Source organism: Mercenaria mercenaria, chromosome 10, assembly GCF_021730395.1.
Source record: "Mercenaria mercenaria strain notata chromosome 10, MADL_Memer_1, whole genome shotgun sequence".
NCBI lineage: Eukaryota > Metazoa > Mollusca > Bivalvia > Venerida > Veneridae > Mercenaria > Mercenaria mercenaria.
The window spans coordinates 36,882,698-37,099,645 of record NC_069370.1 but is presented as its reverse complement, the minus strand read 5'-3'; the positions used below and the strand labels follow the sequence as shown (position 1 = coordinate 37,099,645).

Here is a 216,948-nt window from a genome sequence, read left to right as displayed (position 1 = left end):
ACCATTGAACTGAACGACACGCATTCAAATCACTTGTAAATGAATTTCTGCCTAGCATCACTAAATTGGTGAATCTCTCATTGCAACAAGATGTTTTACCGGAGAAAAAAAAGCTGTTGCTAGACTCCTGCTAAAAAGCTAGTATTGAACTAGAGCTTCCCAACTATTGTCTTGTGAATAAGTTATCGTTTCTGTCAAAACTTACTGAGTAAGCTTCTCAGATTAAATGAAGATGTAATTCATAACAGTATTTTGCCTTAAAACCAGTCTGCATAAAGGAAATATCACTCCTGTGAATTTTTAGGTTAATGATCTTCTTAGTGATATGGATAGATAGGAAGTCACGGCCCTTATTGCAAGTTACTCAATGGGGTATTTGACGCTGTCGGCAAAGACATTCTGCTAGATGTCCTAAAAGCACAGTACGGTGTCTGTAAAATTATGTGTGCTTGAAGGCAGTTGCCTTGGTCCGTGGCTCATATCTCATATACGCTGGAACACTATTTGATGCCATTCCAAAATAAATATCCCTCTACGGTTTTGCTGATGACCATAAAGCAAATAAATGCTTTCGTCCCACATCTGTTCCTATAGAATCACAAGCAATCAGAGACCTCGAACGGTGCACAGTTACAATCAATGACTGGATGAATAGAAACAAACCGAAAATGAACACTTCAAAAACTGAATTTGCTATATTTGGTAGTAGACCTCAACTGAACAAATGTTTTACAAATTCGCATTACATTGCTGGTGATGACATCAAATATGAACGCACGATTAGTTATCTTTGGCCATTTTTATGAAACTTTGAACTTATCATGTAAATCGCAAATGTCGTAAAGTCATGTGGAATTAACTAAGAGTTAAGATATCCGAAAATATTCAACAAAAACAGCCACTGAAATTTTAGTTTTGTCCCTAGTTACTTCAAAACAGGATTGCTGCAGTATCATTCTGTATGGTGTAACTAACGGTGAGGTGCGTAAGGTGCAACGTATTCAAAACATGTGTGCAAAGTCTGACCTTACCAGTGACAGATCCAAACAAGCTTTGTATGCAGAACACCTTTGTATTTAGCAGAACTGCTTAATACACAGTATGTTCTTAGTAGGCAAGGAGTGAGAACGTGAGGAAATTCTGAATGTCGCTATGCTGTTCCATACAACAAGTGTAAAAAAAAATTAATGGCAAAATTTTCTGTACTATTGATCCAAAACTTTGGAATGAACTGCCTTTAGCATTAAGCAAAGAGGTGAATCACTTGAAACATTAAAAACAATATTAAGTCACTTATGTTAGGGACTTTTTACCTTTGTTTCAAATATATTGATAATTGTTTTATATGCGATAACAGCAGTTGCTATGTGTAACTTAGATTTTAACATTATGCGAATGTGTACATTAAATATCATCAATGTCTTAGAGTTTGTTTATGAAAAAGGCCATTGAATAGGCATTGTAACTAAAATACAAACTTCAAGCAGGCACTATTTATTATATATATATTTTTAACTAACTGCGTCAAAGTACGCTGTCTGAAAAATATTTCAGATATCAGTTTCTGAAAAAGAGTTATTTGAGCTGAAAAGAAATCCGAGTAAAATATCTGGAAAAATGGAGACAACTCCGCTAAAACTTTCTTGTGTAGTTCGACCGCGTGTTTCAAGCCGTGACGGAATACACGCTTTTTCAAATGGGTTATATCGATATTCGGTCCATACCTTTGGGTAAATCTCTATAGAGTAAGTTGATATGCATGCTTTCTTCACTGTCCATAAAATAAACAGACGTGTTGTAAACATGGACGGACCCAAACGGAAGGAGAAGAAGCATTTGATAGAAATATCGTATCCGTGACAAACCTTTAAACCGGACCAGTTTATTTTGTAAGTACAACAACACGGTTGAACCATTTAAACGAGTTGTACAATGAACTTGGTTATATCGCTGGCGCAATTGGTAGAGCGTAATGATTTAAAACCGTGAGGTGCGATTTCAAGCCTATTATTCTGCCTTATTTTTTCTCTAGTAAACGCTATTTTTATATATTTTAGTAATAATGTTTGGCTTAATTTTTCTATCATTGTTTCTACCAACCTTCAGCTGTATCAGTCCCTTAGTCAGATGTTGAATCGGGATCCGAGTTAAGCTCGATGATCTCTGGTGCTAGAAGATCGTTTATAGCAATATCTAACTCCCAGTATTTCTGTCAAACTGAGAGTACATGGTCAGTACACCTAGAACAGTCTGAAGATGAAACTATTTGCAGACCCTCCGTAATAAGGTCTTTATTAAAACAAACGACTGAAAAAAAATACAAATGTGAACTTTCCAAGGCTCGATCCTCGAAAAGAAAGCTTTTAAGCCAACGCCATATCCTTTGGGTCATGCACTCGTTTATATTCATCCGTAACTTATACCGCTTTACTATGTATTACATATATGTCATCCTATCCTTTTTTTTGGCGAATCAGCTGTTCTGCATAATTGGTCACGGATCTGAAATGTGGTCGACCTATACACGTTCAGTCCATAAAACGAACAAACGTGTATGTAAATATGGACGGATATGGACGGATCCAAACGGAAGGGGATGAAGCATTTTGTAGAAATTTGTACCTTAAGGCACAAAAGAAAATCATGCATGATTTGAAGCGAAATTTGTCGACGAACAGACGATTTTTAATGTTAAAACCCAATAGGTTTGCTAGGTAAAATATGTTGAGAAAGATATTGCTGAAGCGAGAATGATCTCTGCTACCCATAGGCCTATATATGCGTCAAAGTATGTACAAAATATCTAGAAATATGAGAACATCAAATAAATCAATTTCAGGAGTTAGATGCATGACTGTGTTTTCATGTATAGCAGATAACAGCACTGGTATAACATGGACAGGATTATGATAGACAAACGCTGTTCACTCAACAATTTTACTCTATAAAAAGATTGTTTCCCGTGTGTAAAGAGGGCTTAGGGTAAGTCCCTACATTGAATATGTCATTGTATTGAAATAGGCATTTAATCAAATAAATCAGTTTCAGTTTCAGTTTAATATTGAGAAAGCATAACTTCCGTTCACAGTAGAATTACTTCCGCTTTTTTTTCTAATCGCATCAAATTATCAGTCAAAAGGATTTTGATTGCACCTTACTGAAACATTTTAAACCAATCGGTTCTGTTTTGACTTTTCATAACCTAGAGCCTTGATGTGTTACCTGACAACTGCGATATGTTATCTTTCATTTACAAAAAAGAGCCGTATAACTATTTTTTATCATTACAAATTTGATATTTTTCCTGCCAAGGTGCATTTGGCGTGTTTTGGCTAGAAATATTTTCTTTGAGTAGGTAAGCTAATTGTCTTCAGTTATTTTCTATAAGTTAATTAACAAAAACATATAATGTATCATCATATCTTTAATGTTAAAGTTTTAATCGTATAAAAAGTAGCTTTAAGGTTAACATTTTGTAATTTTAGAAATGTATCTGTGTTATTAGTGTTTCTAGGGTTGTAGTAAACTCTAACAAAAGACAGTATTTTCGTTCAGCCCTCGAACGAAGTACTGTTGTCAACAATTGGAAACCTGTAAAGTGTTATAGATACCAAATTATGTTTTATGGCGCGGCGCTGCATTTCTAAACAAACATAACCAAGTGAAGTTTAAAGAACACAGGCTCCATAAACCGCAAACACGTTACAGCGTTTATTATGAATATGTACATGATTGACACGTACACTGCTAAATTTCTTGAATGAACTTGTCCATCATTCAATTTGGACAGTTCCTTTAACTATTATAAAGGGTCTTTACGTAAAAGATACTGACTGAATGGTGAACAGTGCAGATCTTGATCAGACTGCACGGATGTGCATGCTGGTTAGGATCTGCAATGGTCGCAAAGGCAGAATCAATCGTATCCAGTAGGTAAAGGTGTTAAGATATACACAAAATACGTGCAAAAGGTAAAAGATACAGATGACAAGAATGAAACGAACAAAGAAACACAGCAAGGTATCCCGCAAGGTAAATTCCTTACAGTATCAGAAGGCATCGCTTTTAAAGATGAAAATGCTCTCGTCAATTTATATAAAAAGCAAGAACCATAAAGAACCATAAACGAATGCCCTCGCCGCATTTGCAGAAAACAGAGCATCAAGAAATATTCATTAAATATACGAAAACGGTCAAAGGATGGTCAGTGACAGTGACAAAAATGCTAACATGGTAAGTTTCCTCTGTACCGAATCCATGCTAAAGATGAAAGCAACGTCAACTTATTGGACTAAACGCCAACATGTTTTGCAAAAACAGTCCAACTTATTGAGAAGCTAAATCTATCAAATGTGAAGCTGACCCAAAATCTTGCGAAGTTTGTAGACAACATCCCTGTAAACGCATAAGAGACATACTTTCGCTAATCTTTTAATATGTTTAATTATTTTAACATTATTTAAAGTTGCAAGAGGCATGGACATAATGGACGTGTCAACGGGCAGTACTAACAGAGCTTGGAACAAAAGAGTAAGAATAACCCAAATATTTTATTTTATTAATTGCAGTATCTCAGTTTATAAGACGTTTTTAAATTGAACATATACCCCTTGCTGATATATAAAGTACTTTAGAATAGTCATTATTATAGAAATCATGCAATTACCAATCAAAATAAGTCGCCGGTAATAAAGATATCATTCTCTTTTTACACTTGCATATTTGTTCCATAACATTTTTTCAGTAGAAAACAATACTATTTTACATATATTCCAGGCATTTCTTAAATATGGAATGATTGGCCTCGCTGTTACAGTCATAGTTATAACTGTGGCGGTGGTTGAAGCAAAACGTTCAAGGTATGTATGTATTTTACTGACGGCCGATCTAATTTTAGATTATATACTGTTAAATTTTCAAACTGCAAAAAATATTCAGAAAATTGTCAAAATGTGGGTCATATGCTCCATTTTTGGTAAGACTGATTTGAAAAATTTAAACCACACACAAGTTTTCATATGGAAGTCTATGGGAAAATCACATTGTTGATAATATGTTTGCAAAGTGGTAAACATGTTGTAAATGAACATATGGTCTATGATATGATGAAATAAAATTTGTATGACATTTGCCTATAAGTAAAGAGATCCGCACATTTAAAGCTATTTCAATACATTTTTGGACTTACTTAATGTATCAAACGTTTCAATGTAATATTTTATCTTGAAAAAAGATAGTAACATTGCTGTTTTAGTTAATTTACACATGGATTGCCTTTCATTTCATAAAATTATTTTTATTTCCGTATGCCCACTCCAGATTTTAGATAAATTACGGTACGCCAATAATTTTGGTTTCACAGTTCTAGCTGACACAAAATATTCGATCACTTGTAAAGGGTAATAACGATACACAAGGACAAGGAAGTATAATAATCTTGACAAATTGTACCCCCGTCATAACAGATCTTAAAGGTAGAGAATAGATAACTTGCGTTACAACCAGCAATGTTTGAACAGGACAACCTGACTGTGGATAAAGCAAATATGACATAAACAGAGAAGGAACAAAAACAAAAACCACTAGTATGTTATAAGATCAATATAATGGAAAATGAGTCACATTTATTTATTTATTTGGGTTTTACGGAGCACCAACACAGTATAAGTTACATGGCGCCAAACAGGACTGCAAATTTTGGTTCCACATCTCATTTACATCGAAATTTAAAAGAAATGTGAGAGAAAGTAAAATATTCAAAACAGTAACTGTGAAGGGAGACATAAGTGTGCTGCACGTACAACAAATTTAACATAGATTTTATTTTCAATTTTAAAGAAAATTGGACAATTTAAGGACCTGAGTGAATATAACACTAACTTGTGTAGGACACATCTCCTAAAGAACGGAAAGTTCGCTCGGATAGAAAGACTGTCAATCAGATAGATCACTTCATGCCTTCCGCTATTATTTAGCACCATTCCCATAACAATGACCGTTTGTTGGGCAACCTTTTACATATTTCGTATGTAATGAAATATCTATTTAGTAAAACAATTATCCATTAAGGGAAATATATTTTTTCAGATAATTTCTTGTCTGTTTCCAGTGATTTTAAAGATTTACTTGACAAACTACCAGCAGAAGACACAGCTGCTGACTCGTCACATCAGGATGTACCATGGAAGGGCACGTATAAACTAGCAGGTGAGTTTCACAATGTGTATCCAAACTACACGTCCGCATATGACATAACATATAAATCTGCACAATGTACGTTTAAAGGATTGAGAGACAATATAATCATTAGATTTATTATGTTGATGTTTCATATAATCTATATAATCAGTGTTTTGAAATTCAATTCAACTAAACATTCAATGATATATGTAATGGATATGTAAAGTAAAGCAACATTGATTAATAGAGAGTTTGAGATTTCAAACTTCGCCTTCCCCTTCAACGTCTCTTGCGAAGTTAACGTATGAAGTTGAAGTTCGATTAAAATTTCTTGAGATTTTAAACTTTAGAATAAACCTTACTTCTTTTAATCCGCCCATTCAATTTGTCTGCAATTATGATCGTTTTTCTCGTGCATTTTGATATCAATTGTCCGAAAGTGCAGGACTTTTACAAGAGGTTTTAGAAATGAAAATTAAATAAAAACATTTCAATTAACATATCATCACATGGATATTAGTGCGATTACAAAAAAAAAAACAAAAAAAAAACAACAAAAAAAACGGCCAGATCCCATAATGGGTTCCAGAGTTATGGCCCCTGAAAGGGCCAAAAATAACTATTTTGACCTTGTTTGCACAATAGCAGCTTATTATATAGAGGTTTTAACAAACTGCAACAATTGTATCACACACGATCTTGGTCCTTTCTGAAGACAATTCCTTCGGTCAGTATGGCCCTTAAGGCAAAATTGCATTTATATAAAATAGCATAATGTAAATCGAATAGAGGAAATAAAAATGATAATCATATCAACGTATTCTATTGTTGATGGTGTTCTTGAAAGATATTACAGTTAATATTTTTTAAACAAAAACATGAGACATCAACTACAACAAATGCATTTCTCGATATACTTTGAAGTTAAATATATGAGATGAAGCAAACACAAAAGCTGTTGACTAGCATTTCATAGTTTTTCTTAAAGTTTTTTTTTACTTTGAACTGGTACTTTGTACATCGAATTCCTTAAAAGACGCGTTTTACTTGTAGACTGTTCCTGTTGAAAATCTAACCTTTTAAAAGATAATTATGTTGATAATACAAGCCAATATACACACTTAATTAATACATTTAACAAGCGATTTGAAACAAATGTAAGATACTCTCGTTTTGGCATCATGACACTCAGTTTGACTCTGTATAATGTCAAACTCTCAGACAGCACAATATAATCGTGCCAATTCACCTTGTGTCTAGCGATACAGTCAAGAACTGTTAGGTGAAGACGAAAATTGTCGCACAAAATAACATGTGGGCATATACACGTATTTGTTTGAATATACTATTTCATAAGTGAAGCATGTGCAGATCAAGGAATTTTGTATTTTGGTTAGAGGGACACCAACTTTAAGGTGGGAGGGGGGGGGGGGGGGGGGGGGGGGGGGGGGGGGGGGGGGGTAGTCACACCGACTTTCAAGACCGATTTTCTTTGTAAAATGTAAGAATCAAAGGGGGATTGACCCAAATGCCCCTCTGGGTCCGTGCATGTAAAGAATGGAGATTGAGCTATCCCATACGGCTAACAGGAAACCTCTCGCATCATGATATCATAGATCAAAATTGTCTGATACTTCAAAAAAAATTCCGTCTTACTAGTACCATTTTATGTTTATAATTAAAACGCAATTATCTTATTAAGTGTCCGGCAGAAACGGATTGATTCTATTTGGAGGTTAAAATAAAATGTTCCACCAAATGATAATCGCGCGTTATCATTCATTTTTCAAGTAAAATGACTGTCATGCCATGTGCCTCCATCCAGATTTCAGTCTTTGATGCCGTGTATGTGGACAGAGTAGATGTACAAAGACTGAAGTTTTGACTTTCGTAGACGTTAAAAACTTCACTTCTTACGACAAACAGGCCCATCTGGTATAATCAATACCGCCTGAGGACACAAATATGCCGTAGAAGTTAAAGTTTGAACAAAATCTCAAAGTTTCTCAAAATCAGTTGATAACTTCATACTTCCAGGTTCAATTCAATGTATTTAGTTAAAATCATTAGCCAAACAAAACTTTAATATTCTTATACTTATTGATAGTGTTTCGCATCAAATTTAGTCCAGTTATACATATGGATAATCGAATAACTTAATAAGCAGAAATCCAGAAACTAAGCTTTTTATTTCACATAGTAATAAAACAAAGTCTTAGGTTTAATTGAAATTACATGGAAAAATTTAGTAGCAACGTCAGATATAAATAAAATCCACGCATATTGTTGACGTTTTACCCCAAATATATATATGAGAGACGTTGAAGGGGAAGGCGAAGGTTGAAATCTCAAACTCTCTAATGTGATAATTTCTTAGCCCTTCCATAAACTGCATGTATTTTATTTAACGTCTCACGAGGTAATTAGTCATTAAGATATTTACGAAAGCGACGAATGTTTAAAGAAAAAAGACATTTTGTTGTTTCATAAAGAAAAGCTTATATGCGATAAAAACAAAATTACATTTGTGTCTGTCTACATTCTTTTAATAAAGCATGATTGACAAACGGTAGAAACGTCTGAAAATTTTATCTATGAAGCACTAAAACGGCATTCTTTCGAGCTTTGTTCCCTATATAAGAGAGAACAAAATTGAGAAAAATAAACAGCCATACTGTTCTTAATATTCAAAATTTCCTTTGATTTGACCTGGTGACCTAGTTTTTGACTCCACCTGACCCATATTTGAACTTGATGTATATATCATAAGAATTAACATCCTGACCAAGTTTCATTAAGACTAGGTCATAAATGTGGCTTCTAGAGTGTTAACTAGCTTTTCCTTTGATTTGACCTGGTGACCTAGTTTTTGACCATACATGAACCAAATTCAAACTGGATTTTAAAATTATCATGATCAATAATTTGACTAAGTTTCAAGAAGTTACAGTCATAAATATGGACTCTACAGTGTTAACATGCTTTTCCTTTGATTTCATCTGGTGATCTTGTTTTTAACACTAGATAAACCAATTTACAATTCCTGTAAGATTTTGTTGAGGGTAACATTCTGACCAAGTTTCATTAAGATTGGGCCAAAATTGTGACCTCTAGAGTGTTAACAAGCTTTTCCTTTGATTTGACCTGGTGACCTAGTTTTTAACCCCAGATAACCCAATATCAAACTCGTCCAAGACTTCATTGAGGGAAACATTCTAACTAAGTTTCATTAAGATTGGGTCAAAATTGTGACCTCTAGATTGTTAACAAGCTTTTCCTTTGATTTAACCCGGTGACCTAGTTTTTGATCCCAGATTACCCAATATCAAACTCCTCCAAGATTTTATTGAGGGTAACATTTTGACTAAGTTTCATTAAGATTGGGCTAAAATTTTGACCTCTACATTGTTAACAAGCTTTTCCTTTGATTTAACCTGGTGACCTAGTTTTTGACCCCAGATGACCCAATACCAAACTCCTCTAAGATTTTATTGAGGGTAACATTCTGACCATGTTTCATTAAGATTAGGCTAAAATTGTGACCTCTAGAGTGTTAACAGTCAAATTGTTGACGGACACAGGGCGATCACAAAAGCTCACATTGAGCACTTCGTCGTCAGGTGAGCTAAAAACAATCTTAGTTTGGGTTATTCAATACAGAAGATTTTATTTTGAAAGCTGTAATATGTGTGCTAAAAAGAAAAATATAATACGTTCGTACCATAGAAATCAACGGAAGACAGGTGTTTTTTTCCCCGTCATGTTATTTTATTGAATCAAAAACTTCAAACATACATTGACCCCTCGTTGATTGCAACACTATTAATGTACTCTTTAGTTGATAAGCAGGTTAATGTAATGTTTAATTTAAAGTAAAATTACATAATATAAGATAAACATTTCGCAAACTGTTGTGCGATTTACGTATGATGCATGAAGAAGTTTATTTTCAGATTTATTTGCTTGACTTTAGAAGATAGAAATCTCAAATAAAATCAACACAAAACAATATTAAGTACATGCTATATTCTTATGCAAATGTATGCTTTATACCGTTTATTCCGCACATTGATCGGCCACTGCAACTACTGATAATTAATTTTGTTTGTCAGGTGAAGAAGTACTCAGCCATTGAAATTACTGATAACTTTTTTTTCTTTGTCAGGTGAATTATGTATTTGGTGACATTGTTGTTGTCCGGAGTCCGTAAAATCGACTTGAAATGAAACTTGTTTTTGTGCCTGATTCGACGTATAGTCCTTTAACCTGTCCTTCACTGTACAACTGACAACGTGAAACTTTATCTGTACAGTCGCAGTGACTATATGCCACGCAGTAAGCATCATTCATACATAGTTCTTCACATCGTGACTTGCTGGCTTTTTTGTCGTTATCATCCTCTAATCCACGAGCAACCCCAACGATGGCTGTGTTAACAAATTCTATGGAATAGTTGACCTTATCCGAAAAGATGTAACTTTGCCAAACAAATGTGTCATCTGTCCTTAATGCACTGTATCTTGAAGAATTAATTTCTTTAAACATGTAACATGTTTTATATTCGGTGACGTTACTTGAACATGTGACACAATAAGACATTGCAGCGCAATTAACATTTTGCAAGCACTGTTCAAGGCAGTCGGAGATTGATACAACAACACTTGTGTTCATGTTGGTTGTTTGCAACTTTGTGCGTTCTAGTGTTATACCCGGAGCTAACTCTCTACAGGACTCAACCTGACCAGTGACCTGGAGAAATTGGCAATATCTATATTTTTGATTTTCGATGTTCTTTCGAATACGAGAATGACCAATGTTTAGCGTTTTCATGTATTCGTCTGTGAAAAGTGACTCAATTGACGCTAATTTATAACTGGTAGGGACTGGACTTGTTTTAACTTCTGAAGCCCAAGTCATTGCATCCCCATTTGCCGGCGGTGCTGCCCCTATTGTTATCGTTTTTGTTTGCACCGATTTTGAAAATTCCGAAGCCGATTGTTTCTGAGAAGAATCTAAGCTAAAACCACCCCCAATACTAAAGAGTCCCGAATAACTAGCCTCTGCAGCAACATTTACACCGCTTTCGGTTTTCGTTTGGTAATCCTGCGCCGACATTGTATATTCGTACGTGTAACTAGCCCCAAAGGTTACTTCTGTTGGAAAATGTGTCCCATATCTGTCTAAAAAATCAATATATGTCTGAGACCGACCGTCGCCTTTCCAATGTGTGTTGTTCAGTTTATGCAGCCATTGCATAAACACGTCATCGAAGCGAGGAGCTGCATCGGTTATTAATTTACTGAAATAGTAATGGCATTTCGCGGTCGAAATTATATATACACTTTCACCCTTTGCAATTTCGGACGAAGATTTTTTGTAACCAGCACTGGCAGAAAACTTTACACCCCAGCCACCTCCTTCAACGTGTGCGGATGTTGACAAAGCTTTTGCAAACTCAAATTTGTTTCTAACAGTTGTGGACGTAAACGAAGTAATACAAGATACGTCAGGAATTATCACAAGTCCATCTGGGACACTATACCTACAATCTGCCGTCTGGCCACCGGATGAATAATCGGCCCTGAATATTGGTAACGTAAAACCGGGATCATGGCCAGTTGCAAGGGGATACCCTCTCAATATGTTGTAACCCAATAGAGCGTAGTCCACATCGGCAAAAGACAGCTTAAAGTCAGACCCTTGACAATTTTGGTGAAGATTGTCTGGCTTTATTACTAAAATGATATGACAACTTAAAACATTCATGCGTAAATAATACTAAATATACAATTGAATTACCTTAAATTCTGTTTACTGAAGTGGAAAGACCAAATGAATTCGACCAACATCTCCTATACTTTAAACGACGTCAACGTCACTGCTTTAGTAAATATTTCAATGAAAAAAATACCTTTTGCGTCATTAAATAAAAGACATACAGTTTATGGAAGAACTTTGAAAATATCTTATCGATCAATGTCGATTTACTTTATTCATCCATTACATACATGTATATTGAATATTTGATATGAATTTTAAAAAACTGATTAGATCATATTGACTGTTTACGTAGACAATATTAAAGGGAACTTAATTTACGGAAGTGACCGATTTAAACATCAACATCATAAAAGCTAATAATTATATAGTCTGTTAATCCTTTAAGCGTTCCTAACATTGTGCAAAAACCTTTTCACATGGATTTACATGTTATCTCATATGCATACGTGTAGTTTAATTACATGTGTAACTCACCTGCTAGTTGATATTTTCCCTTCAATGGTACATCCTGATGGGACGAGTCAGACGCAGTGTCGCCTGCTGGTAGTCTGTCAAGTAAATCTTTTAAATCACTGGAAACAGATAAGAAATATCTGCAAATACATTATGCCCTTAACAGATAATAGTTTTACTAACAAAATGTTAAGAAGTTAATATTTCATTACATACGAAATATGTAAAAGGTTGTCCAGGAAACGGCCGACGCCAAATAAAAGCGGAAGGCATGAAGTGTTCTATCTGATTGACTCTCCATACAAGCATACTTTCTGTACATTAAGACAAATCAATGTTATATTCACTAAGACCCTTAAATTCATTGCCCATTGTCCAATTTTATTTAAACCTGGAAGACATATTTATATCAAGATTGTTGCACGTGGAGCACAATAATCTCCCTGCACGGTTAATGTTTTTAATATTGTACTTTCCCTCAATGTTTTGTAATTCATTTTCCGATTATATTGTGATTAAATAATATTGCAGATAATCTTATCACATACTAGTAGTTTTTGTTTACCGAAATGATGATGTAGGTCAATGTCCATAAGGTATCAAGATAGTATCAGATATTGTACTTCCTTCTCTAGTTATGTAATATTTGCTTTATCCACAATAGGAACGTTTTGTCCAATCATTAAGTGAAAAAAATACTGGTTGTAGCGCTCGTGATCTATTTTCTACATTTAAGACCTTTTACGACGGGGGTAAAATTTGTCTTGATTATTATGCTTCCTTGTTCTGGTGTATCGTTACCAATTTTTGCGATTTCATTTACAAGTGATCAAATATTTTCTTGCAGTGTTTGCTCTCCACGCGAGGATTAGTCAGTTTCATACATAGCTATAACTGTGTTAAGGTAGTTCTGCACGTTTGATAAACCGGAAGTATCGACGTACCGTAATTTATTCGGATAACATAGAATAAATCCTGGACTTGGCATACGGAAATGAAAATTATGTTATGAAATTAAAGGCAATCCATGAGAAAATTAACTAAAACAGCAATGTTATCATCTTTTCCGAGATAAAATATTATATTTAAAAAATGTCATTAAATCAGTTTGAAATGTGCGGATCTCTTTATTTATTGGCAAATGTCATACAAATCTTATTTCATCAAATCATAGACCATATGTTTAATTACCACTGTGAGAAGTCTCATTAAAATATTCATTGTTGTAAAATGTAATCAAAAGGCGTTAAAACACCTCAAAAATAGGAAAGCAATATGGGGAATCCTTGGCCAAGTCATTGACTAAGAATCACTTGCCCGTTTCAAGCAAGCGTTCAAACCCTGGTAGGGGTCGTTATTATAGGAACACATCTGACTTACATGTAGTGCACCGATGGTTTAAGGGACGAACCAAGTCGTGGCTTGGTATCTTGTGATTCAAAAGGATCTAACAAATTTTATTGTTATCCGGCGTCTTCTTCAAACATTAAAAGTTGAAAAATAGCCATATGACCTAAAGGTTGTCGGCGGTATTGGTACAAACAGAGTCAGTACAAAGGTAACAAGAAAGGTGTAAAATTGCGTGGATTCACGATCCATTATTGTTTTCTTCCGCAAAGTTTGCTTTTGAGCAAAGAATTTAGACGAATAAAATATACTTTTAAATGAGATCGGCTGCTAGTGGAAAAACATACATACCTTGAACGTTTTGCTTCAATCACCGCCACAGTTACAACTATGGCTGTTACAGCGAGACCAAGCATGCCATATTTAAGAAGGGCCTGGAATATATGTAAAATAGTACTGATCTCTACTGATAAAATTACTATAGAACAAATATGCAGGTGTAAAAAGAGAGTGATATATTTATTCATCAATTCATTAATCACCACCGGCGACTTATTTTGTATGGTATTTGTTTGACTTTCTATAACTTTTCTTAAGCACTTTATATATCAGCAAAGGGTACATGTTCGATTTTATAACGTTTTTTAAACTGAGAAAGTGCAATTGATAAAATAACATAGTTTGGGTTATTCTTACTCGTTTGTTCAAAGCTCTGTTGGTTCCTCCCGATGAAACCTCCTCCATTACGTCCATGACTCTTGCAACTTTAAATAATGTTAAGATAATTCAACAAATTAGAATTTTAGCGAAATTATGTTTCTAACGGAACTTATGCTTTTATGGGGATGTTGTTTACAAACTTCGTAAGATTTTGGGCCAGTTTCACATTTGATAGAATTAGACACATCTTATTAAAAGAGATCATGACTTGACTTTTCAAGACAAACAGCATGTTTTGCGTTCACCATTATTAAATTACAGCTGGACTTGTGTTTTCTGGACCAGGTGGATGACACCATGATGGGCAATTTTAAGTCCACTGGGACCGAGTTGCTTTGACATCCATCATGTAGCTGTTAGTGGGGTCTCGCTATCTAGTGTGTATAGAAATAAAATGACCATCAATTTTTCAATCACAGAATAAAAAAAAAATAGGCGGACATTAGTTAGATAATGTTTAAAAGATAGAAATACAATTAAAGAGAAAAATAACTATTGATGTTAATTTTTATCAGTGAACAAACATAATTAATTCTAATTAATTATACAATATTGTCCGGGTATGGTTATATTCGATATTGGTGCTATTTCAGTGAATAAGGCTATTTATCATTGTACAAAATAAGTTAATTACCGGTGTATTGTAATACAGGATCGCCAATAAAGATCTGATCAAACAAGGAACTAAACATTCTCGAGCAGGCTTGTCAAACCAGCAGGAAGAGAAATTAGATCATTTTGTTTTAAAAAATATACATGATCATTTTTTGTACAATCTTCGTGCAAATAGTTAACCTTTGACCTGCTGGCGGCAAGTGATTTTGCCTTTGCGACCAGTGCAGACCAAGATCAGCCTGCACATCCGTGCATTCTGATCATGGTCTGCACTGTTCGCTATTCAGTCAGTAAATTTTCGGTAAACACCCCTTCGAATAATAAATGCTACTGCCCAAATTGAATGAAGGACCAGTCCATTATAGAAATTTAGCAGGCTAAAGTTTAACTTACGTATTCGTTTTAGTTACATATTTTGCAACATGTTTACTTTAGAGAATACTCGGCTGCAATTAACAGGTTAAACCTGAACAAATGGAAGCCAATAGGGTGCTATTGTAAGACAGCAATGTAAATTTGTAAACACGAATGAATGAAGGCTAAATAAAAAGGATTTTTGTTGGTAAAAGGTAGTTTCAGGTGTAAATTGTAAAAATACAATATTCCGAGTGAAAAATATGCTTGATAGTATCAATCTTGAACAGTTTTGTAACTTGCATAACGTTTGCTCAAAGTCATATGTCGCAAGTGTTGAATCCAAACTTTTGGCTATTGAAATTGATAAATGGAGATTACCTGTAAACAATGAAAACTCTTGCACAGGAAATGGAAGAGACAAATTTAGAACATAAACGTTGTTTAAGACAGATCTTATTACTGAAAATTATGTGAAATTTGCAATGCCTCCTCATTAAAGAAGTGCAAAAGCCAAATTTAGATGTAGCGTTGCACCAGATAGGTTAAGAGAAAGGGAGGTATGAAAATCTAAATGAATAAAGAATGGCTTTATTATATTGCAAATAAGAGATATGTTCTGTAGCTTGAATATTAAAAAAAATATTCACAGTTGGTGCTGCCATGAATCTATACATGGTCGCAGTAATATAAGAGGATCGCGAAGTTTATGATAAGTTATATATGTTTAGCTTGCCGATTATGAAATTATTACATACACGTTTCTATTCCCCATTAAGTTACACTAGTACCGGAAACGTCAATATTTTTCCATACACTGACGCCTGAATTTCATATCGGGTGCGTGACGTAATTCAGTGTTGTTTTTTTTTCTATTTAGTTTAGTATTGTCAATCCTATTCAGGCTATTGAACAAATTTATGATATTTACATTATATTTATACGTGTAGATGTGTATGTAATAAAAAGGTTATTATCTTTGCATCGGGAAATATGCACTCGTTCTTCAGCGGAAGAATATTGCGCTCCTAAAGTCGCGCAATATTTCCGCTTAGAACTCGTGCATATTTCCAGATACAAAGCTAATAACCTATAATTATACCACTGCTTTGGTTAAAACTTTACTAGTAAGCTAGTTAATAAAATAAACCTTTTTTTATATTCTTGTTTATGTCAGAAGAGTGTCAAATTGCCGAGTAGATAGCTCCTACCAATTGTTTTTTTTTTCATTTTAATTTCATTTAGTCTTCTCATAGTTAATTCGAAGGGTTTGAAGATGCTGTGATTCTATGGAACCAAAACTTGATAATTGTTTGAAAAAAACAACAACAACAAATTAAAGGCATTTATAAGGAGCTTTTAATGTCGGATAACAATCAGGTTTTTGTGTATCGTAAATTGAACTTTTACACCATTTTAAACGTCAGATTTCGGAGTGTGATAATGAATTTGCATTTACTTTTATAACGTTTTAATATGGGTTCCACAGCTTTTCTTCATACCTTTTAGCAGTTTTGATAAGAAATAATGAAACAGTTAATATACATGTTAAAATCTGAAGCCAATAATTTAATCTCATCCGTCTCTTATAATTCTGTTAAGAAAGACACTTGTACTTTTAACTATTATATGATGAATTTTTACATGTTGTACATGTGATGAGACGCTAATAAAGTGTTTGACTTGACCTTACTGTAAAATCACTACTTTGCACATATAATACAAGAAAGCAGTTTGATAAAGACAGTTGATAACGTTGACATATATTTTTGCCATTTTTCTAACTGAGGATTTGTTGCATGTATAACGAACTTACTATGCTATTTATCCCAGACAAAAATGCATTTATACAGTTTGAGTGTTCTTTTGTTTGCCTCCATATTGTTCTGTTACATAATTATAAATGAAGCTATAATTATTGTAACATAAAATAATGTACAGAAAAGATCAAGTTGACCGGTAAGAGAACATTATGGCGTCAATCAAACTGAAATACTATTAACTACAAAGCTAATTCTTGCAAACATGTATAAAAATAGACAGATATATCTGTTCATAGACCTAGCCTAAAAATTTCCTTATGTACTTTTATGTTCAAGCATACTGTTATGTTCAAGCATACGTAAGGCTTATTCTACTTATTTCTTTATAACCGACTGCCTACCTGCTTGATGCCGAGCACTGGATTCTGGAAATAAATGTGAAGAAATCTATGTTATGACTTAAAATAAACACTCCACTTCCTTTCTCTGCACTGTTCTTTCATAACTTAAATTGTATTATTCAGACTGCCAAATTCTCTACTCCCTAGGCAGTTCATTTTGTCTGAGAGTCATATTATTCATTGCTAGGTATGCGGAAACAGTAGTCTGCACTGCAGTATTTAATTTACTGGTAAATTGTCTCTAACATTGAGAAAAATCCGGAGAAAACAAAATAGAAACAGATTGAGAAAAGGATATAAAAACAGCTGGAGAAAAGGAAATAAAATCAGCTGAAGAAAAGAAACAAAACTAGGCTGAGAAAGGAACCAAACCAGCATGAGAAAGGAAATAAAAACTGGTCGAGAAAGGAAATAGAAACAACTTGAGAAATTGAAATAAAAATGGCTCGAGAAAAGGAAATAAAATTAGCTGGAGAAAAGAATACAAAAACAATCCAAGAAACAGAAGTATCTCGATAAATATGCCTTTAGCGGAATTTCCTTATGTGATTTTACGGTATAACGAAGCATATCGATACATACAAAATACAAATATGTAGAGACTTACCCTAAGCCCTCTTTACACAAGGGAAACAGTCTGTTTTTATAGTGAAATTGTTTAGTGAACACCGTTTGTTCATCCTAATCCTGTCCATGTTATATCAGTGCAATAGAAAAGTAATCTACCTATGTTAAATGTGTGATAAGACAGTCATGCATCGAACAGTCCTGAAATTGATTTCTTTGATATTTTCATATTTGTAGATTTTTCTCATACTTTGACGCATATATATGGGTAGTAGAGTTTGTTCTCTTTCCAGCAGTAGCCTTTCCAACATATTTTGCTTTGAGAAATTCTGTGGATTGTGACTTTTTTTTTAAAAAAAAATCGTCTGTTTGTTGACAAATTTCTCCAAAGAAAATGTTACACTTTCCCCAGGACATTACTTATTTGATCTTTACACAGTTTTCTATTCAGAATGCCAATCCTTGACGCAATTATGCATGCCTTTCCCCGCCCAGACGTAAAACGTGCATAGTTTGCATGGGGTACTAGGTCAATAGCCACCTAAGCCTACAGTAAAGTCATAGCGGAGTTGTCTCCAGCTTTTCCAAATATTTTATCCGGGATCATTTTTACAGCTAAAATAACACTTTTTTTTCAGAAAATGATATCTAAAATATTGTTTTCAGTCTACATACTTTGATGCAGTAAGCTACACAAATATATTAAATAGTTACTGCCTACGTGAAGTTTGTATTTTAAGCTCATCTGAGCAATGCTCAGGTGAGTTTTTCTGATCGCTCGATTTCCGGCGTCCGTCGTCCGTCTGTTTGTCGTCCGTCAACATTTAGCTTGTGTATGCGATAGCGGCTGTATTTTTCAATTGATCTTCATTAAATTTGGTCAGAATGATTAACTTGATAAAATCTAGGCCGAGTTCGAAAATGGGTTATCTGGGGTCAAAAACTAGGTCACTAGGTCAAATCAAAGAAAAACCTTGTGTATGCGATAGAGGCTGTATTTTTCAATTGATCTTCATGAATTTTTATCAGAATGATAACCTTGATAAAATCTAGGCCGAGTTTGAAAATGGTTTATTTAGGGTCAAAAACTAGGTCACTAGGTCAAATCAAAGAAAAAAAACCTTGTGTAAACTATGCGATAGAGGCTGTAATTTTCAACTGATCTTTGGTCAGAATGATTGCCTTGATAAAGTCTAGCAAAAAGTTGGAATATGGGTCATCTGGGTTCAAAAACTAGGTCACTAGGTCAAATCAAAGAAAAACATTGTGTATGCGATAGAGGCTGTATTTTTCAATTGATCTTCATGATGTTTTGTCAGAATAATTGCCTTGATAAAATCTAGGCCGAGTTTGAAAATGGGTTATCTGGGATCAAAAACTAGGTCACTAGGTCAAATCAAAGAAAAACCTTGTGTATGCGATAGAGGCTGTATTTTTCAGTTGATCTTCATGAATTTTGGTCAGAATAATAACCTTGATAAAATCTAGGCTGAGTTTGAAAATGGTTTATTTAGGATTAAAAACTAGGTCACTAGGTCAAATCAAAGAAAAACCTTGTGTATGTGATAGAGGCTGTAATTTTCAACTGATCTTCATGAGTTTTGGTCAGAATGATTGCCTTGATAAAGTCTAGGAAAGTTTGGAATATGGATCATCCGGGTCAAAAACTAGGTCACTAGGTTAAATCAAAGAAAAACATTGTGTATGCGATAGACGCTACAATTTTCAATTGATCTTCATGAAATTTGGTCAGAATGATTGCATTGATGAAATCTAGGTCAAGTTAGATTATGTATCATCTGGAAACAAAAACTAGGTCACTAGGTCAAATCAAAGAAAAACCTTGTGTATGCGATAGAGGCTGTATTTGTCAATTGATCTTCATGAAATTTGGTCAGTATGATTGCCTTGATAAAATGTAGGTCAAGTTTGAATATGGGTCATCTGTGGTCAAAAAGTAGGTCACTAGGTCAACTCAAAGAAAAACCCTGTGTATGAGATAGAAGCTGTATTTTTCAATTGATCTTCATAAAATTTGGTCAGAATGATTGCCTTGATGAAATCTAAGTCAGATTTGAATATGGGTCATCTTGTATCAAAAACTAGGTCACTAGGTCATATCAAATAGATTACTTGTTTAAACTCAAGAGACCACATTTTTTGTCCAATTCTAATGAAAATTGGCCAGAATATTTGTTTCCATGAAATTCTTAGGTCAAACATGTTTACACTGTTATGGTGTGTTTATCAGGTGAGCGATCTAGGGCCATCTTGGCCCTCTTGTTTTTTTTAAAGATTAACTTCCCTTAGTTGTTACTATAAATAACTTATATTGTAACTTTTTTACAACTGACCGTAGTGAAAAACCAAGACCACTTTTCTGTGGTACAACATAGATGTTACTTTCAAACTTTAGGTGTATTTTAAGGTATCTCTACCTGGTTAGGAGTTTTTTGTTGACTTAGAAAAACAAAAGAATTACAATAATTACTAAACAACCACAAAATTAAAATTTCATTTGCAAATACAGGTGCTAGTGTAAAGAAATGTGCTGTGACGGGCGTATATTGTGACATTCTTGTTTTCATGTAGTTATGGCTCTATTGTGGACCTCTTTATGCCCCACTTCGAAGAAGGTGGGGTATATTGTTCTGCGGATGTCGGTCAGTCGATATGTCGGTCAGTCCGTAGACCAATCGGTTTTGGACCATAACTCAAGAACACTTGGGCTTAGGATCATGAAAATTAACAGGGAGGTTGGTCATGACCAGCAGATGACTCCGACTGATTTTGAAGTTATTAGGTCAAAGGTAAAGGTCACAGTAACTCAGAACAGTTAAACTGTTTCTGGACGATAATTTCAGAACGCTTAGGCCTAGTTTTTTATTATTTGGACATCATCAAGATAATGAAATGCTCTTTAGGCTTATTTTATCATTGTTTTTTTTTTACAAATTGATAGCCATAGTGGATCTCACAATGTCATAAGGCCGGCTCGACTTATACGCCAGTTTCGCCCGGTATGTGTGCGAGGCGGAGAAAATCGGCGCTAACAATCGTGCTTGACTATAGATGTCAAACCTTGAAATTCCCGTGCAAATAGTGCGTTTACCTCTAGTCATGAAGAAAGCATGAAAAATTATTATATTTAGATTACAAATGATTTTACTGATATTTTTAATAAATACATTTAACTAATCTAAAAGTTGTTAACCAGTAAGTTAGCATTAAGATTTTACACTTAATCTGTTATTTCACTCCATTAACCATCGTGGAATGTTTTAGTTATACAAAGTGTTTTGACCTTTGTACAAATGTTGTAGCAAGAGACTGTTGACACTTGTTTTTGTAATATTCAGTAAATTGTAAAACTTTTAATTCCTGCTTTTCAAGTGATAATTACTAGAAATAATTTAACGTTTTTTCTCTGAAATACTTAAAGATAATTGAAATGCACAAAAAGGATTTAAAACGCTTCATCCGTACACGACAATTTATGCGGTTACTTGTGTTTAGATATTTTGGTACTCTCTTACCATCATTATTCAATTAATCTGATCCAATATTGTGGTTTCTTTAATTGTGATATTTGAAGCGTCATCCTTTGTCACTTGCGCATAATTTGTAGCTCGTGGTGTAATCACATCATTCCAAAATTAGAGCAATTAGATATCATTACAAGTTGAAGTCAAATTCAATAGAGGATATTACATGAGTGTCCTTTCATATTGAATTTATTAAACTAGTTGAATAAAACAAGTTAAAGCATAGCAAAAGTTTCTTCTAGGGCATATCTATATAAATATAAAATGATCTTCTTGTAAAAGTTTGGTTGCAATGTCTGTTTTATACTGCCAAAAAAATTCAAGTAAGTATTTACGCTAGTTATTTAACATAAATTGTTAAATCCAACAACAAATTAAATCTGTTACCACTTTCAGTAGAGTAAATACGGCAATAAAACATTGACCCGGTTAATCATTTACGATTCGATGCGTGAATTTGTTGCGCATAATTAGAGGGTCGCAGTGGGGTTTGTTTTCATATATTAACTACGCATTTCAAGGTAACGATAATATTTAGCTGTTTACATTTAAATTTGCTGATATATGTCTGTCTGGTCGACTGAATGCATGTTATGTTCCTCAAGAATGGAGAAAATAACATCCTCGGGTTTAGTAATATGTAATCCACGGAACACGTTCAGTCAGAGAGTCGCCTCAATTAGGAAAGAATAGTTTAACGTCAGAGGTTATTTCTAAGGTCACAGAGTTTTATTGGCCAGCTTGTAATGACAACAGCTTTCGGTATGAGTAGCTCAGTCAAGTGTGACTTACTGAACTATAATATTTCTTCTCAAGAGAAGGAATAATAATAAAATGCGAGGCTTTGCCGAGCATTTTATCAATTTTATTCAACGAGTTTGATAAATTCAATGTGGAAAGACACAAATGTAATATTCTTTTTATTACATGTTAGTTTTTCTTTTTGAAACATCAAATATTCTACACTCATTTACTATATAAACAAGTCAATTTTACCAACGTCTCCTATACTAAAAACGACGTCAACGTCAAAGCTTTATTACACTAGTGTATTATTGTTTTTATTTCATGGCTTTATTACACTGCCGCAACGTCAAACATGTGATAAAACTCGTTAATAGCTTTTTTATCAGAATATTCCTGACTTTTATTCAATCGAAAGGCTATTCAGTTTTGCATTCTTTGCCTTAAAGGAGATTGAGCAACATTGAGCAGCCGCTTTTTCCATAATTATATTCATGTGTGAAGTACTTTTCCGCTTATGCAGAGATTATTATGTCCATGTACCCTTAATGCGAATTAATTTTTTCTTCATACCGCTGTTTACCTGCAGTCCGCCATGTGTGAACGAATGACGTCAGTGTGCCCAAATATCGCGCATGCGCAGTAACTTTTATCTTTCGCGGAATATTTCTCATTCTACCGGAAGTGCTGAAACTGTCAACATACATTCATCCAATATTCGCTGTCTTTGCTATATATTCTGTGTCATAACGTAGTTTTTGGATAATTATATCAAGGAAAACGTTAAAATGCCTCGGTGTATCGTAAAGGGGTGCGGGAGTGTTTCAGCACGCCTGATCTAAAAACTCATACCTTTCCAAGTTGTAAATCAGACATGACTTTGAGAAAGAAATGGCTTAGCAATGCTGGCAGATTAGATTTGCTCTTCAAAACTTCGCGAAGTTTGATATGTCATAAACATTTTAACAGCAGATGATACCAGAAAAACATGAGAGCTGAAATGCTGGAAGGAAAGTTGCAATACGACCTAATCCCAGGTTCGGTACTAACCGTTTTTCAGGTATGACTTAGTTTTTGTTTTCTAAAGTAAATGCCATGGATAAAGTATCATCACATGTTTTCAGTAATTATTATTTCCAGTTGCCAATTTTGGCATAATCATGCCATCGAAGTATGTAAGGAATGTATGTTCATCTGCCCCAACCACCACCAGTACCGAATGGTTTGACTTTTGTAAATTGCTTTATGAGCCGTGCCATGAGAAAACAAACATAGTGACTTTGTGACTAGTCTGCGCAGTCTGGTCAGGATCAGTACTGTTCACTAAGTTGCCTAACAGTTTCTCTAATTCCAGTAGGAGTTGAAAGGAAATGGCATTTAGGGTTGATCCTGATCAGAATGCGCAAAGCCACTATGTTGGTTTTCTCATGCCACGGCTCATATATTATGAAAAAGTCCATTTTTGTCGAGCCTGCTTGCGGTGAGCTCAGACCAATCTTGTTTATATTTGACATGAATGTTTACCTCAATGAGAAACTGTGTGATACGCAAACCGTATGTACCTATTTTAAAGGTCGGGGTCACAGTTGGAGGTCAGTAGTCAAATTAAAGTTTGTCCGGCCCATTTCTTCTTCATGCATATTGGGATTTTAATATAACTTGGCATGAATGTTCACCATTATGACACAAAGTGTCATGCACAAGAACCAGGTTCCTAGGCTCATGGTCATGGTCACAGTTGACAGCTGGCGGGCTGAACATTCTGCCCGTGGGCATACTTGTACATATTACTGGACTATACAAAACACATGAAGGGTTATACTTTCTCAGTCGGGTTGGCGAAAAGATTATATGAGGTTTACCATCTAAGTTGAACAGTTTCATCAAATCAGCCAGGTTCGATAACCAGCTAAATTGTCAAAGGTACTCTTGGATTTTGGCCCTTGAACAAGGCTGAGTTCAATGACGGGCTTAATTTGTGACAATCAGTCTGGAATTGTTGTTGGACATTTTTCATATCATTTCATACTTTGCCTAATCTGTCATATGGCTTTGAAACATAATCAAATACAGTTGTGAAGTTGATTGTGACTGGTCAGTCATGTAAAAGTAGACAGTTGATGGATATATGTAAATTTTGTCATTAGAAAATTTTACAGTTGAATATAATTTAATCTTAAGCTTAAATTTACTTTCAGACTGCAAGGCAGGATGACGCAGAAAACATCCCTCCAGCAGAGATTGAACAGTCATGTTCCATGAATGTGCTAAGTCAGCAGACACAGCAGTACGGTTCTTCACAACGAATCCTTCCATTAGTGCCTTGTCTTAAAGATGTTGTCAGTGTAAGTGAAACATTTATGTATAATTAAACTTTTGTGGCAATAGGTAATTCCTCAGGGCTTCTTTTGGGCTGTTTTTATAGCTGTTATAGCGGTTACTTGGCTATATTTCCAATGCCAAAAAGTATCTAAATTTCCCAAAATGAGTGCAAAAATTCCAAATCTACATTCTGAAAAATAATTCATCAAAATTGCACAAATTATGGACCTGCTAGTACCATTGTTTACGTCTTTGGTATGATGCGGCCGGGGATCGAACCCACGACCTCCCGCACTTGAAGCGGACGCTCTACCACTAGGCTACCGAGGTGATTCCCTTGTTCCTATATTTATCATTAAACTACTTGCAAAAGGTGTAGCATCATTTGTAAGAAAAAAGAACTCACAAGTTTCTGGCATTTTGACATAGACCTTTAGAGCGCAATATCTATGTGAAGGTAGTTATGAGTGAGACAGGTGTTCTCAGTATTTAGACTTAGGCAAAACATGATGTCTACTATTGAAAATCTCCACATCTTACTCAAGTGGGAAAATTGCTATTTACTCACGTAAAACAATCCCATACTGGCACAGAGTGACAGAATCCTCTTGCTCTGGTTAGGTAAACTGGCTGCCAGTTTACAAGATGGTTGATTCAAAACTATTGACAAGGGTTAATTGTTAAGTTCTATTTGTTTTTTCTAAAAAAGCACCCCTAGAAAATGATATTCATGTAATTATAGTTGGATTAACTTAATTGTGTAATTATACTATACTATAGGTAAATTACATCTGCCCATTTCTGTTAGTTAAAACTTCATAAATGTTGGTTAAATACAACCAGAGTTAGAAGAATCAAAACCAGTCAAAAATTATGAACTTGGGTATTGTTTTCCAGGATCACAAAGGTGTGCTTGAAGAAGAAGATTTGTCTGTACTGGTTGATTTGAGTAGCCATAAATCAAGTGTTGATGGGATAAAGGTATGTTTTCAATACATGCAAATAATTCTTTAAATACAGGCCACAGAATAACTGTATTTATAGGTTATTAGCTTTGTAACAGGAAATATGCGCGAGTTCTTCAGTGGAAATATTGCGCGACTTTAGGAGCGCAATATTCTTCCGCTGAAGAACTTGTGCATATTTCCCGATACAAAGCTAGTAACCTATTTATTACATACGCATCTACACGCATAAATATTATGTAGATATCATAAATATGTTCAATAGCCTTAATAGGATTGACAATACTGGACTAAATAGAAAAAAATAGTGCAACAACACACACTGAATTACGTCACGCACCCTATATGAACTTTTTTTATTTAGTCAAATATCTCTGTTACTATCAAAGCTATTGACTTGACTTGAAACCTAAGGAGTTATTTATTATCAAAGTTTACATCAGGAGAAACAGTCACCATAACTCTGATTTGACATAATTATACCCCTTTTTAACTTAGATTTTTTTGTTAAATTATTATAATGTTTTTACTGGCAAAGAGGGAAGTCGAGTGCGCTGTCTTACAAACAGCTCTTGTAAAAAGTTGTTAATGGAAGTTATTTATCCGTTTTAGCTCACCTGTCACATAGTGACAAGGTGAGCTTTTGTGATCACCCTTCGTCTGTCGTCTGTGCGTGCGTCCGTGCATCCGTCAACAATTTCTTGTCTGCACGATAGTGGTTTCATTATTGATTTTATTTTAACCAAACTTGCATACAACTTGTATCACCATAAGATGTCGGCTCTTTTCTTGAACTGGCCAGATCCCATTATGGGTTCCAGAGTTATGGCCCCTGAATGGGCCAAAATTAGCTATTTTGACCTTGTCTGTACAATAGCAGCTTCATTTATGATTTGATTTTAATCAAACTTGCACACAACTTGTATCAACACAAGATCTTGCTTCCTTTCTTGAACTGGCCAGATTCCTTCTTGGGTTCAAGAGTTATGGCCCCTTAAAGGTCCAAAATCGGCTATTTTGGCTTTTGCAGCCATATAGAGACTTCATTTGTGGTTTTATTTGATACAAACTTCAAAAATATCTTCAACAACAATAAATCTTGGATTCCATGACAAATCAGATCCAGTCGTAGGTTCCAGAGTTATTTTATATCTGATTACCTCCCCTGATTTTAATCAAAATGGATTTATATCAGTAAGTACTTATAGGACTTATTTGAAATTTCATTATTGTTATTAGTTGGACTGAGACAATCAGGTAGATAACTATGGACAGATTTTATGTCAGATTACCTCCCTTTATTTCAAATTAAAATGGGTACATCTCCGTAACTAATGAAGATACTGATCTGAAATTTCATTTATGCCAACATATTTATTTGGCAGATCCTTCTTTTGTTCACTTACAATATTTTTTTTTAATTACTTCCCTTTTACGTTACTATAAATAGCTTATTTTTAGTAACTTTTTTATTATTGGCCATAGGGAAAAACCGAGACCACTTTTCTGTGGTACAACATGGATTGTACCTCCAATTTTTAGGTGTTTTTTGACATATCTATACCTTGTAAGAATTGTTTTCTTCTTTTTGGTTAAATTTCGTCCCTTTGTTGTTCCTGTCCTTTGGATTTAGATATTTTTTCTGAGGACCTTCTTGTCCTTAAGTGCAATGATAACAGGTGAGCGATATAGGGCCATCATGGCCCTCTTGTTTAAAATCATACCGAAACCAGATTAGTTTGCAGATAAATTTGTGATAACACATTTATTAAGGAAGGGCCTAAATTGTTCCCCTGCCAAACACTGAGCATGGTTGTGGACACTTTCTTATGATTGATCAGTTAGCGGCTTACAGCTATTACAACCATATTGCATTGTTGTACTTTCATTTTCTGTGGTAAAGTATTTGAAATATAACAATGAGATAGTAATTTCAATACACTCGACATCTAAGCAACATATTCCGCCTGATGTAGGACATAAAAAAATAAATATATATTTTCAGGACACTACAAACACAGTTGGTAGGAAGAATGTGAAACATGGTCGTGTGCTTGGTGACATCAGCAATACAGTGTGTTTAAAGGTAAATAAAATGCTCTGAATGAAAATATCTAAGTCATTTTAGTAGGACCAAATGCATTATTATGCAGTTGACTGAATAACTCTTGGAGAGATTTCAAGCTCGCTTGATTCGCTGTAAAACGGAAATCACTCACTCTTCAAGCCCGCTAAGTCTGACAGTAGCACAATTGCTCGCTAATGCGAGGTCAAGACATTAAATAATTGTCTCCGTAAGATCTCGGTTCTTTTCTTGAACTGGCCAGATTCCTTTATGGATTTTAGAGTTATGGGCCCTGAAAGGGCCAGAATTAGCTATTTTGACCTTGTCTGCACAGTACATGTAGCAGCTTCATTTATGATTTGAATTTAATCAAACTTGCACAAAACTTGTGTCACCATAAGATCTTGGTTGATTTCTTGAACTGGCCAGATTCCATCATGGGTTCTAGAGTTATAGCCCCTTTAATGTACAAAATTGGTTATTTTGGCTTTTGCAGCCATATAGAGACTTCATTTATGGCTTGATTTGATACAGTTCTCAAATCTTTTACCTCACTACTGAGGGTCGATATATCGCTTTGGTGAATTATTTCATGTAAGAAAGCTGTCCAACAGGCTTACGGAAGGTCAATGGTTCGTCCCATCCACAAAGGGGTACCTGGGGTCTTCCTCCACCAACAGAAACTGAAAAAGTCACCATATGACCTAAAATTCTGTTAGTTTGGCGTCATTTTGCTTTTAGCTCCTCCTCCCTGTTTTGCAGTGTTACACAGATCAGACTGTCTCTTAAAAGTGAAAGATTGAAGCGATTTCTGTTTCAGTTCCTAGAAGAATATCAAAAGACTTCCGCTTCATATCAAAAGATGTAAGTACTAAAGGATGATAAAGATCAGGTAAGATAGCTTTTATTTCAAGCCGGAAATACATAAAACAATGCCTTAAAGTTCTAAGCAAGATTTCTTTCCAATTACAAGTACAAAAAAAAAACAAATGTAAGAGACGTGTAAATAAAATCAGTAATAGTAAATTATTAATACCAATTACTGTAGATTTATCTGCACATTTCATAAAATTAACTTTGGACATGCAGTAAGGAAAGGATGAAAAGCATGCTGACCTACCGACTGAGGTGTAAAAAGTGCTAGAAGACAAATGCGTATTCTTGCATAAAAACTACTTTTATCACTGGATCCGCTCATGTTTAAACGGGAGAAAAATCGTGTGCAAACAAGGCAATTCACGTGCTGTTAATACATGATTTTTATTTTTGAAATGCTTTGCCAGGGCCATATTTATGTATTTTTGCGCACACTGATATTTGGCATCTGCGTCTTGTTTCTTCTATAACAACCTCTTCATGTAGCATTATAGATACAATGTAATCCATATTATGTTTGGCTGTATCAGTTTTCAACCCCAAACGTACTGCCCCCATCAATGTACGCACTAGCTTCTCTTAGAGTTCACTCCCTTTACAAAGCGTCTGTTCAGTTATTGTAAATAACTGTGAATAAATTAGTATATTATATTTATGATTTTTGTTAGTATCAGTCAGTATGTTTTTACCTGATTTTTCGCAGAATTCATATAATAAACATTGAAAGCTAGTCACTACCCTCGTACTCATCCGTACTCTAAATGTGTTCGTACTCAAAATAATTTGAATGTAAATTTATTATTCTTAAATTTGTGTTCCTGTTAATGAAATTTTTAAGTTATATGCAAAGTTATGGGCAATATAGGCCTAACGTTTGTAATAACTAGAAATAAAAATAAGATACTCAAAAACCTTCAAATCACGCTTTTCGTAGTGTTGTTGATATATGTGCCCAGGTTATGGATATTTAAAACATGATTACCGTTTCCAAGAACAACCGAATGGTAAATAAAAATGTACCTGAGTCATAAAGTCATCACATATGAAAACAATGCATTAAGTCGCCGTGTAATGGTTTTTTTTTTTATGCAAGAATAGCGACAATACACGTTTGTTTTATGTATTAACGTCTGCAGAAGCCCTTCGGATATGTTTGTGACCTCGACTTTCGGTCTCGGTCACAAACAATCCCGCGGGCTTCTGCAGACGTTAATACACAAAAAAAACGTGTATTATCCCTACAATAACATCTGAATAGCAAAGGGAACACCTCTATGTTAATTAAGAAATGATTATAAAAAGCAAATATCACTTCAGAAGCGTTATAGTGATATCATCCGAAGACTTGAATATGGTTAAAGACATTTGGGTTATTAAAAATAATACACAAAAAATGATAATTTTTCTTCAACATAATATACTTTCTGTAAAGTTATTTTATGCTTAAAATCCATTTTGAAACAAATGGATACTATTACGTAATGCAGCATGAAATCTATGACACACGAATGAACATGTTTTTATTTAAAATAATGTGCTAACTTCGTGTATAAATGTACAACAAACCGCAACATGATTTCTTTTTTTCTGAATGCATCTCTACATGGTCAGTTAGATTTTATATCTGACCAGGTTGTATACATTTGATGAGGATTTTATACATTAATTTGTTTTTATAAATTTTCAATGAAAGATAGGCATGGTTTATATTTAGTTGTTAGATTTTAACGTACATGTGCTTTTATGTTTATTTAGTTTTTTCCATATCATCCCAAATCAAGCCTTTGTGACTTTATGATTTTTTGTAATGTTGCATTTATTTTTCATTTATATGCCAGCGAAGGCCCATAATTGGTGCTTCAGAATAAGATCTATTCTGTTCTACTCTACGCAAACTAGTCTTTATTAACTGAAGTATTTTCTGGAAGTTGTAAAGGGTAAAAGATGGTTTTTGTAGATAACATTTTGATCCTGAAATGTACAATTGTATCAGTAGTAAAGACAAAATTTAATTTTATCAAATCGGCCAAATTAAAAAAAAACATTATTACAACGCTATTTTCATCCTTACGTCCACACAGACATAACACGAACCTCCCATTGCTATACAATTTTTTCCTTCGTTTTCTTCGGAGAATTACCTCATTTTAACCTAATTACCAAATCTTTGTACCTGAATACTACATTTTATGACATTTTGTCAGGCAATTGTTCATTGAATAGAATAGTTATTATGCAATAAACCTAAGGAGATTCATGAGCATTACAACACAGTCCGTAGTATAACTGAAAACAAAATGTAACAGATAGGTTTCACTCAGTTTAAAATATTTGTTAAGATTTGTTTGATATATGTTTTAAAACAAGTAAATCTTGATATACGTGAAGTTCATATGATAGAAACCACCTCCCTTAAAAAGGACAAAAAATGGGCTGTTAACACAAATGGTCTTTTAATAGAACATAATGTGTTCTTGATGACAGATTATCTCTACATCCGTTCTGTTTAGTTAACACATGTTTCATGCCATATGCCCTAACCAAAGTCTGTCTGATTTACATTTGGTCGCTCTTTTACGGCTAACAAAATCAAATGGCTGTTGACTTGTTACAATATAATTATGTCAACTGAAGAAATTATGTGGAGTTTTTTTTTTTTTATTTTAAAAACAATCCACGGGTCATTTTACAGCTCGCCCATAAAAGCCTTGATCTTCCATAGTAATTATGTTTGCTTTTTCCATTGTACACAATGCAGGTTATGGGAGATTACAACTGTAAGCGTACAATATAGTTCTGTTGGAGTTATCTCCATTGTTCCACAAAAATTGCCGCAATAATTCTTTTCGGCTCTATCTCTCTCTATATATATATATATCTTAAATAGGTATCTGTAATAAGACTGTCTACATTACATTTATCATATAATATTGAGAAAAATATACACCGATACTTACGTAAATTACATAGTCGCATTTGTATTTCGCAGATAAAGGAATTTCTTTAGACTAAAGTATCGTAATGCTGTACCAAAGTATTGTGTTGCATTATCGTAATGTTTTGTTGCATTATCAGAAAATATGATTTCCTACCTTTCAACAATACAACACAACATTACGACAAGATATTACGAAACTACGTGCGACAATAAGACACGACGCACGACATAGCTAAAGACAATGCAGTTTTTCAACAATCACATTTGCTCTTCATTTTGAAACAGGTATAAGGAATAAGGAACCAGCCAACTCATCATATTAAAATGAGATATAATTAAACACAATGAGAGTACTGTCAGTCTCAGCCATTTATTAGCTTAGAATGTCAGGTACATATTATTTGTCATGCACAGGGCGAAATTGAGCATATGCTAGTTTAATTGCTATACACTTTGCGTAAAATATATTCATATACGGTAAGATATAATATGAAACTAGGCGCTACCTAAAAGCTCCCTTGAAAAGAAAAGTCACCAGTGCCCCATAAAAAATTTAAAGAAGTGGTGTTATTGCAATGGCTGAAAATATCTGGAATTATGGATCCGTTTTAGGAAGTTTATGTTCTATTATTACAATTTTTGTATTAATGATAATCCATGATTACTGAATGCAATATAAGTTTGCCATGTCTAAGACTGCATTAATTTAAGATTAAATTTCGATATGTGAAAACACGACTAATATTCTAAACAAAAGAAAGTTCGGTACAGATTAACATCTGCACTAAAATGAAGAGATAAACGTTAATAAATAATTTCTGTTATTCATATTAAAACGTACTGCATCAACAAGTTTACACATCATCTGGAGAATTAGCTATAAAGAAACCGACTACATATCATATCATTTATTTAAATATCTATTAATTTACGAGCTATTTATATATATATTTCAGAGAGAGAAAATATAGCTTCTCTGGTCCCAATCAGTTATAAAGACTAAAAAGTCACTACTGATTTGTGAGACATGAAAACAGAGATTTGAGTATATATATGCAAATGTTGAACCAGTACGAATGTGTAGTACAATTCGGGCTCGTATATAAAGCAGTATCGAAACTAATCTTATTGGGTTAGTGGACTTGCTGTGGCATGTGCGTGTTCGTTTGTACTGCTAGGCGCTTTGCCGTAATTGGTCTGGTATATTGTGGTGGTGATTTAGTTCGTATTAATTAATTCTCTCTACTATATAATAATTTATAATGCGAACTTGTATCCTAGCGGATCTCACGTATGGGAAAGTCAACTGTTCTGAATATAATTATATCCCTTAACGCAAATTATCTATATATATTCAATGTATCCTCGAGATCCAGTTAACTTTCAGAGAGAGAAAATATAGCTTCTCTGGTCCCAATCAGTTATAAAGACTAAAAAGTCACTACTGATTTGTGAGACATGAAAACAGAGATTTGAGTATATATATGCAAATGTTGAACCAGTACGAATGTGTAGTACAATTCGGGCTCGTATATAAAGCAGTATCGAAACTAATCTTATTGGGTTAGTGGACTTGCTGTGGCATGTGCGTGTTTGTTTGTACTGCTAGGCGCTTTGCCGTAATTGGTCTGGTATATTGTGGTGGTGATTTAGTTCGTATTAATTAATTCTCTCTACTATATAATAATTTATAATGCGAACTTGTATCCTAGCGGATCTCACGTATGGGAAAGTCAACTGTTCTGAATATAATTATATCCCTTAACGCAAATTATCTATATATATTCAATGTATCCTCGAGATCCAGTTAACTTTCAGAGAGAGAAAATATAGCTTCTCTGGTCCCAATCAGTTATAAAGACTAAAAAGTCACTACTGATTTGTGAGACATGAAAACAGATATTTGAGTATATATATGCAAATGTTGAACCAGTACGAATGTGTAGTACAATTCGGGCTCGTATATAAAGCAGTATCGAAACTAATCTTATTGGGTTAGTGGACTTGCTGTGGCATGTGCGTGTTTGTTTGTACTACTAGGCGCTTTGCCGTAATTGGTCTGGTATGTTGTGGTGGTGATTTAGTTCGTATTAATTAATTCTCTCTACTATATATATATATATATAATAAAAGGACTTCACATGACTTTTCAACAGTATTTAATTGGAATTGGAAAGGCATATGAAGTCATTTTATTTATTTGATTTATAGACTTCCATCTTGTGCCGAGTCTTTTCATTGTCAAGTATATCAAATGTCAAGCATGGATGTGCTACTGTTTATATGATGGTTGTAATAAAAAAAATATGAAATGAGATTTATCCATTCAAAAAGACGAGTGTTTTTCAGGGTGATACTGTAACGGAACTTGGAACAGTGGAAAATAACAGTCAATTTAAGAAATGATACTGGACATCCATTGGCCGTTCTTAATGGAAATCTTACGATTAATTGTTCGCAAGGATGGTTCAACTTTACTGATCTTGTTATCTCTCATAGTGGGACTGGCTATATTCTAGATTTTGACGTAATCTACCCAAATGAAGCAGAACTTTTTACCCTGACATCAAAACCCTTTAATGTACTTGGAAGACCACTGAAAATAAACGTTTGTAATCAGACTGACGGTAATATCTTTAGAGATGACCAATTTACAGTGAGTCTCGATCTTCTGGATCAACATACGGATGAAATAATTACATATATAGCATGGAGAGTAAGTAAACGCTATGTCAAAAATCAAATGATCATCGGCATTTTATCCTTTAAAGACATAGTAAAGATAAGATACAGCTGAACATTTTATATATTTCAGTGCATTATCATAGCATCGATAGCCTAGTGGTAGAGTTTCCGCTACTAGTGCGGGAGGTCTTGGGTTCGATTCCCGGCCGCGTTATATCAAAGACGTGAAAATTGGTACCAGTAGCTCCCTTGCTTGGGGCTCAGCATTAAAAGGGAAACTGGACTCTTTTCTCATACCCTCGTGGCGATGGATTCCATCAGGAATGAGGTGTCGAGAGTGATTAATATAAGTTGCAGAACTTCCTTCATAATCGATCTAAAACGAATTATGTATTAACTAATGCATTATCATATTTTATTTGGCATTTATTTTAATATGCAATGCATGGAGAGTAAGTAAACGCTTTGTGAAAAAAACAAATGATTGTCGACATTTTATTAGACATAATATAGAAAAGATACGGCTGAACTTTTTATATATTTCAATGCATTATCATAGTTCATTTGGCATTTATCGTAATATGCAAACGCAAAACATGGATGTACAACATTAGACATAGTTCTTCAGGATTAACAAACTTCAACATTTTGTTTGCATGAACATACGTGGTCTTCAAGAGTCAGTTTGCTTCATTCATCAGTGTATGCCAATTTAACTGGTATCTTAAATACGTCCTTCGATGAGGAAACTGGCCGGGTTACATTTCATAATCTGACAGTTACCGGAGTTGGATTGTATTACCTGAAATTCAGGGTCTTATCGGATCCACCAGAATACAATTTGACCTTAAATTGGAGATTGACAATAAGAGACCCAGCCGATATTAATATGACAGTTGAAGAATCGACGACAATAAAAGTAAAAAAATGTGTTTCTTCGTTATTTTTTTAATATTCTAACCAGACTGAGTTATACTTTGTTGTAGAACTCATACTTATACGTTTGAATTTTTGAGCAATAATAAAACTGCAATACTAATATATGATTAGATGTTTCTTTTAATAACTGAATTATAAAGGATAATAGACTTTATTTACAGTTCTTATAACAACAAATTCTTACTAGACGTTAATGACAAAATCATTTTTATTATTTCGATCTTTGAATATGAAATAATATTATATCATAATATAAGTATAATATTTGCTATTATTTCCTCATATCAGCTAAAGTTTGATGAAGTATTCAAAGTTGTCCTACCGACTGAGGATGACAGAAATGCATTCGAACAAGAATTGTTGACAGACTATGCCAACTCATGGCCAGACGTACAACTTAATGAGGGAAATGTGTATGAAGGTACTATAGTTTTTATAACATACATTTTTGGGAGAACCAAAGATTTACAGTGTCTGTTGTGGTCAAATAATCAGTAGAAGTGTTTATTTCGTTCTTCATAATTGACGTGATATTTTTCAGAAAAGACCCCTCTAGGCTCATCTAAACAGACTTATAAAATGCAATTGTTAGGTTACATAATTACTTGAAGAGCGATTGTTACCACCAATCAGTAGCCATCCTTAACTGACCGGCAGTTCAGCGAGAGCCGCTTTAAATTAATCCCAACCAGATGTTCATTTTTCCTTTAGAAAAGAGTTTACTATTTTGTTAATTTCCTGAAGTAGTATGGTTACTAATAAACTGATTTTAATTTATTTAAAAACTTTCACATTCTTCAAAATGTTTTAGTTATTTTCATTATTATGGACAATCTGATCAATCGCTAACACCATTGTTATATTTTCATTATAAAATTTTGACTTTGTATGCCTTGAGTAAGTACGATTTATGAGTGACAAAAATGATGATAACCAAATAAATCATTGATTATTTTCTATATATATTCAATCTGAAATTTTGCCAAGAAGATCATATTCAACAGTAGAATGCAACTTTGGCAAAACAATACCAACCTTTAGATTAGGTCTTTTCATGACAGGTAATGAAGTGTGCGATAGTCTTTGTGTCCCATATACCACAGCGCTTGGTAGAATTTCATTATATTGAATGAACTTTTTGATCTTAAAAGGGGGAGGTATATCATCTATTAAATAATTTATAACAAAAGCTGTTTCTTATGTAATTTAATAGGTAGTATTGTTGTTGAGTTTGTTATTGCCGGCTCCGTAGCGGATTTGAATTCAACTGTTTACGAAATTTGTGATGATATCTACAACGGAACACAGTACATCTACAACAACTTTACATTGACGATGTCATCTTACATGCAGTTAAATAACACTGCATTCTATGGTGTGAAATGTGGCGATATAGTAAGTCATCTTAGTATATTTGCGTAACATATAGACATTAGAAACTTAAATTGCATTAAAAAAAATCATGACACTCTTTGGAATGGAAAGTAGATAAAGAAGTCATCTTGGGAAATATACAACAAGACAGTTCACTGTTATGTTTTGTGGTATGTACGTCATTTGCTTTAGTATTTAATTCTGATGGATTGCAGTAGTTGAAAAGTACCTAGTAAAATGAACGAATATGAGTGAAAGCTGTTATTGTAATATACAGTATAAAAGTCATTTTGAAAATAAAAACGCATCTGATAGGATTGATAGGATTGAAGTTCAATGTAAAAAGATACATTATCACAACCCATATGGCCTATCTGACATAGCATGATATATTTTTAAATGTTAAGTATCGCAAGTAGCAACTAATTATATGCACTTTTCCATCAAAATTTAGCCCGATGACAAGAAGAACGAAGATACTGCGATGACAGTTTTGCTTCTTATTTTGATCGCATTCGCCTTTAGTTTTATTTTTTGATTGTTGTTATTGTTGTGGTCATCTGGAGATGTAAAATAACACCAAAACTAAAGGTTCACGGTATGTATATAATTACGATACCTTGAAAATGGTTATTTCAATGAATCTTGTACAAGGTAATTACCACCATACATAACGATGCTTCCGTTTCCGGTTCACTTTTGTTATACGTTTCTCAGTTATTACGAGACAATTGACCAATGGGTGCCATGAATAATGGAGAACTGATTGTCTATTAAAATCGTGCAAGAGTCCGTTTCTACAAACCTACTTAGGACGGGGAAATTGCATCGAATATAATAAGATTAATAGTCATTTGTCGTTAATGTTCTTTAGATTTATGTAACACTACCAAGTTGAAAACCACTTTCACTGTACATGCTTCAGCTAACTTCTTTAAATAAACATTGATATGATGCAGCATGGTGAAAATTCTTCCAAAGCATGCGCTTTGCAATTTTACATAAAGTAATACCTGTTCATGTCATTTCAGCATTGCACTCTCCTCGCCAAGATGATGGTCAAGAGTTATCTGTTGAAGACGTCCTTAATGATGAAGAACCATCCTGGGATGTAAGGAAAGGCCTAAAGACTCAAACTGAAGCTGCTTTTGGCATGGACACATTCAAGCGAAATGTCTCCGGAATTTCTTTGAAAATAGAATGACATTTGACAACGGTTGCTTGAAACGTTCATTGACGTAGCTGTATTGTTGTGTTTTGGTTAGAATGTTTGTTTAACATTTTTAATGTTTTTGTCTTTGGGTACCTTACGTTTGAATTATGTATTTATTTTATATGTTTGAAAACCATGACCTAGGATTTTGTCGGACTTCAATTTCATTGTATAACATGTCAAGGCAATTGCCCAACTGTCAAACATGAAAGACAGAATGATAAAAAAGACAAAAAGTTTCCACCGATATGTGATCATTCCTTGCAAAGTATGCAGTTAATGCCAATTATATAAAAGGTTCTTTAACTTAAACTGAAATGGTTAGATTTCATCTTATTTATAATTGAACTTAGATCGCGTACTTCTTATACTTATTTTGTAAATACCTTTAGTTTTCTAAAACCTGGAAACAGTTATGTTGACTATTGTGTGCACATATCACTCAACGAGGGTGTATTAATATCGCCCGATTTGTGTGTGGTTTTACATATCATGCAATCAATACACTTATGTCTTTTATACTCAACCCTTTAAGTCTGTGTATCTAACGACTGAAATTGTTATTAATATATTCGAGGGATGTTAGAAAAGTTATGCACTCTTTTAACTTGGTCTAGTCTGTAGTTTTCAAATAGTGTTTATTTTATTAAAATTCTTGTTTATTTAGAATAAATTATTTTTCGTCTTATCATCAGAAACTGTGTAGTTACTCGGATTAGAATAGCTTCAGTTTTGACACAAATTTTCGGATATATAAAAAGGTTATTACAAATTTAGAAAAGGACAAACATATTTCCTTAAAAAAAACATCACAGATGTTGTAGGATTCCATATTTTTATGTAAATAATTAAATCTTCTTTTGAAATTATTCATTTTTATGGTGTTATTACATTTCTTAAGGTCGAAGTAAGTCAGTAGTTTTCTTTTCAAATCGTCATGTTTTTATCACAAAGTTTTAGGATTCTCATATAGAAATGACTTTCATGTATATAAGTAAATAATACTATAAACCAGAAGGTACCTATGTTATGAGTCATTGTCAATTTTGAAAGGCATATTTCTTTGCGAACATGCATGCGAATCCAAAAAAGAAAGAATCACATATTATTCTAGTTCTTGCTTTTCGGAGTTCAACTACATTTTTATAGTTATCAAAACAAAGTTTCCTTACCAAATCTGTTGCAAATAGTTGTTGATGCACATACCCTTATACAAATTTACGTAGAGAAGTTATCTATTGTTTCTTGTTTTTTGTTATCATTATTATTTTTATTATAATTATCATCATTATTCACGTGAGGGGATCCAACATATGTATTCCCAAATGGGCACCGCTTAAAGTACATATGTGGTAAAATTTCGCAGAAAAACAGGTGAGGTTTTTATTTGTGATTGAATCTTGTGGAAATGACATTGTTTTGCCAAAAAATCGAGATGCATGCAACCGAGTATACATTAACTAGCACATATGTACATTTATCTTACCTGTATTTGTAGAAATGACAGAGAAAAACGTATCCGTGAAGCGGTGTAACTGAAAAATAGCAACATTTTTATCAACAGATGGAAAAATATTGTAATTGCACTGCGCTTGTTTAAATTTTGCCCTTTGAAACCTTCTGTATGCAAAACCCCACCCAGAAAAAGATAATTATGGTGATCACTTTGCTAGAAAATTGTTTTTGGGCGAAAAACCAAATGGGATACATATGTTGTGCATGGGCTACATAATTTGGTGCATTAGACTTTTTAGAACTCCACAGATCTTGAGCTTAATTAAATGGTACCTGGATAAAGAAACAAACTGGAAATACTTGTTAAGTATATGTCACATTATTCCAAAAATTATGTAAATGTATATTAAAGAGATAACATATTAGAAACGAGCACAGCTTTAAGCTTACATATGATGCTGTAGAACAGTTCCACTAAGGAGTCAACGCATCCCTCCTAAATCCGAAGGCGTTTATGTGATGCTTATGTGTGTTGACCTGTGAATGTCGGAAATATGCATGTATAGTTTGGTGTATAGCACATTAGCTGTCGATACGGTCTGCGTAAGTGTTCTATTCGTGTTTGTTTTACTCGTTCATGTGCGCCTCTATATATATCTTCGGCGGTATTTTGCATTGTTAACTGTGGAAATTGTCTGTCTTTGAATCATGTACGTGAACTGTGTTATAGAGCCAAATATTTGTGTCTTGGTCAACGGACTCGAAAGTAAAATGTAATAAATATTTAAAGGTCTGGGATATCAATTCAGGAGGTGATTTTGGTTTGCCCGAGACAGAACTATTGGCCCGGCCGCTCCAATCCATAAGATATTGTGGACCTGGCACTTACTTGTGTTGAACTACGCAGTAACTTCGCAAGTTAGACCTATATAGTTTGTGGCAATATAGGAGGGAGGATATACTGCAAGATACTCGGTCAAACATTGTGTGAATATAACTGAGCATGGTCATTAAATTATGAAACATGTCCTATGCCCTTAATTTGATTAAGTTACCTACCAGACGCAGCTATGTTCTGATTATATGACCTTGAAGTATATCCTCCCTCCTATATTTCCACTAACTATGATAGGTCTAGAATGTGGAGTTGCGGTATACATGTAACAACGTAGTTTTTACACAAGTTAAGTGCCAGGTCCACAATACCATATGTACATGTAGTGGAGAGGCTGGGCCAGTAGTTCTGTATCGGGCAAACTAAAACACCTCCTGAAACAGCCGGACCGTAAAGTATTTATTACATTTTATTTTTGATTTTGCTCCATAACTCAGTTCACGGACAGACAATTTCCACAGTTAACGATGCAAAATACCGCCGAAGATATATATAGAGGCGCACATGAACGGGTAAAGCAAACATGAAAAGACCACTAGGTTCATGAACATATAATTACGCAGACCGTACCGGCAACTAATATACTATTCACCATACTATACATGCATATTTCCGACATTCACAGGTCAACACACATAAGCAACACATTAACGCCTTCATGCTACTGTTTATATGATGGTTGTAATAAAAAAAATATGAAATGAGATTTATCCATTCAAAAAGACGAGTGTTTTTCAGGGTGATACTGTAACGGAACTTGGAACAGTGGAAAATAACAGTCAATTTAAGAAATGATACTGGACATCCATTGGCCGTTCTTAATGGAAATCTTACGATTAATTGTTCGCAAGGATGGTTCAACTTTACTGATCTTGTTATCTCTCATAGTGGGACTGGCTATATTCTAGATTTTGACGTAATCTACCCAAATGAAGCTGAACTTTTTACCCCGACATCAAAACCCTTTAATGTACTTGGAAGACCACTGAAAATAAACGTTTGTAATCAGACTGACGGTAATATCTTTAGAGATGACCAATTTACAGTGAGTCTCGATCTTCTGGATCAACATACGGATGAAATAATTACATATATAGCATGGAGAGTAAGTAAACGCTATGTCAAAAATCAAATGATCATCGGCATTTTATCCTTTAAAGACATAGTAAAGATAAGATACAGCTGAACATTTTATATATTTCAGTGCATTATCATAGCATCGATAGCCTAGTGGTAGAGTTTCCGCTACTAGTGCGGGAGGTCTTGGGTTCGATTCCCGGCCGCGTTATATCAAAGACGTGAAAATTGGTACCAGTAGCTCCCTTGCTTGGGGCTCAGCATTAAAAGGGAAACTGGACTCTTTTCTCATACCCTCGTGGCGATGGATTCCATCAGGAATGAGGTGTCGAGAGTGATTAATATAAGTTGCAGAACTTCCTTCATAATCGATCTAAAACGAATTATGTATTAATTAATGCATTATCATATTTTATTTGGCATTTATTTTAATATGCAATGCATGGAGAGTAAGTAAACGCTTTGTGAAAAAAACAAATGATTGTCGACATTTTATTAGACATAATATAGAAAAGATACGGCTGAACTTTTTATATATTTCAATGCATTATCATAGTTCATTTGGCATTTATCGTAATATGCAAACGCAAAACATGGATGTACAACATTAGACATAGTTCTTCAGGATTAACAAACTTCAACATTTTGTTTGCATGAACATACGTGGTCTTCAAGAGTCAGTTTGCTTCATTCATCAGTGTATGCCAATTTAACTGGTATCTTAAATACGTCCTTCGATGAGGAAACTGGCCGGGTTACATTTCATAATCTGACAGTTACCGGAGTTGGATTGTATTACCTGAAATTCAGGGTCTTATCGGATCCACCAGAATACAATTTGACCTTAAATTGGAGATTGACAATAAGAGACCCAGCCGATATTAATATGACAGTTGAAGAATCGACGACAATAAAAGTAAAAAAATGTGTTTCTTCGTTATTTTTTTAATATTCTAACCAGACTGAGTTATACTTTGTTGTAGAACTCATACTTATACGTTTGAATCTTTGAGCAATAATAAAACTGCAATACTAATATATGATTAGATGTTTCTTTTAATAACTGAATTATAAAGGATAATAGACTTTATTTACAGTTCTTATAACAACAAATTCTTACTAGACGTTAATGACAAAATCATTTTTATTATTTCGATCTTTGAATATGAAATAATATTATATCATAATATAAGTATAATATTTGCTATTATTTCCTCATATCAGCTAAAGTTTGATGAAGTATTCAAAGTTGTCCTACCGACTGAGGATGACAGAAATGCATTCGAACAAGAATTGTTGACAGACTATGCCAACTCATGGCCAGACGTACAACTTAATGAGGGAAATGTGTATGAAGGTACTATAGTTTTTATAACATACATTTTTGGGAGAACCAAAGATTTACAGTGTCTGTTGTGGTCAAATAATCAGTAGAAGTGTTTAGTTCGTTCTTATAAATTGACGTTGATATTTTTCAGAAAAGACCCCTCTAGGCTCATCTAAACAGACTTATAAAATGCAATTGTTAGGTTACATAATTACTTGAAGAGCGATTGTTACCACCAATCAGTAGCCATCCTTAACTGACCGGCAGTTCAGCGAGAGCCGCTTTAAATTAATCCCAACCAGATGTTCATTTTTCCTTTAGAAAAATGTTTACTACTTTGTTAATTTCCTGAAGTAGTATGGTTACTAATAAACTGATTTTAACTTATTTAAAAACTTTCACATTCTTCAAAATGTTTAGTTATTTTCATTATTATGGACAATCTGATCAATAGCCAACATCATTGTTATATTTTCATTATAAAATTTTGACTTTGTATGCCTTGAGTAAGTACGATTTATGAGTGACAAAAATGATGATAACCAAATAAATCATTGATTATTTTCTATATATATTCAATCTGAAATTTTGCCAAGAAGATCATATTCAACAGTAGAATGCAACTTTGGCAAAACAATACCAACCTTTTGATTAGGTCTTTTCATGACTGGTAATGAAGTGTGCGATGGTCTTTGTGTCCCATATACCACAGCGCTTGGTAGAATTTCATTATATTGAATGAAATTTTTGATCTTAAAAGGGGGAGGTATATCATCTATTAAATAATTTATAACAAAAGCTGTTTCTTATGTAATTTAATAGGTAGTATTGTTGTTGAGTTTGTTATTGCCGGCTCCGTAGCGGATGTGAATTCAGCCGTTTACGAAATCTGTGATGATATCTACAACGGAACACAGTACATCTACAACAACTTTACATTGACGATGTCATCTTACATGCAGTTAAATAACACTGCATTCTATGGTGTGAAATGTGGCGATATAGTAAGTCATCTTAGTATATTTGCGTAACATATAGACATTAGAAACTTAAATTGCATTAAAAAAATCATGACACTCTTTAGAATGGAAAGTAGATAAAGAAGTCATCTTTGGAAATATACAAGACAGTTCACTGTTATGTTTTGTGGTATGTACGTCATTTGCTTTAGTATTTAATTCTGATGGATTGCAGTAGTTGAAAAGTACCTAGTAAAATGAACGAATATGAGTGAAAGCTGTTATTGTAATATACAGTATAAAAGTCATTTTGAAAATAAAAACGCATCTGATAGGATTGATAGGATTGAAGTTCAATGTAAAAAGATACATTATCGCAACCCATATGGCCTATCTGACATAGCATGATATATTTTTAAATGTTAAGTATCGCAAGTAGCAATTAATTATATGCACTTTTCCATCAAAATTTAGCCCGATGACAAGAAGAACGAAGATACTGCGATGACAGTTTTGCTTCTTATTTTGATCGCATCCGCCTTTAGTTTTATTCTTTTGATTGTTGTTATTGTTGTGGTCATCTGGAGATGTAAAATAACACCAAAACTAAAGGTTCACGGTATGTATATAACTACGATACCTTGAAAATGGTTATTTCAATGAATCTTGTACAAGGTAATTACCACCATACATAACGATGCTTCCGTTTCCGGTTCACTTTTGTTATACGTTTCTCAGTTATTACGAGACAATTGACCAATGGGTGCCATGAATAATGGAGAACTGATTGTCTATTAAAATCGTGCAAGAGTCCGTTTCTACAAACCTACTTAGGACGGGGAAATTGCATCGAATATAATAAGATTAATAGTCATTTGTCGTTAATGTTCTTTAGATTTATGTAACACTACCAAGTTGAAAACCACTTTCACTGTACATGCTTCAGCTTACTTCTTTAAATAAACATTGATATGACGCAGCATGGTGTAAATTCTTCCAAAGCATGCGCTTTGCAATTTTACATAAAGTAATACCTGTTCATGTCATTTCAGCATTGCACTCTCCTCGCCAAGATGATGGTCAAGAGTTATCTGTTGAAGACGTCCTTAATGATGAAGAACCATCCTGGGATGTAAGGAAAGGCCCAAAGACTCAAACTGAAGCTGCTTTTGGCATGGGCACATTCAAGCGAAATGTCTCCGGAATTTCTTTGAAAATAGAATGACATTTGACAACGGTTGCTTGAAACGTTCATTGACGTAGCTGTATTGTTGTGTTTTGGTTAGAATGTTTGTTTAACATTTTTAATGTTTTTGTCTTTGGGTACCTTACGTTTGAATTATGTATTTATTTTATATGTTTGAAAACCATGACCTAGGATTTTGTCGGACTTCAATGTTATTGTATAACATGTCAAGGCAATTGCCCAACTGTCAAACATGAAAGACAGAATGATAAAAAAGACAAAAAGTTTCCACCGATATGTGATCATTCCTTGCAAAGTATGCAGTTAATGCCAATTATATAAAAGGTTCTTTAACTTAAACTGAAATGGTAAGATTTCATCTTATTTATAATTGAACTTAGATCGCGTACTTCTTATACTTTTTTTGTAAATACCTTTAGTTTTCTAAAACCTGGAAACAGTTATGTTGACTATTGTGTGCACATATCACTCAACGAGGGTGTATTAATATCGCCCGATTTGTGTGTGGTTTTATATATCATGCAATCAATACACTTATGTCTTTTATACTCAACCCTTTAAGTCTGTGTATCTAACGACTGAAATTGTTATTAATATATTCGAGGGATGTTAGAAAAGTTATGCACTCTTTTAACTTGGTCTAGTCTGTAGTTTTCAAATAGTGTTTATTTTATTAAAATTCTTGTTTATTTAGAATAAATTATTTTTCGTCTTATCATCAGAAACTGTGTAGTTACTCGGATTAGAAGAGCTTCAGTTTTGACACATATTTTCGGATATATAAAAAGGTTATTACAAATTTAGAAAAGGACAAACATATTTCCTTAAAAACATCACAGATGTTGTAGGATTCCGTATTTTTATGTAAATAATTAAATCTTCTTTTGAAATTATTCATTTTTATGGTGTTATTACATTTCTTAAGGTCGAAGTAAGTCAGTAGTTTTCTTTTCAAATCGTCATGTTTTTATCACAAAGTTTTAGGATTCTCATATTAATAGAAATGACTCTCATGTATATAAGTAAGTAATAATATAAACCAGAAGGTACCTATGTTATGAGTCATTGTCAATTTTGAGAGGCATATTTCTTTGCGAACATGCATGCGAATCCAAAAAAAAGAAAGAATCACATATTATTCTAGTTCTTGCTTTACGGAGTTCAACTACATTTTTATAGTTATCAAAACAAAGTTTCCTTACCAAATCTGTTGCAAATAATTGTTGATTTCACATACCCTTGTACAAATTTACGTAGAGATGTTATCTATTGTTTCTTGTTTTTGTTATCATTATTATTTTTATTATAATTATCATCATTATTCACGTGAGGGGATCCAACATATGTATTCCCAAATGGGCACCGCTTAAAGTACATATGTGGTAAAATTTCGCAGAAAAACAGGTGAGGTTTTTATTTGTGATTGAATCTTGTGGAAATGACATTGTTTTGCCAAAAAATCGAGATGCAGTGCAACCGAGTATACATTAACTAGCACATATGTGCATTTACCTTACCTGTATTTGTAGAAATGACAGAGAAAAACGTATCCTCCGTGAAGCGGTGTAACTGATAAATAGCAACATTTTTATCGACAGATGGAAAATGTTGTAATTGCACTGCGCTTGTTTAAATTTTGCCCTCGAAACCTTCTGTTTGCAAAACCCCACCGAGAAAAAGAAAATTATGGTGATCACTTTGCTAGAAAATTGTTTTTGGGCGAAAAACCAAATGGGATACATATGTTGTGCATGGGCTACATAATGTGGTGCATTAGACTTTTTAGAACTCCACAGATCTTGAGCTTAATTAAATGGTACCTGGATAAAGAAACAAACTGGAAATACTTGTTAAGTATATGTCACATTATTCCAAAAATTATATAAAAGTATATTAAAGAGATAACATATTAGAAACGAGCACAGCTTTAAGCTTTCATATGATGCTGTAGAACAGTTCCACTAAGGAGTCAACGCATCCCTCCTAAATCCGAAGGCGTTTATGTGATGCTTATGTGTGTTGACCTGTGAATGTCGGAAATATGCATGTATAGTTTGGTGTATAGCATATCAGCTGTCGATACGGTCTGCGTAAGTGTTCTTTTCGTGTTTGTTTTACTCGTTCATGTGCGCCTCTATATATATCTTCGGCGGTATTTTGCATTGTTAACTGTGGAAATTGTCTGTCTTTGAATCATGTACGTGAACTGTGTTATAGAGCCAAATATCTGTGTCTTGGTCAACGGACTCGAAAGTAAAATGTAATAAATATTTAAAGGTCTGGGATATCAATTCAGGAGGTGATTTTGGTTTGCCCGAGGCAGAACTATTGGCCCGGCCGCTCCAATCCATAAGATATTGTGGACCTGGCACTTACTTGTGTTGAACTACGCAGTTACTTCGCAAGTTAGACCTATATAGTTTGTGGCAATATAGGAGGGAGGATATACTGCAAGGTACTCGGTCAAACATTGTGTGAATATAACTGAGCATGGTCATTAAATTATGAAATATGTCCTGTGCCCTTAATTTGATTAAGTTACCTACCAGACGCAGCTATGTTCTGGTTATATGACCTTGCAGTATATCCTCCCTTCTATATTTCCACTAACTATGATAGGCCTAGAATGTGGAGTTGCGGTATACATGTAACAACGTAGTAAGTTAAGTGCCAGGTCCATAATACTATATGTACATGTAGTGGAGAGGCTGGGCCAGTAGTTCTGTATCGGGCAAACCAAAACACCTCCTGAAACACCCGGACCGTATTTATTACATTTTATTTTTGATTTTGCTCTGTAACTCAGTTCACGGACAGACAATTTCCACAGTTAACGATGCAAAATACCACCGAAGATATATATAGAGGCGCACATGAACGGGTAAAGCAAACACGAAAAGACCACTAGGTTCATGAACATATAATTACGCAGACCGTATCGGCAACTAATATACTATTCACCAAACTATACATGCATATTTCCGACATTCACAGATCAACACACATAAGCAACACATTAACGCCTTCGGATTTAGGAGAGATGAGTTGACTCCTTAGTGGAAATGTTCTACAGCATCATATGTAAGCTTAAAGCTGTGCTCGTTTCTAATATGTTATCCCTTTCATACACATGTATATACGTTTTGGACTGATGTGACATATACGTATTTCCTGTTCGTTTCTTTATCCAGGTACCATTTAAGCTCAAGATCTGTGGAGTTCTAAAAAGTCTAATGCACCATATATGTAGCCCATGCATAACATATGTATCCTATTCGGTTTTTCGCCCAAAAGTATTTTACTAGCAAAGTGATCGCCAAATATTTTTTCGTCTGGATGGGGTTTTGCATATGGAAGGTTGCGAGGGCAAAATTAAGCAGGCGCAGGGCAACTAAACAACATATTTCCACCGGTTGATAAAAATGTTGCTATTTTTCAGTTATACCGCTTCACGGAGGATACGTTTTTCCCTGTCATTTCTACAAATACAGGTAAGGATAATGCACTTACATGCTAGGTAATGTATACTCGGTTGCACTGCATCGCGATTTTTTGGCAAAACAATGTCATTTTCACAATATTCAATCACAAATAAAAAATCTCATGTATTTTTCTGCGAAATGTTTACCACATATGTACTACCGGAAGCACAACATATGAATTTAAGCGGTGCCCATTTGGGAATACATATGTTGGATCCCCGTGATTATTGTTATTATCAATATTTGTGTGAAATATGTATTGAACACAATTAAAACGTTAATCTTGACAATTCTGTTCAAGTCCATAATTAAACTTTTAAAGATGAACAATGATATAGAATGGTTGCATTTTCTTTCGGACCCCACTCATACTATCAGTAAGTTCTTTATAAAATTAAGCTTCGCTTTTTTTTTCTTTTTGTTATTTTATTTTCATATTTCAGTGTCTTGATGTTTGTTCAATAAATCAAAATTTAATAATGTGCTCCGTCAATTATGACAGAACTGTTAAAAAGAAATTTGTAGTTTTATTCAACAAATGATAGCATTATATCGAAGTCATCTTAATGAAAAGCACTTAATTGAAACGAAAATTACTTTCGTTGCAATTTTATTTCAATAACAAGCTCATTCTTAGGTTAAAGCCTCGTGTACTTGTCCCGTTTCACAACATGACATAGGACACATTTGAGTGAGCTACAAGGCTTTCTATGTCTTTCTTATCAAATGCGTTTGAAGATGTAAGTCATAACATATGAAATAAAGCTTTGTTAAAATCCATATGTAGGAGAGAACGAACTGTGTATGAAATATAAATTTTGAAGTTTTGTTAACCAAGCTGTAATTTTCTTTGTTGGTTGTTTTTTTATGATCATGCCAGGTGCCATCCTGGACGGATTGAGTACACAAAATTTAGTAATACCCATTTTTGTCTAAAAACATTCTGGTGTAGGTATTTTCTTGCTAACTGTTTTTTGTTTTTTGGGTTTTTTTATTTCTTGCCGTTTTGTTTTCGTTTTTTACATTTCTTCTTCAACCTTATAATTGGGTTTTCTGTTAAAAGTGAAACTTGTACGTTTTTGATCTGCTTGTTGAATTGTTTCGCATTTTCAGCTGCTTTAAAATTCATTCTTTTGCGGAGGCAAAAATCACTAAATACGATCAGGAATTTATAAAACATGCCGTTTATAAGAATATATTCAGAAAAGTGCCCATGAACCTTTTGGCTTTTGCTATTTCTATGTAAGATTAACATATACAGGCTTTCCTAATATTATGTTACTAAAATTCATTACGTCAGTTGTAAATACCCAGCCTTTGAATGGCACCATTTTCACGTCATTAGATAATGTGATATTTAAAGAACTAATTGTATCTGTTTTGTGGGAAAGATTATAAATCAAAAAGCTATTTATTATAACCTGGTTTTAGACGTGACGCTTCCATGCAAATTTTCATTCAAATCATGTAAATAAGTAAGTTAGAAGGGAATGACATAACAGTGCAGTTTCTGTAGCCAAATACAAATGCATGTTACAAATATTAGATGTAAATATGCTTTGGTGTGTGTATCCAGTTTACTTGTTTTAGAACAATTACTAATCCTTTACCAGTCCTTAGACTGGCAACGAAGATTACATTTCCGTCCGTCTTTCCGTCTGTCGTTTAACACTTAAGTATCAGGTACATGAATCTGTCATACATCAAGGGATATCGATATTACTTGGCAGAAGTGTTGCCGATAACAAGCAACATCCATATCAGTAGCTAAAGGGTTAAGATCTAAATAGAAGTCAAATGTCAACAGCGTTTTTTCTCCTGTTCACTCTTAAATTCAACCATCCCTGAAGCAACATCAAAACTCCTACTTTAAAGGTCAGGGGTATATTTATAAATAAAGATTTTCAGTATTGTTTCTTATCAGGCAATTTTCTTCCATACAATTATTGATTTTCACATACTTGCAACATAAAACAAACATTCACTGTACTAGTAAAATTGTCAGAACTAAACTCAGTTAATTTCTCAAATGCCAGGGTCGGATTTGCAAATCAAACGTTTACTATTTCTGTTCTTTATGTCCGCTACATGATTTTTCCAGCCATGAAGGGGATTAAATAACACTAAACACAAATACATTAAATTCTTAAAATATTATGTGTCATGCGAAACACCTAGCAAGACCAAGGTCGCTTTTGGAAGTCAAAGGTTAACAGGGTCTGTTTCGTGTGTGCCAAATATATTTTCCATCCATCAAAGTATTTCAATATTACTTGACGAAAGTTGTCTTCATAATGGAATGATATAACATTCGCAAATCCATAATAAAAGCCACGCTCGAAGGTCAAATGTATGTAAACAGATCGGATTTGTGTCCTCTTCAGAACGCTTCTTTTGTTTTGTTACATATGATTTTAATATTACTTCACAGATTATGTTCCATGCGAAGAACACAGACCCTAGTTCAAAAACCAAGGTCACACATAGAACACAAACGGTTATGGTCATTTTCCTCGTCCAGTCTAAAGCTTTTCTCACAAATCGATGAGTCACATTGAACCAATAAAAATGTTGCTGGTGTACTGTTCAGACTTACTTTCCTTTTATTTAAAGAACTATTTCATTATACATTGTATTTTTACTGTATTTTACTGAAATTTGCAAATAAAATGTTACCAAATTAATTTATATCTGAAGCATTCTGAGAGGTTGACCGAAGTGCTACCTTCTCCAAAAATATTATGTGATTGATCTCGTTCCTATAATTAGTCTAACTGACACTACATTACCCTAAAAGTGTAGACATTTCAACAAATCAAAAACATTACAAACAATGTCTTCTATTTTACTCCGGACGGAAGGACGTTTGAACTGCAAAAATACTATGGCAAGGGGATAGTGAAATATTGGTTCCATTTCTCTATTTGCAAAGGATAACGTGTCGTTCATATCAATTTAGTATTGTCAAATCTAATATCTGTCTTTTATAAGAAAACACAGGAAAAGCAATTAGATGTCTACACCGCCTCAGTGTTATATATTCTTGAAGAAACCCTGTGTAGATCGTACGATATACTACTTGTTGATAAGCATGAATAAACCTTAGTTTCAGTATCGATTGTTGGTGTCTTTCTCTTTTTTTGTTTATGTCCTAAAATCTAAATTCATACAATTAAACTACGCACAAAACCTTCCAAATTTGTTTGTTTTGGGTTTAATGCCATTTCTCAACTGTATTTCAGTAATGTAACGCCAGGCAGTTAACCTAACCCGTGTTCCTAAATTCTGTACAAGTAAAAACCTGTTCTCCACAAGTAACTGCCAACTTCTCCACTTGAATCAGAGACGGGGGACGAATGATTTCAGACAAGTCTTTTATCAAATCGTCCAGAAGAACATACGACTCTTCCGGGGTTCGAACTCACGACCCCGCGATCCATTTATCTACGCCCTCCCTACTGAGCTAAGCATGCGGCTAAAACCTTCCAACTGGCATACAAGATTACTGAAAAGCGTTCTCTCAAATGAAATATCAGTATTCAACCACGATAATTGAGCTGGTTTTAAACGATATGACAAGAAAAGAAAGATGTACCCAACGTGTAGCTCTGATCCCGACCAAAATAGGGTAGATGGATAGCTCTATGGTTTGAAAAGAGGTCATAGCAGTAACAAGGTAGTCTTCGAACTTTCAGGTCTTTACATGTAAATGTTGATATATATCCAAGAGGGAATGGATGCGGAGGCGGAGGTATATGTATCCATTATACACTTTCACTTTGTTAGAGTCAATGAAAGTAGCCCATTGATATTTATGGACTTTGATTAAGATTGTGTGGACAAAAAGGCAAGCTACAAAGCCGAATGTTTGGTTAAGTATCTCTAATTAATAGCATAGTGCTGGCATTAGCTCTGCCGTAATATATCCTTTGATGACGGTTAAGAAGCTATTACAAATGTGTTAATTACATAGAGAGCAATACATTTGAATATGGAAATAATTAAAAGGGCCATAACTCATTAAATTTAGTACATGAATAGCCATTCAATATGTGCAAGTTCTATTAAAAGCAGTGCATAAAATCACATAGTAGTTTAATCGCGACAATTTATTACATTAATGTATTTATTTTGCTACATTCTTAACAGAAAGGTAACACTGAATGGTTTGGGTTGCTAACTTTGGGACACTTGTCGCTCACCGCTGTCAGTTCAACACTTCGCTTGGGTTGTTAAATTAGTTAATGTGAAACCATATTTCTGGAAGGTCGACGGTTGTGCCTAAGAAATACCCGATGGGGAACCTGGGATATTCCTTCACTACCAAAGACTGTTTGTAATAACAAACACATGAATGTAACTACCAATTAACCAGGTAAGAAATATGAACTTAGCTAAGTTCACATCATTTTCTAATTCTATTACGAAAACAGGGTCAAGTTTCTGACTATGAAACTATTCCACAACAGTGCATTCTTAGCTTTGGCGATATTTTAGCTGTCATGACTGGAAGTGTGGCTGAACGAGCTTACAAGGTATTCGCATACTTTACCTGTGGTATTTAGTGTCACGTTACTTATTTTAATCTGTTTTTAAATGCTATTTTATGGTCCTTAAAATCTTCCGTAAAAAGAAAATATCTTTTCGGAAAAACATGTAGCTGTTAAAGCAATGTGATACAAATCTAAAGAACGTGGGACATCTTAATAATACTGTTTGTTCTGATCTACAAATGCCACTTTTCGTACAATTGCGCTTTAAAATAAAGGCATTTGAGCGTAAGACAATTAGCAAACTGCAACTATCTGATTTTATCTGATGACATGATTAAAACCTTTGATTATACATAATGAACGCTTGTTAAAACCATTTATCTTATTTTTGTAAAATCTTCCACTTTAGGTGCATATGTCTGGATTGATGTAAATTTTCAAAATTTAGAAGATGAAGTAACGGAGATGGATTCAGAAGAAACGGGAAAAATATTGCTATTATTCATGTGGATATTAGCTGCATTGAGGCGGAGGAAAAACGCTTACAACAAACAAGAAACATACGCAACAGACAAAACAAGACAGACAAAACAACCAGTTGAAAATAGGGGCACCGCCTTGGAACGGTCCGAATCCTATATAAAGGAAACTGGGGGTTTAAACGCGTTTAGGGCATGCCAACCTCACACTTTAACCAAACATGTTAACACTGTTATGGTGTGTTTCTCAGGTGAGCGACCTACAGCTTTCTTGGCCCTCTTGTTATTTTTGTAAGTCTACATGCATGACATTATCATAATACCATAGTGAGTGATTTCACATTATAATTAGCGACGTTGGAAATGGTTCTGAGTTACAATATATAGATGATGTTATAATTGTTAAACAGATGCTCAGACCTTATTCTGTTACCTATTCTGCACTGCAAGTCATGGTCTACCATGGCTGTCACTATGTTGTGACGAATCTAATAGATGAGAATGTCTGGCACTTCGCGCTTTCCCTAGTTTAACAGCTTAGCAGCTGGTTTGATACACCTTTATAAATGACGATATATTTATATTATCATTTTTATAGCATCATCATCTTCTTAAACAATGTATTCCTATTTCTTCTTATTTAGTATTTGCATGATACTCATTAGCGTCAACGAAGTATTCTTTCTAATTTTGAATAAACATCATCATAAACAGAACTGACATTTTTGTTATTAATCTATGCCTGAAAAATGTAAGCACAAATAAAAAAAAATGTTCTACAGCGTGTTTCTGTTGTATAAAATACCACAAGCTCGCATACTAAACCGCTTCTTTTCTAAAATGTCATTTTATTAAGTTTTAAAAGTGAATCACCTACTGATTAGTTAACCGATCTAGTTATGTTTATGAAAACTATGTCAAAAGTCAAAGAAGCTAACAAATAAATCAGATTCATATCCCACAACAGCGAGGAATAGGATAGGCACAGTATATTATACATCGTACAAAAAAATATAACAGCTAGATAATATGTTCAGTATAAAAACATTCAAGCAAACAGGTTTTTTACTTGAAAAGCAATAAAAGTATTGAGTTATATTTTTGTATTCTGATAAATGCGGTCACACTTTCATAAATATCTGAATACCAACTGACATGTGTATATTTACCACAGAGCATTTATTTCAAATATGTGACGGTATGTAAAAAAACTCAAATGATTTATGAATATAAATTCCTTATCTCATTGATTTTCCGAACAGACGGTTACTTTATGGAGTAATTTAACTTAACTTGACCGTTTAAAATCAATACATGTAGTGTGGTTATGCTACAATTTCTTATGTAGTTTCATTAACGCCTGAATGATCGCCCACAATTAACATTAGACATTGAATCCTATATCATCTTTGTAATAAATAAGTATTAATGAGAATTTATTATTTCAACCTTTGACTACTAGTAATTTGTTTATCGAAACCACGCGGCGTGTTTGAATGTTGAGTTTTGAGGTATTTTACACATTTATATCAAGTATCTATTTTGCGTCGTTTATACGAAGCATACTTTTTACAACCTGTTTCTTAAATTAACCAGCTACTATTTTATTAGTAGTAGTGTTTCGTATTACATGTATTTTATTTTATTTTTTCTGTTGTTTTTTATCTTTATTTGTTCTAACTTGTTGTTGATTTTGTTTTGTGTTTTGAGCATTTTATTATAACTAGTATTACTTTCTTCTTTCTTCGTTAAAGTATTTTCATAAATAGGGCTAAAACTCAATGCGGCGTGTTTACTAATAATATATTGAAGTATACCAGTTTTAGGAATAGAATTATTCCGTTGTTGCAATGCAATGTTCTACATACCTTGGTCTGTTTCATAAATTGTGAATTAAAAATAGATAAAAATCTTTAACGATATTATATGCTATTAATTGTTTTACAGTTTACCATTTAAAATTTTGTGTTATCATATGGTTATTCTGCAGTAAAACAAAAAAGTAATTGTTAATAAATGGTTACTCGTGACCCATTTCAAACATTTAGAACAATTTGGTAAATATAAATGTTTATGCATTGATTGACAAAGTTGTAAATTTGATGACACGATTTATCAGCAACGTCTTATAAGAAGCATAAGCCTCAGTGGAACCCTAAAATACGGAAATATTGAAATAATTCCATTTTTCTATATCAATTTAACGCTTGAATAGAAAGCAGTCAAGCATAATATGAGACAATGAAATGTGCGTCACTACCATTGACTAATTTGAATTGAATAATCCAATAAAACATTATAGCTGCCACACGATGCGTGCTTATTCACTATGTTTGACAATTGAACTCTTTCAAAATTAAAGAAGATCGATATTTGAAACAAAGAAAGCAGTCAGCTAATCCACTTTGACTGGTCTACTGCACCTTAGCAATATCTATTTATAACATTTTTCAAATTGTTCTATTATATCTATGTTAAAAATGTATATTTTCAGCCTAAGCTTGTTTTATTCGATTTGTAACTGATTGAAAGTTTTGAAATGATTTGTGCCTGAATTATAAATGTCTTTAATACGATTTATGTTTTTACTTTTCCATAGCGGGAACAAAAAATGAGAGTTATTATTCTTTACATATGAATTTTGCCAACCAGTTTGTTCTAATATGTTTTGTGGATTTTTAATATAATTTATTTTACTCCATGCAAAAAAATATTTCTTGATGAATTTGTTCTTAAGCTTGAGTTTTGATATGTCTTTGTATTTATATTGCATTTCAATAAAGATATTCCTCCTAAATGTTGCATGTGTTTCTTTTATATTGTTTTCCACAGTCCATTATTTGAGTCGCTTATTAAAAGTGTAAAGACTGAATGAGGTACAAGTGTATAACTAAACGGGTGCCTGTGTATAGTTGAAATGAGGAACTAGCTATTAAAATGATGTATGCGGAAGCACCTGTTACATAACATATATATGAGTAAGTCAATCGAGGGGTTTAAATTGAATTGATGGATTAAAGCCATTTTAAAACAGTATTACAGTTATGTCAAGCTGGCAGTTTATCTAACAATCGTTCCTGGAAAGATCCACTACCAGTACCAATCCTCCATAAGAAATTGTCATCTTCCTTACATGAACGGTCGGTTGCAGGGATCAATCCCATGCCCCTTAATCAATGAGAGATTATAGTGATTTTAAGTCAGCGATTCTAACCACCCGAACACAGAGGCGGTCAGTCAGTAGAGGAAATTCTGTATTCTGTTTGTAAGTACATGTAGTACGTCAATCCTTCGACATTCAATCAAAGTTGTCTATGTCAGATGTTTACATTGAAATAACTGTTTATAAAAAGACATAGAACAATCGAAGAACGAACCAGATGCATGATCCCGAGACATAATATAGCACAAAACAGTATCTGGTTGTATCAATTTCATGTTTCAAAATTCCATTAGGCATGCACAAAGCTGTGCTAAGCAGACAAATTTTCTCTCAATTCTGTCTAAATAAAAGACCTGATTTACAGACACAATATTGTAGACCAACATTCTACAATTTGCAGTTGTAGTCTACTCATTCTAAAGACAGTATTAACAGTCAAAATATATTAGTGGTTCCTATAAAAATCATTCGGATTAAGGAAATCATGTATATTCCAGTACAACAAAAATAACAGACAACTTACTGAGATTATCTCCCAATCGGGGTAATATTCAGCATATTTTTCAGTTGTTGTGTTCCTACCTTTGAAATGTTGTATTATTATATATACATTGTATACATTATTAGGATTTAAATTTTAGTACCGTTTGCTATTTAATCATGATAAGTTTCAAAAAGTAAGGTATTACAAAATGGTAAAAACTGACGTTCCCAGAGTAGGATATGAACCAATAACCCTCGCTGAGATTGAAATCAAATTTGTGTTAAAATTAAGACGAAAAAAATAGTTATCGAGGTAATTAATTTGAATAAGATAACACATAACCTTAAACCAGGAAGAATAATAGTTACAAAGCATTTATTTTTATCCGATAACAGGCTAACGAAAACTTGATTTTCTTGAAAAAGACTTTTGCGCATATCATACTTGCAAAGTAAAATATCAGGTTTGATATGTGGAAACAAGAATTAAATATAGCGGAATCGTTCATTCAACCTCCGCAATGATACGCAGTCCCTGATTTTTGCATGAAAATCGTTATTTCTTGCATGCGAAAATCGCAATTAATATTAATACATTTGGTTACCAATATTTTTTCGTATAAAAAGTTTTTGTTTCTATTTCTATCTTATTTTTAGAAAACCAGGCTTCATTAGTACGTTTACTTTACACAGTTAATCTTTCAGAATTTGTGAGGGTCATGGGTTCGGATCCCACACTGGGAAAATCTTTTTTCCCAATTCGTGATGATTTTCCTTTTTGAAACTGAACATGATTTAATTGCAAACAATACGTATTGGAGTTTCAATCACGAAACTGTATATATCGTATAATTACAAAGGTAGGAGAATGAAAACTGAAGACACAGCTGAATTTACCGCAATACAAAGTATATTATTATTTTCTATCAAATGCAGACGTATATAACACATGTAGTAACTAAATGCTCGTATAAAAATCATTTAGATCAAGGAAGAGTAAAATGAAATCAGTCATAGGTAATTTAAATGCATTTGATATTGTTGTTGTTTTATCTAAACTTTTATGTCTGAAGTATTTTCATGATTATGATATATTTGTGTTTCCCATGCAGAAAAAAAGAAGTATTTCAATGCTATTAATACTAGTAAAGCATATGTATGCCAGTGTCAAAACTAAAATAAATGTACTTGCTCTCATAATAAAAACAGCGTTAGTGTGTCATCGAATAGGGAAATGTCTTATTTTGTGTTGGTCAGTTACATGAATGAAGTATGAAATAATCTTATATGTAACAATGAATAATGTCGTTATGTATTTGAAAGCTTTCTATTCAATAAAAATCCTTTTTTCGTCACAGCCCCGGCAATAAAATTTCTCTGTTATCAAGTGTCTATTAACGATTAGTACATGTGTGATAAGTTATGAAGATTACTGTTATTGTTTCTGTTTCATCAGCACTTTCAGTTCAATCACCAATCTTTTTCGCTCTTCGTTCCCCCAGAATACCGCATTTTTTATACATACGATGTGATATATCATTGAATGTACAAAACTGATCTTCTTAAAACGTTGTTTTTCTACGGACCTGAAGTTAAAGAAAATGTCATGCGCAGATATTTGTATGCCGTATTCATACTTATAGTTGAAAGATGGGAATGTCAGCGTCAGGAAAAATTCTCCTTTTGGTTAATGAGCATATGTATTGTAAAAATTACCCTTGGTATATCTGTAACGCACTGAGACTTTGAGATTTCAGACTTTACACATATACGAGACCGTCAATGATAACACTTGATATATCAATGGCTGCGACAAACAGAAACTTTCGTTTTTGTGTTACAACTTAATTATTTGTATAATTCTAAAAGCGATAGTTTACAAAGATAAGACGCTTATAAATAAAGATATAGCAAATCCGTGACGATTCTGTAGAACTATAAGTATTAAAATAATGTGCTTAAGGTTTCAGATTCTGGTGACAATTTTTCTACAGCATATATCGGTCCGTAACGTGAACATCTAATTTTATTAAGTTGTTGTTGCGTTTTTTTTTTGCATGAGAATATAAGCTAAATACAATGTATTGTTTTGCTGTGGTTTTCCATGTGTTTAGTTGATGTCTCACGATCTCCATATTTTGACAAATGTTTATAAAGCCGTGCAGCTGCAGCATTATCATTTTATTACAACCGTCGTAAACTACAATTATTTCGGACATGTACAATACACTTCGTAGCCTATGCTTTGTTGAAACATTTTGTAACATGAATTTCAATACATGGCGGTCGCTGAACAAAAACCGTGCGAAAATAGCACGAAAATTCCGTGTTTAGATAATCGCACGAGTTAGCTATGATTAAGGTTTTTTTTAAACAGTATTAACAACGTACTGGAGTCAGATCCTTGTATCCTTTCCTTTGATGTGTAGTAGCTAATATCAATCAGATAATGTACTAATGTTATGATTTATGTGGTCTCTAAATTTGACAAATACTTCATAAATAAAACTGTGTTAAAATATCTCGGCTTTGCAGTATTTATTACTTTTGACATAGATATTTGCATTACTAGTAGACAGCTGATTATATAAACATCGTAGGAGGTAATGGACATAAAATATGCAGCCGTTTTTCAAATGTAGCACAGTAATTTGAGAGGTTTTAGTATCTACTTTACTTTTGGGAGACCAAAAACTGTATTTCATTGCTAACCGGTTGAAGTGAAGTTAGAGTTATGCAATTTATTTCTTTCCCTTAACCAAAATGAAGCCTCGAGAGACACGCAAACTTTGGCCTTTTAACAATAATAAGCCCCTATGTCGGCTGAAGATAAATTAACCAGAGACCCTAAATTAAACGTTATTAAAAATGCAACATATTCAATGTAAAAATCAACTTTATACTCGAAGTAACCGCTATTTGGCGGAGACAAATATAAGTTAGTGTGAATATTTACAAAATACATGAAATAAAACATATCTGAAAAAATATTATTATTGCATTTCAAATAAACTGAGGTACTGGCTTTTTGAATGAACAAGTATTTTTCAAACAGTAGCGTTATATGGCCAGCCGACAACCTTTCTTTTTCGTCAGAAATTTAGTGTCAAGATTTTTTTTAGCGAAAAGCTGTACCTATACAGGAAATAATTAAGATTATTCGATAGCTTTTATTGATATAATAAATACCACTCAGTTGTTTTATATATATAGATGAAGGTTTGAAATGTTGAAGAATTTAAAAAGAATTGGCTTAATTAATAATGAAATTGCACATAATCCCCAAACAGGGCACATGTGAATACCAGTGACTGTTCGGGTGCCCATACCTACACTCGGTAAATAATACTTAGCAAGTTCATTAAAAACAAGTATTTATGCCGGATTTAAGTTGCAAGTCGTAAATTTCAGTTTACCGGTAACAGGCCGTTTGTATACCGAATGAATTACCATAAGTAGATTTATAATGAAGAAATAAATGATATCAACAATTTAGAAGAATTAAAAAAATGTAAATAAAGATATAATATGATAAAAAGAATTTAGAAGAATTAACGAAATGTAAATAAAATGGAAAAAGTATATTAATTCGAACAAAATTTGTCAATACGTTCATATTGCTTTGAATATTTTCTTTGAGCGGGTAACAAACGTTCTTTTTAACAACTATAGACTTTGAAATATAGCTGTAGTGGTGTCATCTGTTGACATATTGCATTAACCGTTGTGAACAGCTTGAAGAAATTCTTTATAGATCTAATACTGACAGATATTTCCGGAAAAAGCAGTGCATATATAAGCACCGCTTGAAGTTGAAAGTTTGTAAAATGAATATATATTGATAGATCATAAATAAACTGTATAATTTGAGTGATGCTCCTGAATATCATAATATTCTCAATTTAATATTTCTGTTATCAAATCATTTTATTAACATAGCAATAACAGCGAAATGGTGAAACGATAAGCCGGACAAAATATTCGGAAACATAGATAATATGATATCGTCTTGTGAAGGTGAAAACATCTTTAACTGGTAATTAATTAATGATCAACATTATTATTTCACCCATGAGCTTAAAATGACGAAACACATGTGTTAAATCAGTGATAATTATTTAAACCTTAGTGTGTATGTACTACGAGTTGTATACAGGTTAACCGGGGAACTGCAGAAAATTGCGAAGGATACACACTCTAGTAAAATTCTAATTGTGTGTGAGATATGTGTATGACTAGAACCTGCAGACCGGGGAATAAATTTTTATCGCTCAGAATAGGCTCAAATTTCTAGAGTTGACTAATTTCAAGGTCAGGATTAACGTGGTATTGTTAGATTGAACTGGGGGATTCCCCGGTTCGCGGCGTATCCCCGGTTTGTTGGTGTGTATTCATACGAAATTACCCAGTTGGCTAAGTTTACACACACACACACACACACACACACACACACACACACACACACACAGCACGCCTGAGCACACACACATTTAATTTTATCTCGGGTACAACATTACTGTAATTAACCTCTAAGTTGTAAAATCTGTTGAAATTGCCGTTGTTATTTTTACTTCTTTTGTTGTGCAACATTTAGTGTTGATGTAACGACATATAACGGTGGTAAAAATATATACTTGTGACATATAGCGTTAAATGTGCGACATATCGCTGCAAATCATTTTGCGATATTTAGTGATGGTTGCGACATATAACGTTGTGACAACAGCCAATTCTAGACATGTAAAATTAACTAAATTTAGCACATTTTCAAGTTCTTTTACAAGAAATGGCCTATGATCAAGTTTTTTTAGCTGTGTGTAGTTGGCTAAACAAACGACATAGGACATTCGAAAATATTGAATGTCGTCCATTGCGCGACATACGACATTCGAAAATTTTGAAGTGGTCCATTGCGCGACATACGACATACGACATCCGAAAATTTTGAATGTTGTCCGTTGCGCGACATACGACATACGACATTCGAACTTTGAAGAAAGTTTTGAATGTCGTTCAGAGCGACATACGACATACGACATTCGAAAATTGACCAAAAAATTTGAATGCCGCTAACTGCGCGACATACGACATACGACATTCGAACTTTGAGGAAAAAATTTGAATGTCGTTCACTGCGCGACATACGACATACGACATTCGAAATTGACCAAAAAATTTGAATGTCGTTCATTGCGTGACATACGACATACGACATTCGAACTTTGATGAAAAAAATTGAATGTCATTCACTGCGCGACATACGACATACGACATTCGATATTTGAAGAAAGAAAATTGAATGTCGCTCACTGCGCGACATACGACATACGAAATTCGAACTTTGAGGAAAAAAATGAATGTCGTTCACTGCGCGACATACGACATACGACATTCGAAAATTGACCAAAAAATTTGAATGTCGTTCATTGCGTGACATACGACATACGACATTCAAACTTTGAAGAAAAAAATTGAATGTCATTCACTGCGCGACATACGACATACGACATTCGAACTTTGAAGAAAAAAAATTGAATGTCGCTCACTGCGCGACATACGACATACGACATTCGAACTTTGAAGAAAAAAATTGAATGTCGTTCACTGCGCGACAAACGACATACGACATTCGAACTTTGAGGAAAAAATTTTAATGTCGTTCACTGCACGACATACGACATTCGAAAATTGACCCAAAAATTTGAATGTCGTTCACTGCGCGACATACGACATACGACATTCGAAAATTGACCAAACATTTTGAATGTCGTTCACTACGCGACATACGACAAACGACATTCGAACTTTGAAGAAAAAAATTGAATGTCGTTCACTGCGCGACAAACGACATACGACATTCGAAAATTGACCAAAAAATTTGAATGTCGTTCATTGCGCGACATACGTCATACGACATTCGAAAATTTTGAATGTCGTCCGTTGCGCGACATACGACATTCGAAAATTTTGAATGTTGTCCGTTGCGCGACATACGACATTCGAAAATTTTGAATGTCGTCCAGTGCGCGACATACGACATACGACATTTGAACTTTGGCAAAAGTTTGAATGTCGTTCAGTGCGCGACATACGACATTCGAAAATTTTGTTTGTCGTCCGTTACGCGACATACGACATACGATATCCGAAAATTTTGAATGTCGTCCGTTGAGCGACATACGACATTCGACATTCGAAAATTTTGAATGTCGTCCAGAGCGCGACATACGACATACGACATTCGAACTTTGGCAAAAATTTTGAATGTCGTTCAGTGCGCGACATACGACATACGACATTCGAAAATTGACCAAAAAAATTGAATGTCGTTCACTGCGCGACATACGACATTCGAACTTTGAAGAAAAAATTAAATGTCGTTCAATGCGTCAATATTTACTTAGACATAAAACGAAAAGAAGTAGGTGGTCTATGGTGAATTGATACTGCATGAAATGTTAAACAATTTATAAATACTAAACTACGGTAATTTCAACAACAGGAACTTGCAGATATCAGAGGCAATGTAACCTTGAATTATGTCATTTCATTAAGTAGTTAGTTATAAAGTAGTAGAGTTTGCATGTAACTTTTATGTGGTAAAAATATGAGTTCACCCAATATATCTAATTCTAAATGTTCAAAGTTAATTCCTGTTGCAGTCTCTTTTGTGCCGGAAAGGGAAACCAGCGCGTTTTCATAAGTTAATAAATGTTCGTATGCTGGTTTTCCCCTAATAGAAAGGACAGAAAAAAGAACATTATCAGGTAATCAAAATTAAGCCCCTTTTCAGTATGAAAGACAAAAATATTCAAAAGGTTGATTAGCCTTACTCATTTGTTTGTCAAATTTAAATTCTTCAGACCGGATATTTTACAGCTGGTAACAGAAAATGATCATACTTGTTAAATGCGGTAGGGTGCTGGCCAAGACTAAGCTGGCCCGACTCAGGGAGCCGTGAGAATTGCTTTAATGGTGCCATTGGATTCAGCGAAGGCAGCGCTTGGGTTTTCAGAACCGTCTTGACTGCTCTGACAAGTTCATATTTAAGAATATTACCGGAATTTGACCTATGACCTTGACCCTAGCCGACCGGGTTCGAACCTGACGTGGCCTTTTTTCTCTAGGTACTGATTTGTCCTTTGCAACAAGGTATCATTTATTAAAATCGGACATTAGGTTATGAAGATATGGCTTCTTAGACAAGGACCACCCCTCTATTTAATATATGAAGAAGTGTGCATATTTTCACGAATACTGATACATTATAAGACGGTCCTCCAACGAAATCGTCGGCGGTGAAATTACACAAGTTACATATCCGTTTAGAAAATGTTTGAATTTTATTTATAAAAGTGATTTCATTAAAATATCTTGTGTTTGGAACATTCTACAATTATTTGAAGTTAATGAAAAACACGGACATTTTCCGTACGGAAAAGTACGGAAATACAGCTTTTATCTTTAAGTACGTACAGACGGACGAATAGATGTTGTCTTTTTTTGTCAAAACATTCAGATTTTGCCATTTTCTATCAAAGCAAGTTTTTATTTGCAGTTATTCATCCAAAATAATTATTTTATAAGCACTTTTTCCTTATTTTATTGCTAATATTTTAAGCCAAAAATGACAAAGTTCACCAAATGTTAGGGTGCCTGTCGGGGAAGAACATTGTTTTAATATTCGTTTAGGCAATACTACTTGTTAACAGAAATTTCACTTTGATACTTTACTTTTAACGCTTTAAATAATAAAATGAAATTGATGAATTTTTCGAAAAAAAAAATGCGACCATGATTAGCCGGTATTTATCCAAGTGAACACCGGTCGACGCACGACAATGCGATACGACATTATGAAAACATCGCTTCGTATTGTCGAGTGTCACTTCGCGTGTCGTGTATCGTTTGGTATTGTCGCGCGTCGACCCTCACCCTAACCCTCGACACGCGACATACGATACGACATTTGGAAAATGTCGCTTCGCGTTGAGCGTCGTTTGTGATTATCGCATGTCGTTTGATATTGTCGCCGTCGCGTTTGCAGGGTCGACACACGACAACGCGAAGTGACATCGCGACATTACGAAGTGACATAGCGACAATACGATACGAATCTCGACAACGCGAAGTGACATCGCGATATATCGTGTCTTTGAAAAGCGACATTTCAAAATGAATATCGCGACATTGTCGTTTGGGATTGTCGCCGTCGTTTGCGATTGTCGGGTGTCACTTCGTAATGTCGCTATGTCACTTCGTGTTGTCGTGTATAGACCCCACAAACGCGACGGCGACATTATAAATGGCCCCAATATGATTCCGTAGGCATGACAGGTAGCAAAAAAATGTACATATTTATTCTTAATTCGGGATATATCAATACAAATTATTACTTACAGTAAATATGCATTCGCCGCTTATCTTTCAATACAATGTTTTTGTCCGTACTGTTTTGTATTCATACTTGAAACTTTATTAAATCTTATCGGGTACGGTGATTTCTTTTGTGATACATGTACATTAAAAGGTAACCCCTTCTTGTTTTAGAAAGACTGACATCATTTGTCAGAGTGTTTCAAACACAAGTACCTGTACTATAAAAATCTTCTTTACTAGCACTTCTTTGAAGAAAAACATCTTTTCTCTCTATCTCTGTTGAGATGTGCTTGGGGAGGAAAGGGTTTTCTTACAAAAGGATCAGTGCCAGGGTAAGAAAGAAATTATAATTATAATTACAGAATATTTAATCTTAACAAAACGTACTTTGTAAGTATATTGTTGTGGTTGCGCGTGTTGGTCGTAATTCTCATAATACAAAATACTCCACGCGCATTTATGAATACCAAATGTTATTACATACTGAGGTTGATTAAACATTTTATCCAAATTTCATATCTTTTATTACTATCAGTGATCTATGTGATAATGTCAAACGTTAGACAATTATATGGGTATTTGAGAGGCCCTAAAATTATTCTGGAAAAGATGCGACTGCGAGGTTCCGCGTTTGACACACACCTCGTGAACGTTTCGAATGATATCAACGTCACCAACCACATTATCTTTATATTACTTTTATCTTTTCGTCATTTTCAAAGAAATTCCATGAACTCAAGTCGGCACAGCCAAGTTTCCTACTAAAGTCATGCAGATACTAAATAGAAAAAGGGTGCTGAAAGAAATGATTGCCGATAATGGTTCTCTGTTTTTGTATTTTGTATTTGGGTGAAAATAGTTTTCTTGCATCAATCATTTCCCACACTTCTCTTCTGTGTCTATTTATTTATTTATGTCATTTAATTTGTTATTCAGTACTGGTAATATCCTTCAAGACAATGTAAGTAACAGACATTTCAAATGGGTCCTATGCGTGGTGTTACCTTTTGGAAATCTGACAGATGTATATAGAATAAAGGTCATTAGGCTATTTAGTGTGTTCATGTTTCAAGTCGCATATGCCAGTTTCGTATTAGTTTAAACATATTTATTCCCAAATAGTTAACATATACATTGATACATAGTCATACAGTGAATGTTGTAACTTAGGAAAGGATAAGAATGGAAGACTAGTCTTATAGAATTCTTCTCCTTCGCGGACAATTAACTTGTAGACATACTATAAATTTGTAGCTAAAATGGGACTTGAAAGAAAAAAAAATGTTGTCGTTATGTTATCTGAAAACAAATGTACAAAGATTGTCAGTTCAGTATTTTTGTTAAAGAAAAATAAAGACGAAAAAGGGTTAGTAAAAGAAGAGTTGTTATAAAGTGAAGTAATAATAATGAAATGATATCTATTGCGTTATAGTCTTACTATAAATATAAATATAAAGATAGAAGTGTTGAAGTCTGTCTTAAAGAAAGGGGTCATTTGTCTTATAAGAATCTCTTGCTGTCCGATATGAAGGACTGTACGTAGAAGAATATAGTCATGTTATCCTGATCAGAAAGGGATGGGTTACCAAAAAGAATAGTATCCAAGTCAATATCAAAATTCCGCAGATTATTAAGAAAATCGTTCCGGCAATCATTGTAAAGTGTACATTCAAAGAAAAAGTGATGATTAGTTTCAATATTGCCACATTGGCATAATGGTGTAGGAGAAATATTTCTAAGGAACAAGTGATAATTCAGTGCACTGCATTTAGTACGGAGACGTGTGTTTCGTATTATGGACCGAGTACGTTATTTTGAATAAAATAGCTATTCAGCTAGTTTTGTTTGATACCTATAGAAAAAAAATCTGGTAGACAACCAATTGTTGTCAAAACAATCAATTATTTTAATTCCGTGTCGATCCAAAAATCTTACCTGAGGTAACATAAGTTAGCGAAACGGACACGGTCATCCGTCTAGTATCCAGATTCAGCCAGTATTTCAGTATTTCATAAAAAAATTAAGTGTGTACATTTTTGGTCATTTCTCTACAAAATTTAGTTTCTGAAAACGGATTGTACTTTTTTACGTCTACCGGGTCGACAAGGCTATAAATGCTAGATTAAGTGCTAAGTATAAACAGTGCATCCGTTCTACACCTTCCTGACATTTCTCTTTTTTATTTCTCTCGAACATTTACCAACGAAAGTTTGTGGAATTTTCTAGTTTACTGTTCCCTTCCACATTTTTATTATGCATATTTCATAAATATATGCATCAAGAAAATGTTCTAAGCTTATTTCTCAAATGCATTGATTGGGGCATTCTTAAAGTCTTTGAGTGTAACTAGATACCATTAACTGAAATTATTTTTTATAATCTTATTTGAATTCAATTATCAATTCAAAGTTTTATCAAAGGTAGGCTCCGCAAAATGGGTCTTTGTATTCGCTCCATTAAACAACGAAAACGCCAATTCTAAGTTTGAACTTTATATCAATCAATTACTACGACTTCCCTAAGATCTTACCACTAATAAAGCGCAAAATGAACCGATAGTTACTCAACCTAGCACCTCCAATCCAGCTGATATCCGGGAAATAAAATAACAGATTTGCATACTGATGGTATATGCATAATTATTCTTTAACAGAAATAAATTGAAAGGGTCGTGAAGAATGATATGCAACTACATAATTTTTTTAAACTGAAAAACAAGTCAATCTAAAAAATAATGCATTATGTTTTTAATGTTTTTGAAGAAATTCCTGAAGTAAATACTAAAAAAGGAGATCACGGTTTGAGGGTTGAACGTCACATCCACACATTTTTACTTTCAAAGCTTAAATGGTGAGGGAAGAACCGGGTTGCCACCAGTCTGAGCATTATTTCATCATAGGCGGCCACGTAGGTATCAACACCAACCTTCCGTAGGCCAGCTTGATAGCTTCGTAAGGGCGTAAACCACATTGTCGTGGCTCAAATGATTTGTATTCGACCAAGTAATAATAATAGTGATGAGAGAATGTTGTCAAACAAGTATACAGAATGTCGTATGTCGCACACTGAACGACATTCAAATCTTTTGGTCAAAGTTCGAATGTCGTATGTCGTATGTTGTGCACTAAGCGACATTCAAATTATTTGGTCAAAGTTCGAATGTCGTATGTCGCGCACTGAGCGACATTAAATTTTTTTGGTCAAAGTTCGAATGTCGTATGTCGCGCACTGAACGACATTCAAATTGTTTGGCCAAAGTTCGAATGTCGTATGTCGTATGTCGTGCACTGGACGACATTCAAAATTTTCGAATGTCGTATGTCGCGCAACGGACGACATTCAAATTTCGAATGTCGTATGTCACGCAGTGAACGACATTCAAATTTTTTCCTCAAAGTTCGAATGTCGTATGTCGCGCAGTGAACGACATTCAGATTTTTTGGTCAATTTTCGAATGTCGTATGTCGTTTGTCGCGCAGTGAACGACATTCAATTTTTTTCTTTAAAGTTCAAATGTCGTATGTCGTATGTCGCGCAATGAATGACATTCAAAATTTTTGGTCAATTTTCGAATGTCGTATGTCGCGCAGTGAAAGACATTCAAATTTTTTGGTCAATTTTCGAATGTCGTATGTCGCGCAGTGAACGACATTCAAATTTTTTCCTCAAAGTTCGAATGTCGCATGTCGTATGTCGCGCAGTGAACGACATTCAAATTTTCTCCTCAAAGTTCGAATGTCATATGTCGTATGTCGCGCAGTGAGCGACATTCAATTTTTTTTCTTCAAAGTTCGAATGTCGTATGTCGTATGTCGCGCAGTGAACGACATTCAATTATTTTCTTCAAAGTTCGAATGTCGTATGTCGTATGTCACGCAATGAACGACATTCAAAGTTTTTGGTCAATTTCGAATGTCGGATGTCGCGCACTGGACGACATTCAAAATTTTTGTCCAAAGTTCGAATGTCGTATGTCGTATGTCGCGCTCTGGACGACATTCAAAATTTTCGAATGTCGAATGTCGTATGTCGCACTCTGGACGACATTCAAAATTTTCGAATGTCGTATGTCGCGCAACGGACGACATTCAAAATTTTCGAATGTCGTATGCCGCGCAATGAACGACATTCAAATTTTTTGGTCAATTTTCGAATGTCATATGTCGTATGTCGCGCAGTGAACGACATTCAAATTTTTTCCTCAAAGTTCGAATGTCGTATGTCGTATGTCGCGCAGTGAACGACATTCAAATTTTGTGGTCAATTTTCGAATGTCGTATGTCGTATGTCGCGCAGTGAACGACATTCAAATTTTTTCTTCAAAGTTCGAATGTCGTATGTCGTATGTCTCGCACTGAACGACATTCAAATTTTGTCCTCAAAGTTCGAATGTCGTATGTCGCGCAGTGAACGACATTCAAAATTTTTGGTCAATTTTCGAATGTCGTATGTCGTATGTCGCGCACTGAACGACATTCAGATTTTTTCTTCAAAGTTCGAATGTCGTATGTCGTATGTCGCGCAGTGAACGACATTCAATTTCTTCTTCAAATTTCGAATGTCGTATGTCGTATGTCACGCACTGAACGGCATTAGAATTTTTTGGCCCAAGTATGAATGTCGAATGTCGTATGTCGCGGACTAAACGAGATTCAAATTTTTTGGCCAATTTTCGAATGTCGTATGCCGTATGTCGCGCAGTGAACGATATTCAAATTTTTTCTTCAAAGTTCGAATGTCGTATGTCGTATGTCGCGCAGTGAACGATATTCAAACTTTTTCTTCAAAGTTCGAATGTCGTATGTCGTATGTCGCGTACTGAACGACATTCAAATTTTTTGGCCAAAGTTTGAATGTCGTATGTCGTATGTCGCGCACTAAACGACATTCAAATTTTTTGGCCATTTTTCGAATGTCGTATGTCGTATGTCGCGCAGTGAACGACATTCAATTTTTTTCTTCGAATTTCGAATGTCGTATGTCGTATGTCGCGCAGTGAACGACATTCAAATTTTTTGGTCAATTTTCGAATGTCGTATGCCGTATGTCGCGCAGTGAACGACATTCAAATTTTTTCGTCAATGTTCAAATGTCGTATGTCGTATGTCGCGCAGTGAACGACATTCAATTTTTTTGGTCAATTTTCGAATGTCGTATGTCGTATGTCACGCACTGAACGACATTCAAATTTTTTGTCCAAAGTTCGAATGTCGTATGTCGTATGTCGCGCTCTGGACGACATTCAAAATTTTCGAATGTCGAATGTCGTATGTCGCGCAACGGACGACATTCAAAATTTTCGAATGTCGTATGTCGCGCAATGGACGACATTCAAAAGTTTCGAATGTCGTATGTTGCGCAATGGACGACATTCAAAATTTTCGAATGTCTCATGTCGTATGTCGCGCAATGGACGACATTCAATATTTTCGAATGTCGTATGTCGTTTGTTTAGCCAACTTCACACAGCTCAAGTTTTTAACTTGGGAAAATAATCGATAGAAGTCCATTTAAAGATTCAGCATTACTTCCAGCTATCAAGACTGCAAGAGGGGCTTGGAAGGTATCCACATACCTTATCTTTTTTTTTCTTTTTTTTTTTCTTTATCGTTTTTCCGTTTAAATTTTATCATAAGCAGATTACATTCATTAAAACTTGTTCAAACTAAGCATTTGAAAACTAATTGTTTTTAAAAGAACTATGTGTGCCATAATTATATTAGTTTTAAAGAACCATGGGACCACTTATTTCTATTGTATATTCAGAAAAAATTCACCATTAAATACGTAACAAATAATTGTTCTTACTTCAAAATGCTGTTATCTGATAACCTTATTTGAACCTTTAATTAGACATAATTTGCGCTTTGTTATTGATTTTAGTCCGCTTTAGGTACATATGTCCGGATTGATTTAAATTTCCAAAATTTAGAAGATGAAGTAGAGAATTCAATATGCATTCAGAAGAAATCAAAAAAATATTTCCATTATGCATGTGGATATTTGCTACCTTTTCGACGTTTGCAACATGTAACGGTACGTAAATGTTAAATTTTATTTAAGAAATAATTTAAAGCAAAATGTTGTATTACTTTTAAAACTATTTATACACGGTCGGGCGTATTTAATTTCACGAGTGCGTAGCCCGAACGCAGTTATTTCGTTTGCCGTATAACCTCGAGACGTGACGTCAACATAATATTTTTGTGATGTTTTAAGCAAAGCCAGTCATATTAGAATTACTTGTAACGTCAATTCATTAATGCAACTCGGCTTTAATTTCATTGATGCCTTTTTCAAATTCTATTTATCCAGTTTGTGACGAAGGATTTGCTTTTTGTACATTTAAAAGTTACAGTATTTTTTCATCCTCTGGATATGTGATTTTTATTTTAAGTAAACGGAAGGAAAGTATGTAGGCCTACATCTATTCTCATATATGTTATTATAAAGTAAACTCTGGAGCCGTATACATAAAGCATCTTAAGTATAAGTATAAGAAATTGATTATTTATTTAAGTATTACTTAGGTTAGAAATTTATTTTACTTAAGTATATTTGTTATTCATAAAACAACTTAATAAGTAATTCTTGTTTTTTATTATCGACGAAAACATTAAAAAAAAAACAACATTAATTTCAGACAGATACAACATGCACAATTATGTTTAAAGTGTTTTTATCTGAAAACAACACTTTAATCATACTCACCACGGCCTCCAGGCAGGACGCAGGTAACAAGTACAACTTTATCGCATCATTTGGGAGAGCAGTGCATATAATTGATCATTCTGTCTTAAATAAAAAAAAAAGTTTAATCGAAAATAATGCTTTCTGCATGTCAGAATAACAACCAGTCGCAGTTCGACTAATAGTATCAATTCACAAATTTTCAAAAAAAAAATGCATTCACGAATTAAGGGGAAACAGGGAAATCCTTTGATATATGAGCGAAGCCTACATACTTTATCTTTACTTTGTCAGGGACTTAAAGCTATTCCCTTCGCGTCATCCCTGAATTTTCACTGCATTTTTTATCAGTTTGTGTATTTACCTTGATACCAAGCAAAAGAGTTTGAAAGTTTTCGTACCCGTTTAATCGTTATAAGTATTAACAAAACAAAAGCAAAAACAGTGGGAGTCGAATTGGCATTGAATTGGTATTACACGGGATATAATGTCGAGCGCTCGAGATAAGAGTGCTCTGAGGCTGTTCATGGTGCTCTGTGCTTCCAAGAAATTTACCCTTACCTATTATCTTTCGTGAGATCGAAATTAGATGTTGAGAGCTCGAGGTAAGATATCATGCGCACGAAATAAGATGTCGAGCGTAAGAGATAAGACGTAGAGCGCAAGAGATAATATGTCGTGCTATAGAGATAACATATCCTGCACTTGAGATAAGATCTCGTGCGCACGAGAAAAGATATCGTGCGCATGAAACAAGATGCCATGTGCACAAGATAAGATGTGGAGCACTCGAGATAAGTTGTCGTGCATCTGAGATAAAATGTCTGGCGCTTGAGATAAGATGTCATGCACTCGAGATGAATTATTCTTAATAAAGAAAGAATGAATGCATGTACTTAACATGTCACTGTAATCATAACACCTCAAAAATATATGTAGCAGGTACAAGCTCAGATTGCATTATTCTAGATACTAGGTCTATTTTGGTTTGATAAAGTATCATTATGTTTACCTATAGGTTGAACACCACTAAATCAGTCTATTCTTTACTTTATACACAATCGTTATTTCAATGTTTTCCCAGAAAATCAGATTTTCAGACACTTATATTTTTATCAAGAACTATGTGTCAGCTACAGATAAAAGTAAAAGAAAATTTAGTGTCACCTTTTATACAAGAAAACTAAGTTTCAGCTTCTACAAGCCCAAAAAATATCCCTTTTCTCATCTTACACCGTTACTTTTCAGAACATAAAGTTCTTACACCACCATTTTTATCTTGTATGTAATAAGAGCATGCATATTTTGATACAACGTTGTAAATATATACTTTAGCCCAACAAAGCAGCTGTCGAGAAAGATAAGGAATTTAAATTGAAACTACTTGTAAACCTATATGATATTATATTATTTATAAGTATATTGATAAAATTATGTTTATGAAAACTGTGAAATCAAAATGATCCGAAAAGATTTTTAACGATAACGAGCAATTTCAACAGTATAGAAAAGAAATATTAGACAAATGGCGTAATGGAAACGGCTTCAATTCACTTTCAATATGATAAACAGTACAAAACTTTCAGGGGGGTAGGGCTCCGTGGCCGAGTGGTTAAGGTCGCTGACTTCAAATCACTTGCCCATCATCGATGTGGGTTCGAGCCTCACTCGGGGTGTTGAATTCTTCATGTGAGGAAGCCGTCCAGCTGGCTTAAGGAAGGTCGGTGGTTCTACTTAGGTGCCCGCTCGTGATGAAATAATACACGGAGGGGCACCTGGGGTCTTCCTCCACCATTAAAGCTGGAAAGTCTGGAAAGTCGCCATATGACCTATCACGTGTCGATGCGACGTTAAATCCAAAGAAAAAAAAACTTTCAACCTGAAAAGAAATAAGACTACTGACTGATTATTGCTTTTGTGTGATAAATGCATTCAAGCCTTTAATTAGATATAATATACCAATAGCATTTGCCATTTAAGCACTTCATTCAAACGAAATTTTCTCTTTTTGTTAATTACTGCGTTAATTTTTAAATTTAAAACAGATCCAATTATTTACATGGCTTAAAATTTAAAAATCAATTTGTCGCTTCTCTGTGGGCAAAAATGTCGGCAGATAACATAATTACCTTTTATGTCCACAAGTAGATGTAGGCCTAATACTGAAACCTTATTTTATCGCGCATTTACATCGCCAAATATAGTGCGTAGACGTCGCCAAATATAGTGGGTAGACGTGACAAGAGCTTTAAACTCTGTGTGTTTAAATAGTGTTAGAATACTGGAAGTAACACGTCATTCGGAATAAGTTAGGAATGTGTAGACGGCTAATGAGTTTTATATAAAACTGTAGATCAAATGTAGTAGTACTTTATTAGTATGGCGCCAAATGATACGTCTACGTGGCGTCAGATTTCCGTGTTTTAACGGAACTGTGCATGGATTTTACTTGATAAGTTGTACCTATCCCTATTGAAAATTAAGTGTTTGGCCTTATGCCCCCATTAGAACCCTTTGGTCCTTTTGGTCCTATGTCCCAAATTTTTTGTCCCTACCTTAGAAATCCAAAAAAAATTCACCACCTAAGAACAATTACATTGAGTGCATGTTTATTGCATAGTGCTTGGGAGAAAATACAATAAGTCTAGTGCTATTTTGCATTCATATATTTTCTAAACATTTTTCAAAATATCACAACGCTACGATGTTACTTTAAGGCAATCGTGTCTTCACCCCTTTACGCAGTATGGTGGTAAGAACATTATAAGGATCTTACATGCCTGCCTGGTTAAGACGGGGTTTTCCCTACCCGAGGGACAGTGTGGAATGGAAAACCGAGCGTTAGCGAGGTTTTTTATCCATGCTCTCCCGAGGGTAGGGAAAACAGCTGTCTTACACAGGCAGACATGTTAGATCATTTTTCTTGCCTATCATGTGGAGACAAATAGGTTTGGGTATTTCCTGACATTATTTATAAAGTTTATGACGTCACAATGGTACCAGTAAGTACTATGTGACGTGACCTTAGTGCACGCTATTTTAGACAAGGTTTTTCCCTAGGGAAAGACAGGAATATCTATCCCCGGTGCGTGCTCTGATAAATGTATACTTTCCCCGCTAGGTAGGCAAGAATATCTATTTCTGATCTGGCTATTACATTATCCTAGATATATCCTAGATATATTCAAATATCTGTGGTACAAAATTATGTTCTGTCTGTATATGTTTCTCCTTTGTTATTTTATAGGAACAACCGTCACCTCAGTCCGGCCTACGTACGGAAGTATTGGAGGAGGGACTTTGATTACCATCACTGGATCTGGTATATAACATTTCCTTCACTTCAAATACCGCCAGACAATAAAACTCAATTATTGTGTTCTTCTGTGACAAATTTGGACATAAGAAATTGAAACTAAAGGTTTTAAAAATTCACTTCTGACGTTCTTTGTAAATACATTGTTCCAAAACTTTTCAGGCATCAAAATTAGCTTAAAAGAAACATTTGAATATAAAGTTTTGAAATAAACAACAACGATTTCATTCGGTAGAAGTTCTATATGAATTTGCATTTATGGCCATAGAATTGACAGTATTAGAAAAATCTTTAAAAAAAACAACAACAAAGAATCAACTTCCTTCATTACAGATTTTAACAATGGTTTATAGCGCTTATAAATGGAAGTTGCATATTATAACTGAGATTCATATATTTCAACGTCTAGTTTGTAATACAAACCTCTTTTTAACTTTAAATGTTTCACTTTGTAAATCAGGTTTTTCAAAGAACCAGTTCAGTCTCAGTGATGACCCTAATGTTGGAAATCGGGTGTACCTGGTCAGCAACGCTGGAAGCCAGTACAGTTGTCCTGTGATTAAGGAAAGTTCTTCTGAATCTGTAATAGTTTGCTACACAACTGGGTAATTATTTCTTCAACTTTGTTGTCGAAAATGAGTTAAACAGGTTTATCATTTATCTATCCGCTTTATTATGGATTAAAATGTGTATAGCTTCAATTAAAAATAAGAAGTATTTGGCATATAACTGCTACTTCCAGCGTATGTAAATTTTCATTGTAACGAGACAGTAGACGGAGAGATGGTCAGAGAGCTGCTACACATAACAATACATGATTCATCAACTGGCATTACGATACAATTTGTTGCTTATTGTGGTAAACGTACATGGTTTTCAGTAAGTTGCCAGATACCGGCTTAAGAATTAGATTGGTTGTTGATGGAGTACCTATTGAACATGGATACAGGTGTACCTACCGGAGAGACTGTGTATATAGGGTGAGTTCCGTTGAACTTAATGCAATGAACTTTTTTCCGTTTTTACCCCGTGTATGTTCCATTTTTATTTATTTACATTCGCCCTATTCTTTTCCATTGAAAATTATGACGTTCATTTCGTATGAACAGCAAAAGCAAAGGCGCGACAGTTACGTCATCGCTGCTTAGTGAAAACCGGCCGCTGTTTTGACGACGTCCGCGTATAGTCAGGGAGAACGTTCCAAAGATGACGTCGCACTTGTTCCGTCTGGTGCACAGAATGGCCGGGAAGCTGATCTTAATGTTAAATGCCACAAAATATGTGCAATTTATAATATCTTATTTACAAATGGAACGAAAATAAAATGTAAATATAAGAAATGAAAGTATTTTTCGGTGTTCCTGCGAAATGAACGACAGAATAGGATCGGCAAAGTAGACATGAATCGCTAGCGGGAGGACAATTTCCTCACATTTTAAACAACTATATCTTGAAATATTACTCTTATTTGTAATAGATGCTTTTCCTAACACTTCTTAATACTAGTTACTATATTTTCCAAACAACAACGTTCGTTTATTCGAGCGCATATATGTACCAAGGCTATAGGACGAAGACACGTAATGATTTTCCTTTTTTTTTAATCGTCAATATGCTTTTTTTAAAACAATCAATTATAAGTAAAGGAATAGATACTATAGAAATTCAACGTAAGAAAACCTTATTGAAGACATAACCTTTTTACTATTCTCTGTGGTAGACTTTTAGAAAACTTTATATTTACTTCCTAAGGATAACTACTTTGATACATGTATTTGTATAAGCCAATGCTCTCACAATGCTTATAGCAAAAGAAGTAGTTTTATCAAATGTTTTGACTGTGTTTTTGATTCAGTACTCCCCTATCCAAAGTTCAGCTTGATACATTTTTATAGAAACGTCAAGAAATTAGATGAAAAAAGTATTATACCCCAAACAAATCCATTTTATTCCCTGGAGGGTTTAATAGGATATTTTTTAATTTTTAAATTAGTTTAATATACTAACGCAAACATGATTTCATTTCTTATATTTACTGCTCCATATATCTTTATATCTGCAGCCATGGTATGAGTATACTCCTACGATAAATGACATTTTTCCTCGTTCCGGATTACCAGGTATGGGTCATTGTTTTTCTTGTTCATTTAGACAATTTACCCAGTTAGAAGCAAGTCAATGGTATCTATTCTAAAAAAAGTAGTATATACTTGACTTACGTAGCTTGCATATTTGTTGGAATTCACCCCACCCCTGCCTCTCTACACACACACACACACACACACACACACACAAAGCAAAGCAATCGATATGCTTTTAACGATCGTCCAAAAAGGCAGTGCCAAGCTGCATACTGTTATGTATTTAAAACATTTATACCGCGCATTTATGTACAGGATAGAGATAAATTGGCTTTTGATTTACAATACAGCCCTGGTGCACAATTTTGCAACAATTTAACGTAGCATAAAATATTCTAAAGACATTGACAATTACAATTTATTTGTATTTTGCAAATGTATCCAACCTCTATAAAAATGTGAGGCTTCCATTCGATTTTATGCTTTAATCGTTATCTTAGAAAATTGTCGATGTTACATTTAAATTGATTATACACATCTGTCTGGATGAACCGCACACATATAGAGCCAGCAGCATACATGGATACTAAAAGGTAATTAAGATTTATTCATAAAGTGGTTTTTCGGCGACGCCGTCTAAATTCGTTTTCGTTACCTATGCCACGTGACTTCAGTTTGCAAATCAAACTTCTTGATAACGCATTATAGATAATTTATCAAAATGGAAGATTTATGCAACACTCTGCCTGATTGGACGAGAGTGTCAATTTCTTTCACTCTGTTGATAGTGCTACGCTGAGTGAAATGTAGACAAAGCGTTTATCCTAAACGACGCTGTTCACAGTTTTAAAGCTAACTTTGGCTCAGTATATTTAGCAAGAATATTGATATATCTCAAAATGATAAGTAAGTTTAATAAATATGATAAAAACCTGTTCAAATACCAAATATATCAAATTAAAGAAAGAGCTGAATACGGTCTGCGTATCACATGAATAAGGGTGTGATAAGAGTCTTTTATGTAGAGAAGTGCTTTTTAAAAGATGTTCCTTGTTACAACTGTCGTCTGTATATGAAAAGGTTTCTTGCTTTTGTGACTTATTCAGATTGCATATTAAAATGAGTACTTGTTTGCTTTGATATATTTGTTATAAATTATTTAACTGATTTATTATATATGAATATTTTTCTTTAGTATGGTATGCAAATATTGAACTCAGTTGAAATCTGTTTTATTATATATATGCTATATAATGACAGAATCTCATTACTCTGAAATGAAGATACGCTGCCTTCAGTTTATCTATGTGATATGACTACGGTCAAACTTTGCTTATGAAACAGAAATATTGAAATAATTACAATTGTATGTTTTGCTTGACCTTCACTTTTTTATAGGTGTGACGTCATTGTCCAAAGATTCATGAATAGCGAATATGCATTTGTTAAAGCGGAATCAGTTGGCCTATTTTAGAAATAAATAAAAATAATAAATAAATAAATCCTTTAATTGATTTTTTCTCAAGTATTCTAATCAAACTTGATTTGTAGCATCTTTATTAGGCCCGCAGCCAACTTTGTTCAGCTGGGACATTTAACCCCTTTTAGGGGCTGCTAGAGCTAAAACTAGAAATGCCTTTATACAGCGTCTCATGAACAGCTTGGTGGATCATTGTCATACTTGGTCTGGAGCATCATTATAAGGTCCTCTTCCAAATTTTTTTATATAGGAACTTGGGCCCTATTAGGGACCACTATAGCTAAAAGTAGATATGCCTTTCTTTGCATTAACCACTAAAATGTAATGGATTTTTATCAAACTCGATGTGTAAAAATATCGTAAGGTCTCCTGCTATTTTGTTACAAATGGTGATAGGGACCAATTTAGCTAAAAATATAAACACGTTTATTGACCTCTTCTCATGAACCGCTTCATGAATCTTCATCAAACTACTGCTGTAATTATTCGTCTAAGGACAAAACGAAACAAAATTGCAACCCTACGAAACCTTTGCGAACCATTTAAACTGTTTAAGTGCGGTGTTTAGTTTTGCAATTTGAAAAATGTTAGATGAAAGATGAATGTTAGATGAAAAATTCATAAACTTCTTTCCTTATTACAATTCGCCGACCATCATTTTTAAAGATATTTCTTGTTTTAATATGGTTTCATATCAGTCTATGATATTGAATTGAGGGAATAATGTTGTAATTGATAATTGAGATAATTTATGAGAAATAATATTCCAAAGAATAAAACAAAAGTCATGCAGAATAAAAAAAAAACAGAATTAGAGAGCCATTTTTTGGTAACTTAAATGTTTATTGAAGAACAATTAATCATGTGTATAAAAATAATTCCTTTCAAGGAACGAAAGTAACACTCAAAGGGAAACTGTATACAGACGTGTACGGAATGAATAGTTCCAGCCAAAGATCGGCTGCTTTGAGAAGGTAAACTGTTGTGTGTGCATTGTGTTATGCTTTATAAAAAGGTTTCATTGGATTTGACAATACCAGAGCTGACTTGGCTACTGACAAACCAGACCATGCCTAAAATGCTAAATATTATACTTGTCCAGCCCTTAAAAGTAACACCCTTGGTCCTGTCACATCTGGTAAGTTATTGAGTACATTGATGTACTGGCCCCGCGTTCACAAAACATTGTTGTTTGAGTTTGAAATTTTCGTATGAATATTATTAAAACTTCAAGACTTTATTCTTACTGAAATTGACCATAAATACTGTATAGTCATTTGAAAAAAAAATCTTATCTTAAAATTTGGTTTTTAACATGCTATTTAGATATAATTGACAAATAAAGTTTTATTATCAAACTCAACTGAGACTGAAAATGTTTTGTGAACACGGGGCCCGATCTTTGGATCGGCCAAATTGATAGGTTTAAAGTTTATAACGGCAATTATTTTGTCTCTTATGTCAGAATTTATTTAATTCCATTCACACTCTCTTGTTTGACAAGTTGCAAATACAGTAAATGTGAGGTTGCCCCAAAACACGTTAAATATCCCCTGTTGCTTTTAGAAAGGTAACTTACATGGCGTTACCCTATTTTCAGCTTGCTTTTGCCTGCAGTGTTCTCTGTTTTGTCTTTTTACATGGTAACACCCACTCACCATCCCCGGTGTACGCCCAACTAACATACCATTTTAGCAATTGACTATCGTTTTCATGAAATCAAACTGTATCTTTATGACGAAAATTTGGAGCACACCGTCTGCGGTATCATTCTGTTTCAAAGGGGGAGTCAACATCTTTATAAATAAATATGTTGTTCCTAAGGATATCATTTTATTAAGTTTGTCTATATGTATGATAGTATCGAACATGAACACCAATATTGAGTACAAAAATTCGCTAATTATTATATATATATCTTCGCTAATGGCACCTTTAACATATTTCAAAAATTATATGTTAAACACGAAGTGTTTGGCCAAACAATAAAAAGAATTGTGACCTGGCAATTGGAAAATATTATATAGTCCATAATGTCTTTTGTTTTTAGGGTTTATATTGGCCCGTCTGATTGTGACCTTGGCGATGCTGACCAGATGTAAGTATACAATGTTAAGTTAATGAAAATCCTTGAATTGTAAAACTACAATCATCATTCTGTTATGATAAATGGCCATAGTCGGCAACATAATGTCATGTGATTTCCTATTTAACGACTGATTGTGACCTTCATTTAACTACATTTTGATACTACTATTGTTTAAAATAATTATGTTTAATTCTTTGATAGGTATGGCTTTGGATTGGATCACGATGATAGTGACTATGGTTTCATAAAATGCAAAACTAAAGGCACTTCCGTTGGTATGTGAAACATGTGTTATGTATCAACTAGTAATACCCCGGAGTTTCAATTGTGTTAAAGTAGCAGTATGTTTACAATTACATCATATGTATATGGGCAAAAATCATTTCTATAAAAAAGATATGATAAAAGGGATGATTTTAAATTTAGCATGATGGTAAAATTTCTCTTTCATAGCTAGAGATGAGAATGTTCTCTTGCAAATGTTACTCAAAGATTTACATGCACTTGTAGCCACTTGTAATACTTGAACATGGTAAATTTCCAGCGAACTTCGTTGTTGTGGTTCACGTTATCATAGTTCAGAATGGTTGTACAATTCGGTGGTTGCGACAACTGGTATCAAAGCTAAACTTTAACGAGGATATAAAATACCCATTATTTGAAAATATACTACTGTATTCTGTAAAATTAAAAATATTAAGAACTTATGAACAGATTATTTTGGGACGCCCCGCATGTTTGATGTTCAGTCCTTTTATAGTTTAATGCTACGTTTGCCTGGCGAAATACGTGGACCACAAAGTGATAGAAATACAGTCCTTAAATACACTTTTACCATCTATTTTGGCATTTCTCATCTGGTCAATTTCCTTTGGCCCGTAATACTACTCTTATTGTTTAGCCACAGGGTACATGTAATCATGATTCGTTATACATTTTCGTGGTTTATATGTCATGCATTTTGTATTTGGCTAACGGATTCACCTGGTGGGTTAACTATTAGTAATAACATGTTGCAAATTTTGAAAATACCTACACATTTTCAATTTTTTTTTATTTCTACAGCATAAAAAAAAGGTTTTGGATTTTCGAATACACCATATGAAGAGTGTAAGCTTTATGCATTATGCAACAAAACACAATAAATAGAAAATGTAGCTCTTATCCCTTTTCCTGGATTTTTATTTTCAGATAGTATACATGTAAAAAAAACATGCGTGTATACAGTAAATAAAACATTTCATTCCAGGATTCTTCAATGCCAGTTTTCTTATTGACTCGTCATACGGATGGTAATGTTTAGTTTATTATTTTATTTTTATAAAAAATTGTTATCAGAAACACATGTTGAATTTTTTACAATGGTAATAGAACAATATGTTTGAAGAGACTGATACAAATATCCTCTCATAACAGATTTAAATTATTAATCTTTTTTAAAGATATAAAGCTACGTACATGAAAAGGGTGTCAATTTATTTTTACGTTAATGTATTTCTGCACATATATATAATTCTTTGTGTAAAATGTGCCTTAGCCACATGCTTTATCATTGAATTATTGTATCCGGAGGAAATTCAGCCAATAAAATGATATAGGAATGTGCTTCAGTTTTATATGAACAGTTTCAAAATAATTTCCCTGCAGTCAATTTCACGATGGACGTCTGTATGAAATTTACATTTTTAATGGCATATCTGGCAGCTATAACTGCGTGCAATGTAAATTTAAATGATTCTGTTCTTAGATATAGATCTACTGTTATCAGTCATATTGCCAAATATCATTTAGGTCTGCATGTTTATCTTTTTACAATCCGCCAAATATCAAGCTGAGACCTTACATTGCTGCTTATTTGTTATTATTTCACAGCCAAGCTCTCTTGTCAAAATAAACAGTAGCTCTGACTTCTTTTAAAACACTTAATTCTCGGATATATGATTGATTCCTGCAAACATTTATGCTACCAGTATACTACTAGGCATTAAATAACAAAAGGTCATCATGTCCAGTTTATTTAAATACAGAACTATCTTAAAATGATTTATTTTTTAGGAATTATGACGTAACTATTTGTTTTCCAAACGCGTAGATTTTTCCTTACAGGTCAGTTGCAGATGCAAGTCAGTATCGTGTTTCTCGCAACGATGAAATATACATGTTTCAAATGTATACAGGTATGATAAATGTAATGCTTGATATAAACCGGTATTTGTTCCACGTGTTCGTTCAAGCTGACTAGAATTTTGTATTTGTATGTGTGCTCTTGCCGTTTTCGGCAGTTTTTAGCTGTGTAATGGTGGGTAATTAATCAAAGCAGCGTGTTACTCTTTTATATCTTTCTATTAAAAATCTTCGAGCTTATGACTCCATAATTTATAGATATGCACTCTCCCTTTTGAGCTAACTTGACTGGCAGACAAACAGAGATGTTGAATAAAGTAATTAGAAAAAGTATCTTTTTATACAAAGCAAGATAATCGGCCTGTACCAATAAAACTACTTTTAGGCTAGTATGCTACATATACATGTGGTATTTGAATGTGTTGTTTACGTGCTTGTGAAAGATGAACATTTCTGTAATGTAGATATATCTTACCAGTCTTGACAAGAAATGTATTTTTCATAATAGAAATCACGGGTTTAAGTCACACTAAAGGTAGCACGGCTGGAGGCTTATCACTAACCATCTATGGCAAATACTTCGACGATACAGCTCCGTACACTAAACCAAACGCGTATGTGGGAGGTAAGAAAATTATTGCAAGGCAATTTTATTCTAACAATAACATCTGTTTATTATCAAAAAAAATTATCACCCTTTCAATTTAAACTTATAAGCTATGTGTAAGCGGACGTAACACTTTCTGTCTTTAAAGGAGTCATCTTTTGTGATGACGTGCAATCCATTTTGGCATAGGAAGTACCATTTGCGGCACGGGATAAAATCCATATCCTGAACGAGCCCCAATCTTCCTACCTTTGGGCGTAACAAAATGATGAGGATAGAACTTTACGATGAAAAATCCAAAATGCCTGAGGTGGAATTCGAATCCGAATTGCACGGATGGAAGGCCCCTATTCTAACCACTGAGCCAAAGAGTCGACTCCCTGACGCAGTTGTCAGAGATTGGATTTAGACTTATACGCTATGCGTGTGCGACCGTAACAAAAACACGTGTAGTTTTTTTCTAAAGTGAAATAAGATTTTGTGAAACGTTCCAGAACTTTTGATACTATTACATGGTACGTTCCGCTTCTCTCATTTTTGTAGATACGGTTTGCGAAATCACGAATGTTGTGCGGGATGTCTCTGTAGAATGCATCGTGGACGCTGATCCACTTGATTATGGGCCGAAGTTTGCAGGCGGTAGAGGAGTCAACTTTGAACTGTGGACACCCATACCAAACGCTTACAAAGGCTTGGATAGCATCATAGCGCTAAAGGATTCATATCCAGGATATCGGTTTGAAATTCTGGATGAGACTTATTTCAGTAACAATTCCTTTGAAGCGTTGGTCAGCAGGATGACAACATTTTTCACTCCGCCACATACCGGAGAATACCAATTCTCTTTATTTGCATGGGAACAGGCAAAGCTATTTGTCGATGGGGTACGAACATTCACATTTGTCAAAATTACCTCTCTTTTTAATTAATTATTAATAACAACAGGAGTCCTTTAACGACCAAGTGCTTATTTTCATCATTTTTTTGTTATGTCATACATGTTTTACATTTAATACAAAAGCATATGTATTTATGAAGAAAATTTAATTGTGGTCAGTTATTTATTACTGCCGTCTGCATATGTTTCTTTCCTGTTTACATGTAAGATGCTGCGTATACCTTTCAGATTTCAAAGATCAACTCTTCACATTCATGGAAGGATTCAGATAGAATGACCCTGGACAAAGATAAAAAGTGAGATCTAGAATACAATGAGTTCTTTTAATCATATTAAAATGTGATCTAGGACTTTTTATGATTGTATCCATTAACTGTCATAAGATAACTCAGAAACAATATACGCATTTGCAATCATTAGCCCCTCAGTCAAGTATTGCCCAATCTGTTCAAAATGGCAGACAATTATTATCAGTGGGAACGTTTATGTCTCAGCACAATATATAAGGTTACATTCTACCAATTCAATTCCTTATTTATTTCATATTAATAACAAAACATTCAGACCTCATTTTCAGCACTTTAGAGCATTTCAATGATATGAAAACCATATATGGTAATTTAGTATAACATGTCTTCTTATCAAAATTAGAAAAATATTGACATGTTATGTTGAATATAAGAAAAATAATCTGTTCTGAGAAACATCACCCTCTAAAAATGCCCCCATGAAAACAGCCGTTTAGCAGTTACGCGTAGGTAGACATTTTTCGCAAAGAATAAAACTTATTCCAAGAAATTTACAAAGAAAATGGTCTAGATCTATTCTCAATACTATAAGCAATAAACATAAGCCAAAAATTTAACTGTCACCTCCTCATGTCACTCATTATACCAGATTTCATTCATAGCATGGAACTACATTTTGGACTACTTCACATGTAACACTGAGTAGTCACTTCCGGTTTGGTGTAATCCGTCCTATAAAGTCAAGTACTTGATACCAAAGGGGTCCGAGCGCTGGTTATTTGTTACATTTGTACCATTACAATATGTAGAGTAGAAATCCTGCAAAGGCCTCGGTAGCCTAGTGGTAGAACGCCCGCTTCGATTGTGGGAGGGCGTTGGTTTGATTCCTGTCCGCGTCATACCAAAGACGTAAAAATGGCACCATAGTAGCTTCCTCGCTTGGCATTCAGCATTAAGAGGATAGTATTAGCACTGATCTGCCCCGTGTCATTTTAATTTGACTGGGTTAGGTATCATGTCTCGTGTCTATGGCGTGATGTTCAAATGAAGCAGCACTAGAATGTTGGGCATTGTCCTCACTGCTACAAGTAGACACCGTCATTTATATAACTAGAATTGTTGAAAAAGACGTTAATCCCGAACACACACACATACGCACGCACGCACGCACGCAGGCAGGCACGAACGCATGCATACCCACACACATACACTAAATTATTCTGACAGTTTATATATTGTTATTGTTATATTTTTATCCTTAAACAGCACTAAAGTCATATAAAAGTGGGATATATTTTGATGATATTATCATAAAACGATTTATTTTTCACTTCTAAATTATACTATATCTCGATCATTTTTATATCATAAACTCAAGGCAATATTTCAATTTCAGTAACATACAATTAAGAGACTTGCACGCATGAAGTAAAATTATGTTGCGAAATATTTTCATACTTTATTGGCCCTTTGTTATACGCTCGTCTTACTAGACGTTATAAAGCATCTTACATATACAGTCTTAGGGTCTGTCCAGACACCTAGGGTATAAGAATGTTAGATGATGCCTGTATTAATTCACTAAATTCTAAACGCCGAACTGTTATTGATTAATATAGCCTTTGATATTCCAGATACCTACTAGAAATTTTGCACTATGCAAATTCAAATCCGGTGATTCACCTGAAAGTGAAATATTTTGGTACTCTCCTTACAAATGCGTTGATAGAAAAGGCCAAACAAGAGGAACAAATTATTGAAATAGAATCTGAAATAAGTAATGAAGTTCAGGTAAAATTTGAGATTCAGATTTGATTATCCATTAATTTGTTTTGTATACAATAATAGGGAGGAAGACTATGTTTACATTTCTTTGTCAAATTGTTGAATATCTGTATAGCCCTTTAACATTTTATAAACAAAACTTTATAACATTCCCTGTTGAATTAGACAAACTGCACGACGTTTCAGTGATATGAACATGAAACTGAGCCCATTTCTCTATTTAAGTAAATTAATTAAGTAGGATTTATACCAAGCAAAGGCAAATCAGTCATTAACTGTCTAAGAATAAATGATATGTAATTATTCGTTATTCTAATGTAGAATCAAGCGAAAAATATTGAGAGGCTGTAAATTTCTTGTTTTTCGATTTGAAATAGTTGCTGTTTTAGAGGAGTAATCAGTATCCGTTCTTTTTTATCATTTAATTGTGCACATTCTGAAAATAACAAGCTCCTAGTGATGTCTTCTCAGTAAGCTATATTCTGTGCAACGTTAATCAGTGTTTAACACATCCTTAAAATGGAATTAATTGACCTTTCTTATAATAAGACACTTTTGCAAGAGGACGAAACGTTAAATATCCTCTTAGAGATCTTTCTAAATTAAATCACTATACTACTACCTCTAACATGTTTTACACCGTGGCAGACTATTACTTCTTGAATACCGGCCGGCGATTTCCAATGTATTCACAAGTAATGAAAAACAACTCCGTGTACCTTTACAACGCTTTGTTAAGTACACTGGTGTAAGAAAGTGGTGTTACAAGTGAAACAGTGACATTTTTTCTGTATTTGTTTGATATTTCATCCATCGAAAAATCTATTACTGACCTCTTTAAGTTAACTGTAACTTGGTAAAGTCTTTTACCGTGTTACCGCCTCATTTATGGAATCTGAAGTTGAATACTTTTATCTGTGCTACAACCATCTGAGACATCTATTGGTGAAATTGGATTAAATGTCTTTTTTTTCTTTTACAGCGACTAGAGTTTAAACACTTTACTGGAGGTCGGTCATATGTTTCTGAAACTCAAACTGTTGATATAGAAACAAGCGGTGAATTTAGATTTGGATTATACGGAGTTTATACAGGTACGAAGACACTAAAATTACAAAGCAATTTTAACCAATTAAAATTGGTACTTTAACCATTTAGTTTTCACTACTGCTGCACAATCCTAGAAACATTTTAACAAAGATTGATGGTCTTGATGGTTTGAACAGTAATAAATTGTTTGTTTGTTTGTTTGTTTTGGGTTTAACGCCGTTTTTCAACAGTATTTCAGTCATGTAACGGCGGGCAGTTAACTTAACCGTGTTCCTGGATTCTGTACCAGTACAAACCTGTTCTCCGCAAGTAACTGCCAACTTCCCCACATGAATTATCAGAGGTGGAGGACTAATGATTTCAGACACAATGTCGTTTAACAAATAGTCACGGAGAACATACGCCCCGCCCGGGGATCGAACTCGCGACCCCGCGGTCCGTAGACCAACGCTCTTACCTACTGAGCTAAGCGGGCGAAAAAACACCACCTTCGGTACTTATATTGTTTGCGAAGCTTTGTAGAAACACAAACACAGTTTATGTTTGATGATAAGGGATCCTTTTTTTTTAACGATGAATGAAGTATAACGAATCTTGCTTTATAAAATCTTATCATTGCGGAAATATTTATCATTAAAGAACCTTTGACAAATACAATGCCGACATCTGCTGTGAAAGGAGCGCTTAATTCACTTCCCATATGGGGAACCGATGAATCAATGGATGTGGTGAAAAATGATAGTAATCCTCAGTGGTATCAGCTGATATTTAATTCAAAGCGAGGTAATAAGTTTTTAAACATCATGTTAGATTTGTATGGGACACTTATGTTATGTCATTTACTTGTCAGGATATACAAAGTTAGGATTCGAGAGCCAATATACTAAGTTAGGATTCGAGACCCAATACGAATAACACTCTCAAGGGTTAATTCATTTTAATCTACATGATACAAGAGCAAGTGAATACCTGACAATGAAACATGGCTATTATATAACACAGTAACAATAACTCAGTGTCCTAAAAGTGTTGCAGATGCAGCATGGTTGTGACCCTTAGTATGTATATAATCCAGTTACACAACAGCTTAGAGTCTTAACACAGTGCTGTAGGATTAGTATATCATAAAGATGAAAGATCAATTATCGTCTAGTAATTGACCACGAAGAGGGAAATATTGAACATATCATATTACGACCAGATATACTTATATCAGACATATTATGTTAATGATTTGATTGACAGCAACCTAACGTTTATTTTTATTGAGTTAGTAACATTTTATCTTGAATTTAAACAAAATTGTATTTCTGGAGCATCATGTTTGTTTCAATGTACAGGGTATTAAACGCATCAAAAAGAAACAGTTTCATTTTACAGACTGCATTTGTGTATGTGCTTTACTATTTTGTTTCGAAGAATAGGCACATATACGCCTCCGTTAAGTGAAGTTATTTGTATAAAAAGAATGAACACTACTTGTATATCATTTATGATTTTTTTTTGCCAATCATTTAGTAGCTAACTTAGAGCTTTGTGATGATATGCACTTATAAAATACGTCAAATTGTGCTTAACATAAACTCAATGATATCTTTTATTTTTCGGATACAAGTCAATCGAAAGAGAGAGTTTCTATCACAAAAAAAGTGCAAAAGCACAACGTAGATATCATAACTGGTACGAAGTATCTGTGTTCAATAATTAGAAATCGAAATACATTCATAGAGTACAATGTAACGATTAATCGTAGTATGCTAATTAAATCAATTAGAATAGCCATGTGATACATTGAACGTGAGCAAGAAAATTCTGTTCATGAGATGTTATTAAATATGCAACACATCTCACGCCCCCTTAAACCGCTTTAAGAGTTGTAGAAAATAAATTGTACTCCATATTCCCGGCGGGCAAGACAATATAACAACATTGAGTCAAAGTACTAGGAACCTATATTTTGCAGGCGATTTCCCGGATATTGACGTTGTGAAAGTTAAATATGGTTTTCCAGTATCGTACAATGTTACTGAGGATACACGCGGAATTCCAGACATAGATACTGTAGTCCTTGAGCTAGATGGAGTTGTTTCCGAACCTTTCTCTGTCGCGTCTCTAACTGCTGGAGAAATTGACGTAATATTTTTAACTGTTTCTTGAATTAAACGAGTTTCAAATTGACTGTTTCATGTGTAAGTTCGTGCGTGTGTGCTTGTGTATGTATGTGCGCGTGTGTGTGTGCATGTTCGTGTGTGTTTTTTACGTCTTCAGTCATATAAACGACGGTGTCTACTTATTTTTGTTTGTTTCTGTTGGATTTTAGACCGTTTTTTAACAGTATTTCAGTCATGTAACGGCGGGCACATAAGCTAACCAGTGTTCCTGGATTCTGTACCAGTACAAACCTGCTCTCTGCAAGCAACTGCAAACTTCCCCAAATGAATCAGAGGTTGGGACGAATGATTTGAGACACAATGTCGTTCATCAAATCGTCACGGAGAACATACGCCCCTCATGGGGATCGAACACACGACCAACGCGATCCGAAGACCTACCTTAGTTAAGCGGGTGGGCTTGGTGTCTACTTGTAGCAGTGATCACAATGCGTTTATGATTAAAAGAGGGTTCTGTTTTATATGTTGATTATGTCCCATTTTACAAACTTAACCCATAACTTATGATTAACGAAAAAAGTAAATGCACTTTTTCAATTATAATTGTTATAAAATTCTTGATTCATTTTGATTTTGTCAAACTTGATGTTCATCCTACATGGTTAAGTAATTTATACATCTTTAATATAAACATAGCTCAAAGATAACGTTCTCGGAACACTTGATGCAAAATGTCCACATTCATTTGAAACGTCAGACATGATTACATACTATGAGAGTTTCGAGACAGACTCTGCCTGGTTTAGCAGATATCGTGTACGGAGCCCCGATGCCTTTTGCGGGAAACATGTTCTCAAAAATCCAATGTATGTGTATAAAAGAAAAGAAGATGAGGATATATTTCTCACATACGATGGAATGGTAATGTACAGTATTATTTCTTTAAGCTTCTAAAAGACATTTACACAAGATCCGACAAGTGCTAGTTAGTTATCAAAATGTAGACATCTTAAAACCTATATTGGAATAAATGTAAAATTCAAAACAATTTTAACTGGCTAGGTGAATGACACAAATTGCATGAATTTCTTAATGTTTCATTTAATATTCAATGCAACAAGAACTGTAGCAACACATCCCGCGGTCCTTCCTTTAGGCGGAAGCACTATTATAGTAATCATTTGGTCGTCAACTGTTCGCATCCGGGAGATAACTAAAATTTCTGGGATATGCCTCTAAAAAGCTTTATGGAAGTCATTCAAACCGCGTGCAAAGACAGAAAACATTCAGAAAAATTGCGTTATAGAAAAAAAACATAACTCCGCTTACTTGAATTATCTCCAGTTATTAAGTTAATTCAAAGCACTTTGTCGTGATAATGATTCTAAAACTTCCGAAATGATTTTGTCAAATGTCCACACATCACACATAAAATTATATCTAAGGAAAGTGCACTGTATAAATATCTAAATTATAATCCGATTACTTTGTGAATTATGTCCCTTTAATAAATTAAGTTATCATGGTCATAATTTCAAAGTTCTGAAGGGAATTTAATTTACGGCATACGGAGATAGTGGACAAGCGGAAAGTGTAATGTACACAACCTGTAACTCTCTAGTATTTGGCTTTATTTTTTCTCTTTATAAATATTACTCATAACACTTTTGTCCAGAGAATTTGTCCAAATTACTAGCGTAATTATCGCACAATAATTATGTCTCCCACCAAAAATTGGTGTGGGAGACATATTGATTTGCTCCTGTCTGTGTGTCTGTCAGTGTGTGTGTGTGTGTGTGTGTGTGTGTGTCTGTGTCTGCCTGTCTGTCTGTCTCTCTGTCATAAAGCTTATCCACACACTTAAGTCGAACATATCATAACCGATCTTCACCAAACTTAAACAAAATGTGTTTGACCATAAGATTTCGGCCAAGTTCGATAACTAACCAAATCAGCTCAGGCATTTTTGAAATAAGGCCCTTGAATTTCTGATTGGATCCAATCGCCTAGACCATCTAGACAAACTAGACATTTTTAATAGGAACTATTCGTCTGACAATCCAGACAAACAAGGAAATTGTGGGAGACATGCGCTTTTCTCAAAAGCATCTATAGTTGGGGATAATCTTGGTAAGTGCAAAGTACAAACACATATACCTACCTTGCATACTTTTGTAAACCCCTCATAACTAGATTTAGTTCTCTCGAGAAGTTTCCTTAAACTGCTGAATGATTATTATTCGTACTGTTTATATAGATTAAGGCTAGATTCGCCCTGTTTTTCTGGGAATCTACCTTTACACTTTAACCTTTTTAATTGTTTCAAACCATAATTACTTTTCAATTACCATCATATTTGTCATTAAGATCATTAAGATTACCCCGAACTATTATGTTCTGTATACATAGATTAAGGCTACATTTGCCCTGTTTTTCCATGTTTTACTCTTACATTTTAACCTTTAAATCGTTTCAAAGCATAATTTCTTTTCAATTACCATAATATTTGTCATTAAGATTACCCTAAAATGTGCAAGAGTTTGGTTCATATTTCATACAGTGATAGAGAGCGTGTAGAACAAGTGCCGTGTCTAATAACCATGGCTGTACATTTCTCAATTTAATGATTTATTTTTCTTTGTATCCGTATTTGAAGAAGAGATGCTGTATTGTAAGGTAAATTATAGTATGTTTGTTCACGAGTTTCACACCAATAACTGGAGAAGTTGTTTTCTCACGGAATTCAACCTTCGTAGGATGACTTCTTGTAGTCAGTTAATGATTCTTATTTTCGGGAGGTAAGAGGGATCATACTGGCGTTAAGACTGAAACAATTTCTGCTGAAAAACTGGACAAGGCATTTACATACATCTTGTGTTATTACTCACAAGATTATTACTTTTGATGAATAGATGATTCCTTAGGGTCATAAAGCCAAAGTTCAAGGTGTCATTGAACTCAAAATTGGAAATGAATATTATCTTAAATTACTTTACTAAACATTTAGGTAGCTCATACATTCATTGGAACATCAGTATCATTTGTCTTGTGCTAGCCAATAACCATAATAATACACGAACATATTCAAACAAAATGTACCGACTATCTGCAACATAACTATATGTTTAAGTTCCCCAAAATTGGCTGCAAAAATGGTTGTTTTAGATAAATTTGAACATATTCATTCAATATATATTTTACATAGTAAACCATACCAATATATATCAAATAATAAGGTTAGCTTATATATTACAAGAAATACACTCAGTAGAAACTTTGCGAATATGTTCATTTGATGTTTTCATTTCAGATATGTTTTGCATATAAAGGATATTTGCAAAGTAGAGTTGACGTTACGTATACATCTGTGGACCTAAACACTGGATCACCCCAAACGCACTCTCTTCTTTTAGATCATTTTTTCTATGTTGATACACCAGCAATGTAAGATGTTCTAATCAATTTGATACCTTGATAATTAGTCACTATATTCACAGAAATTAAACAATAAACATAATTGCGGTTTTCAAATTTTCAGCGGTACCTTAAAATAATTTAAACGTATTTGTAAACCTCGCCAGTATAACAGTTTCATAGTTGATTAAAATGATAAATTCGACTGAATTCGATGCATATTGATAACATCGTGAATATCGTCCTTTTGGCAGAACATTCACGTATTACAGTTCTTAGATAATAACCATTAACAATTATTATTTAGATAATAGTACAAATTATAATTGACAACAGCTTTTGATGGTGTATGAATAATTGAGTTATATTCGCCTTATTTCCTCCCTCTAGTTGGCATTACACTTGCATAGATCTATACTTAGCCGTTGTAGAGAAAAGACCATTTGACATTATGCCTCGTTTTGATTCGTTGACGGTTTACAGCAATTCGGCTGATACCTACATTGACTCAGTTTCCATTGGACAAGAATTTACTACAACAGACATAAAGGGTACGTTTGTTCGTCTGTCTTTTGAAGGTTGATCTTATACATCTTTGTGAATGTTGCAATGTATTACATTTTGTTGCTGCTGTTTTTTTTTAGTATTGCAATTTATCATAGAATAGAATGTTAATATTCACGTTTAGAGAGATCTTTTTTATATTAAGAGATAAACCTGCGCCGTTTACGAGCAGCATTTTCTACAAAAGAAATCACAGATGTTGATATTTCATTGGTTTCAACTGGCGTGTATGATGTGACGCTGATTTCGGGAAACTGTGACTACAACTTCCCTCTGTTTGATATTGCAAACGGAAAGGTCAAGGTACACTAGCAAAAGAATGCCTGCAAAGAATAATGAAATAATCGTCTTTCATGCCTATTTTCAGTGACTGATATTAAAAACTAATCAATAATAAAGTTTTGCGTGTAAATGTTTCGTCAAAAAAGTACAAGGTGGGGTACCAACAAAGAGCCTCTGAAATCGCCATTGTAATAAAGCGTATCTTGTTTTATATACAGATGAAAATGAGAAAAAACTTTGAAGAATGTGTTGATAGTGAAATACAGTTAATTTTGTTTGTATATACTGCGTCGAAATTTTTATTTATTTATTTTTATTTTTTGCTCTTTTACATTATTGAAATACTCATCAATTGTGTAACTTTATAGAATGCAACATGTTCTCTAACTTGCAGGATGATGAAATGGCAAATGTTTCGAAAATATCTAAGGAATATCTCTTTGAAGATGGAGAACAGACAGCTGTTGTTGTCGTTAAAAGATTGACAGAAGCCTCACCACCTATATCTGGATCAGTAGATTTGACATTTAATGGAAATGAAAAATATGGTATATGTATTACATTATTTAAGGTGATGACTTTTCATTGAGAGCGAACAGTACTATCAATATTGATTAGATCAGAAGATAGACAAGTCATTGCAATTTACATTTATCTTTAGACGTGTATACTCATGCAAGGAATAAAAAATAAAAAAATCAATCAATCGTGATTGTTTTGTAAGTTGATTGATATATATGAGCTGATGGTAAAACATACTATATCTTTATTCAGGACTTAATGTTTCACTGAAAGATATCGAATTCAAACGAGAACTGGAGACGTTAAAAGGCATAGGAGATATTGAAGTACAAAAGAACACTGAATGCTTCAAGATTGAAACAGGAGTTAAATTTCTTTCACTTGCTGGAGACCTTCCTGAAATGACGGTTACTAAATTTTCAGAAATCTTATAATACTAAACTTGTGTTTGTAAAAGTTATTAAATCCATTCTAGAATACGTATCTTTTTTCAAAACTGATTAGTACAACAAAAGGGTTCTTATGATACGTCTGATTACTGATTACTGTTGTTGAAAGTATACATTGAGTACAAGAATCTACGCGTATAATAAGTGTTGATATAAAAATCAAATCAGTCTAGCGTTATTTTTTATTCTGTAAACTTTCATATCTAATCCCGTTTAGTTGTTTTGTTGATAAAACTGCTTTTTGCATCAACGTCACCACGTTCGTTTATTCCAGATAAATTGCGACCATTTGCAAGGGAAGTCTCCATCTTGTTTTATAAAAACAATTACCGACGGAGGTCTTTACTATGATCCTTTAACTGGAGACATGCTATCATCTATACATAACACACCTCAAGTTAGTCTGCATATCAATGCAGTTCCATCTGTGTGCTCAGGGAATTGTTCTTTTATGTGGGATTCTTTTGTAACACCGACAATTACTTCTATTACACCTGACATAGGGTTTGTTATAGTTCTTCTATATGCACTTCATACATTTCATCAACACATACGATACCAATGATCAGTTCTGTGTTTTGAAAAAAGAAGTCACAAGAACATTTAATCAAGATTTTTTATTTATTTCGAAACGGCATTAAATATGACATTATGGAAAACGTTTTCATTTCATATTATGATATACCATACGTGTGTCTTATTTTAGGAGCCTTTGCTTTGGAAACAACTGTATCAATATACGGAACTGGATTTAGTGCAATCGTCAGGGCGAATAATGTGACTGTAGGTGGCATTGAGTGCGATGTCACGGCTGCGGAATATTCCAAAATTACATGTGATATTGGTAATAGCCCTGCAGGCACATTCCCTGTACTCGTGAAAGTAGAAGATAAAGGTTATGCAAGTGGAAAAGTTTACTTCACCTATACAGCTGACATGTTATCCATTTTCCCAACATCTGGAGGCATAGGAGGTAATTTGATAAGTTTGAATTCACATAAATTTGAATCAGAATATCTGTGTCCTTAACTACCATGTTTTTGTTCATATCATGAATCGTTTCTTATTTTGATAAAGAATTACATCATGTGTATAGGATATAACACAATCATAGGAAGCTGGTATTTCAGTGTTTCGAGTTTTTTTCTGTTTTCACAATGAAGTGCGTAAAGTATGCTTTGAATATTATATAGTAAAATACGTTTTATGTCTTATCAACATCTCTTAAATTTGTCAACAAGACTGACATAATTGTTCTTAAAGAAAAGGAAGTAATTAAAAACAATTAGGATCATGTATCTGGTGATGATGTTCTCGTTTTAGGAGGCGTTAGACTTACGATCGATGGATTTGGTTTTAGGGCGGACGTAAACGTATCCATTAACAAACAGGGATGTGATATAATAAGTGCACAGACAACTGAAATTCAGTGCATTGTCCCATATAGCGTAAGGATTAACAAGAATATAGAATTTCCGTGATTTCATACTGTCTCATTCAAGATTGTACATGTATTCGTACAAATAAAGGGATATTTTATAATACATTTAATAAACAAATGAACGTTTTATACTTCTAATGTAAAAAAAAACCTAGTAATATACGATTGAAATACATATTTTGTTATGTCAAGTCTCGTCCTTTGTACATTTACTTGACACTAAATGCTTATTTACAGGTGGTATAGCGAGAGCTCCAGAATACTTCAATCCGATTACTTTGTTTCGCAAAGATCCTTTCACATGAATATTGGCGGGGCGAAATCCTGTCCTGTTTTTTCTTTCAGAAATACAGATAAATATCTTTTTCATTTACTCTTTCCATAAACAAAATTATTTAAAGCATTGTATTTGATGCAAAGTGATTCTGAAAAAAATATTTCAGGGCATGAATGGAACATTTGAATTAGAAATGTATCAAGAGTCATCTGTGCTGACCCATTTTGGATATACATATGCCTTTGATTTGACTGCAATGGTTGACAGCGTGTCACCACAAACGATTGGCATTGGAGGTACATATTTTGACATGCTAGTCAGATAAAAATTATACAATACGAAATGCAGATGTAAAAATGGCATAAAGGTTATTGAGTCTTAGCTTTTATCAGTTGATATAACATTTGAGTGTTACATAGTGCAATATACCAGTATAGTTTTACACTTGGTTTGCAGTATGAATAATGTTTAGAACCCAGTGGTACTCCAAATATTGATAAACTCCTTCAACTCAGCGATAATGTATCCAGTACTTACTGAACAATTTATTTGTCCCTGTGTGTGTGTGTGTGTGTGTGTGTCATCATCTCTGTAAGATCATTAAGATAAAAATGTAAAAAATTTATAAAGTTGCTTCCGATGTTTAGTTATAGAAAATAGCTTATAATAAGAAAGAAAAGTCATAACACTGTGTGTCATTTAAACTTATTTTAGTTTAATGTGATAACTAAATGACTTTACATTCATTTTTGGATTGGCAGAGGTATTAGCTTATGTTAGGTTGGTAGAGACATCAGCTTATTACTGCTACTTCATCATAAATGCAAAAAATGCAAAGTGCCACGTTTTGTGAAATGCCGTGCTTCAAAATTACCGAGGCTAACCTCCCAAACCCCCCCCCCCCCGCCCCCTACTCCCAATACACACACACCACCACCACCACCACCACCACCAATACAACAAAGTCTCGATGAATATAGAAGTAATGCAGAATCTAGATAATCCGTGTCATGTTGCCAGTAACCGTGTGATATATATAAAAGATTTTATCACCTCCAGCGGAACCATGCAGCCATGTTTTCATTACTACATATTATATAACCGATTGAATCAGAAAATGTATGTATTTGTTTGTCAGTATGTACGTTTTGTAATATAAAACTACCGTCTGTGACGTCAAAATTTAAAACAAAATGTTAAGGACGCTCGCTACAGTTTCGTATTTTTTTTCTCGATAATAGATTTTGATGAAATGTTTTGTATTAAAAGATCATGTTATGATGTATTAAAAATGAAATAAAATGCTAGGTCACCAGCTGTGTTTCAATTTAATTTGCCCCTAGATATGGTGCTATTTCTAACATTTTTCAAAATGTCTATAATCCTAAAATATATTTCAGTAAAGTATAATAATCAGCATAAAGTTGATATCTTAGCATTTTTATAACGGAAAACAATATATCTATTTGAAACATGCTCAGAGAAATCAAAAGAAAAAAATGATTTTGTAAAGAAAGGAATACTTGTTCAGCACACCCGAGGGCTATTTTTGCATATTTTTGTCAATTCTAAGTTGCTACTTCTGCTATTTTATCGAGTTTCACATAATAGAATTTAATCAAACTCTGCACATACCTTTGGTTATGTCTACCTAATCTAAAACAAAAAAAAGAAAATTGATAGGTCACCGTATTAGATTTCGCTTAAATCAAATTACAACGAGGTGGGGTGTGGCGGGCATTTATACAACGCAGGTTGGCACGAAATACTTTTTCAGTGTTTGAGCAAATTACTTAGAGATATATCAAATTATCAAACGGCAGATTTCTTAATAAGCGGATTTTAAGGTGTTTCTGAAGCATTTTGATGGCATAGAACGATGAAAGTTTCCGCCTTTCTCCGAACAAAATCTATAGTTTACGAATACGGATGTAAGGGTTGGGTACGGTACGGGATTAGAAACAGCTGTGACTCAATGCAGAGTTGGAGCGCCGGTATAAATTACATACTCCAGTATATGTCGGATTGAAGCAATTTGATCTAAAAGTACTTTAAATGTATATGTTTTGTAACCATGGTGATACTTACCCTAACCTTTAGTTAGTATATTATACATATTATACATTAAATGCATGCGAACATACAATAATTTGCGAATTTTTGCCGTACTTGACATTAGATAATCACTTCCGTGCATGCGCAGAAGACCGCTCCAACTCTACAGTGAGCTACATCGATTAGAAACACAACCAAATTGGCACGGTGTTGGGGTAAATATCGACCCGTCCGGAAAAACTAGCGAGCGCCTTTAACAGAATTTCCTACGACAGCTTTTGAACGTCGCTCTGTATATGAGCGGTACAGTCCTATAAAACCTATCATAATCTGACCTGCCTCGCCTATGCAATGGCTAGTTACTATTGTTACATGGAAAAAACAAATTTCAACCATTTGAAATGATAAATTCTGATAGGCAATAGGCTGAGTAGTGTTCCTAGCAAATGTTATTGAAATAAGTTCGTGAAAAAAAATTGCAGCAAAAGACTGCGTAAATCTGGGATACCCCTTATATGTTTAAAGAGATATATTGATATCACTTTTCAACATACGATACATTTGAACTTAATATCTGATTCTGTTTTGAGGAAAAGAATATTGCTTTTATCAAAACATACTATGTCTTAGTTTTCCGAAATTCAAGAAATTTCTTTTAATTCCGGTGACAGAACTATTCACAAATTCACACTATAGTACCAGTATAAAACAAGAAGCAAACAACATACAGTATATTACCATATAGTTGCTTGATAAGAAACCATACCACTGTGTGCGCCTGGATAAAAGCATATTAAATCATTCACAAAAATATATAGACATACTTTTACGAATATACAACGAGGAATAAAATGTCATATGTCAAACACTTGGACATCACCTTGGAACTTTCATTAGCACAAACATCTCTTAAGAGTTTAACCGTTTAGCATATAAGTTGAAAGATGAAAAGGTAACCTACTCCTCTGATAGCGTTGTATATTAACCATTAATTATTCAATATATGTTTATTACTTGCAAACTTTGGAGCTGTTCACTTAACTGATGTGAGGTTGCATCAATATTAATAATCAATGAACCTTTGATAAAATGGTGTTGTCCAAAAATTATCAGCCGTAATGCTTAATCTAAAACATTTGAAGAGACATACCGCGCCTCTAAAAGCTGCGATTTTTTAAAACTGATATTTAACGTGCCCTTTTCAAATTTTCTTTGTCTCGGAAATATTTGTATGAACTTGAATTTATTAGATCTAAGTTTGAAAAGGCCCAGCTTTCCCTTTCTTTTTATCTAACATAAACAAATAAAAGTACCTGTGGCGACATCAAGGGTAAGATAAGTCGCTTTAAGATTTATTTGAAGGGTGAAACGCACAATTTGAAATCGATGCTTTTACGGTTTGAATGATTTTCATTAACTGAATCACATTGTTCATTGCAACAAATATTACAATAGTTTTAATCAACACAAATTTTTTCAGCCTTACCTTAAATTTCGGCTTAAAAAGTATGATGACACAGACATTTTCTTTTGGAAAAATGAAACCTTATGAGTGAAATAAGTGATACTAACATTCACATGGCATGCAGCACCAATACTTTGTAATACATTTTCTATCTTATAGGTGATTCACTGATAATTACTGGATTCTCATTTACATCTAACCCTGGTACTGTGTCTATTGGAAATGAGGAAGTAACAATTATTTCTTGGTCTGACACAGAAATTGAAATATCAGTGTCCAACATTGATCCAGGTGTTCATGAATTAATGATAGAGACTGCTGCAGGATTTGCCGTAAACTCGTATGATTCCTTTTATTGTTCATTATAGTGTTTCTACTGAAGGTAGCAATTTTTTCAAACATTTTGATAATCTATAACATTCTGCTTGATTTTCACGCGTAACTATTATATCCAGAGTTTAAATCTTATCAAAATGAAACGCTCACTAGAGCTTATTTTATTTGAGATTTTGTATGTCTCACGTATGTTTACGTTGAACTATAGTACACTACATTTGTATGCTTCACCATTACTGTTTAAATCAAATGTTATTGTTTTACTAGTACAAATCTACTGCTTCCAACTGTAAATGTTGAAATGAGTATAACCAGTGTAAACCCGTGCCAAGGATCAGTATTTGGTGGAACTCAGCTTACCATAAAAGGGCAAGGGTTTGGTATTAATGTTGATGTTGTGAAAGTCAAAGTAGGAAACATTGCTTGTCCTATTGACACACTTAGCGACACACAAGCTACGTGTACTGTAGGCGACACTGGAAGTGTTCATCTTGTGACAAACAAAGGTGTTGATCGTGGTAAGTGATTTGAAATACAAAGCGTTATATATGTCTCCAAATGTGCCAATTGAAGTCGAACGGACAGACTTTACATATTCAAAACAATATAGCGATAATTGCTTCAGATTCATTTCGCAAGCAAATGCCTAGATCAAGATATAAGCCATCGATATTTGATTACCGTTGAAATAAGAAAATGATATCTAGGATAAAACAAAATGTTCAATCATGCTATGTTCGATAAAATCGTAAGAAAATTTATATCATCTCTGTTTCAGCATTTGGTGACTACTATGCGTATGATAAGCCTTATATTGTTATAAAGGAAGGGGATTATGTGCAGTGGTCATGGGAAACTCCTGAGTTCGTCATTGGTATTGCACACTCCATCATTGAAGTAGACAGTCCGAATTCCTTTGAACAGTCACTTGGTGGATTTAACAGCGGGAAACCAAGTCGAAACGGTATAAAGCAATTGTATATATATGTGTAATCACTGTTTTTTACTTCATATACGTCATGGACATTTCGCTTGTACTGTTCACTCGAGTATCTGTCTGATAAAGTTTTGACATTTTGAGACTGACATTAACGACATGGAAACTTATCTTTATTTAAGGTAATTACGTACATCGGTTTACAAAGGCTGGTTATTATTATGTTTGGAGTGGATTTGTTGATGAATGGGAAATTAAACACTACTTTGGAACAATAGAAGTTGTGCGTTCGAATTCAACGGTTGAACAGATCAGTATGAAAGTTGAAAACAAGGAGGCGCTGCATATTCTTGAAGGTAAAGGCATATCACTTTTGCTTGTTTTACTGATGACATCATTGAATGCATAAATAAACCAAAATATTTAAACGTATCTTTCAACCTCTTCAGGTGGTCCGTTAGATGGAGCGAATGAAACACTATGCGTATCCGATTCAAGAATTACAGACGATGATGATGAAACACAAACTCTTGAAGAAACCTCTTACAATTTCCAGTTTAAGTTTTGTCAATACGAAACGCCAGTTGTCAACATGTTAAGTACCAATAACGGGACAATACAGACAAACATCATAATAGCAGGTGAAGGTTTTGCAGCAACGAATGAAAAAAATGAAGTTTATTTTGACATTTTTGAATGTAAAATAACCACATCAAAAGATAATTTTATAATTTGCAACCTTCTGAGAACGTTAGAACCACCATCTGGTGTTCTACATCAGTTAAAGGTTAACGTTTACAACAGAGGTTTAGCTCGGATTAACATTCGCGATGCGGTTGATCGGGGATTTGCTCTTCTTCCAAACATTGAAGAAATAAAGCCTCTAAACGGGTCATTAGCTGGTGGTACAAAATTAACTATTAAAGGTTTCGGTTTCGGACAATTCCCACTGGTGATGGTTGGTGGATACGTTTGTGACGTGATTGAATCATCTTTTACCAATATTCTGTGTTATTCGCCACCGTCTAATACCGAAGATTCAAAAGCCGTCGAGGTGTTTACATTTGTAAATAACAGTCCACTTCAGGCTGAATGCGAATTGGAATCTACTTCGTCCTGTCTTTTCTCATATAAAGATATACTAACACCTAGAGTGTATGCTATAAATCCGACAACAATGTCCGAAGTAACTGAATTTTACATTAATGGAACTTTGCTTGGAAATATTACATCAGATGTTGAGGTTACTTTTAGTGGGATATCGGCAGACGTGATTGAGGCTGGCAACACCTACTTACTAGTTGTCATAAATAGCATACAAGTGGGGCCAAACGAAATTGTTGTAAGAATTAACGGTTTAGGTAAAGCAGTGGGCTCTTTGATTGTAAACGGACTTTTATCTATCAGCAAGGTGCAACCTTTATCTGGTAGTATTTACGGTGGAACAGTTCTCAATATTGAAGGGAATGGTTTTACCGTAAATTACACCACTGTTTTAGTTGGCTTTGTCCCTTGTGATATTGAATCTATTATACCCTCAAACGTTATTTGTGTAACGCGTCCTAACAATGCAGGTACATTAAACGTTGTTATGAATTCGGCTGGATTTTCTGCATCGTATGGAACATACTCTTATGCAAATGATTCGACACCTGCCGTTGTTGCTGTTGAACCAAAGTCCGGCTATCCTGGGGATATACTTACAATATATGGCTCACATCTGAGTGGCACTTACGTGACAGTTTTCATCGGTCAGTCAATATGCGACTTTATCTCCGGTGAAGACGTTCAACTATCGTGTACTGTTGGAATGCATCCGACGGGTCAAGCTCCAGTGTTGGTCAAAGTTACTAATCTTGGAATATCAAACACGGATGTATTCTTTGAGTATGGGCTCAGTATTTTGAGCATTGCTCCTTCACAGGGTCAGTTGATTAATCAAGTTATAATAATTTGGTATCAGTTTTATATTCATTGTGACGTTATATGAGTAAAATTTGTGATGATAAGGATTCAAAATTTCTCATAATGATAAATAAAATCTTGCTATCATGTCAGTACTATTTCAGCATAATATAGTCCTCCCTCCTCTGAAATTCAATAACAGACTAATAATATTGTTCTAAATATGTCAGTCAATATTTTGTGCCCATTTTAAAAATGTGTATTTTGTGTTGCCATAATGTACTTAAAACGAAACTGAATATAACTTTCGAAGTATGCTATCTTTGTTAGGAAGTATAGCCGGAGGGCAATCAGTTGTCATAACAGGAAGTGGTTTTGACGAGCTGGCAGTAGTAACTATTTGCGGACAAATTTGCGAGAAGATTGAAGTTACATTTTCGACATATTCATGTGAAACGTCCGCATACAAAGGTTGTGTATAATACAAATACCATAATGTTATACTCACTTTCATTATTACATATTATTTATGAATGATTAATACAACAGTCGACTTAAAAGACTTTCTTTTTATTTCATGTCTTCAATATGAGGTAACTGGGGTATGTAAGATTTACATAGCACATTGGTCATGGATTTTCAGAAATGTCTGAAGTTAATGAAAACTTGTTAATTTATTTTCTTTAATGGGCTGATGTCTAAGCAGCTAAAAAAAGTCATATGAACCATGGAAATCTTAGTCACTGTTAAATATACATCCGAATAACCAGGTATAAAAACACATGAAAAATTGGCTTTTGTTTTCAAAATTATTTATAACGAAGCGCTTTGTCACAAAATTAATTTACACTAGTGTTACGTTGAAAAACATATGATTTTTGAAAAGCAAGATGTGTAATGACGCAGTTCTCATTTTTTAAACCAACTATATGATAAACGACATTGTGTCTGAAATCATTAGTTCTCCACCTCTGGTTCATGTGGATAGGTTGGCAGTTACTTGCGGGTTTGTACTGGTACAGAATCCATGAATACTGGTTTAGTTTATTTCCCGCCGATACCTGACTGAAATACTGTTGAAAACGGCGTTTAACCAAAAAATGAAAAAATAGAATAAGAAAAGCAAACTTATCAAAATTGCACACAAGTTGTATTAGCGTTATATATCTTGCTTTCTGTTGAAACCTGGACAGATCCCACCATGGGTACCAAAGTTATAACCAATTAAAGGGCAAAATTGATATTTTTGTCTTGTGAACACTGAACACGATAGAGACTACATTTGCCATCAACTTTAATCAAACTTGCAAGCAACTTGTACTGGCATAATATCTCGTTTTCTTTCATAAACTGGTCAGATATTATCATGGGTTCCAGAGTAATGCCCCTTTAAAGAGCCAATATTTGCTATTTCGGATTTTGCAGATATACAGATACTTCGTTTATGGTACTGTTTCGCACACCGATGTTAAAACTGACTCAGTTTCCATGAATGATTCCTACTTTCTTGCTTTTAAGATACAGTCTTGAAATTTGAATGAAATGTACAGTTTTGCACACAAATTTTAAAACTGACTTTCAGTGGCCATGAATTTGACCTACTGACCTACGTTTACTTCATAATTTAGGATTAGTTTGACATTTGTAAACATGTAGCCCATATTACTTAGGTGAGCGATCGAGGTCATCATGGCCCTCTTGCCTTCTGTAACAATACAAATACAAACTGTAGGAAGTTGTCTCTCAACAGACATGGTCTCTAGATCAAGCTAATTGTTTCTCTTAATAAAAGTTAACAGCGTTTAATTTGTTATATTTCAATATATTCAATTATCACGCTGAAATAATTTACATTGTATCTTCGCAGCGCATGTATGTGATGTTGACATTGTTTTGAATGGATTACGAAGAAGGTTGCCTAAATCTTATACGTACAATGCTACGCTTACACCTTCTATATCGGATGTCAGACCTAAAAGGGGTGGAACAGGAGGTGGCACGAAACTTACGATCACTGGCACGGGATTTGGGTAAAAGTTTACAAATATGACAAGGATGCTTGTTTTCGAAAACAAGATTATAGCTTTCTTAAGATGCATTGTCGAAGCAATTTCCAAACAACGTGTACTTGTTTACATATACATTCATGTGGTTATATGGTTGTTTTACAGATCAGTGACAGACGTGATTTCTGTTCAAATTGATGGAGTACTTTGCAACATTACAAACATTACGGACACAAGTATAGAATGTTTAACTGGACCACACTTCAGATCTGTGGAGACAACAGTCCAGATTTATATTTCCGAATATGGCATTGCCGGAGAGGTACGCTTTAAACAATCAAAGACAAGATATATTTAATTTTTATTTTTGCATGTTAATTTTGCATTTATACGTATATTTTTTGAAACAGGTCATACACGTACAAAGATAAGCATATTTCATTTTAAAAGGATAAAATGGAATGCAAACACATGGTATTGAAATTATTTCTTAATTGTAGTTAAAATCTATTTATTTAAGATTACAAACGGTGATGCGAAATTCCAGTATATTGACATATGGTCATCTGTCTTTACATGGGGTGGCGGTCCTCTGCCAAAGACTGGAGAATTTGTCGTCATACCTTCTGGCATGACACTACTACTTGATATTAATACACCAGTTTTGAGTGTGTTATTAATTCAAGGTAAAACATTATGTTCATATTGAATATCTCGAAAAGCACTACCTCCTTAAAATATAGAAATGGAAAGCTTTCTTTCTTTCCACCCTAGCATAGGAGAAATTCAACAGCAAAGCGTTAGTTTTACACTAATCTGCAGTCTTTCGCAAAAATTGTTTTATACATATGGACTGTGTACTTGTCTAAATGTAAATTCAAACGGAAATAATGGATAGATCCGATTTTTCTGATAAGGAACGTCCCCCTTGGATATTGTTACTATGTCTCACAAGCTGTCTCCAAAATGGCGGATATACATTATACCGCTATGACGGATTCTTTTTATAAAGTATCTAAATCTTCTATTCATTACTGTACAAAGATCAAAAACCTGTCGGATCACGTGCTAAATGAATCATTTAATAATTATACTTAAGGTTATATTAACTCCATGAAGAAAAGTGATGAAATGTAGCCGGTAAATGTTGGTGCTAATAAGGTCTTCATAAGTATGAAAGTCGTAGACTTTGATGAATTTGTTTATTTTGGGACAACACAAAATGTTCACAGACTATTGGTATAAAATATGATACATACAATAAAAAGAAATCACGATACAACGAAAATGTCTATAAATAAAATAAAGTTTAATCTGTTGATTTCACTGAATAACACTGCGCGTTGTAAATTCTATATGTTTGTGCATGATTATGCTTGCTTTAACGCAACCGGTATATTATTATTCAAAATTTCATTCATTTCTATATTTGCGAATACGTACCAGTATTTTATTTAAATGTAAATTAAAAACAATGTATTTTATTTTTAATATGTTGTATTCTTCTGGAGACTCGACTGATACTGGTAGCTACAACATCGTTGTAGGTGTGGAAATTCTGCAATATTTATGTATACCTTGTGAAGGAATGTCCCGTGGTTTGAAAAAGCAAAGAATTATTAAATACATTTTATTTTTGCAGCTTTTTGGAAAAAGTTAAACTTTTGCAGTAGGTATCACGGTTATCGCCGACAATCGATCGACAAAAGGAAACAAATCGAGTGTCTCATCGGTGTCAATCACAAGTAGAGCCTTAGCAACAAAGTCTACCGATCGACGGATAACGCCTTATCTTATTGGTCAATATTATTGGTTTGATTGACAGATCGGATCCATCAATTAGCGATAAAATGTTACAAGGCAAAAGTGTTTCACAATTACGTAGACTTCTTAATAATAACATATATTATCTGTTTCATATATAAATAATGAATGAAAGCTCTATAATGTCTTTATATATATAGGTAAGCTTATTTTTGATGAGAAAGATTTAGAACTGCAGTCCAACATCATCCTGATAACAGATGGTGGAGTGTTACAAATTGGTACAGAGGACCAGCCTTTCAAGAACAAAGCTAAAGTAACGCTTCATGGTCACTTAAGAAGTAAAGAACTTCCAATCTACGGCACTAAAGTACTAGCTGTAAGAAATGGAACTTTAGATATGCATGGTACCTTAAATGCTTATTGATTTTTCTATTAATTAATGTAATAATTATCAGTTATAGAACTACTTTTACCTGATTATATAGCTATTTGCTCTATCATGAAATTATTGCAAACTGTCCTTATTATCCTCTGTTTTATAGGGCAATTAAATTCATTATTCTGTTTGTTTGTCTTTCTGTCCTAAATTAATGTCGAAAGCCAGTCCTACAGTTTTCTAATGATCTGGTCGGTACGTACTGAAATGCATCATTGACATATTTTAGGGACGGTGCACGATGTCTGGTTTAGGAGCTATGACTCGTGGAAAATTTACAAATACAGTACATTACTCATTAAAATTACAAGGAATACCGCTATCTGCCAAATTTCCATTAATGTCAACATTATCAAATTGTGCAAAGATATTATTTCATTAATTTTACCTCTACACATTTTTATTAAAACGAATAAATATAAGCCATGGACTAGAAGATATTCACTTTTTGCTGATATATGGCCAAATATGAAACCAAATTTAAATTTATTCCCAAAATGTGACCGGATAAAAATATTATTTTGTTTTTGTTAAATTTTTCTTGCAACATAACGAACTTTTACTGTTTTCAAATTGAAAAAAAGAAATATTTGTGTTTCTGTGGGACTAGGTTAAAGTCGTTGATATTGACTAAATGATATCACTGCATCTCTCAATTTGTTGAATTTTACATGATTTTTCCTAACACTTCAAAAAGTATATGAAAGATATTGACAAAGATATCGATATGGCGTTCAAAAGTGTGTATTTTTGATAAGACTGTAAAACATTTTTACACGCCTATTTTGGAAAAACTTGACGTATTATATGATGACACGTGTGTCTGTACGTCCGTCATATTATGTGTCTTGAACATAAATTAATAGTTGTTCAAGGTATTGTTTTAAACCTGGCATACAGGTAGATGGCAATGACACGATGTGCAGAGCATACAAAGCAGGGTCTTTATGACAAAAATCAAGCTCTAAAATTGAGCTCAAATATGAAATCTGTTCGTCAAATTACCTTTCTGAAGCATAAATGAATAACAATTCATGATATTGACCTCCGGGTAAACGTTCAGTTTCTTTGTTTTAAATAGGATGCCCTGTGCCCATCACATGGACACGTCTATCTACAACTGCATCAGAAGGTGACAATATGCTACATTTGGTAGATCCTGTGGATTGGCATACTGGAGATGAAATTGCTATTTCTAGTTCTGGTCACCATAAGTCACAGACTGAAAACGAAAAGAAGATTATAACTGAAATATCTGAGGACAAGAGGACAGTAACTTTAGATTCGCCTCTTCGTGCAAAACACATCGGTGCTGAAGAAAACTTCAATACCACTCTAGTTCAGATAAGAGCCGAAGTTGGGCTTTTGACTCATAACATTGTTGTTAGAGGCAACAATAATTCGCAGTGGACTGGAGAAGCAAATAAGTGCATGCCAGGAGAACATATTGGTATATCATTTGTTACTGCAATATAGTGTTTTTTAAAGAAAACTCTTAACGAATACCACTATCACACGTTCTGTTCTTATATTATTGTTAAAACAAATTTTTGTAAACCTTCTTTTTATTAATGTAGTAATTTATTCTGTTTATTAAAGTTGTAATTTGATCATACAGATGTGTTCCAAACCCAGACATGTTTCCATGGAAGAGTCGAAGATGTAACAGGAAGTAGTCAATTCGGAGCGACTATTATTGTTCATACAGAGTATAACTCACTTTTGGCTCGAGTTCGAATATCATATACTGAAATAACATTTGCTGGACAAGCAAATAGACAAGGTAGACATCCAGTATTTTTCCACTTAAATGGTAAGATGTCCACAAGTTACTTGAGAGGGTGCAGTGTGCATGAAACATTCAACAGGGCAATAAACATTCAAGGTTCAAACAATTTAGTTGTCGAGAAAACTGTTATTTATAACGTTTTGGGAGGGGGAATTTTCTTAGAAGACGGTACCGAGACAGGAAATATCTTACAGTACAACTTAGCAATACTTGTTAGAGGTAGTGCATGCTTTTTTCAAGACGATATCACCCCAGCCTCATTCTGGATAACAAATCCGGACAACATTTTACAACATAATGCCGCGGCTGGTGGGACTCATTATGGTTATACATACAGAATTAAACCATATTCAACTGGACCTTCTTCTACAAACTCAGTTAATCCATCACAAGTTCCATTAACAGTTTTTAGAAATAACTCTGCACACTCATTTGGAAAGTATGGTCTTTGGATATTTAAAGATTACTTTCCTAGAAATGCAGGTGTAGTGCCAGCGCGTGTAGAAAATTTTTTTGCATGGAATAATGAAATCGGCATCCAGGTAGTCAACTCTTGGCCAATGCATTTTATAAACATTGCTCTTGTACAAAACAAAGTAGCTGGTTACGAGAGCAGAATGTTTTATGACGTGCCCGGTTACGAAGAAGATTCGCCCATACTCAAACACAGCTTGATTGCCGGAACAACACGTGTCTTACCAAGTGCGGTACAAGGTTGTACTAGAGCCGGTTCGATCTTGCCACACGGTAGAGGTTTCAGGATCTCAAATGTAACATTTATAAATTTTGTTAACTCTAGTTGTGCAGCATTACGATGGGCAAAACTAAGAGAATGTTCATGGATGTGCGGGGGTTATACATACTACACTGATGACCTTAAATTTATCGATGCTCCCAATAAAGTGTCATTTGAATGGGAATGGGAAGCTGTTATCTTTGACATGGATGGAACAGCCACAGGAAAATCTGCAAATTGGACAATCTTGCCTGCGTCTGGAAGTCTTCCATATGACTGTGAATTATCACCTGACTTTAGCGCTGGAATTCATGCTAGCATGTGCCCTCCTCAACATAAATGGCACAGATTTTCTTTTAGTAGTAGTGCTCGTTTGAGAGGAAATAATTTTATCATCGCCAATGAATATGGAAATAGCTCCGTCCGATACGCAAAATATCGATTAACTCACGATTATGGCTGGACGTGCGCTTTACTTGATGGAAGTACGTATGAGATTCACTTCGAGCCTGAGGAAAGACGAAATAATCTTAGTTTCTCAGGAATGCTGTATGATTTTAAGGTTTGTTGAAAGTATTTTTATTAACAAGTCATACCACAAATAAAAAGCACAAAACGTCCAATGCACCAAACAAGTACGCACATCAAGTTGCATTACATAATTTTAAGTATTTGGGACACTCAAAATCAGTACTTTTAAAGTTAAATGAAAACTTGAAAACTATTTTAGCACATCTACTTTCTTTAATATATTGAACTGAGCTATACAAGAAGCACATCAAGAAAAAAACGTTAAATGTTATTTGATAACATGCATTTTTTTAAGTTTGCGGAATACATCATCTATAACATCAAGGTGAATGATCTTCCTGATAAATTCTCAGTTAACAATATAGAAACCAATATGACTGTTGATACCATCAACATAACGGTTGCTGAGACAGGCGATTGGATGTGGAATAATATGGACAAAGAAATAACATTCCCGGGTAATGAACAATTTGCTTTTTCTCTTTTAATCATAACCAGAAGTTAATAAAAAAAAAATCTCTTTCATTGAGGTTCAAAATTAATATACTTGAAATTTGCTTTCACATGAAAAAGACATAACTCCATTACAGTGATATCCGAAATTATTCGTTGTTCTTGTTATTGATAGCTTCTTTAAAACACATTTGTGTAATGTCCCAATTAAAGTAGTTTGCCATTGATTAACCCTTCTTGTATCTTTTTTTCAGTAAAAGCTAGCCGGACAAACTTAGAAAGATCATATGATATACCATTCTCTTTACATGTCTTGAAATGTCTCTTCAAAGACTGCATTCCACCGCCAGACCCAAACACCGTCGCTCCTGACAACAGTAGGCCTTTTAGTTTCCAGTATTGGCATGATAGAACAATATGGAATCTTACATCAGATGGCTATATTACCAACGTTGGTGAAATAGGAACAGAAATACCACAAGACTATGATGATGTCAGAATATTATTTAGTAAGTAACATGACCTATTTTCTAAGATGACTAGCGGGACATTAGTGATTGAAATATTGTAATGTTCGCTGCCACAGATCTTGATAAAAGATATCTGTTTTAATTATTCAGTAGATGTTACTTTAATATCACGATGTATAAAACCATGTCATATTTATGATTTATTTCTGACTTGACGTCTAAACTGCTATTATGTCATCCCCATTTACTGCCCGGTAGTCTCAAAATGCCAAAACCATAGTGACAGATAGATTTTGGTAACATTGCCCAAAGTTGAATTGAAGTTATCTTGTCAAATGAAATTGTATGACAGTAATTAATCTTTCTGTTGAAATATTTGAAATTAAGGGATAATTCAACAAAAACAAAATGAATCATTGATGTAGTTATACCTCTTTGTATTTTGATAGATACTTGGGTGGTAGTAAACAAAACAGAAGTTAACAAACTGGGTACACTACTACTGGAAGGAGTGCTCGAATTTTCAGACATTCCAGGCGCTGTCTTTAACATCGAAGCGGATTTCATAATAATTAAAGGAGGACGGTTGATAATGGGATGGCTACATGATCCATTCGATGCACTTGCAAGAATAACCCTTCGAGGAAATAAATCGTCATTACGTTTTGATCTAGGAGATGGACATGAAATCGGACCTAAATCCATTGGTATAAGCTGTTATATTTTTTATGTTCAAGTGTGTTTGATATGTTAACTAAGGTTTAGTGGTGTGACTTAGCATTTACTCATACAATAATGTTAAAAACCATAGTGGGTGTTTGATATCAAATAGCAAGCATTATAGATGAGATCTGCATTCGTATTAAATTAATTGTGTAGAATGCAGTCAGAATTTAAGGAACGTCTGTTTTTTATAAATGTCAAGTGCTGTAATTTTGCAAATAATTTAGATGCATCTGCGCATTTGAGTAACCGGAAGTGATTGCGTAACGTTATTTATCCGGAAAACCTTTAATAATGTCTGTTAGCCGTTATATAGGTAGCATAAATGTTTCCGGTAATTATTTGATCCAGTGAATTAAGTGTTAAACAGTCAGTGGTATCGCATTTCTTAAAACTTATTTAAACAATAGATAGGTAACATAATTCAAAATAAAAACATTAACTAAGACGCGATGTGAGGACTCCAACTCATATTGTACAACAATTGTAAAAATTTAACCGCATGGACCTTAACATTGAAAGTAGGTATTTTTACAACTATCTAAAATTTCATTAAACTCTAAATTTGGACATTTCTTATACTCAAAAAAAGTAGCACCAAAATACGATTTTGGCGCATTTTGGAAATAGAAATAGACCTAAACCCCAGAATTTGCAAATCGGGCTATAAAAATTAAAGCACATGACAACTTCTTTTTGTTTTGATGAATAAATATGCATGTGTCATTTCTCAATTTATTGTTCTCTGTGTATAAATATAACTGTGTGTAATGATGTATGTTTAGTCAACATATCAGCATTATGTACCTAAATGAAACAGTATGAATCGTTGTTTAAAAGTGACCGATTTGAAAAGATTAATGCGTAAAACTGTGTTAAGTTTAAATTATAAAAATTATGAAAGTAAATTTTTACGTGCGCTTTCTATACATTGTTAAGGATCGTTGTTTGTATCCTTGTCACAAAGATCCTAAATACATATGCTTTTCCATCTTTTTGTACTTTAAATATTTCTATTTTTTAAATTCAAACTTCGGTACATTCATTATTTATCTGTTTATCTATTTATTTAACAAGTGTTTACTGTGTATAAATTAGGAGTGTTTGGTGGGTTAGACCTCATCGGACAGGATGTAGGAATAACATGGACTGAACTTGCCGCCACAGTACATAAAGGGTCGAGACAAATAAAGCTGAAAGACCCTGTCCAATGGGCAACTGGAAATGAGATTGTTATTGGTCATACCAGCTTTGATCCACACCAAATTGAGACTTTGAGAATTGTTTCTGTTGACCAGGACAATGTTACTTTAACACTTAATGACTCGTTACGTTATAAACATATTGGTAAGGAATCAAAGTTTATTGTATTTTATTTGATATAGATTGTACGTTTATCGAGCTTTATGGGAAAGTAACATTAAACTGATCCCATGATTCCAGATGAACGGAAAATAAGAACACCACTGGGAGTCAAGGTACGAAGATAATTTTGACGACCACCGTTCGTCTCCTAAGATTTATAAGTAAAATTTAATCTAAAAACTCCTTTGAAAGATTAGGTACAAACAAGGAAAGTGTTAACAAACTAGGTTTGATATAGTTTACACGTATGTAATGGAATGCGCGACATTTCTTGTTCTCTTTCATCCAAAATTAACCGGATGTCTTTCATAAATGAAAATAACATTGACTCAATTTCAAGATCCATATATACCAGAAAATACCAGCACTGAGTCAAAGAACAGGGTGGTCTTTTACTACACCACTTGTGGCGTAAGATTGCTGGTGATGATAATAAACAAATCGAGTAGAAATTTCTATGAAGCTCAAAACACACCCAAACAAAACAAGGACAAAATTTATAAACGTATAAGATGCTTTTGCATGTGCAGTAACACCAATATCCCCAAGAACCGGCTTTCTAATCAACGTCCTTTAGAATCATAGAACTCAATTTATCAAAATGATTAAAAGGATGCTGGAAGTTAGACGGTTCATGACACTCTTACACACCCTAGCATTAGTTTCAGTGGTATTCTAGTAAAGTAATCTTGAATAGACTCCGCGACTCCAGAGAACAAGTAATAGTAGTAACAACAATGATGTTTAGTACGGAGCGATTTCGATCATGTTTTATTCACCTTTATTTTACCTTTGTAATTATTCAGAATTTCATTGACTATCCATACAAATCTCAGAATAACAATTACTAAGTTAGGCTAAGAAAAAGAATTACCAGGTATGCAGTCATTTGCAAGTGGTTGGGGAAATTGGACTTATTCGTTGACGCGTACAACATCAGACATATTGCATTGAAGTGAAAACGCATGAATTCAAACTTAACTTGCCACGCTGTGGTCTTACATCGAATTAAACTATATAAGCTAATTATATTGCCTAGGACATTTAGTCTCATCATTACTTATATACTTCTGCATTTTCTTGTTTCAATTCAATGCTGTATATATTTATTCTTGTTTTCAGCAGCAAATCAAGGAAGTGGCACAATATTGATGCCTACTTGAATAAAGTTGACATTAAAACAGACACAAACAATTCGGGTTGACCGGCTGCTTAAGTCAGTTGGCTGTTTAAAGCAATGGTAGCTAAATCAGGTTCAACTGTATGTAATGTTTAAATAATTCTACATAATAGTATGAAAAACTATATTTATTTAGTAAGTTTTTCAGACACAGTATGATAATCAGACACTTGTTAATTTACATTAGACCTTAATTTTAACTAATAATTTACTTGTTTTCCAAGTGCATGCCGAAATTCTTTCTGATGGAAGAAATGTTTCACTTGGAGCATCTGTTGGACTTCTTACAAGAAACATAAAAATCATGGCTAAAGATGACAAAACAACGTATGAAGAATCATTTGGAGCTCGGGTGTACGTTGGAAATATAGTTCATACAGGACGACCATATACGGGTATTTGAATCTTCACTCGTTTCTATGTTTTTCTTTCTCCGAATCTTTTAACATTGTGAGCGATTTCCAAGTATCCTTGCCCAATGTTAGTTTTGTCAGTTTACGAATAAGGCAGTTATGTGTGATAAGAAGTATTCCATGTCTGCATAATATCTCTTACTACTTTTTAACAATTTTACAATTTACTTGGCATTCATAATTTCCGCGAAATGAAAATGACTAGAACGTATCTATCAGCCATGATATAATTTTCACAGAGTAATATCTTCAGTCATGTCAGTTCAATATTACAAACATTGAAACGAACATGAAATAAAATATCAAATATACAGATTTTAGTGTCAGCATTATACATTTTTTAGATATTTCGATAACCTGTCACATATTGGTTTTATAAGTAGAACTCGCCTTTCGATCATGTTTATCACAGGTAAATGAATTAAAATGTCAGTTAGGCATTTGCGTGTCTGTTCTCTAATGCTTTACGTCATTGAACAATACAAAGGTAGACACTTAAGTTTGGTCAGTAAAATATATCTGAGAAAATGCGATTAACTTACATTCCTATTATGATTTAAGTTAGTCGGTTCATAACTTATACACTCATTCATACTCAAAAAATGCAAAGCAAAAATTTCATCTTTATGATTTTAAAGGACTGTTTCTTATCATATGTGACTTGCCATGTTAAATATATTTATATTTCCAACAATAATTCGCAATGTTGCTCAAAAAGAGAATCCGATAAACTTCATGTCAGGAGCATACGCACGCTCGACTTTTTGTAGGGATTTGGGTTTATGTCTCGTCATTCTGAATTACAGAATAACAAAATACATTTTTGCATAATAATATTTAAAAAAAACACCCAACTTCAGCTATAAAATTCAATCTGTAAAGCATATCTAAAAGCAGGTTCTGATGAAGATATTCAAAATAATCTTTATTTTTTGTACTTATAGTTAACTTCTAAATCCTAAATAGCCCGATATCTACGACACTGATCTTGTGTAAATTTTGATTTCACCTGCGAGCAATTTTTCATTAAGCTTTCGTAACAAATTATTGAACTTTATATATTCATTAAAATACCATTTCAGTATATACTTAGAATTATTATTTTAATCATACGATGCAATAACTTTTGCATTATGTATTCTATTAATTCATTATAAACCTTTTTCTGTCTGAAATGCATGTATTTCTAATGAATACAGACCCCTGTATTTGACCCCATAGGATAAAAGAAAATAAAAAAAATAGTCAATGGTTGGACTGCATGTTTTAGTTGTGAGGTCAGATATGATGGTCCGAGAGCTCACGGACTTTTATTGCAACAATTGAGGCCAAAAGAAGTTAATACATTTTTGGAAACAATTTTTCATATCCTCCATGAAAACCCATTTCTTAAGTATCAAAGCCGTGCCTATCTATATTTTGTTCATTTATGTTTGTGATAGGGGAGGTAAAACTTACTTGTAAAAATATTAGGGAGTAGGGTAAAGTTTACGTCTATCAGTTTTTTCACTGATTAATTACAGTAACTATCTGATTGTCAGTAAATGCATATATATCCTACCATGACAGCAATAAGAAATTCATCAAAAAGGACTGAAGGGCAAACTGGATATTTAAGGTCAAAGGTCAGATTTATGTAAAAATCACAAAAATTGGCATATTTGAAATTTATTTTTATTCTTAAAAAATAGTTGGTTATCATAAGACACTCATCTTTATTTATGTAATGTGTATGTATCAGCCAAAATCAGAAATGCAAATTTATTGCAAAAAGTCAAGGTCAACCCTAATAATTGAAGGTCAAATTTCATTTTAATGCAAAAATTGAAAAATTATTACCTTACCCTTTTTCTAATCTGTTTAATATGTTTTCACATTATAAGTCACTGAAGTTAATTAGTTTTAATGTTTGTATGTCAGGCAAAGTCAGCAGTGCAGATGTAACCACAAAACTGCCAAGAGTAAAGCTAATATCAAGGGTCAAAGGTCAAATTTGTGTGAAAAATCGCACAAATAGCTTCCTGTTTGAAATATAACAGATATATTTTAATCATTACAAGTAATTGCTCGTGATTTATTTTAATGTAAATATGTCTCACACTGTCAGTAATAAAGATATCGTCTAAAATCAGACAAGTTCCAATGTAATATTAAGGGTCAAAGTTCATTTTCAAGTAAAATAATGAAATAAATAGCTCTTTAACTTTTCTCTTTATTAATAATATCTTGACGATCTAGTCAGTGATATCAGTTCATTTTAATGTATAAATGTTAGGCAATGTCTGGTATTTACATATAATTTCAAAACATTCAAGTTCAACCATAATAATTATTATGATAGGTCAAAGGTCAAAAAGTGAGTAAAATGTTGCAATAATATCACCTATTTGTAATATTTTTGTATAGTTTAAAAGTATTTGTTTTGTCATTTCAGTAACTGATCGTTGTTCATTTTACTGTATATATGTCAGACGATGTCATGGAAGGGACAATAAGTCAAGGTCAAACCTGGTATTAAAGGTCAGGGGTCATTTTTGTGTAAAAGATCAAAATGTAGCATACTTACTTATTACTTTGTTCAAAAATAGCTTGTTGTTATAATTCTTTGTTAGAAATTTATTTTAATGTATACATGTCAAGCAAGGTCAGCAATGTAGGTTTCATCCTAATAAGTCAAAGCCAGCCCTTTTTATCAATGGTCAAAGGTCAAATTTGTGTGCAAATTCGCAAAAACAGCATTTTTGCAATGATTTTTCTTTATTGTTTTAGGGTATTTTTGTCAACACTAGTAACTGATCATTATTCATTTTAAAGTATATATAACAGGTGATATCATTCTTCCTTAATTATGAAAAATCAGTCATTGTCAAACCTGACATTAAATGTCAAAGGAGAGGGTCTTCAAGAAACTTCCCATTATGAAAAAAAGGCTTGAACAAAGTTGCGGAGCAAATGAAATTACGTTAAGTCTACACAGGCACCGTACGGCCCATAGCAGAGTACGCATCCACCTAAAGGGTAACTGCTTCCAAAACCAGTAAAGATAAACTGGACAAGGTTCAAAATTCAAGCCTGAGGATAATTCTAGGAGCAATGAAAACAATTCCAATTAAAGAAACGAAAAAGACATCCAACATTGAGCCATTAGAGACAAGACGAGAGTACAAAGCCCTTGTGCAGGTAGAAAAGGCAAAGAGACTACCATCACACTCACTCATTTCAAAACTCGAGAGCAGAACTAAGAACAGACTGAAACGACAGAGTCTCAACCATATCGTCAACGGACTGCAGAAAGGAAAAGCAGCAGCACTGGACACAGAGGCAGAGCCGCTTGTGCCCGATGAATGGGTTCCTAGACATTGAAGACCCTCTCCTTTGACCTTTAATGCTAGGTTTGACAATGACTGATTTTTCATAATCAAGGAAGAATGATATCATCTGTTATCCTGTTGTGTCCCCATTTCGTGACCTTTAGCTTCCATTTTTGCGCATGCGCAGTACAGCTGACAAGTACTTGTTACTTTAATTACATCAAACAACAGATAGATTATTAACTGAAGTCAACAAACCCTAAAAACCCTGTAAACTGCAGCATTTACAAAAAAAATCACATACCTGATTTGTATACATGCAGTGATCTGCTTCTCCTAGAAGCTGTCTCCTCAATTCGTGACCTTTGATTGGCTGCTCATTTGGGTCAAGGTTGTTATGGTGAAATATTAATTTACAGTTCAATTCCATTAATGTAATCCCTTTTCTATCAAGTTATGTGATTTCATCTCCTATTATTGCCAGTTACTCAACAGTTTTAGTGACTTCATGAAGACTAGTGTATAAATTTAGAGCATAAAAATAACAAAAAAAATCAGGAAACGTAACCCCAACTGTTAATGGTAAAAGTATGTTCAAATTCTAACTGTTTATAAACATTTAGTGTTAAAATTTAGAGTTCATATTTTTTAAGTTATCTGTTTCACATTTTTTTGCAATTTGGGAAAGTAACTATCATTTTTTTTTTTCAAACCAACCAATCACAATGCAGTCATAAGATGATGTTAACTGGACGTTAATAGAGCCTGGAATTTAAAAAATAGACATGTTTCCCAGTGATGGAATAGTAGTAGTGAACGTAACTGTAAATTCAGTTCTGTGTACAAAATTTTCAAGAGCGCCTCCATGATACTGATGGCGTCTGCTAGATGGTGAATAATAGCTGGATTTATGCAAATTTAAGGTTTATAATGGAAATTTTGGAGATATTTAGGAAATGTTTTTAAAGGTAGTCATTCTTTTAAACATTTTTAAATGCTTTTCCCACATTTTTCTTGGTATTTAAAGTCAGAAATGCATGAGCACAAACATGGTATAAAATTCATATGTCATACAGTTCAGCACGTGTTTAAAATTGGAAAAATAGTGACGTCACGAATTGAGGAGAGGGCACGAATTGGGGAAACACAAGGATATATGTACTTTAAAATGAAAAATGATCAGTTACTAGTGTTGTCTGTAATTAATCAGTGAAAAAACTGGTAGACGTAAACTTTACCCTACTCCCTAATATTTTTACAAGTGAGTTTTACCTCCCCTATCACAAACATAAGTGAACAAAATATAGATAGGCACGGCTTTGACACTTAAGAAATGGGTTTTCATGGAGGATATAAAATATTCTTTCCAAAAATGTATAAGCTTCTTTTGGCCTCAATTGTTGCAATAAAAGTCCGTGAGATCTCGGACCATGAGTTCAATGCGTCAAAAAGTGCTACTTTTCAAATGATATTTCAGTCTTAATATTATAGTCTATTTTGACTTTTATAACGCTAGAGAAAGGTATTTGTATATAATAAAAAAGTCATTTAAGCAGCATCTTGTTGCATTCTGTTTTCGCGAACTTTGCCATATCGGATCACACTCGGCGCAAGCAGCTCGTGAGATCTAAGCCAGGCAAATCCACCGTTTAAAAGGAGGTGTTTTTACTACATTGTACCAATTTTGCCACAATGAGTCACTATACAATGTACCAGTTTTCAACAGTTCCCGTTAAAGTCCATTTCATATTCAAAAGTAGAATGGCTACGGTCACTGACTTCGAGTCTCTTGCCTCTCTGCGCGGTGGGTTTGAAACCTCGCTTTGAGTGTATATTAATTTCATGTGAAGAAGCCGTCCAGCTGGCTTACAGAACGTCGGTAGTTCTACCATGGTGCCTACCAGTGCCCGGAAATTATACATGAAGTGGTACCTGTTGTTTTCCTCTAACACCAAAAGTTGGTAAGTCGCCATATAAAAAGTGTGTAGATTTGAGGTAAAACCCAATTATATGAAAAACAAATATTTACTCAGAAGTCGAAGGCCAAACAGTTTTTCTTTCATCATACATTTTTGTTCGAAATTACAAGAATTTTAGGTATGATCACGCAACCTGTTGGTTGTGCTAAGCGCTGGAGCTACGATAGATAAATTCTAGTAGACGTATCTTTTGCGTAAGAATCAACTATATAGTTTAATATAGTCCGGATATCGGTATTTTTCTTATAATGCAGTATACTATTGGATTATATTTTGTAGGATATGCACGACTTAAAAACGTTGAATTTTACCATACCGGTCAAAGTGACGGCATAAATTATGAAAGGTTTTCCCTATCGTTTGTTAACGTCGGAAAAGTGAACTATGTGAAACCTTCCATTGTCACAAAATGCTCTTTCCGTAATGGATTTCATACAGCTGTTGGTGCGCTTGGAATTGAAAATCTTGATGTTTCCAGCAACATTATAGTTAACCATTTCGGACACGGTATGTAGACTTTAATCTTGAGATTTTGAAATTCGTCGTTATTGTTTTGCTCTATTCTTGGTATTTTGAAATACAAATCATAATTTGTAAACTGACATCTATCAAAAGTAGATATTGCGGAAAAAAATGAAGTTACTTGTTTTCTTTATCCATAGTATGTATTCAATATATACCGAACTTATTCAAGGTTTCAGTGCATTATAATTTGCTACAATGTACGAACAGGCATTATTGTTTGTTAAATTTACTGGATTGTCTCGACAATGTTTTCATTTTTAGGTATAATGACCGACTCTTTTGAAATCCGTATTGTCAATAACTTAATCATAGCGCCTAAACAGAATGGCATCGAAGCTGCTGGACCAACACACCTTTTCTTACAGAATAACATGGTCATGGGATCAGGAAAGATTGGTTATCATATACCGGCTGAAAAAATCTATGAAAGGAAATATTTTGATAACAAAATGTATTGTAACGTCATCGGTGGCCTTTTTAGCGGTGATACTACCGACGCTAGAATAAGCGGATTTACCAGTTGGAAAAATCTTGACATTGGGCTTTATTACATAGGGAGAGCTAATGTTGTAATTGAACAAAATATACTTATTGAAAATCAAATTGGTCTTGGTGTTGTCTTGAGCCAAGATCAAGTAGACAAAGATAGATTTGTTCATCTGAAAAATACAACTTTCATTGGACAAACAACGTCATTTGATTGTTTAAATGATAAAGTCTCACCAGGAATGAGGAATCATATTTCGACGACTATATTTAGTCCTAGACTATTTAGTTCACATGGGATGTTCGGATTAGCATTTCCTCACTTTAGTTCTATTGGTGGCATCACAAGAATGACAGACGTCACATTTTCTAAATATAGCACAACACTTTGTAAAAATAACTATGTCTTAACAACAAACATACCGCGGTATCACGTTCAAGGTCCAATAGATTCTGAAGATGTCACACTTAATGATGTCGATCATTCTAACAAAGTCATTGTCCAAAGAGCAGATGAGTATGTTATTGTTATCTTTCTAGTCAATGACATACGTTTCAAAAATATCTCGTAGAAAAAAAACGCACTAAATTTATGTACAAGATATTTATTATTGTTGTTGAATTATGTTATCCAGTTTGTGCGTTCAAAAATATTATTTTTAGCTGGTACAGTAGTTGATTATTCGTTTGGAATGCTGTATTAGAAGATTTTAGTATTTCTTTTTATAGTTGGCAAACATGTATCAAGTGTTCTTTTAAGATACATGAAGTTGCAACAATAAACGGTATTTTTAATCAGTTGGCAGTTAATCATGTCCATGTTTATTTTGTTTTAGCTGAAAATGAAAATAATGGTGTTTATGTTTCATAAACATGCTATGTAATATTTCGCATTTTTCAGTGACATTACAGATTATTGCATTAATGTTAATTGCGATTCATTCAAATACGTTGTGTTACGAGATTTAGATGGCTCATTCCTCGGCCACATAGGCACCGTTGTTCCCGAATCTGAGTAGGTTTATTTTTGTATTTCAAAATATAATATTTTTAATTAAAAGTGCAATTATTTTAAGACGGTAGTTTTAAAGATTTATAATTTTGATTATAAGATTTTGGATGGATTGAGACTTATTCCTGTATTGAAAGGTAGACATTCATTAAAATATAGTAACAGTTTAACGACAAGTGACTTGTATCCAGAAATGGTGCACTTCACGTTTCATTAGTGCGTCATTTAAGAAAGGTAAGAGAATATTGGTTACCCATGGGTAGAATTTTACTGTTAATTGATAATAAGGGACGCTGTATTTATTTATTTAGAAGTAATATACTTGAAAATAGGAGCATATGTCTTTGTTAGGTATGGTAGGATTGACGAATGTAGGGTTCCAAAGGAAATGGTCACCATGATAAACGGTACAAGGATTCCGTTTGAACAGATTGCTCCAAAGACAGGTATATTATCAAAAATGATTCGTGTAGCATAAACTACTGTAATTTCTCGCTAAAAAGGTTTTCTGACATAAACACATAATTATTCTTACCAAATTCTGAAGCAGACATGATATAAATACTCTCGTTCATATTATCCTTGTGGTATTAGGCATGAACATGCAGTCGCTGTTTCGAGAAAGCTGTGTATAATAATATTTTTATTGAAATTACTACAGTTAAAGATTTACCTGTCTGTTTCATACTGTTTTTGTTTAAAATCAAACGAAAGAAGCGTTTTGAAACGATTCATATAACAATAAATAATATAATATGGAAATATTGTATTATTCGATGAAAATGTCTATTCAAGATTAATGAAGGGTATGACGATATTTGTAATAATACTTATCACTTTATTTTACACGTATTCTCTTTTCTATTCGAAGGAGTAGTTCGCAACGATAATTGTATATATCGTGAAACCTGGCAAGCGTACCAGTGTTTTAGTGATCTAAACTATATATTCATGAAAATAAAAAACATGGACCGAGATGCAAGGTATCGCCAGATTTCTCCAATTGCTATCCTTAGTGATGGCTACTTAGACATGATAGACGTACCTCAGGATCACATCAGATGTAAAGTCTATACATGCAAGCAGAGAAAGTCTTCATTCATAACGATGGTTGCCACAGGTAATTTGATATATATTTTATGAGCATTACTTCTGCATTATTGAAAACATTTCTAGACTCCGACCGTATTTATCTGAAGCAGTTTTAGCACACCTGATCTTTGTTCAAGATGAGCTGTTAGTATAAGTTGACGGTTTTGCGACAGTGTTTCATCGTCAATCGCCCTGCGTCAACAATTTTATTAAATCTTCTTGTCATCTGCAACTGCTGGTCATAATTACGCCAATGAATTATCCGGGAATTGATTACATCCAAGTTTTTTTTTCTTTTCAAACAATTTTGGAACGTTACTAGTTGGATATTAATCCTTGTCTTTTTATGCTCACAGCTGACGGGGGGAAGGGTTAATAATGAGATTACGTGCACCATAAACGGTTTTAAGCTTCCAAGTGGTGGTTTTGCCACAGACTGTGGCAAGGCTTTGCCCACTGTGTTCCTTTATTTGTTCGTTTTGTCCTCATGTGTTTGCTTTGTCTTTGCCTTTGCATGTATTTGTCTGAGTGAGATGGTCTTATATACGCCCGCGTAATGTGGGTTGAGGGTGCTGTTTTCTTTTAATTTACTTGTTGGATACCGGATACTTATCCTTGTCTTTTTTTTTTTTGACTCGTATAAAGGGCATCAAGATTTTAAGTAAAAAAAAGCCTCATGTCACGAACCTTTTTTATGGATTTTCACCAAACTTGTTTGTAGCACCATTATATAAATCTCTCTCAAGTTTTTTTCAGCTGATTCCGCTTGACCTTTTAGATGTCGCAAGAGCATAAACCAGAAAAAAATTAGATATTCTGAAAATAGATTTACTCCGGAACTCGGTTTATGTCAGGTACAGTCCCTGGCTCGCGGATTTTTCAAAGTCCGCGCTTCTCCGCGATTGGACCCTAGCGCGGACACTTTATGAGCCGCGGGGATGCGCGCTTTTTTCCTGCATCCCCGTAATATATTTTACAGCTTCCACCGCGACCGATAGCAATAAATCGATTGTGGTGTATTGCGAAGACATATCGCAGCGCATCGCGGTGAAGTGCCGATGGTTCGCGGTGTATTGCTGTGGATCGTCGCGATTTACAGGTAAGAGAATGACGATATAAATGCTATATACAGTGTAGAATGCATATAAACTGACATTAATTATTTATAGGAAAAATGAAAAGTAAATGGTTTTTCATCATCTTTAATGATAATAATTTCAAACAAATTTTGCATAGATTATTTCAGTTAAACGTATTTTTATAATATATAATTTATCTACTGACAAGATTTGATGACAACTATCTTTATATGAGAAATGCATTCTTTGTCTTACAATTTATAATATGTCAAGTTTTCAATGGCGGTCTTATGTAAAAAGTAAATATCTGCATATTGTGAAAACGTTTTTTTTTTTCAGTATGATAATAATAAAATAATTAAAAAATGTCACATTACTGTAATTGATTTTCTCATTTATATAAAAAACTTACAAAAGAATGGTTAAATGTTTTTATCATAAACGTACAATCATGCATGATAGCTATTGAAATATAACACAACAGGATAAGATCAGATTACTGAGTTTCACCTGTACAAGAAATGTCAAAACTGATGATAGTAAATATGAATGAATAGGGAAGATAAATCGCATATATATATCAAAGAACCCCTCTTAGATTAATGATATGTACGTAATTGCTTTAAACTGCAATACGAACAGTCTACGCGCTTTTAAAATTAAATCGGTGAATGTAATATGACATTCCACTAGATACATGTATAAATACAATAATTAAATTTACAATAATTTGGCAAAAGCAAACCAAAATTATTACAAAATTTACATTTCACAATTAAAAAATTATTATTAACTAAATTTTCCCGGTAGAACATAAATATTAAGAGATGAAATAATCTTTAAAAATTTAAAAGATAAAGAAAGTTTTGAACATTTTTTTCTTTTCTTGTTATTGCAATAAAATAAAAATTAAAAAGGTAACCCTTAGATTTGGCGCATAAAATCTTTGTTTTTGTATAAAGAAGAACTTGTTGAAATAATAAACAAAATTATAAGAAAACGAATTAAAAAGTTGCACGAATATACGCAAGAAAATCTGAAGTTTCTTTATGTGCCAGGTTTTCAAAACATGTAAGCTAAATGCAGGCGTTAAATTGTCCTTTTAGCCGAACACGTGGTTAAATAAGTGTAAATTCTGTAAATTTGTCAGTGTCCTGGTACATTGTACAGATATTAGACCGGCTACGTGTTTTACGCTTCGCAGTGACGACTGACGAGTCATTTCAATGTTGTTTTAACGCGTGTCAATAGATAAGGTGTTAATTGACAACTTTTGCCGATATATGATCACGTTTAAGAAAAATAATACACGTGGTATGAAATGCACATTTTTCTTATATTACATTTGCTAAACATTTGAAGTATGTTTTTTTTTTAATTGCCATCAACAATAATGACTCACACGTTATATATTTTTATAAACTGGATATTATGTATTACCAGTGTAAAGATTTAATTAGTGTTCAAATTTAGCTTGATATAATATATTGGTTAATAAGAATACATAAGAATATATTAAATGTTAAGTCTAGATACACTATTGAATAACTTTTATCAATTCGTAATATGGGATTTGTTTAATTGTAGCTAACAAATTAACATCGGAGACCGTTCTTTATATTTATATGAAAATAAATAAAATACTACTTTTAATATACAAGTATAATTTTTTGTAGCAAACCAATTTAAAGGAAATAGACCAGATTTGAAATAACGGCGCCGCTTTATTTTAATTCCTATTATAGTCTACGTTTTTACGATTAAAGCAAAATTATCATTTTAAATATCACTGCATTTAAGTTATTAATAGTGTATTTGATAAAAGTAAAATTTTATAAAGATACATTAATTAGTTTTTTAAGATATTTGCAATAAACGCGGTTGCAAATAGTTTGTAATATCATTCGTTAAGTCATATCTATACGATATGCACCATTAGCAAACCTTACCTGGATTTCGCGGTGACTGCCGGTGATTCGCCGCGATCCATCGCAATTCAGCGCGACACGCTGAGATTTTTCATCGCGAGTCGCTGTGGACACTTTATCTGTAATAGATCGCGGGGGCTTACAAATTCATCGCGATTTATCACAGTCTTCAGTAGTGATTCAATGTGAAAAATCATCGCGATTTTCCACTCAGGGTAAATATTTGTGCCGGTGGTAACGCGGAAAAAGCAAACTCCGCGAGCTAGGGACTGTATTTCCAAGATTCATGCACGCGCAGTAGGTACAAACAAACCATTCTATAGATAGATTGCACTATGTAGCATTGATATATGTCAAAATATTAAACTCACACACGAACACAAATTCAACCTTATTTTATAAATCCAATACATAATGACGTTAACATATCTGCCTTCAGTAAATATTATCAGTTTGGCTTGTCAATTTAAAGAAATATATGATGTATTAAAGATTAAACTTTAATAGTTTATATAACAAATCGGGGATATGTGTACCTACACTGGTTAGATTTTGGGGAAAAAACCCAGTTCCGGATTAAGACTATCTGGTATGTAATATCCCTGTATGAACCTCTCTCAAGTCTCAAGGTTTTGCAAATTATTCCAATTGGGCCCTTTGAGGTGCAAGCATTGCTAAAGACAGGAATATAAAAGCTTGAAACAATTTTCCCATAGCCAACTTGGTTGGTTCTCCAGAAAAGTTTTATATAAAGCATTCTTGTATGGATCATTCTCAATTACATGCCAATGGTTTTGATCGACCCCTTTTAAGAAACCCATAAAGAAACAATTTGAATTATTTCTTCTCATGAACCACATTACTTATATATTCTAAAACTCGTCTGAAGCAACCAATTAAGAACATATGTATAATGTGTGCATATGTTTCATTTAGAGGTCGTCAGAGCTGGTTAAAGAAATAAAACTTCTGTCATACTAACTAGAATTGTTGCTTTTTGTAGAGGGTGCCATGATATATATTTAATATTAAAATGTCTAGATAAGGTTAAGGTCATTAGAGCCTTCATGGCCCTGTTGTTCTATATGTAAAAGAAAGAATCGAAAGGTCAAGGTCAGTTTAGCGTCATGAGAGCCATTATTGACATTTTGTTTCATATACGTTTTCTTGTCGATGAACTTTAAATAACAAGATGACTATATGTCTAACCACTAAACTGTTTAGGTTGTTGATTGATTTTGATTGATTTTTTATAACCAGCAGTTATTCATTACAAATATAAGTATAATTTGACATTGCATTTCAGGTTATAACTATCTCATGCATTTCACGGGAACAACTCCTAGACACTTGCGTTATAGATTTGTAAATGCAAATTCCGACGAAGGTATCAAATTGACTGTTTGGTATTCTAGACCAAATAGGCTTGACGTTTTTGTCGACGACCAGTTCGAAATTGCAACTAATGCTAGAATTGACGATATTGGTAGATATATCATAAGCATGCCAAAGAGTAAGTTCGTTTTGTCCTCATGCATATAGTTCCAATAATAAAATTCATTTAATAGTGTCTAAACAGAGTAACAAATGGTCTGAAAATGAGGTCAGCTATTCATTAACTTGTGATGTTATTTAAGAAATGATATGCAGCAGAACTATATTTTAACATATCGAAATAATATGATAATGTGACACGCTTGCGAAATAATTATATAAGCGGGTTACAACAGATTCATTTTGTTGAGGGGCACCTTGTGTCTCCCTCCACCACCAAAGATGGAAAGTCGCCATATGATCTATAATTGTATTGGTGAGATATTAAACCCAACAAACCCGACGAAAAAAATTCGTTATTCACTAACATGTTTATGTATTACTTTTACATGAAACAATGGGTACATTACTCGATGAAAACTTTAATTCAAACTTTAACTCTGCAGGTAATGAATATGAACCACAGATCACAGATGTAGCTGGAACGAATTTTTACGACAGAAATCGTGGTGAAATTACACTTATCGTGAAAGGATCTGCCAAAATTGACGTTAAGACACAGGAAACCATCATTGTATCATTTGGATTTCCAGCACTTACTGTTGAAGAATTCTATGGCGACAAAATAATTGAAATTCTTGCAGCCTTCTTAGACATCCCGTTGACAAAGATCAGAATTGTAAATATTGTCAGTGAGCAAACAAGAAGACGCAAAAAGAGAGCAGATTCTCAAATGATAATGGAGGTTGAAATAGGAGATGAGCCTGTTGAAGGTATTTTCCTGATATTGATTATTACTGTAGTACTTTTGCATTGTTAGAGCTTCGCCTTTTCAAGAAACCGCATAGCATTGTCCTTCCGTTTGTGTGTCAGAATCTCTGTCTTCCAGTCCGTTTCCGGACACATTCTGGTTCTCTTGACTATACCTTTCATCCCTTGTAATGGATTGTGTTAACAATTTACCCAATATCAAAACACATTAAGAGGAAATGCAGTGAACATTAAACCTAACTGTATCTTGCTTACATTTCTAAATTATCAATCTGCTTGCTTAGGTCATGCCTTTATGACTGCTTTTGGGATTTATTTAAACTTTGTAAGAACATCAGAGACATAAGGAAAGAAAAGTTTAATCTATATATGAATTGTAACTATATCTGGCATTGTGTTGCTCTATTTTCATTCTTCTGATAAATGCTTCTCGGCCACAAAGGCAAAACTGACCATTTACAGGCACAAAGTATTAACCTTACTAGAACTAATGACAGAACCTCAGAGCAACCGCTAAAGATTACAATTTACTAAATGCTTATGTGTGTAGATACTCCCTCGAAATGTTAAGGTCGTTTAGACCTGGCTTACAAAATTGTCAAAGTCTTAATTAAACTACAGTGAAACCTGTTTTAAGAGACCACTTAAGGGAGAGCAAAAAAGTGGTCTCATAAGACAGGTGGTCTTTGAATACAGGTTCAATCTAAATGAAATGCACTATAAAGGGACCTAAAATCAATGGTCTTATAACACAGGTTTTTGCTTAATACAGGTGGTCCCTTAAGCAGGTTTGACTGTAGTTATATGTGAGATTAATGAATAAAATATTAAATGATATAGGAAATTTAATTTACATATAGGCCGAGTTGTAGTCAAGTTATACAAATAATGACTCATGGAAACATTATAAATATATACAGGTACAATGTTATTAAAACATAAATAAAATATTTACATTCAGAGGGTTAGATGATTCTTAATATAAGATGCTAAGTGAATTAATCTAGTCTGTAAGGTAACATAACCGACAAATACAGTTAGACGTAACTTTATTAAAGATTTTAAAACCTCGTTTATCTTTACATTGTCCAGAGAAACGAAATACTGCACAATACTTCAACACTAACCACTGAACATCAAACTCCGCGAAAACAAGACATCTAGCATTCAGGGTTTGTGTTCAGCGATTTCAAACATTTTCAGGAGTTTAAAATTCCTCTATAGAACATTATCATTTCTTTAAGTAAATACGGAGTTAGTCAATCCTTAATTTTCAGTTTATAACAGATATTTCTTTATCTCAAAACTCACTTGAAATGAAACAAAATATTATAATGAAAATATTAAAATATTTGGTGAAGACACCCGTCATCCCACCTGCGACAAGGGTTCTTTCCAAACTGCCTCCTGCCTAGGCTCCAAAACTTTATAACAACGTTCCTACATCCGTACATACATTGTAAATACTGCTTATAAAATACTGCTTATGTAGTAACTGATTCAGTAACTCGCCGAATCCACCCACTAAATACCGTCGAAGATTTTTTACAGCCTTAAATAAGAACAGATATCGGATTATTTCATAAGAATTTTTCTGCTTGCTTCGCTACAAATATCGGATCAGTAGCATTTATGATGAGCAGAACTCCAAACGAGACCGGAAGACAAACATGCTTAGTGGTGGTGTCCAAATCTTAGTCATACGAGACTTAAAATTTCATTTTATCCGCATTAGTTACTAAACTGATAAAACTGACACATCTTTTATACTCCCTTCTCTGTACACCATTTATTTTGAAAGAATGTTATAGCTTGCATAAAAGTCTAGAAAGATTTATGCAGTTTATTATATATATTTTATTGAAAAGTAGTTATTTTGAAAAATATAGGCTAACTTTCATCAAACATGTCACTTTGAATTAACACTTAAGGTCGCTATACATAGCTACCTGTAAGCCTCTAAGGTCTAGGCCTTCATTTGAGGTTTACAAGCATAGTTTAATTTTTTATATTGATATTTCAAAATGGCAAAGCAAAGTAAGATCGAAAGATATACATCGAAATGGACTAGTTCTATATTACAATTCAATCTATTTCCTGAGAAGCATGAACCACTAAGCTTGTTCCTGCCTAGCCTGGGTACCCGACTATATTTCGAGGATCATTCTCTCTAAACATGTTATGGAACGTAGAGAGTAAACACGGGCACCAGTCTAGTTCATGCCCATCTGTTTGAGGCCTGCAGAGCTTGCATAACATTTCAAGCTTACCAGTCTCTTCAAACATTCCTATGGGTATGCGAAGATACAGATCCTTAGAGTAGAATCAGATAACATAACTTTATGTCATGCTCGGATAAACCTTTGGAGCCTATTTAGTATGTACATCCAGTTGGAAAATGTGTATCAAGTTACTGAATATGGAGCTATCCTTACTGTGTTGTTCAAAATGTATCTATAAAATAATGTAATTGACGGATCAGAAACTCGAATTATGGGATTTTTATGTAGTATCCTTGTCATGATCAATAGTTTGGACAAAATAAAGATCCTGTTAATTACAAATAGTCAAGGGGGTGTACAGAAGTAAGGATCTAGCAGGTAAGCTCAATACACGTGCAGTAAACTTACTAAAAATCCTGGTTCCACTTGTATAGGACAAACATTCAACATCAAAGAATCTATGAACTCTATAATTTCTGTTGACAGGTTACCGAGAGAAAGAAGAGAGACATTTAATTGATAGACTTTTCTGATTTTCACTGTAGAAGAAATCCTTTGAATCTACTAGACTGAAAATTTTGATGTTTAGTTTTTCTTCCTATTTTATTATCTTTCTTTATACATATATAAATGCTATTCAAAGCAATATCGTGCAAAGCTTTTAATACCAATATCAAATGATTTTGAAATTCATGACTATTTTAACTGCTCACGTTATTAACGTTTTTTTCTGATATAGAAATTTACTTTACTTTACTTTATTCATTTTGCATTTAAGGCCACCGGCCCATACACAATAGTATAATACAAGCTTAGATAATAAAATATGTGTATGTTGTCATGACAAAATGTTCAGGTAAAAGTATATGGTAATACATAACTAAATAATTAAACAAAACGTAAGTGAGGACAAGATGTTACATCTAAACAAAATTACATGCCATTATAAATATACACTGTAAATATACACTGTGCTAGGTTACATTGCATACCTAATAATTTAAAGTTACGATATTATTTCAGAGCGTAATTTCATGGCATAATATATAAACTGTGAAAGATTTCGCAGTAACAAGCAATTCTTACTAGACATTAAAACATTAAATTTGTGTATAGTTTGATGGCGCCAAAACTTATCAGGTATATATCTACATTCCAGCAGGAAATGAAACTCGTTCTCAATAACATGATCACAATGAATGCAAAAACGGATTTCTTTTGATAAGCCCATATATCTACCTTTTTCAATAATTAATTGATGAGATGATGTTCTAAAAGACACAATACTACGTCGGAATTTAACAATATCTATGTGTTCAAGGTAATCTTCAAAAACAAATCTTTGCTTAAACCCTTTATATAATACCAGTTTCTTATTCTTAACCATTTCAACGTTCCAAATTTGTGAATACTGATCTTTTAATCTTGTTGTATATTGTTTTAAGAATACATTTGGATTGTCTATTGCTTGTTTCTCCCATATATATCCAAAGCCATTACTATACAAATTTTTTCTCAATGTAGTAACCCAGTTTTTATAACCAAGATGGTCCCAGTGTTTAAGCATATTGTAACATTTCTTAACATATCTATCTTCAGGCATATTAACAATACGAATCCAAAATTTTATACATCTCTTTGAAGCCCAGATATACATAGGAAATCTGGCACAATCACCTAAAACAGCAGCATTGCAGGCATACAATGGTACATTCATATACCTTTTACAAGCATATACATGAACACGTTCTATACAATCCCTGACTTCTAAGCCCCAAAGTTCTGAACCGTATAGTAAAACCGGAGATATCTTAGCATCAAAAATCTTAAAGAAAGTTTTATAAGACACTGGTAACAAATTATACATACTCTTTAAAAGGGATACGAGCACTTTTTTGCTTTAAGTGCCACATGTTCAGACATTTTATACAATGCCAATCTGCAGGTAAAATTTAAACCAACATAACTAAAAGCATTTACAGTTTCTATGGCCTGGCCATCATACATCCAGTTTTCATTTTTTGATGAAGTACCACCATTTTTGAATACAACAATTTTAGTTTTATCAACATTAACCTTTAATTTCCGCTCTAAACAGTACTGATGTAAGACATTAAGTTGCCTCTGTAATCCATTAACAGTATCAGATACTAGGGCCACATCATCAGCAAACAGCAACAAGAAAATTTCAACATCATTTGGTAAAAGTTGTATGCCATGAATTCCACTACTTCTGATTACATTATCTAACTCATTTATAAATAGACAAAATAAAATTGGACTAAGTTTACAACCTTGTCTTAAACCAAGGGGGCAATCGAATGTTGCAGTACATGATGCATTACTTCTTACACATGCTTTTACAGAATGATAAATACTTACAATTGATTTCAATAGATTACCCTTTATACCATTTTGAATCAATGCTGTATATAATTTTGATCTATGAACAGAGTCAAATGCCTTTTTAAAGTTAACAAAGGCCACATACAACGTTTTACGCTTCATACTTAGGTATTTACTAATTATAGAATATAAAACAAAACCATTATCAATAGTAGAGTATCCAGAGCGAAAACCAGCTTGTGCTTCGGTGATTATTTTAAATGCATTACAGTAAAATGTTACTCGTGTAGCCAATATACTTATACACACTTTACTAAAAATATCAACAAGAGCAATTCCTCTATAATTATCAGGATTATCATTGTTACCTTTTTTATGCAAAGGAATTATTATAGACTTAGTCCAAGTTGATGGGAAGTGACCAGATCTATATATTTTATTAAAAAGTTTCCTTATGTATGGTAATAAGATTTCTATTCCATAAATAAAATGTTCTGCTAATAGATTGCTTGCCGAAGCTTTATTTGGATTAAGAGATTTAACTGCTTCAATAATTTCATCATCAGTTATATCGTTATTAAACAGTATATCTTCTACTTCATCCATAGTTATATTATCGACAAATATCTCTGCATTTACATCATTTTCGTTATTAAACAGTATATCTTCTACTTCATCCATAGTTATATTATCGACAAATATCTCTGCATTTACATCATTTTCTTCTGGATCACAGCTAAACACTTGTTTGAAATGTTCAAACCACTGACCAGAAGTAATATTCGGAGTATGACTCCCACTACCTACATTACTCCTGAGCTTATTCCATAACAATTTAGAATTTTTGACAGAAGCTTCAAGTTCATATAGACACTAATTTTTATACATTTTTTCTTTTCCTTACATAATGCTTTATATTGCTTTTTACAGCCCATGTATAAATTAAGGTCATTAATGCTTCTTCTAGTGCGGAATTTTCTTAGAAGCTTATTCATTTTGAGTTTCAATTCACTGCAATCTTTGTCATACCAAGTATTTTTAAAAGACATTCTGTCCGAAGATTTACCCTTTCTCCTTTTAAAAGGATCACTACAAGCTAGTATAGCTTTTTCAAAATTCAAAACAATGTCATCTATATCAGCATCTTCATCAATTTGCAAGTCTATTGCGTCAAACATACCGCTGATTGCATTTTCACGAAGAACATTTTTAAAATGCTCACTATTTTCCGTATTTATACTTATTCTTATATCTACATTTGAACTTTCATGGCTTGTATTCACATCTTGAATATCTGGGTATACATATTCATTCACTCTTAAAGATAAACAAATAAGTAAATGATCACTTTCAGACCGAGATGCTATTGAAAAATTACAAACTTTGTCAAGAATATTCCTTGAACAAATATAATAATCTACTTCACTGCATCCAAGATGACCAACATAGGTAAAATCGCCTCTTTTTGCATCCTCCCCTAATCTACCATTTATTATAAATAGTGCATAGGATTTACAAAACGAAATTAAATCTCGTCCAAACTTATTTACAACATTATCAGAATTTTTTCTTGGTATTTCTATATCATCGTCAAGAATTTCAAGATACTCCTGCATTTCTGGGATCTGTTTATCAATTGTCACATTATCTAAAAGACCCCCTGTTCGTGCATTAAAATCCCCACAAATTAACATTTCGCTATTTGCGAATAGGTACTCATTTTCAACAATTACACTTTCAAAAGATTGTATGCCATACTCAACATGTCATCAAAAAAGACGAGTTTTCTGGTGGCACATATAGACATGCAAAAATAACATCAGTTTCTAGACCAAAATAGCTTTTATCAAAACGGAGAAAAATACCTAATTCGTAATAATCACAAATACGTTTAACCCCGTAAGACAATGTATTACGAATATAAACAAGTACACCACACATATTATGACCCCCTTTCCTGGATACTTTTGCATAACAAATAAAACAGGTAAAGTCTTTCAAAAAGTGCTGTACGCAGTTATGCTCGTTCACCCAAGTTTCAATAAGACACACTACATCAAATGACATTAAATACTCGGCAAACCCCTCATCTAATTGTTTCCTTAAAAATCCACATATGTTCCATGACACAATTTTCAATGTATGGTGTACTTGTGCAGGACCTTGACCATCCCCCTAATCTACATTTGAAGATTCACCAGTTACTAAACGATCAACACCATTTGACATTTCCATTAATTCGCCCACTGGTGTACTTTCACCTGCCTTTCTAGACCCTTTCTTAAATACCCTTGTCTTGTTTTAATCTCTGCATTATTCTTTTCGGGTAAAATATTCAGTGCGCCATTTTTAAAGTATCCCCTTTTCCCACGTCTATTCAGATCTCTAAGTTGCTCTCTCTCCCAGCTGGTAAGATCAATTTTAATTCCTCTCTCACGTAGCTTATCACGTACACTAAACAATTTAAGTTTGCTGTCAAAACTTTTCAATTTTAATAACACCATTCTAGGTTGACCCTCTTGTGATGTACATACTCTTTTGGTACTAATAATAGAACTTTCACCATACTCATTATTCGGATAAGCAACTTTCAAGACCTCGTCACTCACTTTACTTGTTAACATATCTTCTGATTCCATTTCGATTTCAGACAAGCCAAATATTCTCAAATTGTTCTTCCGGTGTTCCTTTTCTGTGTAATGTACCTGTTTATTTATTTTCTCAAATTCGTCACACCTTTGTTCAAAGCTAAATGCCAACTCCTGCATATCCATACTCGTAATATCATTCTTATATCTTAATTCGTCCATTCCCGATTCCAACTGTGATAGCCGCGAATCCATTTGTAACTGTTTCGATTCAAATTATTGTATATTGAGCATCGTTATGCAGTGCTATAATTCTTATTGCCTATTTTCTTATCCTTAATATCAAGATAACTGCATTACCTTATTCAAAAGAATACATATTCTACAGTATTTTATGAACTGAATTCAAGTATATGCTGTAACACATTTCTTTTCTTCTTTCAGAAATAAATTCAACTTTGTCTGACACACTTGAATCCTCTGAACTTGTCAGTCTTGCTTCAAAAATTGTCAATGAATGTCAGTTTGGGAATATGACAGATGTATTGAATGTTATAACTGACTGTGAGACCATAGAAATACAGACAGATGATACGGATACTGGATTCATGATTTACGATATAGTCCGTCCGAAGTATCTATTTTTATACGAAGAACCTGAGGCAGATTTTGAAGGGGGTATTCTGCAGAAACAACCGAAGATCAGAGCGGCTGATGTTAATGTAAGAGCAGATTTTGGGGAGTACTTAAGACAGTTATTCATTATTAGGGGTTGCGCCACATCAGTTTTCAGTTGATGATGCGGCTATTCAATCGCATTTCATACAACTTGTCAGAATTTCCTCTGAACTCCATGCGAAATAAATTAATGTAAATATCCGGAGGAAACCGCCATAATTTAACATTAGTTTTATATAACACAGTCATCGTTTTTCGAAGATATTTAGAAATACTTGCTCCTAAAACTGGCTGTTGATGTTTACATTTTACGAGTTGTTTCAATGTTATATTGCAGAGCAATCCCGTCTATCAACTTGGAACCCTAGAAAATCCATGGGAGATAACAGTAACTTTGAGAGACGAAGGCACTGGAGAGAATTCTGCATATCTGAGTGGCAACCTTTCTGTCAATTCATCAGACGGTTGGTTCAACTTTTCTGATCTCGCCATTTCTGCTGTAGGAAGCAACTACATTCTGGACTTTAACGTTAATTATCCCAGCAATGCTGAAAAATTCAGTGTAAGTTCGAAGCCATTTGACGTGCCGGGTCGGCCGATCAAAGCAAATGTACAAAGCAAAACTACAGCGGAGATATATACAGGTGACGCATTAGATTTGACGCTTGAACTACAAGATGAGCGCGACTGTCAAATAATAAAGAATATTACATGGAGAGTAAGTATAAAGTAAAATTTAAGTTTATTTTAAAAACATTTTATACATTTTTTTCATTTTATGTGTGGTTTTTAATTCATATTTTTCTAAAAATGATAACGATTTTGTTCAGCATTTTCAATGAAATGTTAGGATCATATATGCACATGTATTACCTCTGAATTTAACTAAGGCATTTTGAGTTTATGAAAATAAGGTTAAACATTTTTGTTACAGCAACATACTTGGTCCGCTGAAGTCGGTATGCTTGGAAGTTCGCCACACAGGAATGTAACTGGTACATGTAACACATCTTTCGATGCTATGACTGGCGAAGCAATATTTTCAAATTTGTCCTTTACTGGATTTGGTGTATACTACCTGCAATTTAGCATTGTCTCTAATCCACCGGAATATAGCTTAACTCTAAACCACAGAGTGATAATAAAAAGCCCAGCTCTTTACAATTCGACCATAGAAGAGGTGTACGAAGTGAAGGTAATTATTCGTATTTTTCCTTTAGGTTTGAATATACCTGCGTGTGTTTACTTTCAGATAATTTTAGATTATGTTTTTACATGAACATTCCCTTTTCTAGTTAGCAGTATTATGTGGACTGATGTTTGAAACAACTTTTAGTAATATAAATGTTAGTGTTATGTGCTACTCAAAACATGAACCGTTTTCTTTGCTAGTTCTGTTGTTTTGTATATGCTGAGTATATTCTTCTTGTCTGCTTTTTGCTGCTAAGTCCATCTATAAATGTCATCATGGACGGCCTGGTTTGCGGTGTTTGATCATACTTGCGTTTGATTTCAAGGCATTATACTTTTGCTTTTTTAAGTTTTGCAATCTATTTGCAACTAAATAGTGTATATTGTTGTTATGACATCAGTCCTTTGGTGTATATTATAGTCTCTATTTTCTATTTGAACTCGTGGGAGGTGTGACGGGGAAGCAGGGTTTATGTGTGTGTGTGTGCGCGCGCGTGTACGGTGGTGGTGACAGGATACCAAAGGACAAGAAACAAAATGAAGTGGGGTTTTTTGGCGGGTGGGGGCGGTATTCTTGCAGTCTGCATATCAAGCTTGAATGGTTAGTAAGTTTTGCTCTGAGCACGAAATATTTTTTTGAGCTCAGATTGTGACCTTGACCTGAAACTTACAGACCAGGTTCATGTTTTATGCTCTCTCCACATTGTCTCATCAATACCTACCTACAAGCCAAGTTGAAAGTCAATACCTTGAATTGTTAATAAGTTATGTTCCGGACACGAAATAAGACGGACAGATGTGACCTTTGAGATTAATTTGTGACCTTGACCTTTGATCTACAGACCTGGTTCATGTGCTATGCACACTGCCTTATCGCTACCTACCTACATGCCAAGTTGGAAGTCAATACTTTTCATGGATATTGAGTTATGCTCCGGGCACGAAATACCACGGACAGATTTGACGTTTGAGCTTAATTCGTGACCTTGACCTTTGACCTACAGACCTTATTTATGTGCTCTGCACATAGTCTTGTCGCCACCTACTTACATGCCAAGTTGTAAGTCAGTTGTTTTCATGGTTATTTAGTTATGCTCCGGACACCATAATATGATGGACATATTTGACCTTTAAGCTCAATTTGTGACCTTGATCTTAAATCTACAGGCTGTTCTCATCACTACCTACCTACATACCAAGTTTTAAATCAATACCTTGAACCGTTTAATAAGTAATTGCTCCGGACACGAAATATGACGGACAGATTTGACGTTTGAGCTCAATTTGTGACCTTGCCCTTTGACCAACAGACCTGGTTTATATCCCCTGCACATTGTTTCATCGCCACCTACCTAATGCCAAGTTTAAAGTCAATACCTTTAACTGTTATAAAGTTATGCCCTGGACACGAATTATGACGGGGACAGTCGTACGCGCCATCAAATAATACGTCCAAACGGGCGAAAAAAAAGGCACAGAGGGAGTGGATATTTCTCTTCCAACTTAGTCATGCCCTTAAAGAAATGGTGTACTGATACCTCGGACTGACACTACTTATATGTGTTGATTTATAAACCGTTATTTTGTCACTAATATCAGAGATTATCTCAGTGGAATCATTAGTTGAAAAAGATGTGAAGATTCTTGTTGGTGGATATCTAAAGCAAACCGTCTGTTATATCTTTCAACTATATTTTCAAACCACAGTTTCTGTTTGTGGTTGGTCTACTTTGCAATACATGGCTCTGACTTCGTTTGCAGTACGCTTAGCTCAATAGGGAGAGCGCTGATCTATCGATCGCAGGGTCGTGAGTTCGTTCCCTGGGCAGGGCTTATGTTCTCCGTGACGATTTGATAAAAGAAATTGTGTCTGAAATTATTCGTCCTCCATCTCTGATTTATGTGGGAAAGTTTGCTGTGACTAGCAGAGAACAGTACAGTTGTGTACTGGTACAGAATCCAGGAACACTGGTAAGGTTAACATAACTGAAATACTGTTGAAAAAATGGCGTTAAATCCAAAACCGACTACAAAAGTGCTCAAAGCGTGCTAGGAATCTGTTCTTAGTTTTTAGTTGAATGTACTTACCATCATACAGTGTTAAATGAAATGGTTTTGAATCAACATAATTATTCTCTCAACCTATTGCCATTTTCAGATCAAACTCGACGAAAACTTTGAAGATGTGTTACCGACCATCGACAAACAAAATGAGTTTGAGCAAGAGATTTTGACTGAATATGCCAACAAATGGACAAATGTACAGTTACTAAATGGGTCGGTTAACGAAGGTACGTTCTCAAAATTGACTCTTACTATGTAATCAAAAGACTTATAAAACCGAAGTACCGAATGCACTAGAGCGATATGTTTAAACAATCATAAAAAAAAAAGAAAAGATATCTTTGATACCTGAGGTAGAGTTAAGATATATCAAATGGGCTTCCGTGGCCGAGTGGTTATTGTCTCTGACTTCAAATCACTTGCCCCTCATCGATATGAGTTTGAGCCTTACTCATGGCGTTGAATTCTTCATGTGATGAAGCCATCCAGCTGGCTTACGGAAGGTCGGTGGTTCTATCTAGGTGTCCGCTCGTGATGAAATAATGCACGGAGGGACACCTGGGGTCTTCCTCCACCATCAAAGCTGGAAAGTTGCCATATGACCTATAAAAGTGTCGGTGCGACTTTAATCCAAAAAAAATGATATATCAAGGTACTGCATCAGTCAAAGGCAAGATTTTGAAGACTATGAATTTACAGATGTGTAGAAAGCATAATTATGTTCTAACAATTGGTAATATTATCCAATTAAAATCCGTATTTATTCCTTGCATCACTGTGAACTCTTAATTTCGAATATCAGGAAATCGAGACAATAGACGATTTTAGTTGAATTAATTACTATTTCCGTAAGTATCCATCATTCAACAAATAATTACATTATAATGTAACCAACCCATTACAAAACAATCAAATAGAATTTTTCATGTTTTAAAACACACAGACCCGTTATGGATTGAGTTGAAACCTACTTGTTTATCAAAGTTTTTCGCCAAAATAAATTTTACTTACTACATGCATCATAACACATCTGATGAAAATTATATCGAAAAACGTGAACAGACTATATGCAAACAATATAAGTAAAATGTCAGAAGTTAAACAACTAGAATTTCGGAAAATCAGATTATAAATTGGTCAATAGTATGTTTTCATTCCTGGTCTTCTTTATCCTTTCTTGCTTGTAAATAATGAAAAAAAGGAAATTTTATTTGTACCATAAATAAATAAGATAATGTTTAAGCTTGAAAAAGAAACTAAAAGAAGGAAAACGGTCAACCAGTGGTTCTGGTAGGGTTTGAATCCACAACTGGAAAAACAAAAGATGAATTAAATTGTTAGTCGAACGTTAAAGCAACTGGGTCACAGAAGGTAACTAATTCATGGAAATCTAAATACGTTGACGTATTATACAAATGTAAATCGCTTCTGAATAGTGTCTAAAGGTGGTAGCGAAGGATGTAAATCCCTACGCTCAACAACATTTTCTATTTTATATCATTTCAGGGAGTATTGTTGTCACATTTGTATTTGCTGGTTCAAAATCGGCTATGAACTCGACGCTGTATGGTATTTGCAGTGAAATCTCTAATGGAACACACTGCAACTTCGACAACGAAACATTAGAATTTGCACCTTATATGACTGTAAACGACTCGCTTTTCTATGGCGTCAAATGTGGGGAAATCGTAAGACTTTTGTACCCATTTTTCTATGGACAGAAACATATTTTTTCGGGGAATAGTTCGAAAGTGTTATTAAAAGAGAAAAGTGCAGTGCTTTATTTTCATTTCTACATTTTATAAAAATGTTTTGCACTAAAAATCGAAGTTTTATCTGTGCTTTTTGTGAAATGTTACATGAATAAGTTATATACCATCCAGCTTATGAATCACTTTTAATTTACTTTAGAATTTAAAAGGATCTTTGCTTTCTTTAATTATCCCCTCTTGTGACTGAACAGATTTCCCCTTTGTCACACCATGCACCTTGTACAATGCAAGCTGCATGGTACATGGGCAAGCGATATTGGACAGTAGGCATATTCATTTTGCTGAAGCACAAAAGCATTATAAAGGTCCTACAATTAATGCAGAGTAAGATTACACTATTTAACTACCTACTATTTATTTTTTTCAGTCCAAGGACGACAGCGATAATGATGTGGATGAATCGTTGACATCACGTGATGTTGTTCTGATCACCATGGCAAGTTTTGCAGTTGTATTTCTTGTAGCAGTCCTTGTGGCTATTTCTATCTGGAGACATCATTTCAAGCCAAAGACACGTACAAATGGTTTGTATAACATATCTGTACTGAAACAATCAATCGAAGCATACTCGCTATGATATACTAGTAAGCTTCTTCAAATGTAGGTCGCTTTGTCTGGCCTAGTGAATATAACAAAAACATTAATCATGAACTTAAAAAGGAAGTGTGAACAAAATATCGTGCAAACATTATATGAATAAACAGAAAGCTACAACATGTTCAAAATACACCAGTATTGATGCTACCTGTGATATTTTAAAGATCATTTAAACATCAAGGTCAAAAAATAAATTTAATAGATTTTATTCCGTACAGGAAGTGTGTAAGACCTAAGTTATCTTAATTGATAGATGAAAAAATATTTCATTACTATACAATCTTCTTCACAGTTAAGTTCAAATCCTTTTTATGATATAAGTTGCAGACTGGGCTCTATCTCCTCAGTACAGCGACAACGGCCAAGAGATGTCTGCTGAAGACGTTATTGATGAGAAAGAGGAATTAGAGAGAATTGAATGTAGAAGTCCGCAGACTCCTGCAGCTACCGCCTTTGATACTAAGAAACCGAGACATACCTTTTCTCACTTTTTCCTACGAATCAACTCGCCTGAACCATTACATCCTCCCGGATATACAACAGGGAATGAACTATAAACAAGTGTTAATTTGCTGACTTTGAGCTATGTACATTTTCGTCAATTGTATCCGACAAGACGTAAAGACATGATTGCATTAATACCACGAAATACGAAAAGAATCATTTTCTGACCATTCAGTACCAATTCAGTTTGATATATATTAAACAATGTCATGATAGTCATGATTGCTCGTAGATCAATCTGCTTTTGTTATAAACATTAGATATGCTATGTTTGGTTATTTTACTTTATTTCATTTTATTTTATTGTTCTGACGCAGAAGGAGTAGCTTTATATTTACTTTATCAAGTGTTTTACCTTAAATTTGTACTTATCTGTCTTTGCATTTGCTTTTATCTTTACAATAACTTCTACCCAAATTTCATATTAATATTAATAATTATTCCTTTTGTTTATTTTCAAAACGATGGTGTACATGTCGTACCCAGACAAAGAACTATTAATGTTTTGTTTTACTCATATGTTTTGGTTTTTGTAAATGAATAGATTGAATCTGTAGAGAACTACTCGTATCGTCTGTTTTCATTAGTTCAGGGGATAATTTTCTGTGTTTAACAAGTTTATGGTAATGTGTATCGGTTTTTTTGTATATGTTCTGTTTTATTTTGAAAGTATATAAACTTACTCATTTATGGACATGTTATTTCAATTTCTCAACAAATAAAACAAAATTGGTCATAGTGCTGATGACTACAAAATATATATACATCAGAAAAGGAACAAAATGTCTTACCGATTATCAATTTTAGAACGAGATCTGCTTCTAGTTGTTTACTGTATTTTTACACTGTTTCCTGTTTAAGGGAATTATCTCACAGATTGTAAAAGCGAAAAGATCTGTTTTGTGTTTATAACCCTCTGTTGCTGCACAATTCTCAAAAATCTCTGACAATGTCCCCGCAAGGAGGCAGCTTTGTATAACACTCATTCAGACTCATGGGGGTATGGGATAATCCCGAGCTGTACGACTTGTTCACAAACTGACGATGGTTTAGGCATTTTATTCCTTTCAGTGACCTATATCTTCCATTAATCATAAGCATTAAACACAGCCGCCCATTAATTTTTGCCACGCCAGTAAGTAGCAAAAACAGCAAGTAAACATAGACTTAAATTCGTCAAATTAAAGAGTTTTGAGTCATTCTTATTCAATACTTTTTCCTAAGAACTTGTTATACTTGGTCAAAATTTCAACCAATCCAGAATGTAGGAATATACATGCTGGGTAGACACAAAACAGTTGCTTTGCTGTGCTAACGATAATTTAACAACCAAGTAACTTAGTAGCTCAGAAACAAAGAACAGAACAAATTGTAAATTGCATTTTCAGCATTTTTACAAATTACACTGAAGTGCCACATTACCACGTCAACATATCTTTAGTTGAGTTTTTAATCATGTTCTTTATATAATTTTATAAAACTTAGTTTTTTTAAATTTCAATTAAATGTCCTAACTATTGCGTTGTAAGGTTGGCGGAAAATCGATTTTAAGTACCATCTGTAAGTAATTCCTCGAGCGTCAAAAACATAAAGATCTTTCTATATTTTCATGTTTGCTTCTTCTACATTGTCTGCATACGTAACTTTGTGTGCATGTCTATCATGCATGCATCTATACATTGTTGTACCTTATGCTAACCAGTGCTTCCTGTCCATGTATTTCTGACAAGTACTCGTCCAATACTCGTGGTTTAGCAAGAGATCGTGAAAACCACGGTCAGCTACTGCTCCCGTTAGTATTCGAAACCACAGCCTCTGGATCAGGAGTCGGGCAGTCGACTCCAGCACAACTGTGAACATAATATATTGAGCTCTCATTCGCACCTGCTGAATCTCCTTTATTACACACCCTGAATCCATGGATATATTTATGATATCCATTTGTATGTATTCTTGAGAATGTCTACTGTAAAACAAACTTTCATACCGCCTCGATAGCCTAGTAGAGCGTCTGCTTCGAGTGCGGGAGGTCGTGGGTTCGCTCCCCGGCCGCGTCATGCCGAAGACATGAAAAATGGTACCAGAAGCTCCCTTGCTTAGCGCCCAGCATTAAAAAGGGAAACTGGCCTCTTCTTTCATACCCTCTGGCGATAGATTCCATCAGGAATGAGGGAGGTGTCGAGAGTGATTAATATAATTTGTAGAACTTGTTTCGCAATCGACCTAAAATAAATATGTATAAATAAAACAAACTTTTGCGCGTGTATATGCACGAAAAAAATGCTTTAGACAAATGTTGTATGTACTACTAATAATAACATATTAAAAACAACCAACCAATAAATATATACCGTCTGCATCAAATTATACGTAATGCGATCAAGGAAGTAAAAGATATTGTTTGCATGGGGGTATTGAATAGACGGGAAAACATGCTTTGCACACTAAATTAGCGTCCACTCACAAAAAACATTGGTATTTAATAAATGTACCATGACATTTTTAGGCTTAATTCGCGCCTTTTTAAACTCCTGAATCCATGGAATATATATCCACCCAGATATTTCCTTAAAAGAAACGTCTACAGGTATTATTACAATCCACCCATTAGTATTAACCATCTGTAATGTGATTACGGAAGTAAAGTTTACACTGCAGTAAACTATATGTGTAATATACAATGTACAAGCAAAGAGAATCACAAACATGATTTTTAATACCATTTAGTGCGTAGTTGAAGAGATAACGACGTGTTTATTTTATAAGCAGGGCTTATCAATGCTTAAGAAATTAGTTTGGAAATAATGAGCTTTCATATTAAGCTGGAACGTTACAGTGTGCAACAGGACGAGAACTAGCCGTGCCGAGGCAGAACTTTTCTATAGCAATTTGACGATGTTTCTATTATAGTTTATCAGATAGTAGCGGATCAGAAAAGAATAGATGGCAAGGAAAGCTGCGACAAATCTAAAGGATCTGAAGAACATAGCGAGGCCAGTGGCACAGGTAATAAATGGCATAAAATGAAAACATCGTTAATGACTTTCAAATAAAAGTTCCTGTGAAAAACTTAAATTGTCCCACATTAAAAACAAAAAATAATATCTTACGAGGACTGATTTGCGCGACATAGTGGATAGTGAATAAAACGCAAAATTAGCAAAATAGACTTTCACGAATATTACTGATGATTATACATATGCATTTTGTACTTCAGCAAATATATTCCAGTGAGCATTTACTACACTGAAAAGAATAAGACATTGATAGAAGGGTTGTAAAATTGTCCAAAAGAAATGCACTTTCGGGAGTATGCGGTATGCGGTATGCGGCATTTGTCCGTCCGTATGTCAACATTTCAATCATATTGCTTCTTCTTCAGAAAACTAGAATAACGTCATGGAATTTGGTTAAAAGCAGTTTTTAGTGTAAGGAATTCAATAATATCTATTTCCTAACTGCCCGTCTGTGGTATTGGGGCAAAAGGTGTCTTGGCTCCTTATTTGTTGATAGTCACATTATTCCTAAAACTTATTTTAAACAACTATTGGCAGGAATTAACCAAATTTGGATGGAAACATATTTATTCATAAAATTCAACATGATATGATAACAGTCCTGTGGACCTGGGATTGGGCCAAAGTTTTGTAAAAATTGATTTTCTTCACGTTAGCCAATGAAAGTCAATGTAACATTATAGGCTTTATAAGCCTTTTTAAAATATCTAGGCCCAATTTCACGAAACATTTCGGGCATGCACAAACAGGGAAAAAAACGTGTACAAACAAGGAGATTCTCGTGAGCACGCGCTGTTGGTGAACGTTTATAATATGCTGTTGCGGGTCCAACGTAAGCAAATTATGGATCCCGAATCAATTTGGGCCGAAGTCGAAAGGTCCGAGACTTATGAAATCTTTTCATCTGCATTTTTATTAAAAGTATAATTTTTCAACCTAACTTTACATTTACTTGTAATAAGTGTAACCTCTCTTGATACGCAACTGCATTGACGTTCCGTATTATTGTATTATTACGCGTATTTGACTCAAAGTAAGTTTACACGCCGCGATTTAATCTCTGAAAATGATAGGCAAACAACATTTACAAAAATACAATTTCGTTTTTCAAATTAATTTGAGTCGAGAAAGTTGACATGCTAACTTTAAATCTTACACTAAAACTTTTAAAAAATGTTTGTGTCTACTCTACACATCTATGCAGTGTACTGATGTAGTGATGGTGTGTAATGTAAAGCATAAACATGACGAAGCGTTAAGTTTGAAGGATTTTTCCATAGTTAATGAACATTTGATAAACAGAAGGTATTTATTATACATTTTTCAATTTATTTGTAGATCTCACCAACCATGTTTGAGTTCATAAATCCAATCTAAGTTGATTATATCGATGTTGGAAAAATTCAAATTTTTGTGTTTATCAAACTTTGATCGCGGTGGGGTGGGGTGCAAGGCAAAATTTTCTACGTTATAGGCCTAGAGATTTCATTTTTAACGATATGAAGAATATTGGTATCGATACCAATTTCTATTACACGATAATGTTTACATTTTAAAAACGCGTAAGGGAGAGACTATTAGTTTAAACCAAGCAGAATTGTGTTCTGTCGGCACCTCACTACACCTGCAAATTGTGTAAAGACTGGATGCCGTGTATGCCCTTTTCTCATAATTCCGAGCCTCTAAAGCTAAAGTTCCTACCGATATATTGGGAAAAGGGGGAGTCAAACTTATTTTACATATCTTTAATATTAAAGAAATTACCACATCAAGAATGTCCGTTCGACTTGTATAAAATATGCACTGTTTCTGTAGGCCCTGGAAATGCATAAATAAAACATGTGTCCATAACCACCTGAAACGGCCGACTTCGATTGGCTAATGTCAGCTGAATAGTCTTGTTTTTTCCATATTTCCAGCACTTAAGTTGTGTTTTATGCAAGAATAGCGATAACACACTTTTTTTTTTCGTGAAACAACATCTGCAGAATCCCTCGGGCTATGTTGGTGCACTCGCCCGTTACACAAACAAACGTGCCTTAACCCTACATTCACGAAAAATCTTAAGTAATTACTTAGTTAAGTCTGTTATTTTAAAATCGTGCTTTTAAAACTATCTGATATTTTTTCAAGTGCTATCATCTTAATTGATATTATTGTACTTTGTGCATTTACATTTCTATTTGGTGTATGTCTTTGTTGAATGCATTATCTTTTGTTTTCGCTACTACGAAAACTAAACTGGACAAAAATAATGAACTTAATTACAATGTGAACCAGGTCAAAATGCAAACGATGATACATCATGTAAGTCTGCTAACAGAAATCTAGAAACAACTGCGGCCACTGAAGGTGGAACCGAAGAAAGTGTTTCTACTACAGTAGATAAAGAAGACAGCAGGAAGAAAAGAGACAATGAACAACAAACTGAAGATTTTATACTGCTGCACACAAGTTTTGTACGGATGATGTTTAGGTGTGACGTGGAACACGAAAACGTCCTAGCTATATCAATGAAAAGAGAAGGGTTTGAAGAATTACTGCGTGCTTATGTAAAGGATATAAAGAGCAATCGACCAATAGGTAATTAGCTAGTCTTTTTGAGCATTTGCTTTTTCTCATTTTACCCTTTTAGTCAATAAGGTATATAGAAAACTTCCACAAACATTTGTCACGCTTTTGAAATTTGATATGAAGTAGACAGAATTTAGCTATACTTAAAATTATTGACAAAAAATATCATCTCAAACTGTACTAGTTTATATTTTTCGATATATGATATCCACTGCTATCTTTTTAAAGAACTGAAATTTTGCGGTCCATCTAAAGGTATGACCCTATCAATTTATTTTGATAATCTGATATTTCAAACATCATGCTTAATATAAAAGGAGAGGGAGAAATTGTTAAAAAGACGTCATTTCAATCTCTTTAATTCAGACATCAAAGGGTTTAAAACAGCACTAGTTATTGTAAGATATAACGTTTTAGTTTGAATAGTTATGTAAGGGGAAACGTCTTCTTTATATTCAAAGTTAAAGCAATTTTCTAGAGAGTTATCTTATTTGTTGCAAAAAATATTATCAGTGTTTCCATTCTGTAACGCATATATTTCATGATTAACTGTTCACATGTATATGCCCACTTCAAATTTTATTTAGTCATATATTAACAGTTTTCGTACACTTTGTACCTAATGTGTCGTAAACACCGAAAAAGGCTTTAAGATTATATTGAAAATTGAATTCACCGAGTTCTACATGTAAAGATAAAATTTCCCTAAAAGTCGATGTATTTTGGCTATTAACAAGATATACAATGTAGAAAATGTCTCATTCATAATTGTGATATGTAGAGTTTCAGTAAGAATGGCTTCAAACTTAAAATTACTTAGTTAATTTTAATTAGATTTATATTCGTAATAATATTTAAACAAATTTGATTTATTTGTGTGTTCATTCAAATCATGATCCGGAGATTATTCGGTTTGATTAAAATTAGTTTTGTTAGATATATTTATAACAATTTTCTATGACGTTTACTTATTGATATATGTATCATCTTTAAAATACCATATGTTTAAAGTCTGATCAGAGTTATATTTTTTTACAACCAATATAAAGTGTTCAGATTGTCTCCATGATTTTGTATCAATCATTAAAAGCTGGGACATTATCATGTGACCTTAAATGTATCGATGCAACATCAAACACCAAACAAAAAATTCAAAATTAATATTAACTCTTTTATTAATGAATTTGGTTTTATTGAAATATATAACTATTTTATAGGTGAAGTTAAGGTGAAATGGAATTCCGACAGGTCTGTGATGGGGGAAAGGTTAGTAAGGTCCGTTCCGGAGATAAGAATTCGAGGAGACATGTTGCAACATTTCAAAAATATTTGGACACTTCGTGTAAAAGACATTTCGGGATATGTTGAAAACCAAAAATGGCTCATCGGAACAAGTGATGCAGAAAGTAGTTGGACACCTAAAGAGAGTGTCAACAGAACTGAATTAGCACATGTATGCAGCAAATTGCCTGCAGGAGTGTACTATCGTGTGAACACTTTTGAATTACATCTAGCACATAGCCATCCGAGGGAAGCTATTTTATACCTGTTTGGTGCCTTTAATCCAACACATATGGGTCACGTTCAAGCACTTGTGGAAAGTAAACGCTGGCTGAAGACTACGGGAAACTATCACGTATGTGCTATCAGAATCGCAATAACTTCCAGTAGTAACCTATATGAGAAATTCCCAAATTCTGATGATTTACGTATTAAGTTTGAACATCGCCGGAAACTTTGTAAGATTGCTTGCTCTGACCATCCTTGTTTCCAGATCTGTTAAGCGCCACGTAGATCGCCATTGCAATTCGGCGAGAAAATACGCCGGGAGCTAACTAAACCTGACGCCACTTTAGTTGTTCTGATGGGATCGGACCGTGCTAACCTGTCACAGCGTAGAGTACAAAACTTAAGAAAGGACAATAGATTTGTTCTTTGTATCGGCCGTCAAGGGATAAGTCCAACTGAAAAGAAAATATTTCGGAAAGCTCAGGAAAATGACCCGACGCGTCCACACGAGTTTTTCGCCGTCCCAACTGAAATAAATGATATAAGTTCCTCCAGGATTCGTCAGAAATTGTGGCAGATCATAGTATGTAGCTCTCAATCTACAGACGATTTAGAAATCACTGAGCGTGGCTGGATCACATTGGAAGAAGGGTTATATGTTCTTCAAAATACAAATGATATGTATTTTTAAAAATAATTCTGATACAGTCAACCCTGTGCAAAGGAAAGGTCACTATCATAAAACCTGCCTATAAATGACGCTATTTTCTCTTCCCAATTACCATGAATAGATTTTATCTACCTGCATTAAGAGACCACCTGTCAAAAAAGACCATTTGTTTCTTTTCCCATTGGTGGTCTTTATTGAAAGTTTTGACTGTTGTTTTTAATTTGTTTTTGCTGACTTTTTCGTTAGGAATAACATAACGTGTATTTAGGAACACTCGTATTGTATATGTAACAACTTGTACAATTTATACACAAATATATATGATTAACCATAAGTATTCTGTTTAACTAAGTATTATGTCTTTATTAATACAATAAACTTCATTAGAACAAAGTCGCCGGGTTTGATTAGGTCGCTTACTTGATTGTCTGTGTTTTGAAACTAGGATTAGGATGTACAGCTCATTCATGTGTGGAAGCTGTCCAAATGGCATTTGTTCGGAAGGACGATACTCGAGTTAGGTGTCCGTCCGTGGCACCGTGTCTGAAATATTATTTAGGGGATTGCAGAATATTAGCATTTAGATACAATTTAATAGATTTTCATATAAATATTCATTGGATATTTTGTGTATAAAGTGTTTCACAACGTATACAACAAACTTGATAACACAGCAATAGATACATCGTACATTTCAGTTACTACCAATATAATGTAACTACATGTATACCTTAACCATTGTTGAATAAACGATTGTTAGCATTTTCGTGAGTCTGTTCGACATTACCAACATCTGGTACACATCTGTTGACAACTTAACCGTGATTGGAAACAGAGTTTGATTTCATCTTCATAACGTAGAATTATTGAATGAGTGATAGTTCATTCTACTGAATATTTCTCAGATGCTAAACTTACTTCATGATTCGTGACAAATTTATATTCGTCACATAACCCTATGCTACCACATTCAGTCTGTCCATTCAGTACAAGTATGAAGTCTGATCATGAAGCAATACGTTTCACATTTTCAAGATTATTTCAATTTCATATCAAACCAAAGACAAAGTCTATGTGAGTTTCTTTTTGTTTTATTTCGTTTTTGGATATAGCGCCGATCGATTTTCAACAGTATTTTATTTATGTAACGGCGGGTAGTTAACCAAACCAGTGTTTGTGGATTCTGTACCATTCTCCAATAGAAACTGCCAGTTTCTCCAAATCTATCAGAGCACGAATGATTTTGGACCCGATGTCTTTATCAAGCCGTCACGGAGAACATACGTTTTGCCCAGAGATCGAACTTACGACTCTGTAATAGCTAAGCGAGTGGATTGAGTTTTTATAACACATTATTTATCTTGGCATACACTTCATGATTTCTTCAAATGAATTATTTGAAAGAGTTTTGTTAATCCAAAATTTATTCTTGCTTAGCTGAAACATCTCGTTAAGCCCAATAAAGTATTTTGTCGTTTTATTAATGTCATTATTTCTGCGAAGTCTGAGAGTTGGATGAATCTCTCATATTTAAAAACTAAATGATTCAAATTTCCAAGTTCTTGAATTTGTTTTGATTGTTTATGCTTTTCAAAGATTGCGAAAGTCTTTCAGTTCAGTTCTCTACTATTCCGTTGCCGTCTAATCGTCCAGATTGTCTGTTAAAATAGAACAGTCGTTAGCTTGATTCTAAAACGTTATCTCATAAATATTTCTAATCATTGTTTCTATATGATCAGCATAAATGTTATGGTGGAGGTATATGTAAGTCTTTTCATATATTGTACGTATTTAGATTTAGTACATTTGCAGTAGTGCGCTGGAATTATTAGTGAATTAAACTTTGCAGAATGTACGTTTCACCGCTCAAGTATATCAATACCAGTTTTTTGTTGTCAGTTACAAAAGATTTCCGTAAATAATCATATTGTTTCATTCTATGGTCTGTCCCACCTAATTTTAGACCTCTGACAATCTATTTATACTGTATGTAAAATTGTCAAAAATGGCTTCTTTAATACTAAAAGCTTAATATCTCTAGGCACCTTTCTCATTTTTTTAAATGCACAATGAAGTTAAAAATCAAGATTTTATGTTTTTCCCATAGACTTGCATTGTTAAATGACTTGACGTTCATTTAATGATGGCGGTGTACATACAAACGTCATTTAGGGGTTTGCTCACAGTTTGCAACGTCTGATCTATTTATTGTTCTATAACAGACATGGGAAATTAAAACAACCTGTGTCTAAAACTAATAGGATTTACTTGCACGGAAAGCCCAGTATTAACATTTCACTTCAAGTTAAGCAGTTATTTCTGTTTAAGGTTGTTAGCATTTTTTCTGAAAATGTGTTTGTACAGCGTTAGCATTGACGTAAAATAAATGAAAGTCAATTCAAGTGTGTATCATTGTTTCAGCCATAGATAATAGAGGTTGCATGCAACCCATTTAAACTCATTTTATTATGGGTTACTGTTGTTAACAATCGTATTAAAGGTTCGGATAATAAAACTCGGTTTTAGCATGAATAAATGTTTGTGACTAATGCTTTCTGTTACCTATGTACTCACTATTTTAGTGACCGTCCGATCTAGGTAAAACCAGACTCTACCTCAATGCAGTTAAAGATTTACCATATACGGTTTAGATATATTTTAATTTGATACAACGGCCTACTTAAGGGACTACGTTAAATAACTTAATAATCGCCTTTATTCTTTATAATAACATAATATCTATTTTATCAATTCCATCCTGCGTCTTTATTTCACATGCTCTGTCGCTCAGTGAAATCCAAAGCAGAGTGGAGGTATGTTAAATCACTTTTGCGCTTTTGATAAGCATGGTAGATCTATAGATGAAATAAAAAATATGACCTTTTGAATGGGTATATTTTGTTCTTCAGCTTAAGATAAAAGTAGCATTTCCAAGCGTGTCAGTTACTTTCGTTTTCGATGGTATGAAACAGGCGTGTTTTCCCCCGCAATAAAAGTACGTAAAACATTTACTTCTGGTTCTATTACAAAGAACGGGTATGATGGGGGCAGTAGATAGCTACATTGAAAATTCGACCAAACCGCGTTAACAGCGACAAAACAGTGTTTCCGTTAAAAGCGATTTGTGGCAATTCAAACTTCATAGATATTCAGTCGAAAATTTCGTAATTGCAGGAAACTTTACCATACTATGTGTAACTAGCCTATTAAATACATTTACCCATTTCATTAAAAAAAATATGCTCTAGCAAAAAATAACGGTATCATTACTTGCAACAACCTGTAACTAACGCAAAATGTACACAGAATATCAGTGAGGTCATGTATACGCCAAGATGTAGTCTCATGCCAAATGGATTTTCATTGTTTATATCATACGAAAGCTCATGAAGCTTCAGAACTTACGTTGACCAAATCGTGTTGTCGTGAAATTGCCCGAAAATCTCCAAAAAAAGAGAATATTTGGCAATGGCGACCAGAAATAAACAAGTGCGAATTTCCATAGAGAAAATGAAATCGGTCTCACGGGAAAACCAGACGATTGTTGCAAAAATCCTTGAAATTCCCGAGGGTGACTTTTTTAATTCAACAAAGAACATGTTTAATGTTCTTTGCCCCTGTTCCATTTCTTCATATCAGTCCAAAGTTGACGTCCAAAATTAGGTGGGACAGACTTTAGTATGTATCATCGTTCTCTGGTTCAACTTGCAAATAAAATACATAAGTTGACCTGATAACAGTTTCTGACCATTCAGGGTGCAGAAATACTAGTGACACTTTTATAATACTTAAACGGTATATATCTAGTCTAACATCGATTCCAGTTTGTCGATTTTTCACGTACTTCTGTTTGGCAATTCGACACTATGAGAAACTTAAACGTCCTATATTTACATAGGAGCAATAATAGCAACGAAGTGATCATATGTATGATAATAGGCTATTTTATAAACAAGCAAAACATATCAATGTCTGAAGTAAAATCTAATCTCTGTCAAACCTTTTGGGAAATATGGGTAAATAATAACATATGTACTTAGATCCTTTGACAGCACAGAACACGACAAAGCAAAATAATAGTAACTTGTTTTGATTTAGTCTCCTTATGACAGGCAAGGAAATGTCCAATATACCACCCTCCCAGGTACAAATTTATACAAAACTGTATTATACTTATACATTGAATGGATTCCATAGCAAATATAACAACATTTGGTCCCATTTATAGTAGAAGACAAAATAAGCAAAACACTTTAGAATAGTTCAAATAAGTGTATATATTGATAAAAGCTGTGAATTATAAATAATCTTTTACAATTTAATAATGGTAACTTGAAGTTCCTAAAATATAAAAACTTTAAGGCATTTTCTATATCCTGAAACGTGAACGTTATTAAACAGTTTATTTTTGCATTTTTAAATATTGATTTAATAATGAATTCTTATCATATTCATGATAAATTTTTCATATTCATGACAAAGGCTGGAAAGACGCATAATAAAAAAGGTACTTGATAACTACATGCAACCGATCTTTGTAGGTTTAATTTGTTTGCCAATACAAATAATACCCATGCAATTACATACACTCCAAGGTAACCAAGCATGCGCAATGTAAGCTAAGCGAGCAAGCGCAATGTAACTGAGCATGCGCACTTCTACAGCGCTGCACAAGATAGACGAAGTCTACAGTTCTCATGACATTATGCAGTGTTAATTATAGGAATATGCTTGTTTATGAACAGTTTTCAATATATACACATTTACTTACAATAAATCACACACGTTGTGTTTAAAACAGTATTTCACTGGACAGAGGAGGAAGTTAAAATACTTAAATATATCATGCAGGTAAGATAATGTTGAATGATTTTTGTATTTTTTTCAATGTTCCTGTGAATGTGTTTGCTTCTATATATCATAAGCGAAGATATATTTATAAGAAATGTGTGAAAAAAAATGTCTCATGTGTGTTATTAATAAAACCGTTTAAGTTAGCTTCAGCATATTTCATTTACCATTTACAAAGTTTAACAACAACAACAACAAATACTTTTATTGCACATCATCATTCACATGACTTTGGCAACGAACATTACAAACAAAATAAATATTACAAACATAAAATGCATCATATATTATATAATACGAAACATTTGTCATAGACAACGTGGTCGCATATTCCTAAGTATTTTGAATTTAAATATAATCATTTAGATCTATATGTATAATAAGGTATCACGATCTGTAAAGGAAGGTTTACCATATAATTACATGTTAAACATAATAGTTTTATTCTAATAACTTATACAGATATACATGTTTACAAATATATAACTATGATCTGAAACACATGCAGGATTCACAAGTACCACACTTGCTCGAAACGAAATAACAAGAATGACATGTGAACATGCACATACTAGCAAAATATCTCACTGTTGTCTGTCTTGTGTAATACAAGACAGACACGCAGAGATATACCTATTATAACTAAAGCGTTAAGTACGTATTACCAGAACAGAAGAACATGAACTTTATTACTTATTAATCTGTGTTATTTCTAAGCTTATATGCAGCTTTTAAAAAATTTCCAAACTTAACAATGGTTCTCTGATCTTTTTTATTTCTAAGTGTAATAAACTTTTCAATTGTTGTCCACTTCATACAGTATTTTGGTAAAAACATTTTTCTTAGCTCTCTATATTTAGGACAAGACATATTAAGATGGTACTCAGTTTCAACTAAGTTGGTACAATTTTGACATGTTCTATTATTTCTTTCTACACCATTATATCTCCCTGTTTCTATAGCTAAACGATGAGATGATAAACGAAAACATGTGATTAATCTCCTTAGGTGATCATTTTCGCAAAAAGTCAAATAATTTTCAAAACCAAATGATATTTTACTTTTTCTATAATATTCTAGTTTAGTACAGCTATCTATGGAGGCACGCCATTCTTGAGTAAACTGGTCTTTCAATCGTTGTTTTAACATAGGAAATAACTGGCCATCGATATCGTTCTGATAGAAAATATACCCAAAACCTAATTCGTCTAGAAACTTTTTCACAGATTTAACCCATGGTATACAATTGGTTCCATTCACATGTTCTCTTTCATTTATGAATATTTTGTACATGATAGACTGTTTTTTTTTTCATAATTTTAAACCAGTATTTTATTACTCTTTCTTCACACATAACTGACAAAGAATATCTACCTAGCTCTCCTAGGACAGCCATATTTGATGTCTGAGTTTTTACCCCTAGTATTCTTTTGCAAAATTTCATGTGTATTTTTTCTATATCTTTTACATTATATACTCCCCATATTTCTGCACAGTATAGAAGAATAGGCATAACCATTCGGTCAAACAGTAAAAGCTTAGTTTTAACGTCCATTTTTACCCTTGAAAAAATTGAATAAAGACCGTTCAAAGCTCTCAATGCCTGATCGGATAATGTTGAGATAGCTTCTGTAAAATTACCGTTACGGGTAAATTTTACCCCAAGGTAACAAAATGAATCAACAATTTCTAACGGTTCGTTATTTACAAAGAATTGTACATTAGGTTGCAATCTCTTGTTATTAAAAATACAAATTTTTGTTTTATTTATATTAATTCTCAATCCCCATTTTAGTGAATACATATAAAGACTATCAATCTGAGCCTGTAGGCTCTCTGGCGTAGTTGTGAATAATAACATATCATCTGCAAATAAAAGCATATACATACATAGTTGGTTTAAGTCGGTTTCCGTCAATGCATTAAAATTCATATTACATGTGACGTCATTCACGTAAAGGAGAAAGAGAATCGGAGAAAGGGGTTCTCCTTGTTTAAGGCCCAAAGAGACGTCAAAGAACACTGACAGTGTCGTAAAATTTCTGACACATGCTGTTACCTGTGCATACATTGAATTCATGATTTTCAAAATTTTAGAACTTAATCCAATATGTGTAAGTTTATACCATAAAGCTTCCCTATTTACAGTGTCAAATGCCTTTTCATAGTCTACAAAACAACAATGTAAAGATTGTTTACTTGAAATTATTTTCTTAATAATACTTTGTAAAATAAAAACACAATCAGATGTACTTCTATTATTCCTAAAACCAAATTGTGAATCATTAAAAACATGTTATTCTTCGCACCACTTATTCAATCTATTACGAAGAGCAAGAGAGAATATTTTTCCCATTGTACTAACAAGAGTTATACCTCTATAATTCGCAGGGTTAGATTTGTCTCCCTTTTTATGCAATGGTACAATAATACCCTTTGTCCAACAACTGGGGTAATTTCCATCTGAATATAACTTATTAAATATCTTTACTAAAAAGGGTGAAATGAATTGTTTTGAATCAATAAAGAAATCCGAAACTACTTGATCATATCCTGGTGCTTTGTTAGGCGTCAAGCTAGAAATAGTTTTTTCTATTTCATCTTGTGTGAAAGACTTGTCTAGACAATCAATATATACATTATTGTTCTCAGGAATATCAAAATTCAATGTTTCTGTATCGGATGCGGATGCATTATCCGCGTTTAACAAATTGTTATAATATATAGCAAATTCATCTAAGTTTATATCATCATTACAAGAATTTTTGTTTCTATACAAAGTAATAGATAAAGAATTGGGTAGAAAGATATTATAATAGCTAGCGGCTGTCCTCTCCCTACGTTCCACGGCGAAATGTGCAGGTAAAGCAACCATTCAACGCACATCTAAAGTAAACATTTAAGCGGAAATTAGCGCGTATCTAGTAAAATATATCTAATTGTATGTAGTTTTTACTGTTTTTATATTTAAATAGCGTATATTTTTCTTTCTTGTCAGTATCTGCAAAATCTCTTCAGATAATTTTTATGTTGGTATTTTTCGTCACAACGGACTCGACCAACAATCAATCCCCCGGGATTCATTTGAGAGAAAAAGCACCCCTTATGTTATCCCTACAATTATTAAAATATCCTTTTGTTTTGGATTTTAATATCATGTTAAATTTGTCCCGTTATATTATGTTCAATAGATCATTAGTAAGCTAGTGGATAATAGTCATCAAATTGCGTTTTAATAGCTGCATCAAAATGTTAAACTGCAATTATAATGATTCTGTAAAGTGCTAATTCCGTGTTGTTATGCCTGACGTTTATTATTGTACTTCATTCCTTGCATATTTTTGGTATTAACTGAATGTAATGCAAAAAATCGTTTTTGTAACATTATAAATTTCAGTTAACGGGTTATATTGTATTCGACTTAAATTAAGTTTTTTTTTGTGTATTGTATCTTTTATTCGCATTTTCAGTATTTGAGTCAAACGTGTTTGTTCTTATTTTATCTTATATGGCTTATGACTAAAAAATTGTTGAAAAAGACGTTAACCCGAACACACACACACACACGCACACACACACACACACACACACACACACACGCACGTTCGATACTTCAAAAGGGTATTTTCACATATTTTATAATATTTAAACATGGTATCTCCTGAGCTTAACCGCATTTTTCTCTAAAATGAATGTTAAAAATTGTAGAATTTTACGACCATATTCTTTGAGAGATATCGTGTATTATGTAGTAAAATTTATTTCATGATTAGCCCTTGAAAATTGAGACGTAAAATTGATCGGCAATACAGATATAAACATTAGTCTATTCATATCACTGAAAGACATTTATTCAATTGTTTATGTTTAACCACTCAAATGCAACGCTTAATTATAGAAGATCAAAACCTGTTTGTGTTCAATGACGACAATTATGAATTTAGGTTAACTGTTTTGTGAATTAAACATGAAATATCTTTTAAGCTTTTGAATTTTTCCAAAGTCACATTGAGGGTATGCTGTATAGTGAACATAAAACGTATATAAAACGATTAAAAGATAAAATAAGAACAAACACGTTTGACTCAAATACTGAAAATGCGAATAAAAGATACAATACACAAAAGAAAACTTTATTTAAGTCGAATACAATATAACCAGTTAACATTAGCCCAAGAGTTAACTAAGATCATAACTGAAATTTATAATGTTACAAAAACGACTTTTTGCATTACATGCAGTTAATACCAAAAATATGCAAGGAATGAAGTACAATAGTTGGCGTCTCACAAACAAATCTTTCTTCAATAACAAGAACCGCCTTTGACAAGGCTCGAAACTACGACCTGCTGGTTGTGGGACAGGTTCCGTGTCTATTAATCCACCGCAGCTCGGAGTATATTCAGGAAATTACAGTTCCAACATCAAAATAAACAGACTATCCCAAATTTTAAAATCTCAGAATGTTAAGATTGCAAAAAAAATATCGTTTATAAACTCTATGTAACCGGATATGTTCGGCGCATTAAGATCTTCACTAGGTTAAATTTAAATAAGTTTCGGCTATAAAGGCAAAAAATCGGTGAAATTGCACAACTTGCCTGATTATGTTACCACTATACCTTCAACAACTATTCAAAAAATAGTTTAAATTGAAAAAGTAAAACGACGGCGTTAAACCTTAAACTAAGGCAGGTGTTTGCAATGCTAATATTTATAGACGTACTTTGTAATAGATATTATTATTTCTTCATGAACTTTGTTTTTTACTCCATCATCTGTCATCTTCCTAAACTACATTGTAATAGTTTTGAGGTATTGTGATTTCATATTTAAAATACCCGCATTGAATACATTCATTGTTCAGATACAAATGATAAAATAACACGCAACTGAACGACTATGCGTATTTTTAGATATATTAACTGTTTAAGATACTTACAGCAAAGATTAATATCTACATACTTGACGACATCCACCAAATATTTGCCTGTTTGAAAGACGTCAAGAAACCGTTTGAATTATATTCATTGTAAACTCTTGGTGATTTTAAAAATATGTTTCGTTTCTTGTATCAACAATTCATTTTATTTCATCAAAACATAGATGTAAAGATATCATTATATCATTAAATTGAATTCATAATACAAATAAAATAAAACGGATCTTTATATAGCAAATAATCGAAAAAAGACTAGTATTAAACATTTTATGATGTCTCTCCATAAAATAAAGTAATGCTATTATAAAACGACATATTAAAATCACAAACTAGCACATTTGCTTCCTGGTCCACACATAAGATAATGCGCAAAAGAGAATTAACATAAAGCTGTGTGTTCTAGTTACCCACATTACGTCAGTCCTTTAGACTTTATAGGTAATTATAGTAACAGCTTCCCTATACACACCTATGTGGCTTATCTAATGTAAATTCAACTAAAAAATGTCTGATAAAATTCATCTATATTTTTATTTTTATGATTGCTTAAGCAAATATCATAGCTATTTAGGCTTAATGCAATTTACAAGCAGTCTGATGGGTATAGCAAGGAATATCTTGTATAACTAACAGACACTGTGACTCCTGCATTTCAGCTAAATATAAAACCACTGATACCATGGAGCAGAAAATTGCTTTTAAAATGCTCTGAGGTCGACATATGCACATAACCACACGTCAAGTCCTTTGTTTTCAAATTTCAGTACAAGAAAGCATGACATCTAGTTTCACCTACAAATATGAAGGTGTCCGTTACTGTAAAACAGAATCAAGTTCGAACTTCATTATAAATGGTAAAAATAAGCATCTTCCTTAAGACTTAGTCTTGAAACAGTGGAGGTGGGTTAATCCTTTTATACGCACTTCAGCTCATGTTATTTACAATGTTTAAATGATTTTAACAAACAACTTGAAAATGTTAAAAATCAACACATAAACTTCATTCTGTGTGCTGATTAGACCAATATTCCTTCATACAATATTGAGTGGCCCTGCATGTGCATTTCGGTGTGGCATATAGCAATTTATAAGTTAAAGCAAACACTGAACAATTTGCCAAAATCTCTCATCAGCTGTGAATGAAGAAGTCTCTAAATTTTGGCAGTTTCTTCGTTGTCAGTTCTGCCTCTTTGCGTTGTCTGGAAGTTGCTATGCAATTTAGCTAGTGATTTTCCTTCTGTTCACATTCATTTCTATAAATCAAAACATGCTGTCTGAAATAAAGTCGCGGCCATTTCCCCTCCAGCTCTTTGTGTTTGTTGTTTTTTATGCTAATAAGAATAGTTTTAGAATATTTGTACTGCTGTCGTGCAACGACTGTCATAGATGTAGTGAACCTAATAAAATCTCTGTATATTCTACCTTGGCCGTAACCGGTCTTAAGTTGGTTCTTGCATCAAGACTAGACAGCCACCTACATTTGGCGCCGCATGGGTTCATTTCTTTGTGGTCTGCGTAATACAGGTTTGGCTGTATATCTTTTTGTAATTGAGAGGTTGCGATTTTGTACGTGTGCGGGCACGCATGTGTGTAGGTTCAAAGAGCATTTTATGAGACAGAAGTCAGAACAGTAAATATTGTTCACATCAAAGTTATATGTAAATGTACAAGTTATGTATCAAGTAAAAATATCTGAAAGTCTTTGGCAAACGCTGAATACTATGTATACATGTAGTTCACAGAAAATGAGCTCCCTAGTCAGTGATGCTAAATTTGTTAATATTAAAGATCTAAAATGCATAGTTACTGAGATAGTTTGAATTGTTGGTACATTTTGTTGATATATCTATTTTAATTAAACATGTATGTAATACCCCTGTATAAATGAGACTTTTTGCCATTATTTTAGTAAAAAAATGAAATGCTCATGAAATGTTTTAACAATTAATGAAAAGATGCAGTTAGAATATGAACATCTGCATAATTTAAATATATATACTCTAGTATCTTCAATAAAAACAAAAGTTATAATTCAAAGAAATAAATAGGTTTTATATATTTCAAGCTACTAAATGGAAAGAGTGAAGCCGAATGACAAACTTTTCAAACTTGTATTTTCCATGATATTATTAGATGATATTTTAATGGCGTTATCTAATTAAGAGATTGTATTCTTTAAACAATTACTGTTTTACATAGACAGATATTGACTAAAGATCAAACTTTGAATAGATTTGATGATATGTAGACTTATACACAGATGCTCAGTGTTAAATGATCGCCTTCGTAATTGGGTAGAACATAATAATATATTAGTTGATGAACAGAACGGTTTTAGGCGGAAACGCAGTACGATTGATCAAGTATCTTCTCTATATAATATAATTGATACACGTAGAACACATAAGTTGTCCACTTTTGCCGCCTTTATTGATTTTCGAAAGGCATACGATTATATCAACAGAGCCAAGCTGTGGGAAAGGTTGATTGATACAGGAGTTACGGGGAAAATGCTATCTGCCATTAAGTCATTGTATGCATCTGTTTCAGCTTCTGTACGAGTCAATGCCTTTTCTACAGATTGGTTTGAGGTACATTGTGGTTTACGTCAAGGCTGTATTCTTTCGCCAATATTATTTAACCTGTTTATCAATGATTTGGCTGTCTACCTTAAATCATTCAATGTTGGTATAGATATCGGTAACGAAAATGTTTGTATTTTGTTATTTGCCGATGACATTGTTTTATTGGCAGAAAATGCCAGAGATCTCCAAATACTTCTAGATGCCTTAAATACTTGGTGTATCTCAAATGATATGAATATTAATTTTACCAAAAGTAATGTTGTTCATTTTAGACCAGCTCATAAGCATAGAACAGATTTTGTTTTTAGATGTGGTAATGATACAATTGCATTAACTGACAATTATACTTACCTTGGCATTGTATTAAATGAATATTTAGATATCAATGTTACTGTTAGAGCAGTTGCTCAAAGTGCAAGTCGCGCACTGGGCCTTGTCATTGCTAAATGTAAGCTTATTGGCGGAGTACCATATGATGTATTCACTAAGTTGTATGATGCTATTGTTTGGCCCGTCATCAACTATGGGGCGGCCATATGGGGGCACAGGTCATTTTCATGCGTAGATGCGGTTCATAATCGTGCTATGCGCTTTTTCCTAGGAGTTGGAAGATATACCCCTAATTTGGCTCTTGCCGGGGAGATGGCCTGGACTCCTACTATGGTACGTCAATGGAAAACTGTTTCTAGCTTTGTGTCTCGTATCTGTAACACTGCAATGACCAGGCTCAATAAACGAATAGCAGTCTGGGCTAGCTCTAAGTTGGGTACTTCTTGTAGAAATTGGTTTTTCCATGTCAAGAAAAAGTTTGAGGAATGTCAAATTGATTACAATATTTCTGAATATGTACCTAAGAAATATGTCATTGACAAGATCACTAAAAATGTTGAAGAAAATTACCTAAGAGCTTGGTTTACTGGTATAAATAGAATAGAAAGTGCTAGTGGTAGAGGCCGAAATAAGCTCAGAACTTATTGTACACTGAAACCTGAATACAAAGTTGAAGAATATTGTCAACTTATTATGCCTATTTCACATAGATCTGCATTGTGTAAATTCAGGTGTGGGGTAGCTCCCATCCGTCTTGAGACGGGCAGATATGAAGGGTTACAAGTTGAAAATAGAACCTGTCCTTTTCTTTGTAATACGGTTGAGGATGAAATACATGTCTTACTGAATTGTAACTTATATGAAGATTTAAGGAAACCCTTAATTTTGAAGGCAATTTCCAGTAACTCAAATTTTGAATCTTTGTCTGATCTTGAAAAGCTTAAATTTGTGTTAACAAACCCAGCATTATTGAGATTAAGTGCAAAAACCTGCTGTAGAAGATGTCAATTTCTTAATAAATGACATGTATATAGTAAAATTACTAAGTAATGTTTAAATGTCAAACTATTTTAGGCCAGTGTAAATTTATCCATTGTTTAAAAGTATTGATGATATTTATCTATCACTCAAAATGCTCTCGTTAATCTAACATATGTTTGGTCTGACCAAACATGTTCCATTATTTTATACCATTTTGTAATGTTGAGCTTATTGCCATAGTATTAATAATTCAGTGTTTTAAGTAAATAGATTTTAAGGCAGCTTTTAAACTAAGATTAACAAGGGTATTTTGAATTTTATCTGTTTGATATGTATATATCAAGTAGTTTCATATTGCAGCTGAAACTCTATAACTCGAAGTCGGTTGGACCAATGTAAACACTTTGACTTTAAATAGTCGTGGTTCTATTTAAACATTTTCAATTTAAACAAAGTCAGATTGGAATAAATTTAGATTGAGACTGAAAGATATGTTCGACTTAAGCGGGAGTTCAACTTAAGCGAGTTCGGGTTATCGAGTTTGGACTGTATTTGTGTGCTATTCATTGTACTATGTAAAATGTTTTAATAATTGTCTGTTACAAATCTTTAATAGATTGGCTATGCATGTATGTTCCATGTATAATGATTGCTTTATGTATGTAAACATGTATAGAACGGACAATAAACTTTGAAAACCAGATTATTATCTTGGATGTTTTTTTATTTTCTGTACTGGTACTGATGATAAACCGGAACAGAAAATGAGGTTTTTTACCTGTAACTTTTTATTTCTGCAAATTGAAATCAATGGTCGGTATCAAAATAAAACTTAACCTTTGCTGAAAACTTTACATAATTCAAATTGATATTTAGTAAGCAAACTACACGAAGTGAGGGCCTGAAAGTGGTATGTAAAAGGGGACTTTATGAACGTTGACTGATGATAAATTCGAACCCTTTGTCATTTACAAAATTTTCTTAGTATTATTATATTGAAACTTTCCCCAAAAAGCTGCAACAGTCATTCCTGATCAAGTAATGAAAAGTTAACAAATGTCAGGCCTTCATGTTTCGACAGTGAGCATGCGCGAAAAATACCCTCTTCCGCAGTAATTTTGGATAAAAAAATTTTATACAAATTTATGTAAGTCATTTATTTATACAGAATATTTACCAATTTTGTTTTTGTTTACACCAGTTGGTGTTGTAAGTGGAAACTATTAGATGGTGTGTTCAATTTTATAAATAACCGATTGCAATCGAATATTTCCAAGGTGTTCGACTTTATCATTTGTCCGGGTTTATCATCAGTACCAGTACATATATTTTTTATTTAACTTGAGAACATTCAATCTGACAGATGTTGGTTGTTTATTGTTTAACACAGTTGTATGCCATTTTAGCACTATTCAGGTTATGAATCAAGAGTTAATTAACAATTAACTTAACTAATGTAACCTTACATACAACTTCCCAAAAAAATTTGGTTTGTCAAAAAATGACTTCGACTGTACTCTGTCTGGTTACATTGTCACTGGGATCGAACTCGCAGCTCACTGAGTTGGTTCACATGCTGGTAATGTTTAAACAAAAAATAAAACTGTCATACAAAATAAGATTTTTCATGAGCAAGAATTCTGTTTTCCCCACTCTTGTTGTAAAGACAGAGGAATTGTTTCATATTGACAGAGCACTGTGAGTAACTATATATTTGTATTTTCTTTTTGTTTACATAGATATCAATCAAATGGTATTTTTAAAGTGTCACATAATATGGGCTTCAATAACAAAAGCTTTATTTTCCGCTCAGTGTTATTTGTGTTTACTTAGAGAACATATGATTTAATTTTATTCAAGGTTTTACTGAAATATTATTCAAGTCAAGTCAAGTCAATACCTTTATTTAGAGTCACAGTTTGCATGCTGTAAATACATGTGAACAAATACATACACATAAATGATCATAAGTTCATACGGGAGTGGTAATATTCATTTTTACGGTTCTGAAGGGGAAGTGATCAAAACAAGAACACATTTTAGATAGAGAAATTGATATTAGACGATGAAGAATATCAAAAATATAATGTCAGATTTCAATAGCAAAAAGGAATAAAACGCAAAAACAAAAATAGAAGTTGAAAAACATTGTTTCTAAATTATATGGAACGTTATTCTTATTGTGTACTATAGACGTACCTAGGTTTGTATATACTCGGTTTTGATTGGACGAGTTCGTAGGGCGGGCGAGGATCTATAGTTTATTTATGAATTGAGGCTACTACCGAAATGTGTTTATCACACATTGTAATAACAAAATAAGTTCGAAAGTACATTTTCCTTATGTTGATATAAAAATGGATTAAGGCATCGCCACAATCACAACTCAATGTCCGTTCATATTTTCAGGCCGATAATTTTTCTCTTGCACTTAAGCCTTAACAGTTGGTCAATTATCATCAACATAGAAGCATATGATGATTTGTAGTACAAACGCCGCTCATCATATGTTTGAGTCTTGTTTAGACCGAAAGTTTACTCAAAAAAAAAATGAAATCTTACACGCAGTTAAACTCCATTATAACACTTATTACAAAGACAAAATGTAATTCTTTTTGAAGTACAATATGTATACTACAAAATCTTAAGGAAGTTTTGTCGAAATTGTTCCTGGTAATTGCATTAGACACAAAAGGCAACCAAATGTAAATTTAATTTGAAATTTTGTCTGTACACGAATTAACGACCACAGCCAGCCAGGTAAACCAGTACACATCGATGGTTCAACGCAACACTATGCTAACCATATTGATTTATATAGGGAGATAACATAGTTTTTCAATGAACAGTCAACCTATTATATTATCTGTTTATATGCATGTAAATTATGTGTAAACGAATGTACTTTATTCTCTTTTCTTAACTGATATAAAATGAACAAGAGTTCGGAATGCATGGACTTACACGGGTTACTTAAATCTTGTTAAATTCATTTGGTACATAATGGACACAGTTTAAGAAAGGTAAGTATACAAATATAAAATTACTTAAATTCTCACATTACATTTTTAACAAATAAGCAACTATTATGAATAATTGTTACATTTTTTGCATGTCATCAATTCTTTATATTTCAGGATATTTGGTCTATGGAAAAATCAACGAGGGATATATCTATTCCTAAGGGCTTAAAGAAAGGACAAATTAACAGGTAATGCATTTCAATCCCCATGTCGTAAAGTGGGTACCATGGGCACTTTCGCCCCTCATGTGCAACATAGCATTGTCGCCAGCGCCAGGTTGCAACCGGAAATCGATAGTTTCCTGTTCTGGAACGAAGGAGACTTAGTCGAAGCAAGCAAGGCAATGATAACAAATAGTTTTCCATCAGAAGGTTATCTTTAAATTAACTACAGCCTGTGCCTTTTGAGGATCCATTTAGAGAAGTTAACCACCGCTGATTAAGTTGATCTGTTAGAACATTTTAACCAAGATATAAATACATTTGCAATTTATTGTAGCCTGATTAAGCCAATAACAGGAATAGCTCGTATTGTCTAGGATGCCCTTAATGACCATTTAAAAGCTTGTGCAGACGGTATCATCTTCTAATAACAAATATAGGCAATTTTAGAATGCTTGGATAAGATTATTTTATTCCAAAACTTGATCATTCTTGCTTTAATGGTAATTTCAATTGGGTACCGCTCAAATTCTGCATACAGCATATGCCTAGGGGTACTGCTCCTTCAGTTTCCTACTTTACGTAAGAAATTATAATGGACATTTTATTTTCCATCATGTCTAGATTACTATAGCCCCACACTTCGCATCCGTAAATTAGTATTATATGGATTAGATGGTGTGATCCAACAGTTTTAACTGAAAATCCACTAGAAGATCAAGGTTATTTATTCTTTAAAAAGTGCAAACATTGCCTTATTGCTTGTGAAATATTATGAAAACGGGATATGCAAAAGCAAGAACCTATCAACGTCTGGATCCAAGGCTAATCTCTGTCAAACCTATTGTGAAATCTGGGTAAATAAGAACATATGTACATAAGCACAGAATACAACAAAGCAAAAAAGTTGTTTTGATTAAGTCTCCTCATGACAGATAAGGAAATGTTTAATATGCCCCCGCTTTCTGGTACAATTTAAGAAGAACTTAATTATACATTGAATGGATTCACTAGCGAATATAACAACCCTTTGTCCAAGTAATGAATAAAAATATATAACCTGATTAAAAATGTGCAAAACACTTTTGAATAGTTCAGTTAAGTGTATATATCGATACAAAAGCTGTGAACTGTAAATATTTTTTGCAATGTAATAATTGTAACTTGAAGTTATTAAAACATTAAATCTGAAAGGCCTTTTAAATCCCGAAACGTAAACGTTAAGATATAGATCGGTTTTGCTTTTTTAAATACCTTTTCAACAATGAGTTCTGCTTGAAAGAAGTATAATAAAAACAAACAAGGTTTAATTTGTTTGCCAACGATAATTATATACACCTCCGTTGTAACAAAGCACAATGTAAGCAAGCATGCGCAATGTTACTGAGCATGCGCACTTTAATTCCACTTTAGAAGGTAGTAAAAAGTCTGGTGACGTTAAAATTGTGCCCTATGCAATTTTCATTATAGGAATTGCTTGTTGTAAATATAAACAGTTTATTACTTCATTATATAGATATTCACTTGCAATGAATTACACATGTTGTGTTAAAAAATTAACAGTATTTCACTGGATAAAGGAGGAAGTTAAAATAATCATATGTGAAAGAAGAGGAAGATAAAATACTTATATATTATAGTTGAGGAAGTTAAAAGACTTATATATTTCATGCAAGTAAGATAATTTAGTTTTTTTAATCTTTCAGTGATCTTGCGAATGTGTTTGCCTTAATGTATCATAAGGAAAGATATATTTGTAAGAAATATCTGTTAAACCACCCATTAACAAAACTGTTTATGTTAGCTTCAACATGTTACATTTACCATTTACAAACTAAAAGTTAAGGAATTGGATAGAAAGCTTTAATAGTTAACGGTTGTCCTCTCCTTAGAAACAGACTGAGTTAATAGAAATTCCATGTTAAGAAAATTACTCAAGCATAAAACGTTACAAGTGGTGTCCCTACAACTATAAAAATATCTTTTTTTGGATTTCAAAATCATATTAAATTTGTCACAATTTTATATTATGTTCAATAGATCATTGATAAGCAAATTGATAATAGTCATCAAATTGCCTTTTAATAGCTGCATCAAAAGGTAAAACTGTAATTACATGTATAATAATTTTATAAATTGCTAATTCCGTGTTGTTAGGCCTGTCGTTTATTATTGTACATCTTGTATCTTTTTGGTATTAGCTAATTCAAAATTTCAGTTGTGATCTTAGTTAGTTAGTTATTGGGTTAATGTAAACAGGTTATATTGTATCCGACTTATAATAAAGCCACTTGTATATTGTATTATTTATTCGCATTTTCTAATTTTATCCTTAAAACATTTGATATACATTTTGTTTTCATTAACAGCATACATTCAATGTGATTTTGGAAAATTTCAAAAGCTTAAAGTTTAATTCACAAAATATGTAACCTAAATCCTTTATTGCCGTCATTGAACACATAAACGAGTTTAGTATGTTTTCTACGATGTTGAAAATTCATAAACCAACACAGTTTTGCTGCCAACAGAAAACTCAAAAGATGCCAAATGTACGTCGATGACGTCGAAAACCGTTAGAGAATCCTGACGTTAGTGATTACGTTCTGGTTAATTGATGCGTTAATAGAGTTTGTTTTGCATGTGGTAGAATTTTTTTTTTATATTGTAAATGAAACTTTCATAAAACTGATCATAAGCAGATAGTTGCATATGCTTAGCAGTAGATAAATGTGGAAAAAATACACAGTTCGGCAATTCCAGTTTACTGGATTTTCAACGTCAGTCTCCCATAAACTTTATGTAAAATAACATATAATTTTCCTCTGTTGTTAAATAGTCTAGTAACAAAATCACGTAAAGTATAATGATGCTATAAAAGAAGAAGAAATGAACTTGTGCGAAAATAAACTGTTACTGAGAAATGAAAAGCATAATCCGTTGGTAGACATTGTCTGTTAGACAATATACGATATTAAACTAGAATTATTTCGCTGCTAAACAAGCTATAAAATTTAAAAGATAACGTTCAGGCTAACAGGATCAGTGCTCAGATCTGTTATGTAAACTTTTAGAAACTGCCATGTTTTTAGGAATCAAAAGCAAATCAGTTGTGACTGCGTAGTGATTTACAGAGACATATTGCCACACTTTACTGCCCTACTAAGAATGCACTACTACTTCCCAAAACTTTTATCCAAAATATGTCTGTTTTCAGCAAAATAATTTCCCTTCGAATGTATGTATGTATGTATGTATGTATGAGTTTTTATATTGATTAAGTACCACCTTAAGTATTTATTAAGATTATTTACAAGTACGTTCTAAATCAATATATCATTTTAGCGCTCACACAAGTAAATTCTACACGCCAATATATGCGTTCGTTTTTCTTTTGCATTTAAGGCATAAAATACAGTAAAACAATAGATGTGACACTCAACATACAACAACTGCTTAAATATAGCCATCATAATATTAAAGATGATTTACTTAGCTATATGTATGAAACAAGTATAGTTACTTTCAGCCTTTGTAAAACTGCAAGAAAACATTTTATCTTTAACGGGATTTAACGATATTTCTCAAGAACATTTAAGTTAAAGTATAATCTCTGATAAATATACTTCTGAAGAGCGAATACCTCGCTATAAAGACAATATTTTCTTTCTCATTTAATTCATAGTAAATTAACTTAGTTCAGTATACTACTTTATTTAAGTTCGATTGTGAAACAAGTTCTACAACTTATACTAATCACTATCGACAACTCATTCCTGATGGAATCCTTCGCCATGAGGGTATGAGAGAAGAGAAGCCAGTTTCCCTTTTAATACTGAGCGTCAAGCAAAGGAGCTACTGGTACCATTATTCACGTCTTTGGTATGACGCGGCCGAGAATCTAACACCTTCGCGCACTCGAAGCGGACGCTCTACCACTAGGCCATCGAGGCAGTTAAATTAACTTCTCAAGAGCAACAACCTCTGTACAATAAATACATTTCCGTCTCTCTCTAGAAGTTGTATTGAGCATACGGTGCAATGAAAAATATTTTGATGATTTAATGGGTTTAATCATATTTTTCAACTGCATTTTATATACATACGGTGTTAAGGAGGTAGGATACCTTGTTACAAGGGTAAATTCAAATTAGTTGAACCGCAGCATGTTTTTGTATTTCGTGTAATATGAAGTTTTAACTGCTACAATCTCAATTTCGTTTGTCTCTGTCCCTTCAAGTTCAATTTTTATCCAGGTTTGAAGAACATGACCCTCCAAAGGTATTTCATATTGAAAGAAGAAGGAAAATACGGATATTAAACACTTTTCAGTGTATTTTAGTTTCATTGATATCCGTAGAAGTCTGCATAATTGATAATTCTACTGGTATGCACGTTATCTTTCTAATATAAGCTTAAAATGTATATGTCGCGGGGCTCGTGTTTCCATGGTAACGCATTTTCTCTCATTTTTAAACAACTATGTATAAAAATAGGGGTTTTCGACGGCTTCAGTGCCATTCTGTTAATGACCAACATGAAATATTTGGGTAATATTATTAGCAAAATACCAAGCACTTTATATGGTACCCTATTTTTCTTAAATTTTAAAGTAACCATGGCAACAGAGATGTTTAAAATAGCTTATATCTTGCTGTTTATCGTAATTTCTTTAAAAAAATATTGAATAAGATTATCTTTCTGGTTGATGTAGCTTTAAAACATATTATTTCTAACGTAGGTTACATTTTCGTGCTATTTGCATTTATTCAAACAAATTTCATAGCTTAGAATACGTACAGCAGTACCCCTCGTCTGCCATTTTTCATGGAAAAATCGTTCAGCGTGCTGCTATTATTCTCATGGATATTGTTGAAATGAAAATAAAAAGCCGAAGCTGTGTTTCTGAAATAGACCAGTGTCAACGCTTTTGAATTTTACATTTAGATACATAGGTCACGGGCTTCGTTTCCATGGTAACATCAATTCAATTTAAGAAACCACAATTTTCTACTGAAATTTGAACAATTTTAGATCTTAGTTTTAGTATGTAAGTAACAAATTATCAATGGAACCTGAAAAATAGGTATTACAAATCAAACTGCTAGACTTTTTATTTGAAAATGGCCGTAACAAGTAACCTTTTACCCAACTATATTCCAAATAACATTGGTTGCCATCATCCATTTTCTTACATTCCGCATAACATTTCAATATAACTACATAAAAGAAGCAAAATTTTGATTATTATTCAGAGCAAAAGACTCATAAAAATATTTCAGCAAATAATGGTTATTTGAAAATAGTTAAAATAAAGAAAATGTACAGAATTACGTACTTTCAAGATAAAAGCTATTAATTTTGCGCGGTAACTGACACGTAACGTCATGACGTCAATGACGTCATTTTAAGGCAACAATGTTTTGAAGCGTTTCTGCGGCAGTTTATTCATTATTTCTGCATTATTAAACCATAAAGCATCAGATCGAAGACAAGTTCATGATTTGTTTTCAGAAGAATGAATATACAAACACATTTAGTTTGTCGTAAACGTTGTCGTAAATCGTCACGTTAGCTTCCGGTTGGACATGCGCACATACAAATATGAAGGTAACCTACCTCCTTAAGCTCACATTAACAGTGTTGCTGGATTCCTTACCCGAATCCTACCAGTATTAACATACATGTATAGCAGCTACTGTACATGTAATTCTTATATTCTCTGGAAGTGACTGAAAGAAGTTTCCCGCATGAATCAGAGGTGGACGACGAGTGAGCTTAAACGTGATACATAAATCACCATGTAGAGAATATGTCTCGACCAGAATGATTTTAAGTACATTGTTTATTCCTGTTGAGCTAAGTAGATGATAGAGATGTATTGTAATGAGGAAAACTTCCTGATTTTAAGTATTTTGTTTTTTCCTGTTGAGCTAAGTAGATGATAGAGATGTATTGTAATAAGGAAAACTTCCTGATTTTAAGTATTTTGTTTTTTCCTGCTGAGCTAATAATAGATTACAAGTAGATGCAAGAGATGAACTGTAACAATGAAACATATCTTCCTTTTTTTCAGTTTATTTAAAACGACAATGGCATTCTTTCTTTTCTTACATGTTCTCTTACGTAAGCGTGAAAGAAAAGAATAGGCTTGTACGCCTTTAAATAAGTAAGACAGGGTTTATGTGGCGTTAACACAAAATGCATGGAATTGAAATAATTGAGAGTTAGTTAATGAATCTCAAACGTTGAGCAAAGAATGTTTCTTATCACAGTACCGCATACCTGCAGGAATTAATCCCTCCAAAGTGGCAATTTCATATGCAGCATGTATAAGTTATTTTAGAACGAAAAGCTGCTGTGTACCACTTTTTTGCAACTGCCATTGGAGTCATTTCTGTAAACCGCAAATCTCTATTTACTCGGTAATCAGGCTCCAGTTGAATACCCTTTTTCACAGAGTCGTTTGGATATAAAAACGAGACACACTTATTTATATAAAAAGAAATGTCATTGCATCATCTAACAGATGTTGTTTTAAATACGATAAACATGACTATAGAAGCTATGTATTTTCTTAAACATGAAGACCTTTTTTAAAATTTGGAATATCAACCCGATGATCCTTTTTGATGTGAAGTTACCATTTTATATTGTAAAACAGAGGGGTGGTAAATCTACTTAGCTCTTTCATTCATCCGAAAATTATTTTGCTTTACATTTACATCATTTTCGAAAATTTACATAAATTACATTGTGTGACTCTCCTCTTTGCGTTTATCTGCGTTTGATTTCGCTAGCAATCTGACTAAAGTACTTGATCTTCTAAACGAAGATCTGAGAACGACCTATTCACATTCGTCTTCTGTATATTTTGGATTTCCAGTATTGCTATTTTTATGTTATCCAATCAGACGACTTGTTCGATTGTCAAAGGATAAGAAAAATATGCGGTTATTCTAGGACTCGAACCCGGGACCCCTCGCTTACAAAGCAAGTGGCCTACCGACTGAGCTAACCGGCTATCTGATACATAACGACATAAGAATTGTAAATATCAAAAGTCAATGCTACATGTAGATTTGCAAGATGTTGCAAGCTAGGCTCTGATTGGCTAGCGAAAGAGCCGTCAGAACGAGGCAATGAATAGGTCGTTTTCAGATCCTATGCGTAGCGTAATATAGGAGATGTACTTTAGTCAGATTGATTTCGCTAGCGCACTTTCATTTTTGTCTAAGAATGTTTAATTTTATGCGCCATTTTAATTTTTGTCGTCTGTTAAAATTTATACGTGCGCTGATAATAACATTTTTATTGACTGAAATGATCATAATAATATATACTTGATTGCTTAATTTATCGGAAAACTTATTGTTAAATTTTGTGTAAAAGTCATAATACTCTGCACGGTGACAGTGACATCGTCAAGTCATTAACGTCTGTATTTTTTGGGCTGTGCAAAATTGCAAATATCACTAAATTATGTTTAATACGCAGTAGTTTTGGTTATCATGAGATTTTTGACGTTCTTTTCATAAAACTTGGATCATGGCAGATGTTATGTGACCAAAATATATTGGATACAATCATACTTTTAAAATTACTTGATACACATGTAACCTTAATTCAGGCAGGATTTTACTTTGGTAAAATATCAGATCACCGAAAAATTCCATTTCTTGGTAAAAGAAATATTATTTTCAAATAAAATCTCCAATTAAATATTAATTGAGAAAAAATCATATAATTAAAATCCAGCAAATCCATCAAATTAACTTAAACACTCAAATAACATATCACAATTTGAGTATTTTTATAAGGTTTATTATAACGGCAACTTTATCAAAGATGTTGTATTCGACTCTAGTTAATTTTGCCAGGCCCCGATCACACGAGTCGTGCAAGCGCCGAATTTAATCCTGCCTTGTAAAATCCACCAGAGCCGAATACAGTTGTTATTATTGCTGCTTAATAAAAAACTGAACTGATTATAGAACGAACTGAGTATAGAACACAACCGAACAGGTACCAAAAGATGACTGAAACAACGCCGAAACAAACAACTATTTATCTATCAGGTGATGATTAATGAAAATACTCCAGGCACCGTGGTCCAGTGGTTAAGGCGTCCGCCTCGGGATCGGGAGGTCGAAGGTTCGAGCCCCATGGGGAGCGTTCGACCGGTGGATGTTTGTCATGGGACTCGTTCCGAAAAGGCCGGTTTGTGAGCCGCGTGCTAATTAAGTGAATGGTTACCGACTTCTATCCTACTGAGTAGTAGAAATGACTACTACACGAAATTATTGTTAAGCGCCGAATTTAATCCTGCCGTGTAAAATCCACCAGAGCCGAATACAGCTGTTATTATTGCTGCTTAATAAAAAACTGAACGGATTATAGAACGAACTGATTATAGAAAACAACCGAACAGGTACCAAAAAATGACTGAAACAACGCCGAAACAAACAACTATTTATCTATCAGGTGATGATTAATGAAAATACTCCAGGCACCGTGGCCCAGTGGTTAAGGCGTCCGCCTCGGGATCGGGAGGTCGAAGGTTCGAGCCCCATGGGGAGCGTTCGTCCGGGGGATGTTTGTCATGGGACTCGTTCCGAAAAGGCCGGTTCGTGAGCCGCGAGCTAGTTAAGTGAATGGTTACCGACTTCTATCCTACTGAGTAGTAGAAATTACTACTACACGAAATTATTGTTAAAATGCCTGAAGTAAATATATTAGTTAGGCGCCTGGCATAGTGGTATGAGTTGGGAAGTAATTGGTACGCACAATAAAGGTGTCTCATAAGCCAAATTGGCTGGCCCTTTCAATAGGGGTGACACTATAATAAACAAGACCTTTACCTTTATGATACGAAATCGGATTTCCATCCAGCGCATACGGATTTTTATTTCTGTCAATTCGTGCTTTTTTTGTGAAAAACAAGCCGCATTTTAACAAAATATTTCAAGGTATTTATACTCACATTTGAATGTCTTCAATCAAACAACTGCTTCATATCCAAAATATTTGACCTGCAATTTTCCGTAACGTCATGTTTTAACGATATTGCTCGAAAACGATTTTAAATTATTTCTAGCTCTGGAGTTAATTAAGACTGTCAATAATTCTTACTGAGTAGTAGAAATGACTACTACGCGAAATTATTGTTAAAATGCCTGAAGTAAATATATTAGTTAGGTTTTCCATGACTGCATACACTGCTAACCATAACAACAAAATGCGAGTATTATTTAGTTCAAGATCATAGTTCTTTTTTACATTTGTAATAAATATACACCAAATTTTATATTAAAACAAACAAACAAATGCAGATTTCGTGTTTGTATAACTATAACAAATTTGAAAAAGGTTTCAAAGGCAGTCTACGGCAGTTTAGGACAATCCTTGAATAAAGACGATGAAAAGGAAAACATTTCAATAAGATACTTATTTGTCCGTTTGTTTTTTTTTTTTTATAAAGAACATGTATTGTTTCATACCGTGAACATACTGATCCGACAGTGTGTCGTTCTTATTGAATGAAACGAAAGAAATATATGTGAACTTAATTAATATCTTAGTTTTAAAGGTTACATATCACTATACTGTTTTGTTATTTGTTCAATGAGTTTCGATATCTTGATGTTAAGAACATCCTAATTTGATATTTCTTCTTTAAAAAATCGAAGTTTCTATAAAAAGATGTACTGTATGAAGATTTCTTCGGTCGGACGTATTACATTGAAACGACTGAAATCTATTTATTAATGATTTCGCGGGAAATACTATTACGTTGACAATTCTTGTGTAACGTCATCTCAAAAATGACGTCACCATATGCTTGTAACGTTGTTATGTTTTCATATCCATAGGAACAAAATTATGTTTCTGCGTTGAGAAAAAAAAAATTCAGCTCATTCAATGAACGGTGTAAATGTTCTGTACAGATCGGCCCGAATCGGTCCTTGGCACTCAACGTAGTAAAAGCAACCGGCCCAAAATCGGCCCTTGGCACAGAAATGGTTAATAAGCTTCTTCAGTTGACAATAATATACACAGTGATACGTGAAATACGGAAATGACGTTGACGCGCCAAATGGACGTCGACGTTTAGACGCCACAAATGGCTGATAAAAGTGCATCATGAAATAATAATATGTTTTCTACCTGATCTAAATGTAACCTTCTGGCCCCGTGTTCACAAACATTTTCAGTCTCAGCTGAGTTTGGTAATGAAACTTTATTTGTCATTTATATCTAAATAGCATGATTAAAACTAAATTTTAAATTTATAACGATTTTCAAACAATTTTTCAGTAATGATTGTCAGTCTCAGTTAGAATTTAACCTTGAAGTTTTAGTAAAATTTATATTAAAATTTCAAACTCAAACTCAGCTGAGTCCGAAAAATGTTTTGTGAACACGGGGCCTGTCCGAGATGAGGCTCTCGGAGATTTACGGAGATTCACGAAGATTTTTACGAACACTTTCATCTTCGTCCATAGTGATGGAGCTCGTTACTTTACAAAAAGGAAAGTTACAACTTGTGTTTGGTGGATATATTTTTAATAAGGACAAACGTCATAAGGATAAAGTAGTAAAAACGTATTGGCGACGTGTCATACAAGAATGTTCAGGTCGAGCTGTAACCATCGGGGAACCACCGAATACCGAAGATGCCCGAGGAACAAAACGATACACCATCATAGAGGCCCTTAGAATTACCAATATCTAATAAACAAACTGAAAAAGAAAGCAAGAAATTACTCTGGAAGTAAATCATAGTGGCAATAAGCACGTTATTATTGTAATTTTTTACACGCGATCTGTTTCAGGCCTGTGCCACCATAAATAACCGAACATGAGCGAATATTAGTTTTTTAAATGCGTATTATATATTTTTGGATTAAATTGATCATAAACATCAAAATACATGAACGATCTTTTCTGAATACATAATATTTTAATAAATATACTAACTGAATTACATCTGCTGAAAGTTTTTACCTGTGAGGTTCGTGTTCGTGGACTGAAATAAAAACATTGCAAACTTTGCGCTAAACAAGCTATCAAAGAACAATAAGTGAAGGCAAAAAACAAAACTAAAAAGGTATATATATATATATAACTGCACTTGAAAAAAGACTACGTCGATTATTATGTAATGAATACCTTCCTAGGAGATAAAAACAGGTGTCATTACGCCATAACAAGGTCCAAAATTATTATAAGTTACTTGAAGGCTATCTATCCATCATGATATGAAGATCAAAATTAACGACGTTTGAGACAATGTGGTGCGGCGTTAGTGAAATTCTATAGTTTAACTACAGTAAGTATTCGGTGGTTATTTTTTGACAACTCGTAAAAAAACGGTTATGGCGTTGATTTATAACAATAACTCTTAGGCTAATGTTTCCTTCTAAATAATCAAATAATTAAAAGCGATAGTATTGTATACAGGCTTGTGAAATTATCTCTGTTTTATTGTTATATGCTTTTGTTCATGCAATTATTATTCCTTACATATGTATACAGGTTTCTGTTACTACTATATGTAGATATAATATGCATATGTGTTAGCATCTCAGTTATAATTGGAATTGATATTCAATATTCATCTTAATATGCAATTGTGATTTGTACATTGAACTTATATTGTACCTATTGTTTTGTAATTATGCTTTGTAAATTGAAATGTTATATATTATAATATGTACTCTTCAATCTTTGGAGGCAATAAAGATATCTATCTATCTATCTATATAAAGTTTGCTATGATCAAAGGAAATCGCATAACTTGAGTCGATACTGATATATATAATCCACTAAATAGACGTTTTGTTGTTTCGTCAATATCTTAAACCTTACCTAAATAATGTCTTTAATTTTGCAGAGAAAGGGAACGTATATCATTTTTTGTCATACTTCAATTAATTTGAATGAATTTAAACCATATTGCTAACTTCTTTTCATTATTGACTAAATTACAGATATTATCTTACGAATATGAACAAAATGAGCTGTTATCTGTGACATAGAATGATATTATTTGACACGAAACTTGTCCAGTATGTCCTAGTATGTCCAAACTAAGCTCATTGTCATCAAAATTGAGTTGTTGTCACATAAAAGATATCAGTGTTACACTTAATCGAACTGGTATTAAATTTTATGACAGCTGTGTAAGTTTGGTCAGTATCTGACAAAAATTTTCACAACTGCACATTTTAATACCACCACCCATTAACTGAACATTAACCGTAAATGTTCGAGTCTTAATCTTGACTGTCTGAAGATTTAGACCGAACCTTTCAGATATGTGTAAAGATTTCAAGGTAATTTAACCCCTGAAAATGAAGAAAAAGTGTAAATAAATTATGTGCCGATGTGTTTTGTCGAGCTTTTGTCGCGTCGGCGTTTTGTCGTGTCGATGTTTTGTCTGTCGATGTTTTGTCGCGCTCCAAGTATAATATTGCCTACGTAACTGTATTGTCTTCTTGTATTTAATTATAATTATCTGCGTGTTTTATATTCTGTATACTAGTTATAATTGCTGAAATAAAACGAGATTGTCACACATTTTAATCATTGAATCCCCTTTGTCCTACATGCATTGTGTCTTAATACAAACGTTCACACCTTTCCGTAAACGAGCGACTGCAACAACGGACATGCCCGAAGGTGATACGGAAATCGATAACAACTTGATCAAATGAAAAAAAAAACACAAACTACAAGCTTAAATATTTTATTTTGCATGATCATATATTTAAAATAATAATATGAACAATAAACAGGAATATCATACGAACCTTAAAATATTAGCAAGCAGTGTAACAAACAGTGTACAAACTCTCAAGAGTATTTATTTGCAAAAGTTCGAAGAAAACATCATCAAATGAAAATGTACATGAAAATGCTTGGCGAATTAATACGCGGACATGAATTAGTGCACGTGGCATAGCGCTAAAAGCGCTGTTATTAGTACACCGCTAAAATAAGTAAGCCTACAGTATATCTCTCAAAGGATAATTCTTTTCATAGCTCTGAAGTTTTTATCATTCATTTTTTAGAGAAAAAATGCGGTTAAACACAGAAGATAAGTTAAACGTTTTTGAATAATATAAAGCCTATGAAAAGATCCTTTATAGAACGCAACCAAGCCAAAAAACAGCAGACTGAGTTTGATTGTGTCTGTTCATGAGAGATGATGAAACGTACAACGTCCGTCACGCCCACTAGTACCGGCTTAAAAGGAATTCTATCATGGTAAAATTAATTGTTCTCCTTGATCATAAAGAACCAAAAAAGCTACCAAATCTGAAACCATAAACCAGTGTTAACGAGAATCAGCGTGGCCCTAAGCACTAAAGTGATCAATCATTTTCTAGATTTTATAAGCATGCGGATAGACTAGCTCCCAGACTATGATATATCTTTTTTACATTTTTATGATTAAATGTAGTAAACTGAGCCAGTCTATATTCTATGTCCAATATCATAACATCATTCCTCTGTGAAAATCTCTAAAATAGACTGGCTTTTGTCTCTATGAAATTACATTCGTCAAAAAGGAAAAATGTAGAAATACATGTATATTATTATCAGTCTAGTGGCTAGTCTAGCATGCGGACAGTGTAATTAAATTGAGATCGATTCTGTGAAGCAAAGTGAGGCATGAAGGCAACAGGAAAGGTGCATACTGTCACAAATTGACATACGGGCCTTATTTTATCTGTATTGTAAATGCAGGTATTGCTCATCTTTTTGTAAATTTTTGAGTTATTGAGGTAAATGTCAGATTTCACGCATGAAATACCTCTAATGTTTTTCTGTTATTTCATAATTTAAAATTTCCATGTAAATTTCATTAAATTCTGTTCAGTAATAAGAAAGTTGATATTTTATAAACTTCAGTAATTTATGTTTTTATCCCCAAAACCACTATAATGGGCCTCAAATTGTCAATTTAAATTCGCGCCAAAGTAGTTAGATTCCCCGGCTATATCGTGAATCCCGTGAAAATGACAGTAGTCGGAGTCCACGGCTTAGCCGTGAATCCCATGAAATTTAGTATTTGGCGGGACATTATCCTTTAAATAGACTGGACTAGATATGGCCTTGCGCACACCACATTCCGACTTTATAGACGAATCTATGTCTGAATTATTTTCTTGCTAGAAATTTATGCTCGATCGAGGTAAGAAATTTATTTGTTAGATTTTTGTATGATTTTTGCATTACGATTTTTATTTGGTAAATTTTTGTTCATTCTACAGAATTCTGTAACATTTACGTTTCGGCATATGATTTTGGCCAGTTTCGGTATGTCAGGATAATTTATTAAATTTTTCAGACTTTTGTAAATTATTTGGAAAGAGGAATCTAAAATGTTCCATTTATATAAGATGTAAAATTTGTACTGAAATTTGTAACATGATATTTATAAAGTACTTTGTTTAAAAAACTTATGTCAAACATTTCGTTATTATGGAACGCCATTACTGCATTGTATTGTTATGTATAAATTTATATGGCAAGTCTAGTACCATGTATATATTATTGTAATATGAAATTGTGTGACAGTCTATTGCATACACATACAATGTCCGTTTTAGTGTATGGCATTAGATATTATATGGATGCCAACTATCATATAACGTTTGATTTACATTGAATTTTGTTAATTTGTAGTTGTAAATAATAGCTGCAGTTTATCATGTCCGTATCTATAATGTTTCATCATATACTTTTCATATCTTTTTCATACTTTAACTTTAGTCTTTTAAGTAAGTAATTAATTTTGGTAATAATGGAAGTAATAAGTGACGTATTTTAATCATGTGACGTTTGAACTTAGTAGCACATATATTTTGTATAAGTAGCACGTATTATTTATGGGAGCCTACGGAGGTATGGTGTACCCAAAGGAGCAGTTTTATGCCCTGACTTATTTGTTTTGCTATGGTGCTTACCATATGTTATATATTTTAGCTTCTTCCACCAGACGATTTTCCTGGTGATGGTCATAACCCGGAAGTACAATGCCCGAGGTTCACTTGTCTTCACTCGCCTGGAGTGATATTCCCAGCGCAGAGCTTTCGTCCCAGGGTTTTGTGCCGTAAACCGCAAAGACGATGATTTTTGTTATCCTCTGAAGTCAGCTCAGGGATGCAATCACCTACCACCATAGGGAGCCAATACGGAATCAACGTATTCACGGTTTAAAGGGACTGGATTTTGAGATATGTTTTGTTTGTGCTACTTAAAGTTCACAATTACATTAAAGACCTGTGTCACGTCAGATTAGAATGGACTATAAGAACTTTTGTATCTAGAGATACTGAACTTTTTTTTTTTCTTTCTTATAATCAGTTTTTTTTCTTTTCATATCTATTCATTGTTAATAATCATCTTATGTAAATAAATTTGTAAATATTGTAAAGGGTGTTGATTTGTTTTGATGGTTACTGTCGCCGGTACGGCCTTTTCCCTGTCACAATGGTGTCAGAAGTGGGATTGGTCGACCAGACACAGTAGCTATTCGAACATTATTAACACCCATTTAACTGCAGCAATAATTTGTAAAGATTCCTCTTGTTTTGTTCTATTGGTACACATATAATAGTTTTATTCATTTTTCAGAGTGACGTCTTACCTCAGACAAGACAAGACAGATCCATAGCTTCAGCTAACCAGCTTTAGTGGTCACAGACTGATAGACAGTTGTTTACGACACTTGGATTCTGGGGTGAGTTCGTTCCTTTTATTTTTCTTTTGGGTCTTTATGTCACTCTATGATTAAGCCACCATATATCTGTGCTGAGAGTGACCGCCCTTGACAAGGAGAGTTATCCTACTCACTCTTAATTGTGCGTCGCCCTACTCCTCCCAGTGATCCTATTTTGTATTAGTGTACTGTATACATACTAGATACAGTATTTTAATTTGTGTGTTTTAGCAAGCTTGTTTACTTGCATATACTTTTAACCTACTCTTATGTTGTAGTGCTACACTGTTGTGTTATACCTATACTTTATCTTAGGATAAAGCACGTTGATTTATTTTTGTTTATTTGTTACACTAAAGTGTTAACACACGTTATAGTTGATTGATATGTGATAAGGCTAGGGTATTGTTGCAGCCTACTGTCACTGTACATTGTTGATTGTTGCCTATGCAACCTCGATTGACACATAGTACTGTTGCGCAACTTAGTGTATTATTTTAGTGAGGAGGTTTTGTGTAGTATATACGTAGAGTATAGTATTTTGTTTTGGCTTCAGTGGTAACTGTAGAGCCTTAGTGTAAACTAGTGTAGTCTAGTATTCCCTCACGATTGTTTATTTAGTGTCTCAGGTTGTTATAGTAGCTGTTGTACTGTAGTGTTATATAGTGTTAACGTAGTGTAATCATGACTAGTGTAGTAGAGTTAACGAAGGTAGGACAGGAGTTAGGTTATGAAGGAGAGGAGTTACGTAACTTTGTTAAGGAAGAGCAGGCTAGGGAACGTGAGGAAAGACATAGTAGATTAGAGGCAGAGAAAGATAGGTTAGCAGCAGAAAAGATAAGAGTAGAAGCAGAGAGAGAAAGAGAAAAAGATAGATTAGAAGCAGAGAGATTAAGAGTAGAAGCAGAAAAGGATAGGTTAGAAGCAGAGAGAGAAAGAGAGAAGGAAAGGTTAGAAGCAGATAGGGAAAGATTAGAGTTAGAAGTTAGGTTGCAGAAGGAAAAGATAGAATATGAACGACGTAGTAGCTTAGAGGCTGAGAAGGAAAGGTTAGAGTTAGAACGTAAGTTAGAATTAGATAAGTTAGAATACGGACGTAAGTTAGAACAGGATAAGTTAGAAATGGAAAAGGAGAAGTTAATGTTAGCTAGGAAGTTAGAAACAGAGAAGGAGGAAGCAGAAAGTAGGAAATTAGAAACAGAGCAAAAGTTTTAAGACACTTAGAAAAGATGAGTAAGAAAAAGGTAAAGGTTAAGATGTCTCCCTTTGATGAGAAAATTGATTCCATGGATGCGTACTTGAATGTGTACGAAACGTACGCTGTTGCGCAGGATTGGGATAAAGAGATATGGTCACTTAACTTACCGTTCCTTCTAAAGGGTACGGCAAGAGAGGTTTTTGATAGGCTTCCGTTGGAAGATAGAAGGATTATGATAAACTGAAAGCCGCTTTGCTACGTCAGTTCGAACTCACTGACGATGGCTATAAGAAAAAGTTTAGAACTGAGAGGCCTCGGGATAATGAGACCTTTGTGATGTTTCTAGCCAGAATAAGTAGATATTTAGATGGTTGGCTTAGACTGAGTAAGGTAGAGAAAACGTATGAAGGATTATTAGATTTTATACTTAGGGACCAATTTTTAGATGTATGTAATAGAGAACTATACCAGAATTTGAGTAGTAAGAAGTTAGTTAAAGCTAAGGATGTAGCAGAAGATGCAGATTTGTTTGCAAAGACTCGTGGAGGTCCCAAGTATGTCGTGAATCGAACCAATAAGGACCGGAGCTATAAACCATATGAAATACCTCAGAGACACTATCCTAGTAGTCGTAATGTAGGCACTAGTAATAGAGGTAGTAGCAATGTTGCTAATAGAGGTAGAGGTTATCAACCCTTTGGTGTACTGAAGTGTTATAAGTGTGGTCGAATAGGGCATAGTTCATATTACTGTAGGAGTGGAAAGTACGGCGGTAATAGTGCCAATGCAGCAGAGTTAGAGGTAGAGCAGGAACAGGAAAGTAGTAAAGGGGAGAATAGAAATAGTAAGGAAAATAGAAATAGAGGTAGAGGCCGTGACCGATCTAGGAGTAGAGGTAGAGGAAGAAATAGAGATAGAGATAGGAGTAAGTCAAGTAGGTCAGAGAGTGGAAATAGCATTATAGAACTAAGTGATGTTGAGGAGTTAGGTATGCTTAGTGTAAGTACATGTCCTACAAAACCCGGTACTTGTAATGGTAGGGATGTAATCGCTATGCGAGATACAGGCTGTACATGTGTGATAGTGAAACGGAACTTAGTAGAAGCAAGTCAGTTTTTAGAGAAAACCCGTAGATGTAAGTACATAGATGGGAGTGAACATAGGCTAGATGTAGCTAGAATAGATATTGATTGTCCGTATTTCAAGGGTACAGTAGAGGCGTTAGTTGTAGATAATCCTACCAATGATGTTATAATTGGTAATGTAGAGGGAGCTGTAGAACCTCAGTTTAGTAGCTTAGCGTCAGCAGTAGAAACTAGGGCGCAAGCCAAAGTTAAGAAGCAAGTAAAGCTTAAAGTTCCGTCTCAGATTTTAGATGTATCTAGAGAGGAATTCTTAGAAAAGCAACAGAAGATAGCACTTTAGATTTGTGTAGAAAGAAGGCTGAGGAAGGTACGATTAAGCAGTGTAGAGGTAAGGTTCAGTTAGGCATGAGATAAGGAATAGATAGTTATATAGAGAGTATACCGCCCAGAATTTAGACAAAAATAGACAGTTGATTGTACCTAAATGTCTTAGAGAAACTGTGATGAAAGTTGCACATGATTCGTTACTGTCAGGCCATTTAGGTATAAGGAAAACTAGTGATAGGGTATTAGGCGAATTTTACTGGCCAGGAGTAATGGCAGAGGTTTAGGAGGTACTGTCAGTCATGTAGTATTTGTCAACGTACTATAGCTAAGGGTAGAGTAAGTAAAGTTCGTTAGGAAAATGCCTTTGATTGATATCCATTTAAGAGAGTTGCTGTCGATATCGTTGGTCCGATCGAACCTATGACTGATAGGAAAAACAGGTACATTTTGACTATGGTAGATTATGCTACTAGATATCCAGAAGCCATAGCACTACCTAGTATTGAAACTGAGAGAGTAGCAGAGGCATTAGTAGATATGTATAGTAGATTAGGAGTGCCAGAGGAAATGCTTACCGATTGTGGATCGCAGTTTACGTCAGACCTTATGGCAGAAGTTAGTAGGTTATTGTCATTAAGGCAGTTAACTACAACACCGTATCACCCTATGTGTAACGGTTTAGTAGAGAAGTTTAACGGTAGTTTGAAGCAAATGTTGAAGCGTATGTGTAGTGAGAGACCTAGAGATTGGGATAGGTATTTGAATGCTATGTTGTTTGCTTACCGTGAAGTTCCGCAAGAAAGTTTGGGATTTTCTCCCTTTGAGTTACTTTATGGTAGAACAATCCGTGGACCGATAACTGTGCTAAGAGAGTTATGGGCTGGTAAGACGGAAAATGATGAGGTTAAAACCACTTACCAGTATGTTTTGGATTTGCAAGAAAAGTTGGAAGATACGTGTAAGATAGCTCAGCAACAGTTAGCAAAAAGTAGTGCTAGATACAAGAATTATTACAATAGGAAGGCTAGAGATAGGAGGTTTAAGGCAGGTAGTAAGGTACTTGTATTGTTACCTACGAAACATAATAAGTTGTTGTTACATTGGAAGGGTCCTTACGTAGTAGTAGAGGTAGTAAATAGACTAGATTACAGGATAGATGTAGACGGAAAGTTGAAAACTTTTCACGCAAACATGCTGAAACAGTACTGTGAAAGGAAGGATGATAGTAAGTCTATACCAGATAAGGGTATTTTAAGTAAGGTTGGAGCAGCTATTTTAGAGGAGGATCAGAGAGATTATGACCGATTAGATCCGAATGAAAGTAGTGATGAGTTTTCAAGTAGAGTAGAAAAGGATATAGTTTGTGTCCTATAAAGCAGGGTACAGAAACGTACAAAGATGTAGAGGTAAATCCAGAGTTACCAGTAGCATGTAAACAGGAAGTAGTAGATTTGTTAGAAAATTTCTCAGATGTACTGACAGATATTCCTGGAAATACTAACTTAGTTGAACATGATATTCAGTTGTCAACTACAGATCCGATAAGAGTAAAGGGTTATCCTATTCCATTTCATTCACAGCCAGTAGTAAAAGAGGAAGTAGATAAAAAGTTGGAGTTGGGAGTAATCGAACCATCAAATGCTCCATTTTCCTCCCTATGGTCTCATAAGGAAAAAAAATACAGTATTAGGTTCTGTATAGATTTTCGTCAGGTCAACAACTGACGGTTTTCGATGCTGAACCTATGCCAAACATGGAGGAAATGTTTTCAAAGCTATCTAAGTATAGATATTTTTCTAAACTAGACTTGAGCAAAGGTTACTGGCAGGTTCCTTTGTCTGAAAAGGCAAAACCCATGACTGCTTTTGAAACCCCGAAAGGTTTGTTCCAGTTCCGTAAGATGCCCTTTGGATTAGTTAACGCACCAGCAACGTTTTGTAGACTGATGCGGAAGGTTTTGAAGGACCTAGGGCACTCAGATAGCTTCATAGATGATATCCTGGTGTATACAATCACATGGCCAGAACATGTAGTAGCCCTTACTGAGTTGTTAACCAGACTAAGAGAGGCTAAGTTAACAGCAAAACCGACTAAGTGTTTTATAGGTTTTCAGAAGTTAGAATGTTTAGGGCACATGATAGGAGATGTTCAGACCCTTGAACCAGTTCCAAATAAGGTACAGGCTATACAGGATGCCGAAAGACCGAAAACCAAGAAGGCAATACGTTCATTCTTAGGTGTAGTTGGATTTTACAGAAAGTTTATCCCAAATTTTGCAGCCATTGCAGTTCCGCTCACAGATTTGACGAAAAAGGGTCAGCCAAATCTTGTAGAGTGGGGTGAAAGTCAAGAAAAGGCTTTCCAGACTTTGAAGGCTAGCTTAATGGGTCCGCCTATTTTGAAGTTGCCAGATTTAGATCAGACTTTTATATTGAGAGTAGATGCTTCAGATTTTAGGAAAATTGCTACCTAGGGAGCAAAAGTACTCAGTGATAGAGAAGGAGTGTTTAGCGATAGTATGGGCAGTAGCTAAGTTTCACCGGTATTTGTTCGGTAAAGACTTTGTATTAGAGACAGATCATCAGCCACTCACTTATTTGAATAAAGCGAAACTTAGCAACTCCAGGCTGATGAGATGGGCATTGGCATTGCAGCCATATAGGATCAGTATTAGAGCAATTCCTGGTAGAGAAAATGTAGGCGCAGATTATTTGAGTAGAGTGTAGACAGGTGGCTATATTATATGGTGTACAGATAGTGACAGTGTTTTTTTTTGTGTGTTTGTTTGTTATTTTCAGTATGTCATTTGTTTTCATTTAAGAAAATTATAAATTTTCTTTTTAAGGGGGGACGTGTGTCACAAATTGACATACGGGCCTTATTTTATCTGTATTGTAAATGCAGGTATTGCATCATCTTTTTGTAAATTTTTGAGTTATTGAGGTAAATGTCAGATTTCACGCATGAAATACCTCTAATGTTTTTCTGTATTTCATAACTTAAATTTCCATGTAAATTTCATTAAATTCTGTTCAGTAATAAGAAAGTTGATATTTTTTAAACTTCAGTAATTTATGTTTTTTATCCCCAAAACCACTATAATGGGCCTCAAATTTTTCAATTTAAATTCGCGCCAAAGTAGTTAGATTCCCGGCTATATCGTGAATCCCGTGAAAATGACAGTAGTCGGAGTCCACGGCTTAGCCGTGAATCCCATGAAATTTAGTATTTGGCGGGACATTATCCTTTAAATAGACTGGACTAGATATGCCTTGCGCACACCACATTCCGACTTTATAGACGAATCTATGTCTGAATTATTTTCTTGCTAGAAATTTATGCTCGATCGAGGTAAGAAATTTATTTGTTAGATTTTTGTATGATTTTTGCATTAAAGATTTTTATTTGGTAAATTTTTGTTCATTCTACAGAATTCTGTAACATTTACGTTTCGGCATATGATTTTGGCCAGTTTCGGTATGTCAGGATAATTTATTAAATTTTTCAGACTTTTGTAAATTATTTGGAAAGAGGAATCTAAAATGTTCCATTTATATAAGATGTAAAATTTGTACTGAAATTTGTAACATGATATTTATAAAGTACTTTGTTTCAAAACTTATGTCAAACATTTCGTTATTATGGAACCGCCATTACTGCATTGTATTGTTATGTATAAATTTATATGGCAAGTCTAGTACCATGTATATATTATTGTAATATGAAATTGTGTGACAGTCTATTGCATACACATACAATGTCCGTTTTAGTGTATGGCATTAGATATTATAGGATGCCAACTATCATATAACGGTTTGATTTACATTGAATTTTGTTAATTTGTAGTTGTAATAATAGCTGCAGTTTATCATGTCCGTATCTATAATGTTTCATCATATACTTTCATATCTTTTTCATACTTTAACTTTAGTCTTTTAGTAAGTAATTAATTTTGGTAATAATGGAAGTAATAAGTGACGTATTTTAATCATGTGACGTTTGAACTTAGTAGCACATATATTTTGTATAAGTAGCACGTATTATTTATGGGAGCCTACGGAGGTATGGTGTACCCAAAGGAGCAGTTTTATGCCCTGACTTATTTGTTTTGCTATGGTGCTTACCATATGTTATATATTTTAGCTTCTTCCACCAGACGATTTTCCTGGTGATGTCATAACCCGGAAGTACAATGCCCGAGGTTCACTTGTCTTCACTCGCCTTTTCCCAGCGCAGAGCTTTCGTCCCATGGTTGTGCCGTAAACCGCAAAGACGATGATTTTTGTTATCCTCTGAAGTCAGCTCAGGGATGCAATCACCTACCACCATAGGGAGCCAATACGGAATCAACGTATTCACGGTTTAAAGGGACTGGATTTTGAGATATGTTTTGTTTGTGCTACTTAAAGTTCACAATTACATTAAAGACCTGTGTCACGTCAGATTAGAATGGACTATAAGAACTTTTGTATCTAGAGATACTGAACTTTTTTTTTTCTTTCTTATAATCAGTTTTTTTCTTTTCATATCTATTCATTGTTAATAATCATCTTATGTAAATAAATTTGTAAATATTGTAAAGGGTGTTGATTTGTTTTGATGGTTACTGTCGCCGGTACGGCCTTTCCTGTCACACATACTATTCACTGAAAGACTACCCTATGATCGTTTTATTGTGCTGTTATTATATATGTTTTAGTTCAGATAAAGGAAAAAAAACATTACATAAGTAGTCTTTATTCATGGGAAATTCCGTAAAATGTCCTCGTGTTGGGTCGCCTGCATATTCAACATCTCAAATATATTTTGATATAATTTAGAAGAAGGTTGTTTCGTTGTTGACTGTGTGATCTTATACAAAATGTTGGTGTTATAATCATTTAATAAACAAATGCTTGCCCCCGTTTTATTGTCCGCGTTAGTGGCTATTAGATGAAAATTAAAATATTTGTCAATATATCAGCATTCAATATAACAGACAAACTTGTATGTCTTACTTTCCATGTTTTAGCTACGCTGGTTTATATTCCCAATGGAAATGAACTTTCTCTGTACCCTTTATGAAAACCTGATAAAATGAATCAAAAAATTTGAAAAAGGCATCCAAAGCGAAAAATGGGCAGTGCTGCGTGATCCGTTATTAAAATTGAAAAGAAATTCAAATGTGCTTTCTTTAGTTAATGTTGTTTTTTGTTTCTTTTGTTTCACAGTCCATTTACAAATAAACCTCTGAAGATTTGAATCATAATTACAAATGGCTCAACAACTTGCACACAGCCAACAGCTAAAAAATCCAAAATACAGAAACTGGGTGAAAGCTGGTCTCGGACTGAAATACCTCAAGGAAGGTCTGGAAACATTTTCGGACGATGTTATCGACCAGCAGCATACGGACATCATAAATGTAGTTCAGAAAAAGCATAATTTACCGATGGTAAACTGTGGGCAATGCAATCTACGCACACTTCAGCCAGATCATGTTCGAAATAAAAATAAACAATGCCCATTAGGCCAAAACAATTGTAATTGCATGTTTCCTGGCGGGAAGATTACATGTCCAAACAATGTTTGTGGTACTATACATGACGAAATCATCATTAACCATGCTTCAAATCCTCCAGCTCCCAACTGGAAAAATACAGATGTACAGAATTGGTGCACGGATGCTTGGGCAGTCGCCAAATGCTATATTAACGCTCCTGGGTATGCAACAAAACGGAACGCTAAAGAAATTGATTGCACAGGATTATTGCACTTGTACATCAATAGCAAATTTCTGCAGGGAAAAATTCAGTGTAAAATAACGGGACAAGACGTTTTTACAAAGGTTTTATTATCATTTTATTTCTAAACGTTTATTCATAATGGAAAGTAGTCATATATCTTTATGATTTTAGAAGATGTATTAAAAGGTTAATAAAAGCTGTAATAAAATCATTTGGAACCATAGAATGCAAACAAAAGAAATAATAGCAAGGTCTTATGATTCTATCAGTTCATCAGTGGTCATGAAATGTGAAATACCTTATATGCCCTATTTAACCGACTGCATTCTAAGTTACGTTTTTCTGTTGTTTAAGCTGGATCTCCAGGAAATTTGTAACTGTATGACTTTCAATATAGTAAAACACTTTAAATCATCTTATAGAATCAACGTAATTATACAGTGACCAATATAAGTATGCAATAACATGTACGTTAGTGAGGAGATCGAAAAATAACCCATTAGGTTGACAGGTAATAAATACATTTTACACTGCATACAAATAATGATTAAACTTTCTTAATTGCTATGCATCTAAAGTTATTATAAATATTACCATAAGTATTTTATTTCTATTGTGCCATTCAAATTTCAGACAAGGTCTGCAAGGAACACCATCTACCATTCTAATAGCATGGAAATGGAGGATATTGAAGTTGATGAGCATATTGACAACATGATTGCTGTTCTAGAAGATGGGAAAGAGCTTCTCCACAGACAAGAATCACAAGATGCAGTTATAAAATTAAAAGAAGTAAGAAGTCTTGTCATTGAAAAATTCAGTAATGTAGAATTTACATTAAACGTCAACAGATTTATTGAAAGACGAATTTATCAAAGCTGGAAAGTTGCCATATGACCTTTAATTGGGTCGGTGTGACGTTAAACCCAACAAAAACAACTTTGACATGTGCAGCCCATTTAAGTAATATTTTAAATACTTATGGCAATAAGTCAAACTTTGGTTGTGTGATTGTCTTAATTTAAATTTTATCTTCATTAACACTGATTCACATCCAGCGCTTATGTTTTTCGTAATAGGTTTTATGACAGTAATGATTTGTATCTGTCTTTTCGTGTAAGGGAAATAGATGTACTTGAAAATAGCAAACACACATGCACCATACGCTTCAGTCTTTAGATATCAGTCATTACCGATATTCGAGAAGTCAAAGAGAAATTTTAAAAGCCAATATAATTAATAGAATTAATAGAATTAGCGTAAAAATGTTTTAATACTCATGTTAATCTTTTTACCAGTATATTATCATAACATGTCACTGAACAGAACAAAAAGGTGGTATTGTAGAATTCGAGCCTGTTTTGTAGGAAACAGAAACGTTTATCACAAATGTCCTCGATAACATGATTCATAATATTTGTAAACTTTTTGTCTTTTTATCAGAAAAGTTGTTAACCTAAACGTCTAAACATCATGTCCGTTACAATGGTGTTTTTACATAAGACATATGCGTTATTAAAATTGTTCATTTATTTTGCATATGTATCTTAATTAAAGTGGCATTATGCGCATCTTACTGCACATAGTGTGTTTTGGTGAATGTTTTATAAAAAAAAAAACAATTTTCGGTTGCTAAGCATTTAAATGTGTTAAATTAACAATAATGCCGCACAAGTATTTAGAAATAAAGAAATCAGACTAATAAAATAATAGTTCTTTTCTTCAATCTTCTACGCAGTGTTATCCCTTACCTATAGGTAGAGATTTCTGAGGTTGAAGGGAAACAACTCCTGCGTGCAGTTTGGCCTTTCTTAAAAAGACTGACCCAGTCAAAATAAGAAAAGTGATATTCGGAAAGTTAATTTTTCGTACTGGTAGCAGGAAGAGTTTGGTATATTGGGTAAAATCTATAATTTCCTTCACCCTTTTTACACAGATATCTGTTTCAGTCGGATTTTTGCATGAAAAATGCGCATGATTTCATTTTAAATTTTACTAAATCATATAATATGAACAATTCTTTTCTTTATAGCTCAAGAATTCTTCTATTGTTATATCTGCTCAAGATGAAGCCCTGGTCATAAAGGAAGCATATATTGAACTGGATCAGAGGATAAATGACCTTAATGAAACAATTCAGAAAGGAAAAGAAGCTATCACACAGAAAGAAAAGGAAGCTTTGCAAGCAGTTCAAAAGATCAAAGAACAATTGGAAAATAGAGAAAAGGAAGTTTTAGATAATATTTTGAAACATGAGGCAGAGACGTGTGCCGTTATTGAAAAGCAGAGGGAAGTCGCAATTGAAGACATTACAGCATCCGTGAAGCAACTGGAAGACTCGGCTTATACCCAAGCCAAGAAAGGTAAGTTTAACATTTAATAGTTTTACGGCACTTCTACAATGCAGACCTGTATCGTCCTTCGTTAAATACGTTGGCGCAGCATGAAGACTAATAAAAAGAATTTTCTATCGATACACTATTCACCTTGTTGTTTTTCACATTCTATTATTCTATTTAGTTTATATAAGGTATGTGTTATAATCCTTGTTAGGACATGTTTCTTAAGTGTTAAGATATTTTAGACATGTGAATACAAGTATGGTGCATTGATAAGGTATTGAAAGAGTGAGTATAAATTGTTTCACGTATTGTTTACATTCGTGAATATTATTTATTTGTTAAACCAGATTTCCAAAAGAGGCTCGTAGAGATGTACCTCGAAAATGTTGTCAAAGTATCCCCAGTATTGCTTCAACCTGAAAGGACCGATACTGTTATCAGTCAGTTGTATGTGGATCCATATTTGGAAATAGAACCAAGAGAGAAAGATAATACACAAGAGAAAACAAAAGTTTCATCATATACGGAAATATTCGAAAAGGACGGCAAACCACTGAAATTGATATACCTGATCGGTGAAGCTGGGTCTGGTAAAAGTACATTCTGTATAGACATGATCCACAAATGGTGCCTCGCGCATTCTGAACAATGTACGCAAGAATCAGAAAACGTACAGTTTATGAAAAAGTTCAAGTTTTTATTTTACATATACCTCCGCCAAACCCCAGCTTTTAAAACTATCCCATCTTGTTTAAATTATGAAAATGGAATTGAACCTTTTCAAACCAACTTGACAGGAGCTTCTGTGCCTACCCTGTCTCGTTGAAAATGTTACTGCGTATTTAAGATTGAATTAGGTCTTAATTACTTAACGGTAACTTATTTTTGTCACATTTAATTTTTGTTGTTGAGTATGTTCAGAATTGTTGGCAAGGCAGTTAAGTTCATTAACCTTCATCAGCTGGGCAGGAGCCTCAGGCGTACCCGGTCCCGTTGAGGAGGTTACTTATTTTTGACATAAAAAGTTATTAATTATTTAACTTATGATCACTTTATTTTGTTACATTTGTTGTTATGATAGAGTTGTTTGCAAGGTAATTATTAAACATATAGAGGAGGCAATGTGTGTTTATTTTTATTTCGAGTAATTTCAAATAAAAGACTTCCAAAAGGTCTTCATAATTTCATCCTGTCTAGGATTCTTAAGAATTATTTTCTTCCTCCTCTGTAGACCAATGAAAATGCATCTACTCATATCATCTGCACAAACCATCACCGGATCCCTAGGGACAAACGGTTGAAAAAAAATATATATCATAAAATGATTTTTTTAGTCGGCCAATGTTTTGGGAAATTGTGACTTTTGATAGCAAGGATTGTTATTGCTTAACAGATAGCTATGCCAATCTTTATATATGGATCAACTGCGGACATATTAGCATAAAATCATTTAGGTTCGCGGCATATTTTTAGGATAGGCTAGGATACCGGAAACAAACAGTTTTAGGCCTTAACAGCATTTCATAGGCCGGTTTAGATTATACTGGAGAGGATTTGAACATTTCATTTCATAATGTCTCATTTAATTTCACGATGTCTCCTGAACGTGTTGAATCAAACCGTGTCTGATATTTCTTTACTTTGTTGCATTCTATGCTTCCAAAGGATCCCTTATAGATTCCTTTTGAAGAATGAAATACACTTAGTTAAGTTTTTGAACTTGCAACGGTCATACGGATAATAAAACAGTCTTTTTAAAATGCTTAGAGAAGAAAATGACAGTTTAAAAGGTAATATGAAAACTTTAGCTCTTTCTACAGGATAAAGGTTAGTCTTCTTTATTGTGTGTGTATCAAATCTAATAAATCTACTCGAAGTTATTTGCTTTACTTCTCTAATCCATTATAAAATTCATAAGAAAAGTAATGCAAGTTTGTATAAAAAAAAAACTAGCTAAAAGAATCATGCTACTACTCTCGTAGTAATTGATGTAATATATTTGAAAGTGTTGGGTGAAGAGACTTACTTATATATCAATACTAATAATACATTTATCCACTTGCGTCTGAAGTTCAAGTATCAACATAAATTTCCTGTTTAGTAATAATTGTTTTACAAGCTGCACAAGTTTAATTGTCATATTTATTTATGTTATCATTTTGATTAAGGCATTTTACGAGAAGCAACTGCGATAATGGTGTTAACAGCTTTGGTGTTTTTAGGATTTTTAGTGCATAGTTTGGGAGTTGCTGAATTTGGCACACCGCAAGAACACACTTGCAAGAGAGAAAATAATGCGACAGTGACTTGTAATTTCATACTAGAAACAATACCTACAGGAATTTGGAACGTAGTTTTGAATCTTGAACTATTTAATGATATAGTTTTTTACAATTTTACTTTCATATCTAGTGGTTGGGGAACGATAAAATGTTTGGATGTACGAGCTGATTCAGTTAATAATAACAAGTTGACTCTAACTGATAATTGCTTTAATGGACTAAAAGCCTTGCAAGAACTGAACATTCACGTTAAATCTCAACTTTTCTTGTTTTCCTATACATTTCATGGATTAGATAAAGTGACTACATTAAAAATGAGCGGAAGCGATAGGCTTACAATGAATGAATTAGTATCAGCTCTGAATGGATCCTATAAATTAACACGATTAACAAAATTAGTTTTGTCATACTGTTCGTGGTTAGGGGATTACGTTGTTCTAGATGACAAATTTATGCAGGTTCTTCAGTTGATGAAAATACTTTATTTAGACATGAGCGGTTTGCAGGTAGCCGTAGTTAATGTGACAGCACTTTTTAAAAGACTGATGTTCTTGGAAGTGATGAATATGTCAAGCATTTCTTTTGGTAATTTTATTTACACAGGCATAATACACCAAGATGACATAAAACACATCAATACTTTTGATATGAGTTATGCTACCCTTCCAAAGAAGTCAATGAATTTGCCCCCAGGAAAACTTATTCTATCAAACTTCAGTGTTATTTTTTCTAATATTCGTGGATATGAAACTCTTAAATTGCTGTTGACGCCAAAGACAGTGAATTTCAGTGGACTTGTCCCACGCAGATCTTCTGTTTGGATTAAAAACTGTACTGTAACACTTAACGAAAATCCTCATTTGTTATCAAAGGAATTAATTATTCGTCAGAATAATCTAAGACGTCTCGATATAATACTTATATGCGACAGGTTTCATTTTTCTTCTTTTGAGCGCAAAGATATATCTCAGAATCAGTTAGAATTTCTACACCCATATTTTTTATCCTGTATGCCGAATCTCCAGAAAATCGATTTATCAAGTAATCAGTTGATAAAAATGGCTCGAGAGAGTAATACTGTGTTCGAAAATATGTTTTCACGTCTTAAATTTTTGAAAGATATTAACTTGTCAAACAATGACTTAATAACGATTCCTTTAAAAATGTTTAGGAGCAACCCTGAAATTGAAGTAATTGATTTTTCCAACAACAGGTTGGACCAAGTCCATTTTACCTTAATGGGATTGAGGAAGCTTGAAGTTATATACTTGCAAGGAAACAACATTCACACTTTGGATGCATTGTCAATTAATAATTTAAAAAGTGTCCGACACGAAAATGTCACGGTTGATCCACAAGGCACCGTTATTTTGAAGTCGAATCCCCTATCCTGTTCTAAATGTGAAACTCAGCCTTTCATATCTTGGCTTTTGTCAACAAAACTGTGTAATGTAACTGCACAATCATTAGTGTGTTCAAATGAGAAAGGTGTATCAGAATATGTAAATGAAAACACACTATATAAGGTAGAAAAGATATGTGAAAGACAAAGAAATATCATCATAGCAAGTGTATCAGCTGGTGTTCTTGTTCTTTTATCATCCGTTGTATTCTTGGTGGTTTACATACAAAGAAAACATGCAAGTAAAGTACTAAATAGGGAAAATGCTATAAATTTATTACGAAAAGACGAAGATAATCACGAATTTGCAGCCTTTCTTGCATATAGTAACGACGATGAAGATTTTGTGAATACATATATTTTGCATTCGCTGAACGAAAATCTCTAACTGATTACGGGTATAGATAGAGAATTAGTCTGTACCGGTGACCGGCATTTCCGCCCTGGCTTCTACGTGCACAATGAAGCGTACAGGCGTCTGGATACAGCTTCCGTCATGATAGTTGTTGCTTCTGGCAATTTCTGCCAAAGTAATTTTTGTCGAAATGAACTTGACCAGGCCTACGTGAAGAGGAAGCCAATTTTTCTCATGTTCATTGAGCATATTGACACAGAAGTTATGATCCCAACAATGAAAGAGTTATACCAAAAGAATGTTAGAATATTGTGGACGGTAGAAAATGGCGAATACACGATGAAAACGACATGGGAAAATGTTTGTTTGTCTATTTTGGATCTGATACATTAATATGTTCTGTAAAATATATGTGTTAGAATTAGATTTTGTGTATATATAGATAAGTATCAATACGATATACATGTATGAGGAGGCCGTCTAGCTTGCTTACGGAAGATGGATGGTTCAGCCCAGGAACCCGCTCGTGCCTGAAAGTATGATCGCAGGGGCATCTGGGGTCTTGCTCCACCATGTACCATCTGGGGAAACACAAACTTTATTTTATATTTAGGGCAAATGTGATACATATGTAATATCAGAGTTTATATAATTAATCTCATATTATGAAAATAGATGTTTTATATATACTTAAGATGGCATAAGCCTTTGAAATGTTTGTAATTAACATATTCAGTTGTATATGTGGTATACGAAAGCTTCACGATTTTGCTGAAATCTTTTGTATATTATACATTGTAACATAAATATAATGAAAATCACATTGCAACATATTCATTTATATCTTAAAATTATTTCGATTAGCTTATGTAACCCAGTTAGTTTTTGTGTTATGTCATGGCATCCGTCGTTGTAATATTTTAATGCGGACACCTTTACTTTGATTCTGAACTGCGTTCGTGATCATTAATGTAAGGATGCCATGACAGACATGTCGATATTGCAGTGTAGCAGGCAACATATATGTGGCAACTGTTCTGACGTGCAGTGCATTTCTTATTTGAAATGTAAAACAAAGATTTTTCTTTCTTGTCTGATATCAACAATTTTTGTCTTAATAGCATTTAATGTGTTCTAACGAAAACGGTTATGAAAACACACTCGATAAGATAGAGAAGATAATGATGTGAAAGAAAAACAAATATTATTTAACCAGTGTTTCAGCTGGAGTTATCTTTCGTTAATAATTTAGTTTGTATGCAAAAAAAAAACAACATGCAAGTAATATACAAAACAGTGTAGACTTTATAAACTTGTAACGAAAACGCGAAAACAGTTACTTTGCGGTCTTTCTTGCATTAAGTAACGATGGTGGAGACCGTGTAAACAAATATTTTCTACATCAGCTGAACGAAAATCTCTAATTGATGACGGGTATAGTAGGGAAGTATTTTGCAACGGTGGCCGGCATTTCCGTCCTGAATCCCATGTTAACAATTAATCGTTCAGATGCATAGATACAGCAACCGTTATTGCAATGATTACCCCCAACAAATTCTGTCGCAATGCTCAATTCTGAAATGAACATGTTCAGGTTTATAACATGAATAAACCAGTTGTTTTGCTGTTTATTGAGTTTATTTCCGAATAATATATGGCACTGTTACCAATAATGAAAGAATTATCCAAAAGCAAGTGCTAGCATAATCTGGACTTTAGAGAATGATGGTAATTACGAAATTAAAACAACACACAATATGTGTTTCGGATCGATAGTAAGTGTTTGACAAAACCTTATTTTGTACGTTTTGAATATTATCAACATATACATCTTATTATATATTTTAAGGTCACATTAAAAGCTCTCAAAACTGAATATTTGAAAATAATTGATAAACATAACTTAAAGGCACTGATCTTCAGATCGTACAACAAAAGAAAGGAAAAGAACATTCCTTTAGAAATGCATCAGGATATTATTGCTATATTTGCAACTGAGATATTGACAGATTGTATGTTACGTAAGACTTTTACACATGCGAATTTGTTGTTTTTACTATTTTTTCATTAAAATAGAAAATCCTCTGAATTAGGGTACCGGAGGTAAACTGCCTTAATCATAAAGCTTAAAATTTAACAGTGGTAAGAACGAACTCCTCCATGGTGTATTGATGAAGAAGATAGGAAATTTCTATTGCCGAGGCGGACCGACTCGGACATGTTTTTTTCTTGATTTCGCATTTTTTAGACAGATTAGAAACAAAAACTACCAAGTTTCATGAAAAATATCTTGTACTTTTAAAGGTATCGCAGGACTCCACTGTGTGAAACTGACGAAATGACGGACGGACGGACAGACGGGGGCAAACCATAAGTTGTCTCCTCCAATAGGGTACTAAAATACATTTAACCGATAAGATGGGCAAAGGGAAATTGTAACGTTTTAACAATAGCCTATTATTTCATTGTTTTAACCATGTACTTCAAAAAAACTTGGTAATTCCCAACTTAGAGTGTATCTTTAAATAGTTTATGAAGACAGTGAATGAAAATGTGTTGTACTAGTATTGATTTTATTTACTGAAGTGATGATGCATATCTCGTTTAATGATATTAACAAAATGAAAGGGAAACAAGCATGGGGTCATTAATTAACTCGATTAAGAGTTGTCGTTACAGATTACTTGTACATTGACAATCAAAGTATAATCATATTTTAAGAGAAAAAAACATAATATTTATGTTATATATTTGTATGTGTAAAATAACTGTAGTATTGATGTTTAAGAAGGTGAAAGAAATATAATGCCTTTGTCGGTAGTTTGGCGGCACCTTGAACTTTAATTGAATTCGATCTGAATCAAATTCATGCAATTAAGCAGAGGTTGGACACCCGAGAGTTGAACGTGTTTCCACAGTAAAGTTTAAGTTTGTCCGTGTAAAAGAAATCATCGTATAAGATATTTGAGGGAAAAGTTATCGTCAGTATCAAATAAAGCAAAAACAACAACAACAACAACAACAAAAACAGAACTATTTACAAACATAAAAGCTACCCTTTTAGGGTAATTAAGTACGCCATATGTTCTTTTGGAAACTGTAATGGGCTAAAGAAATAAGACACGTTCGTATCATAGAAATCAACGGAAGATGTTGTTTTAATGAATCAAAAACGTTAAACGTACATAGACTGCTTGGTGGTTGATAAGCAAGTTAAAGAAGGTTTATGTAATGTTTAGTTCAATATAAAACGTTGGTGATAAAAATAACAGGCGAAATACTAAACAAAATAATAACATCATACATTTCGTAAACTGTAATGTGCGATTTACATATGATGCATAAAGAAGTTTATTTTCAGATTTATTTGCTTGATTGATTTTAGAAGATATTGATCTCAAATAAAATTAACACAATAAGTACATGATAGATTAGCACATTAATCAGCCACTGCAATTACTGATAACTATTTTTGTTTGTCAGGTGAATAGGTACTTGGTGACGTTGTTGTCGACTGGAGACCGTAAAATCGACTCGAAATGAAACTGGATTTTGTGCCTGATTCAAAGTATAGTCCTTTAACCTGACCTTCACTGTACAACTGACAACTTGAAACTTTATCTGTACAGTCGCAATCAGTATATGCCATGCAGAAGGCATCCTTCCTACACAGTTCTTTACATCTTGACATGTTGGCTTTTTTGTCGTTATCATCCTCAAATCCACGAGCAACCCCAACGATGGCCGTGTTAACAAATTCTATGGAATAGCTGACCTTATCCGCAAAGATGTAACTTTGCTAGACAATTGTGCCAGGCCCTTGATGCATTATATCTTGAAGAATTCATTTCTTTAAACATGTAACATGTTTTGTATTCGGTGACGTTACTTGAACATGTAACACAATAAGACATTGCCACACAATTAACATTTTGCGAGCACTGTTCAAGGCAGTCCGAGATTGATACAACACTTTTGTTGATGGTGGCTGTTTGCAACATAGTGCGTTCTAGTGTTATACCTGGAGCTAACTCTCTACAGGACTCAACCTGACCATTGACTTGGAGAAATTGGCAATATCTGTATTTTTGATTTTCGATGTTCTTTCGAACACGAGAATGATCAATGTTAAGCATTTTCATGTATTCGTCTGTGAAAAGTGATTCAATTGACGCTAATTTATAACTGGTAGGGACTGGACTTGTTTTAACTTCTGAAGCCCAAGTCATTGCATCCCCATTTGCCGGCGGAGCTGCCCCTATTGTGATAGTTTTTGTTTGCACCGATTTTGAAAATTCTGAAGCCGCTTGTCTCTTAGAAGAATCTAAGTTGAAACCACCCCCAATACTAAAGAGTCCCGAATAACTAGCCTCAGCAGAATCTGGGCGTACAGAATTACTCATAAATAACGTATATTGTATAACACGAATATTTTATAACAATATAACAAAATTTACATATCTACTGAAGATATACTTTTACCACATTTTGATTTAAACGGGTAGTTTTGAAAGAAATATTTTATGATTAATCTAACTTTCTGGTGTATTTGATGTATATTTATTATTATACCTGTATGAACATTTGCAATTGTAAAATACCTGTTTTTATTTATTCATTTTTAAAAAAAAATTAAATCACAGGGTTACTGACTGATGTTTTCAACTGGTCTTCTATGTTTTATCAACAGTGGTCCAGTAGTTACACTGTCTTACTACGAAACAAGGGGTCGTGAGTCTTCTGGAGAAGCCGCCATAAAGGTTACCGGTGGCGACTATAAATACACTTACAAACAAAGAAACAAACACAATTATAGGTCATATGGCGACCTTTCACATTTGATAGTGGAGGAAGATCCTATGTGCTCCTTCGTGCATTATTTCATCACGAGCGACCTTCCGTAAGCCAGCTGGATGGCTTCCTCAAGGTGTTGAATGTATTTTCTAACTATCTAATTTCATAAATTAAATTTCTAATCCATAATTACTGACAAAAATTAGTACGGTAAATGCATTTTTGGTGATGAATATTATGTATGTTTTACCAAAAGAGTATTTTCAGGAACTGTGCCAGCCTATGGGGAACTGAAAGGACCTCCGTGGCCGAGTGGTTAAGGTTGCTGACTTCAAATCACTTGCCCCTCACCGATTTGGGTTCGACTTTCACTCGGGGCGTTGAATTCTTCATATAAGCCACCCAGCTGACTTACAGAAGGTCGGTGGTTCTACCCAGGTGTCCGCCCGTGATGAAATCGTGCACTGAGGGGTATATAAGGTTTTTCCTCCGTCATCCAAGCTGGATAGTCGCAATATGATCTATAATTGTTTTGGTTCGATGTTAAACTTATCAAAAACCAAAAAAATTCACTATAAGTTTAAAGAGAAAAAAGTGCCCGAAATTACGCGATGGTCGACAGGTACAATTTATTATTTCTCGCTCTTTTATGATTAGCTTTGGATAGTTAATTTTAGCCCTGAGAAGGTGGCATCAAAAGTTTAATTGTTAGGAAAGGCCCATAACACAAGACTATGATCAGTTAATTCCCTCTGATATAAATTTTAAAGTTGTAGATTTTATTTTACAGCTGTAAAACGACTGAAAAACAATTCGAGTTATGCAAGTTAGACACAGCTATAAAACATACAATTATATACATGAAAACAGTTAAAGGTTTCAGTATGGCTTTAAGTTACAGCTGTTTACTAAAAATGTTCTAGGCGTTGAAAAAGGTTGATTACGAGGAGTGGTCGAAATCTTTTGCAAACCCACTGTATACTTGAATATTACGAGTTTTACCTGTATAAAACCGATAACACAGTGTAGAAACGATTGAACAACCATAACGGAAATAGCGATGTGATTTCAATCATTTGTTGAAATATGATAAACGTGGTCTAACTTTTTCGATTGATATTTGGATAATTGTCAAATAAAGGTATGTTTATTCCTTGAGATGTGTTTCGTAGGCATGTTTCAAAATTTTCCCAGTCAATATAAGTCCAGAATGACTTACATGAGCGGTAGGTAAGGTGAAATCAGTTGATTACACGGTGAATGTTTAGATCATGCATACCAACATTGAATTAGTTTTATCAAAAATTAAGCAAATTTTCTGAATGCATGTCACATTATAAGAATTTAGTGTATTTTCTTTTTCGTTGATAACGATTTCAACCTTAATTCATCCTTTATTTCGTTTTAAACACAAATTTGCGGTGCTGTGTATTGTATTGTATTGTACGCCTTATTGAAATGATAGTGAACGACTTATTTCGATTTTACACACAATATTGTACTACTTATTGCAAATATTTAATACGATTTTGTCCATATTGAACGGCAGATTGTTATTACAAATTACGATTAAATTCTGATTTCTGTCTGTTTTAGGTACAATGAAGCAATATTAGTGTTATTATTGCAAAGAAACGACACCAGACTTTGAAAACATAATTAAACACAACTTTATTCAAAACATACAAATTCAAATCGAAACACACGACAACTTTGAAAATAAGAAAGTTTTATTCACAAAAGATTTTCAAGTAATCCCAAAAGAAGTTAACAATAGCAATATAATGATGATACCAATTAAAGAAAAAACAACAATAAAAATAAAAATGAATCCGCTAGTAAATTAAAATCGCCCTTGAAAAAAGTACCAAATAATAATTGTGCTCAGCAAACGAATACAGAGGCTTAAGCAAGTTTAGCAATCCAAATTTAAAATAATGACACTCGAAAAAAAAAACATTAAGGAGAAGAATTCTGTAAGATTGTGTGTTTCGTTCTTATCCTTTCCTAATTATCTTGTTCAAACTACGATGTATGTATTTAATCTGTACATGTATTACTGGGAATAAAATATGTTTAAAGTGAAAAATAAGGCTTAGGCAAGTTTTTTTTTTGGCTTAACGTCGCACCGACATATGATAGGTCATATGGCGAGTTTTCAGCTTTAATAGTGGAGGAAGGCCCCAGGTGCCCCTCCGTGCATTATTTCATCACGAGCAGGCACCTGGGTAGAATCACCGACTTTCCGTAAGCCAGCTGGATGGCTTCTTCACATGAAGAATTCAACGTCCCGAGTGAGGCTCACATCGATGAGGGGCAAGTGATTTGAAGTCAGCGACCTTAACCATTCTGCCACGGAGGCCCCGCTTAGGCAAGTTATGCAGTCTAAATTAACAACACTCGAACAAAAGCTGTTTAGTCAGAATAACATGAGAAAAGGAAAAAAGTTGAGAAAGTGTTTTAAAATTACTTAGATTTTTAAAATGCTAAGCATGATGTATATGTTGTAATACCACTCATAATGAAGGCTATATTACACGAGAATGAGGTAGTGCCAGCGTTTACATTGCGTGTTTCCGTCATTTGACAAAAATATTAACCTAGGAAGAGAAAGAATGCCACTTATTTATAGCCCTCAACCTAAAACATGTGTTAAAAAGATTAACCCGGGAAGAAAAAGAAAGCCACTAAGCCCTCATCCCAAAACAAATAGCCTGATGACAAACACACAAAATACTGTCTCATAACAAAAAATTATGAAAGGCAATGGACTTAAAGCACAGAAAATGTATCCGCAGTTTAAACATTTCAATCAGTCGCCTGTTGACTGTTGATAGAATTATTACCGGTAAGATTGTAATGAACAATAAAATAAAGTGAACTAGATGGCCGAAAAATCTAATTGTGATTTTGTTCTTACATATTTAGTAAACTATAACTATATCTAAACTATACCCAACATAATCATGAATAATTGTCACTCAAACCAAACAGCTGCCAAGTTTCAAACACATATTGCACAAATTAGTTATTGTATGTACATTTGTATTTGCTAAAACTGCATGATAAATGTTTTAAATTCTTTCACGTCCAATATCACTGGCACTGTCTACAAAATCTCTCCAGTTTCGACAGTTAAATGAAAAATAATTACTATAATCATTCCCAGTTAATCGCTATAAATTTTCAATAAAATCGCAACAAATCGTTCACATCATTGTGGACAGTTTTCAATAAATCGTTCAATATGAAATGACACATTGACTACAGAAATCGGTTTATTTCTCCGCAAATGATAAATACCTTGTAACGTATGAGTTTAAGAACAATTTATTGACAATGCAGGACTTCTTTAATATGAATCTTATATACGTCCATTATCAACTAGAAGGGAAAACTTTGTTTATTCGTGTGACACTTTCTGAAGTTTCAACAGAAATCGGTGATTACTTTTGATTACGGTAGCATAACGACGGTACTTAACACACATACTGATGAAATCTAAGACGAATTATCTCTTCAATGTATAATCTATTGACTACTTACAGATAAAGACGCCTAAACTCCACTATAGTGTAAAAATAAATGAAAATAGCAGCGGCGTGTAAACCCAGATACTGTGTATGTCGTATAATCACATCGCTATTTCCGTTTGGGTTGTTCACTGTTTCTACACTGTGGATAAGAAAGGATGACTGCTTACTAATAAACTTTGATAATGTGGCAGTTGACCTCAATACAATCGACACTGTTTATTCTTCAATTCAGGTAAATCCAATATTTGCTTTACAATGGATCTATGACGGATTATCTTCGAACACCCCTGAACTGGACTCAACTGCCACATTATCAAAGTTTATTAGTATCACTGTACATTGTGTATAAATATAATTGAAATACACAAAGCGGCTCTTTCGCATCACTAGCGGGCACAAGGGTAGATCTACTGACCTTCCGTAAGCCAGCGTAATGGTTTCCACAAGGTGTTGAATGTGTTTGCAAACTATCTTATTTCATAAATTAAATTTCTAATCCATGATTACTGACTAAATTAGTTGGGTAAAGGCATTTATTTTAGATGATAAATATTATGTATGTTTTACCATTAGAGTATTTTCAAAAATACTGCCTGACTATGGGCAACTGAAAGAACCCCCGTCGCCGAGTGGTTAAGGTTGCTGACTTCAAAATCACTTGCCTCTCACTGATGTAGGTTTGATCCTCACTGTCGTTAAATTCTTCATATAAGTCACCAACTGACTTAAAGAAGTTCGGTGGTTATACCAGGTGTCCACCCTTGATGAATGGTGTATTCCTCCGCCATCTAAGCTGGACAGTCGCGAGATGATATATAACTGTCTCGGTTCGACGTTAAACCTATTCAAACAAAATTTCAAAAGAGATAAAAGTGCTCGAAAGTGCTTGTCGACAGGTATATTTCTTGCAGTTTTTTAATTAGCCTTGGATTGTTATTTTAGCCCTAGGATAGAGGGCATCAAAAGCTTAAATGTCAGAAAAGGCCCATAACAAAAGATTAAGATCAGTAAATTCCTTCTAATATAAATTTTAAAGTTGTAGATTTCATTTTACAGCAGTACCTGTACGAATATAGGACCTGTTTTATAATTGTAAAACGTCTGTAAAAGACCTGTATTTTGAAATTACAGCTGTAAAAGACCTGTAAGTTGAGTATTGCCAGCCATCTTTAATGCATTTTGGCGGGATATAACAAAAATTCACAGAGACAACACATTCTCTACAATATTGGAATTTTAACCGTTATAGAATAAGTGCAAATGTTTTATTTTCTAATTTAGTTGTAAAAGGACATGTTTAAGTACATATATTAACTATTTACACTATATTTGAAGCTGATGAGTTTAAAGGTCATAATGACTTTAATTATGACTTTCTTTGTCATATGTTTTCATGACAAAGAACGTTTTATAAACATATTTTATGCTCTTGAATTTTGCAATTGCTAAACTGTAAACAGAAAACATTTTGTTATTTACTTACTACATTATTTATTTTGCCATTTTTGTAGTAATTGCTACCCTTTCTAGGGAATTACTATTCATCCTAAAACTTTTAGTACCTCTGCTTTCGTCCCTTCAAATAATGCCCTCTTTTTCAACACCTGTAATATATCTAAGTATATGTAAGTTTTATTACAGCTGTATCTCATTTGCATATTTCGACCTGTTTTAGAGTCGTTTTACAGCTGTAAATTGAAATCTACGGCTGTAAACTCATTGTTGTTGTATAAAATCTACAGGTGTGAATTCGAAATAACCATGACTGTAATTTTGAACATAAATACAGGCCTTTCACAGCTGTAAAATTTCGTACAGGTAAAACGACTGAAAAACAATTTGAGTTATGAAAGTTAGACACAGTTGTAAACATACAACTGTAAAAATGTTGCATTTGTTTCAGTATGGCTAAAAGTTACAGCTTTAAAATGTTTTAGGCGTTGAAAAAGCTTGATTACGAGGAGTGGTCGAAATCTTTTGCAAACCCACTGTACACAATGTACATTGTGCACAAAAAATGATTGAAATACACAAAGCGGCTGATTTATTAGACTAAAATACATCTCCAATTAACACTACGCATTGGATCTGAAGACGTAAAATTGACAGACTCGTTCTGACGACCTTTCTGCTAACCAATCAGAGCCTTGCTTTCAATATTTTGAAAGTGAAGGTATAAGTTTAAAAAATCTATATTGCGCCTGTATTTTACATGCTTATTTTGACGACGATATCATGACTGTGCCGTCATGGTTTTAGAGGTACCATACGGACTTGGTCGTGTAATGGGAGTATATGCGTCAGGCGGCCGTTTAGCTCAGTTGGTATAGCACTCGCCCTGTAGGCGAGATGTCCCTGGTTCGAGCCCTGGTCTGTCTCTGCACATTTTTCACACCCTGTGACTTTTGACGCTATTTTGATGGTTCAGCCAAATGCTTGTTGCAACGAGTCGTCAGACTGGTTCAAATAAACATAGATTTGCGAAATAGCAATATCGGAAATCCAGATATACAGAAGGATGAATGTGAATAGGTCATCCTCAAATCTAGAAGATCAAGTAGTTTAGTCAGATTGGGCACATTTGCAATTTCGATTGCTTTCATGCGTTGTTGTTAACACTGCGTTGAAAATGGCTAGAAAACGAATAGAAAATGATGCTGAAATCAGGGATTATATAAAAGTTGGGATTGAGTATCTTTTGTTCACTGGGATAAACACATGTCATTTTTTCACAGTTTATAAATGTTTCTGCAATCAGTCAAAGACGCCCCTTATTCAGGAAGACCCAGATCGGCAGTTACCAAATTTAACATTGATAAGATCATGTCTTTTATAAGAAAGATGCGTGTTTCATGTCAGACAGCTGGCACAAATGACAAACTTTAGTTTAGCATCTTCTCACTTCATTCTGAAGAACATTTTTAAGGTTTGGAAGATAAGTGCTCGCTGGATTCCCCATTTGCACACCGATGAGCAGAAACGTATGAGAGTTCAAATGGCAGAGCAATTTCTGAAGAAGTACCAAAATTATCGAAATGTTTGTTAGTCTCATAACTGGTGATGAGACAATGGTCCAAATCTATGAGCCAAAGTGGAAAGTTGATAATAGGATATGAGCTCTGAAACATGCCAAACGGCCAAGTATTGCTAACCGAACACTGACAGCAAAAATATGTTATACGGTATTTTCTTCAGAAACTGTGGGCCAGTCATGCTGTTCCAAAATGAAGAATGTTTCTGGTAGCTTCTTTAAGAATATGGTTTTGAGAGGTGTTGCACAATTCCATTATTTCTCATGAACAAGCAATCAAACCGAGTCTGCTATCATTTACCTTTGCATTATTTGCTTCCAAAGGAACTTTTTCAGAGATTTTATTGAAAAAAGTGCGAACAAAATATGTGAAAAGTGCGTCCAAAATCCGGTTTCCAGTATGTCCATTTGTTATATGACAATGCTCAAGCCCTAAAATACTCAAATGTAGTACAGGTTTTGAACTGTGAGAAAGGTAAATGTATTGTCGCATCCTCTCTACAGCCGAGACCTGGTCCCATGCGATTGTTTTCTCTCACAATAAAGACTCAAATACTTTTTAAGCTGGGCGCGTCACAAATTTTGGACGGACGGACGGACGCACGGACAATACCTGTCATTGATACATATTTTACCTGAGTCCTTCCTACAAATGTGGCAACAATCAAATTATGCTCAGGGAATTTCCATTTTAGATTTAGGCTTCTCCGATTGGTGAATATATATATTTTTGTGTATTTATTGAATTACTTGACAGTTTGCTAACGACACGTATAAATATACACCTGTAATAAAGATGTTTACACATAATTTGCTGTTAATTGCATTTATAGTGCATAGTCTAGGAACTGCTGAATCTGACACATTATCCGAACAGAACTGCAGGAGAGAAAATAATGTGAAAGTAATTTGCAATTTTATACCAGAATCTATTCCTAAAGGAATTTCGAACGTGGTCTTGGACTTTAAACTTGATAGTGACACAGCGTTAAATCAAAGTAATTTCGTATCCAGTGATTGGAATACGATAAAACGGTTAGAACTACGTGTTGCACCAGTTGGTACATATGGAACCTTATATCTGCAAGATAACTGCTTCAGTAGACTGAAACAATTGCAAGTATTGAGGTTACACGTTACATGTGGCCTGGTACTGCTCTCAGAAACGTTTTATGGACTAGGTAATGTGAATATTTTGGATATGAGTGGAAGTATTAGGTTCCACATAAATGAATTAGTACCAGCTTTGAACAGATCTGACAAATTACCTCGTTTGACTAAACTAGTTCTGTCAAACTGTTCGTTGTTAAGAGATGATCGAGTAGTTGTTGATGACAGATTTATTGAAGTTCTTCAATCGAAGAAAATATCGCATTTAGATGTCAGTGGTTTGGAAGTAGCAGAAGTTAATTTGACAGCATTATTCAAAAGATTGAAATACTTGGAAGTGATGAATGCCTCATACATTTCGTTTGGTAATTTCATTCATACAGAACTAGAACAAGACGACATAAAACACATTAAGTCTGTGGACGTAAGTTATGCAGATCTTCGAAAGAAAGTCCTTATCTTACCGCCAGGAAAACTTACTGTATCAAATGCCATTATTAATCTTTCAGATATAAAACGCTATAATAACATTATGCTGTTTTTATCGCCAGTGACATTGAATATCAGTGGAATTTCCCCTCATTTAACTTCTGTGTGGATTAGAAATTGCACTGTAAAAATCGATCAAAATCCACAGTTGTTTACAAAAGAATTAATCATTCGTCAAAATAATATAAGGAGACTGGATTCAAAAATTATATGTGAAGAATTTTATTTTTCTTCCTTTGAGAGATTTGATATTTCTGAGAATGAGCTCGAATTTCTACACCCAGATATTTTATCCTGTATGCCAAATCTCCAGAAAATCAATTTATCAAAAAATCAGTTGATAAAAATGGCACGAGAGAGTAATACTGTGTTCGAAAATATGTTTTCACGGCTTAAATTTTTGAAAAATATTAACTTGTCAAGCAATGACTTAATAACAATTCCTTTTAAAATGTTCAGGAGCAACAGTGAAATTGAAGTAATTGATTTTTCAAGCAACAAATTGGACCAAGTACACTTTACCTTAACGGGATTGAGGACGCTCAAAGTTATAAACCTGCGAGGGAACAACATTCACACTTTGGATACATTGTCAATTAATAATTTAAAAAGTGTCCAGCACGAAAATTTCAGGGTTGGTCAACAAGTCACAATTATTTTGAAGTGCAATCCTTTATCTTGTTCTCAATGTGAAACAAAAACTTTCATATCTTGGCTTTCTAGCGTAACTGCACAAAAATTAATGTGTTCAAATGAGAAAGGAATATCAGAACATGTAAATGAAAACACACTATGTAAGGTAGAAAAGATATGTGAAAAACAAGGAAATATCATTATAGCAAGTGTATCAGCAGGTGTTTTTGTTCTTTTATCTTCCGTTGTATTGTTGGTGGTTAACATAAAAAGAAAACATGCAAGTAAAGTACAAAATAGGGTAAATGTTATAAATTTGTTACGAGAAGGCGAAGGTTATTACGAATTTGCAGTCTTCCTTGCATATAGTAACGACGATGAGGATTTTGTGAATACATATATTTTGCATTCGCTGAACGAAAATCTCCAGCTGATCACGGGTATAGATAGAGAATTAGTCTGTACCGGTGACCGGCATTTCCGCCCTGGCTTCTACGTGCACAATGAAGCGTACAAGTGCCTTGATACAGCGTCCGTTATGATAGTTGTTGCTTCGGACAATTTCTGCCAAAGTGCTTTTTGTCGAAATGAACTTGACCAGGCCTACGTCAAGAGGAAGCCAGTTGTTCTTATGTTCATTGAGCATATTGACCAAGAAATTATGACTACAACAATGAAAGAGTTATACCAAAGGAATGTTAGAATACTGTGGACTGTAGAAAATGGTGAACACAAAATGAAAACAACGTGGGGAAATGTGTGTACATCTGCTCTGGATCTTATACAATGAAGTATAAATTTACAGTCAAATTTGCTCGAGAGACCGCGTCTGTTAAGAGACCACTTGCATTAATAGACCACTTTTCAGTTCGAAATAGTGTTATTAAAGAACACATTAATATGTTGTATTAGGTACCTTTTGTGTAACGATACAATTTTTGCCCTTCCCTTATGTTCTGTTTTTGTTTTTGTTGGGTTTTAGGTCACACCGACACAATTATAGGTCATATCCAGCTTTGATGGTAGAAGAAAACCGTGCATTATTTCATCACGAAAGGACATCTGGGTAGAACCACTGACCTTCCGTAAGCCAGCTGGATGGCTTCCTCACATGAAGAATTCAACGCCCCGAGTGAGGCTTGAACCCACATCAGTGCTTCCCATATGTAGTCTCTTAACGCAAGACGTATTGTAATTTTTTCCAAAGGATGGTATTGTGTTTCAGCACAAAAACGTTTCAAAATATGACGGAAATTGCTCGATCGGTTGAGACAATATGTTAGACGAATTAGATGGTGTAAGGGAAATAAATCTTTGTAAATAACATGTGCAGCCTACAATAACACATGCGACTATTCTACGTTGGGTTTGCATAATTGGTGTTCAGACTGACGGTTTCATTGCAATTTATTGTTATTACAACAATTGATAAGTTGATATATGTTTCTGCAACTGAATTCACCTACAGTATACAGAATATATAGGCTATAATGTTGTAATGAATTCATCCTATGACATTAACATACTTCCAACTGATAACATAAGTTACCGGTATATCCATATATAGGTTATCGGCATATCAGTTAATTAGTACCAGATATATCCGTAGATACCTGGTATATCCATTGGTACCGGGTTTATCCATAGGAATCCAGTATATCCCTTGGTACCGGTTGTATCCATCAGATATCAGGTATATCAATAGGTACCCGGTATATCCATTTAGAAAACATATCTTGCACACGGAATGATACAGTTATCACAACAAATAGATTATATTTGTCCGATATTTGCATTGCCAACAGTGTATATAGCATGACTTTTTCAGAAACATCCATAACAACGATGGTAATAGGTTGTCCTTTTTACAAGATCATCAAAAGCCCAGCAGCTGAGATTTGACCTAAGTTGAAAATAATGAAGTATTGAGTTATTGTCAGAGAAAGTTACCAAATCCATATTTTCTGTATATGTATTCTTTACTAGTTGTAGATGGGTAAGTCAGCACTTCTGCAATTATACTTCTTTGCAATCATGATGTTTCTTATCGAAAGGAAGACTGCAGTCGTATAAAATAACTACTTAGTTCGAAGTCATATATTACCACGCTGAGTGACAAACGTAACTATCGATGGATTCTGTATCAGTACTTGCTTGTTCTTCGCCTGCACCTTGCAACTTACCTATATTGATCATAGCAATTCTGTACTTCATTGATTATTAGTATGTCTTTTTATTTAGTTTTATATGTGTACATCTTATTCAAATATCTATATTATTATAATATTACGCCGTTTTTAGAATTGTATTGTTTTGAACTGTTATCCAGTCTGTTGCGAACTACTTTTAATATAACGTGTTATATAACGTGAAAAAAGTGCGATTTAAATGAGGTATAAAGGAATAATATTTATAATTTACCTACCGAAGTGTAAAGATGCACACACGGGTTGTTTGTATACTCAGTCAACCAATTTATGTTATTTAACATATCTTTTTAACATGTAGTGTCAAACAAATAGCCTTGAAAGAAATATTTAAGGGTTAGAAAGAGACAGAAAGTTAAATGTGAAGGAAAACAATGCAAAGTATGTTTTTAAACTTAGTGTTTGTGGCATATGTGGGGTATGAATTTGGATTCGCCGAATTTGTCCAGCCACCAGAACATTATTGTAAGAGAGAAGATAATGTGACTGTGGTTTGCAATTTCCTACCAGAATCTATTCCTAATGGAGTAAAGAACGTGCATTTGAATTTAGAACTTATTCACGATACAAATCTAACAAATACCTCTTTCATATCTAGCGGCTGGGATAACATAAAACATTTAGATATACGTGCTGACTCAGTTAATCGTCGTTATTTCATTTTTCAAGATGACTGTTTTAGTAGACTGAAAGGATTACAAAGCTTGAGGCTCCACATAGTATCTAAACTTCACATTTGTTCTAAATCATTTTGTGGACTAGATAACGTGGACACACTGGACATGAGTGGAAGCTTTAGGCTCAAAATGAATGAATTTGTACAAGCTCTGGACGGATCTAACACATTACCACGATTAACTAAACTACTTGTATCAAATTGTTCGTTGTATAATAGTCCGTTTGTTGCTGACGAAAAATTCGTGCAAGTTCTTCAGTCGAAGAAAATATCGCTTTTAGATGTTAGCGGTTTGCAAGTTACCGAAATAAATATGACAGCATTATTTAAAGGATTGAAACACTTGGAAGTGATGAATGCTTCATACATGTCTATAGGTAAGTGGTCTTCCAAAAACTTAGAACAAGATGACTTAAAGCATATCAAGACTTTTGATGCGAGTTATATTGTTCTTCCAAGGAAAACGTTGCCTGTTCCTCCAGGAAAATTGATAATATCAAACATCAGTGTTAAATATTCTGAAATTGGGGATTATGAGGAGGATTTTAAGCTACTTTTGTCACCAGAGACTGTGAATTTCTTATGAAACGTCCGTATGGATTAGAAATTGTACTTTAAAAATCGATCAAAATCCTCATTTCCTAATAAAGGAATTGATTGTGCGTGAAAATAATCTCAGACGACTAGATGCAAAAATTATATGTGAAAAGTTTCATTTTGCCTCTGTTGAACACATTGATTTTTCCGAGAACGAGTTGGAATTTTTACCAGATGTTTCGTCCTGTATACCAAATGTCCAGAAAATCGACATGTCAAAGAATCAATTGATAAATATGGCACGAGAGAACATTTCACTGTTTGAGAATATGTTTTCACGTCTTAAAGTTTTGAAATATATTAACTTGTCAAGCAATGAATTAATAACTATTCCTTCAAAAATGTTCAAGAATAACAGAGAAATCGAAGTGATAAACTTGTCTGACAACAAACTAGACCAAGTGCATTTCATCCTAACAGCACTGAAGAAGCTGCAAGTTTTAAATCTGCAAGGGAATAACATTCATACTTTAGATCCAATCTCTATTGATAATTTAAACAGTATCCAAAACAGAAATTCCACAGAGGATTCCCACTTCACTGTCATTTTGAAGTTTAACCCTTTATCCTGTTCCAAATGTGAAACAAAACAATTTCTTACTTGGCTGGTATCAACAAACCTTGTCAACGTAACATCACAGAATTTAATGTGTTTCAATGAGAATGGTTTGGCGGAACGTATAAATGAGAAAACAGTAGAAGAGGTAAATAAGATTTGTGAAAGAAAGAAACTCGTTATTTACACAAGTGTGTCAACTGGGGTTACCGTTCTTATATTAGGCATTGCATTCTGTATAGTATACAAACGAAGAAAGCATGCAGCTAAAGTACAAAACAGGGCAAATGTTATAAATCTGTTACGAAAAGGCGAAAACAATTACGAATTTGCAGCCTTTCTTGCATTTAGTAGTGACGATGAGGACTTTGTCTATACATATATTCTACATCAGCTAAACGAAAATCTCCAGCTGATGACGGGTATAGATAGAGAATTAGTCTGTACCGGTGACCGGCATTTCCGCCCTGGTTTCTACGTGCACAATGAAGCGTACAGGCGTCTGGATACAGCGTCCGTTTTGATAGTTGTTGCTTCGAACAATTTCTGCCAAAGTACTTATTGTCAAAATGAACTTGACCAGGCCTACGTAAAACAGAAGCCAATCATTCTTATGTTCATTGAGCATATTGACCAAGAACTTATGACCACAACAATGAAAGAGTTATACCAAAGGAATGTTAGAATACTGTGGACTGTAGAAAATGGTGAACACAAAATGAAAACAACGTGGGAAAATGTGTGTACATCTGCTCTGGATCTTATACAATGAAGTATAAATTTACAGTCAAACTTGTTCGAGAGACCACGTCTGTTGAGAGACCACTTGCATTAATTGACCTCTTTTTCAGTCTGAAATAGTGTTGTTGAAGAACTCATTAACATGTTGTATTAAGATATCATTTGTGTAAAGAGACCCATTACAGGATGGTATTGCGTTTCAGCACAAAAATGTTTCAAAGTATGGGGAAATTGCTCGATCGATTGTGACAATATGTTAAATGAATGAGAAGGTTTAATGGAAATAAATCTCGGTATTACAACAATTGATAAGTTGATTTATATGTTTCTGTAACTGAATTCACATACAATATACAGAACATATAGGCTATAATGTTGTTATGAATTCACCCTATGAAATTAACATATTTCCGATTGACTCGGTATATATTCATAAGTTACAAGTATATCCATAGGTATCAGGTATATTAAAAGGTACCGGGTATATCTATAGGTATCCGGTATATATCCATATGTACACGGTATAACCATAGGTATCCAGTATATCCATAAGTATCCGGCATATCCATAGGTAGTCCCAATCCGTGACTCTAGTTACCTCCCCT

At 33.8% G+C, this 216,948-nt stretch overlaps 6 protein-coding genes and 1 long non-coding RNA gene across 7 annotated transcripts; 6 read left to right on the top strand and 1 right to left on the bottom strand.

The window, feature by feature from the left end:
* The first annotated feature begins 3,178 nt into the window (after positions 1 to 3,178).
* Positions 3,179 to 6,404, top strand: LOC123559351 (uncharacterized). The gene is made up of 4 exons (XM_053516871.1): positions 3,179 to 3,355; positions 4,466 to 4,530; positions 4,777 to 4,859; positions 6,110 to 6,404. The coding sequence occupies exons 2-4, from the start codon at positions 4,477 to 4,479 to the stop codon at positions 6,402 to 6,404; spliced, it is 432 nt and encodes a 143-aa protein (XP_053372846.1). The 5' UTR covers positions 3,179 to 3,355; positions 4,466 to 4,476.
* A 3,436-nt stretch (positions 6,405 to 9,840) lies between these two features.
* On the bottom strand, positions 9,841 to 14,571 carry LOC123560399 (perivitellin-2 67 kDa subunit-like). Its single transcript, XM_053552776.1, has 4 exons — positions 14,458 to 14,571; positions 14,113 to 14,195; positions 12,436 to 12,533; positions 9,841 to 11,915 (listed from the first exon to the last, which is right to left on the bottom strand). Exons 1-4 carry the CDS (start codon positions 14,512 to 14,514, stop codon positions 10,351 to 10,353), a joined length of 1,803 nt encoding a protein of 600 aa, XP_053408751.1. The 5' UTR covers positions 14,515 to 14,571; the 3' UTR covers positions 9,841 to 10,350.
* An 8,662-nt stretch (positions 14,572 to 23,233) lies between these two features.
* Positions 23,234 to 144,550, top strand: LOC123560806 (fibrocystin-L-like). The gene is made up of 51 exons (XM_045352964.2): positions 23,234 to 23,530; positions 24,669 to 24,815; positions 25,690 to 25,773; positions 27,763 to 27,843; positions 35,549 to 35,681; positions 36,474 to 36,668; positions 37,666 to 37,745; positions 42,499 to 42,631; positions 43,424 to 43,605; positions 44,035 to 44,179; positions 44,613 to 44,738; positions 75,184 to 75,258; positions 75,713 to 75,857; positions 81,104 to 81,177; positions 83,535 to 83,651; positions 84,177 to 84,517; positions 84,760 to 84,827; positions 86,414 to 86,570; positions 87,547 to 87,658; positions 89,578 to 89,747; positions 90,422 to 90,646; positions 94,380 to 94,533; positions 95,663 to 95,929; positions 96,280 to 96,404; positions 96,841 to 96,970; positions 100,354 to 100,534; positions 100,798 to 101,048; positions 101,309 to 101,494; positions 101,917 to 103,392; positions 107,343 to 107,549; positions 108,663 to 109,031; positions 109,200 to 110,668; positions 110,933 to 111,095; positions 111,345 to 111,599; positions 112,010 to 112,267; positions 113,382 to 113,630; positions 115,053 to 115,223; positions 120,811 to 121,038; positions 121,318 to 122,059; positions 122,444 to 122,557; positions 122,906 to 123,000; positions 123,426 to 123,674; positions 127,960 to 128,166; positions 128,594 to 128,920; positions 136,519 to 136,796; positions 137,090 to 137,470; positions 137,687 to 137,947; positions 140,102 to 140,234; positions 141,514 to 141,695; positions 142,147 to 142,303; positions 142,698 to 144,550. The coding sequence occupies exons 1-51, from the start codon at positions 23,459 to 23,461 to the stop codon at positions 142,931 to 142,933; spliced, it is 12,363 nt and encodes a 4,120-aa protein (XP_045208899.2). The 5' UTR covers positions 23,234 to 23,458; the 3' UTR covers positions 142,934 to 144,550.
* A 1,038-nt stretch (positions 144,551 to 145,588) lies between these two features.
* LOC123560398 (uncharacterized) lies at positions 145,589 to 151,414 on the top strand. Its single transcript, XM_045352590.2, has 3 exons — positions 145,589 to 145,886; positions 148,178 to 148,480; positions 149,689 to 151,414. The coding sequence occupies exons 2-3, from the start codon at positions 148,363 to 148,365 to the stop codon at positions 150,252 to 150,254; spliced, it is 684 nt and encodes a 227-aa protein (XP_045208525.2). The 5' UTR covers positions 145,589 to 145,886; positions 148,178 to 148,362; the 3' UTR covers positions 150,255 to 151,414.
* Positions 151,415 to 167,564: 16,150 nt separating this feature from the next.
* Positions 167,565 to 174,009, top strand: LOC128559876 (uncharacterized). The gene is made up of 2 exons (XR_008372696.1): positions 167,565 to 169,198; positions 171,245 to 174,009. It is a non-coding gene; the product is annotated as an uncharacterized LOC128559876 (long non-coding RNA).
* Positions 174,010 to 180,559: 6,550 nt separating this feature from the next.
* Positions 180,560 to 194,760, top strand: LOC128546391 (uncharacterized). The gene is made up of 5 exons (XM_053516870.1): positions 180,560 to 180,795; positions 191,077 to 191,693; positions 192,226 to 192,384; positions 193,625 to 193,955; positions 194,282 to 194,760. Exons 2-5 carry the CDS (start codon positions 191,121 to 191,123, stop codon positions 194,758 to 194,760), a joined length of 1,542 nt encoding a protein of 513 aa, XP_053372845.1. The 5' UTR covers positions 180,560 to 180,795; positions 191,077 to 191,120.
* A 20,522-nt stretch (positions 194,761 to 215,282) lies between these two features.
* On the top strand, positions 215,283 to 216,374 carry LOC123560809 (toll-like receptor 4). The gene has a single exon (XM_045352966.2). The coding sequence runs from the start codon at positions 215,283 to 215,285 to the stop codon at positions 216,372 to 216,374; it is 1,092 nt and encodes a 363-aa protein (XP_045208901.2).
* The last annotated feature ends 574 nt before the right edge of the window (positions 216,375 to 216,948 follow it).

Coding starts and splice junctions, on each gene's coding strand:
- LOC123559351 (XM_053516871.1), top strand. CDS start 4,477: ATGGACATAATGGACGTGTCAACGGGCAGTACTAACAGAGCTTGGAAC. Junction 4,531..4,776: donor ACAGAGCTTGGAACAAAAGA/GTAAGAATAACC, acceptor CATATATTCCAG/GCATTTCTTAAATATGGAAT. Junction 4,860..6,109: donor GTTGAAGCAAAACGTTCAAG/GTATGTATGTAT, acceptor GTCTGTTTCCAG/TGATTTTAAAGATTTACTTG.
- LOC123560399 (XM_053552776.1), bottom strand. CDS start 14,514: ATGGACGTAATGGAGGAGGTTTCATCGGGAGGAACCAACAGAGCTTTG. Junction 14,196..14,457: donor ACAGAGCTTTGAACAAACGA/GTAAGAATAACC, acceptor CATATATTCCAG/GCCCTTCTTAAATATGGCAT. Junction 12,534..14,112: donor ATTGAAGCAAAACGTTCAAG/GTATGTATGTTT, acceptor ATCTGTTTCCAG/TGATTTAAAAGATTTACTTG.
- LOC123560806 (XM_045352964.2), top strand. CDS start 23,459: ATGAGAGCTGAAATGCTGGAAGGAAAGTTGCAATACGACCTAATCCCA. Junction 36,669..37,665: donor CGATATAGTAAGTCATCTTA/GTATATTTGCGT, acceptor ATGTCATTTCAG/CATTGCACTCTCCTCGCCAA. Junction 96,405..96,840: donor AGTGCATTGTCCCATATAGC/GTAAGGATTAAC, acceptor AAAATATTTCAG/GGCATGAATGGAACATTTGA.
- LOC123560398 (XM_045352590.2), top strand. CDS start 148,363: ATGATGTTTAGGTGTGACGTGGAACACGAAAACGTCCTAGCTATATCA. Junction 148,481..149,688: donor AAAGAGCAATCGACCAATAG/GTAATTAGCTAG, acceptor ACTATTTTATAG/GTGAAGTTAAGGTGAAATGG.
- LOC128546391 (XM_053516870.1), top strand. CDS start 191,121: ATGGCTCAACAACTTGCACACAGCCAACAGCTAAAAAATCCAAAATAC. Junction 191,694..192,225: donor GACAAGACGTTTTTACAAAG/GTTTTATTATCA, acceptor TTCAAATTTCAG/ACAAGGTCTGCAAGGAACAC. Junction 192,385..193,624: donor CAGTTATAAAATTAAAAGAA/GTAAGAAGTCTT, acceptor TTTTCTTTATAG/CTCAAGAATTCTTCTATTGT.
- LOC123560809 (XM_045352966.2), top strand. CDS start 215,283: ATGGCACGAGAGAACATTTCACTGTTTGAGAATATGTTTTCACGTCTT.